Source organism: Esox lucius, chromosome 4 (genome assembly GCF_011004845.1).
Source record: "Esox lucius isolate fEsoLuc1 chromosome 4, fEsoLuc1.pri, whole genome shotgun sequence".
Taxonomy (NCBI): domain Eukaryota; kingdom Metazoa; phylum Chordata; class Actinopteri; order Esociformes; family Esocidae; genus Esox; species Esox lucius.
Genome location: NC_047572.1, coordinates 9,581,293 through 9,869,650, shown reverse-complemented (window position 1 = coordinate 9,869,650; position 288,358 = coordinate 9,581,293). Strand labels below are relative to the sequence as shown.

Below are 288,358 nucleotides of genomic sequence, written 5' to 3'. Positions count from 1 at the left end.
GGCTGTCTTTTGAAAGAATCAATTTATTTAACATGTGGATTGTTGTCGTAGGGCACTGAAGACATTACTATACTGCAATAGCAGCTGATGTATGCTACATGGCCGCTACTTTGGTAGGATGGTGACAGATTTGCAAGGGCGTTATGAAGGAAGTCAATGTGAGGAAGTACAATTTTTGAAAGTTCTAATGGGCAGAACATTTTTTGTGTTGATTGGTGAGGTAGAATTGCTCTGAAAAACTTTGCAGGTTGGATATTGCTCACTGAGCCAAAAAGGAAAGCGAAAAGGCAATTGAAAGTCTTCTACATATTAATGTGACAGATAAAAGACAGCCATGAAAATGGATTTCATGCACACAAAGAGTTTGAAACCCTGAGAGTTTTGCCATGATCCTCTAGCTCTGTGAACATCATAATTGTAAGAGGCCACTGGTTCATTACCAAGTGGGGAAATGAATGGCTCTCTACTGACAGAATGTCAATGGCCCAGGTTAAGTGAGTGTCTTATAAATGTGCCAACAAAGCCAAATAGATTACATTTTTTGAATGCTTACAAGACAGATGATTTGTGATATTTGAAGATAGGAGTTAGCTGTATATTTTATAGCTTTCTTTAATGCTTGTTAGCATAGCGGTGTAATAGTTTCATGGACCAACACAACAACTTGGAGCTGTTGTCAAGTGTGTGTGTGGGCGTTTAAATGTATGTGTGCACACCCTCACACAAATATTGATGATTGTGTCTGAAGGGAATGCAATTAAGGTTATATGGTGGATAATGCTGATTAGTAACAGAGAATTGTATTTTCTTAATCACATTTTACATTTCACTGCGAGTTCACCACTGTCCCAAGTTAAATTCCAAAAAAAAATTCTGTAGTCTTGACCGGAGGTCATTTAGAAATAAGATACATGATAATTATCCACTGAACGTACAAATATTAAGCAGGCAATTACATTGCCCCTTAAGCTTGAAGATATCAAAGGTTATGAAAACTTTCTGAATTGAAAAACCAATTACTTTCTCATGTTCTTTGTAGACTGCTGGTTTGGAAATATAAATTATTGAAAAGGCTTGTTCGGTAAAAACTAAATACATTCATAATAATTGCATGTTTCTTACACTTGGTTGCCTCCCTAATCCTATTTTAACGATATTTAACTTGCAAATCCTGAAATAATGAAATGAGTGCTTTATGTGTCAGTAAATGATTTATGTCTTATCTCCAAATGATGCACATCTCAGGGAAATCATTGTAGCATTACATGCTTAATTAAAAATGACGACAACAGGGACAGAAAAAGAAACTGAAACTTCAGAAGAAAACACATTTATGAATGAAATCTCTTGGCATACTCCCACTGCAACTCAGCAAATATCCACTACAATTCTGTTGGGTGTACTACAATGTCAGTCTCCGAAGTTATTAAGAAACCACTGCATGTCACTAATTGAATGATCCAATGGGTTTAACCCAATTTGTTTTCCGTATCTGTCTATCTTCATATATCATAATTGATTCATAATGCCATTGTTGTCTTTATGGAAAATAAATGGTCTTTCCTGTAGTCTATAGTGCCACACAAAAGTATTCATGGTATGGGTGTATTACACTCGAAAATTAGACCCACAATAAATCGGACCAGTTTTCTAAACACTCATCCTCAGACTGTGGTCAATGGCCACACTCTCCTGACCGAATGAATTGTCTGGCAGCGGGACTGATAGCGAGTTGAATCACCCTTTCACTGCTGTGTGCTTTTGATGGGCTTTTCAGCTGCTCATGGATGTTTCACAGCGGCAGCTCTGTAAAGCACAATGCAGTAACACACCTTTCACAGCGCAGAGACTTTAAAGCCGTGGCCCTTAGCACTATGTAGGAGACAGGCCTCGGCTAATACACGATGCTACGCTTCCTGCCGGAGACCAAAAGCCTTTCATTTACAGATGTCTCAATCCTCCATTTGGAGTTGCTGTCACCCACACCACCACCCCCAACCCCACTTTATCTTCCCCTTCCCCAATCTGAAATGCTTCTAGTTGCTAGTCTGGCTCCCAAAGAGGTTTAAAGTCAATCTGATCTGTTTTCATCCCTCATCTTGGATTGCATTAAGTACGGGCAATTACAACTGCCCTGTTTAATATTGGAATTTGCTGTGTTTTTGGAGACCCCTTTGGCATGAATGTTGTATTTGTTTTCTATATTTGAACGCTATTTCCATTTAACAACACATCCCATTGATAGTCGCTTCACCACCTGTTGTCTCAGATATATTGTTACAGTTGTTCCTTTGATAACTAGCTTTTTTCCAATATAGACACTGACAGGGCATGTGTCAAAACATCTCATACTGTAGTTAAGATTGCAATATTGTACATTGAAAGCGCTCTTACAAAGAAACATTGCAGTGAGAGTGCATTGTTCAAAACATCACAGTCAACTTCTGTTGACTGTGGATTACATTAATGCATTACACTGAGTCTTCAAAAATTTGTTTTTTATCAAGTTATTAGTTATACCAGATATATACCATGTTGTAAACATTTCTGTAAAACATTAACCGTGTGCTTGTGTTTTATTTCGTCTTTTGTGGGTTTCTGGTTTTGAAGAGCAGCAGACATTTCAGAGGAGCAGGCAGGGCTGCCGAAATAATTGGGCAGAAAGACCTTGAAAGGGGTGCCGAGAGGCTTGCTAAGATGAAGGTTAGTAAAAATATATATTTTTTAATATTTTCAAGTATCATAACATTCAAATCATATCGCACATTTGGCTGCTTTAAATCATTTCCTATTTATGTTTTTCCCTTATTAATACAGGCCAAATTCAAAGCGGAGAAGCTAGAGTTGGCAGTTCCCTGTCAAAATGTTTGATATAATAGGAAAGAGTTTAACTCTACACCTTTTAAATCACATTTTTTAAGCCACTAGTTAGTGGGCCAGAATATAGCCAAAGGATAATTTAAGAAGTTAATTGATGAAAAATGCAACTAGATTTGCTGTTGGACTCTTTGCTGTTGGAGTCAATTGGACTCTAGATTTTAGTCTGTTACAGACTTTTACAGTGTCTTTTGTAACTGCTTAGTCAGCTGTGGTTACCTTGTTAAATCCTGTAGGACAGTCAGAAACAAAAATGCACAGTTGTGTGACGGTGTCCAAATTTTGTGCTGGATTCATTAATATAGTACTACTGACAGGTAGGCCTAACCTGGCAAGTGTGTTCATTCACCAACTTGCAACACAGACCATCTTTCTAAGACACACATATGTGGGAAATGTGTAATGGATAAAAAGAAAATAAAAGAGGACTTGAATAAGCCCATTAATTGCCTGTTTGAGTCATGCTTTTAACGACCTATGTTTTATTTCCTCTTTCTATTGTGAATAATAAATGTGTATAATTTTAATTTGCTTCTTTGTTACACATTGGAGCCTAACTTATGTTAAGAATTATTTGATGTAGCCTACTTTTACTCTCAGAATTATTCCTTTGCATCCTCATGTACTACATTGCATTTTTTTATTGTTTGCGTGCTGGATGTAGGTTACGCTATTACGTTGTGTGCAGAGCTATACAGTTAAGCCAGCTGTATAAACAAAATGGCTCTATCAAAGAGTCTAAAGAAGAAAGTTGACAGCGAAAATAGGGCATTTAAAGATGAATGGAAAGACAACTATGCCTTCATCCTACCTAGTTTTCTGAATGCAAAGCCGGTGTTTCTTATTTGTACTAAAGTTGACGCTGTTTACAAAGAGTATAACATTATACTGTTAGTTTTTTCATACCTCACATATGGAGTTAGATGTTTCTAAATATTCGTAAATATATCTAGAAAATCTGTGTATATATTCATCACAACTCACAAATAAAATTTTTTTAAAAATAAAAACATTATCTTTAAATACGTAAATATGTTTCACAAATATGAATACAATTTGTGAATATATAAAAATTTAATTCACAAATAAAACACAAATCTGTAAAACATTTACAACTGTTGCTTAACATTTACAAGTGTTGACTTACATTTGCAAATCGACAAGTTCTCCTTGCGTGGTTTCAGTCAGAGGGCTAGCTTGGTAGGATTTATGGAATATCCGGACTGGAGCCTGGTTGATTGGAGTCTGTAGGTAGCTAGGACCCATTTTTGCCGGACCACGTAAAAAGTTAGTTATCGTCACATTTCTTGATAGTTATTGTATCAATGTCATTCACAAATAAAATAAAAAAGTAAGTTGTTATGCCATGAAAGAACTAAATAAGTTCTTATGGCATGAAATGAAATAGCTTTGGCAGACTCGCTAGCAATTGCTCAATTCCTATGACTATTTCAGTAAGTTAGTTGATACTGGTAAAGCCTATTACTGGCTAATAAGCTTTTCAAACGGCTAGTGGCAAAAGCTAACAATAGACACTATTTGTGGTGGAGGTAAACTTAGTAAGAAACGTTAGTCAGTCAGTTTAACTGTATTAATATAATTCATAAATGGAGTTCTGTGGTGTAGTGGTTAATGACACAGCCTTTAACATGGGTGACCTGGGTTCAAATCTCAAGAGGGCTATACTTTCTATTGCGGTCCAGTTGAACAAGGATTGCCTGATTTCTTGTTCCTGAAATGTGCATATAACGTTTATTTGTATAACAATATTTGACTGCATCACCAATGGATAAAACAACGCTGAGCGTGTTTTCGATTTCAGGCAACTAACTTAAGCATGATTAGTTATGTCAGCCTACATCTGCCTACATCAATGTCATGATGAAAGATTAATATATCTCAAATGCATGATGCTCCAAAAACATACATCACTGTAGACATAGTCTTTGCCCGGTGATGAACATTACTTTGTTTTTCCCAGAGCTTGGCATTCATGCCAAACAAATCAATTTCCTAGGTCTTACGCTGCTATACTATTGTGCTGGGGGATTGGGTCTGTTCTCCTTCCCCACAAACTTCTCCTTCTCCACTATAAATCGTTGTTGATATGATGAATGCATTTTCTGAATTTTCCCAGTCTTCTCCCGTTTTAAACTTTAGGAGGACATGAGGTCCTGGTCCACACCTGCGGAGTACCTGGTTTGGGGGGCCCATTGCTGTCCCTGGTCTTGTCCATCTGGTCATACTTCTGACCTAGTCTAATTTCAAATAGACTCTGGATTTAGCCCAGATAAATGTATTAATTATTCCAATTGGACTCTTAATATTTCGCCCAGCACAGCCAGAAGAGGACTGCTCACCCCTCTGAGCCTGGGTCCTCTCTAGGTTTCTTCCTAAAATTCGGCCTTCTTAGGGAGTTTTTTCTAGCCACTGAAATTCAACACTACTGTTGTTTGCTCCTTGGGGTTTAAGGCCGGGTGTCTCTGTAAAAGCACTTTGTGACAACTGCTGTTGTAAAAAGGGCTTTATGAATAAATTTGATTGATTAATTGATTTTGGTCAGACATGAGAAAGTTTTTCCTCAGGCTCTTAGAATCCTTCAGGTAGAGTCATATTCCTTTTATTCAAGAGTGGCTTCCTTTTAGCTACTCTACAAAAAAGGCCAGAAAAACAGAGCACTGCGGTTGTCCTTCTGGTAGGTTCTCCCATCGCTGCAGAGAAAGTCTAGAGCTCTTAAGAGTGGCCATTAGGTTCTTGGTCACCTCCCTGACTGTTGTGACCGGTTACTAAGCAGAGTCCTGATGGTTTCCGAAGTGTGTGTCCCACTGTGAATCTGGGAACTGTCAATTCTGTAGAGATGTTTTATAATCTTCACCAGATCTACAAAGATTTCCTGGGACTGTCTAGCTTAGTTTTGCTTTAACATGTACATGTGCTGGTCATAAAATTAGAATATCATCAAAAAGTTTATTTATGTCAGTAATTCCATTCAAAAAGTGAAACTTGTATCTTATATTCATTCATTACACACAGACTGATATATTTCAAATGTTTATTTCTTTTAATTGTGATGATTATAACGGACAACTAATGATAGTCCCAAATTCAGTATCTCCGAAAATTTGAATATTACTTCAGCTCTTCTGCATTGTTGGGTCTGGCGTATCGCATCTTCCTCTTCACAATACCCCATACATTTTCTATAGGGTTAAGGTCAGGCGAGTTGGCTTGCCAGTTAAGAACAGGGATACCATGGTCCTTAAACCAGGTACTGGTAGCTTTGGCACTGTGTGCAGGTGCCAAGTCCTGTTGGAAAATGAAATCTGCATCTCCATAAAGTTGGTCAGCAGCAGGAAGCATGAAGTGCTCTAAAACTTCCCGGTAGATGGCTGCGTTGACCTTGGACCTCAGAAAACACAGTGGACCAACACCAGCAGATGACATGGCACCCCAAACCATCACTGACTGTGGAAACTTTACACTGGACTTCAAGCAACGTGGATTCTGTGCCTCTCCTCTCTTCCAAAGGAAATGCAAAATTAACTTTTATCAGAGAACATAACTTTGGACCCCTCAGCAGCAGTCCAGTCCTTTTTGTCTTTAGCCCAGGCGAGACGCTTCTGACGCTGTGTCTTGTTCAAGAGTGGCTTGACACAAGGAATGCGACAGCTGAAACCCATGTCTTGCATATGTCTGTGTGTGGTGGTTCTTTAAGCACTGACTCCAGCTACAGTCCACTCTTTGTGAATCTCCCCCACATTTTTGAATGGGTTTTGTTTCACTATCCTCTCCAGGGTGCGGTTATCCCTATTGCTTGTACACTTTTGTCTACCACATCTTTTCCTTCCCTTCGACTCTCTATTAATGTGCTTGGACACAGAGCTCTGTGAACAGCCAGCCTCTTTAACAATGACCTTTTGTGTCTTGCCCTCCTTGTGCAAGGTTTCAATGGTGGTCTTTTGGACAGCTGTCAAGTCAGCAGTCTTCCCCATGATTGTGTAGCCTACAGAACTAGACTGAGAGACCATTTAAAGGCTTTTGCAGGTGTTTTGAGTTAATTAGCTGATAAGAGTGTGGCACCAGGTGTCTTCAATATTGAACCTTTTCACAATATTCTAATTTTCTGAGATACTGAATTTGGGATTTTCATTAGTTGTCATAATCATCAAAATATAATTGTTATAATCATCAAAATTAAAATAAATAAACACTTGAAATATATCAGTCTGTTTGGAATGAATGTATACATTATACAAGTTTCACTTTTTGAATGGAATTACTAAAATAAATCAACTTTTTGATGATATTCTAATTTTATGACCAGCACCTGTATTGTGAAGTGTGGGACCATATATTGACCGGTGGATACTTTTTGTAAATCATGCCCAATCAATTGAATTAGCCACAGGTGGACTCCAATCAAGTTCTACCGACATTTCAAGGAAACAAGATGCATCTGTGCTCAATTTGTCAAGGGAGAAAATGTCAGAACACTTTGAGTAGGTACATGAGATATTATCTGTCTAATACAATTTTTACACTTTGTCAATATCAGGTATTATAACTAGATTGACTGCAACAATATATTTATATTGTTATAAATGCATCTAAAAAAAATTGAATATCAGGGAAATGTTCATTTTGTTTCATAATTCAAAGAAAAAACATTTATATATTCTTTATTCATTACACATTAAGTGAAACATTTCAAACCTTTTTTATTTCAGTCCTGATGATTATGGCATATACAGTTCATGGAAATCAGAAATCCAGTATCTCAAAATATTAGAATAAAAAATGTATAATACAAAATTGCGACCTGAGAAGAGCTCTAATCAACTAATGAACTCAAAACACCTGCAAAGGTTTCCTAAGTATGTTAATTTATGTACTCAATACTTGGTCAAGGCTTCTTTTGCATGAATTACTGCCTTGTGGCACTGCTGAGGCATGGCACTGCGGCGTGGCACTGCTGAGGTGTCATGGAAGCCCAAGTTTCCAAGTCCAGTAGCAAAGCAGTTACCAGTCGTTTTGGCACTGTGGGCAGGTGCCAAGTCCTGCTGGAAATGGAAATCAGCATCTCCATAAAGCTTCTCAGCAGATGGAAGCATGAAGTGCTCTAAATTCTCCTGGTAGAAGGCTGCATTGAACCCAGTGGACCAACACCAGCTGTAATGTCTCCTCTGCATGGCGTTGCAGCTCCCCTTACTCTCTGGCGCTCCAACTCGCCGGCGTACTAACTACCGTCAGGAGAGTGATGGCAGTGCATCCCAAGGACACAAGTGTTTCCAATCACTGTTTAGTTGTGTTCATATTGTGTTGTTCACCCACCGCACCTCACAGATTATTATTTGTCTGTCGTTGACCGTGTTGGTTTCCACTGGGAAAAAAACTAAAAAAGACCATTGAATCGCTATAATTTGTTTTGTTTGTTAACCCTTTTTGCCTCTCTTTTACGCCCTCGTTATACTCGCACTTTCACACCAGCAGATGACATGGCACCCCAAATCATCACTGACTGTAGAAACTTCACACAGGACTTCAAGCAACTTGGATTCCGTGCCTCTCCACTCTTCCTCCAGACTCTGGAACTTCCAAATGAAATGCAAAATGGACTTTGGACCACTGCTACGGGCCAGTTCTTTTTCTCCTTCGCCCAGGTAAGACGCTTCTGAAGTTAACTCTGGTTCAGGAGTGGCTTGACACTAGGAATGCAACACTTGTAGTTCATTTCCTGGACACATCTGTGCGTGCTGGCAGTTGATACAATGACTCGAGCCTAAGTCCAGTCCATGTGAAGCTCCCCCAACTTCTTAAATCGGCTTTTCTTGACAATCCTCTCAGGGCTGCGGTCATCCCTGTTGCTTGTACACCTTTTCCTACCACACTTTTCCCTTCCAGTAAACTTTCCATGAATATGCAAGTACTGCACTCTGTGAGAAGCCAGTTCTTTCAGCAATGTGTAATGAATCTAGAATATACAGCTGTGCTCAAAAATTTGCAAAATATGTACCATTTGTAAAGAAATGGTGGGCAGGCAAAACACATGTCTTTTATTTCTTATGGGATTCATATTCAACTGTAGGTTGTAACAGGATGTTTGAGATCTCCCCAGAGTGGCATGATGATATTAAGGTCAGAAGACTGTGATGGCCACTCCAGAACCTTCACCTTTTTCTGCTGTAACCACTGGAGGGTCAACTTTGCCTTGAGATTAGGGTCATTGTCGTGATGGAAAGTCCAAGAGCATCAAATGTGCAGCTTTCATGAAGAATAATGCAAATTGTCAACCATTTTCTGATAACATGCTGCATTCATCTTGCCATACATTTTCACAAGATTCCCTGTGCCTTTAGAGCTCACATACCCCCAACCATGCTTCACAGTGAGGATAGTATTCTGTTCACTATAGTCCTTGTTGACCCGTCTCTAAACATAGTGCTTATGGTTGTGACCATAAAGCTCTATATTGGTCTTGTCACTCCAAATTACGATGTGCCAGAAACTGTGGGGCGTGTCAAGGTGTTGTCTTTTTTGTGGCATTGTAAAGGCGCAGTAAAGGCTTCTTTCTGGCAACTGGACCATGCAGCTAATTTTTGTTCAAGTATTGTGGTATTGTCCTCCTTGATACGACCACACCGTCTTTTTCCAGAGCAGCCAGTATTTCTCCTGAGGTTACCTGTGGGTTTTTCTTTGTATCCCGAACAATTCTTCTGGCAGTTTTGGCTGAAATCTTTCTTGGTCTACCTGACCTTGGCTTGGTATCAAGAGATCCCAGAATTTTCCACTTCTTAATAAGTGATTGAACAGTACTGACTGGCGTTTGCAAGGCTTTAGATATCTTTTATATTCTTTTCCATCTTCATAAAGTAAACCTTTGCTCAGGGCCTTTTGGGTGATTTCTGTTATCATTATGATTTAGAAAGGAGACAAATAACTATGTGATAATACATGGCTTCATATGATCACCATCCTTAAATAACATATAAAAAGAATTGCATGATCAGTCATATTTTCAAAATTAATGACATAATTTCACAATTTCTGCCAGGTTATGCAAACGTATGAGCACAACTGTATGAAGGTGTCACTTTTTAAATTGAATTCTGGAAATAAATTAACATTTCCACAATATTTTGAGATGCACCTGTAACACAACAAGTGTCTGAATAATTTTCGAAGCCACTCCAAACTTTCACTGCCCGGATTTCACTGCACTAGGATTCCTCTTCCTGGGGGGTGTTGAAATGATGTAAAGTTCCTGTCTTTGCCTGTACTGCATATGCATGAAGCTTTGATGTACATTGATGTAAACAAATAAAACAGCATTTTCAATTTTGTCGAGCTGCTGACTAATGGAAGATAAACTGTATTAAAAAAGGGACATGAAAATGAAAATTGCACACTCATTCCTCCTTGATATGAATTTATCTGAAAACGTAAATGAAACATTATTGGATGGAGTACAGCAAATCCATCGTAATTCAGTTCTAGGTAATGTTACAGCTGGAGATAAATGCAGGTTATCAGTAATACCATTTCTGACAAACGAAAACATTCCTTATCTTGCAGTAGAAGACAAAGTTCCATCTCCCTCAGCAGGGTTGCACTTGTTTAAGTGGCAAGTGGCTGAGATGAAATGTTTTCTATATGCGTCTGTGTGTGAAGCTCTCCAATGTTTTCAGCAGATTTGTAAGCTGCAACAACAAAGTAACATTCATGACAGTCTGTCCTTTTGAATTGGAAGATAAAAACCTGGTTCCTGATATTATTGTAATAATGTAAAAACCTGTTTTTTTCCCCATATTAATGTAATTGTTTTATTCACTGATTATCAGATCAGTCTGTGTGAGGCAGGGACAAACAAAACTTACACCAGTGGACAACAAATGTAAAGCCACTGTGGATGACTTTATTTACACCAGCGATGTAATTAGTAAATGTCAAGCATAGCTCCCTCTTAGTCGTGCTCATTTCTGTCCACATTGATCATCTCATTAAAATTGAGGCTTTTTTACTTTTTCGGGAGGATTTAAAGGTCAACGTAGGGCAAAAATGCAAAAATTGCAGCTCTAAACTGTATAATTATAATACCAAGTCATTAAGTACTTAAAAATGGGTGAAGAACAGCTTCTATCCCATAATCATTCCTGCTAAATTATGAAAAATACTTGAGGATGATGACAAATACTTGAGGAGAAAGCAACAGTCCCTGATTTTCTCCCTATCTTGCCAGACACCATGGCTAGCTAAGCCAAAAGAGACTTTTAGGATATACTCTGGTCTAAACCGGTTCAATGGACAGAACCGGAAACCCAATTATTTATTTAAATATGTCATGGATTGGCGATGTCCTTAAAACTGTTCAAAGTCAACATGCAGATGATCTTAAATGAGTGTATGGTCGTGTCATAAAAGATTGCACTTAAAGCTTGATGTGTGATTTAGCAATTTACCACTTACAGTAACTACTCTCAAATACAACAGCGGCTCCAGCATACTGTACTGTATAAGCCTTGTAAAAGGTAACATATTGCTTATGCTGCCATCACAGCGATCATATACTAGGGAAATACTATTTTTGTGAAAGTTTACATCTTAGAAACGTTTTACCATTCACTTTCAAGAGTTATATATTATTTTGTCAGGAATAAAAAAGGGAAAGATGCATTTTCTATCTCTGGCGAAGCCACTGCTTCATAAACATGACAGACTTCACTTTATTAAAAGCAAACATGGACATTAACCACAGTTTGTAAAAAAGGAGAAATTCAGATTTTCCTCGGTCTCATACATTACTGTAAAGACAGAGTTGCATCACTAGGCATAATAAATGTGTAAACATGACAAATGAGACGTGAAACACAATCATTTTAAATAATATGAGGCATCTCCAAGGGACCCAAGCTTGAGAGTCTTGCGTGCCCGTTTGTATTGGCTTGTAATGGCATCATAAACCATTCCTTTTTTGTTGTTAATAATAATGATTTGGACATTTATATTAATGATGTGTGGAATAAATTGAGCTTTCTTTCATCCCAAACGAACTTTGCAAAAACAGCCCAAAGCTTTTTCTGAGACCACGACCACATACTTTACAGTTTGGCTGCACTTCCTTTTCATTCGGAGTTTGTAACCTTGAGCAGAGAAATACCATTCCATCCTCATTCTCATCTCTTTAAGATGCACGAATACCATTTGCACAGCCATTTCTGGAAGTGGTATGCCACATTGCAGTATCGTATTCAAAACTAAATGGGTTTTTGAAAGCCTTCATGTACATTACCGTCTTGATGCATATTACTGAAACAGATATTTCCAGTTGGGAATGGATCTCTTGGACTTTGAGTTATCTACAGACTCTTCCGTTGGTTTACTGTTAATGAAGTCAGCAGTGGTTGAGTAATTCGTTGCTGTGTTTGTCACCAAACTAATGGCTTTTTGGCTCATTAAGCCACACACTGTCAGTAGCCATTTTATCCAGAGCTGGGTGTCCTGTGTTGACTCCCAGATGTCAGGCTGTCGGTAATTGAAATTGCTGAGCTTTCAGGTTTTTCAGATGAACTTTTGACACAGCAATTTTCCTTGCCTAGGGCGTTGGGTTTATTTAATTTCTGGTTTATTGTTATTCAGCGCTTTCACCCAAATCCATATTAGTATGGTAGTGGCTAGCATGGTTCATTACAACAGTAGACAAATAAAAAACAACAACAGTAATTTACTCTTTATCTGGTTGGATTCATTATCTCCAACAACAACTGTATATCAGTGTTTACTATTTTTATCGGAGCCCATATAAACAGTAGGGAGAACAAACTACATGACAAAACAGGAATACATTACTTCCTTTGAATCTTTTGTAAACAATGCCCTCAAAACAGTTTCTCTCCAGGCATTGTTGGTCATTAAATCATGTCAATGGCAATACAGAGCTCATTAGTTTTAATGAATACATTGATGAATGAGGGCTTTTCAGCCAGCTGATGAGGTTATGGAACAGTATCCTTGCAGAATGGCCTTTAGCAAACGGTCACAACAATCAGTCTGCCGAATATCAAAAAGGAACTTGAATGAATGCAAACTCCCGCTGTTGAAACAGTTGCATTTGAGCTTGCAGAGTGACAGGAAATAAACAACTATTCTTTCAAGGCAATATACAGTGGGGAGAACAAGTATTTGATGCACTGTCGATTTTGCAGGTTTTCCCACTTACAAAGCATGTAGAAGTCTGTAATTCTTATCATAGGTACTCTTCTACTTTGAGTGACGGAATCTGAAACAAAAATCCAGAAAATCCCGTTGTATGATTTGTAAGTAATTAATTTGCATTTTATTGCATGACATAAGTATTTAAAACATCAGAAAAACAGAACTTAATATTTGGTACAGAAACCTTTGTTTGCAATTACAGTGATCATACTATTCCTGTAGTTCTTGACCAGGTTTGCACACACTGCAGCAGGGATTTTGGCCCACTCCTCCATACAGACCTTCTCCAGATCCTTCAGGTTTCAGGGCTGTCGCTGGGCAATACGGACTTTCAGCTCTCTCCAAAGATTTTCTATTGGGTTCAGGTCTGGAGACTGGCTAGGCCACTCCAGGACCTTGAGACGCTTCTTACGGAGCCACTCCTTAGTTGCCCTGGCTATGTGTTTCGGGTCGTTGTCATGCTGGAAGACCCAGCAACGACCCATCTCCCATCTTACTGAGGGAAGGATGGGGCCAAGATCTCACGATACCTGACCCCATCCATCCTCCCCTCAATACGGTGCAGTTGTCCTGTCCCCTTTGCAGAAAAGCATCCCCAAAGAATGATGTTTCCACCTCCATGCTTCACGGTTGGGATGGTGTTCTTGGGGTTGTACTCATCCTTCTTCTTCCTCTAAACACAGTGAGTGGAGTTTAGACCAAAAAGCTTTATTTTTGTCTCATCAGACCACGTGACCTTCTCCCATTCCACCGCTGGATCATCCAGATTGTCATTGGCAAACTTCAGACGGGCCTGGACATGCGCTGGCTTGAGCAGGGGCACCTTGCGTGCGCTGCAGGATTTTAATCCATGACGGTGTAGTGTGTTACTAATGGTTTTCTTTGAGACTGTGGTCCCAGCTCTCTTCAGGTCATTGACCAGGTCCTGCCGTGTAGTTCTGGGCTCCCTCACCTTCCTCATGATCATTGATGCCCCACGAGGGGTGAGATCTTGCATGGAGCCCCGGAGATTGACCGTCATCTTGAACGTCTTCCATTTTCTAATAATTGCTCCAACAGTTGTTGCCTTCTCACCAAGCTTCTTGCCTATTGTCCTGTAGCCCATCCCAGCCTTGTGCAGGTCTACAATTTTATCCCTGATGTCTTTACACAGCTCTCTGGTCTTGGCCATTGTGGAGAGGTTGGAGTCTGTTTGTTTGATTGAGTGTGTGGACAGATGTCTTTTATACAGGTAACGAGTTCAAACAGGTGCAGTTAATACAGGTAATGAGTGGAGAACAGCCTACTAAAAATGCTAAAAGCCTATTTAAATCTATGATTCAACAACAGACAGCAAGGGCCTTTTTGAAAAAGATGTACCACTTAATTTCTTTCAAAATACAGATAAATACTGCCTCCTATCCATCTTCCAGCCAGACATTATATCACGACAATGACAGATTTAAAGGTGTCCCGATCATCGGTACTTCCATTCCAAATCACATTTTAAAACAAGAAAAGGAACCAGGCAGCCTAGTTCCACCAGCCTGTGATTAAAAGGGGTGAATGATGTTACCCTCCCTGGATTCAAACCGGAGTTTCCTATGTGACACACTGGCTCTTTAACCACTATGCCGCTAAGCTATACAAGCACGTACTTGGCGGATGATGGTGAAGCACATTCTGTTTTGATTATAGTGAGCTAGTATGCCAGTATTGGGACAGATTGAGACATACTACCTCTTCATGAAGTTGCATCTCTATATTAGATAATTTTGTCACATATTAACATTACGGCGAGTTTGAATATTTCGTTAGACACAATTAAGCATTGTGTTAAACTGACTAACGTTTCATATTAAGTATACTTCCACCACAAATAGCATCTATGTACTGTATAGCTTTTGCCACTGGCTGTTTTAACAGCTTTTTAGCCAGTAATAGGCCTACTACTATCTACTAACTACTTTGAATAGTCATAAGAATTGAACAATTTCTAGCGAGACTGAAGATAAACTTTACACGAACACTGGTTGTCTTATATGGCCGTCCGCGTCACTCACCACTACGCTATTTAACAAGGGGTAGTCAGTCAGTCTGTCAGTCACTCACCACTTATGCGGTCCAGTTAGAACAGGAAATATGTAACATATTTTAACATACATTTCACACTCTAACATAATTCTAGCTTACCCTTTTGTCTTTACATTGGATGTATAATTTTTTTCTTCATTATTTCGGTGTTAATTTTAAGCATTTTAAACAAAGAACTGTTAGGGAAACAAATAAGCCATCTCTTTCTAGTGAAAAGAACCAGATGAGCTTGCTCACCAAAAAGACACAGACTTCCTATCACTACAGGCTAGTCGACAGATAACAAAAATACCTGTAAAAAAAAAAACAAGAGTAGCTACACACTTTGTGCACAATTATTAAGCAAATCATATTCCTCAAGATTTATTTTATTGTTGAACAAACAATCCAAAATATTAGTTAGGTCTTTCTAAGGAAACATTAGTTTTGATCTTTCTTAGGGGAATACATAAGTGTGCACAATTATTAAGCAACAATTAGTGTGCAGAATTATTAGGTAACTAAATTATTTATCCAACTCACTTGTTTATTCAAAATTTTTACAATAAGTGCAACAAATAATTAACACAAAATGAAAATTAAATAAAATGTCTGGCCTTTCATCGACTGATGCAGCCACCCTTCTTTTTAATAACTGCCATGAGCCTTCCATCCATGTAGTCTGTCAGTTTCTTTATTTATTCACGATCAACTTTCACTGAAACAGCAACCACAGCCTCCCAAATGCTGTTCAAAGAGGTGCATTGTCTTCCCTGATGGTAAATCTCACGTTTGAGAAGGGTCCAGAAGTTCTCAGTAGGATTTAAGTCAGGTAAGGAAGGGGACCGTCTCATTATTCTGGCATCTCTGAGACCCTTGCTTGCTAGCCAATCAGTGGAGTACATGGATGCACGTGATGGAGCATTGTCCTGCATAAAGAACATGGCCTTCTTGAATGCTGAGGACTTATTCCTGTACCACTGCTTGAAGAAAGTATCTTCCAGAAACTGGCAGTAGGTATGGGAGTTGAGTTGTAAACAAAGCAAGGTTTTCAGACACTAACATAACCAGGAGTCACTGCTCAACCAATCTGGAGTTATCATTGCTGGAGTTATCATTGATTAAGTTTACTTTTCTTGGGAGTTTACATCTATTGTTGTTGTTACTCTCCATAACCCTGGATGCTAAATAAGCAATGAAAGACCTGCAGGCTGCTATTAGCAAACTGCAAACTGCACATCTAGTTAGTGCTTATATTGTTGCAAGGGATTTCAACCACAAAACAGTTTTTCCCAAATTCCACCAAAATGTCTCCTGCCCCACCAGAGGAGACAATACACAATTACCGGAGGCTAACAAAGCTATTCCCCTCCCCCACCTGGGGCAGTCTGATCAGATTTCACTGTTTCTACTCCCTACTGTTTTTGCCCACCTCCTCTGGTCTTTCCAGAATCCTCTGCCGTCCGATCAGCCCTGAAGATGTCCCGCTCCTCTAGCTCAATTGCGTTGTTGTATATGTTGTTGTTAAGCCACGTTTCCGTGAAAATCATGACAATGCAATCCATAAAAAAATTTATTGAGATGATTCTTAATTGTATTTCATCCATTTTGTTCACCAGTGACCGGATGTTTGCGAGGAATAGGCTAGGTAGTGGAAGCCAATGGGGGTTAGCATTAGCCTAGCCCGGAGGCCACCCCATTCCCTCGGCTTTGTTTATGATCACGATGGCACCTCTATGCACTTCCTGTCGGCGATGTTGTTAGCATTTCCCGGGGCATCCTTTTGATCTCCAGTGGAAGTTGTAAGTGGTCGAAAATGCTCTTTGAGCATTGTGCTCCAATACCGAGGAGTTCTGGTCGGCTGTACAGACTGTATGTCAAACTGTACTGAGTTAATATACTAAGAACCAGGGGTGAAAAGAGTACTGTAAAATTCTACTCAAGTAGAAGTACTGTTTCTTTAATTAAGTTTTAATCAAGTAGAAGTAAAAGTATTGGTATAAAAAACTACTCAAGTAAAAGTTCAAAGTAGAACATTAAAAATGTACTCAGAGTAAAAGTTACTAAGTTACTTCTAAAATATTTTGCTATTTCAATTTTGATGGTTATTTGTATTCTTTATTTACAAGAATGGAAGTTCATGTGAAAAGGGTGTGTCAATTGAATGCAAGCTTCACAAATATATATTTTTTTATATATACTACTACTGTATATGTAATATTGTTTACATGTAATGCTTGATGGACTAAATGTTCCATTAAAACAACCAACAAGGTCCAGCACAGCTGATTTAAATATTAAATCTTCAACTTTCCATATAAAAATGTTCAAAGGAATGTTCAAAAGGCATATTTGTTGTGGAACTATCTATTGAACACTTACAGTGAGGGATTATTTTTTTTTTCTTCCGCTTCTGATTTTGTACATTTGCTCACTGACAAAGAAATGATCAGTCTATAATTTAAATGGTAGGTTTATTTGAACAATGAACAACAACAAAATAATCAAGAAAAACGCTTGTCAAAAATGTTATAAATTGATTGGCATTTTAATGAGTGAAATAAGTATTTGATCCCTCACAGCTAGGGGTAGTTATGACCCAGCAAGCAACACACCAGTGGCCCACCGGCGGCCCACTAGCTTTTTGCTGCTGTGGCCGCCGAGGGCGTCTGTAAGCGTCCGGCCAGCCGGCGGCAGCCACTTTTTTTATATAGCGTGCGTCGCAGTCGGGCCACTTTCATGACAATTCTTCTAACAATACCCTGATCAGCGGCTCACCAGCGGCCCGATGGCGGCTAGCCGCTTTTATGCACTAAACCCAGCGGGATGCCTCACGCCCCAATATTAGGTTTTATTTATTATTATCCTTTATAACAATTTTGGTCATCTCACATGACAATGAACTGAATAAAATCTAAACAATTTATTTCAAATAGTGCAAAATGCATTAAAAAAAACATGCATTATACAGCAAGCATAAAAAATAAACATGTGCAAATGAATTGAAATAAACATTTTACAAAATCAAGAAAACGTGTCTAGCAACAGACATAGTAAAATTACAGAATTTGAATGTGAAAGTACAAAATAAACATAATTCAATACAAAATAAACAAGGGCCAGAATGGCAGTAATATACATAAGTATCACCTAGCAGCAATCGATAGTTATTGAATATCATACATACATCAGTGCAATAAGCTTATGAATGGTGGCATAACACAACTACAGTCAGAATTAAGAACAGTCACAAAGAGCTATAAATATATTAAGAGGATAATGCAATCATATTTAACACTGTACATAGCAGCAGTTAAAAAAAATAATACAGTAATGCAGCTTAGCAGCAATATTGGTCGTGCTGGAGATTCATATTCACGGTAGGTCTTGTTTTTACCTGACTTTAGAGCCAGCTGTGCCCTCGGCACATTGTTTTCAGTCAGACGTTTATCAGAAGCTAAAAAGCACAATGAAATGTCAATAGCTTAACAGTGAAATAAACTAAACTGCCATATACACTCACCTAAAGGATAATTAGGAACAATTGAAAAACAAACTGAAATTCTTGAGGGGGAAAAATCTAAAATCAAAAACTTATTCTCAAACACTCAGTCTTTTTGGGTAGGAGTCTATCAGCATGGCACATCTTGTCGTGACAATATTTGCCCACTCTTCAAAAGCACTCCAAATCTGTCACATCTCCTGTGCACAGTCCTCTTCAGATCACCCCAAAGATGTTCAATTGGATTCAGGTCTGGGCCATTCTAAAACGTTAATCTTTGTCTGGTGAAGCCATGCTTTTGTGGATTTGGATATGTGCTTTGGGTCATTGTCGTGCTGAAAGGTAAACTACTTCTTCAGCTTTCTAACAGATTCCTGAAGGTTTTGTGGGAAAATTGCCTGGTATTTGGAACTGTTCATAATTCCTTCCACCCTGACTAAGGCCCCGGTCCCAGCTGAAGAAAAACAGCCCCAAAGCATGATGCTGCCAAAGCAAGATTCACTGTGGGTATGGTGTTCTTTGGTTGATGTGCAGTGTTGTTTTTGCGCCAAACATACCTTTTTGGAATTATGGCCAAAATGTTAAATTTTGTTTCATCAAACCATAACACACTTTCCCACATGCTTTTGGGAGACTTGATGTTTGTTTTTGCAAAGTTCAGACAGGCTTGGATGTTTTTCTTTGTAAGAAAAGGCTTCCGTCTTGCCACCCTACCCCATAGCCCATTCATATGAAGAATACGGGAGATTGTACCACCCAGCCAGTACTTGCCAGACATTCCTGCAGTTCCTTTAATTTTGCTGTAGGCCTCTTGGAAGCATCCCTGACCAGTTTTCTTTTCGTCTTTTCATACATTTTGGAGGGACGTCCAGTTCTTGGTGATGTCTCTGTTATGCCATATTTTCTCCACTTGATGATGACTGTCTTCACTGTGTTCCATGGTATATCTAATGCTTTGGAAATTATTTTGTACCCTTCTCCTGACTGATATCTTTCAACAATGAGATCCCTCTGATGCTTTTGAAGCTCTCTGCGGGCCATGGATTTTGCTCTGAGATGCAACTAAGAAAATGGCAGGTAAACCCTACTAGAACAGCTAAACTTTATTTGTGATTAATCAGTCCCTTTAAATGATGGCAGGTGTGTGTAATGACTTCTATTTAACATGAGTTTGAATGTGATTGGTTAATTCTGAACACAGCCACATCCCCAGTTAAAAGAGGATGTGTACACTTATGCTACCAGGTTATTGTATTTATTTTACATTTCCCCCCTTGAATATTTCAGTTTGTTTTTTCAATTGATTTGTTCACATTATAGGTCACATTAAAAGTGGAAAAAGTTCTGACATGATTTATCTTTGACTCATTCTTTTACATCACAAAAACCTACCATTTTAACAGTGGTGTGTAGACTTTTTATATCCACTGTAAGCACTCTCATTCAAGGCCAACATTTATTTTACTAATTGATTCTATAATAACAGTTTTAGAATAAGAATTTGAAACTAATAAAATGCTTTAATATTAATTGTTCATTTGATGTATTAGAATTTTTTACATGGTATTAAATTGATTATTGAGATTCGTGTAAATTCTCTTGTATGGTAATAAAGTAAAAAATTGTGGTATTGTGTCATACCTGGAATATTTATAAAAGAATGTCAGTTAACACATTGTAATCATTCCCAGAAACCAATGATTTTGGCCAGAGCAAGAAATAAATCTGTTTTTAAAGCATCAGATTTAAGGTGTCACTGGTACCCTGTTTAGTTTGAAATTATCGCATGAGGTGGGGTTGAAAATAATCCTTCCCTTTTCTGTCACCAGATACAACCTCAGTGATGTCAGTCTCTGTCTGAAGTAGGTAGCCCAACATTTGATATAGTATTCTGACCCCTTCATTTTCTAAACATTTTGTTGTATTATAGGCTTGATTTATCATTGACTATATATGAATATACACTCACCTAAAGGATAATTAAGAACACCATACTAATACTGTGTTTGACCCCCTTTCGCCTTCAGAATTGACTTAATTCTACGTGGCATTGATTCAACAAGGTGCTTAAAGCATTCTTTAGAAATGTTGGTCCATATTGATAGGATAGCATCTTGCAGTTGATGGAGATTTGTGGGATGCACATCCAGGGCACGAAGCTCCACCACATCCCAAAGATGCTCTATTGGGTTGAGATCTGGTGACTGTGGGGGCCATTTCAGTACAGTGAACTCATTGTCATGTTCAAGAAACTAATTTGAAATGATTCCAGCTTTGTGACATGGTGCATTATCCTGCTGGAAGTAGCCATCAGAGGATGGGTACATGGTGGTCATAAAGGGATGGACATGGTCAGAAACAATGCTCAGGTAGGCCGTGGCATTTAAACAATGCCGAATTGGCACTAAGGGGCCTAAAGTGTGCCAAGAAAACATCCCCCACACCATTACACCACCACCAGCAGCCTGCACAGTGGTAACAAGGCATGATGGATCCATGTTCTCATTCTGTTTACGCCAAATTCTGACTCTACCATCTGAATGTCTCAACAGAAATCCAGACTCATCAGACCAGGCAACATTCTTCCAGTCTTCAACTGTCCAATTTTGGTGAGCTTGTGCAAATTGTAGCCTCTTTTTTCCTATTTGTAGTGGAGATGAGTGGTACCCAGTGGGGTCTTCTGCTGTTGTAGCCCATCCGCCTCAAGGTTGTGCATGTTGTGGCTTCACAAATGCTTTGCTGCATACTTCTTTCCTATTTTGACATTCAGTTTGGAATTCAGGAGATTGTCTTGACCAGGACCACACCCCTAAATGCATTGAAGCAACTGCCATGTAATTGGTTGATTAGTTAATTGCATTAATGAGAAATTGAACAGGTGTTCCTAATAATCCTTTAGGTGAGTGTACACCGATCAGCTATAACATTATGACCACTGACAGGTGAAGTGAATAACACTGATAATCTTGTTATCAGTGGCACCTGTCAGTAGGTGGGATATATTAGGCAGCAAGTGAACATTCTGTATTCTGTGAACATTCTACTGTAGCTCAAATTGCTGAAAATGTTAATGCTGGTACTGATAGATTAGATTATATTACATTCAAATATATTTTCAAGTACAGTATAACAAAAAGCAGTTTGCGTCTAACCAGATGTGCAAATAGAGGAGTGCAGAAAATGTATTATGTAGTAAGTATTATGTACTGTATGTACAAATGGAATGTATAGAAAAGGTTTCAGAACACACAGTGCATCAGTTTGTTGCGTTTGGGGCTGCGTAGCTGCAGACCAGTCAGGGTGCCCATGCTGACCCCTGTCCACTGCCGAAAGCGCCTGCAATGGGCATGTGAGCATCAGAACTGGACCACGGAGCAATGGAAGAGGGCGGCCTTGTCTGATGAATCACATTTTCTTTTACATTACGTGGATGGCCGGGTGCAAGTTTGTTGCTTACCTGCAGAACACATGGCACTAGGATGCACTATGGGATGAAGGCAAAACATCCGAGGCAGTGGGATGCTTTGGGCAATGTTCTGCTGGGAAACCTTTGGTCCTGCAATTAAAGCGGATGTTACTTTGACCTGTGCCACCTATGTAAGCATTGTTGCAGACCATGTGCACCCTTTCATGCAACAGTATTCCCTGATAGCATTGGCCTCTTCCAGCAGGATAATGCAACCTCCCACAAAGCAAAAATGGTTCAGGAATGGTTTGAGGAACACAACAACGAGTTCAAGGTGTTGACTTGGCCTCCAAATTCCCCAGGTCTCAATCCAATCTAACATATGTGGGATGTGCTGGACAAACAGGTCCGATCTATGGAGGCCCCACCTCGCAACTTACAGGACTTAAAGGATCTGCTGCCAACGTCTTGGTGCCAGGTACCACAGCACACCTTCAGAGGTCTAGTGGAGTCCATGCCGTGACGGGTCAGGGATGTTTTGGTGGCAAAAGGGGGATATACACAATATAGGGCAGGTGGTCATAATGTTATAGCTGATCGGTATATATTGCTTTCAATCAACACTCAGTACTCAATAATGACACATCAAAAATAAATTTTCAGAAATGGTTGAAAATGAAAACGGTTTTGGGTGAGGAACAGAAGGGTTTAAATTAAGAGACCACTGCAAATGGAAAGAAGAAAAAAGAAAAAGGTGCAGTGGTCTCTTTTTTACGGAGCTGTGTCTCAGGAATATAAGTATTCAGATAATTTGCAGTGACACTCCAAATTGAGCTCAGGTGCATTATATGTCCTTTGATCATCCTTAAGATATCTCTACAACTTGTTTGTTGTCCACTTCAATTGATTGCTCATGATGTTGAAAGGCACACACATGTCTACATTGATCCTACATTGCACAGAGCTAAAAGTCCATAGGGATGTCCTAAAAAATAAAAAACTCCAAGTTCCAAGGATCACTGTGCGCTCCATCATTGAGAAATTGAAGAAGTATGAAACCACAAAACTAAGAAGGGCTTTGGTTAGAGAGGTGAACAAGTACACAATGGTCATTCTAACAGAGCCTCAGAGTTTCTCTGCAGAGGTGGGAGACAACCTGCTAGAAGAACTTCATGGTAAAGTGGCTAAACAGAAGGCATGGGTAAAAGGCATATAATATGCTGGCTGAAGGACTCTTAAGAGCTTGAGGCAATAGATATTTGGTCTGATGAGACAAAACTATTTGGCCTGAATTGAACTATTTGCCTGAATGCCAAGTGCTTTATATAGCAAAAACAAGGAACCTCTTATAACCTGCTTAATGTCATCCCTAAAGTGAAGCATTGTGTTGGGAGCATCAATGTTTGGGAGCATCAATCCTGAGAGACCAGTCAGGACTGATGGAAGGATGAGCAGAGCAAAGTACAGAGCAGTCCCTAAAGAAAACCTCACTCAAAACCTTTTTCATTTTCAACCATTTCCATTTTCAAACATTTCTGAAAAAGAGAACCTGATCGAGAGTATTAAGAAACTCACACTGGGGGATACTTTTTTTTAACATGACACACAAAGTTTATTTTTTTTTATAAATTTGCTTTGTCATTATAGGTCATTGTGTGTAGATTGATGTAACAAAAATGGAATCAATTATTCATTGTATGAGTCCATAACACAAGAAAAGTTGGTGAAAGTAAATGGGTCTGAATTCTTTTTAAAGGCACAGCATAAAGTATATTCATCTATATTAAATATATTAATCCAAATATATATATAAAATATGAAGTTATGTAAATAGTTTCTTTGACTTTTAAGAGATATTAAGCAATTCCTAGATCTGTGCCAATAATAATATTGCCCATATATTTACAGATTTGTAAAACTATGCTTTGATATAAGCTGAAGAAAAGCTCTGAATGAGATTCATGGAGTTAGTGGATTTTTATTTGTTTTGGAATCTGGGGTAAATATGATTTGCAACATTACATTACAACAAGTTATTATTCTCCACTCTCAAAAAATCAATTAGAAGATGTTGAACCTCAATGGGTATTATTTACTTGTCTGCATTGTGAACCAAACAATATGTTTCAGTGTCCAATCAAATACACATTTAATACATATTTTCTAGTAACTCATACTGTTCTCTCTTCTTTTCTTACTGAACTGTGCTTATATGTAGTGGTTAAATTAGGATTTGGAAGGTGATGGGACCTTACATTCAGTGCTGGCGGGCATCTGTCTTCATAAAGTTTAATGGCATAGAACATAAATGCATTTTATAAAATGCTAGGTCATGACACATTGGCTGAAACCCACCAATTAACAGTTTACTCTGTGCTTACAATAATTTGGATCTTGGGAAAAATACCTGATGTGATTGGTTAAAATTACTAGAACAGAATTATGCTGTCTGTAATTGTATAAAATAAGACTGCTTTTTAATGCAACCAATAGACTAGGCTCAAGGGCCAAGGACAAGGAAGGAATATGTTAGTATAAATAAACATTCTAGTGGAATCGACAGTGATAATATAGAAATACAACCCAAAAAAGTTGGGAAGCTATGTAACATGCAAAGAAAAACAGAATTCAGAATGTTTAAATGATTGTGCAAATTGTGCAAACAACTAATTAAGTTAATTGGCAAAATGTCAGTAACATGATTGGGTATTTAATATAATTCCAGAGAGGATGGGTCTGTCAGAAGTGGGGATGGGGAGGGGTTCACCATTCTGTGGTGCCACAGTTCAAGAATAACAGATAACAACGTAAAATTGCAATGTAAAAGTATCAAGATCTCATCATTTACGGTACAAAATATCAATAAAAGACGGAGGAGTCTATGTATGCAAGGGACAAGACTGAAAACCAATATTGGATACTTATGTCATGCAATAAAATGCAAATGAATTATTTAAAAATCATACAATGTGATTTTCTGGATTTATTTTTTAAATTCCGTCTCTCACAGTTGAAGTGTACATATGATAAAAAATTACAGACCTCTACATGCTTTGTAAGTAGGAAAACCTGCAAAATTGGCAGTGTATCAAATACTTGTTCTCCCCACTGTAACTTCTCTCATATTAGAACACAGCCAGCCATGATGTTTTCTTCTGAATGCCAATCACTACATGAGGCGCCCGTATTGGCTGTATGCGCTCGTTTCACCACTTAACCCACATGTTTTGTTTGGGTCATTTGTGACCAATTTGCCATTTCTGAAATACCATTTAATTTTATGTGTTCTGCATGAAACTTGATTACATCCTCAACAATTGGGATATGAACATATAGTATTAAACGAAAGGTTACCATTGTGAATCATTTGAAGTGTCTACAAAAAATTGGTATAGCTGTGTTGTTTGGGTGAAAATGGACGCAGTGCGGGAGAATAGTGGTTGAGGTTCCTGAGCAGAGCAGTTACATAGTGGAGAGTATTTTACTACACCTGAACGCATAAACACATATGCATACACTCAAGCACAAGCACACAGATACACGCTATGCTTGCCATGGTCAGGTTTTGATTCTGTAGCATTTGCCCCAGGCTACATAAGGAACATAAACAGCACGTTTTTGACATGTGCCCCCTTAGACACTTGGCCATGTCAAAACCACCCAGATGCCACCCATAGGCTTTCCAGTGTAGATATCCATATTCAAGGTAAAATTGCTTCTTGCATAACAAGAGGCCCATATTTGTGTTTCCTATTTAGTGGACTTGTTAGACATACATTATTTTGTCTTATTACCCCCACATTCAAAGAGCATAGAGCCTTCCTAGAAACCCCCCCAAAAAAGTCTAAAGCAATAATGCTTTTTGAATTCCAAAGCATTAAATGGATTATTTTAGAGTGAGGAGCTGAGCTGTGGATTGAAGCCTGTCTACAACAGTTTTCCACTGTCACATGGCACATTTTGTGTGCAGTAAAGACATTTGCCATGACATTTTACTCAAGTAAAAGTTCAACAAGAAAAGACACCACTTGAGATAGAATAACATTCTCATTTAGCAGTCATGAAATGCATATAAATCCCCTGACATTATAGCACAAGAAAACAGTCAGGTTATTATCAAATAGTCTAATTTATTGTTGCCAGTAGGCACACACATACTGGTGTACAGTGAATTGATGGACACAAGTGCGGAGCTAGAAACAATTTGCTTTCAATAAAGCTTGTAAGGGTTTGTTGAGAACATACAATAGTGTCTGTTGTGATAGTGCGTAACATGCACAGACAGACCATAATCGTGAATAACACTGAACCAATAAGAGAAAGTGGGTGTCTAACAGTGAGATAACAAGCAAACACCAAACAGATGTGCGTGACGATGCTGACACAGACCAGTAGTTAGAACACCGGTGACGTCGAGAGCCGGTTGGTTTGTGCTGGTTCAGGGACAGCTGGAGACATTACAGTACATGGTTGGCTTTGATGTGACTTGGAAAAATAGCTTTTCGGCGATCTCGGAGCATGTCTTTGTCAGTGCATGCAATGCTGGGCATCATTATTGACAGTTGACAAACCAGCATCGCAGGGAATTCTTTCAAATACGTTCATCCACTAGATTTTCAAGTATTTTTCCGTTGTGAAAGTGTGCCTTGTTTATATATTTACAATACCATAATGATTGCTTAATTTATTTATTTTTTATGTAATGTGGTTCCTGTCTGTATTCCTTTAAAAACATTTTTACAAAACTTGTCATTAACAAAGTTAAGACAGTATAGTTTGGTTGAAACCAAGATTCCACGAAATTGAGCTATTCTCCAGTAGTGATCCTTTGTGAATTATTTTACCTTTGGAAACACTCTCCTCATTGCACGTGGGGGCAAATTACTTTTAGGTCCTCTTCCAGACATTTTTATTACAGCTTCAGATTTAAACAGATTCATTACTTTCTTAATAGTGGACATGAATCTGGATTTTCCTGTCTCATTTCCTTTTGCTGATCAACCTTTAGCTGATCTTTTTTTTTTTTTTACAAACATCATCCTGTTTTATCAATTACAATAAAATACTGGTCGTGTTCAGTCCCTCCATTATTCCTAATAGAAAGTAAAAAAGCCCTGTTTCAGCATAGTGCAAACAAACTGAGATGTATGCTAAATATCTTCTTATGATTCTAACGATTATTTTAATGTCATTAGACCTTCTCTAGTTTGCAGGATTGTTCCAATCATAAAATATTGGCTGATAGAAAGTTTCTCAAGTCTCTAAGCACCAAACTTAACTAAGCAATTTATTTGAAGGCTTTGTTCTAGGGACTTAACAATTCACTGATACACCTCAAACTCCAGTTCAAAACATTAAGAAATTAGTGCATCAGTTTGCGAGAGCTCAACCAATATAAATCTAGCATGGGGAGCCCAACCAATCCACATCTATCATGAATTGGTCAGAAAATCTATTCAAACAGTTCAATAACTTTTTTTACTTACATGATTCATGAGCTTATCATCTTTGTTTCTTATATTGAAATGTTGTGTTGCTCCCTCTGATTCTGTCACCTCTGTGGTCAGTAGTGCAGCCGTCCTTATGTGTAAAACTGGTATCTAATTGGACGTTATCATTATGGTAATGTTACTGGTCAATACTTTTACATTATTTTGAATCCATACAACACAGCTGAGTATAAATGGATCTGGGATCTTCTTTCTCTTTTAATGTAATAATTCCTTTCACAATATTTGGTAATTAAATTGACATATATTGTTTAACTACCAGAATGTCTGGACGTTAATTTATGTTGTTTGCATGCATTTTCCAATACACTGTGAGGTTCTGTTCTGTTTGGCTTAGCTTTTGGTTTTTGAAAGTAGCCTGTTTAGTTTGGTATTTGTCCTTGTCCTTATTTTTTACACCTTTGTCTGGTTTGTCCCTCGTTGTATCACTATAAGTTCCTCTTGCCCCAGTGTTTCTTGTTGGTCATTGTTTGCTGTTGATGTTGCCTGTCCCTGTTGTTTTGAGCCTTTTGTTTTTCGCTACATGAGTTTATTAAATTATCTTTTGCTTTTGAATCCTCTGTGCCTGTGTCCTGCTACCCATACCGTGACAACACACCTTAGTCCTGTATAAATTCCATTCAACTCGCTTTGTTCATTACTTTGCATGGTCTTAAACAACCTTTACAGATATTGAAGTATATACTTCTATACACATATAGGCACCAAGCTTTGAGTGTCTCCTCTCCATCAGTAACCTATCAAACTAACCATGTAAATGCTTTATGTGCCAGTCAATGATTTCTGATGACTATTCAGACAGAGCACATATGCAGCTGCTAAAATGACCAAAAGCCAGTCTCTGATCTAATATTTGTACAGGCATGGCACCTTCAACATTCACATGGATTTTGCAGTGCCATCATATGTTTCATTAGTCGAGGAACAACCAATGTAATTTGCTGGGATATTGTTACAAAACTGTATATTACTGGCCATTTTGTATACTTGATCTTGCTTATTGTACATATTACCGCTTTTGGATAACCCGTTCAACAATAGTTTGGGTCATTTCGAAAATAGAGTGAATTATTTTTACTGTTAATAATTCAATAGGATATCAATATCATTTCATAGGGAAAAGACTGAAGCACGCCGTTTCATGCTTATTTTGCCCCTTTTATAAATTCTTATTAACATTTTTAAACAGCATGCTGCTGACAGTCGGCTCTGTGTGTATGTGTGTTTGTTTCTGGGAGACAGTGTGTTTGTGACGGAAGGGGGGGCGGGCTAATGACAGGCTTTGTTCTGGCTTTAGGAGGGACAGAAAGGTGATGATAGATTGAGAGCCCTGTATGGCTGGAGGGAGCAACCTAGTGAGTTGGTAAGGGAGAAGGCTCTGAGTGGTAAGAGGGGCCAAATTGGTGGAGGGCTTTGTAGGTCAGAAAGATGTATCTTGTAATCAATGCGATGCGAGACAAGAAGCCAATGGAGTTCAAAAAGGAAACGAGTGATATGCTGCCAAGACGTAGTGTGGTAATTAATAATTTTTAGGTACTGTGGAGGGGTCAGAAACCAGACTGGAAGGGCTAAAATAGGTTGTTGTTCAGCAGGTGGGTTTGTAATTGGGCGGCAACTGTCCATTCCAGAGTCTTGGCAGGGAAGGAGAGGTTGGAGATGGGGCAGAAATTACTGCAGCAGTTATTTATCTGGAAGGGACCGTTCGTTCCGTGGGTGAGGGAGAGTTTGCCGATGTGTGTGATATATGAACAGAGAGCAGGCAGTCCGTCTGTGATGAAAACCGTTTTTTTCTCTATCTACAATAAAAGGGCCATTATGATGGAAGACTGATGTCCAGGAAATAACAGGGTACACTGATAACTCAAGGTTGGCTCCAAACGTATAGTGTCTGTTGCAATAATATTTGATTTGAGGAAGTATTAGCCATCTACACCATACATCTGTATGCCAGCTAAACAGCAGGTTTGCACTCAAGATTAGTTTCAAGTATACATTTTTCAAATTGATTATGGTTTTCTTGCATAAATTGCCAGGGGCCCCTGTCAAACACTTAAAATGTTATGAAAGCACAAGAATGTCAATTTGAACAGGACTACTATTATCAGAGGGCCTTGGAGATCACAATTACTAGATTTTTAACCATTAATATTTCTCTCCCTTAGTAAAAAATTAACACCACGGCATATTCACACATTACCTATGCAGTGATTTGTGTATTTCCATAGAATTACATTCCCACATCTAATGTATTTACCAGTCAAACCAAATATTACCCACACAGACCATCATCCATTTCTTTTTTTTGCCAAGACAGCAAAAGAACTGTCCAAAAAAGGTAAAATATGTCTTCACTGTCTTTTTATTAAGCAGCCTTATAGTTTTCCTTTTTTTAGTTGGTGTACAGAGAACATTTTTCTTTTTATAATGCTATTCTGCACTTTCAGTCATCAGGCTAAAATAGTAGTTTAATTTCCAGCAATGCAACCGTTTTTGGCCAAGTGAAAATAATGTATTGTCTGTGTTATAGCCATCTAATGCTATTGTTCACATTGTACCATAAGGCCATGGGGCCAAACTATTGTATAGAATTGTTAACTAGCAACCTGCCTTAGTGACTATCGTCTAGTGTGTTGCCAGGACAACAATCTCTCTCAATGTCAGTAAGACGGAAAACAGGAAATGGTGGTAGTTGGGTGCCAATATCTCAATGGACAAGTATCAAATGAAATTGTTTTGTTATGTTTTTGTCTGTTTTGTCTTTTGTTTTTGTTGTCTTTGTTGACTAGCTTTTCTGGAAAAGTTTCTACCTTGCGTCAAAAGTAAATGTGTCCCCAACAAAGTGCATAACCTGTGTGGGGACTCATTACTTTCACTTTCATCTGTGCTAAAGTGGACTGAATGGAATGGCACTGTGAAGGTGAATGTAATGAAAATTTTAGTTTGGGCAGAAAATCAGAAAATAATTAAACCTCCCCTTTAGTGTAAAGAATTATATTTTAAAGTGAAATAAAACAGTTTAATTTCATGTGCTGGCTTTCTTGCATTGGCAAGGGTGGATGCTACTTGCAACTTGCATTATCTTGTACACATAGGCTATTCTTTTGATAGAATTACCAGGCAGGTTTTCAAATTGCATGACTTTAGAGCCCCAATAACAGTTGCAGTACTTCTGAAGCAAGATGACAATTGCTTGGATAAGCACCTGTGCCATTTCCAGTGTACGTTGAAGGAACAAATCACTGTGAGGGCCTTGGAGCAGGCAGGTCTTTCCTTGGAAAAAGAGCAGCTTTGTCTTGTTGAGGTTGAGCTAGAGGTGGTGAGGCAATGTCCAAGCAGAGATGTCACCCAGGGACACCCAAGTAGGCAGCTCAGGCAGTGTAATCTAATTATATATGATACATAGGGAAGCAGGTCCTTTCCCTTTTAAAGCTCTGACTGATTTGCACATTTGTTGATGTTAACTGACAACACTTAATGGGTGGGACTACATGAAACAAAATCCTCCATTCAAAACATGGCTTGGTTTTATATGTTGATATATATTTTTTTAATTCATGTTCAGAATTGATTAAAGGGCCATTCCACAGTCAACTCAAGATGTATTGGCACCCTTCATGAAATTGAGCAAAAGTGAATGTAAAAACTGAACAAAACAAATAATTTGAAGATAAAGTGGAGCCATATACTTTTACTTTGACACAATCATTTTTGAAGCACAATACATATTTCAAAAGTATTAGCAAACCTAAAGAATATATTTTTTTAAACCAAACAAAGGGAGATCTGTTCAGCAGTCACCAGGACCCAACTTTCTGGTAGATTCAGATGAAGTATCTTAGGTTCAACAAAAATGCTCTGTGAAATGGAACATTCAAGTTCATAGAAGAAGTGCTGCATAAAAATATGCTGGGCTACAGTAGCTCTGTCTTGACCTCCGATTAGCAATATGGAACTGTCACAATCTTGCTTAGACGTGTCCAACCCACTCAAGTCTACATAATTGCATAGGGTGTAGGGGTTAGAAATTGATTTGGGATTCTGTGATAGGCGCTTTCTCAACATATTTCTTTCTCAACATTCTTTGATTCCATACGCCTTCATTTTCCAAATGGATCAGAGAATGGATTCTGAGAAAGTGAGGAGAATGCATAGAATAACAAAATTAAAGATACACATTATCACATAATGACAATGTCACTGCTGTCACACAACTATCAATTTGCAGGAGGATTCTACTCTAAATGAATACTCCACTTTCTTCTTGAATTCCAGAATTTAAATTATTAAGTTAAACGGTCAAATTGTGACCCTAGCCATGAAGAAAATGAAAACTACAGTGCACATAGTCTTTTATCTGTATTGGTAATAACAATTGCAACTATCGATTAATTTGCCCTCACTTTGCAATATCACTTACTGCTACTTGCGTTCATGTCATATTACTGAACCTGCCTTTACTGATTTTGTCTGGGAATTTTTTTGAAATCTTGCATTTCGCGGTGGATGGATAATAATATTGTTTATATTTGGATTTGGAAGGCAAGTGGTTCTGATAACATGTTGGCACATAACATAGTATACAATTTACAGGGACCCATTTTGGCTCGACAGTGCCACTTTTACAGCCAGAAATCATGAAATGCATCTTTAAGAATGCATTCATTTACATAACTGCATCCATTCTCTCCCTCAGAAGAAATTTTATTTTGATATTGCATGTTAGAAAATACATTCACTGGTGACTTTATTAGGTACAGCCAATTACCAAGTAGGACGCCCTTTTGCCTCCTGCTTTCAAGGTTGGGAACATTCCGCATTCAGGGATGCCCTTCGGCACACTACTGTTGTCAACAGTGGTTATTTGAGTATTTGTGGCATTTCCGTCTTGCCATTCTCCTCTGACCTCTCATTAACAGTCTTTCTTTCTTTCACAGATCTGCTGCTCACCGGATGTTTTTTGAGTATTCTATATAAACTGGAGCGACTGCAGCACTTTAAAATCGCAGGATGTCAGCTGTTTCAGAGATGCTGGAACCTCCACGTCTGGCGCCAACAATCATACCACGGTCAAAGTTGCTTTGGTCTTTCCCATTTGGATCTTTGATCAAACAAAAATTAACCTCTTGACCATGTCTTCATGCTTTGTCGATATTAAGTTGCAGAGACCTGATTTGCTATTTGTCTATTTGCGTTAAATAGCAGGTGTGCCAAATAAAGTTGCAGATGTGTTCGTTTTGAGTATGGCCCAATGATCGAAGCCCTCCATCCTAAATGTCCAAACCCTTTATACTTTGGCTTACTTCATGTACTTAAATAACATTAAAGATACTGTGTGTTGGCTCACATACAGAGCAAAAAAACAAACAGGTAATGCAATATATCTTGACAGATCAGCCAACTGAGGCCAAGTCTTTCAATGCTACATCCTCTGAAGATAGAGAGGGTCAGGTCATGACTTGACCAGAGAGAAGTGGTCAGAGGAGATTAGAGGTTGTTTATTGAATCTGCTGATGATCTTTGCTGAGGGCGAATCTGTGAAAAGCTCTTGACCTTTTTGTGTGTGTGACACCCACTTGCCTCATCAACTCTTTCAGCCATGTGATACAAATGCTGGCACTGTGTTGACAACATACTGTCAAAATGGAAACCCACAAACCTCTTGTGATGCTGGATCTTCTGACTGATGGATGTAAAGCAATTTCTGGGATGCACTGATGTATCAACTTGCAGAAGTTCCCAATCTATTCTCACTGGGCATCTCAACAATATTTGTAGACTCTGATGCCCATGTCAAATATTATTACATTATACATCCCTAAAAGGGCCAGGACAGTAAATTGGAGTTTGTAACCCTACGTCTTTGGGTGTGTCTTCTAGGTCTTCACTGCTCACATGTTACTAGCTCCAACATATCCTTCAAGCTGGGGATGCGCTGTTCAACTTCATAATAGTTTTTTTGTAAAAAAGAACAGAATGTCCACCACTCTCGACAGTGAACCGCCAGACTCTGGGAAAAGTATCCGTCTGTATTTCTACTGTGCTTACAAAATGTTTGTGGGACCTGGAGTAGAGAAGTGCTGTGGGATCGTGAAAACTGTGGAGTGAGTTGGCTTTGCTATCGACTTGGCCTGGGGAAAGGCAGGAGACGACTGACCTCTGAGGAGTCACAAAGGCTTTTGCTCCGAGGCTTTTGAGCCGTTGGGCCTCCACCATGACTGACTCTCCAAGAAATAAAAGCTAGATGCACTTACTCCTGCTCCTAACATTCTTTCATTTGAGATTGCATTGATTTCATTGCTGAACAAAAAGCCAAATCTGCCTGACTGATATCCCTGTCACGCTCTATGTCCTGCAACTGTGTCAATCAAAGGTGGTGCTGTGCCACTGCTGTTGATGCTACATTCTTCCTGAGTGCCAGCACTGCACCCAGTGGTATACAGAGGAATATATTGGCCATGGCATTAATATTAATGAGCATTTTCAGGTAGGAACCAATGACAATCGAGGGAGGAGCTTAGCTCCATGGGTCTGAAAAGTCCTCTTCTGGCTGTGGAGAGTGGAGATTACTTTTATACATTATGTAAACTTTGTTAAAATGTGTGGATGAAATTGAGTGGATTAGCTTCCTCTGTTTGAGAAATTAAGACTGTCTTTGTTTCATTCTGCATCTGCCTACAGCCCCCTTTATTGTAACTTGACACAGAGATGTGTCAAGTTACCAAAGGAGTTTATTACAACGGCCAAAATGAAAGAGACAAATAACAAAAATGAAATCACTACTGGTGTGTTGTGGGTTTGTAAGTTTCAAAGATTTTCCGGACTAAACTTCATGTCTTAAACTCAGAGGTCAAAAATCACGCAGTCATTATCATGAGTCGCCTTTCTTCCATTGTGTTTGTGCTAGCCACAACTTTTCTTTACTGTGTTCAGTAGAACTTGGTGAATCAGTGGATATCTGTAAATACAATAAATCCAATGAGATCATTTACCAAGGTAGAAAATAGTAAAAATATAGAAATACCATTGAATGAGTAGGTTAAATACAGTACCTCATCTGTTGGATCGGACCACATGGGCCAGCCTTCACTCCCCATGTGCATCAGTGAGCCGTGGCTGCCCATGGCGCTGTCGCCGGTTCACTGCTTTTCCTTCCTTGGACCACTTTTGATATGTACTGACCACTGCAGACCGGGGAACACCCCACACAGGCTGCAGTTTTGGAGATGCTCTGGCCCAGTCATCTAGCCATCACAATTTGGCCCTTGTCAAAGTCACTCAGATGCTTTTGCTTGCCCATTGTTCCTGCTTCTAACACATCAACTTTGAGGACAGAATTTTCACTTGCTGCCTAATATATCCAACCCACTGACAGGTGTCATGATAATGAGATTATCAGTGTTATTCACTTCACCTGTGAGTGGTCATAATGTTAAAGCTGATCGGTGTCTGTAACTGTTTTTAGACTTAGCTTACTTAAAACAAGTTTTTGTTTTGATTATATTTAACTGGAATTAGAACTGAATTAGTTAGAACCTATGAATTCTATTTTGTGACCTTATCAATAATTAATTAAATTTTGCTTGTTGCCATTTTTTTAAACAAATATAAACAACAGGATATAACAAAGATATACTACAAGAACCTTGAGGTTCTTATTGCTATTATACAATTGTTATGAAGAGTAAAGTCATTTTTGTCATTCCTATGGTTCACTTACAAAAATGCACAAGGGGGTATGGTATATGTCCAATACACCACAGCATCTTACATCTACATAGATGAGGTTTGTTCACCGATTAGATTTCCCTCCAAATACAAATGTTTTACTCATGCATTATGCTGGTCAACGGTACATGCAAATCATTTTTGCTTATCTCAAAGCTAGTTCAGTACATTTCTTTGTCTTTCTGCACAGCTGAATAACTAGTAACATGCACTGAGGTTTCAAAGCACTAGCTAGTTAAAGTGCTATTACCAACTACACAAGCAGGTAACATTGCATTATCAAGAAAAGTAGTTACATATACAATCAGGCACTGCATTGGCAGGATGAAAATAGGTTTTATAGTACACCTCAGATCTGGGGAACAGCCTGCTTAATGTTGTGTCACATTTTGTACTGGATGTGGGTCTATTGCTGTTAGTTACACCAGTGGTGAATTGATTTTTACCCTTTCCATGTACAATTGTTAATGTGCAACATTGAAGTATTATTCAAACTCTGAACTGTCAGAAGAAATAAAACAAAAATAGTATCTGGACATTCCTGTAGTTAATTTACATTTAACATTTTGAAATTTTAGTCATTTTGCAGACACTCCTATCCAAAGCAACTTACAGAAAGTGTATACATTATAATAAGCTTGGTGAAACAATCCCACAGTTTAGTAGTAAGTGCATTCTAATGAATTAGTTATCGGTTAAAGGTCAGTGCTTGAAATAGCCAAGTATAAATAAACACAAAGCATAAAAATATAACAAAAGAAAACAGACAGGGGTGATGGCAGTGGAACTATTTTAAATACTGTGAAAAGGTGAGTTTTCAGTTGTTATTTTGAAGATAGGTAGATACTCTGCTGTCCTAGCATCCAAGGTAAGCTGGATCAAGGAGAATCTCCCCTAGTTGCTCCTTAGGCAAGAACCATAGCCTTGAAGCGGATTCGAGTTTCAATTGGAAGCCAGTGTAGAGTGAAGGTGACATGGAACTTGGGAAGGTTGAGCACCAGGTGATATGCTGCATTCTGAATGGATGTTCTTGGGATTCATATCTTGATGGTTGATTAAGATGATAACATTTTGTCAAGTTTACAGTAGCTTTAAATAATTTGAACTGCAGACATGCATTATTTTAGTTTCACAAATTAGACTATAACTGACTTTCATTTTATACCTGTCAAGATAATACATAAACCCTATTAAAGCAGAAGTAGAATACTGCAGTTTGCCATGGAGCATGTTATGATTGGTCAGTACGGCGAGCCCAGACATGTCTAGAAATTATTTATTCATCAAACCCAGCCGTTTTGAAAATCCTCCTGTGAATTTTCCTCCAGAAATCCTCCAGTGAAATTTAGTCAAAATATGATTGATCATTGCATTAGGTCTGTTAAAAAAGAATCAATGCATAGTGAATACTAAAATAACATTCCTGTTGTGTCTTTGTGAGAAAATGTTTTGTTCCATTGGTGAACCAAATACAGAGACGTTAGTGCTCAGTCAACCTTTTAATGCGATACATATGCAAATGGTTAGATGGAACACATTAAGGTGCCTGATTGCTGCGGTGAATCACCAACAGACTTCCAAAAATAACTTTCTGATAATAAGATGAGTCAAATATTTTATACTGCCAATTGTCTCATTGTGCAATTCCAGTGTATTCAAACCAAAATTACTTCAAATCAACAGGGACAGATAAATAAGACCTTTGCTGTTGCTATGTTTCACTGAATTATAGTGTGTTGAGCCACTGAGACAATATGAAAATGTTATAAATTAACCAAGGTGGGAAGAAATATGATCTAAGATCAATATGAAATAGACAGCTTAGTAGCTTCATTGTAAGATCTCTTTATAGTTATTATGGACACAGACCTAGTAAAATAGAATACATAAAAATGCTTTATTAATCTTAAGGCTGATACTGAGTGATGAAATAGTATTTTATCAAATGAAAGTTGCAAGTACGGATGCGTACTTCGAATTCACCAGTTGGTGAAAAAACTAATCTGATTTGGACTGCCTATATAACGTCAATAGAGACAGACACTCACGCACAGTTTAAATACTTTATTTGAATCCATAATTTACATAACAGGGGAATGGATTCAATAAATATAAAGGTCATGGACACATACCGTACATTCTAAGAATTATTGGAATCCCTGGAGTTCTACAATGATCCATTGCTTGTCATATTAAGCTTTATATCATTCATGGTGTTTTTGGAGAAACCATTAATGGTGTGATATAGAAATGGATTCCCGGAAGAATTTGGATTTCAGACATGGCTTATTAGAAATATGGCTCTAATATTTTTTAATCACCTGATTACTGAGACTGATAGTAACAAATCATATTATAATTTAAATTACAGTATGTTCACAGAAATGGGTAGTAGGACAAGAAAAACGTGTTTTAATACACAGACTCACCGAAGAAACTAAAGGCACCAAGCGGCCAAAAGAGGCAACAGCAACAATGACCTGCAAGAAACACTGGGGCAGGAACTTATATAGGGACACAACGGGGGGGGGGGCCCTGGTGAACTGCCACCTTAACGTGGTGGAGGGGTTTGTGTACCTGAGTGACCCTAGGAGCTATGTTGTCTGGGGCTATATGCCCCTGGTAGGGTCTCCCAAGGCAAACAGGTCCTAGGCGACGGGTCAGACTAAGAGCGGTTCAAAACCCCCTTAATGAAGAGTAACATTTTGAGTTCCGTGACATCGCCCGGTATGGCACAACAGGGGCCCCACCCTGGAGCCAGGCCCGGGGTTGGGGCTCGTACGCGAGTGCCTGGTGGCCGGGCCTTTCCCCATGGGGCCCGGCCGGGCTCAGCACGAAGGAGCGACGTGGGGCAGCCTTCCTGTGGGCTCACCACCCACAGGAGGGACCATAAGGGGCCGGTGCGGAGAGGATCGGGCGGCAGTCGAAGGCGGGGGCCTAGACAACCCGATCCCTGGACACGGAGACTAGCTCTAGGGACGTGGAATGTCACCTCGCTGGCGGGGAAGGAGCCTGAGATCGTGCGTGAGGTTGAGAGGTTCCGACTAGAAGTAGTCGGGATCACCTCTACGCACGGCTTGGGCTCTGGAACCACACTCCTTGAGAGAGGATGGACTCTTCACCACTCAGGAGTTGCCCATGGTGAGAGGCGGGGGGCTGGTGTGGGTTTGCTTATAGCTCCCCAGCTTTGCCGCCATGTGTTGGAGTTTACCCCGGTGAACGAGAGGGTCGTTTTCCTGCGCCCACGGGTCAGGGATAGGTCTCTCACTGTTGTTTGTGCCTACGGGCCGAACGGCAGTGCAGAGTACCCAACCTTCTTGGAGTCTCTGGGAGGGGTGCTGGAAAGTGCTCCGACTGGGGACTCTATCGTTATACTGGGGGACTTCAACGCCCACGTGGGCAACGACAGTGACACCTGGAGGGGCGTGATTGGGAGGAACTGCCCCCCTGATCTGAACCCGAGTGGTGTTCATTTATTGGACTTCTGTGCTAGTCACAGTTTGTCCATAACGAACACCATGTTCAAGCATAAGGGTGTCCATCAGTGCACGTGGCACCAGGACACCCTAGGCTGCAGGTCGATGATGGACTTTGTTGTCGTTTCATCTGAAAAGAGGGACGGAGCTGTCAACTGATCACCACCTGGTGGTGAGTTGGATCCGATGGCGGGGGAGGAAGCTGGGAAGGTCTGGCAGAGTCTCCTGTCAGAGAGATCTTTAACTCCTACCTCCGGATGAGCTTCGACTGGATCCCGAGGGAGGCTGGAGATATTGAGTCCGAGTGGACCATGTTCTCCACCGCCATTGTCGAAGTGGCCGCTCGGAGCTGTGGCCGTAAGGTCTCCGGTGCCTGTCGAGGCGGCAATCCCCGAACCCGGTGGTGGACACCGGAAGTAAGGGATGCCGTCAAGCTGAAGAAGGAGTCCTATCAGGCCTGGTTGGCTTGTGGGACTCCTGAGGCAGCTGATGGGTACCGACAGGCCAAGCGGACTGCAGCCCGGGTGGTTGTGGAGGCAAAAACTCGGGCCTGGGAGGAGTTCGGTGAGGCCATGGAGAAGGACTATCGGCTGGCCTCGAAGAGATTCTGGCAAACCTTCCGGCGCCTCAGGAGAGGGAAACAGTGCCCTACCAACGCTGTTTACAGTAGAGGTGGGCAGCTGTTGACCTCAACTGGGGACGTCGTCGGGCGGTGGAAGGAGTACTTCGAGGATCTCCTCAATCCCACCGTCACGTCTTCCATTGAGGAAGCAGAGTATGAGGGCTCAGAGGTGGACTCGTCCATCACCCGGGCTGAAGTCACAGAGGTGGTCAAGATGAGATCCGCCCTGAGTACCTCAAGTCTCTGGATGTTGTGGGGCTGTCTTGGTTGACACCATAGACTGTATATATAATGGACGACGCCCTTTCGCTCTTTTCCATTGGTGAAAAATGAAGCCACCAGTGTCCTGATACGGCGCTGACATCTTGGACTTGCGTCTGCGCAGATAGCGATCTTGGGACCAGTTCTGCGCAGTAGTTATGCGCAGTAGCGAGAAGGAAGTAAAGCCGTAAAGCCGCAAAATCAACGGCCCCACCCCTGTGCCCCGCCCTCACTCTCCCTCGCAGAATGCGCATACCGTAATCAATCGCAAGTCCAAGTACAGTACAACCTTTGCTTGTTAAACCTAGACGATATGTTATAGCCTAACTTACATCATGTTTAACCTTAATTTAGAATAGGCCTAATACAAAAATAATTGGTAACTTCTGGCTAACGATCACCTGCTAGCTATTAACATGGCTATTAACGAGGCTTGTTGTCTTTTAGCTAACGTTAGCTAGCCCATTACATTTATTTACTAATTAAATAGCTTATACATTTTACTTACCGAAAAAAATTCAAAGATCGATTGGAAATGCCAGGTCGGTTAGCACAATGTACTGCAGAACAACCCATTATGTCCGTGTGAAATTATAGAAATTTAGAGATTAAATGTAAAGTTCCAATCTCCTCAGTCCTCCGAAGATTCAGTGGCTCCTCGGCTCAGATAGCTGTCAATCACAGCTGTGAATCACGACGTCACACCACCGTTTTTAGAGCATTAAATAACTAACTAAAAACAAACTTATTTTAAAAACAAACTCTTGAATTTACATTAGGGTGATACAAACTACAGTAAATGACAGAAACCAGCTTCGGAAAAAATAAATTTGAAGGGTAATTTAATTGTTTAGTTGGTCTCGCGTCCCATTGAATAACATGGGGAGGGCGGGATTTATGACCTATACTGGGACCACTCACCAGGGGGCGATCGAGACGTTTTGGCTTCACTTTTCAGGGCTTGTGCGGCACGCTTGGTTGACACGCCTGTGCAACATCGTGTGGCGGTCGGGGACAGTGCCTCTGGGATGATGATGATGACAATGGGGGGCAAACAAGACACAGGTGTAAACAGTAAGGACAAGGACAGGCTGCATGTAAGGACAAAAGACAAGAACCAAACTTAACAGGCGACGTTCAAAAACCAAAAGCTAAACAGAACAGAACCTCACAGTACCCCCCCTCAAAGTGCAGACTCCAAGGCTTAGGCTCCGCCTCAGGCCGGGGGCCGGGGAGAGTGGGCCGGGGGGAGAACCGGGTGGCCCCACCTCGGGAGCAGGAAGAGGCGGCTGCCCCGCCTCAGGACCAAGACTGGACCCAGGGACAGGAGCGTGGGGTGGCAGGGGCAAGTCAGAGCACATCCGTCGGCGGATCTTCACAAAAATATTTGAGCTACATCAGTCCACTGTGAGGCAAATAATGTACAAATGTAGACAATTTAACGTGACATCAGCTTGACGTAGAAATGGAAGCCCTTCCAAAATCTCCCCAATAACAAGAAATGAAACCAGGCAAGCCTACGATTAGAAGGGATGAATGTTGTTGCACTCACTCGACTCAAACCTGGGTCTCCCGTGTGAGAGGCTGTGTCTTTAACAACTATGCCACAAAGCTAAACATATGTTGCATGTCGGTATAGTGTCTCGACATTAGATCATTTTGTCACGCATTAACATGACGGCAAGTTTGAATATTTCGCTAGACATCATTAGCATTGTGTTAAACTGATTAACGTTTCATAAGTTGACTTCCACCACAAATAGCATATATGAACTGTATGGCTTTTGCCACTGGCTGTTGTAACAGCTTATGAGCCAGTAATAGGCTTACTAGTATCTACTAACTTATTACATGGAATAGTCATAGGAATTGAGCAATTGCTAGTGAAACTGAACATGAACATTAAACTGCCAAAGCTGTTTCATTTCATAGCACAACAATGCTTTTTCTTTCATTCGTGAATTACATTGATACAATAACTATCAATACAGGTGACGATAACTGACTTTTTCATCAATTGAAAAGACAAGAATCGAAACCCCTCCTCTTTTTCTTCCCAAGGGGTTGTGATCTAGCCTATATCACCCCAAAAAGCATGCACGGATGCGTACTTCGAAAACCCACCTGAAATAGTTGTAATATACCCATATACAATTTTTACAAATACAATTCAGAAGGCTGTGGACAAATGCTAATGCACAATTTGCTTTGACAGCAAAGAAGCTCTAACACTGGTTCCTTGCGCAAGAGTCCGTGTCTACACTCACCTAAATGATTATTAGGAACACCTTTTTCAATTTCTCATTAATGCAATTATCTAATCAACCAATCACATGGCAGTTGCTTCAATGCATTTAGGGGTGTGGTCCTGGTCAATACAATCTCCTGAACTCCAAACTGAATGTCAGAATGGGAAAGAAAGGTGATTTAAGCAATTTTGAGCGTGGCATGGTTGTTGGTGCCAGATGGGCCGGTCTGAGTATTTCACAATCTGCTCAGTTACTGGGATTTTCACGCACAACCATTGCTAGGGTTGACAAAGAATTGTGTGAAAAGGGAAAAACATCCAGTATGCGGCAGTCCTGTGGGCAAAGATGCCTTGTTGATGCTAGAGGTCAGAGGAGAATGGGCCGACTGATTCAAGCTGATAGAAGAGCAACTTTGACTGAAATAACCACTTGTTACAACCAAGTTATGCAGCAAAGCATTTGTGAAGCCACAACACGCACAACCTTGAGGCGGATGGGCTACAACACCCCACAGGGTACCACTCATCTCCACTACAAATAGTAAAAAGAGGCTACAATTTGCACGAGCTCACCAAAATGTGACAATTGAAGACTGGAAGAATGTTGCCTGGTCTGATGAGTCTCAATTTCTGTTGAGTCAGAATTGGGCGTAAACAGAATGAGAACATGGATCCATCACGCCTTGTTACCATTGTGCAGGCTGGTGGTGGTGGTGTAATGGTGTGGGGGATGTTTTCTTGGCACACTTTAGGCCCCTTAGTGCCAATTGGGCATTGTTTAAATGCCACGGCCTACCTGAGCATTGTTTCTGACCATGTCCTTCCCTTTATGACCACCATGTACCCATCCTCTGATGGCTACTTCCAGCAGGATAATGCACCATGTCACAAAGCTCGAATCATTTCAAATTGGTTTCTTGAACATGACAATGAGTTCACTGTACTGAAATGGCCCCCACAGTCACCAGATCTCAACCCAATAGAGCATCTTTGGGATGTGGTGGAACGGGAGCTTCGTGCCCTGGATGTGCATCCCACAAATCTCCATCAACTGCAAGATGCTATCCTATCAATATGGGCCAACATTTCTAAAGAATGCTTTCAGCACCTTGTTGAATCAATGCCACGTAGAATTAAGGCAGTTCTGAAGGTGAAAGGGGGTCAAACACAGTATTATAATGGTGTTCCTAATAATCCTTTAGGTGAGTGTATAACCACTATGCTATTTAACAAGGGGCAGTCGGTCCGGGCCAGCTCCACTTACATGGTTTGGCAAAATAAGTCAGGTAAGTGCCAACCGAAACATTAACATTAACTAAATCCAAAATTGAACTTTTTGGTCACAATCAATGTTGCTATGTTTGGCGAAAACCTAACACTGCCTACCATCAAAAGACCCTTCTCAACAGTCACAGATGGTGGTGGGAATGTCACAATCTAAGGCTGCTTTTTCTGGATCTGGTCGACTCATCAAGGGAACCATACCAGGAGATTCTTGAATAGAACATCAGGAAATCAGTCAAGGAGCTAAACCTGGGCCCAAAATGGGACTTCCAAAAATACAACGACCCAAAGTATTCAAGAAAATCTACCAAAGAATGTCTCAGGAGAAAGAAGATTTGTGGTTTGGATTGAGGTCCTGACTTTAATCCAATCGTGATGCAGTTTCAGGACCTGAAGCAGGCAGAACATGCCAGACACCCCTCAAACCTCACACGATTGGCTGAGTTCTGTTAAGAGGACTCAGCAAAAAAGACCTCAGAGACTGATTAGTGGCAATACTGTAGGAGACAGGTACGTAAGTAATCGCTGCTTGGAGATGAAGGGGTTCACATATTTTTGCACCCATGAAATCACTAAGTGAAACGCTTTTGTTAAATAAACAATCAAAATATATCAAATGGTTTTGTTTGTGTCCTTTCGTTGGAATGTCTTTATTACAAATTGAGGTTTGGATGATTTTATGAGTTTATTTTAATATTTGATAGAAACATAATGACCATCCCTTTAGGAATCACATACCTTTGAGCTGCAGTTAGCACAACAAAGGAGCAATACTCTAAAAGGATGTAAACACATTTGTTCTGTATAGAATTCCACTACATTATTTAGCCATATTGTTGGATTTCACAGCCAGAAAGTAAAAAGATATTTCATCAAAACTCTTGAGAATGATTTGCCTCAGGACTGACAGCCACCACACTATTTTACAGACACTAGTCAAAAGGACTGCATTGATTTAGGAAGTATTTTGTTGAGAGACATCCATTGATTTAGGAAGTAGCCTTGTTGAGGGACATCCATTGATTTAGGAAGTATCCTTGTTGAGGGACATCCATTGATTTAGGAAGTACACCTGTTGAGGGACATCCATTGATTTAGGAAGTATACTTATTGAGGGACATCCATTGATTTAGGAAGTACACTTGTTGAGGGACATCCATTGGACAAATAAAATATATTGTTTTGTTGCACACCCTTTTGAGTCCATGATTACCCAGTGATGCTTTGCTCTAGTTAATCGCTACATGAAGTTTTACATTATCTATGTTTTAAGCATACATTCATACAATTCTACATTTACATTATCTGGCGGTTAGCCAGATCCAATTGGTTTCAGGACAACTGCATGCATATTTCAATTCAATCTACTTTATAATAATGATATGTTTGCTTTACATTTTGGCAACATTTTAGAACACAAACTCATGTTTTTCCAAAGTTGTTCTGCTCAGCAGCCAAAACCTCTTACTTTCTTTTCCATTAAAACAAGTCAGCCCAATTTGGTACCAAGATTGATGTGGGATGTCATTTAAACAAAAAAATGCCTCCCTTGCCAATTCAAAACTATTTTTGCATCAAATCACAATAAATAAAAAACCATGCTATTAATCGTTTTTCCATTCCTTAATTGTTTATTACATTATAATATTAGCTTTAAATTCAACCAATTACTTATAGTACTAGCTATCATTAATTAATTGCACTATTACAGAACAGAGTTCTATGAATTCCCAAAGTTCTCTGGGTCGGATGAGAAACATTGATGACACTAGGAGTGAGATTTTTCTACAATGCCTTCAAGAAGTATTCAGACCCTTTCACTTTCTCCAGATTTAGTTTTCTTATAGACTTAGTATAAAATTGATTAAATGTTTATCGTCATCAATTTAGTACCGTTTCCAAAAAAGATGGGACGCTGCGTAAAATGCTCATAATATCAGAATACAATAATGTGCAGATAGTTTATCCCTATATTTATTAGAAAGTTGTACAAAGACAACATATGAAATGTTGAGACTGAGAATGTTATTATTTTTGGAAAAATACATGCCCATTTTGAATTGGATGCCAGCAACATATTTCAAAAAAGTTGGGACAGGTGCATCTTTACCTGTGTTGCATCACCTCTTATTTTAACAAGACTCTGTACATGTTTGGGAACTGAGGAGACCAATTGCTATAGTTTTGAAAATGGAATGTATTCCCATTCTTGCTTGAAATAGGATAACAGTTTGGGGTCTCCTTTGCTGTATTTGTCATTTCATAATACGCCAAATGTTTTCAATTGGGGACAGGTTTGGACTGCAGGCAGGCCAGTGTAGCACGCAGATTATTTTACTACAGAGCCATGCTGTTGTGATACGTGCAGAATGTGGTTTGGCATTGTCCTGCTGAAATACGCAAGGCTATCCCAGAAGAAGTATTTGTTGTTTAAAAACCTGTATATACAGTTCAGCATTTATGGTGCCTTCACATAAGTGCAAGTCAGCCATGCCATGTGCACTAATGCACCCCCATACCATCATGGAATGCTGGCTTTTGCACTGATAACAAGGCGGATGGTCCCTTTCCTCTTTAGCCCGGAGGACACAGCATCCATGGTTCCTGAAAATAATCAAACATTTTGATTTGTCAGACCACAGGCAAATTTCCACTTTGCCTCAGTCCATCTTAAATTAGGTCGGGCCCAGAATCTGCATTTCTGGATCTTGTTAATACATGGTTTCTTCTTTGCATGGTAGAGTTTTAACTTGCATTTGTGGATGCAATGATGTACTGTGTTCACAGACAATGGTTTTCTGAAGTGTTCCCGAGCCCATGCAGTGATGTCCACTACAGAATCGTGTTTGTTTTTAATGCAGTTACGCCGAAGATCACGGCCATCCTATACTGGTTTTCGGCCTTGACCCTTGTGTACATAGATTACTCCAGATTCTCTGAATATTTTCATGATATTGTGTACCATAGATGATGAGATCCCCAACCTCTTTGCAGTTTTATGTTGCCATACATTAATCTTGATTTGTGGCACTATCTTTCTTATCTGAGAAACGTTATAAAAATTTCAAATCGTTTCACAGAGTGGTGGAATGATCTTTTAATATCCAATCATGTTACTGACCTGTTGCCAATTGATCTAATTTGTTGTGTGATATTCCACCAGGTTTAGTTATTTTACATTACACAATTCCAGTCTTTTGGCGCCCCTGTCCCAGTTTTTTGAAATTCAAAGTATGCATGTATTTTCCAAGAAGAAATAAAATTTCTCAGTTTTAACATTTGCTGTGTTGTCTTGGTACTATATTCTTTTGAATACAGGGTTTACATTATTTGCACATTCTGTTTTTCTTCACATCATACACAGCATCCTTACCTTTTTGGAACAGGGTTGCACACGAAATACTCTGTAATGACCACAAAAGTAAAAACACATTTGTAGACATTTGTGCCAATATATTCAATATGAAATATCTCATCTACATACAGTGGGGAGAACAAGTATTTGATACACTGCCGATTTTGCAGGTTTTCCCACTTACAAAGCATGTAGAAGTCTGTAATTTTTATCATAGGTACTCTTCAACTGTGAGTGACGGAATCTAAAACAAAAATCCAGAAAATCACATTGTATGATTTTTAAGTAATGAATTTGCATTTTATTGCATGACATAAATAATTGATACATCAGAAAAGCAGAACTTAATATTTGGTACAGAAACCTTTGTTTGCAATTACAGAGGTCATACGTTTCCTGTAGTTCTTGACCAGGTTTGCAGACACTGCAGCAGGGATTTTGGCCCACTCCTCCATACAGACCTTCTCCAGATCCTTCAGGTTTCGGGGCTGTCGCTGGGCAATACATACTTTCAGCTCCCTCCAAAGATTGTCTATTGGTTTCAGGTCTGGAGACTTTCTAGGCCACTCCAGGACCTTGAGATGCTTCTTACGGAGCCACTTAGTCCTTAGTTGCCATGGCTGTGTGTTTTGGGTCGTTGTCATGCTGCAAGACCCAGCAACGACCAATCTTCAATGCTCTTACTGAGGGAAGGAGGTTGTTGGCCATCCATCCATGGCCCCATCCATTCCCATCCATCCATCCCCATCCATCCATTTCTCAATACGGTGCAGTCGTCCTGACCCCTTTGCAGAAAAGCATCCCCAAAGAATGATGTTTCCACCTCCATCCCTCACGGTTGGGATGGTGTTCTTGGGGTTGTACTCATCCTTCTTCTTCCTCCAAACACGGCGAGTGAAGTTTAGACCAAAAAGCTCTATTTTTGTCTCATCAGACCACATGCCTTTCTCCCATTGCTCCTCTGGATCATCCAGATGGTCATTGGCAAACTTCAGACAGGCCTGGACATGCGCTGGCTTGAGCAGGGGGACCTTGCGTGTGCTGCAGGATTTTAATCCATGACGGCGTAGTGTGTTACTAATGGTTTTCTTTGAGACTGTGGTCCCAGCTTTCTTCAGGTCATTGACCAGGTCCTGCCATGTAGTTCTGGGCTGATCCCTCACCTTCCTCATGATTATTGATGCCCCACGAGGTGAGATCTTGCATAGAGCCCCAGACCAATGGAGATTAACCGTCATCTCGAACTTCTTCCATTTTCTAATAATTGCGCCAACAGTTGTTGCCTTCTCACTAAGCAGCTTGCCTATTGTCCTGTAGCCCATCCCAGCCTTGTGCAGGTCTACAATTTTATCCCTGATGTCCTTACACAGCTCTCTGGTCTTGGCCATTGTGGAGGGGTTGAATCTGTTTGATTGAGCGTGTGGACAGGTGTCTTTTATACAGGTAACGAGTTCAAACAGTTGCAGTTAATACAGGTAATGAGTTGAGAACAGGAGGGCTTCTTGAAGAAAAACTAACAGGCCTGTGAGAGCTGGAATTCTTACTGGTTGGTGATCAAATACCTATGTCATGAAATAAAATGCAAATAAATTATTTAAAAATCATACAATGTGATTTTCTGGATTGAAAAAAATGTACAGACCTCTACATGCTTTGTAAGTAGGAAAACCTGCAAAATCGGCAGTGTATCAAATACTTGTTCTCCCCACTGTATCTATCTAGAACCTTTTTTCTGTACTTTGTACAACTGCCTTTGGCAGTGACCACAGACTTGAGTCACCTTCCATATGCCTCTCACCACTGATGGTCAATAGGGTTCAAGTCTGGGCTTTGGCTGGGTCACTCTAGAACAATCAAAGACGCTCCTGAAGCCAGTTCAGTGTTGTCTTGGCTGTGTGCTATGAATTATTATCATGCTGAAAGATAAATCTTCACCCCAGTCTGACGTCCTGTGCAGTGGCGGCTGCTGGTCTTTCAAAGAGGGGAAGTTCATTTTCGGCCTACATTATAACCCTCTGATGGTCTTCATTTGTAGTGACACTCGAGGTCTTTGGGGTCATTACTCTCATCATGTCCCCTAAATGACAGCTCCTGTCGGCAAAGCAAGGATGTTACATCAATAAGGCGGTTTAGGAAGGACCTGTTTTGTTAGACTGTTTCGTTATGTTTAGCCACTAGAATACGAGCACCTTCATTGATTGCATGCTCAACCCTGATCCTGCCCATGCAACTTAATCTTGCACATGCACTCACATGTTCATTGCTCTTTTCATGTCTTTTATATGCCCTGTCAAAGTTAGACAGATCTCCAAACCCCACCTTTGACCAAAACAACACATCCGTGAGATGGTTTCATCAAGAGGCATGGCCAGCAGTACATTTTATTAGTCACAGCACTTCCAGTCAGCCAGCTAACTTTGTCATACCAGGAGAGCTGAAAATACCTTTTATTCTTCCCTATCTTTTGCACTAAATCAATCTTAGGTGTTGATCTGCCCTGCTGTTTAATTCAAAATGTTATTATTAGCACTGTCTACCATTGTGCGCAGTTTCACCCGCGTGAAAAGATGCTAGCCTAGCCTAGTACTGTATATGAATGAATGAACTATCTAAAAAAAAAAAATTTACTTTGTAAAACTGAAACAAGGATTGTGGTGTAGCCTATAAATGTGTGAAATGTATGATGCAAATCGGCTAGCAATTTCGCCAAACAAATATCAAGAAATATTGCAGCAGTTTGTCTTTCGAATACACTTGAGAAATCCGCGATGGGACTGAGCGTCAAATAGCTTCAGTGACTTCTTATAGTACAGACCGCTGTCAGTCAAAAGGAGATGCAGTTTGACAGATAGTCAGATCCTCCAATCATCACACGGAAGGCCGGAGTCCGGGCCAGCCCACTCCTCATTCACCCCCATAGAAGCTGAGCGTCCGTGGGCGGGACATAATCGCAGCATTTATCCAATCACCGTCTACTTTTGGAGCACTGAAAAAACTGTTCTAAGCAGCCCCATTGAAGTCAATGGATGCTTGGCTTCAACAGGGAAATGCACTGTGACGCTGCGTGATTGTATGAGAAGAAAATCGAGTCAGCCGACATGTAGCTGATTCAGAACTAACTAGTTTTAGAGATGAACGTGTTTTAACACATTTTTTGTCAATACATTTTTTACGCAATAGTACATATTTGACCATAATTGTTTTTGACATTATAAGGGAAGCCGAGCTTCCCTTGCAGTCTTAAAGAAATCCCCACTGGTCCTGTGCACTCTGTATCAGGTTAGGAGTCAATACTCTATAGAGACTCTTAAAGTGGCCCCTGGGTTCTTGTTCATCTCCCTAACTTAGGCCCTTCTTGCTCAGTTCCTTAGTTTGGCTGAAGGACAGTTCTACAGTAGGTAGAGTCTCTAGGATTCCAAATGTCTTTCATTTCACATTGAGCCCACTGTGCTCCTGGAAAAAAAATGTTTTCCTTCTCCAGCCTTGACAAAACTCTGCTTGGGAGGTATACAGAGATACCTTAGATTTCATGGCTTGGTTTTTGCTCTGACATGTATTGTGAAGTGTAGATCTCATATAGGCAGGTGTGTGCATTTTTATCAGATTTTTCAGTAAAATTTGCCATTGGCAGGCTCCAAAGACGTTCTAGTGATGTCTCAAGGATGACCAAAGAATTTAATTTGAATGCATCTGAGTGTCATGGCATAAGGTCGGAATACTTACGTACACATAGATATTGACGTTTTAAATGTTTAATAAATTGGCACAAATGTCTACAAATGTGTATTCACTTCGTCTTTATCGGGTATTGTGTGTAGATTGATGCAAATACGTGGAGAATGTGAAGGGACAGTAAATAGTAAATGTTCACTAAACGGCTCAAAACACTAAAACCATTTTTGAATATGAGTGTTGCACAACACTTGATTAAATGCTGTTGCAACATATTGCATTGATAGCACCTTATTTGACACTAGTTTTGGTTTTACAAAGCACTTTGCGTTAACTTTATTTAAAAATTGCAACAAAATTTGAAATTGAATTGCCCACATTCTTTCAGATCGCCAATTAATAGAGCTAGTGCAAACTTAGTATGAAGATTATCTATTAATTGTAATAGCACTGTAACATACTACTATATGTAATCACAGTTTTGATGCTCCTGCAATGCATAATCCTGTTTGACTTAATGCTTAATATGTCCCATATTTGTCAACAGGTAATATGATCATTCCTTTGAATCCCTATAACAACTCTAGTACTTCGATTGTTATGCACACTTGATTTTACGACTTGGATTCAGATGTTTTGTTGCCCAGTGTTGATTACAACTGAACCTGTTCTCATTTCACAATTGAACAGCTCACTGGACACTGCCTCAGTATATATTCTAGGAGAAATGCTTGCCTATACCCACAATTGTGTTGTTTTGGAACAGACACCACCTGTTAAATCTTATAGCCATCAAAGTGAAATGGGACCGATGACCAATTTGTCATTGTCAATAAGGCCTTTGTTAGGTTGGCTTCTTTAGATGTTTATTAAATGGCTGGTGAGGATATTAAAGAAGAGACACTAATGTATACTGTATTGCTTGCTCTTTACCTTTCACTTTAATTTATGAAAAAACATATTTTATGAAGAAACATATTTTTAAAAGTTTTGATGATTTGTGACTGTGTGGAGTTCAGTTCATTTGCACTATATTAATTTTGGACCAGTTATTCTGGACAAATTGCTGTTTCTTCTCAGTATTATTTTGCCATCTGCTTTTGTTGCTTTGTGACTAAATTGAATGAGCAGCCTCCCTTTCAAGATCCTCTACACCTGTTATTCACAGTAATGTACTGTCACCCTGGATCCAATATTCCTGAGAGTCTTATAATCAAGAATCTGTGTCATTGTCAGTCTAGCTGTACGTAAATAATCTCAATATATTCATCACTACACCAGCCAGTACCTTATCTTTTTATGATTTGCGAACAATTTCAGATGAGTGGCACTAAAGCATAATAAGACCTAAAATGGTTTTGGGTGAAAATAAATAAAAGTTTAGTACAGTTGACTCAAAGGTGGGATAGAAGGAGACAAATAAATGACTGAGGGCATACAAATTTCTTTCCATGCACAAAAACAGGTCTGCAGGATTTGTATCTTATGGGTTTTCAGTCCCGACCATTAGAAAATGTTTGCTAGGCAATTTTTAAATGGCCTGGTAACTGGTTCTGACAGCGTTTTTCTTGGAGACGCAAGTGGTCAATCCTTTCATTTGTTTCCTACCTTGGCACATCCTATTCCTTGGCACATCCTATTCTGTTGGGGAATTAGCTTGTCGATAAGGGTCCATCAAGGCCCAGCTGAGGTATTTTGCCTGGCATACACTTGCTTAATTGTTACATTTGTTCTGTCTCAGGCCTCTAAAAATGTCAGGCTATCTTCAGTATATCACTGATGTCATATTCTGAATACAAAAAGGCATAAGACATCCGTCAAAAGGGGAAAATGAAAGAGCGGAGATACAAAGTGCGACCTCATCTCTGACTCCTTCAATAACTCTCTGTCGTGAAATGCCAGTGACGTTTCTGGAATGCCTGGTTCCACAGCTGTTTAGCGAATTCCAGTAAATTACTAAGGAAGATCTGATTGTTATCTCAGAACATATCAAGAGTATGTGTGCACAGTTTACCGTAGGACTAATTATATGGTATATTCTGTATGCCTGGAAAGCAAGAAAGCTATATATTTTAACAGGATGCTATGGTGCAGCCAGGCAAGCCAATTAGCAAATAAAAGCCAGACAATTACACAGAGACCGACATCCCATGAAATATATGTGTTAGGATCGCTCCTTAAGGGCAGAGTTTCCGTTCATTTGTTGTTTGCCATTGCCCGCATCTTTTTTAAGAAACCCCATGTACAGTACTGTATATACAGGTCCATATATGTCTCTCCAGAGACAGGCACAGTAAAGGCAGTCAGAGAGGCGAGGAAAATGTAGGGATCTGTCAACGTTGGTGAAAGATTGGCTACTTTTGTGTGATTAGCATCTGTAGCCCGGCTCCCTTGGCACAGGCGCTAAAGCTAAGCAAGAGCAGTACATGACCTCTATAGCGGAACGGTGCTCTGAGCGGTTATATTTGCATCTGAATTGGCTTGCCTCTGCTGGCACACTCCTAACAGTGCCTCTCACACATGAAAATACAGTCAGTTATCATACGAGTTCTCCAGTCTCAAAGAGCTTGGCAATACAATGAGGCATTGGGCATGGGGTTTTGAAAGGAAAATAATTCTCATGAACAAATGTAAAATTTGATGATTTATTTTTTGATGTGTGTGTCTTTGATAAAGCCTGAATATCACAGATCTTAAAACACTCCTGCTGTACAGTTCCACCACTGCAAAAGACGCTGAAAGAGTATTGTGCATGTCATGTTCTTGAGCTCTTCAGATTTCGGTTGCTCTGGTTGCACTGGTTGCACCTCTTGAACCCTTCCGTCATTCTGAGAAAGGCATGAGCCCTAGAGACACTCCCAGCATTATGCTCTTTCATAGGCAGTTGATGTAGCCCATTGTGAATAGTGTGAATGATACATCATATCGTACTGTATGATAACAGGCAGTATTCAAGAGCTCTTGAAATGAAAACAAAAGCTGCGTACGCTGGGAGTTCCGATGTAATCACTTTTTAACTAATCATTTTAAGTAACATTTTGGAGGACAAGCTATCGTCATCGGAATTCTAGAGCGCATCATTACTATGCTTTTTGTTTTCAGCATCTTCATCGAGAGGTTGAAATGGATTCCTCTATCATCACAGGGGACCACAATAGATGTGGCTGTTTTGCAGTGATTGAGCCTTATAGATTCAATTGAATACTGTTAATGAGAATAATTATTATATTTTGTCTGAAAATACCCAGATTTAAAATGGCAGCTCAAAGATTGTTTGTTTATCCCACACAGTGTTGAATTCTGATATACTGTGGATGAATAAATGGTCCAGTCAGGCTTAAATGAGAGGTAGGTATGAGAAATAGGCCAGCTAAGATTTCTTTATGTTTTGCTGAATAGAAGCTCCAACCATCCTCTCAATTTTCTCTTTGTTGCTGAAAGCAATGTGTTATTGAAGGGATTATGGCATTGTCATGGATGTTACCTATGTCATATGTTTGTCATTGTCCATTGTGTTGGAGTCAAATCAGCTTTCCGATTAGCTCTGACAACCGTACGCATCTGGAAGAAGGAATTTGAAGGCAGGCATTGTAGATAGGAATAGGGTGAGAAGCTCAGCCATCCATGAGGAACTCGGAGTAGAGCCGCTGCTCCTTTGCGTCGAAAGGAGTCAGTTGAGGTGGTTCGGGCATCTGGTAAGGATGCCCCCAGGACATCTCCCTAGGGAGGTGTTCCAGGCACGTCCAGCTGGGAGGAGACCTTGGGGTAGGCCCAGGACTAGGTGGAGAGATTATATTTCGACACTGGCCTTGGAACGCCTCGGGATCCCCCAGTCAGAGCTGGCAAATGTGGCTCGGGAAAGGGAAGTTTGGGGTCCTCTGCTGGAGCTGCTGCCCCCGCGACCCAATACCGGATAAGCGGATGAAGATGAGATGAGATGGCATTGTAGATAATTGTTTGGTTTCTTTTTTGTTGCCTTGGTAAATCGGTTGATTTCAAATCATTGTTGCATTGAATACTTAAAATCAGTATAGCTTGTCTCCACCTTGACTTGGTCATTGTAAGAACACATTTAAAGATAAATCTCATGGCAACTGTTTTGAGTGACAACTGTTGCTTGTGGACATGGATGATGTTGTTAGCTGTCTCTTTGGGTTTCCACTCACACTGTACACTTGTTTTGCATGCATTGCATGAAGCAACTGAAAGAGAATGTTATTGAGCCTCACATAAAACCCACATAGACCTTGGGTTTGACAGACTTGCCCAACTCAAGGTATGTGAGTGCAGACTGCTTATGATCCACGTGAATGGTTTTTCTCTCCGTTAACATCTCTATCCGTTAGGACAAAACTTTTTGTTACTTTGACACCGACACAATTGACAAGGGAGGCAATAAGAGAGTGGGAGACTTTCTTCGTACCCTATCATAATGAAAAGAATTGGCTACGTCTGTGGTGGCGGTGCTGCTTGACTGGAGCTCCTTGAGCACACTGGCACAGCACTCCCTGTACAGGAAGACAAGTGGAGGGAGGCAGAGAGGGTTATCGTCTGTCAGACAGTAGCTAGCTAGAACTCATAGAAGAAAAATAATTGAACAAGGGTTCTGATCTAAAGAAAAATGAAAAATAAAAACCTTAGAATAACCACCCTCTTATAACTGGGGATGTGGCTGTGTTCAGAATTAACCACATTCAAACTTATGTTAAATAGAGGTCCTTACACACCTCCCATCATTTAAAGTGATTCTGATTAATCATAAATAAAGTTCAGCTGTTCATTTTCTTCGTTGAATCTCAGAGCAAAAGCCGTGGTCTGCAGAGAGCTTCCAAAGCATCAGAGGGATCTCATTGTTAAAAGATATCAGTCAGGAGAAGGATACAAAAGAATTTCCTGAGCATTGGATAAACCACGGAACACAGTGAAGACAGTCATCATCAAGTGGAGAAAATAGGGCACAATCGAGACATTACCAAGAACAGGACATCCCTCCAAAATTGAAGAAAACAGGTCAGGGATGCTTCCAAGAGGCCTTCAGCAACATTAAAGGAACTGCAGGAATTTCTGGCAAGTACTGGCTGGGTGGTACAATCTCCCGTATTCTTCATATGAATGGGCTATGGGGTAGGGTGGCAAGACGGAAGCCTTTTCTTACAAAGAAAAACATCCAAGCCCGGCTGAAGTTTGCAAAAACAATATTCAAGTCCCCCAAAAGCATGTGGGAAAATGTGTTATGGTCTGATGAAACCAAGGTTAAACTTTTTGGCCATAATTCCAAAGGGTATGTTTGGTGCAAAAACAACCCTGCACATCACCCAAAGAACACCATACCACAGTGAAGCATGGTGGTGGCAGCACATGCTTTGGGGCTGTTTTTTCCCAGCTGGAACCAGGGTCTTAGTCAGGGTGGAGGAAATTGTGAACAGTTCCAAATACCAGGCAATTCAGAAAACCTTCAGGCGTCTGTTAGAAAGCTGAAGAGGAGGTTTACCTATCAGCACGACAACGACCCAAAGCACTCATCCAAATCCACAAAAGCATGGCTTCAGCAGAAGAAGATTAACGTTTTGGAATGTCCCAGCCAGAGCCCAGACCTGAATCCAATTGAACATCTGTGGGGTGATCTGAAGAGGGCTGTGCACAGGAGATGTCCTCACAATATGACAGATTATGAGCGCTTTTGAAGAGTGGGCAAATATTGCCACGTCAAGATGGGCCATGCTAATAGACTCCTACCCAAAAAAGACTGAGTGCTGTAATCTATTCAAAAGGTGCTTCAAAAAAGTATTATTTTAAGGGTGTGCACACTCAATAACCAGGTTATTGTGTTATGTTTTTTTTTTTTTGATGTTTTTTATTTTTTTTACCTCAGTTCGTTTTTCAATTGATTTGTTCACGTTATAGGTCACATTAAAGGTAGAAATGTTTCTGTGATGATTTATCTTTGTCTCATTCTTTTACATCACAATAACCTGGCATTTTAACATGGGTGTGTAGACTTTTTATATCCACTGTATGTGATATTTCCCAGCATGTTCTTAATCAGGTTGATAGTATGTGTTTTGCAAAGCGTACATTAACGTCAATTAATTTGATTAATTAAAGTTTCACAAAGATAAACAGCATTTTTTCACTTATACACCTTTCTAAACGTATCTAATCTCTAAGAAAATATAGAGCAATTGATCCCATTACTGAGACGATTGGTTCAGTTTAGATGATTGAGGTAAGGAATGGTAAGAATCTGTATAAAAATTTTAAAAGGTTTCTCATTTTAGTCCCTATTTTTCCACTGTTTGCTCATGCGACAATGGACATGTGACAAACCCCTAAGGTGCCCACCAGAGGTAACGGCCAACATCCTTTATGTGCTTAATCAGTAAGTCGGTATGTTTAGTTTAGGTTCCACCTCTAAACATCGGCTCTGTTATCAAACATTAGGTGTGGGAATGTTGTGCTAATTTCCAGGTGAAGGGTAGAAATGTATCAAGCTGGCTTGCTAGCTAGCCAGGCTGCCGGTTTGCCTGAACAGTGTGGCCCAGCTTTGGCTGAAGTTGCCAGATCTTACCCTCAAAAACACTAACTACTTTTGTTTGATTATGTCACCCATAATGGTCCTTATTCAGCCCCTGGGCGCCTGATTGATGGTTGGTGTCATACTTTTCCTTTGGCGCCAGAAGCACACCTGATGAAACAAACTGCCTTTCCGAGGACTAGTGTTGCCCATCCCAATGATGAGACTGTCACCATGATCACCTGAAAATAGAAATACTGTGCTCATTACAGAAATGTTACATTTTCAATAATGTTCCCATATATAAACTAAATGCTTCTGGGAGGCAAACCAAACAAATACACACAAACTTGTTGTACAGTCAATGTGTAGCCAAGTAAAGGGGATACTGTGAATGTAATAAGTCTAGACAGAAGAGTGTTTCTCAGTCCTGGTCCTGGAACAGAGGAAATAAGCAGAGAGATGGGAATGAGAGAACAGGACATAAATGAAGAGATGAAAGAAATGCAAGACTCCCTTTAACAGTGCACAGATGTAGCCTACATCCCATTGTAACATCCAGGGTTGTGTGAATGGATGGTTAAGATTGAGCAGAGACCATCAGAGTTTGCTTAACTAATGCCCCAAGTCGGTCTGCATTGCTATACGGTCTCCGACTCAGAAAGATTAAAAACAATTTGTATCTCTACATTTCTGTCATTACTGCCTTTTTTCCAGCATTGTCTTGCCCGATTGGAGCCTTCATGATGGTTCAGCCAATGACCAACCTGGTCATCTGGGGGTAACAGGCAATGAAGTTGGAAGCCCCACCCTCTTTATAATTTTATTATGGCAATCCTTGGTGTCCATAGCGCATTTTCCCTCAAATCCTTCCTTTATCCACCATGCTCTGAGTGCATCTCTTTCATGTTGCACAGGGAGGAGCATGTCACCTCATAGCAGGCTTGTACCTATTGGAATCGTGGGTAGGATTTAGATGAGATGGGCTCTCTGGAGAAAAGGAATATCCTAACCCTCCCTGGGGAGGCAGAGAGAGGAACATTTTATGACACACTGTATGTGTGTCATTGTGTTGAAGACTAGACTGGCATTTCGATAGCTTTTTGCTAAACAACTAGTTGAACCAGTTAAATGAGTTGGATTACTTTTTTGTACTTTTTGTAAAATTGTCACACTGTTTATTTAGCGAATAATAAATCAGTTCACATAAGAAATTGTGGAACGAACAGGGTGGGATTTAGGGACTTGTTGCACTTAGGGATTTCCTTCTTCCAATTCAAAGCTCAGGTGTTAAACTTTAGATGGCATTGCAAAACGCTGACTAATTATTTATTTGTGGATTTCAATGCATGTTTGGGGTCATTGCAGACATGTTTCAGCCTACTAGCTGAGGAAGCTATGTTTTTGGCCAAAGTTTATAATGTTGTTGACTCTTCAATAAGGACCTCAGGACCAGTGAAAACATTAGCCATCTCATATGTGGTCATAATATGGTCTTTTCAGATTTTGCATTGTTCTTTCAACAACAAACCAGCTACTTTTGTCCATGGCCAAAGGGCTTTATTTTCATGTAATCTCTTTAAAGCGCCAGTCCAGGGCAAATGCTAGTGCAGTTAAGCAAACTCCACGTATTTACATTTGTGGGATGACCTGAAAATAGAGCTCTTGGCCATTCACACCACACAAAAGTCTTAAGTCAATAAGGATGCAATTTCTTTGTTATGGCAAGCCTAAATGAGTTATTTAAATTTAAAATAGACCATATAAGTTGCATGGGCTCTCTGTGGTTAAAATTATTTTTCATATATTTTTTCACTACACCACACATGCAATTATCTGTAATGCATGTGTCGATTAGTGAAATTCATGCACATTTTTAACCACAAAGACCAGGGAGCTGAATAGCTGTAATTTGAGAAAACTGAAGGCATTGTAGATACTCCACAATACTATCCTACTGTATAACAAGGAGGCCTGTCCAGAATAAAAACATTTCAAAAGAAGCATCGTATTTGAAATACGTTTTTTGTGTGCAAAATATGGGGAAAAGACAACATTTACTTTTTGTCCTAAAGGCAAAATCATAACATTCAGGGCAAACTCAATGTAGTCAATACAACAATTCATATTTTCAAGAATTGTGTCAGCTGCATCCTATGATACAGTATCTCATAAAGTGAGTACACATCTCACATTTTTGTAAATATCTGAGTATATCTTTTCATGTGACAACACTGAAGAAATGGCACTTTGCTAAAATGTAAAGTAGTGAGTGTACAGCTTGTATAATGGTGTACATTTGCTGTCCTCTCAAAATAACATAACACACAGCCATTAATGTTTAAACCGCTGGCAACAAAAGTGTGTAAACACCTAAGTGAAAATGTCCATTTAGCCATTTTCCCTCCCCGGTGTCATGTGACTCGTTAGTGTTACAAGGTCTCAGGTATGAATGGAGAGCAAGTGTTTTAAATGTGGTGCTATTGCTCTCGCACTCCTTCATACTGGTCACTGAAAGTTCAACATGGCACCTCATGGCAAAGAACTCTCTAAGGGATGAGAAAAAATTAATTGTTGCTCTACATAAAGATGGCCTAGGCTATAAGAAGTTTGCCAAGAACCTGAAACTGAGCTGCAGCACGGTGGCCAAGACCATACAGCGGTTTAACAGGACAAGTTCCACTCAGAACAGGCCTCACCATTGGTCGACCAAAGAAGTTGAGTGTACCTGCTCAGCGTCATATCCAGAGGTTGTCTTTGGGAAATAGACGTATGAGTGCTGCCAGCATTGCTGCAGAGGTTGAAGGGGTTGGGGTTCAGCCTGTCAGTGCTCAGACCATACACCGCACACTGCATCAAATTGGTCTGCATGGCTGTCGTCCCAGAAGGAAGCCTCTTCTAATGATGATGCACAAGAAAGCCTGCAAACAGTTTGCTGAAGACAAACAGACTAAGGACATGGATGTCCTGTGGTCTGATGAGACCAAGATAAACTTATTTGGTTCAGATGGTGTCAAGCGTGTGTGGCGGCAACCAGGTGAGGAGTACAGTCAAGCACGGTGGTGGGAATGTCAAGGTCTGGGGCTGCATGAGTGCTGCCGGCACTGGGGAGCTACAGTTCATTGAGGGAACCATGAATGCCAACATGTACTGTGACATACTGAAGCAGAGCATGATCCCCTCCCTACGGAGACTGGGACGCAGGGCACTATTCCAACATGATAACAAACCCAAACACACCTCCAAGATGACCACTGCCTTGCTAAAGAAGCTGAGGGTAAAGGTGTCATCATGCAGGGAGTAAAAGAGTACTCCAGTGGCAACCTGTGAAGCTTTGGTGAACTCCATGCCCAAGAGGGTTAAGGCAGTGCTGGAAAATGATGGTGGCCACACAAAATATTGACAATTTTGACATTTTTACTTAGGGGTATACTCACTTTTTGTTGCCAGCAGTTTAGACATTAATGGCTGTGTGTTGTGTTATTTTGAGGGGACAACACATTTACACTGTTATAAAAGCTGTACAATCACTACTTTACATTGTAGCAAAGTGTCATTTATTCAGTGTTGTCACATTAATAGATATACTAAAATATTTACAAAAATGTGAGGGGTATACATTGACTGTTCCTGTGTGGCCAAAATATCCTTGTAACATCGTGCTCTTCATTATCATGCTGGGATATGAGATGATAGTGGTTGAAAGAGCCAGATCCTGTCCTGAGTTGCACCTGGTCTGTGGTTGTGAAGCCATTTGGACAACTGCCAAAATCTCTAAACGATGTTGGAGGTAGCTTATGTTAGAGAAATTAACATTCTATTCTCTGGCAACAGCTCTGGTTCACAGTCAGGATGCTAATTGCACGCTCCCTCATAACTTGAGACTTCTGTGACATAGTGTGACAAAACTGCAGATATTATTGAGGCCTTTTTGCCCCCAGCACAAGATCCACATATTTAAGGACTATGCTGTTTGATCAGCTTCTTGATATGCCATACTGTATCTGTCAGGGAGAAAAAACACTAACAGGGATGTAAATAATTTAGCGCAACAATATGTAAGAGAAATATGTTTTCTTTTTTTGTGTATTGACTATTTTTGGGATCTTTCATTTGCTCACGAAACTCTGGATCACCAATTTAAATGTGGCATTCATATTTTTAGAGCATTCATCACTCTTTTCCGTCCCACTCCAGTCAGAGCATGGCTTGGTCTTGTTAAGCTTATCAGGTACCGGTTGCCCTGGTGACCAACAAGGAAGAGGGAACTACAGTAAAGGGACAACAAAACTAAACAGAAGAGACAACAAAACTAAATGGCCAGGCAAATAAGAGACAAAACAGTTGGTCCATTTGGTAGCCCATCATGGTACACTTGGTACGAGTAAAATAAAAGTCTGAAACCAACCGCAAATACAGATTACTACTAATCATTATGAAAAAAAAACATGTTGATTGACACTTAACAGAAACGTATTTTCCCTAGCCAATTGGCCACAAAATCAAGGGTTTCCTTCAGCCCAACACCTGCATGCTTAATGAAGATGGTGGACAGAGCTGGAGGCAGGAGGAGAGGGAGGCAGTGAGAGTTTTGGATAGCGGTCCTGCTACTGCAGCTCTGCCAAACCCATTCTTGGACTTGGGCAGTTTTTGAGCAGCTTAGGCAACTGATGGGAGGTGGAGGGACTCCTCAGGTTGTACAAACTAAGATAGTGCTTGATGAAGGAGGTGGATTTTAGATTGCCTTTGAACAATAATGAATGTACTGTGACAGTAATGCACAGAGTACAATTATACCATCACACTAGCATATCTGACACAGGATAGCTAAGGACCAACATTACCTAGTGCTTTTAAGACCCTTAGCATGTTTCCATGTGTTCTTGAGGTGAATTTACATATTTTAAAACCTTCTCTGATCATGATAGCTACGGTATTTAGAAGGAAGGAGCTCTTCAGGCTGTCTAGGTAACCCCATTCCATGAACTGAACAGGAGCAAAAGGTCCCTTTTGATGCAGAGTGTAGAAAACTACAGGAAAGACATATGTTGGTAGCTAATCCACTGTTGGCGGTGAGTTTAACTTTGATAAATGCTATTGTTGCATTGTGGTTTTTTTGTGTGATGAATATGCAGTCAGTATGCATCTATGAATCACATGATCATGCTCAGTATTGATGTGAAAGGGAAAGATGAAGGACAATTTGATACATTATCTAGTGTTTAGAGAACAACTGGTGCTGTACGGTTTGGACCAGCTTAGACAAAGTATTGTAATGTATTAGGAAAATGAATGGCTGCAGTTAATATTAATAAAGATTATTAGAAGCCTACAAGATTCATGGAATGCTGACAATGAATGTACAAATGTGTATTATTTTTAGTTGTGTGTAGTTCTGTTCTTTTGTATCAATGTTGTGGTTATGTTATGGGATGAATCCATCTGAATTCAAACATTTCTTCACAGCAAACCTTCTGATTTCAATAATGACTTACATACATACAAACTCGATTCCAAAAAAGTTGGGACACTGTACAAATTGTGAGTAAAAAAGGAATGGAATAATTTACAAATCTCATAAACTTATATTTAATTCACAATAGAACATAGGTAACATATTGAATGTTGAAAGTAAGACATTTTGAAATGTCATGGCAAATATTGGCTAATTTTGGAATTCATGAGAGCTACACATTCCAAAAAAGTTGGGACAGGTAGCAATAAGAGGCCGGAAAAATTAAATGTACAGATAAGGGACAGCTGGAGGACTAATTTGCAACTTATTATGTCAATTGGCAACATGACTGGGTATATAAAGAGCCTCTCAGAGTAGCAGTGTCTCTCAGAAGTCAAGATGGGCAGAGGATCACCAATTCCCCCAATGCTGCGGCGAAAAATAGTGGAGCAATATCAGAAAGGAGTTTCTCAGAGAAAATTTGCAAAGAGTTTGAAGTTATCATCATCTACAGTGCATAATATCATCCAAAGATTCAGAGAATCTGGAACAATCTCTGTGCGTAAGGGTCAAGGCCGGAAAACCATACTGGATGCCTGTGATCTTTGGGCCCTCAGACAACACTGCATAACATACAGGAATGATACTGTAATAGAAATCTCAACATGGGCTCAGGAATTCTTCCAGAAAACATTGTCGGTGAACACAATCCACCGTGCCATTCGTCGTTGCCGGCTAAAACCCTATAGGTAAAAAAAAAAGCCGTATCTAAACAGGATCCAGAAGCGCAGGCATTTTCTCTGGGCCAAGGATCATTTAAAATGGACTGTGGCAATGTGGAAAAGTGTTCTGTGGTCAGACGAATCAAGATTTGGAAAGCTCAGACGCCACATTTTGGAAAGCTCAGACGCCATGTCATCCGGACTAAAGAGGACAAGGACAACCCCAGTTGTTATCAGCGCTCAGTTCAGAAGCCTGCATCTCTGATGGTATGGGGTTGCATGAGTGCGTGTGGCATGGGCAGCCTACACATCTGGAAAGGCACCATCAATGCTGACAGTTATATTCAAGTTCTAGAACAACATATGCTCCCACCCAGATATCGTCTCTTACAGGGAAGAACTTGCATTTTCCAACATGACAATGCCAGACCACATACTGCATCAATTACAATGTCATGGCTGTATAGAAGAAGGATCCGGGTACGGAAATGGCCAGCCTGCAGTCCAGATCTTTCACCCATAGAAAACATTTGGTGCATCATAAAGAGGAAAGTGCGTCAAAGAAGACCTAAGACAGTTGCCTGTATTAGACAAGAATGGGACAACATTCCTATTCATAAACTTGAACAACTTGTCTCCTCAGTCCCCAGACGTTTGCAGTCTGTTATAAAAAGAAGAGGGGATGACACAATGGTAAACATGGCCTTGTCCCAACTTTTTTGAGATGTGTTGATGCCATGAAATTTAAAATCTACTTATTTTTCCCTTAAAGTGATACATTTTCTCAGTTTAAACATTTGATATGTCATCTATGTTGTATTCTGAATAAAATATTGAAATTTGAAACTTCCACATCATTGCATTCTGTTTTTATTCACAATTGTACAGTGTCCCAACTGGAATCGGGTTTGGTTTTCCTCATTATAGAATTGCACAAGAAAATGTAGTATTCAAAGGTGCTCTAAGTATATCTATTCTGACTTTACAATTAGAAATCAATATCTTTATCAGATAAAATGGTTGGAATAAAAATTTTAGCTTAGACACGATCTGGGGTTTTTGTATGGTGCTCACAGTTGGTTGATACAAAATGCTAAAGGGTGGGTATAATTTTTCAGCTGATGAATATACTAAAATGGGATACAATTGAAATGTCAACACATCAGAGAATAATGATTGAAGTCCACATTTCAGAGAATAATGATTTGAAAGGGAATATGGATGTGGGAGGTGTGTGGAAAGTCTTTTGTTCTGTCCTTGAGTTAATTGCTCCTGTAAGTCATTTATAATAAGATTATAATGTCTGCTAAAAGACTAAAATCTAAATATATTTTGTTATAATGTCACCCCACCTTAGGAAACTTATTCAAATCAATGACATACACTAAACACCATCTATGATGGTGTACTAAATCTAAATTACAGTGATCTGAGGGAATAGGTCCATTCTGTTAATCATAGTGCGATTCTATGAATCATAGTGCAGTGATTGTATTCAAGAGTATTTTTGGCAGAAGACAAAAACATCTGGTAGTCTCTAAGCTACAAAATAAGTAATTTATTTGTAATTTAATGACAATCTTGTATATAAGCTTGTTTGGGAATGTTTCTCTCTTTTAGCACTGAAGTTATAAATGTCTCATTTGAAATATACATTATTCAAATAGAAAATATATATTTTATTGGAAACAGGTTTTTAGAAAGTTTTGCAAATGTATTACAAAATGAACAGAAATATCCCATTTATGTTTTTAGACCCCATTACGCAGGACTTCGTTGATACACCTTTAGCAGCAATTAAGCCTTGAGGCTACTTGGGTATGATGCTACAAGCTTGGCCCATCTGTATTCGTGGAGTTTCTTCCATTCTTCTCTGCAGATCCTTTCAAGCTTTGTATGTTTGGATGGGGAATGTCGCAGCACAGTCAAATGTGTCAACAAAGAGTAAAGGGGTCTGAATTCTTATGTAAATTATATATTTCTGTTGGGTGTTATTTTTTTTAATTTGCTACAATTTCTAAAGACATGTATTCCCTTTGTCATTATGGGGTATTGTGTGTAGATTGAAAAATATATCCAGCTGTAACAGAAAAATCTGAATACTTTCTGAATCTGAATCTTAGAACCAACTGGCAGTAGCTGTGGATCATTTGGCAGTAGCTAATAAGAATCTTAATAAAGCCCTAAATACTAAAATTGACCTTTAGCATTTTCCCTCTACCTACTTTGTCTGCAGTGAAACTCTTTGTTACATTAATTTAGGATGACAGGATCAGGTGCTTCCAGAAAAGAAAAAAAATGATTTCATGCCTGACTAGTCAAGTGAATTAAGAATTCTAATTTAAATGGTTCTTCTTTAATTCATAAAGTTCAAATTCAATTAATTCAGTAAATATCGCAAGCTAAAGGCATTGTAATATCCCCATAACTCAGTAGTGAGAGTTGAAATTGTTCTCAGGAGGATATAGACAGTTTCTGCTCGATTTTAGATTCACCTCTTTCTCTCCATGTCAAGATTTCCCCAAGGAATTCACAAAAATGTAGTTACCTGCAGGCAAACAGAGTACATCATAGTAGCTAGCAGCTCTTTCAGTCCTACTTTGAATCTTAAAAGTGGCAATCCACAGTTAAAGATTTAACTACACAGTACTTTTCTGGCACTGTTTCTTTACAAAGTTGAGGGATACGGATGGAGACAACACAACCACTCTCAACTTCATAGAATGAGCTATTCAAATAATACAGTATGTCTCACCTTTTTTAGGCTACATAGTATTTGTTTGCAACAAGATTGTAACTTTACACATTGTGGGACTCGCTCTCTCTTCAGTTGTGCAGTGAAATACATTTTCAGACTTTTGTAAAAGCAGATATGTAAAGGAAGATTTTGTACTTCTGTACATTTTTGTCCAACTAATTTTGAAAAGGGTCAAAATGGCAGTCATTAAAAAATACAGTTTCTCAAAAATCAAGTAAATTGTTACAGTAGAACGATATAATATAGTCTGTTACAGTATAATGCTGTCTTCATTGGCAACTTTCATGTTAGAACTTTGTTTCTCCTCAAACAATTTCTATAGCAACACCACAGTTTGAGTTGTATACTGTCCTCTAATATCACTCACTTACTACTCCTACTCAGTTTTAAAACAGTCTAACATGGAGCATGCAGATGTAGAATTTCTGACTCAGAGTTCTTATCCTATGAACTCTGCCCCTCTAGTTTCTATCCTATCCAAATAAGACTGATCCTATGAAAAATGTCTCTGACAAACACAGAAGGCCATGAAGGTCAAGGAAACACCACACACAGTGTCAGCTGTCAAAGTACGTACTGTGTCTTCCGTTCCTCTAATTTCTCTCCGTACTATTCAGTTAAATGAAGCCTCATACACACACACACACACAGAACGTCTTCTGTTATATCCTATGAACTCGGCCTCTTTCATCTCCACTCCTCCCTATTTAGGAGCTAGCCTATGAATCTCTATGTATTAGTCACGCAAAGCCACCAGATCCTGCAAGCTTACATTAAACACTCCATGTTGTTGCAAAGTGGTCTCAGGGGACAACGTAGATTATTTTATATAAATCCATGGCACTCGATTTCGTATGATATGTTACGTTACACTAGGTTACATAACAATGCGCTACCAAAACATATAGCAAATTACGAACTGGCTAAAATGTAACATATGTTACGAATGCTATTAAAACATATAATATGTTATGAATGCTATTGAAATGTATAATATAATATGAACGCCAGATAAACGTATCATATTTTACAAATGGTACGAAAATATATAATTCACTACAGATTTACACCATGTTTCAAACCAGCAACTTTTGGCTCTGAAGGCAGGCACCCTACCCATTGCTCCACACAGGGTTTATAGTTTGTAGGGGATGAGTAATGGTCTTACCAAGGTCACTACAATATGTAATAAATGCAATTTAACTTTACAGATGTTAATGTTAGGTATTACAGGGTAAGGTTAGAAAACTAAAAAAGTTATGTTAAGGTTTGGTTAGGATTAGGTATCACAGCACTGGGGTTAAGGTTAGGGTTAAAGTTTGGGTTAGAAAGTTAATCACTTGTAAGATTATTGATGTTATAAAACCACTACTTGCTGTCTCTATCAGAAAGTTCCTATTTGGAGCAGAGGGTAGAACAATTCTATGGGTAGCACCTATTTGGAGCAGAAGGACCCAAGTTTGAAACATGACCTTTCGCTTCTTTTTTCTGTATTATTACTCTAGCGTTACTTTACCTAACGTAATATATCTTCGGCTGCCAAAGATTTACGTAAAATAGTCTAGGGTGCAACATCAGTTTGGCTGTGCTTGGTATGATTTCCATTTCTGAACATTGTGGCCATCTCCATAAGAAGGACTTTTACTGGGTACCACAAATGACTGCTCATTGGAGGTTAGCACTGAAACTGCATTGCTAGAGCACTGAAATATTTTCTCTGGTATATTGTTTTTTTTACACCATGTTCCACCCTAATTAATTGTTATATAATTCATGATTAAGGCTCTGCTTTATGCGGCAACCTCTAACAGACTCAGGAGAGTCAATGTCGAGTTATTTTCCCAAAGCACATCGAATGCCATTCTGGATCTTATCACACTGCGTGTTCAACCAGGACGTTTCTTAGACTGAAATTACAATGTGCCGGAAGGAACATACTCCCTGGTTCTACCTTGATTGAGCTCACAGACATATAAGCCGTCACAAGAAGTTGCTAGAGAGCGACAAGGCCATGCAACCATATTCTATTATTAACCCCTCAAATCCAGATGGGGCTGGCCAATTGCACCTCCCTTCATGGGACCCATGGTCTAAATTGCAAGTAGGATTTGGATCCTGGTCTTTCACAGCAGTGAGTTTACCACCTTGTCATTCAGGGGCCCCTGGAGAAGATGCTTTTGCTCTAATTCTGACTGGGTAGTCAAGCTTGGTAAGTCAAGGGTGATAGTGCAAGAAACCAATACTTATATTCATGAAACTGTGGGTAGCCCAGAGAGGGCTGAATCTGATGCTTTGAAGCTGGGGGTTACTGCTACAAAGCCTTGTGTAAATAATGACAGAGAAATCCTCCATCAAGGTTTCCAGATTGCTCTTCGACAGCCCAGGCAGTCTTGGTTGATTGAGAAAACCATTTGGGGATTTTCTTGAAGAGGTTAACACAGCATACAAATGGCAAATATAGTTGACCACCTAGCAAATAGTGTATTAAATGAATGTTCGAGCTACACTGAACAAAATTATAAACGCAACACTTTTTACCCCCATTTATAATGAGCTGAACTCAAAAATCTAAGACTTTCTCTATGTAAACAAAAGGCCTATTTCTCTCAAATATTGTTCACAAATCTGTCTAAATCTGTGTTAGTGAGCACCTCTCCTTTGCTGAGATAATCCATCCACTTTACAGATGTGGCATATCAAGATGCTGATTAGACAGCATGATTATTGCACAGGTGTGCCTTAGGCTGGCCACAATAAAAGTCCACTCTAAAATGTGCAGTCACATCACACAGCACAATGCCACAGATGTCGCAAGTTTTGAGGGAGCGTGTAATTGGCATCCTGACTGCAGGAATGTCCACCAGAGCTGTTGCCCATTAACCCCCTGAGGACGGACTAGGCGGTACCACCCACGCCTAGGGCGTATTTGCATAACAATTACATAGTATTACATATTATCACAAAAACGGTTTGTGATAGATAGATTCTGTTTTCTTTGCTGTTTCCCAGAGATTCCGCTGAAAACGCAGATGCGCTTTGTGTTTCACATTTCCTTGTTGTCGTCATCCTGTCCAAATGCAACCAAACCCTTGTGCACCTGACTAATGGATGGTCTGTTGGGTGACAGCATCCAATGGAAGGCTGTTGCTATGCAGAATAGTTTATTTTACCCAATCAGGGAAAGGTATCTGTTATGTATTTGATCAAATAATAAGTCTGCTGTGTGGGACACAAGTTTCGTTTTATTTGCTCAATCTGACTGTAGAAGAGGTTGTAGCAGGATGTCAGCTTAGCTAGCATGCTAATTTAGCATTAGCAAATGTTTTAGCATTGTGTCCTTGCATAACGCTAACTTGTCGAAAAGACAAAGAAAGGATTTGTGTTTTCAACAGTTTTAAGTATTATTATTAGTAAAAAAAATACTTTTACTCAATGTAGCCATAGTCTGTTACGGTTATCAAACGCTGGATAGCTGAGTTACCGGACAACAAAGGACAAATGCTAACAACAGGCTAATGCTAACGCAAGAACAGTCTGGTAAGTAACATCTAATAACCTATTTATCATGAAATAATGTAATACAAATGTAATCATTATAGATATTGTCTGCTTTGCGTATTTGGAATGGCAGAACAGTTCCACAAGGCTGTTTGTGGTCTGATTTCAAGGATAAATAGTGACATAATAATGGCTGTCATAAACACTAAAACACTACCTTATAAGAACATGTATTAGCTGAGGTACTTAATAATTTGATGCCAAATAAACAATGATCGATTTACATTACATATAGTTTATAAGCCCAAAAATAAAAGTAGTGAAACCTAAAAATTCTAAGCGTAGCACTCTGGGGTTAATTGAATGTTAATTTCTTTACCATAAGCCGTCTCCAAAGGCGTTTCAGAGAATTTGGCAGTACCTCCAAGATTGTCTGACCAGCCACCCGGACAGCTGCTGCAACAATCGGCACATTTTAGAGTAGCCTTTTATTGTGGCCAGCCTAAGGCACACATGTGCAATAATCGTGCTGTCTAATCAGCATCTTGATATGCCACATCTGTAAAAGTGGATGGTTTATCTCAGCAAAGGAGAGGTGCTCACTAACACAGATTTAGACAGATTTGTGAACAATATTTGAGAGAAATAGGCCTTTTACATAGAGAAAGTCTTAGATCTTTGAGTTCAGCTCATGATAAATGGGGGTAAAAACAAAAGTGTTGCGTTTATAATTTTGTTCAGTGTAGCTTCTATGTACATAAATAAATAAACTTTTCAAATCTTGTAGTCTTAATGAATGTCTTTATTAGCTTTACACATGTGAATATGGGGATTTTCTGCTGTTCTTTGTAGATTTTCTCAAACTCTATCAAGTTTGAAGGGTAGATGAACAGCAATCTTCCAGTGTTTCCAGACATTTTCAATGGCAAGTGTGTGTTATGTCTGGGCCATTCAAGGACTATCACATTCTTCTTGAGAACGTATTCCACTGTTGTTTTGGCTGTATGCATTCATGGTCATTGTCCTTTTGACATGTATATTTTAGCTTCAGTCTAACGCAGTTTTACCATTGAACAAGGTTTTTGACTGCATTCATTGTTCCCTCTATCCTTACATCCATGCCACTGACTATACATTAATGGAACAAATTTGCTCGATTGATGCATTGATTGATGTTGCAGCTAACATTGCAGTACTTGGAATAAGCTAGTGTAAATGAAAGACGTGACAAGTTGTATCACACTGAACTTTACCACTGATATTGTGCCATCACGGTAGTTAATCTGAACAACTTTATCCCATTCTAAGACCAATAGGAATATAGTAGCCTACAAGAACAAGAAACCAGGCAAGTTTAATTCAGCCGGACCGCAATAAAAAGTGCCCTAAAATGATTCAAACCCAGGTCACCCACATGAAAGGCTGTGTTGCTAACCGCTACACCACAGAACTCTATGTTGACAGGTGTCAGTATAGCCTCTATCCTGAACAAATCCTCTTTTGTCACTGGCCATTCATGAATGATACTGATACAGTTGAACTTACTAACGTTTCTTACTAAGTTTACCTCCACCACAAATAGTGTCTATTGTTAGCTTTTGCCACTGGCCGTTTTAACAGCTTATTAGCCAGAAATAGGCTTTACCAGTATCTACTAACTTACTGGAATAGTCATAAAAATAGAACTATTGCTAGTGAGTCTGCCATTTTTTTCTTTCATGGCATAACCTACTTTTTTCTTTCATTCGTGATTAACATTGAAACAATAACTATCAAGAACGGTGACGATAACTAATTTTTTCATCAAGTGAAATTACGAGAGAATCGTGGAAATAAAACAAATAAATGTTGTTGTTCACAATAGATTTGAACTTGAGCCTTCCACGTGAGAGGCACTGTCTTTAACCATAACGCCACGGCATTACGCATTTCACCAGTCGCTAAACACTGTTGAGCATTGTGTTAAACTGACTAATGTTTCTTATAAAGTTTACCAAAAATAGCGTCTATGAGCTGTTAGCTTTTGCCCCGGGCCGTTTGAACAGCTTATTAGCAAGTAATAGGCATACCGGTATCTACTAATTATAAGAATTTTGCAATTTCTAGCAAGACTGAAGATGAACTTTTCCATGACAGAAACAGTCACAATATAACCGTATACAATTTCAGGTTTCAGTTTTAGCCAGCAAAGTTTTGTTGCTGGCATTCTTCTTCATAATTCCTGAGGTGAACTGATATCAATCTCATATGAGTGACATAAAAGTGACAAAATACAAAATGGTGTAAAAGGTCAAATTAGTAACTCACTTTAAATATTTGTATTAAACTTTCTGACTGTCATTACATTATAAACATTTTTCTTTTTAAGCGAAACTGAAAATATATTTTGAGGGGAGTGAGACACTTCGGACAACCTTCTCAAAAATCCCCACTGTGTGAGATAGAAATAAGTCATGCATATTTCAAAAGCAGTATAGACCACAGATTCCTAACAACTGGGCCCAGAACCAGCACAAGGTCCCACCGGTCCCCACATGGACAACGGGTTGCAGAGAGTTTGCTACTGCGTCACCGTTACCTTAAATAAAAATGCATATTTCCACCACTGAACAAGTTGGTTATTCAAATACCGGAAAATTTGTGCAGCCTACTCTGTGAGCCAGGTGCATTTTTATTTTAAAAACATGAGTGCCCATCACATTTCTGACGTTCTGATTGTAGCCAACAAAACTGTTTAAATGCCACTGTGTGAAGACATTTTAATAAAAGTAAAAATATAATATGGAAGTGATTCATAGGGTACAATTTAAAATCCTATTTAAAATCCTGAATTAAAATCCTGACTTAAAATTCTCCTTCAAATTATAATTTCTGTTTTGTTTAACTGTACATAATAGTGGAAGGAAAAAATAAATAATTGCAGGTGAGGCAAAAAGACTAAAAGTTACACATCTGGGTTTAAGTTATTATTGTAAAATCTTCCATTTCGAAGAAAAGGTAGGACAACTAACCCCATGGGGGGGGGGGGGCATCTTACCAAGCTAGCAGAGCAAAATGCAATTTTCCTAAAAAAATAACACAGTATAAAATAAAGAAATTATGTCAACTATAGCCATTGTTTTACCTTTATAGTTTGTTAACCATAAGCTTTACAGTTCGTTATCCATAAGCATGGCCATCTCCACATACAAATAATTTTTTACCCTTTACAACATTAATAATAATTTTAGTACATGCATTAATCACGATTACCAAATAAAAAGGTTTGAACAGAAGTGAGGAGAATAAATAGCCTATAGTCAAATAACTTTGCTATTAAAAAAGCCCCCTGTTTCTTTAGTCTGCAAGCATCTGGGATAGCTCATGCAGGGATGCAATAATGGTAGTCTAAAACCTATTTAGCATAAAGTTTGCTTGCTAGATAGGAATTAGATTTGCAGGGCAGATGAAAAGAAGTAATCCATTGTGGCTGCCAGGAAGAGAGCGGCTGTGTCTTTTGTATGCATTGCTGCATCTGCACCTGTTTAACATACGATTTTGTAATTTCCTTTCTATGCAAAAAAAGTCCAACCATTCAAAGAACACAGAGATGCAAGGGATGAAAGTTTATTAGATTGACATTCCATTAAATAATAGACCACTGATATATGGAACATCTACATACGGTGCTTAAAGGAAGTCTAAGCCCCTTTATCACATTTTGTCATGTCAGTGCTTCAGATTAATATGGATTTAAATTAAGTTTTTTATCCACTTAAACACTAAACTCACTGATTGTTTTTATATGTGAAATGAATAAATATCTGTGAAATTAATAAATACATGGAAAACACAAAACTGAAGTATCATAATTGGAAAGGTTCCATCCTTTTGATGTAGTACTTGGTGACCTTGGTGACAATTTTGGCAGTAATTACTGCTTTGAGTGTGTTGGAATATGTCTCTACCAACTTTGCACATCTGAATCTGGCAATATTTGACAATTTGCCTTTACAGAATGTTCAAGTTCTTTCACATTTTTTGGAAAGCACAGAAAGACATCAAGTCATGAAAGTCACTGTATCCTTGGCCTTGATCCCCATAGCATGATGCTTCCACCAACATCTTTCACACTAGGGATGAATTTCTTTGGCTGATGTGCCTTGTTCTTTATGCAATATTAACACTTTGCATAATGATGAAATAATTAATTTCAGTTTTGTCAGATCACAACAACATTTGACAATGGCTACAGAATTCAAATGTGATTTAGAGGGGGCTTTCTTGAGTAATGTCCCATTTCTTGTCATCCAACCATAGAGGCAATATTTATTGTTATAGTGATATGTTGTCAAAATGCACAAATGTACTGGCCTTGAACATAAAAGCAAGTAGCTCTGTCAAACTTGCCACTGGCCTATTTGTATACTCTCTGAACAGTCTTGTATTTGATCCTCCTCCAGTTTGGTGCTATACCTGATCTATAGTAGGTAGTGTCTTGGTGTGCCTTTAAATAGTTTATACCTATCCCCAATGGTGTAGTGTTGCCCGGAGAAGTGGGGGATATTGTAATCAGGGGGCGTAGAAATTAGGGGGGGAAGGGGGGGGTCATGACCCCCCAATATTACAGACAGGTCAATGTGACCCTCCTGGAAAAGAAAATCCTTGGATTTTGCTAAAGACTTATTATTGTAATCCTGATGTAGTTTACTTGGTGTTTGGATATGAAGGGCTCCTACTTTGCATCAGCAACACTGGCTCAATGACAAACAAGTAATTCATAAGAAAACTGATGGCACCTTTATCAACTAGTTTCTAAGTAATTAATCATTTGATTGTTAATCATAAATATAATAATAAATTATGTGTCAGGCAGTCATTCAATGCAACGGCATGCAAAAATCATGATCCTATTAAACAGCTACTTCAATTAGGGTACAATCATTTAGCAATCAATTATTTTTTCATCAATCATTGGACACCTATTTGGAAGTTGAAAACAAATATTTCAGCACTTTGTCAACAATTATTAAATGATCAATATGTTTTGATTTTAAATGTAGCCAGAAACATAATCAGAAAGTAGCAACAGAACTCATCAAGGAGTATTAAGCCAACTCCAACCGCTGAATCTATTGAGTGCCTCAGAATATAGGTATAGAGGACACATACACATTAATAGTGTAGTAAGAACATTTTCTTAAACTTCATTAGAGAATAATACAATAAAGAATACTACAGACCAGGTATTCCAAAACAGTTCTACCAAAAACAGTCAAACCTATGTGTGTGTGTGAGAATGTAAGCATGTGATTGATTGAGTGTGTGTGAGAGAGGGAGTGTATTGAATGAGTGTGTGTGTCCTGTGGCCTACATTGCAGAGGTCTCTTTAGCTACTGATGCTTTTAAGCACAACAAACTTTTCAGAAGGTGTGGCATTTAGACGTCGTTGATGGGGCCAGTTGATCAGTCTAGCAAAGGAAAATAAATGCTCTACTGGAGCTGAGGTTGGGATTATTGTGTTAAACCTCGAAAAAGGTGCTTGATTAGGGGATACTCCTCCAAAGATGCCAAATGCATTAACATTCTTCAGGTATGGATGCCTTTTCTGTTCTGATCTCAATAAATCTGGTCAAATTACTGAGTAAGCACCAATCAGAGGCAGCGTTTTTATGATATCATCATTTAGACTTCTCACAAATTTTACATTATTTTTAAGCTACAAAATACAAAACACTAAGCTATTTTCACCAAATACACATGACAAAATGATATTTTGTATTTGAAATACATATTTAAAATACATACATTCACAAATACTGCCCATCCCAGTCTTACACCATGTAGATACATTGGAAACCAAGAACTACCCTAACCTACCCAGTTTCTTGCATCCTAACCCGAGGATTTTGGACTTCATAGTAAATATTTCACTTACTTTAGTGTCTATAGGTCTGGCCCATCATTGGTGTCAATGAAGAACAAAAATCATATAGTATACTCAGTAATTGACAATGAAAGTGCAAATAAGATGACCAATTTACACCACAAGATTGCAATATTGTATTAAAATAGCAAGCTATGTGCTGTGTGATCCGTGCTTGGCCATATGAAAGCTGAAAGTTTTTAAATAAGAAATCTAGCTAACTGGCTACCAGTCCTGATGTCAGCTTCCCTCCATTTGCCACACAAAAACCCATCCCTGATAATCTTCTGCTCATTACAACTCATTGAATTCAACTTCAGACTGTTTACTGTGGAACAAAATATGCTTCTGCAAAACAAAAAAAAAGGTTTTTGTAACCATATATAAAAATGAAATTAAGTTTCCATAAGCAGAACAAGTTAGTACACCCCTACCTTTAACATCACATAAAATTACATAATACACTGTAAACACAATTACAAAATCAACAAGGGTAACTTGGAAGGGTCCAGCATTCTATAAAGACAACAAACATGTTTTTTGGGTGTTTGGTAACATCATACCAAATCAAAAGAACAAAAGACATATCTGAGGCTCTCAGAACAATTATTGATGCTCATTGATACTAGGGGAGATTACAAAGCCATTTCCAAGCAACTTTAAGCATAATTCCACTGTATTTATGTTATTTTCCACTGTCCAATGGTTCATTTGGAATAGAAAACAATGCCAGACCATTGGCAACAGACATTTGGGCATGTCGTACCACCAAATTCAGAAAGATGCTTATAGAATCTGTAAGAACCCCAGGGCACCTTAAAAGGACCTACAGGCCTCTCTTGCTACAATCAATGATGAAGTGCATTAATCAACTGTAAGAAAGAGGCTACACAGACATGGCCTGCATTGAAGGTTAAGAAGGTCAAAAGGTTAAGAAACTCAAGAATGACATTTGCCTAACATCATCTGGTTAAAGACCAAAATTACTGGAACAATGTACTCTGGACAGACAAGTCAAAGGTGGTGTTGTTTGGCTACAATGGCAGATGCCATGTTTGTCCAACCGTGACGCTTGAAGGTGGGAGCATTATGGTTTGGACTGCTTTGCTGCCTTAGCGCATGGCCAGTCCAACCATGAATTCTAGACAGTAACCTATACTTCTTCAGGAGAATGTTAGTCCATCTCTCTAAAAGCTGAAGCTAACATGGAACTGAAACACACAAGCAAAGGTACAACAGAATTTCTCAAAACAAGAACTGGAGGATTAATGGAGGATTGAGTCAAACCCCAGATCTAAATCTCAAATCCTCTTTTGCCACTGGCCATTTTAACAGCTAATCGGCCATTCGTGAAGGAACACCGGTAAACTGACTAATGTTTCTTACTAAGTTTACCTCCACCACAAATAGCATCTATGAACTGTTAGCTTTTGCCACTGTCCGTTTGAACAGCTAGCCAGTAATAGGATTTACCAGTATCTACTAACTTACTGGAATAGTCATAGGAATTGAGCAATTGCTAGCGAGTCCACCAAAGCTATTTCATTTCATGGCATAAGAACGTATTTTTTTATTTCATGGCGTAACAACATACATTTTTCTTTCATTCTTGAATGACATTGATACAATAAATATCAAGAAAGGTGATGATAACTAACTTTTTCACTAGGTGAAAAGACGAGAGAATCGTGGAAATAAAATAATGTTGTTGTTCACAATAGATTTGAACTTGAGCCTTCCACGTGAGAGGCTGTGACGGTGAGGTGACAGATATTCACTTCATCTCCCGCTTTCCCCGGTTTACTTTTCATACACGAACACATCCCGGACTTGTCTCTGATTATCACCCACACCTGGTCCCAATCCAGTCGTTAGTATGTGTTTAAATGTTGCTCCTCTGCTCCCCTCATTTGTCGGTCATTGTTGCTTGTCTACGTTTGTTCATGTACGCGGTGAATGTTCCGTTTTTGGTTTATCCCTTTTGTTTTGTATGTTTTCGGTGCTCTGTGTTATTTTTGATTAAAAATACATCATTGACTGCCACTCTGCCTGCGCCTGGTTCCTTCCTCTCCACCCCTACGCCCATCGTGACAGAGGCACTGTCTTTACCCATAACGCCAAGGCATTACGCATTTCACCAGTCGCTAAACACTATTGAGCATTGTGTTAAACTGACTTACGTTTCTTATTAAGTTTACCTCCACCAGAAACAGCGTCTATGAGCTGTTAACTTTTGCCACTGGCCGTTTGAACAGCTTATTAGCCAGTAATAGGCTTACTGGTATCTACTAACTTCTTAGGAATAATCATAAGAATTGAGCAATTGCTAGTGAGACTGAAGATGTTCTTTTCCATGCCAGAAACATTCGCAATATAACCATATACAATTTCAGGTTTTTGTCATTACTCAATAATTCACAATGCGTACTTCGCCTGTGAGGAGAGACAAACTCGGGACCTATAGTTCACAAGTCCGTTTCTCTAACCAGTATGCTATTTAACAAGAGTCAGTCAGTCTGTCTGTCTGTCTGTCTGTCTGTCTTGCTCAGTCAGTCAGTCAGTCAGTCAGTCAGTCTTGCTCAGTCAGTCAGTCAGTTAGTTTTGCTCATCTTAGCCGGCACCGCTTACGCAGCCCGGCAGAAAACAGTAAATTAAAGAGACAGTTGCAAGAAACAGGGGGCACACTATGAAATTGCAATTATGTAGAGTAAAATTGAAGAGTATCATCTTTCAGTGTCATTAATTGTTGACATGGCATCTGTCATTGACAGTGAACATTACATATTCCTCTGTCCAATTGTTTCACATGACTACAGTACATTGACCAGACAATACTATATCCTACCTCCCACATAGTTAATAACTTAGTTAAATGCACAGTACAGCTTTTTAAATGCCTTGGTTAGAACCACAGCTGAAGCCTATCACTAGGTGACCAGACCTGTCACAACTGTCTCAAGCTCTATCTTTGCAGCCTGCATGACTGCTATCTCTGTGGAAGCAACTTCATCTTATGAAAGTGCATTATTGTTTATTAATGCCCTAACTTACCAAGATATTTATTAAAAATGATACACATTGCTTGTGTGTTCAGGTGGATTGTTGGTTGATCACACGCTGTATGCTAGGTGAATTGGACTACGCACTCACTCTTATGTGAATCCGGCATCGCACTCTGATCTCTGAAATAGTCATGCATCTGTTTATGGACACATTCTGTGCTCAGAGCCCTCCTCTGAAAAAGATTGGATAAATGAATAGAGATTTGGTAAAATATTGCAAATAGTTTTGCAAGCCTGTATGATTCATTACAATTTAACACCATCTGGAAGCGGCATCAACTTGCATTTGATTTTGAATTTAATTGGTTCCACCGGAGCTAGTTCAGAATTGCGTGTGGAGATCAAAGTAATTCAGTTTAGAATTTTAATGTTAAATTTAATTTCACAATAATTAAATCTCCTTAAAATTGTGGAGTAGTTGTGTAGATAAGAGGTGGAATCTACATTTAAATATACGAATCCACATGGAATTTACACAACAAATTGTAAACATATGAAGAGTGTGGACAAGAAAATATACACTCACCATAAGGATTATTAGGAACACCAAAATAATACTGTGTTTGACCCCCTTTCGCCTTCAGAACTGCCTTAATTCTACGTGGCATTGATTCAACAAGGTGCTGAAAGCATTCCTTAGAAATGTTGGCCCATATTGATAGGATTGCATCTTGCAGTTGAAGGGAGATTTGTGGGATGCACATCCAGGGCACGAAGCTCCCGTTCCACCACATCCCAAAGATGCTCTATTGGGTTGAGATCTGGTGACTATGGGGACCATTTCAGTACAGTGAACTCATTGTCCTGTTCAAGAAACCAATTTGAAATGATTCCAGCTTTGTGACATGGTGCATTATCCTGCTGGAAGTAGCCATCAGAGGATGGGTACATGGTGGTTATAAAGGGATGGACATGGTCAGAAATAATGCTCAGGTAGGCTGTGGCATTTAACCTTTTCATGCGTGAGTTTCAAATATGCCTTAACGGCCCCCCAGAGTGAGTTTTTTTGCGCGTGAGTTCAGCACTCACTCAGAGTTCCAGAATTTGATTGTGATGTCACAATACATTTAATCTGCAGCTTCCCAAAAACACCATGCTGCTTACTAGTTATGCATCTATTTTTTTATTTAAATTATATTAACAAACTTCTACCGGTAGTAACTGTTAAAAATTTATATTGAATAATTATGAACCAATCCTAAAAATGCTGTTCTATTTCTAAAGATCGCGGCGAGAAAGATACTGAAACGCTTCACTTGTTGTATCAATAGGTGGCAATAGGTGGTGTGTAAATTGTTTTACGTAATTATTCAGAAGCTCTCAAAAAATTATAAATTCCGATTCTTGCATTTAGTAATGGACAAATGCGATCAGTGAAAAGGTAGATTTTTTTAAGATTACGTTGAACTTTTTTCTCAACAAAAGTAGTAATACTGTTTTAGTTTGCGCCATCGGTTCGCTGCTAGATCTGCCAATTCTATTGTGCATAAACCCTACCAAAACAAACTGACTGGATTAACCCCACGTTAGCTACATGCATTGAGTGGCGTTCAGACGGTTGACATGAACAGTCACTTTGCCAGCCAGGTAAGGAACACTAAATACATTGCATTGCAAGCTTCTCTTTTTGACTCGAATTCAAAGAGCTGCAAAAGCTGGTTTATGTGTAACTGTAGCTAGCTAGCCGACGTCAGCTAACCGCTAGCTAACAAAGTGTGACCTGTAATGCAGTGCAGCTAAAATGAAGATCATAGTTTTCCCAGGATGGCAAATCTGTCCGAAAGACTGGCAAATGTAAATGACCATCAGGTCTTAGAGTTACTCACCTATCTTTATCTTTGGTTGATAAAAAGCATAGCAGCACCCTCAACAGGTAACGTAACTTGAAACTTTTTGACGGGTTGTCAGTTCTTTCAGGAAATGGTTAGATGCTCTATAGAAGTTGCTAATATAATTCGTTTTTGCGTATTATGTTTATTGTAGAAAATCTAACTGCTAGTGTTGGCTGCCTGTTGGTACGTAAGTAACACTTTTTTATGCTTGCTACCTGGTTAATATCATAGTTTGGTCTTGAAACAATTACAATCAGGAAATAAAGTTATAAACGCTGTTTGAGCTAAATGTGAGTAAATAACAGCGCGGTCTGACCAGCCATTGTTACGTCACTCGTACCTAGGCGTTCTAATGATGCGTTCTAAACAATACGTTCTAATCACACCGGTGTGATCGTACGCTTCAGGGACCACTCTATACTGATCACACCGGTGTGATCGTACGCGTCAAAGGGTTAAACGATGCCCAATTGGCACTAAGGGGCCTAAAGTGTGCCAAGAAAACATCCCCCACACCATTACACCACCACCACCAGGCCTGCACAGTGGTAACAAGGCATGATGGATCCATGTTCTCATTCTGTTTACACCAATTCTTACTCTACCATCTGAATGTCTCAACAGAAATTGAGACTCATCAGACCAAGCAACATTCTTCCAGTCTTCAACTGTCCAAGTTTGCAAATTGTAGCCTCTTTTTCATATTTGTAGTGGAGATAAGTGGTACCCGGTGGGGTCTTCTGCTGTTGTAGCCCATCCGCCTCAAGGTTGTGCGTGTTGTGGCTTCACAAATGCTTTGCTGCATACCTCGGTTGTAACGAGTGGTTATTTCAGTCAAAGTTGCTCTTCTATCAGCTTGAATCAGTCAGCCCATTCTCCTCTGACCTCTAGCTTCAACAAGGCATTTTCGCCCACAGGACTGCTGCATTACTGGATGTTTTTCCCTTTTCACACCATTCTTTGTAAACCTAGAAAATGGTTGTGCGTGAAAATCCCAGTAACTGAGCAGATTGTGAAATACTCAGACCGGCCCGTCTGGCACCAACAACCATGCCACGCTCAAAATTGCTTAAATCACCTTTTTTTCCCATTCTGACATACAGTTTGGAGTTCAGGAGATTGTCTTGACCAGGACCACACCCCTAAATGTATTGAAGCAACTGCCATGTGATTGATTGATTAGATAATTGCATTAATGAGAAATTGAACAGGTGTTCCTAATAATCCTTTAGGTGAGTGTACATAATAACATTCAACTTAGACTTCATGAGCTGTAATACAGATGTAGTTTTATTCTCCAAGATTTGTTGTGGAGATTCTAGCTCTCCCCTCCATGAACTGCCACCTTAACGTGGTGGAGGGGTTTGAGTACCCGAGTGACCCTAGGAGCTATCCTACCTGGGGCTATATGCCCCTCGTAGGGTCTCCCAAGGCAAACAGTCCTAGGCGACGGGTCAGACTAAGAGCGGTTCAAAACCCCCTTAATGATGAGTACAATTTTGAGTTCCGTGACGTCGCCCGGTATGGCGCAGCCGGGGGCCCACCCTGGAGCCAGGCCAGGGTTGGGGCTCTTACCGCGAGCACCTGGTGGACGGGCCTTTCCCCATGTGGCCCGGCCGGGCTCAGCCCGAACGGCGACGTGGGGCCGCCTTCCCGTGGGCTCAACACCCACATAAGGGACCATAAGGGCCGGTGCGGAGAGGATTGGGCAGCAGTCGAAGGCGGGGGCCTAGACAACCCGATCATCTGGACACGGAAACTAGCGCTAGGGACGTGGAACGTCCACCTCGCTGGCGGGGAAGGAGCCTGAGATCGTGCGTGAGGTTGAGAGGTTCCGACTAGAGGTAGTCGGGATCACCTCTATGCACGGCTTGGGCTCTGGAACCACACTCCTTGAGAGAGGATGGACTCTTCACCACTCTGGAGTTGCCCATGGTGAGAGGCGACGGGCTGGTGTGGGTTTGCTTATAGCTCCCCAGCTCTGCCGCCATGTGAGTTTACCCCGGTGAACGAGAGGGTCGTTTCCCTGCACCTACGGGTCGGGGATAGGTCTCTCATTGTTGTTTGTGCCAATGGGCCGAACGGCAGTGCAGAGTACCCGACCTTCTTGGAGTCTCTGGGAGGGGTGCTGGAAAGTGCTCCGACTCTATTGTTCTACTGGGGGACTTCAACGCCCACGTGGGCAACGACAGTGACACCTGGAGGGGCGTGATTGGGAGGAACGGGCCCCCTGATCTGAACCTGAGTGGTGTTCAGTTATTGGACTTTTGTGCTAGTCACAGTTTGTCCATAACGAACACCATGTTCAAGCATAAGGGTGTCCATCAGTGCATGTGGCACCAGGACACCCTAGGCCGCAGGTCAATAATCGACTTTGTTGTCGTCTCATCTGACCTGCGGCCGTATGTCTTGGACACTCGGGTGAAGAGAGGGGCAGAGCTGTCAACTGATCACCACCTGGTGGTGAGTTGGATCCGATGGTGGGGGAGGAAGCTGGACAGACTCGGCAGGCCCAAGCGTACTGTAAGGGTCTGCTGGGAACGTCTAGCCGAGTCTCCTGTCAGAGAGATCTTAACTCCCATCTCCGGCAGAGCTTCAACTGGATCCACGAGGAGGCTGGAGATATTGAGTCCGAGTGGACCATGTTCTCCACCGCCATTGTCGAAGCGGCCGCTCGGAGCTGTGGTCGTAAGGTCTCCGGTGCCTGTCGAGGCGGCAATCCCCGAACCTGGTGGTGGACACCGGAAGTAAGGGATGCCGTCAAGCTGAAGAAGGAGTCCTATCAGGCCTGGTTGGCATGTGGGACTCCTGAGGCAGCTGACGGGTACCGACAGGCCAAGCGGACTGCAGCCCAGGTGGTTGTGGAGGCAAAAACTCGGCCTGGGAGGTGTTCGGTGAGGCCATGGAGAAGGACTATCGGCTGGCCTCGAAGAGATTCTGGCAAACCATCCGGCGCCTCAGGAGAGGGAAACAGTGCCCTACCAACGCTGTTTACAGTAGAGGTGGGCAGCTGTTGACCTCAACTGGGGAAGTCACAGAGGTGGTCAAGAAACTCCTCGGTGGCAATGCACCGGGGGTGGATGAGTACCTGAGTACCTCAAGTTTCTGGATGTTGTGGGGCTGTCTTGGTTGACACGCCCGTGCAACATCGCGTGGCGGTCGGGGACAGTGCCTCTGGGATGGCAGACCGGGGTGGTGGTCCCTCTTTTTAAGAAGGGAGGGTGTGTTCCAACTATAGGGGGATCACACTTCTCAGCCTCCCCGGGAAAGTCTATGCCAGGGTTCTGGAGAGGAGAATACGGCCGATAGTAGAACCTTGGATTCAGGAGGAACAGGGTGGTTTTCGTCCAGGCCGTGGAACACTGGACCAGCTCTATACCCTCTACGGGGTGTTGGAGGGTTCATGGGAGTTTGCCCAACTAATCCACATGTGTTTTGTGGATTTGGAGAAGGCATTCGACTGTGTCCCTCGCGTAATCCTGTGGAGAGTGCCTCGGGAATATGGGGTCCTGGGTCCTTTGCTAAGGGCTGTCAGGTCCCTGTATGACCGAGGCAGGAGCTTGGTCCGCATTGCCGGCAGTAAGTCAGACTTGTTCCCAGTGCATGTTGGACTCCGGCAGGGCTGCCCTTTGTCGCCGGTTCTGTTCGTAATTTTTATGGACAGAATTTCTAGGCGCAGCCAGGGGCCGGAGGGTTTCAGGTTTGTGGACCACACGATTTTGTCTCTGCTCTTTGCGGATGATGTTGTCGTGTTGGCCCCTTCAAACCAGGACCTTCAGCATGCACTGGGACGGTTTGCAGCCGAGTGTGAAGCGGTGGGGATGAAAATCAGTACCTCCAAATCCGAGGCCATGGTCCTCAGTCGGAAAAGGGTGGCTTGCCCACTTCAGGTTGGTGGAGAGTGCCTGCCTCAAGTGGAGGAGTTTAAGTATCTAGGGGTCTTGTTCACTAGTGAGGGAAGGATGGAACGGGAGATTGACAGACGGATCGGTGCAGCTTCTGCACTAATGCGGTCAATGTATCGGTCTGTCGTGGTGAAGAAAGAGCTGAGCCGCAAGGCGAAGCTCTCGATTTACCGGTCAATCTACGTTCCTACTCTCACCTATGGTCATGAGCTTTGGGTCATGACCGAAAGGACAAGATTCCGGATACAGGTGGCCAAAATGAGCTTTCGCCGCAGGGTGGCTGGGTAATCCCTTAGAGATAGGGTGAGAAGCATGGTCACCCGGGAGAGTAGAGCCGCTGCTCCTCCACATCGAGAGGGGTCAGCTGAGGTGGCTTGGGCATCTGTTTTGGATGCCTCCGGAAAGCCTTCCCGGGAAGGTGTTCCGGTCCCGTCCCACCGGGAAGAGACCCCGGGGAAGACCTAGGACACGCTGGAGGGACTATGTCTCCCGGCTGGCCTGGGAACGCCTCGGTGTCCCCCCGGAAGAGCTGGAGGAAGTGTCGGGGGAGAGGGAAGTCTAGGCATCCCTGCTTAGACTGCTGCCCCCGCGACCCGGCCCGGATAAGCGGAAGATGATGGATGGATGGATTCTAGCTCTACTATTTTACTTTTACTATCTACTCAGGAGCAATAGTACCACACTGAACAGATGAAATGTCCAGTATTGTCTCTTCTGTTCCACAAAAGCATGTATCTCATTTGCATCACACTATGCTGCTTGGGTAGATTGGGACTTGGGTCAGACCTGGGTTTCTGGTATTGCTTTACAATTGTCAGGGTCTTTGAGGGACCCTTTTTCTCAGTTCTTAAACAGAATGTCTAGTTAAAACAAATAAATTAACAGCTGTTCCTTCAACATTAGGCCTTATTTTCTTGCTATCTTTGTAAAATCTTCTACTTCATCAACCAAGCAAGCAAAGGCACCTGAGGCAAATACCTTTGAGTGGTCCAGGCAATGTAACTGGTGGGCAATTCCACGCAAATGTCAACCTTGCTGTGAAAAATTAAAGTTATCATAAAAAAATCAAAACCCTTTCTAAGTTGTCCATTTGGATCTGTATTTTATTGTATTGATGTGCTGTCATGTAAATTTTAAGGACATTTCTGTTTATTCACCTCAGATAAGGTGTGCACAGATACTAAAATTGCTTTTTTTATACAAACCTATTTCATGCTTTAAAAAGAGGGATCAAAGACTCCTTTAATTATACTTTATGTTGATAGTAAGGATTTTGCAGAAAGATGGGGGCATGACTGAGATATAAATACACTCACTTTGTTATAACTGCATTTCCCTTTAAATTTATAAAGGCTATATTTAGGAAGTCACGACGCTTAAGTGCTGTGTCACGTCCGTAACGATTTAAAGAATAAGTTTAGATTGTATAATCATTATTATTACAATTAATTTAAAACTTTATGTACAAAGCCAAAATATGTCCATTCTAGTTATGATTGACAAATCATCTCACTTAATTGCTCTAAACAACCTAATTATGCGTTACGGACGTGACCGTTATGGACGCTTCACATTAAATCATGCATGATTTGACCAGCTTATATTTGTTTAATTAATTAATTCATGTATTTATTTCAAGCAATATAATGACACATAACAAAGGCAATCAAGAAGCATTCTGATTAAATCAATACGAAAAGATAAATTCATCAACTTTACAATATAAATCGATCTATTGCTTGAAATGGAGTGGAAAGAAGTCAAACTTATTTAAACTCACCTTGGTCTTTCATCATTTTACTGTTAAAAAAAACCCACACATATATTAAATTGATCTCTATTACTGTACATCAGAACTTTTTAGAAATCAATTAATACTAGTACCATGGAGTGTGCGTGCGCGTGTGTGAGAGAGAGAGAGAAATATGAGACGCGCCTTCTGTGATGACTCACTTTCTTTCCCGCGCACGCCCTCTGTGGTCAAAGGCAGTTATTTCTGTGGTGATTGTAGATCTGCGATTTCTGGACAAAATCTCTACTTTATTTGCAGTAATTGGTAAGTATTTTGGGCGTCTCTTTCACACAGATCGTCTTGATCCTCCTGACATCCAAACCAATATAAACGTGGCAAAAACCCATCGGGCCTAATGAAATGAAGTAATCATTGTGATTTTGACTTAAGACAATAACATTTCAATTATTATTTCAATGCATTGGCTAATTTTGCAATAATGTGGCTATTTTAAAGCACGATTGCGCATTCAACAACGCAAAACGGGTATAAACATTGCGTTTGGTTTGACACAAAACATAATATTGCGATCATTGTGACATGATTGCTTTTTTGCATGCAAAAAAAAAACGCTCTCCAGACTGTTTGTTCTATATATACACAGGCCAACACACTGTTACTATCAGACAGCGTTTCAATTCACTGACGGGACTGAGGGGAAACCGGTGCTCTTAACTCCGGAGAATATCGATATGATAAACTGCATATATAATGATTATGTATCTTAGCATTATCAACACCTTGATGATAAAAACACATTATCAAGCAAGCAATGTTTTGAACATGCTCACATGCCGGTTAAAGTTTAGCAGCATGAGAGATATGCGTGAACTAATCTATAACACGGTGATTTCAGTTTAAATTTGATTAATTGTGCAGACTTACCTTACTGATGTCTCAGATGTTTGTTGTTTCAAATAAAAAGAGACACACAAAAAGGTCTCTGTTCAAGTTTTCCAGCGTCAGCCAAGTGATGATTTCGGAACGGTCACGTCCATAACGGAAAGAAGTCACATCCGTAACGTCCGTTTTTCCTCATAAATGAATTTTTTTAAACTAAAATAAAATAAATAATGTATGTTCTATAGAGAGCCGACACTCATCCATTCGGCTAGTATTATTTATTTTGGCTTGTGCATTTTAATTCACAGAATTTCAACAAAGTATATTGTCTCCCACAAACTCCCGTCTTTTTTTTGTCACGTCCATAACGCATGTGTATTTCCCTCATATTAAATATAAAACGCATGTGTAGATTGATATTTTTCTAATGTCTGTACTCCTTTATTAAGGGAGTATGGACATATGAACAGACATTTAAATATATTGGTATTAAATGCATTTTCTGAGAATTTATATTTTATGTTTTGACTGCAAATGTCACGGCCATAACGCTGGAATTGCCCTGGTATCATATATAGAACAGTCTGAGCTCTTGTAGGAAGATCAACCGAATTTTTGTTTTCTTCACAGTGACCCTGACTCTGGGTTTCAATGCAGCACAATCTTTCCACATTCTGATGTTCTGTGTTCAATGACTGATTCCTTGCTTCTGCTCCAAAAACAGCTCCCATGAGCTCAAGACGTGTCCGTGCCCTTCTCGAGTGGGACTACCCTGGACTTGGGTGCAACTAGGCTAGAAGTAGTTTCTCTGTTTCACCTTGGTCGGTCGGTCGGTCGGTATTGTCTCTTCTGTTCCACAAAAGCATGTATCTCATTCGCATCACACTATGCTGCTTGGGTGACCAACCGACTGACCGAGAGGATGGAATAATGCGGTGAAATCATCTACATAAATGGATTCTTTCTACAAATTGTGGGGGTTCTGACTAATATTGTTTCGGATGCATACTAACTTTTGTGGCTTGCAAAAATGAAATTGGCCAATCTCCAAACACCATTGGTTATCTTTACCATATGCATCTGATTATTCTTTCCCTTATTCAGGGGGCCTGGGAGCCACAGGAATCTCACAGAATTTCTCTCCCTGCTAGGGATATCTGCAGGAATGTCTTGATATCTCCCATGTGCAAAACCTTCTTCAGCCTGAACTTAATCATGCTGTCAAGACAAAAATCTGGATCTTTTTGGCCCTACTGGCAGACTGTTATTGAAGGGTTGACAGACATCTTCATAAGATGAGGCACCACTCTCAGCTTTGGGTGTTGTTTTGTTGTCTCGGCATATTGCATGGTTAGGTATGTAATATTCCACGCTGCCTGGGCTTAGTGTGTCTTTGCCTGGCACGTCCTGCCATTCCCTGTTGTAAATTGTCCTCCATCACTCCTTTGTACCTGCTGTACAATGTCACATCTTGCTTTACTTGTTTCTTCAGGCGTTCAAACATTCATTTGCTGACTCTAGTTGTTTAACACTTCAAGCCATCGTCATGGCAACTCCAGAATAAACTTTTCCACCTTCAACGCTCCTAAGAGATTTGGGATGAGAAAAGCCGGGTAAAACAATGTATGATTGTCACTTCTCAATGTTCCAACAACAATTCTAGCGTAAACAGTGTGAGAGGAGTAAACATGCTACATTTTTATAATTCAGAGGCAAATCAAATATGTGAAGTCTTACTAATCTACTCTCACATGCCAAACTAATCACTTCATTCACAAACAGCGGAGTAAATCAAGTTAATATTTTGGGTTCTGCCGGGTTACACCAATTAATGAAGGATAGTGGAGTTAAATTCCAGAGCAGTCAAGGTGATCTGTCAATCTTGATTTGAGTAAGGCACTTACCCTAATCAGTCCAGGGTTGGCGTCAATAATGGTTGATCCTTGGCTCTGACCCCACTCTCTGTGGGTGTCTCAGGGGAAGTGGGATAGGCAGAAAACACATTTCCGTTTCACACCAACACACTTGAATATCACTTGCAGTAATTATAAGTGCATGTGAAACAGAACAAATATAAGCACTCTCGTGTTAGACCTATGACTGTTAAACTAACAGGTTAGTGGCCAATCCTCAAAACGTCATCTAGTTGTTGATATAACCCTATCCAGGGTATTACAAACACAACAATGTTTGTACAATCTCTTAGGATTCTCATATAGGAAATTGATGGCTGTAAAGAGATATTTTACAGCTAAAGTGGTTAAAGTAATAAAGTAATAAATATGGCAATACGGCATATCAAATAAATAAACATTAATGCCTGGATGCAATGCAAAAATGCATGTACCCTCTAGAAACCAACAACATTAGGATACCTTAAAGTGGCAATCTTTTGTTGACACACTAACAAAGCAATTTTCCCCACCACTGTTTTGGGAAAAATGAAATCACTTCACAGATTCACGGAAAGCAATGTATGCAAGGACTATTCATCTGTGATCTCAACAGTATCCGTCAAACCTTGTTTTGAGGCTGTAATTTTTTAAAATACTTGCTTTGTTTATAATCACTCAAGTAAATCAAGCTGGTATCTTGGGTTCTGATTGTGTACAACTGTTTAACTGAACTGGTGACACAATTTATATTCAACAGGAATTAATGGATAAATACTGTATCTCTGACTGTCCATCAAAGCCCAAGGGACCCTGTGTATTTATAGTATATGTGTGAAGAGGTGCTCTGTCACAACAAAGCAACAGTTCCTCATGAACCTAGACGCACTTCTCCTATCCTCTAAGTAACCCAAGGTCACACTCACAGGTTCTGTCACTCTTCACATCCAATGTTCTGATATTCCCAGTCCATAATCAATTCCCACCAACCACAGCTCATATTAGACAATTTATGTTTAACCCAAGTTCCAAAGGAACTTAAAGAAACAGGTAGGACCTGGAGGGAATCACCTCACATTTTACATTAAAAAACACACACCGATTTTACTATGGAAAGAACTAGAGCCAAGTCCATTTAGCCAACCCTTTCAGAGTCCTCACACACCCAACAAACGCTATTCCAATATTGGAGTAACCACAACATCATTAAAACTGAGATAACCTTCCAGTTAGTCAATTGTTCTTCTTGATATGCAGGCTGCATCTGCGGACTGCCTATACCAAACAATAGAGCAGCTCCAATACCGAGCCAGTCATACAGGGAGGATCCTGTCCTTCTCAATGCTGCTTGCACAGAATCACCAGTTTGCTGTGTAAGATGGTCAGGCTCCAAAACTCCAACCACCTCTGGCTATGTTGGTCTCCTCACGCTGTTAGGACACATATCGTGGTCATCTAGAATAAATTAAATCAACTGGCACACTTAGGGCTATATTTTGTAATCCCAGATGCAGTGGAACATTTTGGGGCACATTCTAGCATTACAGGTATGTGGGTGAGTCCATTTTTGCTATATGCACAACCAAGAATGTTGAACACTAGTGTTGATGCTAATTGGCTAATTGGTTTTTCACCAATAAAATGTGTTGGAGGTTTGTCAAATCTTTCGATCGAGCTCTTTGTCTGAATTATGTGTTGTCTTCATGTTTTCTATTTAAAGTCTTCCATTTAGAGCATTGTCTTGAAATCAATCATTTTCCAATTTGAGTCTGTTAAATACCCTTCATCAGCATGCATATGAAACAATGTCAAAGCAATAAGCCGCAACACAGGTGGACTTAACTCATAATAAATTAGTCCAATATTGGCACAAAAGAGACTCCAACAGAAGGAGCATTGAATGAAAACCTAAAATAAGAAATAGGAAATGTATATACATTATACAGTAAAGGGGTAAGACAGGGAACGGACACAAAGGATGTGTTTAGGGCCCTGTAGTTTCTATCAAAACCAGAAGTATTATGAGAGGGTTGAGGGTGGTATAGGACTCAACAAACAAACCGCTGTGACATAGAGGCGGCATGATCTCTGGGGCATCCTCCCAGGGACAGTCTCTGGTGGTCGATGAAGGAAAAATTTCAATTAGATGTATATTTACCTATTCAATGATTCTTCATTATTTAGTATAGACATTTATACCTATGTACTTAATTTCTGTCCTAATAAGAAATCATTGAAATGCTAATGGTTTAGAGATGTTTCTGTAAGCTGTGAATGCAGGGACACAAAGGAATGCTTGTTATTGCCTAGCTTCTATAGATAATACCACTCTGTCTTATGAGATGGACCCAGAACAGATTGGAATGTATCCCTAATTGATAAGGGGTCTATTCTTCAGGTCTAGTTTGCTATTGTTTGGTAAGTAAACCAACCCCCATGCCTTTAGTCCTGGGATATAAATCCAGTTTGGGAAGCTCTATCTTGCATTTTCCTCCCTTCTGTCTGCATCTTTGCTCTTGCAAAAATCTTGAATCTCTGGAGAACTTTTATCTTTTATAGTTGTACTCTAATAGTAATGCTCTCTTTATCTACAAAAATCCTGTTCCTTGATCAACGTCTTGGTGGCCTCACAGTTGGTTTAATAATCAATAAGTAGAAGCTGCATCACTCCTCAAAACTCAGCACTCCAACAAGTAGACTTGTGAGATAGAAGCTAAAAAGAGGCACATAGAAAAACTAAGTGGCTTAAGCTATTCAAACAACATGGCACAACAAGGCATGGAAGTGTCACTTACAGACCTGGGTGTACAGTACTGCAAAAATAGCCTTATGAATACACTGTATATATACAGGGGAAGTTGATTCAGTATGATCATTTTGCCCCCATTAGTTTCAGTATAAAATCAATTTACACTAACAATCTTTAGTTTCATGAGTGTTGTAGAATACACAATTCGGGGAAAAAACGCATTCCAGGTTAAATTAGTTTTTTACAGTTGAATAAAAAGGTAATAACAATTGTGATTGTTGCAAAAATCTACCCAATATTCAGATTATTTTCTGCATCTACAGATATAGATGCAACTAAGCATAATTACTTCAGTCGACATCAAGTGACCGCAAATTACCACTGTACATAACAGAGGTGTTTCTAAAAAATTAAAGGAACAGCTAATTACTTGCAGAATATTGAGCTATTACACCATTAAAAGATTCAATGAAAAAGGGATGTTTTTTTCATTCAACTTGTCATGTATGGAGGCAGACAGGACACGTTGGGCAGAGCAGCAGTAGAACATTCCTTTGTTCTGTTCAACAACAAGAGAACCCATCCATAACGGCGCGCATCACACTATCACACAAACAAGGAACCACACCGGGTGTAGGATAACTTTAACCTAAGTAGGCTCCCCAATTAGAGGCAAAGCAGTGCAGCTGCCTCTAATTGGGGAGCACCCAAACAGCAGCGCAGAGATGCCTAGAGGCACCTCTGTTGTCAGGGCCTGGCTGTGGCCCCCAGGCACATAGAGATGCCTAGGCGGACCCCAGCCAAGACCATGACAATCATAATTTCTCCCAATTTCCAGTTTTTAAGAAGAACACTAAAAGATAGTAGGTGATATGTACACTACAGTTGAAAAGTTAAGGGTCACTAAGAAATGTCCTTATTTTTGAAAGAACAGCAAATCTTTTGTCCATTAAAATAACATCAAATTGATCAGAAATACAGCGCTGAAATTTTTAATGTTGTAAATGACTATTGAAGCTGTAAACAGCTGATTTCTAATGGAATATCTACTGAGGCCCACCCAAGTCCACCAGTCTCAACATTAACAGTGAAGAGGCAACTCCTGGATGCTGGCTTTCTAGGCAGGGTTGCAAAGAAAAAGCTATATCTCAAACTGGCCAATAAAAATAGAAGATTAAGATGGGCAAATACACAGACACTGGACAGAGGAAGATTGTAAAAAGGTGTTATGGACAGACAAATCAGTTTGAGGTGTTTGGATCACAAAGAAAAACATTGGTGAGATGCAGACCAAATGAAAAGATGCTGGAGGAGTGTTTGACGCTGTCTGTCAAGCATGGAGGAGACAATGTGATGGTCCGGGGGTGCTTTGATTGTGATAATGTGGGAAATGTGTACAGGATAAAAGGGATCTTGACGAAGGAAGGCCATCACTCCATTTTGCAACATCATGCTGTGCCCTGTGGACAGCGCTTGGTTGGAGCCAGTTTGCTCCTACAACAGGACAATGACAAAATCACAGTTTCAAACTACGCAAGAACGTTTTAGCAAACAAGCATTCAGCTGGTATTTTGTCTATACTGAAGTGGCCAGCACAGTCACCAGATATCAACCCTATTGAGCTATTGGGGAAGCACCGTACTTAATTAGTGCACATCAAGCCAATCCAACTTGTGGGAGGTCATTCTAGTTTTGAAGAAATCTTTTCAGGATTCTTGAAAAAATTGACAACTAGAATGGCAAAGGTCTGCAAGGCTGTAATTGCTGCAAATGGTTTGTTCTTTGTCAAAAGCAAAGTTTGATGGACACAATTAATATTTCAGTTACACATTTTTATCATTATAACCCTGTCAGTGACTATATTTCCTATTCATTTTGCTATATTTCTTATTCAAACTAATTTCAGTTAAGTTTTAATAGAACAAAAGGAAATTTCTAAGTGACCCCAAACTTTTGAACAGTAGTGTAGGTAATTTGAACTTTCTGTCTGCCACAGCAGGTACTGCCAGTCCACATTAACCAACAAAACATGCTCTTTTCTGCCACTTACCCCTGTCTACTGCTGTTCTAATTTGTCCTTATAAAAGGCAGAGGTGCAGCTTATAATTAATAAAAAAAAAGTTACTATAGACTGATTGACAGAACTGTCATTTCTGGCCCTTTATTAAGTTCATGTCTGCTTAGGTCATTAGGTCAATTACAAATGTACATGGAGTAAGGGGAGCTGGAAAGTCAGTTACATGATATTATTAAAGTTCAAAAAGGTCGAACATGATTTCTCTTGATTTCGGTCTTTACATACACAAAAGCTGCTTCTTCAGTGAAAGTGTGGAGACTTTCAATATCCAGTAAAAACATGTTTTTTTAGCCCACCTGTTTTCCTTAGCCACCACAACATAAGTGAAATACCACTCTGTATTCTGTTTTCAGGCAGGATCATACAGCACTGAATGAGAACAAATTTGACTTGGAAAGTTTTCTATTTTACAACTACCCAAAAGTTTAATTTACATTCATTATAATAAAAGTTTATATTTCTACCTATATTCTTTTGTTGATTGTTTCTGTGTGTAGGTAAGGCAATTTTATACCGATATTGTAAATGTGTTTGAGGATGAACAGAGCTAGCAATATTGGCTTGCATGACCCCAACACTTTTGCAATAAAATATTGTAATACAGTCATCCATTTTATACATAGAAAACCTGGAAAAACATATTGACATTATACCTCAGGTAGTGAAATTTCATTATCTTATATAAACACATTACACATTCATGCATTTATAAATCAATGGGTAAATATATTCATTTATTAGTCTGAATATATGATGCGGCAACTGCATAGAACCCTTTTAGATCATACATATTTAACTTTATAACTTTTTAAGTGCATCCCTCAAGCTCTGATAGCATTCAACCCAAAATTTGAAAATATAATATCAGCATAAAACTGTAGATGTGTTTAGTTTTTTTCAGACCTTTCAGAGCAAAAGTGAGCAGAAAGCATTTTAGTGAGCAGGTGAATTTAAAAATCCTTACTGTTCTTGAACTTGCATTATGGAATATACACTCACCTAAAGGATTATTAGGAACACCATACTAATACTGTGTTTGACCCCCTTTCGCCTTCAGAACTGCCTTAATTCTACGTGGCATTGATTCAACAAGGTGCTGAAAGCATTCTTTAGAAATGTTGGCCCATATTGATAGGATAGCATCTTGCAGTTGATGGAGATTTGTGGGATGCACATCCAGGGCATGAAGCTCCCGTTCCACCACATCCCAAAGATGCTCTATTGGGTTGAGATCTGGTGACTGTGGGGGCCATTTCAGTACAGTGAACTCATTGTCATGTTCAAGAAACCAATTTGAAATGATTCCAGCTTTGTGACATGGTGCATTATCCTGCTGGAAGTAGCCATCAGAGGATGGGTACATGGTGGTCATAAAGGGATGGACATGGTCAGAAACAATGCTCAGGTAGGCCGTGGCATTTAAACGATGCCCAATTGGCACTAAGGGGCCTAAAGTGTGCCAAGAAAACATCCCCCACACCATTACACCACCACCACCAGCCTGCACAGTGGTAACAAGGCATGATGGATCCATGTTCTCATTCTGTTTACGCCAAATTCTGACTGTACCATCTGAATGTCTCAACAGAAATCGAGACTCATCAGACCAGGCAACATTCTTCCAGTCTTCAACTGACCAAGTTTGGTGAGCTTTTGCAAATTATAGCCTCTTTTTCCTATTTGTAGTGGAGATGAGTGGTACCCGGTGGGGTCTTCTGCTGTTGTAGCCCATCCGCCTCAAGGTTGTGCATGTTGTGGCTTCACAAATGCTTTGCTGCGTACCTCGGTTGTAACGAGTGGTTATTTCAGTCAAAGTTGCTCTTCTATCAGCTTGAATCAGTTGGCACATTCTCCTCTGACCTCTAGCATCAACAAGGCATTTTCGCCCACAGGTCTGCTGCATACTGGATGTTTTTCCCTTTTCACACCATTCTTTGTAAACCCTAGAAATGGTTGATCGTGAAAATCCCAGTAACTGAGCAGATTGTGAAATACTCAGACCGGCCCGTCTGGCACCAACAACCATGCCACGCTCAAAATTGCTTAAATCACCTTTCTTTCCCATTCTGACATTCAGTTTGGAGTTCAGGAGATTGTCTTGACCAGGACCACACCCCTAAATGCATTGAAGCAACTGCCATGTGATTGGTTGATTAGATAATTGCATCAATGTGAAATTGAACAGGTGTTCCTAATAATCCTTTAGATGAGTGTATACTGTATGTAACATGTAAGATAATTAAGAATATAACTATTTATTTTTCCAAATAGACCTGTGTCAGGTACAGTACATGTTAAATACTACATCTTAGATTAACTCACTAAACATTGCACAGTTATTCACCAAGAAGAAGAAAAAAAATGTGGATGTTGGTGAGGGTTGTTAATGCTTACAAAAATATACTTATAAAAATATACGCACAGAGCTTTTTTCATTATTCTTAATCAAAGGTATACACATCAAACTTATTCTTATTCTCAAAACATATTGTATAATATATTGCATAAATTTAGATGTGTTGCCAAATGTTTTAATTGAGAGTATCTAATGCAGTACATAAAGACACAGTATTCCATCCTGTCTGGGAGAGGTTGAATGGTCAGAAGAGACATACAGTGGATACACTGCCGATTTTGCAGGTTTTCCCACTTACAAAGCATGTAGATTTAGTTTTTATCATAGGCACTCTTCAACTGTGAGTGACGGAATCTAAAACAAAAATCCAGAAAATCCCATGGTATGATTTTTAAGTAATACATTTGCATTTTATTGCATGACCTAAGTATTTGATACATCAGAAAAGCAGAACTTAATATTTGGTACAGAAACCTTTGTTTGCAATTACAGAGATCATACGTTTCCTGTAGTTCTTGACCAGGTTTGCACACACTGCAGCAGGGAATTTGGCCCACTCCTCCATACAGACCTTCTCCAGATCCTTCAGGTTTCGGGGCTGTCACTGGGCAATACGGACTTTCAGCTCTCTCCAAAGATTTTTTATTGGGTTCAGGTCTGGAGACTGGCTAGGCCACTCCAGGACCTTGAGATGCTTCTTACGAAGCCACTCCGTGGTTGTCCTGGCTGTGTGTTTTGGGTCGTTGTCATGCTGGAAGACCCAGCCACGACCCATCTTCAATGCTCTTACTGAGGGAAGGAGGTTGTTGGCCAAGATCTCGCGATACATGGCCCCATCCATTGTCCCCTCAATACGGTGCAGTCGTCCTGTCCCCTTTGCAGAAAAGCAAAGCAAAAGTGTTTCCACCTCCATGCTTCACGGTTGGGATGGTGTTCTTGGGGTTGTACTCATCCTTCTTCTTCCTCCAAACACATCGATTGGAATTTAGACCAAAAAGCTTTTGTCTCATCAGACCACATAACCTTCTCCCATTCCTCCTCTGGATCATCCAGATGGTCATTGGCAAATTTCAGACGGGCTTGGACATGCGCTGGCTTGAGCAGGGGCACCTTGCGTGAGCTGCAGGATTTTAATCCATGACGGCGTAGTGTGTTACTAATGGTTTTCTTTGAGACTGTGGTCCCAGCTCTCTTCAGGTCATTGACCAGGTCCTGCCGTGTAGTTCTGGGCTGATCCCTCACCTTCCTCATGATCATTGATGTCCCACAAGGTGAGATCTTGCATGGAGCCCCAGACCGAGGGAGATTAACCGTCATCTTGAACTTCTTCCATTTTCTAATAATGGCGCCAACAGTTGTTGCCTTCTCACCAAGCTGCTTGCCTATTGTCCTGTAGCCCATCTCATCCTTGTGCAGGTCTACAATTTTATCCCTGATGTCCTTACACAGCTCTCTGGTCTTGCCATTGTGGAGAAGTTGGAGTCTGTTTGATTGAGTGTGTGGACAGGTGTATTTTATACAGGTAATGAGTTCAAACAGGTGCAGTTAATACAGGTAATGAGTGGAGAACAGGAGGGCTTCTTTAAGAAAAACTAACAGGTCTGTGAGAGCCGGAATTCTTACTGGTTGTTAGGGGATCAAATACTTATGTCATGCAATAAAATGCTAATTAATTATTTAAAAATCATACAATGTGATTTTCTGGAATTTTGTTTTAGATTCCGTCTCCCACAGTTGATGTGTACCTATGATAAAAAGTACAGACCTCTACATGATTTGTAAGTAGGAAAACCTGCAAAATCAGCAGTGTATCAAATACTTGTTCTCCCCACTGTAGATAATCACAGATTTGTGTACTGGCATGTAGTGTTTGACTTGGCAATGGTAAATTTTGTTTATTTATTTTTTTCGCATTATCTCTGTAAATGCATTCTTTGTCTGGTAATTAAAATTGATTCTCTGGTGGTTGAGCACAAATTAAAAGAAATGCAAAGCAATAAGTATGGGTATTTTCTAGAGAGTTGGGATTCAGGAAGTAATGATTCACATGCAACAAAGAACCCAAACTGTGTCCCTTGTGTTATCTGGAGACAAGCCACTTCTATGTAGTTTACTGAAGTAATTTGTTCCTGATGATCATTCATTATTCGGTCTCTTTGTTCCTAATGCTGCAATTGACATGCTATTGAAAAAGTTAAACTACAATAGCCTTTGAATGCCTATAGGCCTAACGAGAATGGAATACATATTTAATCACAAAAAGCACAATTCTGTTTGTCACATGCTTTTTTAAAAACAGCTGTAGACTAACAGTGCAAATAGTTCTTATGGGCGTTGTTGGTAGCAGGCTTGTGGCCGTGGTAACGCATTCTATACTGCCATGTAGGACAGAGTGTAGTCTGTGGCTTGAGTGGAAGGGGTTTATTTTTAGGGCCTTCCTCTGACACAGACTAGTGCATAGGATTTGGATGGCAGGAACATTGGCCCCGGTGATGAACCCAGCCATTCGCACTATGCTCTGAAGCACCTGCCACCGAGGACGGTGCCGTTGCCATGAGCAAGTGGTGATGCAGCCTGTCCAGGATTTGAGGGCCTATGCCAAATCTTTCCAGCCTCCTGGAAAAAAAGAGACCCAGCCATGCTTTCATTACAGCTGCCTGGAGGTGTGGGGAGCAGGTTGTTTCATTGGAGATGTGTACACAGACGAACCCGAAGATGTCAACCCGCTCCACTTCAGCCCCATAGATGTGGATGAATGGTCCACAATCAGGGCCTTCGTCGTGCTGGCATTGAGGAAGAGACAAGTTTCCTGACTCAGCACGACCAGGCCTCTCACCTCCTACCTATACGAGTGGCTCTCCTTCATCTGTGTTCCTCAGACTCTCACACTGGCGTGCCATCAGCAAACTTTACGAGGGTGTAGGAGTTGTGTGTGGCACATTGCACATGAATACATCACTTTAATAATCCATACTTGGCACCTGAGTGACTCAGTTGTCTCAGTCACTGCCGGCAATAAAACTGTGTGGTTGCGGCCAGGCGTTTGAACCTTCACTGTGGCAATCCAACGGGGCCCGGAGGTTCAGCAGACGGCAAGAGGCCATGGCTGAGGGACAGGGCTGCCTCGTCTTGGTGCACTGTCGATCGCCTTGGGGAAGGTTGGGAGCATGCAAGCTCAATCATATATTTGGACTGGGAACAGGTTCTCTTTGAGCTATTGTCAAGGCAGAAATGTCCTGCTGTGGAGCGCTTGCAGGCAGTCGAAGACATAATCAGGAAGTCGACATGAAATCATCAAGGTGAGGGGAAAAAAAATAAAATAAAAACAGAATTTCTTGAGGGACATGGATTCAGAGTGGTCGGTATGCACATGTCCTTTCCAGTGAAGCGCTGGGGAAAGCATGTACCAAGACATGCCATTTGAGCCATTGTTAAAATGAACAAATGCAAATTGTATTTTGTTGCTAATTCTGACAAGGTAATATTGTGCTTATATATTATGCATTTTATAAACTAACTAGACATTGACACATGCAGTTGAGAACATTTTAGGAACATTTCTTGTTTTAAGTAGAATAAAATGTGTGCTTCAGTTATTTCTTGCTTCTACGTGTAGACGTACATTTTATAGATAAATGGGGAGGTATTTATGATCCATTATATTTGTAAGTACAGTACGGAAGATTTGAAAAGTTGCAAATGAGAGGACTGAATATGATTGAGGGTAGTAGGTACAAGAATGTTGGCTGAAAAAGTGTTACAGGGATTTTGAGGGGCTGGGTTAATGAGGAAAGCTTTCACTTTCTCATGCAATTGCAATGTAACTGCTTTTCCAACTTAGCTTTCAATATAGCATATTCTGAGAAAATAACCAGTATATTCTTTTGTTATGGCATATTATTTTGCTCCTTTTTCCCCACATTTTCTCACATCTTTGGTGATACCTAATTAACGCTCTGCTTCAACAACATCCAGCTGACTCCAGTCAGTCAATGTTGAGAGACGTGTCTTCCGAAGCACATGTTTTTCTGGTTCTTTTCATGTTGCTCGCTCAAATAAACAGTCTGAATCAGAATCCTTGCACGGCAGAAGCAACACACTATCCAGGCTTCTACCTTCAGTGAACACACGTTCCCAAGTCGCCGCGAGGTGTCGCTACAGCGCGAGGCAAGCCAAAACTATTACTAAACATGCAACTCTTGACTATTTTGGTCAATTTCACCATCCGCCGGAGACTTATTCGAACCCCAGTCTCCCAATGACAAGGCAGTGACTTCAATGTTTTGCAATTCAGGAGCTCCACAAAAGGTGTTTCTTACTATGATAATATCACACATCCATTATGTAGGTAAAAAAAAAAGTTTAATACAATTATATTCTACTGTTTTTGCAATTTCTTCTTCTCTAGTGAGATATAAATATGTAGGAGCTGGTGTCACATGCAGGTTAGTAATTGTGACTGAAATAAATGTTATTAACCAAAATAACATTAGAAGATCAAGTATTTAGGTGAAAAACAGTGAACTGACATTTCCTTTATGTTTTCTAGGCAAGTCTACATTACATGTAAGTCATGCAGCATCCGTTTTAAGTCAAACCTTCTCCATTATGTGCAGTAGCCTCAACATGTTTCCAAGGCTATCATGGCCCTCAGTGAATACCAGTGAACATAAAGGCCCTCAGTGAATACCAGTGAACATAATGGCCCTCAGTGAATACCAGTGAACATAATGGCCCTCAGTGAATACCAATGAACATAATGTCCCACAGTGAGTACAAGTTAATATAATGGCCCTCAGTGAATACCAGTGAACACAACTGCCCTCAGTGAATACCAGTGAACAGAGTATATAGAAATTATTTTCCTGTTATATTTTTTTTAAATGTTATATCTTCAAAACCCAAGCCCTCTATAAGCTACCAAATCCAACTGAATTTGTTCATAAAACATTATATTTGGGAGTAGTTTTACAGTTAGTAGATGTTAAGTGTGGGTGTGCAGAAAACATTTTAGAGTTTTTATTGCTTTAATATTACATGCCCAGAGGGAGCAATTAAATGTATTATTTAAATCTATTTTGACATTGCATATTTTAAAGAAGTTGTTATTTTGTTCTGTTCAGAATTTGATTAGAATGATTAGTTTTCTTTTCAAGCCTTATAACTAATGAATGTAATCTTGTTTATTGACAACGTTTGGTAAATCAATGCTCAGTGTTAATGGAATTTAGATTAGGCCTCATCTCTGGGTCTAATTGTGAAAAGCTAACAAGAGGTAGACTATGACAAGAAGCAGGATTGAAGGTATGTCAAATGGAAACACTTACTGGAGTCTGTTTTGGGGCCAATTTAAATTATAGAGCTTTTCCAGGTTTTCATTCTCAAAATTACAATTTCTATTCATAGAAAAAACTCTAAATTGGATGTAGAATGCAAGAGATCTGCAAGGATAGGTTTTGTGTAGTGGAGTTAATGTTTGATTCAGTTGCACACCATGACAATTCAGTGCATTTGGCCATCAGTGTACATAAAATACTCCATGATGAAAAAGCAAAACCATGTTTTAAGAAATTTTTATTTTGTTTATACTGCGTTGTACATCTGGATTTGGACAGTTTCTAAGATTCTTTGTGTAACCATCATTCAAATTCTCTGTGATTTGTGCCACAGTAGAACTTCTGTGGGTTCGAAGCATACGGGATAGGCTTCATTGCCTTCGCGCATCGAGGAGCCTTGGGCACTCATCACTCTGTCACCAGTTTGTGGTTGGTCCCTCCTCGGTCCACGGTCAGTAGGTACTCCCCACTGCTGACCGGGAGCACCCCACAAGCCTTGCAGTTTTAGATGCTCTGACACAGTCGTCTGGCTATAACAATTTGTCCCTTGTCAAAGTCACTCAGGTCTTTACTCCTGGCCATTTCTACTGCATCCAATATCTTAACTATGAGAACTGGTTGTTCGCCTACCATTTAATCTACTCAGACCATGACATCTGCCCTTGTTAGGGGATGATCAATGTTATTCGCTTCACCTGTGAGTGGCTCACAGTTTGGCTCATTAGTGTATTATGAGATGACTTCTACCTCTGTTCTCTCCGCTTAACCAGACCTGGCAGTCATTTTGTCTGGAGTGCTGCTAAGGATTTCTGAGGAAAATCCTAAATCTTATTTTACAAAAGGTACACTTTTTTCATAAAAGGGAAATGGTGCATCCCCGCATACTCAACTGGAATTGCAGCCTAGCCCCTTTGGCAGTGTGAATTGATATACAGTATTTGCATATTAATTAAAGCAACTTTCTGTATGCTACAAACCAAACTATATTACAGACAAATATTTTAGGTGTAGCGATTTCTTTTTAGCCTTGAAGGATGTTCTAATTGGCTTGTACGGTTTCAAGCCTCAACAAACCTACAGCTTGTGTATTCTTTAGAATCCAGTACTTTTGTGCCAGCACGGTGGTTGTCATTATTGGTTCAGAAAATAGCCCAAAATACTTTTGATCCTACAGAGCTACGAATGAAACACTGGGTGTGTTTTTGTTTTGAAAATTTAGCCCTGAAAGTAAATTAATTAATCCCACATTTTTTCTTTACAACAACAATCAATTGGTGTTCTTCATGCACGTTAGCGTTCGCAATATTTATGCCTCTTATTTTATCCGTACACGACATCAACCAATGTTTTGATGAATAATTTCAAAACAACAAAATGCCTTGCAGGTTTTTTGATCCCTTTGCAATTCATTCAGGTGCACCCTTTTATCCCCTTCCTGATGCCTTACCACATGGCTCCCTCTGTGTTGCGCTTCAGCCATCCAGCTGGCACTTTGGGTGCCTGTGTGTGTGTGTGTGGAAGGGGCTAGCGTGGATTTTGTCCTCCTGTCTGTCTCCTCTCCTAGAGCCACTCCAGTCTGTCTCCCTGGGGGCCTGGAAGCATCTATCCCACATCTGTCAACCTGTGAGAGTGGCAGCACATCTGCTCCTCCACTCAACAAACACCCACTTCAGTGGCTTGCATGCATGAAGGATATTTTACTAAGGATGACTGCCTGGCTGGGAGCCATGTGTCTGCCCACTGCTGGGCCAGTGATATGAATTGTGGACCCTTGAGCACATTGCTTCACTTGTGCAATAAATGTTATGCCCTGGGACTTCAGGTTGGCACGTTAGCACAAGTGGTCATGTTTTTCTGTTTGTCCTGCGTTGTTTTCAAAAGCATGCTAATTTTTATCTTTCCTTCTCGGTTTTATTAACAAAAAGGGCACTAAAAGCCCACACTCCACGCAGATGTTATGAAAATGCTCTAAATGTCTGTTAACGGCTGAACTTAGCATATGCAACCACTCTACACTTACAATGTTCAGTTTAGAAAGAATGATTGATGACTGTCAGTCTTTCCAGAGCTTCTCTGGAGCCCCTGGAAAAACACTTTCTGAAATCACACTACTCACCAGCCCATCACAGAACCTGAATGACAGCTACAGTGACAATGTCACGGCACAAAAAAAAAGGTGTGCCTCACTTGAGATTAAGTCCTGCTTCCTTGCATAGGTGCTTGATAAGGTCAAAAATGATTATTGCCGTTCCAATGCACGGTCTAATGGAATCCGTGGAAGGGCAGAGGACTATGTCAGTTCCATGAGCTAGTTTGAAGTAGTTCAGCAGTTAGGAATTAATCTGATGCTTTCTCTGGATTTATCAAACCACACACATCATGTTGAATAGCCCTGTCTCAATGTGAATGCGAAGCCCACCTCCCTCCTAATTCAATTCCCTCACTTCCAAGAGAAACTTCACGCTAAGGAGAGGCATCCCGATAACTGCTAACTCTTAGAGGGAAAACAGATTGGAGTCTACAACGATTATGTCCCACTGTGTACAGAGACAGGGCCAAATTCAAGGAAGTCAACAGTCTCCTCTGGGAGTGGTATGTCAAGTTCACTCTGCTCTATCCTATTCATTTGAAGAGCAGAAGGGTGGGGTCTTCCTGTGTCAAACCTCAGCAGATGCAATGCAGCACCACAAGGCTAAATTCAGCTAAGCTAACGCTTCAGCACAGGACTAGTTCTCACTCCCCAGTGTATTTGGGCTACAACCGGTCAGTTGTGGATTGTACTGCATTTGATGTCAGATCAGTCAGGCTTCTACTTCCTTCCATGTTGACTGAGTGATATGGTGACAACCCTGGGCGGGTGGATGAAGGTGGCTTAAATAATGCACTCACTACTCATAAGCTACTACTCACACAATAAGAATTTTACGAACCCGTAATAACAGGTCCCAAATGCATAATTAGGAATGATATCATAACGTATTTACAGAGCATTTATGAACCACTATGCAAAAGGCTCCTTTTCAGGGATAATAATAGTTGCATAAATACAGGGACAGTGTAATTACATCAGACCAAGTCTGCCATTTACATCATCAGTTCCACAAGTGTGAGTATGAACCTTTAACTTACCTTCCTCTTGTGTGTCTTCTTGTTCTTCTACTCCTCACAATGGTGGACCTCAGGGTAAATTGTGTGTATTGAATTGTGTGGCCTAGTTGAGGTTACCACAACCCTCTTTGTGGTAACTTGGTAACCTCCATCTACATCCATCTACATCAAAATGAAGGTGGTTATACTGTTCTGTAAGGCACATATGAAGGATCTGTATGTTCCAAGTCATATGTATGTATGTGTTCTATCCAGTCAAAATGAAGATAAATCTTATCTTTTATTCATAAGGCATTTATAGCAAAGCACTTCATAGTACTTAACTATGCAGTTTGCCACTCTGATCTATACTGCCAACATGAATTATCTAACATATGTGAGATTTTTATGCCGAACAAATTTCATTTATTTTTGGTCATTCGTAAAGCATTAAAACATTAACATACCTTATGTATAAAAAATTTGAAATAAGAACATTTTAGATTCTCAACATGTAATGTTTGTACAAAAAGCAATTGCAGAGGACATCCCAGAAGAACCCTGTGATATTCCATTTTAGTGGGACTTTTTAAAATATATTTAACTTAGCTGTCGAGTTATTTGGGTACTTGCGTTGTTGCAATCGATGCAATTTGGCTAACATAAAATGCAACAGGTTTTCAGTCAGGTTATATCCGACTCGGAGCCTCAATTGGGGCAGTGGATTTAATCATTGCCTTGCTATACAACTGCAGCCTTGTGGACAGATGTTGGAGTCGTCATTCACAGTGCCCAGGGGTCTGAAGACAGTGCAAGAATTGGCTTTAGCTCTGCCTGGGGTAGACAGGTGGACGGTGGATAGGGCTGCTTTCTCATTGCGGTCAAATAATTAATTGTGGTTGGGCAGCAGTAATTGCTTGAGCGTGATTGTTTTTGGTGGAGAAAACTTCCAGGTCAAGCAAGCAATGATAAGAAGCAACGTGGCTAGGCCAGATGTGCACTGGAAGAAATGTCTTGATCTTTGACTCTCTCACACATTCTGAGTTGTTGCAACGAAGGAAGACCATAGTTGTGAATTGGACATTACAAAATTGAGGGCAGAAAAGTAAAATATTAAGAGATTAATAGATATTGCAGTATCATTCGCAGATTTCCTAATTAAGCCTCTTACTGCTCATGTACATATATTCCTCAGTCTTGGAGACTGGTTGAATATGTTCCAGCATTCTCCAAGCAATCTAGCAGCACTGAGTCAGGCTCTATCCGGGTGAAAGGAGCCATGCCTTTTGATATTCTTATGCAGTTTGGTGTGCCGCCTTGACATTAGCTTCAGGGGCAATGTATACAGCTAGGAAGTAAATACAGCTTAATTCTCTCTGCAAGTAAAGCGGATGGCATTTAAGTGTCAAATACTCATGTCAGGTAAGCAGTAGGTTAAGACATTTTGAACCTGGTACACCATGAATTGTTAATGAGGACATATACCCCACCTCCTGCTGAATAACAGAGTCGGGTGTGTTTTTCATCAGTCATATTCGCGTGACAAACAATGCAGAGAAGTCCCTTGTGTTCTACTGCAAAGTAAAAAATAATGTTGTTCTCTTACAATTGCACATTTGCTGGCCGGCACCTTGAAAGAGCAGACCACTTACAGTGAACTCCAATGAATTCGTTTTTTTTGTGGGGGGGGGAATTTATTCTAACGCATTGGATTTGAAATGATGCAATGACTATGAGGTTAAAGAGCAGGCTTTCCACTAGAGTTTTAGGGCATCGTTTATGCATATTGGTTAAAGCAGTTGCAAATTACAGTTTTTTTTGCAGGGCCAAAATAATTTGTATAGTGAGCTTTACAACATTTTCTTATTAGGCAGGGGTCTTTGTTTGAATTTTAGTCTATTAATGCTTGTGTCAGTGTGTCATCTGTAAAATATGCTGGAGGGGGTGTTATGTTTTGGTCACGTATGGCTGGCACTGGAACTCACTCACTTGTTTTCATTGATAATGTAACTGCTCAATGCAGCAGCAAGATAAATTCTGAAGGGTACTGAGACATCATGTCTACTCAGATACAACAAAACGATTTTGACAGTGAGCCATGCAACAGCAGAATGACCCCACACACTGCCATAGCTACTAAGGTTTTATTCAGTGCCAAAAGTGTAATTTTTTACAGAATGTGTCTCTTAAGTGCTGAAGACAAAACGCAAGGCAATAAGGCCCCAAAACAATTAGAAATGGAAGATATATCTTCCACACAGGCCTCGCAGAGCAACAAGGAAGATAACCCATGTCTGGGGATGTCTATGAGTTGCAAACGTTTGGAGTTCACTGTATCTCATGCATACAGAAGCTAGCTGTGACAATGGGTTCTGACTGCAAAGTTCAGTAAGCGACTGAGTCACTGTTGTGGTGCATGAATGGAGGGCCCAAAGGAAAGTTGCCTTACCTTGCTGGCTCGCTAACTGGCTAGAGAGGGATAACAACAGGGAGATCAATGAGAAGTTGGTTGTTGTTGACCTGCCTGAGCCAGACTTCTAGCTGGCTAATTTAACTATTTCTTAAATTACCTTTGTCACGACCCTTGGGAAAATGTTTTTCACAGAAAAACATTGTCCCAAGTGGAAGAAAATGTGCATTTAAGAACATTTCATTTCTACCACAAAATACAGAAATGACCTAAATGTCATAGTTCTGACTTAAATCTTCATACTTACACCACAAGATGTATAATCTCAAAACACACTGCATCACAGCTTCAGCTTGTTGGGGACATCGTGTAGGGTGTCACTTACATTCCAAGTGAGAAGCCCATGTATTTCCCACTTACATTGGTAGGTAATGTAGTCTAACCAATTTAACCTTATCATCACCAAAATATGGAATCCGCATGCAGGACATTTGCTCAGGGCACTGATTTAGTATATTTTGAGAACCTTAGTTGCCACAAAATGATTGAAAAAATTGCTAAATAATACTTTTGAATAAATAATATCACATGCACAGCCTGTACTAAATCCTTCTTTCCTCGGTGGAAAGGGCTCATTGAATCCCCAAAAGGACTCGAAAACACATAATTATTAAAATGTATTTTTTGACTTAATGATTTTATATTACACTTTTAATTGTTTCAAACCATTTTAAAAGAACATAATCAAATTATATGTCCTGATATATAAATCCCTTAACCATCAATTAAACTCTGTAATGAGCCTGCACACAAATTCATGAGAATAAGGTTTTACAACATTTCTAAGACGGGAGGCAGAACCATCCTGAAACACCTCGATACAAAACTGCTCGGCATAAAAATAACACCTACTTTACCACATGAACTACATTAAAAAAAGATAAATTAAGGTAATGTCAGAGGACCACTCCTTCAAGAAAAGACCTGTATTGCCTGTTAATACACGTATCGAATGCCTGCATAAAATATGAAATACTGTTAAAGTCAATCCATGTAGTTTCAAGTAAAGGGCAGATGGATGAAATGTGGGGGTAGCTAGTAGAATCCTTGGCTCCTTTATCTCCCGTGGCATCGCACCAGTGCATCCGAGGCAGGCGAATGCGGGCGGTTTGTGCGTCCCCCCTGTCACTAACGTGTGTTCACACGCCCCGGTGCTATGCCTAACTGATGACAGCCGACTCAGCATGACAGCGGATACCAGAGGGGACGAGGTGTGACACCGCCATCATTTTATCACACACTCAGGGCTTCGGCTGCCATGTAACGTCCATCCAACATTAAAGTGAGTTTCTATGATGACTTTGACAAGGCAAGCTGAGGCGAACGTTCACGCAGCCATTTAAGGTGACAGTGGGCGCGCCCTGTTGACTACTGATCGATTAAGCAGGTTGGGCACTAATGAACGGACCCACTGAATGCCAATTGTGTGCACCGCTGATGTTACACTGCACAAAACGGATCAAGCAATATGCACACAGATAAGTAGATGGCAAACTATTGAATTTCCTGCGGACGTCGGCCTACACCAATCAACCGATTCACCCCGAAAATGCAGATAAGACTACCACAGAAACTGTGGATGGAGGGTGAAGGGATGTAGTTCCCCTATGTGAAAATGCGTTGAAAGATGAAGGGCTTGACAATAGATAATTAAGGCACTGCCAGCCACTTCATTTTGCCCAGCAGAGTTATGTATTCTCTGGGCAATTTTATTAAAGGGATCGAGCAAAGGAGGCTATTAATGTAATGTATAGGCCTCCACAAGTAAGTGCAGAAAAACGAGTCGGGCTTATCAGCTAGGTGCAAAGGCAGAAGCAGGCACCGGTCTTTGATGAGAGAAGCACCTAATCAGCGTGGATCAGTAGGGAAAACCTCACCGGACGGTGTGCAAACAGAAGCTAGGCTGAGAAAATTCTCTGAGCTGCTTTGAATGTCATAGTGTGACCACATCAAGTCCCAGGTTCAGATCCCAGGGTTAAATCCTGGTCCCAGCTTATAAGTATTTCAATATAAGGGTCATTTAAATTTAGCATATTTTCCACAGCAAGGACATTCCAGCATTTTCAAAGGTACTGTTGAAGGTATAGACTTTATTGTCAGGTAAAATGTCAAGCGCGTATTCTCTACATAAATAACAACCACATGAATCATAAGACAGTACATGGCTATAATGGAAATGACAACGTCTCTGTAGGTGAAATCACAATGTACTTGGTCAAGGATAGCAAGATGACAGTGGTGCTGTTGACGCTTGTTAAAAAGGAGGGGGTGTATTTACTCAAAATGATGAAAAGAGCCCTCAAATGGTGTGTGAAAACAAACATGTTAGGGAACTTAGCCAACTCTCCATAATCCAATAAGAAAATTGACAGGTACAGTCCTATATTCAAGGGGGAAGACCAAACTAAATGTGATAGAAAAAAATAAGAAAATACATTGAGATTATAATGACCAAACAGAACTATTAAGATAAACAAATCTATATAAAATGTCTGCTCTCAGTTGGGAAAATAAAATGGGCTTGTCTACAATACAACTAAGGGTCCAACATCTGATTTGAACAATACAAGATTAAATGATTAGTTGTTGTGTTAGAGTGCTATGGTGAAAATGCATAGAATGTGTCCTTTCAAGGAAATTACAAGGAATTATTATGCGTCCTAAGCACAATAGGACATGTGCTTGCCAGGTTTCATAGGTACAACTGATTTACCCAACTATGCTCCACCATGTTACATTTTAAAAGAAATGTGACTCTCACTTGAAGCTTATAGACCAAGGTCTCTTACTATATATACAGTATATATACTCACTAGACCCACACAACTCAAAGATCCTCTATTGTCTACATATGAAATTGCCCACTAAACAAATCCTTCTTTCTTTCACTGTAATATTCATTATGCATTTGCTAAACATTGCCAAAATTATTAACTGACAATAATGCAAGTACATTCAGTCGGGTTGTACAGTATATGATGACTATTTTTGTGTTGGGAATATTTTTCAAATCTGATTTTTTTTCTCTCTATAAACACACGCAAATTGACCAAATGTGAATCATAGTAGGAAACATTAAATAATTTGTCCCACAAATATTTATATAGATCAATTCATTAACATTGTTGTTGAGTCCAAATCATATTCAAATCATTAGCTCAGTTTATGACTCTCGGAGACCAAAGGTGACCCAAGCAGCACTACTTCAGGATTCCAAACTCAATCTCGTCCCCACTTCAAACGAGACGGGATCTCAGCAAGAGCTCATTTTAATTAGCCCAGAATGGGACTCCACGTAAGTCAGAGACAAAAAAGAAGACAAAACATGGATTTTTGGAGAATCTCTCACCATGAAGCAAGGTCAAATAGAACAAGGTGTAATCTGCAGCCGCAACGGGAATAATTACATTAATTCTTCATTTGGAGTGTTTTCCTTCAAGGCACAGGAAAAAAGAGAAAACGGGGTAGACGATACTGAGGCGGATAGTCTAGAAATCTTTTCTCCCTTGTTTTAGCAGAACCACAGTTAAATTGATTATAGAAAAATCTCCATCAATTTGAATTAGCGAGACTTGCAATCAAACAAAAATGCTAATGTGCAGCTAATTTCAACAGAGATCACCTAGAAGATCTTGGAGAGCAACCAAGACTCAGCAAGCAAACAAACAAAACATTTTATAAATCACTCCCTATTTTTTGGAATGAAGGTCCCAAGGTCCAATACGTTTTTTGAACGATTCAATATTTGGTTTTGAAAACTGCGTACGTGTTTCATCACATCCAATAAATGATATATCCGCAACCTAATTCAGTGCAACTGTACCTTAATAATCTAACATAGGGTTGAGTCTGGACGTAGACCGGCCTACGACTCACCAACCCACGCCACTACGTTGCCTTTGACAATATCAGTGATCTCGCAGTTGAGCTTGTTTAGACGACCATCCAGGATAAAAACAGACTCCCTGGACGGGGTTATCAGGTACTGTCCGAAAAGTCCACTGCCAGTCATCATGCGGTTCTTATTACTCCACGGCCAATCGGGTGTCTTGATGGCCTCCTTAAGGCTTTTGATCATCTTAACATTTCCTGTGCTCAGCTCGACGTACAGAGAATCTGTCTGCCGTCCGGAACTTCCAAAGATGTTATACTGGTGGACCTCGGTGAAGGACGGCTGGAAGGCCACGTCCGACAGATGAAGGTTGGTGTGGATGTCGAAGGGCTGGCCTATCTCCCAGTGCACTGTGATCTGCTGGATCCTCATCAGACCATCGCGATCGTCTACTGTGACCAGGTAGTGACCGTCTGGGGACACATACGGGGTGCCGGTGACATCCCCATTGGGTCCAACCACAGAGTCCATCACGCTATCCACAATGAGCTGGGGTCGGGTGGCGCCTGTGGAGTCAGGCCAGCAGTTGACAAAGTAGTAGCCGCCCAGGTGAGTGTAAGCCAGAGACTTGGGGATGCAGTTGTACTCTGCTAGGCTGATGTTCTTCACTGATGAAGTAGTCTCCAGGTCAATCTTGTGGAGAGCTGGTTCATTTCTGTGGAGGACAATTCCAAATCTAGACCGCAAAAAAAAAAACCTGAATGTTAGTAGTTCTTTTTATTGTAAACCTAAAACTATAACATTCATTGTAGAAGGTTGATATATATCTTTTTGTTCATGGCCCACTTCACACACTTCTATGATATGTAGATTTTCTTTTTCATTCACACTGCAATGCTGTCGTTCTTTTTTTTTGCTGTTTGTGCTTACCAGCTCTAAAATACCATTGTGTCACAGTGCCTCCTTGACAGCAGCCTAAGCACACGATTGCAAAGTAGTAACTTGCCAAAGTTTCAATCCTAAACATATTAAAGGTTTAAAAAATAAAAACAGATTACATAAAACTATAATCTGCAAGGACAAATAGAGTGTAATCCACACTTGTTAAATTTTAGCTTCAGGAAAAAAGCAACATTTGCTAAATTCATCAAGCAACAGTTGCGCTGTTTATCAAGTAACTTTAGCCTATTGACAATGAAAAAGTTGTCATGTTGTAATTTTCCACACTATAAGCAATCATGTGAACCAAATTTATCTGAAATGTATTGTTTATCATGAACAATAACTCTATTCCTTTGAAAATGAATAGCTACAGACAACGTTAGAAAACAATTGCTGCCAATCATCAGCTGTATTCCTGACCATTTCGATATGGTTGTTAAATTCAAAGTGTTGTAATGACATACCGTGGTTATTAATAAATAAACTGTCATGAAATATACCTTTGATAGCTTTGTCCAATAACTTTTCAATCTCTAAACCTACATACATTTTGCTTAGATACATGTAAATACCTCAACTAAAGTTCCCCAATCCTTACAATTTGGTTTTGTCAGCCCAAGATGTTTCTGTGTTGCATGCTGCTTCTGCACTATTTTCATAAATCAGTATGATGCATGGCTCCTGCTTGAGGTCACACAGAATGTTCTTACAGGGCCCTTGTATCTTGGTCAGCGATGGTCAAAAACCGAACACATGAAAAATTTGTGCCAGCGCCTGTTTCAGTCTCAATGTTAATATTTTCTCTACAATATAATCATAATCAATCTCCAAAAATGTTTCTTTTAGATTAAGGCAGGAATGCTTTCTTTGACTAGGATGGTTAACTTCACACCCAGTGCATGCTTTCTGGAGAATGGTCGCAATAACAGCTTCCAGGATAAGGCCCAATGTTGTCTTGATGATTTATAAAGCGTGTTTGGTAAGACAGTTGTCTGTATCTTCATAACCCTTGTCATGATTTGGCAGGTATCTTAGATTAAGTGGTCCTAGCTCTGTGCCAAAATGGCCAGTGGGCATTAAGATGGCTGAATCAAGGCATTTTGGTGTGGGTCAGCAGCTGGACTTCCTCTGCCTTAGATTTATCAATCATGGGAAAATATTTAGGAGTAATTCTTAAAAAAAAAATATGTGTCAGTCCCAACTTTATGACTTCTACATTTTTGGTCTAAGAGTATTTCACAAAGTGTTTTACTGCTAAAACCAGCTCCTTGACCTGGGAAAAGTTAGGAGTAGTCAAGAGGACACCTAAGTCACTAAGACCAAGTCACAAACAATCCTAAAGGCTGTTGTCGGCAATCTGACACATTCTTCTACAGTATCGCTATGATGAATTCACCCACAGAGACCCCTCCCCTATCAGCCAATCACTGTGGGCATAGTAAGAGGGCTTGTTCATGGAACATGACATCATCCATAGCCATGGGGTCAACCCCGCCCTTTCTCTTAGCCTAAGACTTCTTCCCGTTCCTCAGTAAAAGTTGGTCTTAGCAGCTTTGTGAATAGTTTTTAAGAATAAACTCTCATCTAGGAACTTTTAGTGCTGTTTAGGAGTCCTCCTAGTGGTAAGATATATTTTTTTGTGAATACAGCCTCTGTTTGGTTGTATTCTAGCGACCAATTTCACAAATTCTGTCAGCAGCATGATAGTCACAGGCTGGTTAAATGCTGTTTTGAGCAATGCATTATTGTTTTAGGGGCCCGGCTTGGGGCCCAAATGAAACTAATTTGGAAATATACAATATAAATGAGCATTTAAGCTAATTTTCAGTCACACTCTACTTAAACACTTCGCCTTCAGGCAATGCATAAAATGTGACCTCTGGTATTAAAAGGTTGAAAATATATCTGCCAATTCAACAGTCTTCCATCTTCCACACCAAAGCGTTGAAATATAATAATAAACAACAAACCCAAGTAGTCAAGAAACAGTTTTTTATAATACTTACAACCTAACATCAATCAGGGGAAAAGATCTTGTTGAATCACAAATACATCATAAAAAATGTAATTATGCAATTCTTCTATGTTATAAATCATCTGTTACACACTCGGCTGTTACATCACTTGTAACATCAAATGCTGGGAATTTACCAAGCCAAAACCCATACACAAATTGTAAATTATCAACAAAGCAATCATAAATAACAGACTTTTTCATAGCCAATGCACGCCCCTTATAGTCAAAACACACCCTGTCATCTTTCATTAACCGGGCATAGCAACGCGATAACGTAAGTCCCGCCCTATTATCCGTCACACAAGAACTCCCACCCTACTACACCGGAAGTAACTCCCACCTGTTAAATCCTTTTACGGGTGCAACCACCAGGGGCATATATCACAAAAGTGACAGAAGCCATATAAACATCTTAAATTCTTTCTTCTGGCAGTTTCTGGCTTCCATTGGGTTCCAAGGCTCAGTGCAGCTGCCAACAGGCAATTTCTAGCAAAAGCTCTTAACAAAAGAAATCTAGTCACAAATATCAAAACAATGTATGCACTCACTATTGGAAGTCCCTCTGGATAAGAGTCTCTGGTAAATGGCATATGTAAAATGCAAATGACAATTTATACTAGTCTTTGCTAACAGAGACAGTTCTGTTTACACTGCCCTGCTTCGAAGGGGCAACGTTTTGGAGAGCATCATGCGCTAACATGACAGGTAGAAGTGGTGAGACAGCAAGTTAAGATAAATTACATTAAAATGTCTATCTGAGGAATTTTTTAAGGTAAGTCATTCTTATTATTTCCTTCATGAATATATTCATTAATGATGCACATTACACCTACAAGCTTGAATCAATTCTCACCAGACTGAATTGTTTGACATCTTATAGAAGGGCTGCATAAGAATTTCCATAAGAATTTAAGCAAACCTTCACCAAGATAGTAACATTTACATACATAAAAGTTAAGAGAAATGCTAGGTCTCTTATCCTCATGACTATTTAAAAGCTGCCCATTTCTCCCGCTCATGCTGTGATGCACATCATAACAGTGACTTCTATTTGCACCACCTGTCTCATATTGCATTCTAAATGGTTGAAATGGATGGGTGTGTGAGTCTGTAAGCTGCAATATCTCAGTTCTTCAAAGAAAAGGCCTCAGGATTGGTTTGAGAGGAAGAGAGGTGGATACGGTCTACACATTTCACATTTCAGTGTCCATTTTCTCATCGCCTCAAATGAGCAATCTCTGCATGTTGGGCTGAAATGTTTCACAATAATAGATTTCAGTGGGCATATTAATCATTGAAAATACTATATTATACATTCAGAAAAAAAGTCAAAAGAGTAGAGATAATGACACATTAGAGTGATCTCTTTAAAGTCCGGAGGGAAAATGTGAGGGGCGACAAGGCACAATTAAATCTGAATGCGGTCTTATAAATTCTGACATGCACTTCAATCTCTGTATCATCCATCTTCTTTTATGCAATTTTAAACGCCCCCGCTGCCTGTTCATGTGGACAGAAAATTGCTGTTATAGAGTGATGGAGCACATTATCAGCACTGTGAAGTAAAGCATTGATCCAAAGATTGTATCGTCCAAAAGGGTGCCAGGGTAGGGTGACTTGGTCATCAGCAGAACTGATGGTAGGTCTAAACTAGGTGCTGTACAGGGTAATAACGAGACATTACAAGACCGATGCCACACCCTTAAACTTTTATAATATATAAATAAAGAACCATTCACTTTATGCAATTAGGAGACGCTAGAATATGCGAACTTCCCTCACAAAATCCCCAGGAATTCATCCCAGGGAGCTTTTGATCACAACATGAGCACCGTAGGGTAAGAAGAAAAAAACATGCACCCACTGGGAGTGAAATGAATTGAAAGTTAACATAGTTTGAGAATTTAACAACCATTTGATCTATTTGAGAAACAGAACTGTGACGATACCAGGAGCTGTGAATGCAGTGTCTGGTGCATTGTATAATTTCTGTGAACATGTTATGACATTCCCAGACCGTATAGCAAAGTGCATCCCTTTTCTCAATATGTAGGACAGCTACAGCTAGTTGCATTGAACCAGTACAGTGATTAGGAGAGTGTTTGTAATAAGGCTGATTAACCCATTTTGTAATCCGCTCAAATATTCCTTAATAGATAACTGTGATTATTAACTGAGAGACTGGCAGACTCAATTAAATGAGAGCACTTTTACTCATGTAACAGTATGATAAAGAGCACTATAGACAGTATATTTCTACAATCCTGTTTCCAAAAAAAGTTGTGACAAAAAAGATAATAATTTAAACCCAATATTCAACAGAAAATAGTAGAAAGACAACATATCAAATGTTGAAACTGAGAAATGTTATTGTTCCTTGAAAAATGTATGCCCACTTTGAATTTGATGCCAGTAACACATTTCATATAAGCTGGGACGGGGCAACAAAAGAATGGAAAAGTAATGCTAAACATTCCTGGTGGAACATCTCATAACTAATTAGGTTAATTGGCAACAGGTCAGCAACATGATTGGGTATAAAAAGAGCATCCCAGAGAGGATGAGAAGTAAAGATGGGTAGGGGTTCCCCACCCTGCGAAAGACTGTGCAGGCAAATAGTGCTACAACAATTGTCTCTGAACACAGTATGTCGCTGCATCCACAAATTTTAAAAACAATTTATAAATAAAGTTAATACTCTACCATGCAAAGAAGAAACCATACATAAACAAGATCCAGAAATGATTTTAGAGCAACATATGCTGTCATCCAGACAACGTCTTTAACAGGGAAGGCCTTGCTTATTTCAGCGCAACAATGCCAAAACACATTCTGCATGTATTACAACAGCATGGCTCCCTAGTTAAAGAGTCCGGGTGCTAAACTGGCCTGCCAGCAGTCTGAACCTGTTACCCATTTAAACATTTGATGAATTATGAAATAAAAAATATGACACAGGAGACCCCGAACTGCTGAGCAGCTGAAATCCTATATCAAGCAATTACTTACAGAGTAATGTAAAAGAAGAGGTGATGTAACACAGTGGTTAACATGCCCCTGTCCCAACTTTTTTTAAATGTTTTGCTGGCATCAAATTCAAAATGGGCATGTATTTTACCAAAAACAATAACATTTCTCAGTTTCATCATTTGATATGTTGTCTTAGTACTATTTTCAATTAAATATAGGAATAAATGATTTGCACATCATTACATTCTGTCTTTATTTGCATTTTAGGCAGCGTCCCAACATTTTTGGAAATGGGGTTGTAGCTTTATTTACTCGGCAGTGCAGAACAAATAAGTCCATTGTCAAACTCTGATAACCAGTTATGGTGTGGCTACCATGATATACAACTCTAGCATATGCCCCCCTTTTTTTGTGCCACAATCGAGGCCATTGAGGGCTACCTGTCTGAACGATAAGGGTTAGCTGACCATCATGGAAGAGCTCACTCCCCCTGCCAGTCTCTTTATGCTAAAGAGCTTGCTGCATATAATGGTCAGCCAAAAGCTATTCACATTTTTAACATGCTGCTATACTTATCAATTATTTAATTATTAATAACTATTAATTTTGCACCTAAATGTTTCTGTGCACATGCACTATACAACTAAGCAGAGCATCATTTGATACAGATGACTGTAACATCCTGGTTGGCATTTTCACGCAGTGAACCTTGTATGAAGTATAGGCAGCTTTGCTTGATGAGGTTCTTTATTATTATTATATGTGACTACCTCATGAAGTTGAGAGAATGCCAAGAGTGTGCCACACCCTCACCAATGCAAAGTGTGGCTACTTTGAAGAATGGAAAATATACATAAACATAGGAATTCCATATGTTATTTCAGGAACACCATACGAATACTGTGTTTGACCCCCTTTCGCCTTCAGAACTGCCTCAATTCTACGTGGCATTGATTCCACAAGGTGCTGAAAGCATTCTTCAGAAATGTTGGCCCATATTGATAGGATAGCACCTTGCAGTTGATGGAGATTTGTGGGATGCACATCCAGGGCACGAAGCTCCCGTTCCACCACATCCCAAAGAAGCTCTATTGGGTTGAGATCTGGTGACTGTGGGGGCCATTTCAGTGCAGTGAACTCATTGTCATGTTCAAGAAACCAATTTGAAATGATTTGAGCTTTGTGACATGGTGCATTATCCTGCTGGAAGTAGCCATCAGAAGATGGGTACATGGTGGTCATAAAGGGATGGACATGGTCAGAAACAATGCTCAGGTAGGCCGTGGCATTTAAACGATGGCACTTAGTGCCAAATGGCACTAAGGGGCCTGAAGTGTGCCAAGAAAACATCCCCCACACAATTACACCACCACCAGCAGCCTGCACAGTGGTAACAAGGCATGATGGATCCATGTTCTCATTCTGTTTACGCCAAATTCTGACTGTACCATCTGAATGTCTCAACAGAAATCGAGACTCATCAGACCAGGCAACATTCTTCCTGTCTTCAACTGTCCAATTTTGGTGAGCTTGTGCAAATTGTAGCCTCTTTTTCCTATTTGTAATGGAGATGAGTGGTGAGTGGGGTCTTCTGCTGTTATAGCCCATCCGCCTCAAGGTTGTGCGTGTTGTGGCTTCACAAATGCTTTACTGCATACCTCGGTTGTAACGAGTGGTTATTTCAGTGAAATACTCAGACCGGCCCGTCTAGCACCAACAACCATGCCACGCTCAAAATTGCTTAAATCACCTTTCTTTCCCATTCTGACATTCAGTTTGGAGTTCAGGAGATTGTCTTGACCAGGACCACACCCCTAAATGCATTGAAACAACTGCCATGTGATTGGTTGATTAGATAATTGCATTAATGAGAAATTGAATAGGTGTTCCTAATAATCCTTTAGGTGAGTGTATATATATATATATATATACACACTCACCTAAAGCCATAACATTATGACCACTGACAGATGAAGTGAATAACACTGATAATCTCATTATCATGGCACCTGTCAGTGGGTGGGATATATTAGGCAGCAAGTGAACATTCTGTCCTCAAAGTTTATGTGTTAGAGGCAGGAACAATGGGCAAGCGTACGGATCTGAGCGACTTTGACAAGGACCAAATTGTGATGACTGGCCAGAGCATCTCCAGAACTGCAGCCCTTGTGGGGTGTTCTCGGTCTGCAGTGGTCAGTACCTATTAAAAGTGGTCCAAGGAATGAAAAGCGGTGAACCGGGAAGAGGGTCATGGGCTGGCCCATGTTGTCCGATCCAACAGACAAGCTACTGTAGCTCAAATTGCTGAAAAAGTTAATGCTGGTACTGATAAAAGGTGTCAGAACACAGTGCATCGCAGTTTGTTATGTATGGGGCTGCCTAGCCGCAGACCAGTCATGGTGCCCATGCTGACCCCTGTCCACTGCCGAAAGTGCCTACAATGGGCAAATGAGCATTAGAACGGGACCCATAGGCGGAAATCCCGGGGGGGACAGGGGTACACGACCCCCCCATCCAGGGAAACCTAGGATTTGCCCCCCCCCCCCCCACAAATCATAGGTAAGCATAACAATGCAATTTATATAATATTATTATGACGCAATGAAAGCACCTGTGCTGACTATCGACACTTAATAGCATGTTTTTGGCAAGATGACTGTGTTTATGTCTACAGTCTGAAAGGCACTCAATGCATGTAGCTATTTTGAGGTTGATACAGTAAGTTTGTTATATGTTGGTAGGGTTCACACTCACAATAGCTGAATTTGAAGAGCTCCAGCAGTGAGCAAACCAATGGCGCAAACTAGAACAGTATTACAGCACTACTTTTGGTGTTCCCCTCAATAATTCCTCTTGAGAAAATTTCATGTAATTTTCCCCTCCAAAGTTGATATCAGATTTTTGTCCTTGACTGGACCAGAGAGCAATGAAAGAAGGTGGCCTGGTCTAATGAATCACGTTTTCTTTTACATCACGTGGACGGCCGGGTGCGTGTGTGTCGCTTAGTGTGTAGCATCAGGATGCACTCTGGGAAGGAGGCAACCCGGCAGAGGCAGTGTGTTGCTTTGGGCAATGTTCTGCTGGGAAACATTGGGTCCTGCCATTCATGTGGATGTTACTGTGACACGTACCACCTACCTAAGCATTGTTGCAGACCATGCAATTGTTGCAGACTGAGCATTGTTGCAGACCACCCTTTCATGGCAACGGTATTCCCTAATGGCATTGGCCTCTTTCAGCAGGATAATGCGCCCTGCCACAAAGCAAAAATAGTTCAGGAATGGTATGAGGAATACAACAATCAGTTAATAGGTTTTGACTTGGCCTCCAAATTCCCCAGATCTCAATCCTATCGAGCATCTGTGGGATGTGCTGGACAAACATGTCCGATACATGGAGGACCAACCTCGTAACTTACAGGACCTAAAGGATCTGCTGCTAACATCTTGGTGCCAGATACCACAGCACACCTTCAGAGGTCTAGTGGAGTCCATGCCTCGATGGGTCAGGGCTGTTTTGGCGGCAAAAGGGGGACCTCAACAATATTAGGCAGGTGGTCATAATATTATGGCTGATCAGTTTATATTCAGACTATTTGCTGAAGTGCCAGAAAAACTGGTACAGATGAGCCCATACAAAATACATAGCAACGCCACCCATGCACGTCATTGGTTGCATCAGTGTATATATGAAGTGATAGACATTTGTAGAAGCATCTAGCGTTGTTTCCGCCATGAGAATGAGATGTTATCACGATTTAAGTGATTTTCAACATGGTTTAATTGTTGGAGCTTGTGAGATGGGTCATAGCATTTCCGAGGTAGAGAAGAAGCTTGGATTTTCACATACTACCATTTCAAGGGTGTACCGTTCAAACTAACGACAGCTGTGTGACCATTAAATGACTGTGGGAGAATGTGACCAGTGTCGGCTAGCAAGAATCGTTTCACGCGATAGGCGTGCAACACTGCCTCACATAACATCTGCATTCAATGCTGGGCCCTCAACAAACATCAGCATGAGGACTGTACTACATTCCCTCTGGGATATTGGAGCCGACGCCCCACTTGAGGACCCCTGATGAATACTGGACCCACAGCGATGCGCCTCGCCTGGGCCTGTGAACACCGCCACTGGACACTTGATGACTGGAAACGAGTAGCCTGGTCTGACGAGTCGCACTTCCAACTGTTTCAGGCAGATGGAAGGATCTGTGTGTGGAGAAATCCCCATGAAGCCATGGATCCTGCATGTCAACAGGGCATAGTACCATGCCATTGTAGCTGGTGGTGGCTCCATAATGGAATGGGGTTTGTTTAGCTTCAATGGGACCCCTGGTACGTCTACAAACGTCTCTGACGCTATGTGTGCATCCTTTCTGACGAGTTACACCCGTTCATGTCCTGCGTGGATTTTGATGGGTTTGGCCTCTTCCAACAGGACAATGCGCTGCCACTCAAGTCTTTACATGTCAAATAATGGTTAAAGTAATCAGAGTTTGGGGTCTTGCCATTCCCACTTAAGTCACCAGATCTCAACGTTATCGAACACATCTGTGATGCCATACAACGCGCTGTGAAACACAGAAATCCTAAACCTCGGAATACAACAGAATTGTGGACCACTCTCCAAGAATCGTTTCATGCGATGGTGTTCATTGCCTGCAGAATACTTCCACAAGCTCATGGAGTCCATGTCCCATCGTATTTCTACAGTTCTGCGCTCCCGTGGGAGGCCTACCAAGTATTAGACTTTCTGGCACTTCTGTGTATATACAGTACACACCTCACATTTTTGTAAATATTTGATTATACCTTTTCCTGTGACAACACTGAAGAAATGACACTTTGCTACAATGTAAAGTAGTGAGTGTACAGCTTGTATAACAGTGTAAATTTGCTGTCCCCTCAAAATAACTCAACACACAGCCATTAATGACCTTGTAACACTAACGAGTCACGTGACACCGGGGAGGGAAAATGGCTAATTGGGCCCAATTTGGACATTTTCACTTAGGGGTGTACTCACTTTTGTTGCCAGCGGTTTAGACATTAATGGCTGTGTGTTGAGTTATTTTGAGGGGACAGCAAATTTACACTGTTATACAAGCTGTACACTCACTACTTTACATTGTAGCAAAGTGTCATTTCTTCTGTGTTGTCACAAGAAAAGAAAACGTGAGGGGTGTACTCACTTTTGTGAGATACTGCATATTAAATATATATGTATGTACCAAGAAATCCTAAAATGCCCTGGCCAATACTATTGGCATTTTCAAGTAGTTAGAAGGTTCAAGCAGGTGATTCTCCTTTACTTTGACTCTCCATTACCTGAGGTGAGTTGCATTCATTCAACCGGTGTAAATAGAAATAATTACTCATTCTCCTGTTTTGTGTCACTGTGTGTACAGAAATGAGCATGGAGAAAACAGAATTGTTGGACACAAGACTGTAGCCAAGCATAGAAAATCTGAAGGCTACAGGTCTATCTCCAGTGACCTTGTTCGTTCAGTTTTCAACCCTGTAATGTTATCAAAAAGTTTAAGGCCCATGCCACTGTAGCCAATCTTCCTAGACGTGGCTGCAAAAGATCTCTGTCAAAATTAATGGACCTTCCAGCAGGACAATGACCCCAACCACATTTCAAAAACCACCCAGGAATTGTTCAAGAGAAAAAGATGGACTGCACTGGAGCCAACAATGAGTCTACTGTAAATCCTATTGAAAACCTGTGGAGAGGACAGAAAAAAAGCAGTTGGGAGGCATTCTTCAGATCTAGGAGAACTGGAGCAGTTTGCACAAGAGGAGTGGGCCAAATGGCCAGTACAAGGATGCAGGAAGCTCAACCATGGCTATTGGAAGGCCTTGCTTTTGGACAAATACTGTATTATATCTAAGGTGTCAACATTTTGGTAATTATATATCAATGGTGTCGACATTTTGGTAATGCTACATGTTTATTTTCTGATTTAATAGGATATACAGAGTTAGGTTCTGTATTAAATATTTTTATTCAGAACAGGTGCCAGTTTTGGACATGACTGTATATATACATTTTGTTAAATGAGAAATGTTGTGGGAAATATTGAAGCATTAGATAGCAGGTTGAGTAGAATCCACCCAGGCTGAGGTAGAAAGTATGCTTTTCTTGAATAACTGGTCCTAACGGGAGAACTGACAACACTATAGAATAGGCACAATTTTGAGCTACTGTATCTTTCTACACATAATGGCAGACTCACAACTGATTTAAATGAATTGAATTAAATATTACTGCACTTATACTCCAATTACATTTTCACTGCAGTTTACACACTATCAAAAGTAATATCTCACTCAGTTGTAGGGCGCAATGGAAGTAACATAACAATTTAATAGGGGAGATGCATACAAGCAGATGTGGAAATCTGTCTAGGATGGAAGAAATGATATATAAAAACATGCAAAAGGAAAGAAATGCATTGCCCTCCCTTGTGCCCAATAAATTAAAAAAACACTCTCCCAAAAGAGAAAATAAAAACTTTCAAAACCCTCCCCCATTTTCGACCAACCGCAGAACATTTCTAACTGTCCCCCTGCTGCTATTCCAAATTGTGCAATTAATAACAACTTGAAGGCAACGCAATATGTATACTATCTATGGAAGAACAACAAATAAATGAGCCAGCGTACTTACAGAATCGTGTGACATTTAGTCAATCATTTTAATGAATGTGCAGTGCTAAAGTAGTTTGTTATGCCCTGGGCAGTGCATTGTGGGAATACCTGGATGTTAAGAAACATTAAGAGAATAGTAAAACCTCCCACTTTTACTCCATGATTTAAAGTAGTGTACAGTAAATCAAATCAGGCCATGGTATGTTCATTACCCTCACAAAATATGCAGCATGTAAGCACTGATAAAATGCTTATGTCTGCCATCAAAACATTCATCAGTGCAATATTGTGACATAAGGAATACATCAACTTATGGTGTTTGACAAAAGCATATAATAAATGATCTTGCTTATGAATGTGTTGCAAAGTCCTTGTAAGTTCATTGTATTGCAATGAACTTTGAACGTGAGACTACAGTACCAGGAGATGACATTCACATGTCTGATAAAGCTGGATGCTCCAAAAACAATTCCCAGAAAGAAATCTGTAAGAAAAACTATACAGTAAATGATGATGAAATATTTTATTATATAGTCATTATTTACAGATTACAATAACCATCAGAGGTCTGGGAAAGACCTTGGAAAATGTAGGCTACAATCAGAACTAAAAGCTGGTTGCAATTGCTATCAGATGTGTTTGTGTGTGTGTTTGTTTGTATGCGTGTGTGTGTGTGAGTGTGCATGCATGTGTGTGCGCGTGTGCTTGCGTTTGTGTGTGAGTGGGTGTGTGTGTGTGCGCGTGTGTTTTCAACACATTTTGATGGTTTAATGAGAGACCTTGTATAATAACCATGGACAAACGTCCTCCGATATCCGAAAACCCAATTTATATAATGTTCCTCTCACTTCATGGAGGTCCAGGTGTTAACTAATGTACATATTCAAGAGTGTCTTTAACATACACAAAAAAAAACACACACAGTGCTTAGGGATATGAATGAACTCTAGTTCCAGTAATTATGTCTTGCTGAAGGTAATTCTGGATATCAATCATAGACTGTAAAAATAATGGACGACGCCCTTTCGCTCTTTTCCATTGGTGAAAAATGAAGCCACCAGTGTCCTGATACGGCGCGGACATCTGGACTTGCGTCTGCGCAGATAGCGATCTTGGGACCAGTTCTGCGCAGTAGTTTATGCGCAGTAGCGAGAAGGAAGTAAAGCCGTAAAGCCGCGAAATCAACGCCCCACCCCTGTGCCCCGCCCTCACTCTCCCTCGCAGAATGCGCATACCGTAATCAATCGCAAGTCCAAGTACAGTACAACCTTTGCTTGTTAAACCTAGACGATATGTTATAGCCTAACTTACATCATGTTTAACCTTAATTTAGAATAGGCCTAATACAAAAATAATTGGTAACTTCTGGCTAACGATCACCTGCTAGCTATTAACATGGCTATTAACGAGGCTTGTTGTCTTTTAGCTAACGTTAGCTAGCCCATTACATTTATTTACTAATTAAATAGCTTATACATTTTACTTACCGAAAAAAATTCAAAGATCGATTGGAAATGCCAGGTCGGTTAGCACAATGTACTGCAGAACAACCCATTATGTCCGTGTGAAATTATATCAATTATAGAAATTTAGAGATTAAATGTAAAGTTCCAATCTCCTCAGTCCTCCGAAGATTCAGTGGCTCCTCGGCTCAGATAGCTGTCAATCACAGCTGTGAATCACGACGTCACACCACCGTTTTTAGAGCATTAAATAACTAACTAAAAACAAACTTATTTTAAAAACAAACTCTTGAATTTACATTAGCGTGATACAAACTACAGTAAATGACAGAAACCAGCTTCGGAAAAAATATATTTGAAGGGTAAATTTAATTGTTTAGTTGGTCTCTCGCGTCCCATTGAATAACATGGGGAGGGCGGGGTTTATGACCTATACTGGGACCACTCACCAGGGGGGCGATCGAGACGTTTTGGCTTCACTTTTCAGGGCTTGTGCGGGCACGCTTGATATCAATGGGTTTAAACCTTACTAATGCTCAGATGTTCTAACAAATCTATTATGCTGCCGTGACATACCGTAAATACATATGCATACAATACTGTTTTTGCACTATTCCAACAGTGCAAGGTCTACCAACAGACTCTTAGGCCTCTTTCAGATGGACTGCAACGTCCATTCAATCCAATGGAGTACCATCCACACAACAGTGTGGATCAACAACCAAAGCAAATGCTGAGGTGCAGATTTCAGCTATGTGTTTATGGGAGAGCACAATTAAAAAATAAAAAATAAAATAAGTTGATATTATTCCTAATATACACTCACCTAAAGGATTATTAGGAACACCATACGAATACTGTGTTTGACCCCCTTTCGCCTTCAGAACTGCCTTAATTCTACGTGGCATTGATTCAACAAGGTGCTGAAAGCATTCTTTAGAAATGTTGGCCCATATTGATAGGATAGCATCTTGCAGTTGATGGAGATTTGTGGGATGCACATCCAGGGCACGAAGCTCCCGTTCCACCACATCCCAAAGATGCTCTATTGGGTTGAGATCTGGTGACTGTGGGGGCCATTTCAGTGCAGTGAACTCATTGTCATGTTCAAGAAACCAATTTGAAATGATTTGAGCTTTGTGACATGGTGCATTATCCTGCTGGAAGTAGCCATCAGAGGATGGGTACATGGTGGTCATAAAGGGATGGACATGGTCAGAAACAATGCTCAGGTAGGCCGTGGCATTTAAACGATGGCACTTAGTGCCAAATGGCACTAAGGGGCCTGAAGTGTGCCAAGAAAACATCCCCCACACCATTACACCACCACCAGCAGCCTGCACAGTGGTAACAAGGCATGATGGATCCATGTTCTCATTCTGTTTACGCCAAATTTCTGACTCTACCATCTGAATGTCTCAACAGAAATCGAGACTCATCAGACCAGGCAACATTTTTCCTGTCTTCAACTGTCCAATTTTGGTGATCTTGTGCAAATTGTAGCCTCTTTTTCCTATTTGTAGTGGAGATGAGTGGTGAGTGGGGTCTTCTGCTGTTGTAGCCCATCCGCCTCAAGGTTGTGCGTGTTGTGGCTTCACAAATGCTTTGCTGCATACCTCGGTTGTAACGAGTGGTTATTTCAGTCAAAGTTGCTCTTCTATCTGCTTGAATCAGTCGGCCCATTCCCCTCTGACCTCTAGAATCAACAAGGCATTTTCGCCCACAGGACTGCCGCATACTGGATGTTTTTCCCTTTTCACACCATTCTTTGTAAACTCTAGACATGGTTGTGCGTAAAAATCCCAGTAACTGAGCAGATTGTGAAATACTCAGACCGGCCCGTCTGGCACCAACAACCATGCCATGCTCAAAATTGCTTAAATCACCTTTTTTTCCCATTCTGACATTTAGTATGGAGTTCAGGAGATTGTCTTGACCAGGACCACACCCCTAAATGCATTGAAGTAACTGCCATGTGATTGGTTGATTAGATAATTGCATTAATGAGAAATTGAACAGGTTTTCCTAATAATTCTTTAGGTGAGTGTAGATAGAGATGTATATTTATCACTGTATTTAGGATATATTTTGGAAGGAACATTTGGTCGTTATGAATGATATGCTAGCTAAATTGCTTCAGTGAGTTAAAACAACTAGGCTCTAAATATTTTTTAATATTGCTGCAAACAATTTCCATACAGCATGTCGGGCATTAAAATCACACGTGAACATCTGGAACTCTGTCTTACCATAGATAGAATCAAACTCTACGCACTGTGTGATAATTTCTGAGCTAAAGCGCCATATTGATCACGATGACCACATAAAATATTCCGTGGGCCAACACATTGATGAAATGTGGCCTTGGGGCCTGTTGCAACTCTGAATGGCCACTAGATTATCACTAGCTGATCTCTCACACATCAATGCATGCTAAAATGCCCCGCACACCTGATCTCAATTGGAACAAACATTGCAAAGTGATTTACAGCACACTGAAGTGGATGTTATCTTTTAGTCATGATTGCACCCAACATTTATCAAGACAATTTTCACCTCCTGTTGACCTTTACATGTGAACAACTTGGTCTTTATAAGCAGACTAAAAGCAATTAATCAATACAGGCAATACAGGCAACAAAGTGTTTACCCTTGTCAGCTCACCATCAAGCAAGTTAGATACAAGAGCAGAAAAGTCTGGACTGGAATTTGAGTCCAAGACTTCAATAATAGAGTCGGCCAAAACACTGAATAGAAACCGTGTGTGCACTGAGAGCACACTCCAACGTTTCCAAGGGAAGCTAAACAAAGCCTTGTGCACAATGCCATATCCTTGGCATTGATTCTGAACTCAATGTCCCTTTATTGTTTTGGCAAAAATGAAAGCCTTGAATTGTTGTACATATTGTGTGGTTCCTGTCTGGCGCTGTGTGGCATTGACCATGGTTAGGGGGAATTGGTTAGGGGCCCACAATTGACTGATCTTGGACAATAGTAGTGATTTAGAACCAAAGCCATCAATAGGCATGCCTGAATCAGAGTTGGATTTGTGCCAGGTGGGTGGGGTTTGCAATTATTGACTATTCCATTGGTACTAGGGCAAAGCCTGCCAATTGGCATAGAGGAGGAGATCAATCTAGTTCAGTCTAATACACCCAGGGCCGACCTTTTGGATACAGATCAAGACAAGTCATGGACTAAAGTCTTTTCAAGCAGTCTGTTTTTTTCTGAAAGTACAAGTGAACTTTATAGGGATGGCTTGGAGAGTTACTAGGACTGTTCATTACTGTATGTACTAGGACTGTTTATCAGCAAGGTGTCATTTATGAATAATAACTACCCAACACTGGGGCCTAAAAGGATCAACATACAGGTAATATGTGATGGTTTGTGGATAGAAACTAGACTACATACGGTATGCCTCATCTGAAGTAAACGTCTTAGATACAATCATAAATATATGTCTGGGGTCAAGACGAGGGCTAATAAAACATGTGTTGGGAAAATGCTGGGCATTTCCATACCCAGCAGTAAAATTCCCTTTTTTAGAGTCAAAACCATAATTATGTGTCGGGCCATTGGTTGAGGCTTCTTGGATGGCAGATGTCTCACCAAGCCATTAACAAAGAATAAAACATGGTTGTCAGCTCCTTTCACCTCAAAGCTGAACAAGTCCAACCATCAACTTCAATGAAAGTTACCTCAAAAGATTAATTTTAGCTAAATAATAATATGCAATGCTAGCTAGCTAATATGTTAGCTGGACCAGCAGTTCTCAAGGTTCAATTTGGGACTGCGAGTTATTCCATGTATTTGTATCATTCTTGATCTAGCACACCTGATTCAGCTTATCATCGTACTGTTATATATGACGGACGCTAGAGGAGAGGTTAGAGAACCACTGAGTTAGTCAGCCTCTGATCAGCAGCTCATGATGTTCTGCTACAAAAATAACTAATATATTTAGCATACAATAGAGCTTCATATTTAATTATTTATTTTACACATTTTCTCATCTTTATCAAAGGTGCCAGTCATTTCAAATGCGACTGCATATTCTCATTACTTTCCCATGTTTTTTGCAACCCTTTCTGGCAGGTCTTCGCGGGCCTAATTAAGGCTCAGACTAGCAAACGTATTCTCTGGCAGACTGTTATCATCCTTAAATCCTGGAGAACTCCTGCTTGGCCCTTGGCATCCTTCACGACTTCAACTCCAGCCAAGCATTTGGTGAAGCGCCAGCCTTCTGTATCAAGTTAAGCCTCCGTGTGTCAGCAGCTAGTGACTGAGTCTTGGTGAGCTCCCGTCAAAAGAGCAGGGGCCAAATCAATCTGCTCTGCATACGTCGATGCTTTGTTGCTGACGAGCGGCGGTTCAGTGAACGTGCCCACCCCGCATTTCGGAAGGCAGCGGGGCTCTCTGCCGAGGCAGGGGAGGGGAGGCGGATGGGGGGGCGGCGCGAGGTGGGGCGCTCGGGAGCTAGAACGTCTGTCTTTAGATTCACTCTGAAACGCACCGACTCTCTCACGCAGGGGTACACACACGTTCGCATACACACCCGCTGACACTGACGCACCTGATGTGATTAATGATGAGGCTGGCGGCAGGAATGAAGAAATCATCCACCCTATCAAAGCGTCTGCCGACCGGCTGGGTGTGGACGGTGTGGTGGGATGCACTCCCGCTGGCCTGATTGATCACCTAGCACCGCACCAGGAGAGGATGGGAAAGAAGGAAAAGAGGGGAGAGATATTTAACATGAGCTCCATGAATTATTCACTCTGTTTGCCTTTTGTACTGTGTTGGCGTGTTTGCGTGTGCGCGTAGGGTAGCCTTAATTATCCCACTATGCACCAGAGACGTATGCCACAATGCACCCCCTAACAAGCCGGCCGTCAATGCTTGCTAATAATTTCTATAGAGCTTCAAAGAGAAAAGTCCACCTAATACTTTGCCATTTGAGAAATAGTTGCTGGCTAACTTGGTTTGACAGGTCAGAAGACAAGTGGTAATTATAAGAAGCCAAATCAATTGTTTTGAAAATGTCATATCACAGTTGTTATGCGATTTCATAACTAAGCCTGTCGAAGTTATGCAAAGACGCGTTTATCGACATTAAAAATGTTTATGTTGTTGATCACATCCCCTCATTTATTTACCACACGGAACAGTTTTAAGCTCACCTGTTACGCATTAAACCCTTTGAAGTTAACTAACCTCTGTGACTTGAGCCAGAGATACTTTGTGGAGATTATGAACATTGAATTTATTGGTTACGGCACCCACATGTTTTCAGTGGGCAGTTGAGTGCATTATGGTTAATTATTGGACAAGGAGTTCACTCCTAGAATTGAATGTTAGTCAATTGGACACTAGCTCAAAAAATCTGAGCAAGAATCATTTTGAACAAGAAGCACACCATTATAAATATTTTACAGATATAATAAAACTTTGTATTTGTAAAATGTTGCAATTTTTAAATTGCAACATTGCATATTTTTCAAGATAGTAGTCAGGATAATGGACAGCTTCTTGACTCATACTCTGGCTATCTAAGACAATAACAACCTGATAAGCACTTCTGATGCCAACATCATTTGGATAGCACTGTGTGGTCCAGCATTATTTTCTTGTCTATTTTGTTGCGGACCAAAATAAATCTGAACCATAGATGCCTATTATGGCTTATTTAAGATGGAACACAAAATAGGCTGGTCTGGACAGCTGTGGATGTTGACTATCCACAATTTGTTATGGTCCAACCTGAATAATTTTGCTTATTTGGAAACAATCAACTAACTTTACCATACAATTTGAAATGTAATACATTTCAACAGACACTGCAGGTTCATTAAATTGAGCACATGTTGCGGTTTCATTAAATGTACCACACACTGCATTTTCATTAAGCCAACTTTTCTTACAAAAACTTTATTTTATACTGGGTGTAATTTCTATTTCCCTAGATCCTCAAACTGAAATGAGGAGACCAATTATTTAAAAGGTCTGATAATGCCTTTAAAACCTTAATAAGTAAGGTTATATTCAAACATGGTCAGGTCTTCCAGGTTGTGAAGTGGTCCAAGGTACTCTTTTGTAATACCAACCTGAATTCCACAGTCTAGATTTGAGCATTGAATGTGACATTGCAGTTGTGTTATAATGTGGCTGGGAAGCCCGATGGCTGATACCAATTCACTAGTATTGTTTTGACAGGGAAAAGGAATCTTCAGCAGGGATTTTTTAATCTTGAAAGAACTGACCGGTATTCTTAGTTCACGCTCCCTCAGGAAGTTTAGCAGCTCAGGCATCTGCAAGGCTAAGTGAGGTCATCAAGTAAGTGAGCATGTCTTCACACGCATTGACCCAAATTACTTCCTGGTTCGACAAGCACTGTAAAGATGCATGACGGCTTGGTGTGGATGGCTAGGATGAAGGCTTGCCACAATCTTTAAAACTCCAAAAACCATTGGAAGTAGATGGAATGACTCAGGGCCATAGATGCACATGGAATTGACAACATTTGGGAAGAGAAAAAATGAGGGGAGGGTTTTGGGAATACTGAAAAACGATGTGGTGCAGCTGTGTCACACATGCTATGTAAAACCATCTGAAAGTTATAGTCGTTCTACAATAAAAAGCTAAGTATTCTTGTAACTCAATGCACTGCCTTCTAAAGGGTACCTAACTACAGAAAATGATGTAATTAATTGCAACAGATAAAAAAAAAAAACAATACCACCCTATTTGCAACACATTAAAAAATAACACCTTTTTTCTCAATACAACATAACTCGCAACATGAAAATCAATAATGTAATGAACTAGTCATGTTACAGTATTTCAAGGACACCACTTGTATGGAGCATTAGGATCAAGGAGGCTTCAGGCGGAGCACATTACACTACAATGTGCGCTTTGCTGCAAGGTCCAACAGTTACCTGCAGAGTTGGGAAGTTTCTCTCCATGTCTCCCCAGCTAAGGACCCACACTTGGTCGTGGGACTTGTCATAGTGCAGCTTCACTGGGTATGGGTCTGTGCTCACCGTCTGAAAGCACAAAAATACACCTCATGTAGCACGGCGCACAAACCAGTCAGCTCCAAGCTTCCCAGAGCCTGGGAAGCATTAGTCGTTAGAACATGCTTACGATGCATCTTTGACAGAAAATCTGTTTCCCAAACCCATCGTTAATAAAGTTGCACTTGAAGCACTTGTTATTTACCGGCTGCCTCAGACCAATCGTTAGATGCATTTTTCTGCCATACTTTGTCACTTTTTGCATAGCAGATCTATACATCATGATGTGTTGACTTTCAATCTGACTCGATATACAATGTGTAATTGTAACCAACAAGTCAAGAATAATACAATGCTCTAAATGAAATCCAATCTGACTGCATTAACCTCTGTAAATATCTACTAAGCTTACATAACTATGAATATATGGTTTACTACTATGGCCCTTACACATTTACTAGGGGTGTGCCTATCTCGTCATACTCGTATCCATAATCGTATCTGTTTGTCATAGTGGATACTTGTAATCGGAAAACCCAGAATTGCACTTTAAATATGTTTTAAATGCTGGTAAAGCCTGCAACTTAACTATGTGTTATTTCACCATCACTTGGATTTCAGTGCAATTCAGATGTTCCTTGACATACTCACATACTGTTTATGGTTTAAAGAATGACATTTCTCTGCCCTTACATTAACAAAACACTGCAAATAAATAATGCATGGCTGCCTGCTACTTCTAGTTCCCTCATCCCACATTCTGCTGTTTCATTTCGGAGAGGGGCAAAACAATTCTCTTTTAACACCTAGACCATGCCAAAACATTTGTACAGTAAGCATTTACTTTAACATTTGTATTTTTATTTTCCCAGTAATGTTTAGTTCAGAAAACATAAAATACCTTGCATTGGTTTTGCTCACATAACTACATACACACTTCTTCAGGCCATTAAACAACATCAGCTAGACCAAGACACCATATTATGGCAACGTAAGATTTAGCTGACTAACTACTAAGAATTTTGTCTTGTTATGTTTGGACTGGACAGAAAGTTGAAACCTAAGAGGAGTGAAGAATTGGGAGCCACTCATGTGTGCTTGTCTGTCGAGTTGAGGGGAGCATGAGAAGCTTCAACCCAACATTTAATCAGGAGAATATAATGACAATTTCTTGAATGTGTATAATTACTGACATAACTAGCTTAATGGCTAATAATAACTATCTTAATTGCCGGCTATCAAAGGATTCGGATGAACACACACCATGTGTTTGGAGAAATAAAGGGAGAGTTCAGCACGAGTGGGGAGCGGGTGTGCAGGAGCTGTTACGTGCATGTTTGAGTATTTCGGGTAAAACAAGGACTTAAAGCGTCACATATCCAATCGTAGCAGCTGGCCCAATGAACACCCCGCCGTGTCTTTAACTGACAGCCGAATCAGCCTTTGAGAGCACAGCCGTTCCACGCTATGAGAATGTTTTGTGGACAGTTGCTTTTTTTTCTGCATAAAGACAATAACGGATAAGAACAATAATCCTATCAAATCAGTCCAATTACTCAATTCCATAAAAATGCTCGGCACACCCTTAATTGGTACATGAACAGCTAGCCAAGAAAAGGAATAAAGTTTTCAAGTGTCATTCCTAAATTTGAGAGATATGAACCAGGTCTAAAAATAGACTCATGGCCAATTTTACCCCCTATTAATTTTGGCGGTCTTGGGGAAAAACAACCAACACGTCCTTGTTCTTTAGAGAGTCGGCAGTCAACGCATGTTTTGTATTGGTTTCTAGCTGAAATCAGTCGAATGAGACAGACAATTTTGTGGGAAGACATCGCTACTTAATTTGGTTGTCTGTAATTACAATGCAAATCCATGTGGCCGGAATTCTAATTTTGATGAAATGGTCTACAAATCAATGAGTTAGGCTTGTTTATGTGGGTTTCTGAAAAGTTCAATCAGGCTTTCTCATGTCTCCGTCAGCAGTGTTTACCAACATCAAAATGAAGCATTCAGAGCATTCAAAGAAAATAACACCTCCTCTACCACAGGCGTCTGGAGCACCTTAATTGAGGAGGACGGGCACAGAGTAATGGCTGGAATAGAATAAATGAAACATAATTTCCAAGTGCTGGATACCATTCCATTCACTCAATTCCAGGCATTGTGAGGTTTCCTCCCCTCATTAGGCTTCTGTGCTCCCTACCATCTAACGTGGGGGAGGTTTTAGAATGCTTTCAAGAGGTTTTGTGGTCCAATATCCAAATACAGTTTCCTGCCTACCCAATCCTTGGTCCAGAGGAGGGGGACTCGAGTCACATGACTTGACTCGAGTCTGACTCGAGTCACAATTTTCAGGACTTGTGACTTGCTTGATTAAAGTATGAAAATTACTTGACTTGACTTTGACTTGAGAACAAGTTACTTGAGACTTGACTTGACTTGAAGTGGAAGACTTGACAATGACTTGAACTTATAATAAACAAACAGCAATACAGTTATTTCATATGTTGTGACATCAGCACCACTAATCAGCGTATGTGCCTTTAACGCTGCACAATTCAAACCGCGTCAAACATGGCAGACACTAACGTTAGTCGAGCTCCACAAATAGTATCGTTTGGATACAAGGACTTTGAACTGGACCGTGTGAATAAAAAAGATTTGCCAGATGCAAAATATGCAATAACGTCAAATTTCATTCGTTATTTTAAGAACCACAAGGAAAGGTAAGAAAGTAATCTCTTTATATTCAGTTTCACTAAGATCTATAACGATTAAGTTACTAATGTAATGAATGAATCTTTTGTTTGTCATAATTTGGCCTTGGTTGCATATTATGTTTTTTTTTTTTCTTGTTAGAAATGTGACCATTATCATTACTGAATACATCTGGTAAATAGATGTAAGGGAATTTGACTATAACAGTGGCATAGCCTGAATTTTAATGTTGATGGGCATCTTAAAATGAGCGGGCATGTATATTATTACACGTAGGCTATAATGTCTGTATTAAATGTGGGCATTTTCAAGTGTTTGTGGACTGCGTGTGGAAACTAAAAAGCATTGTGCTTACACCATAACAGTTAACTTTACTGCATGAAAGGCTAACATGGAGGCGCCGATGTGATTACTAGCACCTAAACATTTCGAAGAGTTTTTTTTTTTACTCATACAGACAAGAATAATTACAGCGTAATTACATATTAGGCGGTTTTTCAGTCACAATAATTAGTTTATAAGGTTGTTATTATTAGCCCTTATTACATGGATTGGCTGAATTCCAGTGCAGAATGCGTGTTATTTCTTGATAACAGACCGTTGCCATGAAAAACAGCGCGTTGCAATGGACGCAGCAGGATTCTAACTAGAGACAGAACGGACTATTTTCTTTAGAGGAAGCAATACAATCGTTTTTAAATCAATAAATTCCTTTTGAAATAAATATTTTGGGTCAAATTATAGATTTATTTGGTAGGTAGCCATGTAATAAGCGGGATAAGGTATAGCGAGGCGGTTGTTATAGCGAATACAACCCCTTCAGGCTGATTCAAGATCCCTCCGCTTCGTCCCCCCAAAAAATTGTACCGCGGAGGAGAAAAATATTTGATTTTGAAATCGAGCTTCGCACCGAGCGCAAGTCAGAAACAGAGGACAGTGTGTGTGTGTGTTCATCTCTTTAGTACTGTGACTTGACTTGCTTAGGGTGAACCCTTGACTTGACTTGAAACTTATAAGGACTCGACTTGACTTGCTTAGGGTGAACCCTTGACTTGACTTGACTTGCTTGATTTATCTGAACTGTGACTTGAGACTTGACTCGAGACTTGATGGTTAAGACTTGAGACTTGCTTGGACTTGACCATGTGTGACTGTCCCCATCTCTGCCTTGGTCTGACCAAATGCTCCCATGCTGTAGGGTTTCTTCTTCACGAGACGTCTATACTTGAACACCTCCCAGAGGCCATGAATATTACATACAATGGGTCAGAGGATCTGATGAATTGGGCCTGAGCTTTAACACGCGTGGGTGTCCTTTCGAAAATAATTTAAAGCTCATAAAATTATTATGCTCATACCCTGATTGGCTGGAGATGATCCAGTAACTAGTAACTTTGTTCTGCACAACACCCCAAATATTTACGTCACCAAAAGAAACTGCAAAAGATCAGTGAAGTAAAGAAGTAGCACTATATTTTCCGCAACTTTACATCATTTGACGCTGGGCATGGAGCATATCAAAGCGTTCTTACTTGATAACGCGCTGTATTTGACAGGAAAAGCCAACTTTTGTTTATAACCAGACAGAGGGGAGGATCACCTTTTTTTTTTTATGTATGAGGTGTTTGTATGTGGAGTGGCATTTCAAATTGAGTGGTGACAGTGGCAATTGCTCAACATCACTGAAGTAATTGCTTTCAATCCATATCCATTTCTTGACACCTGGCTACGCTATGTTCCAGTCGGCTGCAACAGATGAGTCGTGTGTGGCAGCTGAGCGGCTCTTGTGCATTACATCCAATCGAGTGCAGATTGACAGTAGCCAACAAGCATTGAGAAAAGAAAAACACCATAGTGCTAATTTGGCGCAAAAATCTATTATTTTCTTTCTCTCCTAGGAAATCACAGCAGACTGCAAACAGGCATGGTGAAGTAGTGTTTTGTCCTCCCAGAAATGTCATATTTTCTACAGTGAAATCCTAAAAGAGCTTTTTACCTGGCAGATTCACGGTGAAGTGGTAACGTGTACGGCACTGCTGTGAGAGTAAACAACTCGTGAGGGAATGCAGAGAGATGAGAGAATAACGTGTTGAGTATTAGCTAATGTCTGAGCACAGTCACCAGAGGGAACATAGCTGTTGTTGTTTTCCCCCCCTGCAACTTCTGCCTCTCGAGGATTTAGTGTTATTCCATACTTATTCACATAGCGCCTCGTTGCTGTCTTCTATAGTGGGTATGCTATGAATTAGTTAGAATAAATTCCTTGGTGTACGCTGACATTTCTCTTCTGCTTTTAAAGTGTATGTATGGTATATAATGGGTACACTGCATGGTAACCAACTATGCTGGGCGGGAAATCTACACACCATGCTCATTAAAGCTAACTCTCACCAGTCAATTAAAGCACTCAATCTTCAAAGTCAAAAGACATTTTGTAAACAAACCGGGACTCCCTCACCGTCATTTCTTTCCTTGTTAGAGCTGAGCGAGTATCAGGTGGCTAATTAGTTAGCTCATCTAAAGTAATGAAGCCAAACCTCCAGGTGACCCATTAACAAGCTTGGGACAGACACCAGCGCAATGATCTTCCACGGTAGAAAAATTGCCACTTCAAGGCCTTTGACTGTGGGACACACAACATTAACGCAAAGCTTACACAAACTGTAGTAGGCCCCTACCTATTGTAAGTGGAACATATTAGGTTATCCTGAGGTACTGCAGGCTGGCAGTTTTTGTCACATAATGGTAAACAGTGATGGTTAGCAATAAGAATAAGTTGGTAGCCAGCAGTGATGGTTAACAGACGGACAATAGGGGGGTAAACACTAATTCTATTCACAGTGAAAAAAGTATGGTTCCTCAATGCCTGTGCCCTCCACTGCTACTGCTGGTCAGGAAATATCTTGGTGTTATTTTTTTTTTAGACACCTTCCTTTGGCAATAATAGGTAGAGCTTGTTGAAAATTATTATCAGATGTAGTCATTGGTGTACCCTTCTCCGACTATTAAACGTTCTAATTTGGTCAGTGATCCCCGAACAAATAGAATTTGCTTTATGATTGGTTCCTCGATCAAATAACAAGAACATTGTTTAATTCTTTAAAAATATTCCAGGTCTTTTTGACTCAGTCTTTCCTCTATGAATTCCTTGCATGCAATGGACATGAAAAAATTACAGTTTTAAATAAGAGTTAGGAAAGATTTACAAAAATGTGAAGGGTGTGCTCACTTTTGTGAGATACTGTATATATATTAAGGGTAAAAATTAAGAACCCACTGCAAATTGAACACTTCTGTTCCTCACACAAAACTTTCCTTTTCAACTTTTTTTAAAGGAAAGAAAAAGGTGCAAATTAAAAAAATTAAGAGACCACTGCACCTATTTCTTTCCTTTCCAAATATATATGCACCGATCAGCCATAACATTATGACAACATGCCTAATATTGTGAAGGTCCCCCTTTTGCTGCCAAAACAGCCCTGACCCATCGAGGCATGGACTCCACTAGCCCTCTGAAGGTGTGCTGTGGTATCTGGCACCAAGACGTTAGAAGCAGATCCTTTAAGTCCTGTAAGTTGCGAGTTGGTGCCTCCATGGATCAGACCTGTTTGTCCAGCACATCCCACAGATGCTCGATTGGATTGAGATCTGGGGAATTTGGAGGCCAAGTCAACACCTTGAAATCATTGTTGTGTTCCTCAAACCATTCCTGGACCATTTTTGCTTTGTGGCAGGGCGCATTATCCTGCTGAAAGAGGCCAGTGTCATCAGGGAATACCGTTGCCATGAAAGGGTGCACATGGTCTGCAACAATGCTCAGGTAGGTGTTACGTGCCAAAGTAACATCCACATGAATGGCAGAACATTGTCCAAAGCATTACACTGCCTCCGTCAGCTTGCCTCTTTCCCATAGTGTATCCTGGTGCCATGTGTTCTCCAGGTTAGCGTGCACATGCACCTGTCCATCCACGTGATGTAAAAGGAAACATGATTCATCAGACCAGGCCACCTTCCTCCATTGCTCCGTAGTCCATTTCTGATGCTCACGTGCCCATTATAGGCGCTTCCAGCAGTGGACAGGGGTCAGCATGAGCACCCTGACTGGTCTGTGGCTACGCAGTCCCATAAGCAACAAACAGCGATGCACTGTGTGTTTCTGACACCTTTTTTTATCAGTACCAGCATTAACATTTTCAGCAATTTGAGCTACAGCAGCTCGTCTGTTGGATTGGACCACATGGGCCAGTCTTCGCTCCCCACGTGCATCGATGAGCCTTTGCCACCCATGACCCTGTCGCCGGTTTGCTGCTTTTCATTCCTGGGACCACTTTTGATTAGTACTGACCAATGCAGACCGGGAACACCCCACAAGGGCTGCATTTTTGGAGATGCTCTGGCCCATTCGTCTAGCCATCACAATTTGGCCCTTGTCAAAGTCACTCAGATCCTTACGCTTGCCCATTTTTCCTGCTTCTAACAAATCAACTATGAGGACAGAATTCTGTTAACTTCCTGCCTAATATATCACACCCACTGACAGGTGCCATGATAACGAGATAATCAGTGTTATTCACTTCACCTCTCAGTGGTCATAATCTTAAGGCTGATCGGTATATATATATATAGACACTGATGGGCCAAAACATTATGAAACCTCACAGGTAAAACAAATAATGCTGATCATCTCCTAACAAGGGCACATGTCAAGGTCTGGGTAGATTAGATGGTAGGCGAACAATCGGTTCTTATAGCCAACGTGTTGGATGCAGGAGAAATGGGCAGGAGTAAAGGTCTACTGTGGTACAAGTCACAGAAAATGTTAATGATGGTTACGTGAGGAATGTGTCACAACACAGCGTGCATCACACCAGGCTGAGTGTTGATCTGGGTAGCCGCAGACCGGTTCGAGTGCCCATGACGACCCCTGTTCCCCACTGGGCACGCAAGCGTCAGAACTGGACCTTGGAGCAGTGGAAGAAGGTCTTGGTTTCTTTCACATCACACTCTTTCAGCAGAATAACGCGCCCTGCCACACTGCACACATTGTTTAGGAATGGTTTGAGGAAGATGATGAAGAGTTCAAGGTGTTGCCCTGGCCTCATTGATCCCCAGACCTCAATCCGATTGAGCATGTGTGGGTTGTCCTGGACCAACAAGTCCGATCCACAGCGGCTTCAGGGGTCTTGTAGAGTCCATGCCTCGGCGGGTCGGCACTGTTTTGGCGTCAGGTGGAGGACCAACAGCGTGTTAGGCAGGCGGTCATAATGTTTCAGGTCATCAGTGTATATCTTATTAGCTTGTTTTAATTGTTTTTACCAGTCCACTGATAACACTAGGGGAAGGAATTACCTGGACGGCCTTCTGAGTAGTAATGTCGACCAGAAGTACCCTGGCCAAGGTTGGCTGTGTGACATAAATAAACTTGTCCTTCACGTTGACCGCCGATGACCACACACACTTCTGCTCGGCCTCCCCTGCTGACACGGGGCAAACCTCAGCCTGAAAGAGAAACACACACACGGAGAGGGAGTTAACACCGTGCATGCATTTTGCAACGTTGATAATACAGCCAACACAGGAAAAGACAGACGATAAATAGAATTTGTGTGAGGAGACAAATAATCTTTATCTTCTGTCTTCCTCTGTGCTGTCCAAGCCGAAGCCTCTCGCATCACACACACACACGCCTCAAATCCACTAAAGCCCTACACTCACAGCACCACACAACCGCAGCCTTTACTCAGGCTAACATTGACAACCTGTTCACGTGAGGAACTGCGCTGTCACAAGGCCTGCGAGCCTGGCCTGGCCCCAGCTCTGTCCATTCGTGTCCTCCCCTGCCCCCTACAGTGCCATGTGAGCCCGGCTCAGCCATGGCATCTGTTCACTGTCCTGGGCTGTGGGAGTATTTGTCCGAGGTCACTCGACCACAGCCCGTTGTGCTAGAAGGAGAAATGCTGTCCCGCTGTCACAGAGGTGCGGTCCTCTGACAGGTGTCACACTTCGCCCTGCCGCTCTGTGAAAAGGGCCGATCTCAGCACCTCCGATACCCGGCGGAGAACGAGAACGGTGAGTCAGACCTGTTTGTGTTAATTGCGCCACGCGTTTGCGAAGCACACACAACGACAACACAAACACAGCACGCGCACGGCCGTTAGTCGGCACGTGGACAGAGGGGGGGTTTCAGAGAGCAGCGAATCATTTATATTTTGTAGTTCGCCAATATCCGCATTCACAGTGAGTCAGAGTTTCAGCACTTCCATCCATGTGTTCATTTAATCACAAGGCAAAAGTAAATATTGGACCATTTAGTTAAAATCCCAGACTAGTCAGTCGACGAGATGAATGAAGATGCATTTTCACAGACCTGTTCGCGAGGGAAACTTAAAACCATGGGATGTAATTAGATGTCTAATTTCTGCCACTTTATCAAAGCAGAAGCCATCTGGAGACAGGATACCTCAGTGACTCTACCTCCACCCTCTTTTGTATACCACACTGCAGTATGTCTTAACTGAGCATGTGTGAAAGCCTCGGCAGATAAGCGGTAGAAGAACAATTTCCATCAACATTGTCCCAGGATCAAATCGGATCAAATGGCAAGCTTTAGAACTACTGAAAAGAAAAACAATTTAAAGGTTGTCAGGTGAACAGGCAGCACAACGTGTGCTTGGGAACATACAAAGATCACAGTTTGCGTTGTCATTTAGCCTTGAACACAAAAGGCACTATCCTTCCAACAAAAAAAGTATATATATAAATAAAACCACTTCTCCAGCCACATTTGTACTACATATGTCAGACTACATAATTTGCTGTAGCCTACTATGAATTCATAACAAGATAGCATCACCTCTTCCGCTGGCACGTGTTTCACAGGAAAGACGCCTGTATAATACTTAAAAATAATGAATTGTTGAGTCATTACCATGAACAATCAATCAATGCTCATCTATGCTGAACAGGAAGTGCGACGTGAGTGCCATTTCCAGAATGGTCATAAGTTTCAAAGCTGACTGAACTTCCCCTGTTGACGGTGCTTGTGCGGTTGCGATAGAGTTCACCGTGATTGATATCCTAATACAAATGCCTTCTCTATGAGGAGACGATGCATGATCGCTTTGCATTCATTGCGCTCCTTCGCACATAACAGCTGTCCAATCAACATAGGCTCTTTGATGAAGGGGAAAAACGAACAGAGCACCCATTTGAGAACATGTGTATATCAGCGACCTGTTTTGAATAATACACCAGTTCAAATGCGAAAGTGCAGAAGAGAGTGAGAACCATTTCAACGTCAAACGGTAATTCAATGAGTAGCCAGAGTCAAGAGAAAGGGGGAGCCTTTTGGGAGTTGACAACCCTCCAGAAATGTCTCATCTTTAATAAAATAATTAATCAAATACCTGGGATGGGTACCTCAAGTGAGTCAATGAACTCCTTATTTGTTATGAGATGCAATCAGTTCCACAGGAAAACTGATTATGCGGCAGGTATGGAAGATTGAATGTCAAATGAACAAAATAAGGAGAAAGATTTGATTATGCCAAAAAGTATGGAAAATGGTCAGTCCTAAGCTATGTGTTTTTATTAACTGAAACATTATCCAGTCAAGTCAATTTAGAACAAATTCTAATTGTCAACAATGACCTGGCCAAAGGCATTAAATTGCAAGACATCAAAATATATGGAGAAACTACTATAAACATAACAATAATACGAATGAACAATTAAAGACTAACAACTTAAAAGGAATATACAAATAGACATACAGTTAAACTACTAAACATAAAAATTTAGAGGATTCAGCTGGGGCAACTATTAGAGAGTAGCTTGTTTACTTTATTTATCAAAGAGTGAGGTAAGAAGAAGTCATGCTTAAGGGTATTTTGAGATTCGTTCCATAGGTGGCAGCAAACTGAAATGTTGACCAAAGGAATATCCAGGCTTTAGGAGTGACCAGATCAAGATTTCTAATAGAGTGCAGGCCACTGTTGGAGTAGCAGATTTTAAGACGAAAGCTACTAACGCTTTGCTAAAACTTAACTAACATCTTGTGGAAACGAAGGTGGGTTTAGCAAAATGCTTTAGCGTCATGGCTTAAACAATGAAGTCAAAATAAAGTCTAAGATCTAATGTACAGTAAGACATACAGTACATGTGTACAAATTTGCAATTAGATCAACTTGACCAATCAATAATAAAAACACAAGTCCACATTTATGTATCATTCCAACTTGCACTGTGAATAAAAATCCAATAACAAAGTAAAGGATATAAATGGATGGAAAGTAACCTGAATACATGTAGGCTTGTAGGTTAATATAGGATGTTTCTGTGTGACAGTGACTGTGCAAGAGATTTTGTGGGTCCGTGGAAAGTGTGTGCGAGCTGGAGTGTGTGCATGGTGAGTGTGCGTAAATGAGCTGGAGTGTGTTTTGTGAGCGAGTGTAAAAAAGGACTCAAAGGTGCAGATCAAAGTCCAGGGTAGATAGGCAGTTCGTTTAACGGTCAGATAGCCTGAGGGTTGATGCTTTTTTTCCCAGTCTCTCTGTCCTGGTTATGATGCTCCTGAAGTCTCTGTCTGTTAGATGATAGTGGTTAAAGCCGGGGCTAGCTCTAAGAGGTATTTCAAACGAAGGTTCTGGTCCAAGGAAGTCGAAATTGTGCTGAGCAAACTCTGATCTTATGTCCAGAACTTATTGTCCACTTCAAGTTTGTTGTATTTGAAATAAGTTTGATTGAATTTTATAGACCTGAAGTGATCAAAGCAAAAGACTAAACACTAACCAAGCCACAGCATAAAATGAAAAGCTGCAAATATCAAGCCCCATGCTACATGAAGAGAGTTCTCTGTTGCATTTCACCCAATTAAATGTTTTAGTTGGTTTGTCTACAATCTATGCCTAATCAGTAGTAGTTAACCCACACTAAGCACCATGTTACATGAAATGTTTCCATTGTGGAAGGCGTCTCACCTGAAGTCCCAGTAGTTTCTCACTGGGCTTTATGTGTCTCTGGATCTCACATGCCACTGGGTGGATGACTTTGATACCATCCTCGTAAAACACATAAAACATATTGGCAATCCCCAGACCTGGTAAGAAATACAACCTTGTTACGTGAGACATTTCTTTTGGTTACAAGGTTATCAACAAACTACAATGGAAACTGGCATGAATGCATTATGTAATGCACTACTAAAATGCAGTTGAGTAGGTACGTGAGTAGGTACGTGATTAAATACTGCAATATAAGTGAAGACATTACAGTTGTCAGATGCTCGGTAGACAGTGTCATAGAAATAAATGTTTCTATGAGAACAACTTGTACATGTACCTTTTTGAATTTTTTTATTAAACTCCATTTATCAAATTCATATCATGCTATGGTTAACTACTCTCTAACATGATAGTTAAAAAATTGTTTAAATATGCCCCTTAAAACCTTTTCTGATGTAAATAGTCTTGTACTTCATAAAATGCTTTACAGTGGCTGAAAGTGCATAACACTGGCTGAAAGTGTAGATAATAACTGATAAGCTATAATAAAACTCAGTGTTATGTTTAATTAATCACTATAATATTTTTGATAAACCGAGTGGTTTCATCCTGAATACTGATTGGTTGATAGCCAAGGTATATGTAAGAAATAAGGCACCAATATACCACGGGTAAGAGTTGTTCTTAGTCATGACGCATTGCGGAGTAGCCTAGAAACAGCCCTTAGCCTCAGTATATTCGCAATATATCGCAAAGCCTCAAGATGCCTTATTGCTCTTATAAACATGTAACCAATGCAATTAGAGTAGTAAAAAGTGATGTGATGTCATCCCTTTGGTATACAGCCTCATATACCATGGCTATCAGCCAATCACCATTCAGGATTCAAACCATCTGATTTAAAAGGGACCATATACCACAGGTATGACATCACATTACTTTTTACTGCTCTAATATCTTTGCTAACTGGTTTGTGAGTGCAATAAGTCATCCCAGGGGAGATATACCACAGCTAAGCTCTGTGTCCAGGCGTTCCGCAATGGATCTCGCCTAAGAACAGCTCTTAACAGTGGAATATAGCCCATATACCACACCCCCATGCCTTATAGCTCGCATAACAGTCTAGTGCGTAATGTATTTTAACCATCCAGGTATAAAAACACAATATAGAAAACAGACAATATAGTCAGTACACCTATATGGCCACAAACCCAATGAACCTGGTGTAGAGCATTGGGAGGTAATGAGAGCTCAGACAACACTTCCCTTCCTGCCAGCTCAAGTCGGCGGCGCCCCTAAGCGGACAAGAGGGCATCGCTAGACCCCAGCTTCTCTCTCGGGCGACGGTATCGAAATGTGTTATGCAAACACGTCAGCACAGTAGAGGAGGTCTCTTCCAAACAGCCAGGCACCTTGTTGTCAAAATAGGCAGAAATTAAAAAGACATGTCGCAAACACCTGGGAAAGGTTTCCCCGGCCTGCAAGCATGTTCTCTGTTAGCTCCCCATTGCATCTAATGGTGCGCCTGCAAATTGTGGCCCTGGACGTTAAGAATATTATCATGGGGTTACAAGCTGTCTGCCGGCTACTACAGTCAATACGTCCCAAAAATGGATACGTCCATCTAAAAGATGTACACTTCCATGTACCAATATCCCCTAGGCAAAGGAAATGTGTAAGATTTCACTTCAGTGCTGTAGCCTTCCACAGAGGTTTGAAGGAACCTTAACACCGGTAAGTTCCATGGTGTTCAGGTTGTTGGCCTATCTGGATATTTGGTCTGGTAGTAGTCAAGTATCGCAAATAGGTATTGATGTATGTTGTATCGACTCTTTCTCAATCACATTTCATTCCTAGATCTCAAATTGGACTTGGTACGGTAAGCGCTGTACAGTACAGTATGTATGTTTTTCAGTACCCACCTTCATAGGTCGAGGTTGATGGAGTCTATGATTGCCGCAAATCCCATTGAGCTTTTATGGAGGTTGACCAGTTCAGTGCCTACTGATTTCCAGTCGCTTCAACACACCCGGCCACAAACACATGGAGGCTCCAGGCATTTACGTCATGCCTCATGCTACCTGGGTACTGACTTGGGTACTGATATTACAACAATTATTGCAGGCAGCTTGGATGGACATTATGCCTGCTGGTTATGGCTAAAGTTAGCACAATCAGCAATTGGGTGTTGCACAGCTTTGTATTAACTTTGGTATTCACATCAGGTTGATGCCCAGGTGTATGTATCTGGTATTATTATTTTTATTTGAAGATCTAGTAAAATAGTTTTTGAAAGGTTTTGAAAGGTGGTAACTTCTCATGGCACTACAACTAGTTTTTAAATCAGAATTGTTATAATACAAGTGCACTAAAGTCTTATTGTCAGTAAAGCAGAATATTGAGTTTTTAACTGCTTATCAGCTAATGTAGATTCTTAAATGTTATATTGCATTTATAAAAGCTGGTATATTAGTCAAATATCTCAAACTGGAGAGGAGCCTTATTGCTATTATCAACAAGCAAGCAATTAGAGCAATAAAAAGTGATGTGATATCATACCAGTAATATATGGTCTCATATACCACAGCTTTTAACCAATCAGCATTCAGGATTTGAAAAACCTGGTTTATAAAAAGTGTAATGAAACATAATTCATAGAAAGTGATAACAACATACCTTCCTCTCTCCACAGAATGTTTGCCACTGAAAGGAAGACAAGAAAATAAAGAAATTGTTTACATTAGTTTGGAATAGACAGTAACTTTGTGAGCATTTACACATTTGACTTGAAATGTTTAATGAAAACTCTTTTAACACTTATTTTACACTTATTGCATCAGACAATCAATATAACGCCAATTTAATATATAATTTCATTTACCAAGCAGTTTGGTAAAAACATTTAAACAAAAAGGAATACAATGTTTTTGTTTTGTTGTTTGCCCACCTTCCAAGCACTCTATATTTAGCACATTATATTCAGTACACCAAAAAGTACCACATACTCTAACAAATAAATACATTTTAGGGGCCAGGTAATTACCCATCAATAAGTTTATTTAATGCATTAGCTGAAATTCACATCTCTCAAGAGTTCCACAGGTCGTTAAAGGGGATTATTTCGTGAGACTAGTTTGGCTGCCTAAAACCAAAGTAATATCTCATTTATTTCACTTAGAGACTACTAATGACACAGAAACTAGAGCTGCGTAACAACCAAGAGGCTTTACTGCATGACCTGGAATACAACCCTGCAAAGCCCTGAGAGCCCTTTAAGATGAAAGAGATGTTCCTTTTAAAAGGATGCACTCATTTTGCACGAAATACAGGCAAACACTTAGAAACTTGTCTAACGAGCACGCTCAACCAATCATGAAAGAATGCGCAATTCCACCATTGACTAAGAAATTCTTTGTTTATCCTCATGTTACCGCTGTATAATGCAGTGACCTCCTCCCATTGTTCACCCATCCCGGTTTTCATTCCATCTTCCATTTTCCTGGCCGTTGGCAAACCAATCTCAGGCCCCAATTCAGTTGCGATTCTAATCTCTCCCTATTCTAAAGCTGCTTATTCTCCCACCCTCTCTTGTGGTGTGTGGACAGCGACGGAGTGAACAGAGAAATAGAGAGACAAAGAAACAAAGGAGAGAAGAACAGTGTCGGCAGAGGGACCACAGACCTGTTCGTCAGGTCTAATCTTTCAAAAGTGCTTAGTCGAGTCTCAGTCCATTGCACTCATGCATACATTTCAGTCTCATTAAAAAGTTACACAAGAGGACTGATAGAGATGAAGGATTAGCCAGAGTCATCGAGGACATTGGACACTGAGGAATCTGCACAATGATGCATTTAAATGACAACGTACAACAAAAGAAAATGACATGACGTCACGAGCCATTGTTAACTCTCCATGGGCAATACCGATCAGTTCTTTCCATTTTCGTCATTTCGACAATGCTACGTAGCTTTAGGATCAACACACTAGTGATGGATGAATGCACGAATGGGAGTCGAACGGGAGTCGAATGGAACAGATGTAATGGCGGTTGTGAATTTGGTCAAACTCACACGGATCCGTGATTAGCGTGGAGAAAAGAAATCGGTGAGTCGCTGTTACTTTTCCAGTTTCTGGGGATGTTCAAAAAGTGCCAGACTGGTACTGCTCAGGAAAACGGAGGGAGGGAGGAAGGCTGTTTGATGAGATCTTGGCCCAAGTCTTTTCCAATAACACAGTGTATTGATGCTATTCATCACGGGGGCCGAAAGATTGCGCTTGTTCTAAAACATACGAGGGGCCCATACATCATATTCGTCATCCATATTAGAAAAGAGCCATTTTATTCCGGCGGGCCTAAATAACTGTTTTCAAAGAAGAGCGCCTGAATTCTGCTGTGGTTGGGTAGAGTCAACACTCCCAAACACATCAGCACCTACCCGTCAGCAAGGTTACAACACAAACTCCATTTGTTTACAAGGACACACTGCTGTGACATTTGGCCACGGTGTCTGTAGGAGAGGAACATCCACCACAGCCGGCATATTTCCTGACTGCATAACAGGTGAAGCCAGGCAGTGCGAACTTCGGTAATTAGGTCGGCAGATGCAAATGGGAAAATGAACAGTGACACGATAGCCCTGGGTGTCTCTCTCTTTATTCGTCTCCCACAGTGATTCACTGGATTTATCTGCCTGTGTTTGGGTTTGATTGGCCTGGCATCGTTGGCACGTTGTGTCTGCTGTGTGTGTGTGTCAGTTGTTATGCAAATGGCCTGGCAGCATTGTATAATCAAGACTGAGGGTATGTTTTAATAATGTCTGGCTATAAATACCTTATAAATACCTCTACTACCTTATTTTGCATGGCTTTATTGACATGATGATGACACTATTGCGGAGAGCTGAATGTTCCATGTACTGATCAGTGCTCGAGAACATTTCACACAGATATATTAGCATAGATTTACAAAGGCTTTTCCGGATCTGATTGTTATGGATGGACAGAAGATGTTTGAAATACAAGTTAATATTACTCCTTGCAAAAGACAGAGTATAGTTATGCATGCTAAACATTGTAAGAACAAACGTACAACATATTGTCGACCACCAGTTAAGTTGCTCCAGTTCCACTTCAGCCAAACACTGTAAATGGGTTCGTGGTCAACCCTGTTTTCAGTTTTGCCGCAGTTGCTTTAAGCAGCTTAATCTTGAAGTCGTTACAATGCTTCATTACTGTAGGGATAGGGGCTTCCACTTGATTGAGAGAAACCTCAACACTACTATTACTAGAGTAAAACTTGAGTAAATGGATTTCTTAAATGCTAAAGACTTCTATAATTGGCGGTTGAAGTCTATGGAGAAAACTGACTACTGGGGGAAAAGTATACTATCTTTGAGAAGAGGAAAATACCTTGGATGGTCCTGAATACTAATTCACTGTTTACGATACATATGTACGGCTGCAACACTGCTTCCAGTCCAATCTACTGCCCTTGTAGCAAAATATTTTCTGCTATCTTTATTCACTCTTTTGTCCAGTAAAGCTCTCTCAATAACAAACCTTAATAATTGAAAACACAATTTAAAAAAAGGATGTTAGAATGACGCTTGAATCCCATTAGACAGTATATTGAGGTCTGGCAGAGAAACATCCAAAAAAGATTAGCCTTTTGTATGTTTATGACCTTGAATTAGAGTGAGAACCAGCAATGGAGTTTTTATAGTGTTTAGTGTTTCTGTACCGGATATGTGATTGCAGAGTTTACTAATGATATAGACAATGTATTGATGACCATGATATCCTTCTGCCAGGTAGGCATACGTTGCTCGGTAGATACCATTTCACTGAGATTTAATTGGGTTAAATCTCAATGAAACAAACAACAACCCTCTATGTATGATTGTGTCTAGCTCTATCAAGAACCACTTTATAATTTAATGCAGGTTTTCCCAATCTTGCTCACAGAGAGATAAAATACTTCTGTTTGTTTCATTCCACCTGGAATTTAATTGCACTCAGATGGTGTCCCAGGTCTGAATTAGTCCCTGATTAGAAGGATAAGATGAAAAGTATTTTTGTCCTCCAAGAACGATATTCAGTAGCCCTGACCTAAAGTCTCTTTACCTAAAGACTCTTCACAATGGTATTATTGGGAAAGTCCTGATTTAAAGGTCTGCTAGACATTATGGTGACAGATTAATATTCTGGCAGATTTGTATTTTATATTTTTCAGTTCTGGAATATAATCTCATCTGTAAGTAGTTGTAAGTATTGCACCTGTTACTAAGATGGCTGTTCCAGTTTAAATGGTTAAACACATTATGTTGAAATGGCTACTTAGCGTACTGCACAACCTACTCTCTCATTAGCCCCGCTAGACTATTTATAAACATAATCTCCACTCTAAGAAGACATGTAGACATTATCTACCCCTGCATTTTGGGTAGCATTTCATTGTCAACAGCAGAGATTGTTATAAATCTAGCTGTCTCTCTCTCTCATCATTTGCAATATTGTTTTAGTATTTAAACGTGTTCTCCACTGTTCTCACAGAACGTAAAGTTGTACGAACAAGACAGTCAAAGAGTATAGCAGGTTGTCACAGCAAAATAAACATTCCTTTGACTTGCTATATAAAGAAAAAAAATGTTCCTAAAGCATAAATCGCTGAGTGAAATATTTCTTACGATACTTTGAGTATAGGGGAATGAGAAAAAGTGATAAAGAAATAAACGGCAGGCACGCATACTTGTCAGATGCTGCATTCAAACCCTAAAGAAAAGCCACAACTACGTAAAACATTTTAAGAACGCAAACTGGACCGCCCAATGCAAGGGCTGTCTAGCAGAGAAAAAATAACTGTTACTAAGGAGGAGTTTACCATCCTTCTCACACAGTTAGTAAGGCGCTACATGGCACTCCAGAGTGGGCTCAACTGTATTATCACCACCAGCCACCCTCACATAAATGAAAAGGACATGACATAGCTATGAAGTTGTGGTTCGACCACGAATTACTTCTGGGTCAAAAAGGAAAAGAGAGAAACAGACAATTAAAGCCCAAATCATTCCTCAGGAAAACAGATGAAAGTAAAGGTGTCCGAATGAGACAGATAGCAAGTTGAGCTGGTTGTCATAGCAACATGATTTTTTTCCACTTGACTTGGTAGTGAAATCAATACGTTGTTGCAAAATGAAAATGGATGAGTGGAACATTTCTTTTGATCTTTTTTGGCGGCATGAGTACGGAAGAGCAGCTACGAAACTCAGAGTCTCTGAATCCCTGTTCTCCAAGGGCCCGGTCGAGAAAGTGTGGTTCGAACTCAAGTTGCATCTGGGTTGAAGAAAACAGGGGAAGAGGCAACTAAAGACAAACCTGTTCCTCATAAAAACAGACAAACGGCCTGAGGTGTGTTGTTCATGGCCTGTCATAGCCTGCCCTTTTCTTTAAAATGTCTGCTCAAAGTGACAGCATAACAATATTAAAACAATATATTCTCTTTCTCGGAAACACCACCCTAACATTTAACGAGGCTGTGAAGAATCATGGACGCAGTGGAGAGGAGCTGGGAGTCCGAGAGGGGATTCACATATGAGCGACCAGGGAACCTGTTATGCCCAGTGGCATCACTAGATAAATATTTATTGAAATGTCCACAGGATGCTCCTGCATTTCATCTCCACCCAAGGAGAGGAGAGTGTATCAGGGAATCGATGTCTGATTCGGTGGGGGTAAACCATCTGTCTACACAAGACCTGCCGGGCGGCGGGAACAAAACACAAATCACAGCATCAGAACCACTTAAGTCCAGAAACTGGCTAATGCCAGTTTAGAAGACGGGGAGACGTCAGTGAGTGAGCATAGATGCGAAAGTTTGTCGCCAAGCTAATGGCGTCCATCAGTTAGGCGGGGAAACACTCTAGCAATGTCTTCATCGAAAACAATGAGAACACTGCAGCACCATCAACATACAAAAGGCAGCAGCCAGCCTTCCGCAGCACAGACCCTGATGGATATTTTAACAAATGCACCCTACGGGGGAATGTACAGATAAATGTGATGTACAATAAGTAGCACAGCTAGACTGTCAGCTTCAGTAGATATTAAAGCAAATCATTAATTAAAATTGGTTGAAAGGAATGTTATGTCTTGTCTTTTGTCTAGTGGGCTATAGATCTTTTACTTTGAAGGCATATAATTAACGGGGAAAGCTCCCAAAGCATCGTCTGGGGTGATAGAAATAAATACATTGTCAGTTATGATTACATTAATTCCCCCTTTCTGTAAAAGGGTCCGCTAGGTAGGCCAAAAGTCTAGCCTTTAGCTCTTTCTGCTTGATGAGCAAGATAATGTGCTGAATTCAGAAACATGGACAGAGTATAGCAGACAGCAGCAGTCCCTGTCCAGCTATCAGCCCAAAGTTGCTTTTGAATGGGCAATGCCAGGCAAACAACCGATTGGTTTGGGTAGCAACCATAGATTTGTGTAAAGACTACATCTCTTGGAAGGATATAACAACATGAATGCCATTTAATTAGTTATTATTTTAATATGTTGGTAACTTCATCAGGTCCTAACAACATCTAACTACAAACCATTACTTTCAGTCATCAAATCATCACAAATCATTACTATGCAAGCCAGCATTAAGTGATTTGCAGGCCTAATGTGGCCTGTAAACCACTAGTTTCCTAACATTACTGGGTAAGGGAATAATTACACAGCCTTATGATACATAATGTACTGTCATAAAGGATTTCATTTTAAAAGCTAATAAGACAGGACCATGTACAGAGGTTTCTAGGCAGCGTGTTCTAGATGAAATCACATTCAGGAGAAAACCTACATCTAAAATGTCCTCCTTACTTGGGGACAAACTGCAGAACTCTGTTGTTCAACTTTCACAGTGTTGACTTAGATCCTGTCAACCAGTTTTGAATTTTCCCCTCAAAGATTTCAGTTTGTTTTTCACTTGAATTGTTCACGTTATAAGTGACATTAAAGGTGGAAGAAATTCTGACATGATTTATCTTTGTCTCAATCTTTTACATCACAAAAACCTGGCATTTTAACTGGGGTGTGTAGACTTTTTATATCCACTGTATTCATGCCAGTTTAGCACTGGTTCCTGTCAGATTGATTGTGTTCTGCCATGGGTGACAGTTTACTCTTAAGAAGCACTCTGAATATTGTCTGCTCGCTTTGTCGATGGCAATGAAGCGTACAAATGACTTCAACAAAAACTATTCACTTTGATGCGGTAGCAAGAAGCAGGGTTTTGACCTTGAACGAGCTCAGGGTGAATCGGCAGAGTCGTGTTCATTCTTCGCTTAGAGTATCATGTCTCTCACCTCATCTGCTGCTTATTATTACTGTAACTAAGCTACTGGAGCAATCTATCAACACTATGTTCAATAAGGCCATCAAGATATCAATATTTCTTTATACTACATATCTGATGTATGAAGCATTTATTTAGAGTAGTGGACCATTTGCAAGAGTGATAACTCACAATTTGAAAATAGTGGAAAAGAGGAAAGCAGTGTTGGACGAATAAACATCTCCCCATAAAATATGAAGAAAGGATATGAAGGAGATTGAGCTATAGCAAATACTGGTCAACTACATTGAGTGATGATTTCTGCTTTCTCAGTAGAAGCTGCACTGAGGTGAAAGTTTATACCTGGCTCCAGCTGCAAAAGACATCAAGGTTGTATGGTTGTATCGTTCGCAGGGAAGTTGGAAGGTCATTGAGGGGCCGACGGCATGGATGAATGGAGGATAGAGGTAACAGGGAGGCAGAACATGTCTAGGAATAGCTTAGCTAAGGTAAATAAGCCAACTCAGGGACACTACACAGCAAATAGTCCAGTCTTGATTTTGTTTAAAGGTGAAAATATTTCAAATGTTGAGGAGTGCTGTAAAAGAACTCTAGTATTGCATTTAACTTATTAAACGGTCCCAGCAAAACCACAACCTTCATCCTATATCCCAGCATGCTCTACCACAGATCATCAGATGATGATCATGTTACACAACGATTATTAACGTAAGTGTTTCTAAACTAATTCAATTAGTTAATCAGTTTGGTTACACCCATTACTGAAATGGCTGTTCCAGTTTAAAGCGTTTAGACCTTCATGTCATATTTTTACCCTGATTCTGAATGCAGTCATTCTGAAGGCAGTTTGTGGATGAATACACATTCCTATTGGGACATTTCCTAACTCCGTCTGGATTCCTGTAAGAGTTACGTATTATTTTCTAAGCCATCATAAGGTGACTTGCATGTCTGAAGTGACCTCTAAACTAGTGAACATACAGAGTAGACTCAATTTGCTCCATCAACTAAAATAGGGATTAATTGGCTCCTAAATTAGATTAGATTCGTTCCAAATTCTCACCAATCTGGAACCATTTAAAAATCTAAGCACAAAAACTAGGCTACCATTATGTTAAATTGTGAAATGTACATTCAAATATGATGCATTTTTAACTGGCCTCATTTCTAGATCGTAAACACAATTCTGGGCAAACATCTAATGCCACCTGAGCAAACTGTTTAAAGCCATTTATCTGAGCAGTAAGTGCTTATTTAGTTGAAAAAAACTGAACATTGAACATTGAAGTAGACACAAAGAAACATTAACAGAATGAAAAGTAATAGAAAATGTGTTCTTAAAACAAGTCAGTGTTTTGTGTGGTCTCTTCTAAAATGTAACACCAACGCAATTCACTTAAACTGTCATGTTGTTTCTTTCAAGTAGTCCTATGTTAAATTCTTCCAAGCTTCTTCTAGGATTTACAATTACTTTTCTTTGACTTTGGCATTTTTTTTGTTCTTTTCCCCCATTTAAGTGATCGCACACAGCTTCACACGGTTTCACACAGCTTCACACGGCTTCAATTATGTTGAGGTTGAGTGTGTAGGGCGGGGGTGTCAAACTCAATCCACCTACAGTGGGGAGAACAAGTATTTGATACACTGCCGGTTTTGCAGGTTTTCCCACTTACAAAGCATGTAGAAGTCTGTAATTTTTATCACAGGTACTCTTCAACTGTGAGTGACAGAATCTAAAACAAAAATCCAGAAAATCACATTGTAAGGTTTTTAAGTAATTAATTTGCATTTTATTGCATGACATAAGTATTTGATACGTCAGAAAAGCAGAACTTACTATTTGGTACAGAAACCTTTGTTTACAATTACAGAGATCATATCTTCCTGTAGTTCTTGACCAGGTTTGCACACACTGCAGCAAGGATTTTGGCCCACTCCTCCATACAGACCTTCTCCAGATCCTTCAGGTTTCGGGGCTGTCGCTGGGCAATACGGACTTTCAGCTCCCTCCAAAGATTTTCTATTGGGTTCAGGTCTGGAGACTGGCTAGGCCACTCCAGGACCTTGAGATGCTTCTTATGGAGCCACTCCTTAGTTGCCATGGCTGTGTGTTTCGGGTCGTTGTCATGCTGGAAGACCCAGCCACGACCCATCTTCAATGCTCTTACTGAGGGAAGGAGGTTGTTGGCCAAGATCTCGCGATACATGGCCCCATCCATCCTCCCCTCAATACGGTGCAGTCATCCTGTCCCCTTTGCTGAAAAGCATCCCCAAAGAATGATGTTTCCACCTCCATGCTTCACGGTTGGTGTTCTTGGGGTTGTACTCACCCTTCTTCTTCCTCCAAACACGGCGAGTGGAGTTTAGACCAAAAAGCTCTGTTATTGTCTCAGACCACATGACCTTCTCCCATTCCTCCTCTAGATCATCCAGATGGTCATTGGCAAACTTCAGATGGGCCTGGACATGCGCTGGCTTGAGCAGGGGCTTAGTAACACACTAATCCATGACGGCATAGTGTGTTTCTAATGGTTTTCTTTGAGACTGTGGTCCCAGCTCTCTTCAGGTCATTGACCAGGTTCTGCCGTGTAGTTCTGGGCTGATCCCTCACCTTCCTCATGATCATTGATGCCCCACGAGGTGAGATCTTGCATGGAGCCCCAGACAGAGGGAGATTGACTGTCATCTTGAACTTCTTCCATTTTCTAATAATTGTGCCAAGCTGCTTGCCTAAGCTGCTTGCCCAAGCGGCTTGCCTATTGTCCTGTAGCCCATCCCAGCCTTGTGCAGGTCTACAATTGTATCCCTGACGTCTTTACACAGCTCTCTGGTCTTGGCCATTGTGGAGAGGTTGGAGTCTGTTTGATTGTGTGTGTGGTCAGGTGTCTTTTATACAGGTAACGAGTTCAAACAGGTGCAGTTAATACAGGTAATGAGTGGAGAACAGGAGGGCTTCTTAAAGAAAGACTAACAGGTCTGTGAGAGCCGGAATTCTTACTGGTTGGTAGGTGATCAAATACTTATGTCATGCAATAAAATGCTAATTAATTATTTAAAAATCATACAATGTGATTTTTCTTTTTGTTTCCGTATCTCACAGTTGAAGTGTACATATGATAAAAATTACAGACCTCTACATGCTTTGTAAGTAGGAAAACCTGCAAAATCAGCAGTGTGTCAAATACTTGTTCTCCCCACTGTATATATAACAAATAGACACATTTGCGGTGAGACATCTATTTTATTTATGTTATAGAAGACACATGGCTTTGTTTCTTTTATGCAAGTTTATACATTTTTGGGGGTCAACTCCTGAGCTGCTGCAACTCTGAGAATTGAGTGAAGGTGTATCTCTGGAAGACATGATCAGTGAAATTTTTTGTTTATCTGTTCACCCAGATATGTGCTACCAAACATGCACAGCATTAGAGAAGCCTGTAGGCTGAGCAGTGGCTGAATCGAAGTTCTGTCGGTTCCATCTGAATGTCCGCTGGTTCGCTGTTCACATCCAATTAAGTCTAATCTTCTAGTGAAAGTATGCTCAGTTTCTCAGCAAAATGTGCACGTCTTTGCACATTTGATTCTCACACTAATGACATTTCATTTCGAGGGATTTTACAGAGCCAAACCTGTTGGTGATCACATGATTGCGTCCCTGCAATTGTAGGTTAAGTGTGTTGAGATTGCTTTTTATGTCACACAAAAAAGCCAACCTACAAAACCACCTTTCATTCTGTAGCACATTGATGTTTGGCCCTTGCTGTCCACAAAATTATATAGCACGCCTCTGTATGGTATGACATCTTCATATTCCAAATTAATCTCCTGAAGAAATTACTGAACCCTGATGGTGGTTCAAAGCCCCAATGAAGTTAACTCCCTCCTGATGCATAACTCTCCTGGGCAATTCTGTTCCTGCAACCAATCCACTCCTTCCACCGCATATTTCGGGTGCCCCATCTGTTGTCAGTCCAGTAAGTTTATCCCAAAGCAATTTCAATTTCATTTTGTTAGTGTCATGCATTGCTTGAACGCCCAAGAGTTACTCTGTAACGGATAAGTTAGAATCCACCCCACAGATGAAAATTGATAGTTGAGCAGTGTCTTTAGAATCAGTACTCTCGTCAACAGCAAGTGAGTAAGCTACAAAGGATTTTCCATTTTCAGTGAGCTGCTCTTGTAGATCGATGGCTAGCTAATCCACACAATCTGCCACTGTATTTCTGCAAAGACTGATATTCGCAAATGCTTGCTTTTTATCTGGCCACAGCACATGGCTAACTTTACGCATGCACAACTTCTGAAAATCACCCTTGGTGTACAACTGGCTTTAACTGCTGCATCACTATGTGCTTTTGCTTAAGAAAACATTGCTTTCTTCTTTACCTCTGCCACTTTCTGTTGCCTCCGCTCCCTACTTAAGTCCCCATATTTGTCAGTGTTTTGTCTCATATTGACTTCTTATGCTACATGGCCAGAGTCTCCTGGCAAACGAGACGAACATGTTTTTCTTTATGGTCGACAAACAAGTATTCCAACTCCCGCCTGTCATGAAATAACCTGCCTTCACTGTCAACTTTCCATTTTCTGGCTGATTGGCTGCTAGCTAGCTAATATTTTTATGATGATAGGGAACGAGGCTGCTGCTAAAACCGTTACGGTGCGCTGGATCACAACTGTCTTGTGAGTGAGAGGAGGAGGGGTGGCGGTAAGCTGATGTTTAGCGCGCAGCATGTTGGCATTGCTTGCTGGGACTTGTAGTGCAGTGCGTGTGGGCAGTATGGAAGCGGGCCAAAATCTATTTAAAATTCATGTCATACCGCTCGGGCCTGACAGAAATGTGCAGCTGGCCTAGATCGGCCCACGGGCCTTGGGTTTGACATATGTGATGTGGAGTCACTATTTGCTGATCGTTCTTTTGTCAATAAGTCAATGACTTCATCTCATTGTCGATGTGTGTATGTGGGTAACTGATGACTCCAACAGAAAAAAATTATGTTTTGGACTAGAACTATCCTATCGCCATTTATTGTTGCCATATAGACACAACATTGATAGTGGAACTATTTGCAGCAAATAACTGCTGTTTTGAGACCTTTTTTGAAACCGTAAAGAAATCAGGGTGCCAAATCAATGAGTTCCAATAATGCCCCAGCCAGAGAGGAAGTGGTAAAGTGACAGGGTGAAATCAGCTTCCAATCTGTCCATGGGGGGTGAACTTTGTCAAAACTGAAATAAAAGCCATTTTTAAACACTAGCTTTCATAAAGTTTATGCTGCTGTACCTGTACTGATATATGATATATGAGACATGTTAAACATGAAAAACATTCAATCTTGAGTAGGAAATCATCAGCTTTTTCAGGCTAAGCACACATTTTCGTCATGCAGGAAGAACTGAAAAGGGATGCATTAGCTATTCAAAGAGAGTGTGGTGTGTGTGTGTGGCATGTGTGTGTGCAATTATTTTTTCCTATATATTGATAAGAGGGAGCAGGTGTACTAGAACATTGGGAACATTAATAGCTGTGGGGCTATGTTACAGTGAATTAAAAACATTCAGATCAAATATTAAAAACATTCAGATCACTTTTGCATTTCTGTCTTTCATAATCAAAGCATCGCTTTGCCTATAACTTAATTTAGGACCAAATGTCAATAAATATAAAACTAAATGTGTTCATATACACAGTACATCATTTGGCCTTATATACATATGTATGTACATGTATAATTTTGTCTGCCTGAAATGTATCTCCAACTGCTTAGTGACAACTGTGTAGAATTAGAATTTTGAGGCAGCAACTATGTGATCTTGATACAGCTTCAGTGTAGGGTGAAATACTAATTGTTTCACACTAAGTTATATATATTAACATGTAAAATTTGGTTGAGACTGTATGCCTAAACACATTGCAAAGAAGTTAAAGTTAGCAGTAAAGCAAGCTAGTTTAACATTCAGATTTCACAGTGCATGAAGGAACGCCCTCTCCCTCCCTCCGTCCCGCACCGTCCCTCCCTCCCTCTCCCTCCATCTCTCCCTCGCCCTCTCCCTCCCTCGCTAAGGATGGTGGGAAAAAATAGAGCGCAGGGATGCATCCACTTATGTACAGTGGAGCTTCAGCTTGCACACTGACTCAGAGCGCTGGCGTAGCCTCAGGGCTAGACAGACAACCCAAGGGACTTCACTGTGCTCTAGCAGAGCAAGCCAAGCTTCTGGATCATCCCAGAGCCCACAGGGGTAATAAGGAGAGACCAGGTGGGATCAAACATGCATCCAGGGCTGCTGTTGGGTGGTTGAACTGTGCGCCCTATATTTTGAGTCACCACCCCACCAACACACACAGTAAAATGAAAAGGTGACCATTTTAACATCTCTTTGATGTAGCCCATGGCTTGTGAATGCGAACCGGTCGCCAGTGTGCCGACCACCCCTGTGCAGTTTTATTAGACACAGTGGCTTCCAAGCTTCAAAGAAGGCGACTGGCTGCTTCCTGACTGCCAGAGTAAGTACCATCTCAGGGTCGAAGATGATCCAAAATGGCTGTGATTGTCCATGAGTGGCTTCATCATAGTCTGCGGTGTCAAAGCATCCAAGATGGCCTTACCCCGGGAAGCTCGATCCTGTGATGTGTGACGGTGCGGTTGACATGTGTCACCAGGACGAACCGACTGCATCCTCATCATCTGAGGTTCACGTCAGTGTCTTAAGCTCACGTCATTGCCCAGAACGTGCACAGGCACGGCCATGTTCTGGGATACCGGATCATTTGCTTTTAGGAGTTTTCAGGATTCTCAGCGACACTCAAGCTGTCAACACTTACAAATGAACTGAGGACGATTATTGTTAAATGCGGGGTGGTGCATATAGCGTTGATATAATTTCAAAATAGCCAGACTATCAAATGTTTTATGTCTGTGGACCATTCAGGCTTTAAGGTTGTCATGTTGTTATGTTCTTTTTCCACAGTGTTATCACAGCTCAAACTAAAAAAGAAATGGCAACCTGAAACTGTAGCCTGTCTTAATTAGCTCATCTGAGGTGTCGGAGCCATCTGAGGTGTCGTCGAAAACCTGTGCGGCGCTATTTTTATAACTGAATATTTTAGCCTTATCACAGCCAGCAGTCCAACTGCGCTAAAGTAAAAGTTAAACTGAAGGTTAGAATTTATTACGGAGTGGATATGTTTAGAGTTTGAACAAACAAATGTAAAAGTTAAACTGAAGGTTAGGACTTATAATGGAGTGAAAAACTATGAAAAGTGAGCGCCTGACAATGGGACACTGGGACGCAAAATCCTGGCGTGGCTCTCATCTTCAACCACATTCCCAACATCCTAGCTCACTGTGGGCCTACTAGACGGTAACAGACTCTCACATTGCCGCTAGTGGATGTTAGCATATTGCCAATGAGATCAAATGTCGCCCATTTTAATGACTGTGCTGGTTTTCCTAATCCACTAGGCTCTGACAGGCATTATTAGCAGAGGACAGGATTAGTCACAATATGATTCGCAATCAGAAGTTAAACCGATTTTGACATTTTAGAAAGGTAGATGACAACGACAAAGCACGATTTTGCACACAGACTCAATGAATAGAGCTGTGTCGTACCAATTCTACTCTGTCCATTGTGGCCGTCACACAATAAAGCTGAACTAATTTCGCAATCCTTTTGATGGCAGCTTCAAATCAGTGCCAAATCTCCTTTAATAAAAGAGGAATCTACAACACCATTAAACACAAGGATTTTAAACAACCTGAATAGAAGCCGTCTTGCCAGTGAAAACCATTGCCGTCCATAGCCAGACCCCAAAGCACTAGAACTGAGATTTGACAGTGTGTACAGTAGCTGTCTCTACTATTTCCCCAGCTGAAAGTTCTATTATTACACTGTAGGTTATAAACTATTAACAAGTGACTGAATTATTAAGCAGTTTGAGCTGCGTATCTCCATTATCCACACGCGCACACACACTCACAGAAGAGGAACCATGACTTATACATACAGGTCTTGCGTGCCGAGTCCTCCACGAACAGGGAGGAGATGTCCTCGTCAACCCCGGCGCTGTTCCTGGCGATGCAGGTGTACGCCCCCGTGTCCTCGAAGTGGACGTTGCTTATGTGCACCTCGCTCCCGTTAGCTGGGCAACACAAAACTGCACTTGAGCGTGTACGCGCACATTCACAGAACAGACAGACGGACAGGCGTGTGCACGCGCACAAAATGTCACTCCTGGCACAGAGAGGTAAAAAAATAAACATCTATGTGTACACCCACACACTCACGCAGAGACACCCACACACCCACACAGACACACACAGACACCCACACACTCACGCAGAGACACCCACACACCCACACACTCACACAGACACACACACAGACACCGACACACTCACGCAGAGACACCCACACACTCACACAGACACACACACAGACACCCACACACTCACACAGAGACACACACACACTCACGCAGAGACACACACAGACACCTATATACTTGGTGAACTTTTTTTTAATAAAAGTATTATTACATAACTGAGTCTAATAGGATAGGAGGCGGGAGACTTATAAGAGCTCTTAACAGGATTGGATGAAGTCAAAATGGGGGATATTGCAAAGTTGTCCCATGCAGTGGGAGTCATTGTGTTTCGGTTTATCTAACTGTCGGTCACAGCAGGGTTTCTGCTCATCTTGGAAAGGTTCGAAAACCCTGACAACTGATTCGGTGGTTTAGCATAGGATCTGTCATCCATACAGAAGAAAGCACTAGGAAAGGACCTGAGGCATATCAAGTATACTTAACCTGGGTTGTCTACAGTAAATGGAAAAGGTTTTACAATGGAGTAAAAATGGTTGAAATGAACTTGTCCAAAAAGAACACAGATTTTCCATTTTGGCTGAAAATGTTTTGCTTCTGTGTATTCTGCTTAACATGGCTCAAACTTCTGCCAGCATCGCTAGAACCCAATTTCATGTAATGACTCATAGTTTGAACTCACCTTGTAGGGTGAGCTGCTTGGACAGCTTGGTAGTGATGTCCATGCCGTTCTTCAGCCAGCTCAGCTGTGGGTTGGGGATCCCCTCCGCATGGCAGCGGAGACTGGCCGTCACCCCTGGTTCCCGGGCCTGGCTTTCTGGGTAGACCCGGATGACAGGAGGAACTGCATTGGGAAAAAGGAAAAGAGAGGGGGAAAAAAATTAGAAAATGAATTCAGACCTACAGACTCTGTTGAAGGCATTTGAGGAACGAGGTAGCCTTATTGGAGAAGTTTTCTTTTAGATTGTCTTTCAAGTCCATTTAAGTTCTCCCTCCACATTAACATACTATCAATAGGATCAAGTGCATATCCAGCATATGCTGAATGCCATTACAATTGTTAGTGTGCTCAGGAAGAGCCGCTCCAAACAAATCTTTTAAGTAAATATGGGAATGAACCAAGGTGGAGCTGGCCATACATTTATGGGGTGTTTAACCTTTTTGTCAAGGCAAGGGAATGGGACAGAAAAGAGGGGAAAGAAAAGACAATAAAAAAGCAGCTAATTTATAGCACTTAGTATCTAAAAAATACATGTAAGAAGTGTTTTGATATAACAAATTTAAAAGCAATGCTCTACACCTAGCGTTCAGTGTCTGTTTTTGACGTGAGTCATTTTTATGCATTTATGCATTGCTTATTAAACTAGGACATGGATCTAATGCAGGACCCCTATAACTTGTTAGCATATTTCATGGTATGAGGGCAGAATCAAAAGAATACATTTGAATAATCCTTAGAACGGATAGCATGCTATCTTCCTGATATTACTATGACAAAAGTCAGACAGCTCGGCACTGTGAACAAAAAACCTTGTTGAACAGTAATACAAATAAAAAAAAGTTTAATTTAATCAGCGTGGCAATGCACTACTACCTCATTAGTTATAATCACAGTTTAGACAAACAATTGCAACAATACAATAAAAATTCAAAATAGAACCTACACTAACACTGTAGAGGTAATTGCCATTCTGCTATCCTGGCTGACTCCAGAAAGGTAGACATGAAGCCCCACTAGCACAGTGATTTTGATTGGGTAGAGGAAGCCTTTGGCCAGACAGGTGAGAGTGAGACTAGAAAGTAGTCTGGTGCCATGGCCATCTGCTCCCCTGTAGCATTCGAATTCCTAGAACTTGCTGCCTAAAACCTGCCTCAGGTTGGAAGAACGCCACCCAGGACGGCTTGACATGCCAACTGGAAAGCCAACTAGAAAGTCTTGGCAGAGCCTACTAACATCAGAGTCGGGGAGCAACTGAACATGTCATTTGTTACCCGTTAACGTGGTCTGATACATATATTTTTTATATCTACCACGAGTAATGTCACCAGCAAATATTCCGAAAGCATGCTTGCAAACCATTACGTTTTTGAAATGATACTCAATTCAGGTATGGAAAAAATAACACCTTCATGAATGTTCTGCTTGAGCATGTCTGAACAGTATGATGCTTTTTATGCTTTTTTGTAGCCTATTTCTACTGCTTCCATGAGAATGTAATCCAAAAGAAACCATTATCACATTATTTTACTAAGTTTAGGCAATAACATTTGACTATAAACAGGAGACTTATATTTAATTTCTACTGTTTACACTGATTCAGGGTTATCAGAAGAACATTTTGGAGGTCATTCCATTTGCAGATTACTAAGACCTTCTAAAATGGTTGTACTCTGAATTGATATTCCACAGCAGGTGTGCCTTGTAAAACAGCCTGTGAGGTATTATTAACAGAGACTAAAAATACAGCGGATATAAAGTCTACACACCCGCGTTAAAAAGCCAGGTTCTTGTGATGTAAAAGAATGAGACAAAAATAAATTATGTCAGAACTTTTTCCACTTTTAATGTGACCTATAATGTGAACAATTCAATTGAAAAAAACCCTGAAAACTTCAAGGGGGAAAAATAAAAACCTTACAACAACCTGGTTGCATAAGTGTGCACACCCTCTTATAACTGGGGATGTGGTTCAGGATTAACCTGTGTTCAGAATTAACCAATCACATTGTTAAATAGAAGTCATTACACACCTGCCATAATTTAAAGCATGAGTCACCAACCTGTCGATCGCGATCGACAAGTCGATCTTGGGAGCATTTTAAGGCGATCGCGAAGGGTTTTCAAATTCAGAGAAAAAAAATAATATTTGTATTCATTATTATTTATTAATTTAAAATGCACCATGTGTGAGCCTGTTGTGTGCAGTAAATGGTGTCTAGGGGAGGGAGAGGCTGTCCAATCAAATAGCCTCTATGAAGAGCTCTCTCTATGTTTTCGGTTCTGATGGAGTGGTGACGCGTTCATGTAAACGGCACCTAAAAGCTGTCTCAAAGAACCAGCAAAAGTAATGATTATGAATATGTAAAATATTTCAATGAGACTTTTAACTGTTTATTAATAAACAAATGTTTTTTTGTGTCGGCTGCAAAGATGAAGTTGATGATACTGACCCGCGATCTTCGCAGAACGTGCCGGAGAGAAATACACATTTCATATGGATTAATAACTAATTTTCATACTGAAAATGTATTAGAATTAAGATACAATTAATACAAAAGTATTTTTGTAGTGACTAACAGGCAACAAAGAATGAAAAACTACATTGTGGCCTCGTTTTTTCATAATTTTTTGCAAGTGGTAGATCTTGGTTTACATTTGGACTTGGGATGTGATCTTAGGCTTGAAAAGGTTGGTGACCACTGATTTAAAGTGACTCTGATTAATCACAAATAAAGTTCAGCTGTTCTAAGTTGCATTTCAGAGCAAAAGCCATGGTCCGCAGAGAGCTTCCAAAGTATCAAAGGGATCTCTTCGTTGAAAGATATCAGAAGGGTACAAAATAATTTCCAAAGCATTAGATATACCATGGAACACAGTGAAGAAGTGGAGAAAATATGGCACAACAGAGACATTACCAAGAACTGGACTTCCCTCCAAAATGTATGAAAAGACAAGAAGAAAACTGGTCAGGGATGCTTCCAAGAGGTCTTCAGCAACATTAAAGGAACATCAGGAATTTCTGGCAAGTACTGGCTGTGTGCTACATGTGACAACAATCTCCCGTATTCTTCATATGAATGGGCTATGGGGTAGGGTGTCAAAATTGCCTTTTCTTACAAAGAAAAACATCCAAGCCTGGCTGAAGTTGGCAAAAACAAACATCAAGTCCCCCAAAAGCACATGGGAAAATGTATTATGGTCTGATGAAACCAAGGTTGAACTTTTTGGCCATAATTCCAAAAGGTATGATTGGTGCAAAAACAACACTGCACATCACCCAAAGAACACCATACCCACAATTAAGCATGGTGGTGGCAGCATCATGCTTTGGAGCTGTTTTACTTCAGCTGGAACCGGGGCTTTAGTCAGGGTGGAGGGAATTATGAACAGTTCCAAATACCAGGCAATTTTGCAACAAAACCTTCAGGCGTCTGTTAGAAAGCTGAAGATGAAGAGGGATTTCACCTTTCAGCACGACAACGACCCAAAGCACACATCCAAATCCACAAAAGCATGGTTTCAGCAGAAGAAGATTAACGTTTTGGAATGGCCCAGCCAGAGCCCAGACCTGAATTCAATTGAACATCTGTGGGGTGTTATGAAGAGGGCAGTGCACAGGAGTCCTCGCAATCTGACAGATTTGGAGCGCTTTTGCAAAGAAGAGTGGCCAAATATTGCCAGGTCAAGATGTGCCATGCTAATAGACTCCTACCCTGTAATAAAATCAAGTGCTGTAATAAAATCAAAAGGTGCTTCAACAAAGTATTAGTTTAAAGATGTGCACACTTATGCAACCAGGTTATTGTGAGTTTTTTATTTTCCCCTCAAAGATTTCAGTTTGTTTTTCAATTGAATTGTTCAAGTTATAGGTCACATTAAAGGTGGAAAAAGTTATTTTACATCACAAGAACCTGGCATTTTAACAGAGGTGTGTAGACTTTTTATATCCCCTGTATATAGTTCTCTAAACATTTCAATTTTTTATAGAAGAACAACATTACTAAAATACTCTCCCTTGGTTTGGCCTCAATTTTACACAAGGTATTCCGTAAACGCATTTCACGTTCCTGTTTTCAATCATCGCAATTGTCTCAGGCCAGTCACGAAACAAAGGGAAATATAGTCAGTGTGGTTGATACACTCAAAACTAGATCTGGACAAGATTGAAGACGTGTCGTTGGCTGATGTCTTCCTCGGAGTGTCAAGAGACATAGAAGCGGGAGGATGGAACCCAGTAGAGTTGACAGCTCCATCATAAAACTCCCCAGCCTACCGTCAATCGCACCGCAAGCCTCCCCTCAGCACTGGTGGCGTTGTGTGAGCAACACACACACACACAAAAATAAACACACAAAGGTATGCGCGTGCACACAGACATGCACGCAACTCCACCGCACACACCCACACACACACGTACTGTACACAGACACACATACGCGCAGACAGACATGCATGCACACACACAAACACAGTCAACACTTCAGGGGAGAGCGTAACCATCATGCTCGACAGTGGTTTCTAACTTTCAACTTTTCACCAAATTGACTGGAGTTCTCCCTCTCCTGCTCTGTCTCTCACATCTCAAGTATCACAACCAGGCAAGCCCGATTGAATGGGCCCTTAGAGTGTTCTGGCTCCCCACCATGGAAAACGCTTTTCCTTGGCCCAGACTCATTAGGCCTGTCTTCACCGCTAGCTGTAGCCACCCATAGAGGGTTCCACACACCACAGAGAGAACCAGCCATGGAGGATGAGGAACACAGCTGTGTAAACCAGCTTTTCAAAATCCATGGGCTCTTTTTGAATGTGTACATATATATGTATATATACACCAACTTAGGCTATGCACAGCCCCAGGCATAAGGGCAATGCTTATATGGCTTATTTCACTAATTGGCACTGCAAATGCTCAGCACTGCTTGATTAACTAGTGTGTAAATCATGTGATACAGTTCTAATGTAATAATATATGGAAAGCCTGTAGAGAGGAGATTTTGTTGAGTCATCTTACTGTAATTAGTTGTTGTGCATTACTCAAGCAGCTATGGAACATTTCACCATAATTAAATGCATTGCTTTCAGCCAGGGCTGACTCCAGGAAAAGGCAAAAGGCAAAGATATTGCTTAGGGTCCATGCCACTAGGGGGCCCCAAATTAACAAATGGGAAAAAGTTCTAATGAGAGTAAGAAAAGCGAAATACTCTAGCTGCAATTTCAAAAAGTGGTTGTGCATTAGCAGTTTTTTCTCAGTACGCCATTCACCCATTAGCTGTTAATTAGTCATGTCAATGTTTAGATTTGTTGTAATCTTCAGTGAATTAACTTGATTTAACTAAAATAAAACATTTTGGTTCCCCACTAAAATGTTATGCCACAAGGGCCCGCCAACTAAATATATATTAGGGCCCTCAGAAGAATGGGTCCGGCTCTGCTTAAAGCTAAAGCTATCACGTCATATCCTTATTCATTTAAGCCATTCTATAATATAGCTGTTACCCAAGTCAATTTTAGGCTGAACCCTGAATTGTTATTACAGCGATAGGTCAAAGTTATCCCCAGCCAATGCCTTTTCAAAAATTTGATACATACCCTATTGAGTAAAAGGCCCTTAGTAAACCCCAATGGCTGTTAACACAAAAACACACTTGTGTCAACATAATTATATCCCCCCCATCCATTTCCGAAATCAATTGCCAGGCAGCATTTTCCCGGGCCAGCCAATTTGTTTCTCAACCAATTAAAGTGAGACATAACCATTATGTGATATGTGCTTTAAGATCACTGTTAATGGAAACTGTCTGTTTGCCGTTGAAGGTCAGGTGATTAACATAGCATTGACAAGAGATGACCTTGTTTCCGATTACATAGGGAAAAAAATCCATTTAGCACTTGAAAGCGTTTCTGCAGAACTCAGCGTTGTGTGATTCGCTAAATCTGACTAAATGGTGATCCTGAAAGACGTGAAAGTGGTCTAATCAGGGACATAATTCACCATCCAAACCAATCCGTTTACAAGCTAAGGTGGCATTGAGCATTTCGTTTTACTTCGCCCGGGTTCCTGGTTCTACGGTGGCATTTCGAAGAACCAGGGGCATTTGGCCATGTCACATTGCGGCAACCCCGAGGTGGCAGGATGTGCGAGGGCAAGCAGTCTCATTTTGGTCAGAGCAGCAGCGGCTGCTTACCGTTTACCCGGAGGGCGTGCGTCTGCAAGAGCTCCTCATACCCGTCGGCATGGCAGCTGTAGTTCCCCATATGGTTTGTGGTCACCTTGGTGAAGTACAATGAACCGTCGTCTCCGAAATCCTGCAACAACAAAAAACAGAAAGACGGATGTCAGAATGACAGTGTGCGAGGAAAATAAATGGGTTTAAAATCTTATTCACTCCGGTATGAATGATATAGAATGCTCTGACCTGAAAATGAAAATGTTTTGTGAATGTGAACAATGTGCTCAGGCAACATGGTTGAGGGGTTTCACAGAGAAAATCGGTGTGTTTTTGGAACTTTTATACAGCCACAAAGGGGAAGAGGACTTGATCAATAAAGGCACACTGAGACACACATTTCCATCGGTTTCAGTCAAAGACGAGCATTTGTTTGCCTGTCAAGAATAATTTTCCAATTATAGTATTTTTTTTGACTAGTACCATAGTGAAAAACAAATCAATACTGGATCCTTGACGTAATGTCGCATTTGCGGTTAGGAAGCATAAGGCAACATTTTGACATGTAAATTATCTGTCAATTAAAAAGTAGAAAGCAACGATAACCAGAAATAAAACTGTGTCATCTTTGGTTTAAGTTAATTGAAAGTTGGGGTAGTTTTATAACAGAGGCAAGTTAACGTCTTTCAATGTAATTACATGGAAGTGACAATCTGACAAATTGCTGAAAAGAGCAAGATGGTTGAACGTTCCATTTTGTGAACATGCATAGGACACAAATACAAGCTTCACAATGTCCTCCGGTACGAAAACACAGGCAACTTCCAATGACAGGTCTATACATGAGGATAGCAAGTGACAAGAGCCATTCAAATGTAATAAATGTGTCATGATCAGCTGGTGGTGAAGACAAAAAAGTGCTGCATAAGAGAGAAATCAAAATAAAATAAAGAATACAGCCATTACATTAAAAGAAGCCCCAAAGCTAATGAATCCATATACTATGTTCAGGAAGTGCAACCATCTGGAAACGACTTGACTTCCTCATTAGACGCCTAGCAACATTCACACTTTCCGAGACAATTTGCCATTTCTCCCGGGAGTGTTCCTTCATTCAGTTTCGTTGATTAAAATCTATTCATTTCATTTTGATTAGGCAGCTTTCCATGATGAAAACCCAGACACACCTGAAGAAAGATAGCAAATCATTTCAGCGTTTCTTGTCATGATCCAATTAGAATTACGATCACGTCCAATGGGCATTGTTCGGTTCTCGGAGTCTGTACATGTCGTCCCTCGCTTACATACGCCTGGTAGACAGCCACAAAGCATGACCCACCGCGTTCGGCAGGTACAGCTTTTCTGTTCACATATACAGCATTTAGTGGTGGGAGGGTGAGACTCGGGCTGTGCCGGATCATCGGACCTTCGCCGCGTGAGGGGAATTGATGGTGCGCTTTGGCCCCTTGGCAGAGAGCATGTTGTGTCACCCTTTTAAATGAAAAATGAATGGGGGGAGAAATTAAAGCCATAGGGGTGGAACGAGAGGCACTGAGGGCTATCGACACCCCTACACCCCCCTCCATGCACACACACACACACACACTCCCGCCTACACCTGATGGAATGCTGAAGGAATGTGAGGCGGAGAAACAGAAGAGCTGAATGTGTATAGGGAAAGATATTTAGTCGCCCGGCTAGCCAAAGTCCCTGCTCCAGATAAATGCTACTTCATGCCTGCAGATGTTAGCGCCTTCTCTGCATGGAGTTCCAGAGGAGTCCCCGGTCACAAAAACAGGACATTTTGTAGAAAATGTCTGCCACGCCCTATCTTAGCAACCTATTATGTGATCAGTTGACCCCTCAAAGGGGGCCAAGAACTCATGTCATTAGCCCGTGAGAGGGCAGGACATGTGAGGCTAGATGTATTAACCAACATTCTCAATAGGATGTCACAGTCAAATACATTGGCCACAAAAAAAGGTCAGAATTCATTAGCTTTGTGGGCTTATGTGGGATAACACTGTAAACACTTGGTGATTTCAGTACCGATGAAACATACCTTTGTTGGGATCTGCTGGTGAGAAAGAACATAATCACAAATACTTGGATGTTAGTTTAAAGGTTAGGATTGAGTAAAGGTTAACATTAAGGGAAGACATGACAGGACATAAAGCAGACCATGGCATTTTCTGAAGTTGACTTAGACACTTTCTACAATGTTACACTCTCCTACAGCTTGTTTTATGCCAGCATCTGGTGTCAAACCATGAATATCAACTGGTGTACATACACAGGCAGTATGTTGCATAGAGTTCAAAATATACAGTACATGCGGTGTTAATGTATGCTCATAGAGATTAACATGTGAGCTGCTACCCCACTCAGTAAAACAGGCCCCTGAACACTAGAGGATGAACCGCAATACCAATAAATCCTTGGTCAGGCTATCAAGTTAAGGAAATTGTGCAGAGACACAATATGTCATCTTTCCTTTAGTACAATGCCTGCATTCACTCTTTAAGCTTTTATGTCGAACAGGCTGAGTAGGCTGTCCATACACAGTGCCAGACTCAATGTAGATAACTTTCCCGAGCAGCGCGCGCATTGTGGTATAGTCATTATCACAGTCGGGCCCCTCTACCATGTGAAACATTCTAATACCAGCCAACAGCTGAGGATGATGATGCAATTCCCAGCAACTGTCATTTTCATGGAATTAGAGTAAGCTGCTTTGTCAAAATGGAGACCGGCTCTATTGAACTTCATAATACGACCGCACCATCTGGATTAATGCGGGATTCGCCGAGTCGGACTGTTGACAGGATGTTTCTAGAAAAATAAAACATTGAGCATATTAGACAGTATAAGTCCTATACATCCAATCACGGGAATACAACTCTAATTAGTGTGGGCATTTCTGGCCTCGTCATATTAAAGGACACAATTATGCCGAAACTTCGGTGAAACTGTGTGTACACAGAGGGGGTTGAGTGGACACCAGGTGCGAACAAACCACTCACTTTGCTATTTGAAAACTCTGTTGGCACTTAGCGGCAATACTAAGTGCTATAAATAATCTAGGGTAAGCCGATTTTGGGGTTTTGCTGACGTCCCATTGGAGTTCGGCTTGTTGTTTTGCTTAGTGTAGCTAGTAATAAAATGCTTGGTACACCCACTTTTGTGTTTTAATAGATAGAAATTAAGGACTGTGTGGACAATCTCTTGAGCTTTTGTTGTGCTCGTGGCTTGCGGGCTGTTCGTGACAGTGGACCATCTGGTGTAATCATCTGCAACGAGCCCAAGGTCGTGAATGAGGGTGCTGTTTGATGGCGGGAGGCAATCAAATCCGACGCTGACAGACAACAGCATCAGAGTTGAGCTCACACTGTGGGAAGCCATGGGAAGAGTTACCTTGAATGGGATTGAAAGTGATGCTAACATGTCAGAGAAAATTTGTCCCAAGGTGACTTAACGAACACCTAAATTAATTTAAGGCAATATGCAAACAAATGTTGCGTTAAGATCTTCAGCAGAACTATCCTAAGTTTATTTTTCCTGAAGCCTTGCTCTAGCAACGTGACTTTTAAAAAATGTGCGCATCTGCAAGTAGGGCCGTGGACAGCGCATCTGAGGGGGAAAGAGCAGAGGCTCAAGCCCCCCACCTGGTCTATCTGTGCACATGTCTAGTCTACAAGTTATCCATGCCACTTGTTAGTGCATTAGATCATTTTTGTTCACAGATGGTCTTTGCTAAACATTTATCTGACTGTGACCAAGTTCAGAAAGAAGCTTGACAAAACAAAGTCACTCAAGCATTTACATTTGCTAAAAACTATGCTTCAAATATAAAAAAGAATACAAGGCAGTATTAACCATCATAATGAAATTAATAAATGTTTTCTTCCTAGAATGCAATGCGTTGTTCACATGATGTGTTATGTTGTTTATGTATTACTTATCACTAAGCTACTGTATTACTTTATACTGTCACTTTGACTTATTTTGCAGAATTTTCTTAACTATAATGCAGTCAATTTGGAATCAATGAAGAAGACCACCAAATTGTAATCAAATGGCTATCAGCATTTATGTCTGTTTATGCACTCTCCCTTTAGTACTGACTATATGCCCAAACCCACACTTACACTCCAACACACAAACAGAAGACTCACACAAGTTCATATTATTATTATTGACAATCGGCATTGTCAAAATGTGAGTAAAATTACTTCTTGGAAGAAAAACAAATCCCCATGTGGACCACAAGTAAAAGAAACACTGGTCTATGCTAATTGCGTCTAATGAGCTCACAAAAGCACTGCTACTAAACTTGACAAGGCTTTGCGCGTAGCCGACAATTTTACTTTACCAAACAGTTAAGTCTAGCTCGCTCAATTTAACCCAACTTGGCATAGGCTTATTTGACCGCATTCTCATGTCAGCATTGCCACGCTTGCACTACAAAATCACTAATAGCTTATTGTAAAAGGTACTTGGGGGACAGGGGACGGCAGTGTGCCTGATTTAAAATGCAAGTCATCAAACACCTCGGGGAGTAGACGATGGATGGACAACAAAAGTAGATTCCCCGGCAAGTAAATGCGGGATCACAAGAAGCTAAAGGGCTTGGAAACAGTGGGGACAGAAATCCTATTTCCAGAGGGGAAGGTGCTCAGCGATGACTGGCGACAGCTGTGCACCTCCTCGTGCTGTTTTAAGGGCCATCAACATTTAATGTTACATTTGCGGATTCGCTGAACCTCCATCCACAAGCAACGGTGTTGACTCAATTATGCACAGTCAAGGCAGCTACAGCTCGTCCAACATCTACTGGGGCAGAACGGAGATAGGGGGCAGCCATGCCTATAGTGTCTTTAAAAAGGAAAGGAAACCACATGATAAAGGTACTTCCCCTTAGAGCTGAACCTCTTTGGCTTGCCGCTTCATCCTGTCTTATCTACCAAAACTATGTTGCTGTCCTTTGTCTGGGAACACTGTCCCTCTCAGCAGTATACAAAGACGGCATGTCCAACACTGTGAATAACTGATAAACCAAAAACACTGTTCAAACGCTGTATTATTTCTCTTTATCCTTTGATTCGTCTAGGTCATCGTCTACAGTGATGGTGGGATGCTGAGCAGGACAGTACAGCTGTGTGTGTGTGTGTGTGTGTGTGTATGTACAGTATGTGTGCATGTTTTTGTTTGTGTGTGCGAGTAAACTAGGTAGGCTATTGTAGATACCGGAAAGTCAACCAAACCCAGATAAAAAGGGCCTCAAAAAGCTCTAAGAAAAACAATTTCAGGAGAAACAGCAAGCAGCACTTACATTGATGTCCTCCAGATCCAGCCAGTTGAGAACCTGATTGTTGCGTTTCCAAATGATGGGAGGTCTCTGCTCCCCAGTGATTGCGCAACTCAAGACAGCACTCTGGCCAACGGTTACCTTGGTGATGCTCAATTTCTGGTCATCGGGCAGGGTGAGCTGAAACACCTCTGGAAAGAAAGAAAGCAATCCGGTAATTAGATCACCTGTTAATCACAGAACAGTGCCACTTCTGTTCCACCAGGGTGCTTGACTGTAACAATTCAAGTGTGTGTGTGTGTGTGTGTCTGCATGCGTGCGTGTGTGGGTGCATGTGAGAGTGTGCAGGCTGATCTCATAATGTACTCTGCAATATCCGACGTTTCCTGGGGTCCTTCAAACCGAAAGGCTGCACCATAGGGAGACTGCATCATGCAAGCTATAGAGAAAGAGGCAGCACTCAACTCCATTTTTGCCACAGGTTATGAGTCCAATCTAGGAGCCCCCCCCCCCCCACACACACACACACACAGACACACATAAGACCATCCTCATCACACCAGTGCAGAATATATGCTATCTGCTGCTACACCTCTATCTATATGTGCCTCCATAAAGCTAAAGGATCTCATACCCCCACCCACTGACTCTGCAGGTCCTCCCTGTAAATATCCAACTTATAGGATTTCATCATTTGAACAATTTCAACTGATTTACAAATGATGTTTTGATATTTTGTTCTGTTAGATAAGAAATGTTCATCCTGAATTTTTCAAGGAGTGGCACCGATTGCTTTCTCTCAGCATTTCCCTGTCTATTGCTCTGTCTCTCTTTCATAGTTGACTAGATTCCTGCTTATGAGAAGCATCCACCAAGCATGATGCTGCCACCACCATACTTCACTATAGGCATGGTGTGTGTTGAGGCATGAGCAGTGTTAAGTTTGCATCACACAGCACAGTAGATCACTTTCATGCAAAGTCCAAATGTGCTTCTAGACGGTAATTCTTGTTTCTTTCCAGCCTCCCAAATGGACCAGTGTTTTGCAGAACTCCCCCCAGTCACTGAAATCTCTATAATCAATATTTTGCAAAAAGGCCATTAATTAAGCATTTTACCTGTTGTAATGACTGAAGTGACAAATAAAAGTTTGTGATATTAATTTCATTGATTTGAAGTGCATGTGTGTGTGTGTTTGTACAGTGTGTGAGTAGGTGCTAGCATGCGTATTTGCATGCGTTTCTTCCACATGTCAAGGAAGTCAAAGGACTTGTCCTGTCTGTGTGAGCAAACGGCATACTGTAGGTTTGAGCAAATGCTAATCAAGCTGGAAAAATAAGTAGAACACACAGAGAGGGAGGCTCAATTAGCCAACGCTTTCTTGCCGTGGCACAACATTGCTGCAGATGTTGTTTGTTTCCTGGACAAATATTCGTTGAGAAAAAAATTATAATGAGTTTTACACGTCAAGAGAAGAGGGAATTAGATCCTATGTAAATACTTTGAATAAACAGGAGAGGCAATGTACATTTAATTTATGCCAATACTGTTTCTCGAAGGATACATTCCTCCTACCCAGCTATCCATCATATCTCGTGGACCTTTCCCAAAGGATTGTGGGTGTTCTATTCAACGTCCTACAATGAAACCATATTTATGTAATATTTCCATGAAGGAACAATTTAAAATGCATCAGCAACTGAAAAGAAATTGCAGTCCCACACATTTTGCTGTGGTCACTGATTGCTCTATAGAAAGTGGATTTTAGCACCAAAGATAACATTTATAAAAACACATAGACCTTTTGTGTGAGGCCAGTAAGTATGCCTAAAGGTAGATACTGCGATTCTTTAATAAGACAATAAATGACATAGTGCTCACCCTTCCCTTCTGTGGTCTAACTAGACTTCTGCAAATGTGTGCCTTTAAATTTTCCCTCTAGGGCTAATGAGTGACAGTGAGAAAGAAAACAGTGTCTCTATTTGTTCTGCTCCTTGGGGCATGAAATCCAAAACCTAATGAAAGAAAAGTCCAGGTTCAGGGAGAGTAGCGGTTATCATAGTTCAGTAGAGCATTTACATTTGGTAGACACTCTTATCCAGGGCAACTTACAGTAGTGAGGGCATACGTGGTAAGCTCTATCAATTGAACTACAAGAAAACATTTGAATGGTTAGAAGCAATACTCTTTTAACAAGAGTCTTAAACATTAAGAACAATATTTTAATCAGTTGGCTGTCTTAATCATTCTTTTGATTCCTGAACTTGAACATTCCCCAAATAATCAATGTTTACATTATGAAGACACATATATACAAAACGGTTCAAACATTTGGGGTCATAACATCAGATAAATCAAAATTAGAATGTAGACATTGTTAATGTTGCAAATGACTATTGTTACTGGAAAATGGAATTGTTAATTTTTTATGGAATATCTACATAGGCGTACACAGGCCCATTATCAGCAACCATCAGTCCTGTGTTCCAATAGCACATTGTGTTTGCTAATCCACATTTTTGACTAGTTGACTATCTGGAATATCAGCAATTTTGTGTTTGAATACAGGCTCAAAATGGCCAGAAATGAAGAACTTTCTTCTGAATCACGTCAGACTCTTCTTGTTCTGAAATATAGGCTATTCCATGTGAGAAATTGCCAAGACACTGAAGATCTCATATAATGCTTTATACTAGTCCCTTCACAGAACAGCGGAAACTGATTCTAGTAGAAAGAGGAGTGGGAGGCCCCTGTGCACAACTGAGCAAGAGGAAAGATACAGTATCTAGTTAGAGAAACAGACGTCTTACAGGTCTTCAAATGGCAGCTTCATTAAATAGTACCCACAAAACACCAGCCTCAGTGTCAACAGTGAAGAGGCAACTCTGGGATGCTGATCTTAGGCAGAGCTGCAAAATAAAGACAGATCTCAGACTGCCCAAAAAAAAATTCAGATATAGATGGGCAAAAGAACAAAGACACTAGACAGACGAAGACTGGAAAAAAGTGTTATGGACAGACAAATATATGTTAGAGGGCTTCGGTGGTGGAAAAGTGGGAGATTTGTACATGTCAAAAGGAATCTTGAAAAAGGAAGGCTATCACTCCATTTTGCAATGCAATGCCATACCCTATGGATGGGGCTTGATTGCAGTCAATGTCCTCCTACAACAGCACAATGACCCAATGCACAGCTCCAAACTATGCAATAACTATATAGGGAAGACAATATCCATGGAAAACAAGGCCATATCTAGTGACCCCAAACCTTTGAACCGTAGTGCATGTAGATAAAAATTGTAACTAAATTTTGTAACTAAATTTTGCTCAGTCAAAATTGTATTTACCAGTGCTTTAAACTAGTTTGTGAGCCCAATAACTAAATGCCAAGCATTACTATACTAGATTGTATACATGTCTTATTACTATAAGGTTTAAAAGATCAATAAAAAAATAATCCGGAAATGGAATGAAGTATACCGTAAAGTGTGCGGTGATAAAAATGTGTAATTACAACTCTACATTTCGTCTTGAGTTTTTCAAGAATGTCCTGGAGATGATTCTGATTTAAAGACACTTCGTGTAGAATGCTGAATTCAAGACCCTAGGGGACATAGTGTTAATAGTTAATATGCTCAAAAACACTCTTGTATATTAGCCTTTCATTTCTCAATGGAGACATCTGTCAAAACATTAGTGAGTGCCTTTCTTTGCCAGACAATGAAACATCTAATGTGTCTTCTGAACTGGAGCCTTCAGTGTTATTTATTAGCATGTGAAAACACAATGACGTTAATGATCATTGCTCTTGATCTTTAAAGAGGGAAAATACTTTGAAAGCTTGCTCACTATATGACTCATTTTAAAGTGGAATGAGTATTGGAAAAGGTGTCCTGAGGATATTGAAGATAGATAGCAATAATATTTAATGTGACACAGGCAATCTAAATAAAAGAGTATAATTGAACTATAATAAAGCAAGAATAGAGAACAAGACTCTATTTTCTCAAATGTGTTTAGAGAGCAATTATCACCATACAGGCCCTGGAAGTTACAACAAACTCAAATGTTTGAGACAAACATATCTCTTTCAGCACATACTGCAGTTTGAACTGTCTACAGGGCTTCATTAAACTGTAATTTCCCAAATTAGACTGCAATGTGTCCTCTCGGTTCCCTCATGCTCCGAGGAGAAAATTAGCAAAGAACATTTCTTGGGCAGAATTTATGTGTGTGAGAGACACTGCACACGATTAACTGCAAACAAACTCAATCTATGCTGATGTTAAGAGTTTGAGCACAAACACATTTTCAGAGTTCAGCTTGGGGTTTATGGGATACAGTAGAGGCAAAAAGGTTAGCACGTTTTTCCACAAGCCAATCAATATTCATACTAGGATTAAAATAATAAAGAATTCAAGGATTATACTCCATAGGCACCCATAATCCAAGCATTTTAAGCAATACTACTGCAGAAAGCAATACATTGGCCATTTATTTTTTTTACTGGTGTGCCCATGTCTTACATAAACAGATATGGATGTCCACAAGGGACACTGCAAACTACACAAATAACAAAAAACAATGAGTGGTCAATACCATCCCAAAGTGTGCTGTGAATTCCCTCTGTGATATGACTGCTTGTATTATCACAGAAACCCGTACATAATGTGGTTCTGCCATAGTCCTCCTCACTTTTGGTTCTGCCGACAAAATAACACTGCTCATAATGTCCCCATGTGGAAATCACTGGGTGCATTCATTTAATAAAATAAACCCCAGCATATGTTTGTAATCATTTATTCAACTGAGAATCATTTGGCTCAGTCTGATCTTGTTGGCGTTGGGAAACTAATTTGTAGATATTTATGTACACATAGCTCTGACTGGTCTGACTGGTTGAGGGGGCATTTTAGAACGTGGGCTGATTCTGAATCTGATTCCGAATCTGATTCTGAATCCAGACCGCAAGGCAGTTCCATCCGGTCTGCGGTAGGTAATAAAACAGTTGTGATAGGAAACAGAAAATAACTCACCAGCCCAGTCTGATACATCTGAATCTGGATTTAAATTATTTAGACATTATGATGGACCTGCTGCGTAGATGTTTTAATTACTGCCCTTTTCTGGCCCACAAATCTTTTACGAATAACAAATTGCAAAACAAATGTGGCCCTCCATTTAATTTCAAAATCCAGCTGTGGCCCCTGAACCAAAAAGTTTGCGCTCCCCTGGTCTCGAACCTACCCCTGTCTAATATCATCAGATCTACTTTGTGACATCACTAAGCAGACCAAAAGAAATGATGGCATTAAAGTGCAAATGTGCCCACTCTGGTCTTGTCAACTGCAATCTGACCAACAGCTCACATAAATAGGGTATATGGGCAACCCTAGGTTACATGATTAGATTAGTATGAAGAAGTGCTATTATTTGTACTTGTATCATGCATAAATCATGTCACCAGAATAAGTAATTCCTGTATAGGAGTATGAAGCTCATTTCCTTGCCATTTTTTACTACCCTCATTGTGATTCATCTGTAGCCTAATAAACTGCATTCTTTCATGAGTCGTAGTTGGAGGATTCATTGCAAGTTTACTATGGTATGTTTTTTGTCGATATCGAAGCATGAAGGCACTTTCATTCTTTTCTTTCTATGACATGATTCAAAGAAACAGGATTAGCGTATGAAAATCCTGAAAATAAAAAGTCTAGTTGTTGACTGTACTGGGCCTTTAACACAATGCTTGGATGTTACAAAACAGCGGGTTTATAGCAACGGCAGTGAGGGGAAATACACCCACACAATGTCCTCCAATAATATCCTCCCTAACCATTCAATTACAGTCCCTGGTATCTTAATGGCTTTGGAAATGCGCTCAGAGCATCGATTCACAGGCAATCTCTAGGGGCGGGATTGGAGTGGGGGATTTTAAAAACAGAGAAATGCATGCAGTGGGCTACATCAACATCACACTGTCACAGGGAAAACTACCAGTATGCGAAGCCTGAACAGTCACAGGGTGGGAAAACACTAGAACTGGATCACGGGACGCTGGACGTAATACTTTGGCCTACCTTCTCTGAGGCTCTGATTTATCAGAATGGCAACTGGCCCTGGCTGCTTCTTTCATCTTGTTTTGAACTTCAATGGCTCTTCTCCTGGGAGAGACCCAACCTTCAACATCCAGCCTGTAATTAGTGATTAACGGCTGGGTCTTGCTTTTGATTTACTCCCTGACTGTTCTCATAATGGGATGTTGGTCCATGCCCACCGCCGGAGAGTAAATCACCTATGGCACAGTGGAGGAACACTGTTTGTCAGGGAAAATAGCTTGAGTTGCGTGATGTGAAATAGCCAAAGGGGCAGGCATGAGAAAAATTGCTACCAACTCCCATGTTCACCTGCCTCTTTCTTTTTCTGTTTCTTTCTCTTGTTCTCTCTCTCACCCCCTGTATCTGTCTCCTTTTTGCTCCTGAGCTTTCTTTTCATCATACCTATCTTGTGGCACCAAACATTCATAGAGCTGTTATCAATCCAGGTGTGTGTGTATACATATGAATATATATATATATATATATATATATATATATATATATATATATATATATATATATATATATATATATACAGGTGCTGGTCATAAAATTTGAATATCATCAAAAAGTTGATTTATTTCAGTAATTCCATTCAGAAAGTGAAACTTATATATTATATTCATTCATTACACACAGACTGATATATTTCAAATGTTTATTTCTTTTAAATGGGATGATTATAACTGACAACTAATGAAAAATTACTTGAGACAAATACAAAAAAAAGATTTTTAGAAATGTTGGCCAACTGAAAAGTATGAACATGAAAAGTATGAGCATGTACAGCACTCAATACTTAGTTGGGGCTCCTTTTGCCTGAATTACTGCAGCAATGCGGTGTGGCATGAAGTCGATCAGTCTGTGGCACTGCTCAGGTGTTATGAGAGCCCAGGTTGCTCTGATAGTGGCCTTCAGCTCTTCTGCATTGTAGGGTCTGGCATATCGCATCTTCCTCTTCACAATACCCCATAGATTTTCTATAGGGTTAAGGTCAGGTGAGTTTGCTGGCCAATTAAGAACAGGGATACCATGGTCCTTAAACCAGGTACTGGTAGCTTTGGCACTGTGTGCAGGTGCCAAGTCCTGTGGGAAACTGAAATCTGCATCTCCATGAAGTTGGTCAGCAGCAGGAAGCATGAAGTGCTCTAAAACTTCCTGGTAGACAGCTGCGTTGACCTTGGACCTCAGAAAATACAGTGGACCAACACCAGCAGATGACATGGCACCCAAAACCATCACTGACTGTGGAAACTTTACAATGGACTTCAAGCAACGTGGATTCTGTGGCACTCCTCTCTTCCTCCAGACTCTGAGACCTTGATTTCCAGAGGAAATGCAAAATGTACTTTCATCAGAGAACATAACTCAGCAGAAGTCCAGTCCTTTTTGTCTTCAGCCCAGGCGAGGCGCTTCTGACGCTGTGTCTTGTTCACGAGTGGCTTGACACAAGGAATGCGACAGCTGAAACCCATGTCTTGCATATGTCTGTGTGTGGTGGTTCTTGAAGCACTGACTCCAGCTGCAGTCCACTCTTTGTGAATCTCCCCCACATTTTTGAATGGGTTTTGTTTCACAATCCTCTCCAGGGTGCGGTTATCCCTATTGCTTGTACACTTTTTTCTACCACATCTTTTCCTTCCCATCGACTCTCTATTAATGTGCTTGGACACAGAGCTCTGTGAACAGCCAGCCTCTTTAGCTATGACCTTTTGTGTCTTGCCCTCCTTGTGCAAGGTGTCAATGGTCGTCTTTTGGACAGTTGTCAAGTCAGCAGTCTTCCCCATGATTGTGTTGCCTACAGAACTAGACTGAGAGACCATTTAAAGGCCTTTGCAGGTGTTTTGGGTTAATTAGCTGATTAGAGTGTGGCACCAGGTGTCTTCAATATTTGACCTTTTCACAATATTCAAATTTTCTGAGATACTGAATTTGGGTATTTCATTAGTTGTCAGTTATAATCATCAAAATTAAAAGAAATAAACACTCAAAATATATCAGTCAGTGTGGAATGAATGTATACATTATACAAGTTTCCCTTTTTGAATGGAATTACTGAAATTGTTGATGATATTCTAATTTTATGACCAGCACCTGTACATACAGACACACATATACACTCACCTAAAGGATTATTAGGAACACCTTACTGATAGATATTGGGCATGAAAGTAGCTGAATTACAAAATGTATGAGAGTATTAATGATATCTGTACAAAGTACACTAGGTAGGAAATGTGATGCCCCATTTCTGATGATTTCCACACATCCTGTCCATACCTCCTGATAGGAGTTTTCCATCTGACTTTCATAGACCCTATGAATAGACCGACCCATGGACCGTAGGTTGGCACATACCATTGTGAGGAAACCTGTCTGTACCTGATGATATGCATGTATTTTGGTTCTATTCTCTTGTTAGAGGAGTGGTTCGTTATCTTGTGCTATATGAGGTACCGTATTGCAAGCAGTTGGTATCTACTACTGAGGGTCCCCACACAACCTGATAAGCTGTGGAGCCAAGACACTTAAGAGGGGACACTATTAGGCCATGTAAGGTTAGGATGTAGAATACACGTATGTGATTGGAAGACAGACAGATATTGGAGGGGATGTGCTGGGGGATAAGTACTGTGTCCACTTTGAAATCATTGGAGAGAGATTGAAATGAGAAATGGAAGGTCAACATCATAGACTCATGCTGAATAAAGATGGCTCTCCCCTGACTTCCGGTTGCATTTATTTTGTTCATGGAGCAAACTTGGACAGAATCTAACAATACTAATACTGTGTTTGACCCCCTCTCGCCTTCAGAACTGCCTTAATTCTACGTGGCATTGATTCAACAAGGTGCTGAAAGCATTCTTTAGAAATGTTGGCCCATATTGATAGGATAGCATCTTGCAGTTGATGGAGATTTGTGGGATGCACATCCAGGGCATGAAGCTCCCGTTCCACCACATCCCAAAGATGCTCTATTGGGTTGAGATCTGGTGACTGTGGGGGCCATTTCAGTACAGTGAACTCATTGTCATGTTCAAGAAACCAATTTGAAATGATTCCAGCTTTGTGACATGGTGCATTATCCTGCTGGAAGTAGCCATCAGAGGATGGGTACATGGTGGTCATAAAGGGATGGACATGGTCAGAAACAATGCTCAGGTAGGCCGTGGCATTTAAACGATGCCCAATTGGCACTAAGGGGCCTAAAGTGTGCCAAGAAAACATCCCCCACACCATTACACCACCACCACCAGCCTGCACAGTGGTAACGAGGCATGATGGATCCATGTTCTCATTCTGTTTATGCCAAATTCTGACTCTACCATCTGAATGTCTCAACAGAAATCGAGACTCATCAGACCAGGCAACATTCTTCCAGTTTTCAACTGTCCAATTTTGGTGAGCTTGTGCAAATTGTAGCCTCTTTTTCCTATTTGTAGTGGAGATGAGTACCCGGTGGGGTCTTCTGCTGTTGTAGCCCATCCGCCTCAAGGTTGTGCGTGTTGTGGCTTCACAAATGCTTTGCTGCATACCTCGGTTGTAACAAGTGGTTATTTCAGTCAAAGTTGCTCTTCTATCAGCTTGAATCAGTCGGCCCATTCTCCTCTGACCTCTAGCATCAACAAGGCATTTTCGCCCACAGGGCTGCCGCATACTGGATGTTTTTCCCTTTTCACACCATTCTTTGTAAACCCTAGAAAGGGTTGGGCATGAAAATCCCAGTAACTGAGCAGATTGTGAAATACTCAGACCAGCCCATCTGGCACCAACAACCATGCCACGCTCAAAATTTCTTAAATCACCTTTCTTTCCCAGTCTGACATTAAGTTTGGAGTTCAGGAGATTGTCTTGACCAGGACCACACCCCTAAATGCGTTGAAGCAACCGCCATCTGATTGGTTGTTTAGATAATTGCATTAATGAGAAATTGAACAGGTGTTCCTAATAATCCTTTAGGTGAGTGTATGTACACACACATAACATATGTGTATCCAAAGTTTTGACTGGAACTTTATGTTGTCAAACACTGTTAAATAATTTGGAAAGACCCCCAAATCATTTCACATAGGAACCGTGTTCCCTAGACTAACACCAGTTTGAGCTAGCCTAACATACCTGTTTCAGTTCAAAATGTGCAGATACAAAAAGCCTCCCTGGTTTGGGTTTGTTGGAACTATTCCTATTTTTCTTATGAAAATGTCAGTGCCCATCAGCACTGGACAGCGACAAGAGATTTAAGATACAGGGATAGGGGAAGGCTCAGAGAACATGTGAAGTTGTTGCAAAGTATTAACTAAAAAGTACAATTGTCAGCGTCACAACCTTCTTCCTGAAAATAGTAAAAGAAAAGCTATACCCACACAACATGTGCAAAATGAAAGGTGTATTTTGGGTTGAGGTCTATCACGAGGGGGCGATAATGATATACCCTTGGTGCCTTTGTTACCCACGCCTCTCCATCTAATTATGCCTTCTTTTAAATTTCTGATTGCCCACTCGATCTTTATTAATAAATGGCATTTGTTACACTGAAATGCATTACCAGGTGCTCTACAAATATAATGTGTATCCCACTGTGAGGAATATTGAGCACTGTGTTTGTTCAAGCCTCCGGTGTCTGAAAGGCAGGTTTGATTGAGACACATCGGTGGGCGACGTCCTTATCGGGCTGATAAAAATGAAGACAGAGTGAGTCAGTGCGGCCTCTGGGCTTTTGCGAGCCATAAGCATGGCGTTAGCTTAGCATCACTGTGAACATAAAACCTAAGATGAACATCAGTCAAAATGGAAATCCAACATGAAACAATAGAGCAGTCACTGAAACCATTTAAAAATAACACTGAAACCAACATAGAAAGACGTATCTTTCCAAAGCTTTGGGAGTAAGAAAGATGGAGCTTGTTAGCCACGTTGCCTCTGGCTCACCTTACAAGAGAATGACGTTTGCACGCTCTTATAAGGTGAGCTACAAGGGTATGACAGTTAGGGTTGAGGGTTGAATTCCCACCGGGGCCCAGTACGAACATTTTGAAAAGGCACTCATTACTGTAAGTCGCTTTGTATAACAGCATCTGCTAATGGAGTTGGGGAAAATATTCTAGGACACGAACTCTGACCGCGTTCACTGATTTATAGTGTCAGTTTCGATATTCTGCCTTTAGATGGCAGTAATATTACCACTGAAAACATACATAATATGCGTGTGCATTCACAGTGCATATATTTATATACATACACACATGATCAGAGGCCCCCTAACGGCGCCGAGCCCACAGGCATAGTAAGTGTACATGAAGGGGCAGCTCAGGAGTGAGTGCAGCCCACTGAGTGTCCAGGGATGCATTAAGTAATTGCCTTCTCGCTCTGCAGGGGGATCTTAATAGCTTGGCCGTGTTCAAAGCACAACGTCGCTTCAATAGTTGCACACCTCTCTAGACGGCGACCCGGTGCAGGCTGTTGTCAACAGTTTACCCCTCCTGGACAAGAGGCATGAAATTGGAGAGGTGGAACGCCAGTGCGTTTGTTTACCAGGAAATGCTCTCCTGTCCGCCTGACTGTCCGTCTGTCTGTCAAACTATTTGGATAGGTAGGAGGGCAAACATCTATAGGATAAATGACGGTGCATGGGAAGTGACCGTGTTTGAAGATGTGGTTGTTACATGGCGTAGCTTTCCCTAACAGCATGCGGTTCATTAACTGGATGAGGAGTATCATGAGCCTACCAGATGTATCCGGTATCGCAGATCGATCGAATCATAATGAATTAAGGCAGCTGCATTGTCCTGGCAATATGGTGTAGACGAAGAGCGACTTTGGTCTTCTTTCTAATCGATGATCAGTATCTTAGATCAGTGCAGGCTGATCGGGGTACACAGCGACACGTCACACAATCTCCTTTGATGTCGAGGAATACATGGTGTACATTCGCAGAAAAACAGGAATATGCTGGTAAGTTATTGAATATCCATTACCATTATAATATGGAGAACTGAAAGCCATGCAGTCGGGACCCAATTTCCAGAAACAAGTCTGCCTTTTAACCTAAGGAGCATTGTCATATAGGACTATATCCTGTTTGATTGGTTTCAAGTTGCAAAAATGCAATTTGTCAGAGATTTAAGTTAGAAAGATGTAAAATCCTCCCGTGGGTATTGTTAAGCCCCGATTGACTTTTGTCTCAGTTTCCTCAAGTGATATTTAGGATCTTTCTAGAAAAGAAAAGAAAAAGAGGAACAATTCTATTCATACTTTTCAAGTCTTTCTAATACATTGTGCTAAAAGCTGTCAAAAATATTAAATGTATCCAATTCAACATTACTCCTTAAAGCCAGAAAGCATAATGCTCTGCAGGAGCTTGTCGTGAGAAAGCATAATGTAATAAATGTAATTGCATCCCAAGCAATGGATTCCACCAGAGTTGTCATGAGACAGGCAGGCCAAAAGAGCAGCTCGCCCTCATCTTCCTCTTGCCTACCGGAGTCAAGATTGACTCTATACCACTGATAAGGCAACTCTCTATCCTATTCTATATGCAATTAAGGTGTTTCACATGATTTCAGGTTATGGAATAATGAGAACAAAATAGAGCATTATAGCTACTACGCTAAGTGTGCTATGTTTGGTGCAAGCCTAACACCGCACATCATTAAGAGAACATCATCCCTACCATGAAGCATGGTGGTGGTGAGGGATGGGGGTGAAAATCCATACAGTGTAGTATCGCAATATTATTTTTGATAATATTGAAATCCATTCTCTGTCTCCAAGAATACATTATTGGTTTTCAAGAAGTTGAAAGCGTCTAGATAATTTTTCTTTGGGTAAAGTAACAATGCTGTAATTACTCCAATGGTATAAATGGCGCAATTTGTCAGAATGAACGCAGAATTCTGGAATGCTGTATCAGTTATATCCGTTACAAAACATTGTCGGCGCCAATGACATTCGAGCCGCGCACTTTTCAATCTAAGGTATAGGATGCCATTGGATTCAGTGACATTGCAGGGATGAAAGAGCTAGACATGTCTCACGGTGTGTGTAAATTGTGTCGCACAAAGATCAAGTAGGCCCATTGGGTAATACAATCAACTTGAGGGCTTGTCTCATCTGACATAATTCATAGTTGAACGTTGGGAAAGCAGATAAACCAAAACAATGACCCCTGGATAGACTTCTAACCAGACTACTCCACAACTCCGAACGGGCAAAGGGAATCACACATTGTGTAACATTTATGAATCAGCATTTATTCATTGTTTCAGAGCAGCCCAAAGTAGCAACTTCCATATAATTGTAACTTTATATATAAATATATTTTTTTATTTTTCAAATGGCTGAATACAGTGACATATATATCAATCAATCGGTCATAATTTATGACCACCTGCCTAATATTGTGTAGGTCCCCATTTTGCTGCCAAAACAGCCCTGACCCGTCGAGGCATGGACTCACCTCTGAAGGTATGCTGTGGTATCTGGCACCAAGACGATAGCACTTAATTCCTGTAAGTGTCGAGGTGGGGCCTCCATGGATCGGACCTGTTTGTCCAGCACATCTCACAGATGCTCGATTGGATTGAGATCTGGAGAATTTGGAGGCCAAGTCAACACATTGAAATCATTGTTGTGTTCCTCAAACCATTCCTAAACCATTTTTGCTTTGTGGCAGGGCACATTATCCTGCTGAAAGAAGCCAACGCCATCAGGGAATACTGTTGCCATGAAAGGGGCACATGGTCTGCCAAAATGCTTAGGTAGGTGTCAAAGTAACATGATTAGCAGGACCCAAGGTTTCCCAGCAGAACATTGCCCAAAGCATCACACTGCCTCTCCCGGCTTGCCTCCTTCCCATAGTGTATCCTGGTGCCATGTGTTCTCCAGGTAAGTGACACACACGCTCCCAACCATCCATGTGTTGAAAAAGAAAACGTGATTCATCAACCAGGCTACCTTCTTCCATTGCTCCATGGTCCAGTTCTGATGCTCACGTGCCCTTTGTAGGCGCTTTTGGCAGTGGTACAGGGGTCAGCATGGTCATCCTGACTGGTCTGCGGCTACGCAGCCCCATGCGCAAAAACTGTGATGCACTTTGTGTTCTGATACCTTTCTATCAGTACCAGCATTAACATTTTCAACAATTTGAGCTAAAGTAGCTTGTCTGTGGGATCAGACCGGACCAGCCTTCGCTCCCCACGTGCATCAATGAGCCTTGGCCACCCATGACCCTGTCGCCACTTCATTCCTTTTCCTTTCTTGGACCACTTTTGATATTTATTGACCACTGCAGACTGGGAACACCCCACAAGGGCTGCAGTTTTGGAGATGCTCTGACCCAGTCATCTAGTCATCACAATTTGGTCCTTGTCAAAGTCGCTCAGATGATTACGCTTGCCCATTTTTCCTGCTTCTAACACATCAACTTTGAGAACAGAATGTTCATTTACTGCCCAATATATCCCGCACACTGACAGGTCCCATGATAACGAGATTATCAGGATAATTCACTTCACCTGTCAGTTGTCATCATGTTATGGCTGATCGATGTATATAAACCAAACCGTTAACCCTAGGCACAATGCACTTTAGCATTCAGTCTTTAATGTTCAAAAATAAATATTCAAAAGTTCTGAGTAAACGGACAGACTCATGGTTTAATTTTATTATTCAAACTTGAATCATGAAAATCGCAATTCATATCGTATTGGCACCTACAGATAGATAGGTCCAGAAATAATTGGACACTCACACAAGTTTTTTTTTTATTTTGTCTGTTTACCATATTTACCAAATATTCAAGTTACAGTTTCCAGGTGTGGTATTCGCATTTGGAAGCTGTTGCTGTGAACCCACAACATGCGGTCAAAGGAGCTCTCAATGCAAGTGAAACAGGCCATCCTTAGGCTGGAAAAAAATCCATCACAGAGATAGCAGGAACATTAGGAGTGGCCAAATCAACAGTATGGTACATTCTGTGAAAAAAGAATGCACTGGTGAGCTCTGCAATACAAATAGGCCTGCACATCCACGTAAGACAACAGTGGTGGATGATCGTAGCATCCTTTCCATGGTCAAGAACAACCCCTTAACAACATCCAGCCAAGTAAAGAACACTCTCCAGGATGTAGGCATATCATTATCCAAGTCTACCATGAAAAGAAGACTTTACGAGTGCAAAAACAGAGGGTTCACCACAAAGTGCAAACCGTTCATAAGCCTCAAGAATAGAATGGCCAGATTTTGCCAAAAAACCCAGCCCAGTTCTGGAACAGCATTCTTTGAACAAATGAAATTAATATCAACCTGTAGCAGAATGATGGGAAGAAAAAAGTATGGAAAAGGCTTGGAACGGCTCATGATCCGAAGAATAACACATCTTCTGTAACACACAGTGGAGGCAGTGAGATGGCATGGGCATGCATGGTTTCCAATGGCACTAGGTCACTACTCTTTATTGATGATGTAACAGAAGACAAAAGCAGCTGGATGAATTCTGAAGTGTATAGGGATATATTGTCTGAAAATGTTCAGCCAAATTCAGCGAAGTTGATTGGATGGCGCTCAATCACCTGATCTCAACCCGATCAAGCATGCATTTCACTTGCTGAAGACAAAACCTAAGGCAAAAACGACACATGAACAAAAAACAACTGATAGCTGCAATAAAGGACTGGCAAAGCACCACAAAGGAGGAAACCCAGCATTTGGTGATGTCCATGCGTTCCAGACTTCAAGCAGTCATTGCCTGCAAAGGATTCTAGACAAAGAATTAAAAATAGACATTTTATTTATAATTGTGTAATTGTATAATTTGTCCAATTACACTTGAGCCCCTGAAATACAGGGACTGTATATGAAAATGGTTGCAATTTCTAAATGTTTCATATGATATTTTGGTTCAAACCCTTGAATTAAAGTCTTCAATTACATGTTGTTTCATTCCAAATCCATTGTGGTGGGGTACAGAGACAAAATTATGAAAACTGTGTCAGTGTCCAAATATTTCCGGACCTAACTGTAAGTATCACGATAAAATCGTATTGTGAGGTTCTTCGCAATTCCCAGTCCTAGTGGTGGCAGCATCATGCTATGGGGATGCCACTGAACAGCAGTAACTGAGAGACTTATCAGGATTAAGGTTGGGATGAACAGACAAAAATACAGAGAGGTCATTGAAGAAAACCTGATCCAGTGGATACAGAACCACATACTAGGGGGTGAATACTTACTCAATAATTTTTCATATTTGTCATTAATTTAGAAAAAAATGCAGATATTATTTTTCATTAGCTAAAATAAGACAATTTAACATTACTCTGTAAAGCCAGTGAGCAGAACACGCCACAGGAGCTTGTCGTGAGAAAGCATAGTCTAATAAATGTAAATGTTTCCCAAGTGATGAAGAGAAGAATAACTCTACTTTATTGGAAACAAGCCTGCCTCTATTATACTAGAGCAGGGGTGTCCAAACTATTCCATGGGGGGCTATCTGTCTGCAGGTTTTCGCTCTCTCCTTGTACTTGATTGACTAATTAGGTTACTGATTGGTTAGTTTCTACCCTCACCTGGTTGTTAAGGTGTGAACTGGGAACCAATTTATAGGAAAAACCAAAAACCAGCAGACACTCGGCCCTCCGTGGAACTGTTTGGACACCCCTGTACTAGAGAAACGGGCCACATCAGACCTACAGCAGATAATAGGTTGCTCAGATATTATGTTCTAAAGGGAAATAACAAAAAAAAATTTAAAGTCCATCGCCGGCGTAAATGCAGTTCACTACAAAATAAGAAGATCATTGTTTGACATATGTGACTTTTTTTACTAATCCTTTTTACCGAATCCTTAGAAGATTTGTCATTTCACACAAGCAGGTATAACGTTGACTTAAAGAACTCGGCCTGACTTTTTCCCACACACACAGAGTTAAACCTGGTCCCAAAAATCCTCCTATTACCTAGTTAATTACAACAGGAAGAAGGTTGCAACGTGGGAGTCGGACTGCATGACAGACCAACGGCCAGCCACATAGCAAAACGTAAGCGACGTGTTCACGGGTGTGGGGTCCGTGGGCCTGTCGCCTGGCGTCAACCTCCGGATCGATACTTCAGCCACTGACAGACAGACAGCCGGAGGGGAAATGAAGCATGTGTGCCGCGGTACTTCAACATCCCCATGCCCCGAAGTTAAGGTGACATCGAATCTACAATGTGTGGCAATGACATGTCTAGCCTTATCTGTCCCACACCTAACAGGCACAGTCAGTCGTCAAATTATTCAAAGTTGACAAAAACCTAGTGCTATCTCAAATGCGACAGGCGTCATTTCTATCTGTAACTTGATCTAATTAAAGCTTTTTCTTCAGCAAGACATTTTCCTTACCGATAGGTGAAGCAAATTGTTTTTTTTTTCTTTCTTGCATTTGGGATGGAGTCAATGAATTATGCATAGATGTTACAGTCTTATCTTCAACAGTGACAAACAACATAGCTGTGCCTGGAATATTCTACAAAGGTGTATGCAAACCCTGATTAAAACAGACACACACACAGTGTTAGACAGATGCCATTTTCATTGGGATTGTAAGCTAGTTCTGCATTAACTGTTTTTATTTGGTACTGCTGGTAAATATACTGAATCAACATATTCACTGAATGAGTGAGCTTGTGGTATTAGAATTTAATGGAGCGCTATGACTTCCATGATAGGAGCTTAGAACAGGAAGAAAAACAAAACTCAAAATGAGGTTGCATAGTTAAGACCCAAGTGCATTGTGGTTTACATAACTTGCTGTAAAATGTTCCCGGTTTTTATTTACTTTCATAATTCAACCATGAATTACATACAGGTTTGTGGTATTTGACATCTCTTTCAATGTCACTCTTATCTTTTAGCAGAAGACCACTTTAGTACACATGCCATCATGGTAATCCCAAAAAAGATGTATAGGTCTATAGCTGAAGGTGTGGGGGTGAAAGATGCTGAGCTCCTCTAAGTGTGAAATAATTTTGATATGACAGTGCAGACAAAAACTATTAAACCAGCATTCCCTTTAAAAAGTCCTGCATCCTTAGTAAAACAGTAACATAGAAATTACATCCCCTATCAAGGAATCCAGTCAGATACTATTAAAGGAACAATGAGATATTGTTGTCTATCCACATAAATACATTCAGTCTGAATAGAGTAAATAGAATAGGGTTAACAATATTAGCCTTATCTGAATGTAACTTTCGGTGAAAAGAGGGCATTCAAAAGACGGTTGAATGCAAAGAGACTGAAAGGATGCCAAAAGACCAAAAGGCCAGAATTACATTTAACTCCATAGTGAAGCAGGTAATATGCATTTGACCACTATAAACTAAAAAGACAGCTAACATTCGTTAATCATAAAGTTCACCATTGTTTTGCTGGATCCTATGGAATAAGCGGAAGGATGCAGGAGCATTAATACATTACACGTTCAACAATTTCATGAATAGCTAAAATTTAATCAAACGAGACTGGCCTTCATAGTCATCTCTTTCTTTGGTTTGCTATTAATATTTCAAAAGTAAAATAACCTTAAGCACTAGCTGCCAGAGAGGGGAAGAAAGAAAGACAAAAAAATTAAATAAAGTGGGAGAGGGGAAGTGAAATTCTCTTCCACCGAGGAGAGACTTTGGAATTGAACATTTCTAATTTCCTTTTCTAAAGTTTCCGCCTGTTGAAGCTTGGGGGGAAAGCAAAAAAAATGGAGTACTTGAAGCTAGTGCATCGCAACTCTTCAAGCAAACTGAGCTCTCCTCAGATTTTACCCGTATCCTTTCTTGATACGATTCGCCTGGAGGGCTTCTCCCCCGCACCAGCCAGTCTTGCGGAGGAACAAGACAAGAGAAAGACAGTCTGTTTGCCATTTGCTCTTGGAACTTTTCGTGTCTGTCCTAGAAAAGCCTTGCATACAAAGAGCTGATGAGCGACCAATTTTACAATGGGAACTTAATTATGCGTTCTATATTTTTTTTTGGTGTGATGTTTCAACCCCACTAAAATGTCAGAGGATATTGAGCCAGTTGGAAATGTCAGACAGAGATGAATTGAGAAAGGGAATTAGGGCCAGAGAAGGCAGCACCGTCATGTGTTAATGAAATATGTGTTCATGTTACTTAGGTTTACGGGCACCCTCATCGCAATCTTGTATGAAAGACTGGACGTTTGCTTTAGCACTTTCAATATTTGCTCTGTCTAGTTTTAAGAGGTGACACTGATTCAACGTTGAAACAACAGAATTTACCCATGTCTCACTACTGGGATGCCAGCCTGGGTCCAACTTTCCAAGAATGTGGATTTAGTTTTTCGTTTATTTCTGCCGACTTGCTTTAACCTTTAGCGAAACAGCAAATGTTACTCACGAATAGTCGATGATGAAGTGTAAATGCCTCGGATTTGATCTGTGCCTTGCCATTCACACTGAAACTAAATTAGACGCCATTTACTTTTTATGATTCCTGTAAGGCTCATAAATCGAAGCTGCAGTCTGAACCTTCTGCTAAAACGTAATAGATGATAACTTTGTTTAGAGCTACTGACGATGGTTACTTAGTTTGGTTAATTGTAACATCCTAATGACATGAATATTATGATGTACCTAAATTGAAAATTGTCTTATTAGAAAAATTATCCAATGGGAATGAGGTCTTCTGGAGCAACATAGGAATGTCTGACTATAGTGTGGAGGACACAGTATGCTGAGCAGTTTCATCCACTTTGGAGTTGCATAAAGCCATATGTTAATGATCGGGCACATACAGTATATACCGTATGGGCCTGTGGAGTTTTCCACTGAGCTTGAATTTTTAGTCATAAACTAGGCTTAATCTGTGTCCGCAAAACCAGCCCGATGTCTGAAAGCCTGTTATGTGTAATTGTATTCAGCAAAACCTGTGGAACGTATGATGCATTCCAAGTGAAGTACAAGCAGGAAAGAATTTGGTGGTGTGTACATTTCTTTTTAAAGATGAACATTCTAATCTGGACCTACATACACTCTTGCATAGTATTATACCTTTTATGATCGTTTTCATTTTATTGTGTCTTCATTTGTCTTGCCAATACGTCACATCCAGGTTGTAGTGGTATTATTTTAGTTATAGTATATTAATTAAGCATATGATCAATCAATACATTTTCTGAATGATAATACTGTACATTTGGTGTCCTGGGGTTTTGTATGACTTATTTTGACATAAAAATAGATGTTCATTGGATTTTTTCCCCACACTTGTTTATACCATTTACATATCATATTTATACAACTGAAAAATCTATGGTCAGAATGAAATCTTAGTGCTAACATAGGAACACTAGTTACTGTATATACAACGGCTAATGAATGCTAATAAACTAAGGAAAACAATTGCAATTTTTACTTAAGTTGTCCCACAGTCAGGGGGAAAAGAGACAGAAATTAAACATATACTGTTCTTTCAGGACGTCCCCTGTCAGGTATAATGACAACAATGCACCAGTGACAAAGGGCCTTAAAATATGATTGGTTAAATAAAGTGGTCCTGTGGGCCAACTTGCCCCAGGGTCAGAAGATCCTAGTCAAGGGGTAAGATGATCCTAGTCAAGGAATAGAATGATCCTAGTCAAGGGTAAGCTGATCCTAGTCAAGAGGTAAGATAATCCTAGTCAAGAGGTAAGATGATCCTAGTCAAGGGTAGGAAGATCCTAGTCAAGGGGTAAGATGATCCCAGTCAAGGGGTAAGATGATCCTAGTCAAGAGGTAAGATGATCCTAGTCAAGAGGTAAGATGATTCTAGTCAAGGGTAAGATGATTCTGGTCAAGGGTAAGATGATCCTAGTCAAAGGGTAAGATGATCCAAGTCAAGGGTTAAGATAATACTAGTCAAGGGGTAAGATGATCCTAGTCAAAGGGTTAAGATAATACTAGTCAAGGGGTAAGATGATCCTAGTCAAAGGGTAAGATGATCCAAGTCAAGGGTTAAGATAATACTAGTCAAGGGGTAAGATGATCCTAGTCAAAGGGTTAAGATAATACTAGTCAAGGGGTAAGATGATCCTAGTCAAAGGGTAAGATGATCCAAGTCAAGGGTTAAGATAATACTAGTCAAGGGGTAAGATGATCCTAGTCAAAGGGTAAGATGATCCAAGTCAAGGGTTAAGATAATACTAGTCAAGGGGTAAGATGATCCTAGTCAAGGGGTAAGATGATCCTAGTCAAGGGGTAAGATAATACTAGTCAAGGGGTAAGATAATACTAGTCAAGGGGTAAGATAATACTAGTCAAGGGGTAAGCAGATCCTAAGGGGTAAGTTGAGCCATGACCAAATCTTTTGTTTTTCAAATAAAAACCTGAAACTTTTTGTAATATTATTCAATAATGCATTCTCCCTCTCCAAGCTTTCGTGCATTTTGTCTGCCCTAATTACAATGTTTTGAAATTACAAAAGAAACTAAAGGGAGGAATAAATGTTTGAATAAATAACAGTCATATTACTTTACTAAGGAACAATCAGGGTTAAACTGGGCTGAGCCCCAGCACCTTCACTTCATTATAGAGCCCTCTGGGGCCAAACCGTGGCGCACCTTTGGTAATGAGATTTCTGCCTACAACACTATAATGAAAATTAGCCAAATTCTGATGTAGTCATTTTGACCAATCAGATCAGCTATTTTCCCCAAGATCAAAATGTTAAAAAAGAAGCCAGGGTAATCTTTTAGATAAAATGCGTGTGCTATATGTTAGAAGTGATTGAGCTAGATCCTCTATAACGTTACACTATGTAATGACAGATATATGCCACAGATGTAGACATGTTTTGTATCATGATCGCTTTTATACAATAATCAAAATAAGAAATAAATAGTCAGGTGTGCAGTTTTACATTGAAATAATATTTGATACACCAGAAACATAACTTATCTCATGGTGGGACAAAGTGAACCATTGGTTCAAAATACCCCTGAGCCTTTGGCTCACCTTGCTCAACAGCCACCACTTGGGAAACAAGAAAAGCCAAGTTCAGCCAGCCCGCGATTATAGGGGTGAATGCTGTTGCCCGGGTCTCCCATGTGACAGTCTGCATCTTTAACTACAATGCCACAAAGCAAAAACATGTACACACTGTCTGTATAGCGTCTCGACATTAGATCATTTTGTCAAGCATTAACATTACGCCAAGTTTTTATATTTTGCTAGACACCGTTAAGCATTGTGTGAAACTGACTAACATTTCTTATTAAGTTCACTTCCACCACAAATAGCATCTATGAACTGTATGGCTTTTACCACTGGCCAGATTAACATCCTATTAGCCATTAATAGGCTTACTACTGTAGCATCTACTAACTCACTACTTGGAATAGTCATAAGAATTGATCAACTGCAAGCGAGATTGAAGATGAACTTTACATTGTCAAAGCTATTTCACCGTTCATTTTTCTTTCATTTGTGAATGACATTAATACAATAACTATCAAAATAGGTGACGATAACTGACTTTTTCTTCAGGTGAAAATAATTTGTTTTGTGCTATGTCATTTCTTGGCACAAAAACATTTGTGTTTCTTTCATTCGTGAATGACATAAATACAATAACTTTCAATACAGGTGACGATAAAGGATTTTTTGGTCAAGTGAAAAGACAAGAGAATTGTGGAAACCCTTTCTCTTTTACAGCGTAAGTAGTTGTGATGTACAGTACTGTATAGTACCCCAAAAAGCATGCACGGATGCGTACTTCGGAAATCCACCAGAAATAGTCGCAATATAAACAGTTTTATTTTAGGCTTACTACAACAAACCTTGTGACATGTTGAAGCCAGCAAAGTTTTTGTCAATCCAGGACAAATCCTAATGCATCATTTGTTTTCACTGTGGCGAGGCTCGGTCCCTTGCATGGCATCCTACGTTTCATCCTACTTACTCACTCAGTAAGAGACATTCGCTCTTCTTGGCTTGCTTACGCGGTCCGGCTAAATGTGCCTAGCTTAGCAACTGAGGGCTAATCTTTTGCAAAACAATGCACATGTATTTGAACAGTGGCAATTCACCAACATGTATGCTATATATTTTTTAGATCTCGATGAATTTGCTTTGATTTAACAGTCACTATACCTGACGTAAAAAATGTACTGTGATAATCAAAAAACAGTTTTTGGGTAAGAAAACAAAACATACCACGGTTCCTAGGTGCCTTTTTCATCACTGTCAGTTGGAACTTCCTCAATATATGGTCACATGGCAAAAATTGTGTACATCTGTATAGATACAAAGGGTGGGTCCACTAACCCACTGGCTCACATTACCCCAGTCTCCCTTACATTGACGAATACATTCATTTTACCAACTTCAATGACAACACAACTTATAAGCAATGTCAGTTGATTCTGCCACTTACCAAAAGCTGTATAAAACTCATCCTTTGTCAGGTGCTCATCATCGTTGATGTCATTGTATTTGAGAAGGTCAAACAGTGTGCAGTCAGAAGCATCCTTTGAAAGACCTTCCAGCTTGATCACCTGCAACAGAAAAATGCATTGAGAACTTGCTTTTAACGTGGAACTGTATGGACGTTTCTATTCAAACCAAGACTAATGATTTTCTGGGTCTGTGGTTTCTTGTTTAGCTTACTTTTTTTTACATAACACCCATTGGTAGTTACAGACCCTGGACTAAATCCAGGGTGTAGTGGTGTCTATGCACTTTGATGAAATGCCTAAGTCTGCTGTGCTACTCAGGAAGTCCAATTAGAATTAAATGCTACAGCGTAGACCACTGCAAAACAACCAGTTTTCTGTCGAAGCACAGCATATCAAAGAAAACTTGTATTCCTCCTAAATGAGATGATTTAAGCAGAGAAATAGCACAGTAAGCCCCATTATTGTTTTACAATTTCAGGTGACCAGGGACCAGAAGGTAAACCCACTTAGGTATACACCACTGTGTATGGCCTGGTGGGAAACCATTGCTATCCTTCAACCAGACTTGTTAATGTCTGCAGTCAACGCTTCTTTGTCATTCTGGGTCCCACTGAAAAAAGCAGTAACTAACCTAACCAATCTAAACTCTAATTGTCCACTGTCCACAGATCAGGTGATCTTTTTTCTGTATTTTATCATGTTATTGTTTCCTTTTGCAATAAACTGTGGCTTTGAAGTGTATTCAGACCACTTTACTTTTTCACATAGATTATAATTGCTGAAAAAATACTATCAATCTACACATAATACCTAATAATTACAAAGCAAAAACACGTTCAATAAAATTTTTTAAATGTTGGATATTTTTTAGACCCATAATTCAGTAATTTGCAGATCCACCGCGAACAGCTATGAGAATTTCTGGATATGCCTCTACCAGCTTTGCAAACCTGGATTTGGGTCTGCAACATTCAGGTCTTCCTAAAGGTGTTCAGTGGTGTCCAAGCTTTGATTAAGCCACTCAAGGACAACAACAAACTTGTCCCGAAGGCACTCCAGCATTGTCTTGGCTGTGTGCTTTGGGTCAGATTTGTACTGTAGGTGATTCTTTGCCCAAGTCTGAGGTCCTATACACTGGATCAGAATCACTCAGTATTTTGGTGATGAGCAGTACAGTGTTTTTATTTTGGTGGAGCAGTACAGTGTTTTTATTTTGGTGATTAGCAGTACAGTGTTTTTATTTTGGTGGAGCAGTACACTGTTTTTATTTTGGTGATGAGCAGTACAGTGTTTTTATTTTGGTGGAGCAGTACAGTGTTTTTATTTTGGTGGAGAAGTACAGTGTTATTATTTTGGTGATGAGCAGTACAGTGTTTTTATTTTGGTGGAGCAGTACACTGTTTTTATTTTGGTGGAGCAGTACAGTGTTTTTATTTTGGTGGAGAAGTACAGTGTTATTATTTTGGTGATGAGCAGTACAGTGTTTTTATTTTGGTGGAACAGTACACAGTTTTTATTTTGGTGGAGCAGTACACTGTTTTTATTTTGGTGGAGCAGTACACTGTTATTATTTTGGTGGAGCAGTACACTGTTTTTATTTTGGTGATGAGCAGTACACTGTTTCTGCCAGATGTAGTGCTTGGATATCATGCCTAATAGTTTGATTTTGGACCCATTAGACCAGAGAATATTTCCCCTTATTCTCTCAGCACTCCTTTACGTGCCATTTGGCAAACTCCAGATGTCATATGCCTTGTAATCGGGAGTGGCCCCTCTACCATGAAGGCCAGATTGATGCTGTGCGGCATAGATTATTTTATTTCTAGTAGTTTCTGCCATCTCTGCAGAACTCAAAAGCCCTTTTAGAGTGGCCTTCGGGATCTTTGTCACTTCCCTGACCGTGGCAATTCTTGCTTGGTTATTTAGGTTGGCCAGACAGCCAACTCTAGGAAGAGTCTTGGTGGTTTGAAATCTCTTTTCACAATAATTGAGCCCACTGTGCTACTTGGGATCTTTCAATGCTTTAGCACATGTTCTGGTTTTATAACTTTCCACAGATCAATGCCTTGACACAATTCTATCTAATGGAGAGTTCCTTGGACTTGGCTTAGATTGGCACTGACATGCATTGTGATGTGTCATGGCAGAAGGTCTGAGTAATTATGTACATGAGATATTTCAGGTTTTTTTCAATAAATCAGCAAAAACCTCAAAAAATGTGTTGTTTTTCTTATGGTTACCACCGGTTATCGTGCGTATATTGATGGCTAAATAAATCGATGTTATAAATAACACATTCATAACATCTATTTCCCCTTCACTATCTCCACATTTCTGTCTATCACACAAAATGTGGAGAAAGTGAAGGGGACTTAATACCTTCTGATGCCACTGTATCCCTCCATTGTAACGTGGTGTCTCGGGAGGATCTTGAAACTCCCTATCACCAAATCTGCTGATTATGCCGCAGAAATAAACCTTTTACCCAAGAGCACCATGTTTCCTACTGACTGAGCATGGTTCCCAGTTAAAGCAGTATGATCCCGCCTGCTCTGAACTCTAGAGAAGTAACCCAGGTTGATATTGGCTGCTGACACGATTTACTTTTGGCAAAATATTCAAGTGTAAAACATGGTTTATTTCAGTGTATCTTGACCTTTTAAAATCCATTGCCTATAGGCATAATGCTCAAACCTTTTCCCTGTCTAAGAAAGCAACACATAGTCAGTCTTAATACGGTCAAATTACAAGCTTACTTCAGAAACTAAAATAAAACCAATTCTCAAGAGTCACGTTGTGCTTTGAATTGCTAAAGCATATAATAATAACTAAATATGACTTATTACTAGCTGAATACATTTAGGATAATTATGTATGATGCCAATGCTTCTTGTGGACTGGGCTTTTCTTGCCTCTTTACCACAAGACTATAGATCGCAAAAAGACTAAATAGATGCACTGAACGCAACCTGCACATCAAATTATTTAATATTTCATTATCATTATTACCTGAAATACCTGTAATAATACCTGTAATAACCATCTGTAGCCGGATATGATTGTGTCACACAGGTTTACATGTCCCATTATACACCTATATCCATACAGAACCAACCAGAACCAGGCTAAACATCTATACCATATAAAACCTGGCCAAAAATGCCATATTTTAAATGTTCTTCCATTCATTTGATTTCAACTGGATGTGAATGATTTCATTGATTGATTTCATTTAAATATATTGTTGCATGAGGGTAAATCACTTTGAATTTCACCTAGCCACAGTGAAATGCTAAATGGTATACACTCACCTAAAGGATTATTAGGAACACCTGTTCAATTTCTCATTAATGCAATTATCTAATCAACCAATCACATGGCTGTTGCTTCAATGCATTTAGGGGTGTGGTCCTGGTCAAGACAATCTCCTGAACTCCAAACTTAATGTCAGACTGGGAAAGAAAGGTGATTTAAGAAATTTTGAGCGTGGCATGGTTGTTGGTGCCAGATGGGCTGGTCTGAGTATTTCACATACTGCTCAGTTACTGGGATTTTCATGCCCAACCATTTCTAGGGTTTACAAAGAATGGTGTGAAAAGGGAAAAACATCCAGTATGCGGCAGCCCTGTGGGCGAAAATGCCTTGTTGATGCTAGAGGTCAGAGGAGAATGGGCTGACTGATTCAAGCTGATGAGCAACTTTGACTGAAATAACCACTTGTTACAACCGAGGTATGCAGCAAAGCATTTGTGAAGCCACAACACGCACAACCTTGAGGCGGATGGGCTACAACAGCAGAAGACCCCACCGGGTACCATTAATCTCCACTACAAATAGGAAAAAGAGGCTACAATTTGCACAAGCTCACCAAAATTGGACAGTTGAAAACTGGAAGAATGTTGCCTGGTCTGATGAGTCTCGATTTCTGTTGAGACATTCAGATGGTAGAGTCAGAATTTGGCATAAACAGAATGAGAACATGGATCCATCATGCCTCGTTACCACTGTGCAGGCTGGTGGTGGTGGTGTAATGGGGTGGGGGATGTTTTCTTGGCACACTTTAGGCCCCTTAGTGCCAATTGGGCATCGTTTAAATGCCATGGCCTACCTGAGCAATGTTTCTGACCATATCCATCCCTTTATGACCACCATGTACCCATCCTCTGATGGCTACTTTCAGCAGGATAATGCACCATGTCACAAAGCTCGAATCAATTCAAATTGGTTTCTTGAACATGACAATGAGTTCCCTGTACTGAAATGGCCCCCACAGTCACCAGATCTCAACCCAATAGAGCATCTTTGGGATGTGGTGGAACGGGAGCTTCGTGCCCTGGATATGCATCCCACAAATCTCCATCAACTGCAAGATGCTATCCTATCAATATGGGCCAACATTTCTAAAGAGTGCTTTCAGCACCTTGTTGAATCAATGCCACGTAGAATTAAGGCAGTTCTGAAGGTGAAAGGGGGTCAAACACAGTATTAGTATGGTGTTCCTAACAATCCTTTAGGTGAGTGTATATTATAATATTATCAAAAAGTTAGTAGCACTAGTGGAAAATGTCAGTGTGGCACCCCTTTTCATGCTGCATTGTGTTCTTTAAATGGTATAAAATATGAAAAAGTGAATCAGTCTCAGCGTCAGACTGACTCATCCATCATTCCAGATCAGCTGTCATGAAACTTGAAAAGAGAGGACTGCTTCATCATGTCTGGTTCCCTGCAGCCCTGGCTACACTTACCAAATGCTTACTGGCCTAAAAGCGCAAGCTATGTAGAATGATCCCAATGTGCGTTACTTTTTAAGCAAGTCTGATTCAGAGACTTTCTTCAAGCCATCTCTGTATGATAATATGCTTACACTGACCTCTATCACTTTACACTGCATTTCCACACCTGCTATGTGTACCTCTAAAAGCTTCTGCCTTCCATGAGGTCACCTGTAAACAACATATTAATGACAAGAGGACGTGTTCATAATGCTTCACAGAGTTGGTTCAGGGAGTATTATCAAACAGTCTGGCATTCAAAAGTATGACCTGCCTTCGTGATTCACCTCATGGAGGACAGTTTGATTCAGGAACATGGTATTATATTAAGGGGTTGAGACATTCCGGTACGATGATTCTCACACCACGGCGTTAATGTTTTATATCCCGGCCAGAGATCAAGACATCTTTGCCCGATTCTGTAGTTTTTCTGTTCAGATTGGATGTACTAGCAGAATCGACACTATCTGATTTAAGCAACATTAACACGGGGGTCAGAGGCTCAAAACAGAGTGCACTCACCACCCTCCTCCCATGCACGTGCACAAGTGCCTGATGTGCACAGACACATGGATGTAGACAAAAAAGCATGCATGAATCTTTGCACTAAATTAAATAAATGACACAGGTTACGTTCGACAAACAGCTGTAATGTGTGTTCGGAATGCAGCCGCAGTCCGTGTCAAATTAATAGCCCATTTACAGAGGCGACGGGACATTAGACACTCACTCAAATATAACACCTATTTTACAATTAGCAGTGACACAAGTAGCAGACCTGTAAGTGAAGTCGGAAATTATTGGTCACATCAAATGTGTAATTAAACAGGGGGGAAAACCAGATATTTTACTGATTTAATTATTTACGAAAGTTTAGAGGACTTCGGAGATGTGCCATAGTTTGAGGTCAACCGGGTCAGTATCTGAGGTTAATAACTAGAGATTGAACTGCTTCTGTAAATGGGATAATTGAAATGTTTGGCTTAGAAAAGCTATGAAATGGTATGCATTAAATATCATTGTTATTATTTTACATACTGCATGTGTACTGTGTCAATACTGCCATATGCATCAAGACTAAGAGAGACCTTGGAGAGATCTTATGGATGCCTTAAAACCAAACAGGCTTTACTCAGTCTTCACAGTGGATATTTGTGTACAGACTTTGACATTCAAACACCTGGACAGATTATGGCTCATAGCTTTGTTCGCAGGCCTTAGTGTCTACTTTAATACAGTAACACCTCCCCACCCCCATAAAAAAGGATAGAGAAAATGCTACGTTACAATATGTCATCTGGGCATAGTTGCAAAGCCCTATTCTGCATTTCTGTTTTATAATTTATTTCACCTGCTGTGCACTGCTGTTAGGTAAAAACAAAATTGCTAACTAATAATGAATAATATCTTGACAGGGTTCTTGACAGTAATCATATGGCCACTTTCTATTCACAAAAGTGAATGCATAAGAATATGAATAAAGCTCTCCTCTCAATCCGTTAGAAAAACTTGTTATCAGAGTACCACTGGATATTAGAATTAAACTGACCTGGGAGTAGTTGAAAGGTTATTTAAACCAGAACGACTTGCTTACCAATTCAATTATTCAAATGAATGGCATACAAACCAGTCTCCAAGTATTGCAAGATACGCACAGTATTTACTAGTCATAAAATGTCTTGGTTTCTCATAAAAGCCACAAAAACTTCCTTTTAAAATAACGTTTTGTCAGTAACAGTGAAAGCTGGAATTCTTCCACATGTGTAACTCTCTTTTGGCCTGGATTATTATTTATTTTCTACGTTCTGGACCAAAGGTCAACTAAAGACAATGAAATGTAAAATAATACAGCAGGCATAAAATGTCTCCCAGTACTTCAAGTGTGTTTACCTAGTCCAACGAAGGTGCAATTGCATCTTGTGAGAGACATTTACTGTGACCTCCATAGTTCCAGGTTCATACTTAAGTCGTCACTCCACACTTTGGTGAGTGGTAAACACACCACTTAGGTTTTAATGGCTTTTCTTTTTCTTGCAAGCACTGAATGACTCCCAGGTCCCACCCTAAGCTCCTCACCTGTGAGAGTTCACTGCTGTCTACTCGGCCACTACCGTCTGTGTCAAAGCGCTTAAAGATGATGTCAACCAGCTTCTTCCTCATGGCCATGTTGTCTTTGTGGCCAGCACGGTTACCAGCTGCCATGTATCTCTGTTCATGCAGGTCCAGAATTTTGGTCTTCAGCCTTCGGTAGTCACTCAGTCTGCAGTTGTCATCTGAAAAAGTTAGAAGTTGTTAGTATCTACAAAGACTCTATCGTGTAGTTCGACACCTAAAATACGTCTGCTGGCAGAATATTAAGTTAAGAGCATTATTAAGTTCTTACACCATAGAAATGTCCGTTGTGTCTCTTCAAATGTAAATCACAGGGAGCATTGAGAAAACAACATCACACAAATCTGAAATGCCTTGTTCATCACAAAACACGTACAAAGATAATAGCATTTGAGACAGGATGTTTTCATTCTCTGTAAACGGGGGACTATTAAGATGTTAACTTTACCATATGCTAGATATTTCCGAATTATGATAATTAATATTCTAATCAAAAGCACTGCCATTCAAATCACAATAGCAACCACCTCACATTAGCACCTCTATTCAGATAAGAAATGTGTCTGCATTTTTCTGTCAGACTGGCACATTTACAGCAAACACCAAGGGAATATCTAACACTCATTAAACTTCAACGAAAAGCTGCCACTGAAATCTCTCAAGGCATTTTCATACCTGAAACACAATATTTTTTCTAGCGCACATTCAAGGGGAATGTGTGTATGTGTGTGTGTGTGCATCCTCATTGTGTGGAGGCCAAATGGCAATGCTTTGTATGACTGCTTTTCTAAGATAACATGAACAATGACTTTAATCTCACTGTGGCTTTGGGAAAAAAATGCATCAACGTCAACAGAAAGCCATTGATGAGCAAAAGTGTGTAGCTCAATGTCAAACACCAACTGTGAGAGTAAGAGAAAAGCATATGATTTGTATTTGCAATCCACCATCAAAGCGTATGCATCAAAAGACTCAACAACATGAAATAGTCCACACAAAATAGTACCGAGCAAAAAATTATGACTGGAACTTGTCGTTCCAATGCGTGACCTATTGTATAACTTTTTTTCTCTTATATCTAGAGAAGTGTCACTCTGGAAATGACAGTTCCATTGGTTGCTGCCAATTACGAAACACCTCGGTAGGCATTTCTTTCTTCCAGCCCCAGACAACAAGAAAACACCAGAGTAGAAAATAAAGTTTGAGGGAATGTTTTGAGCTGCTTTAGACAGGAGTTCTCGACAGAGCCACAACAGATTCAGTGACTGACAGTCGTCTTCCCAGACACAGCCCGTCCGGGAACGCGGTATCATCTGTTACAGGGTGCAACTAGGCACCATTTGGCCAGCGAATGCCGCACATCATGAAATGGCCTCTGTTTGACAAGCCTTGGTGACCGAAGAGGCCTTCCTAAGAAATGGCAGAATGAATAAAAGATAAATGGCTGTTGGCACTAGCCCAGGGGATATGAAGGTCAGTGTCATCAAAAGCCCCGAACACAAGGGGACAGAGAGAGACGCCCGCACACACACACACACACAGTATGTATGCACGCATGCACGCGAACACCCAGATGCCGACAGAAATTTACACAAACACACACAAAGACACATCCACACTCTCTTTTTCTCTATAAAATGCATACCCATGCAGGTAGAGAAACAAGAAGTAAGCATTGAAAACAGCCGTGGCAGCACCTAAACTATTTTCTAAAACAAACAAAAAACATGTCAAGTATAGGGAGCTTTGAAAAGACTGGCAGCCACTCTTGTATGTCAGTGCCTCAGCTACACTTGCCTGTTGTCACAAGAGAGCAGTTGTTTACCCCTACCGAAGTTCTTTGTGAAACGCTCGAGTGGCTTGATGAATGCACACCGATAACTACTTTTGCTCTTCAAAACAGTGTGTTCTGAGGTGGTGAATCTGTCTCGAACTCAGACTATTCCACATTCATATAGCTCGAACAACACCTGCAACCTTTCATTCTTTCATGCCTTCTGCTTGCTAAAACAACAAAGTGAACTTTGCAAGGATCGAAATTCTGGTTCATTTCAGTATGAGCCAAGGCTTTCTAAAAAATAATTTTAAAAAGCAAGCATCCCTTCAGCTATGCAATCGCAACAGCAAAAAGACTCTGTAGAACCTGAACTAGGTCGTAATAGACCTATCAGTGAGACGGTTCCCCCTGGAGTGTCTCTGTATGATACAAGCTCTGTCAACATTGTTCCCGTCGGAAACGTATGACCGCTCTTCAAGACCCGAGAGACTCCATGTAAAGCAATTGCCATGGCTGATTGGCGCTCCTGATAAGGATTATTTCACTGCTGCCGCAGACTCCCATTCGGACTGCAACACAGCGTGCATATGCTTGTTTTTGACAAATGATTCTGGTCACGGCAGGACCGGGTGAGGCTAAGTGGCTTCGCTAAGCTCCATTGCGAGAGACCAGTTGCGTGTTATTAATTGGAATGGACTAGTGAAATCATTTGCGAGTCAGCTTCCCCTTCAGGAATGAGGATATACAGTGGGGAGAACAAGTATTTGATACACTGCCGATTTTGCAGGTTTACCTACTTACAAAGCATGTAGAGGTCTGTAGTTTTTATCGTAGGTACTCTTCAACTGTGAGTGACGGAATCTAAAACAAAAATCTAGAAAATCACATTGTATGATTTTTAAATAATTAATTAGCATTTCATTGCATGACGTAAGTATTTGATCACCTACCAACCAGTAAGAATTACGACTCTCACAGACCTGTTAGTTTTTCTTTAAGAAGCCCTCCTGTTCTCCACTCATTACCTGTATTAACTGTACCTCTTTGAACTTGTTACCTGTATAAAAGACACCTGTCCACATACTCAATCACACAGACTCCAACCTCTCCACAATGGCCAAGACCAAAGAGCTGTGTAAGGACATCAGGGATAAAATTGTAAAATATTTGGAGGGAGATGAAAGTCCATATTGCCCAGCAACAGCCCCGAAACCTGAAGGATCTGGAGAAGGTCTGTATGGAGAAGTGGGCCAAAATCCCTGCTGCAGTATGTGCAAACCTGGTCAAGAATGACAGGAACCGTATGATCTCTGTAATGGCAAACAAAGGTTTCTGGACCAAATATTAAGTTCTGCTTTTCTGATGTATCAAATACTTATGTCTTATGCTAATTAATTACTCAAAAATCCTACAATGTGATTTTCTGGATTTTTGTTTTAGATTCCGTCACTCACAATTTAAGAGTACCTATGAAAGAAATTACAGACTTCTACATGCTTTGTAAAACCTGCAAAATCGGCAGAATATTAAATAATATTAAAGTCTTCCCCACTATATGAGCGAGCAAACGCACCCATATGCACAGTATTGATTGCGACTTGGAAGTGGCTGACGTAGAGGTTTGGGATCCATTACAAGTTGCCCATGCAATAGAGGAAGAACTGTCAACGGCAGAGTACAATATATCAAAGCCAGTAATAGTTTCAAACACTTGGGGTCCTAACATTGAATCATCGAACCATGCCTTCCTATTGCAATGGCTTTGCTGCATGGCAAATCTGAAATAAATAATTTTTCTTTGTTCCGTCAAGCCATCCTTGTTCTTTTCTTATCCCCCCAATGATAGATAAGAAGAGGACGCCAGTCGAGACGATAAGACAGAGAAGAGACGTGATGTCATTTGGTCTGCTTGCGGTTAAGCTCAATCAATTCAAATTAAATCCTCAGCTGCTTTTTTGGTTAATTTGGTACAGCTCTCAGGAGCACAGATAATACTGGATCAGAAGAGGGTCAATTTATGGCTTTTGTCTTTTGCTTCTGAAATTCATGTTTATTCATATTATTTCCACATGTTTGAGATGCTTTCAAATTGAGGGGGACATGGGGTACTCCCTTCCCCTTATAAGCTTAAGATTTGGGCTTTTTCACATAGAAAAATCCTAAACAGAGTCACTATGGACAAAACGACAGTTGGGCCTGATGGAGGGAGAAGTAAGGAGGTAGAAATCGAAGCAGGCAATCAACATACACTTGCAGTGTATCTATTTATGCAGCCACATGCACCACACTCAGGTACAAGCAGAATCCCTGTACATTGTACAGTACAGAACCATCAGATGGCCAAATATATATTTTGTTGGTAGGTGCACACCAAGGGCAACTATCACCCTTAACAAAAACGTTTTATAGGTTTTACACGAGCAAAAACATACTTATAAGAATTATTGTGGGTGTGCAAAAAGGTACACTTCTGTGCATTTCTTCGATAAAAAGTATGATTTGAAAAGTGAAAGAGAAATTAAAGTAAAGATAAATAGTATCTCAGAGACAAATATGTTTTGGAATAAAAAAATAGTATAATGAAATTGTCAACCAAAATATGAAATACAGTGGGGATCAATACGATGCATATGGGTGCGTTTGCTCGCTCAAACAGTGGGGAGAACAAGTATTTGATACACTGCTGATTTTGCAGGTTATCCCACTTACAAAGCATGTAATTCTGTAATTTCTTTCATAGGTACTCTTCAACTGTGAGTGACAGAATCTATAACAAAAATCCAGAAAATCACATTGTATGATTTTTAAGTAATTAATTAGCATCTTATTGAATGACATAAGTATTTGATACATCAGAAAATCTTAACTTAATATTTGGTACAGAAACATTTGTTTGCAATTACAGAGATCATACATTTCCTGTAGATCTTGACCAGGTTTGCACACACTGCAGCAGGGATTTTGGCTCACTCCTCCATACAGACCTTCTCCAGATCCTTCAGGTTTCGGGGCTGTCGCTGGGCAATACAGACTTTCAGCTCCCTCCAAAGATTTTCTATTGGGTTCAGGTCTGGAGACTGGCTAGGCCACTCCAGGACCTTGAGATGCGTCTTACGGAGCCACTCCTTAGTTGCCATGGCTGTGTGTTTCGGGTCGTTGTCATGCTGGAAGACCCAGCGATGACCCATCTTCCTCCAAACACGGCGAGTGGAGTTTAGACCAAAAAGCTCTATTTTTGTCTTATCAGACCACATGACCTTCTCCCATACCTCCTCTGGATCATCCAGAGTGTCATTGGCAAACTTCAGACGGGTCTGGACATGCGCTGGCTTGAGCAGGGGGATCTTGTGTGCGCTGCAGGATTTTAATCCATGACTGTGGTCCCAGCTCTCTTCAGGTCATTGACAAGGTCCTGCCGTGTAGTTCTGGGCTGATCCCTCACCTTCCTCATGGTCATTGATGCCCCATTGATGCCCCAATGACCATGATCTTGCATGGAGCCCCAGACCGAGGGAGATTAACCGTCATCTTGAACTTCTTCCATTTTCTAATAATTGCGCCAACAGTTGTTGCCTTCTCACCAACCTGCTTTGCCTATTGTCCTGTACCCCAACCCAGCCTCGTGCAGGTCTACAATTTTATCCCTGATGTCCTTACACAGCTCTCTGGTCTTGGCCATTGTGGAGAGGTTGGAGTCTGTTTGATTGAGTGTGTGGACAGGTGTCTTTTATACAGGTAACAAGTTCAAACAGATGCAGTTAATACAGGTAATGAGTGGAGAACAGGAGGGCTTCTTAAAGAAAAACTAACAGGTCTGTGAGAGCCGGAATTCTTACTGGTTGGTAGGTGATCAAATACTTACGTCATGCAATGAAATGCAAATTCATTATTTAAAATAATACAATGTGATTTTCTGGATTTTTGTTTTAGATTCCGTCTCTCACAGTTGAAGAGTCCCTATGATAAAAACTACAGACCTCTACATGCTTTGTAAGTAGGTAAACCTGCAAAATCGGCAGTGTATCAAGAACTTGTCCTCCTCACTGTAAATCCTCATCCCTGAAGGGGAAGCTGACCCGCAAATGATTTCACTAGTCTATTCCAATTAATAACATGCAACTGGTCTCTCGCAATGGAGCTTAGCGAAGCCACTTAGCCTCACCCGGTCCTGCCGTGACATGTTTTGTTAGTAGGAAAACCTGCAAAATCGGCAGTGTATTAAATACTTGTTCTTCCCACTGTATATCATAAAACATTTAAAATGAAGGTATATTGCTATGACCGCCAGTTGAACATTTGGGAATGTATTTTAATAAAAACCTAAAAAAAGAAATAGACATAGACTTTGAACAAGTAACATTTCCCACACATGTTGTACTTTTTCAATCTTTGACAATAGTTAATGTACAGTGGATATAAAATGTCTACACACCCCTGTTAAAATGCCAATTTCTTCTGATGTAAAAGAATGAGACAAAGATAAATCATGTCAGAACCTTTTCACTCTCTAATGTAACCTATAATGTGAACAATTCAATTGAAAAACAAACTTTGAGGCGGAAATCTTTGAGGGGGGAAAATTCAGTGTGAAGCACCTTTTGATTTTATTACAGCACTCAGTCTTTTTGGGTAGGAGTCTATTAGCATGGCACATCTTGACGTGGCAATATTTGCCCACTCTTCTTTGCAAAAGCGCACCAAATCTGCCCTGTGCACTGCCCTCTTCATAACACCCCATGGATGTTCAATTGGATTCAGGTCTGGGCTCTGACTGGGCCATTAATCTTCTTCTGGTGAAGCCATGCTTTTGTGGACTTGGATGTATGCTTTGGGTCATTGTCGTGCTGAAAGGTGAACTTCATCTTCAGTTTTCTAATGGACGCATGAAGGTTTTGTGCCAGAATGACATGGCACATAATAATTCCCTCCACCCTGACTAATGCCCCAAAGCATGATGCTGCCACCACCATGCTTCACTGTGGGTATGGTGTTCTTTGGGTCATGTGCAGTTTTGTTTTTGGGCCCAAACATACCTTTTGGCATTATGGCCAAAAAGTTCAACCTTGGTTTCATCAGACCATAACACATGTTCCCATGTGCTTTTAGGAGACTTAATGTTTGTTTTTGCAAACTTCAGCTGGGCTTGGATGTTTTTTTTGGAAGAAAAGGCTTCCATCTTGCCACCCTACCCCATAGCCCATTCATATGAAGAATACAGGAGATTGATTTTACATGTAGCACACAGCCAGTACATGCCAGAAATTCCTGCAGTTCCTTTAATGTTGCTGTAGGACTCTTGGAATGGTAGTTCTTGGTAATGTCTCTTTTATGCCATATTTTCTCCACTTGATGATGACTGTCTTCACTGTGTTCCATGGTATATCTAATGCTTTGGAAATTATTTTGTACCCTTCTCCTGACTGATATCTTTTAATGATGAGAAATCTCTGATGTTTTGGAAGCTCTCTGTCGACCATGGTTTTTGCTCTGAGATGCAACTTAGAAAATGTCAGGAAAATCCTTTTGTCAGCACGATCACTGCTGTCATTGTAAATTCTTGTGTTTTCAGTTGTGTCGGTACAGCTACTGTTTTAAATCTATGTCCTGGACAGTGTTCAAATTAAAATGCAATTACAAAAGCTATTGAAATGCCCTGTGCCTTAAGTATCTAGTTGATACTTTTAGAACCTCAAATCTAGTTGTCAAGTTATGAATTGTTCATTCAGTATTAAATCCAAATTACTTTGATTTGAATTTAATATCTCTGTGTTCATACAGGGTTCCCATATATCCTGGGCACCAATTGAACATGGCTTTTAATGTTAGTAAATAGTAGAACTTATACTAGTGTAAGTAGTTGTAGTAGTAGTAATAACAGTAGTGTAGTGGTATCAGTTGTAGAAAACAAAAGTAGCAAATAGTAGACATGTACCATCATCTTTATGTTAACTTAAAATTTAAAGGGATAGTTTGCTCAACAAAGTTTTGCCAATTTAAACAAAGTTACAAAAAATGACAAGATATAACAAAAAACAGGATTTGAACATCATATCAGTCAAATGTCTTAATTGGAATATGCGCCAGGAATTCTAAAATGTTAGATCTGGCAAACAGTGCCAGCCACTGCCAGGCTAATGAAGCCAAAGCAAGCATTGCTGTCAAAACCTGTCCATTGACTAATTTGAGAAAGCTGTCCATTTAAAACTGTACTTAAACCATAGGTTTGTGACCTTTTTTGTGGAAGAAGTACAATGTTAATTGCCAGTTATTATGCTAGATTAAAAACGCATGTGCATTGTAACATGTATATAACGTAAATGTAGACTGCATAAAAATAAATAAAAAATGTTCCTTGTCATCATGACATCCTCTATGGGTAGCTTCTACCAGACGTTCACTTTACTGCAAGCAGCACATACCAGTTTTACTTACTCAAACATGTGATTGGTACATGCAAACATCCAATCAAAATGGAGAGGAAGCAGTGCTCATAAAGATCAAGGCTTGTGCAATTCTGCTAAGGTCTGTGAAAGAGTAAGTTTGCCTGTTCTGTTATAATGAAGTACATGCTAAATGAATTGAGTATGCTAACTTTCAGTGGTGAATATTTGGTCGAGATAATATTCACTTGCTTTTTTGATCCAGCTTGAAATGTTCATTAGCACCGCCTCCTCTCCATTTCGATTGGGTGTTCACCTGAACCAATCAATTTCTTTCTGCACTCAGAACATGTTTGAGTAAGTGAAACTACTATGTGCCTGGAGCGCAGGCTATGGAATGCAAGTTCCTGGGTGACCTTTAAACTAGCCTTTGATACAATTTAATGTTCAATGTGGAGCAAGCAAGAGACGTTGTTCAGCCTGCGCCATACAACAAAATCAAGGCCTAGATTATATTGGTCTGAAGCTAGCTAATTAAAGAGCTATTATAGATTGAGTATTATCCTTAATCCTCCCTAATTCTCAATCCGACTGATCAAACACTGGTTGAGTTGAACTGTACATTGAATATTACACTTGTGACCAGGCTTGGAATTTTGTCATTTTAGGGGCAAGATCATTTGTCCTTTGGTGTCACAAAAATATTTACTGCACAAAGGCCACATGTCAAGGCATAAAGGCCATTTGGTGAAATAAGAAGATTCTGAGCTTATAAAAAACATGAATTTCTGATAAGGAAAAAAAACGCTCAAGACATCATTTTGACGTTAAGGCTAACATTACCTCAGTTACACAAACGTAAACTGCAAAGTATCCTTAAACATCACAATCACCTGCGCAAAAGAGTACTTCCTAAATAAACAAATATAGTGACTTATTTGTGCGTGGAGTAAGCAATCTTTGTTTTTTTATCTTTCACCACAAATGCTGCCGCGTTGTGTGATGTCAAATCTAACGTTACGTCTCGGAGCTTTCAAAAAGCACTCAGGTGTATTCTCCCACTCGGAGGCCGGAACATTCCCAATTCCCAGTTGCTCATGAATGCACCTTCCATAACGGAGAGCTGTGATTCAGTTAAGCAATAAATAAATCAGCTATCAATAAATAACTTGCTTCCTTGCCTGCATGTAGTCCGTTCTTGTGGCTGTTCTCATTTGTGCTCCTGCTAGAGGCTTCGAATGATGCGGATACTGATCTTGAAAATCATCAGATACTGATATTGATTGGTTCTCCATGGTGAAATCATCATTCTGTGCTTACGTTGTAAGTTTTAACTTTAGTTTAAGACACACTTTACATCCTAAGTTACGAACAAACAAACCCACTGCTGACCGGCAAGATTTTGATAGTAGCAGGGACACAAAGGCCATGGTAGCCATAGGGCACACAACGAATTTCGGGCCATCACGGCCAGAGCAAGGGGCAACGACAGCCGTCAATTCCTGCCCTGCTTGTGACTTTACGTTTAGAATGGGAAAATAATATAACGTGAGATTTAGCCTAGCAACAATCTGCAACAGTGACTTGGCTCTACTGGCACTCTACACAGAAAGTTATACAACCTGTCAGTCAAGGGTTTGTTGCTTGGATGATGATAACGTACCTAGGTTGCACCCAAGTATGAGAGGGATTCTGCCATGAACAAGTATGGGAGCATGTTCAACTACATCAAAGACTCGAAATGTCTTATCAAGAATAGGTTGAAAAAACAACTGCTGTCAACTGGGTGAGGTCTAGCACTGAAATGTGCCGGCGAATCCGTTGGGACAAGTCACAATGCAGCAGTGTATTAAACGCAAGTGAATCAATGGTTTTCGTGTTCAAACCTGGAATTCCTGCGGCTAATAGATGTAGACTAGTAATTCAACGTGTAGATTATTCAGATATATACAACATATTACACATTAAGAACAAAACAGGAGGATTAACACACCTTGGTCATAAAAGTCACAGACTACATCGTTAACCAATCTGTCTAAAATGGTTCTGTCCTAAAAAGTTAGTTTTTTAATGTAAACAAAAATCTTTATCATGCTGCCACCGTGTATCATTAGTATACATTTCTGACACAAAAATATGAAATTTACCAACAATCTGTACAGGATATCGTTCAGTGGTGATGCAAGATAACCATATTCATTTTGATTTAAAACAAGAAAAAAGCAGCCGCCCTAGTCATTAATGTAATCTGAATACGGTAATATTCTTTCAGGGCCAACATGGACATACTCATCTTCCCTTCTTAGATACTGTATTATACTTGGGTACAGAAATGTGTTAAACCTAAGGTTAATTAATAACATCAATAGATCACGCTAGTACAACAGCAACAGACCAAGGCTAGCCATGAATCCAATCTGGTATTGCCCCCTTTCACCGTTGCATCGGGTTAGAGTTGTGTATGCACGTGGAAGAGGCGAGCTGACAGATACTTCATTTAGGTAGAAGAAACATCCACTTCATCACCAGCCACAGTTCATTGCGACTGTGACCGCTGCTGAACTCTCTCCACTGCACTAAAAGTACTGCTGTTTTATTTATGCAGGGAGAGAGCGGAGAGGCAGCTCAGCGGTGGAGCTTGTGTCACACACCCCCACCTCCAATCTCCACTCCTCCCTCCCATAGGTTCCGCCAGGTACCACCGCCATACCGCCATACGTCAAACCACCGCGGCGTGACAACTCGGCTACCCAAATCCGAGGTCGCTGATTGCAATCTTAAAGACCAACTAGAGTTGTCATTGACCTGACCGGATCCGAAATGGATCTGTGAGCAGCCGGCTGCAAACTTCCCACTTCTGCTCCGCCAGGCCGGGGGACTGCGTGACTGTGGGCGGCCCACTGCAGATTTTCTGCTCGCTGAGACACAAGCAGTGCAGGCATTGAATACGACTGTGTCCGCCTATAGGCATTTTTACAATGAATTTGACATGAAAGCATTCTCATTCAAGTAGCCTAGGTTTCTGAGTCAGAATTGTATCAAGCTCTCCGTTGCGCCCCATGATTTCGTTAACGGTGGTGTAGTTCTGTCCTTACAGCTGGTGATTGATATCTCAATACTGTTTGTCTGACTGTAGCTCTTCCCTTCACTCCATCTCTGTCTATCTTAGTCTCCTTACTGCTACCTCCCAGTGTGTACTGGCACCTCCAGTTGCACCTCTAATTTGATCTTCTCACTCCTGTGAGCTGGGCCCACTATACCTTTATCTAATATCACAGCCTACAAAACACTCACACATACACACACACACACACACACACGTACACCCACATGCACGCTAACCTTTGAGATCATTATCTGCCCGGAAATCTGAGTCTACACGTTCTCCACAAGAGAGACTGGAGCCACAGAGAGCAAGCTACCATTCTCCCCTTATGAGCTCAACTAGCTCTTTACACATTTTCCTGTTACCTTTTTACAGAGTGGAAACTGTTCCAATTACTGTATCCGCTATAGGATTCAAATTCCATTGGATCTCTTTGAGATGGGTGGTTTGTGCATTCTGTTTCAATAAGAGCTACTAAGGCGTGTTCACACTTGGTTGTTACTCGGCGTTAATTAGGACCACACCAATTTCTGAGGTAACAGGGTTTTTCACAGTCGCAATATCTGAAGTTCACTCTGAATAATCGGTAAAAACGTAAAGACGTCAAACCTAGCAAAGAAGGTAAGGGTTAACTCCTGTAGGTCTGACCGTTTAAACTACAAACCCGATTCCAAAAAAGTTGTGACACTGTACAATTGTGAATAAAAACAGAATGCAATGAAGTGGAAGTTTCAAATTTCAATATTTTATTCATAATACAATATAGAAGACATATCAAATGTTTAAACGGAGAAAATTTATCACTTTAAGGGAAAAATAAGTTGATTTTAAATTTCATGGCATCAACACATTTCAAAAAAGTTGGGACAAGGCCATGTGGCATCCCCTCTTCTTTTTATAACAGACTGCAAACGTCTGGAGACTGAGGAGACAAGTTGTTCAAGTTTATGAATAGGAATGTTGTCCCATTCTTGTCTAATACAGGCTTCTAGTTGCTCAACTGTCTTAGGTCTTCTTTGTCGCACCTTCCTCTTTATGATGCGCCAAATGTTTTCTATGGGTGAAAGATCTGGACTGCAGGCTGGCCATTTCAGTACCCGGATCCTTCTTCTATGCAGCCATGACATTGTAATTGATGCAGTATGTGGTCTGGCATTGTCATGTCTTCCCTGAAAGAGACGATGTCTGGATGGGAGCTTATGTTGTTCTAGAACTTGAATATAACTGTCAGCATTGATGGTGCCTTTCCAGATGTGTAGGCTGCCCATGTCAAACGCACTCATGCAACCCCATACCATCAGAGATGCAGGCTTCTAAACTGAGCGCTGATAACAACTGGGGTTGTCCTTGTCCTCTTTAGTCCGGATGACATGGCGTCCCAGTTTTCCAAAATGAACTTCAAATCTTGATTCGTCTGACCACAGAACACTTTTCCACTTTTTTCCACTTTTCCAGTCCATTTGAAATTATCCTTGGCCCAGAGAAAACGCCTGCGCTTCTGGATCCTGTTTAGATACGGCTTCTTTTTTGACCTATAGAGTTTTTAGCTGGCACGGCGAATGGCACGGTGGATTGTGTTCACCGACAATGTTTTCTGGAAGTATTCCTGAGCCCATGTTGTGATTTCCATTACAGTATCATTCCTGTATGTGATGCAGTGCTGTCTGAGGGCCCGAAGATCACGGGCATCCAGTATGGTTTTCCGGCCTTGACCCTTACGCACAGAGATTGTTCCAGATTCTCTGAATCTTTGGATGATATTATGCACTGTGGATGATGATAACTTCAAACTCTTTGCAATTTTTTCGGATATTGCTCCACTATTTTTCGGTGCCGCATTGCGGGAATTGGTGATCCTCTGCCCATCTTGACTACTGAGAGACACTGCCACTCTGAGAGGCTCTTTTTATACCCAATCATGTTGCCAATTGACATAATAAGTTGCAAATTGGTCCTCCAGCTGTTCCTTATCTGTACATTTAACTTTTCCGGCCTCTTATTGCTACCTGTCCCAACTTTTCTGGAATGTGTAGCTCTCATGAAATCCAAAATGAGCCAATATTTGGTATGACATTACAAAATGTCTCACTTTCAACATTCGATATGTTATCTATATTCTATTGTGAATTAAATATAAGTTTATGAGATTTGTAAATTATTCCATTCCTTTTTTACTCACAATTTGTACAGTGTCCCAACGTTTTTGGAATCAGGTTTGTAGCAAGCAGCGCCGGTGACTGCCATTTCTCTTGGCAGTGTGTGTATGTATGAGCTGAGAGTTGTGTTGTGTACAATCCCGTTTTCCAGGTCCAGGAGGATCCCTCTGGTGTTCATCAGGTACAGAACTGACCACCTTTGGCAGAGACGTAATGGAGGACTACCGAACTCAGGGCTCAGGAAGAAGAAGGTCTAGAGCCAGAAGACAGTCATCCCACTGATCAAATGAGCACCAGGGATCAATATCTATATTTGGAGTACTGGAAAGGTGAGAGGGCTACATGGGATAACAAGACCACAGCTCTGTCTCCCAGCCAATCGAAAGAAACGAATAAATCCTACACTGACGGGTAGAACTATGCTCTGTTATCTGTGCAACTGTCAAGGGACACCCAGATCACAGGTGTACATGGAGATGCATGAAATGCATGTATACACACAAACTCAGAAACTGGACACACAAATAGACATTCATGGGCACATGCACACACGCACTCTGATAAACAGACACCCAACGTTGCTATACACTCGTTTTCATACAATATGTACACACACACACACACACACATGTACACACACGCACTCTGATAAACAAACATACAGTACAAGATTTTGTTACAGTTGTTTTCATACAATATGAGCACACCCACACACTTTAGCAATGTACACACACACACACACACACTCTACCTTAGCCTTTGCGTACTCTGACGGGCGGCATTGCACAACTGATTACAGATCCTATGAAGTTATCTTTTACGAGACTGAAATAAATCCTCCATTGGGTCATAGACAGGGCACAACACAGTAACTGCATTGCTTTTCTGAAACCACCCAGGGAACCACAAAGCCATGATTCAAAGAAAGATCACACGGTGCTCTCTCGTGGCTCTGTATTGATCAAGACATCAAGGGGTACAAATATCAGCGCTCACGGGTATTGTTAGTTTATATAGACAATTGATAGAGTGTCAAAGACAGTCTCGACAGAGGCGACGAATACGGCGAAGATCAGATAATTAGTGCCGTTTTTATATGTAAAGAATTGGTGGGGCACAAACCATTTCAAAATATAGGATACATACCAGTAAAGCTACATAACTCCCTCTTGCTACTGATGTGTTTATGTACCACATCAACAAACAGCGTGGCTCCACAAAACCACTTTTAACGACAGAGCGGCTTGCTTCTACCAGGTGTTGTAGTACACATACTGCAGAGAGAGAGGTTTTCTTGTGTAATTATTCTCTTTCTCTCTCACACACATGTAAAATTACCGCTGTCACATTTACAAACCTAAATTAGGAATGCAACCAAGCTCAGAACCAATGTGCCTACAGGGCCATACACGCACAGCAATGAGCTCAACACCACTGAAGGCCACAACGACGCGGAAAGACAACTTTTTAGAGATACAGATCCATTCTATGACAACAACCTTAATAGATAAGCATGGACACACTTACACTCATCACCATCTATATCAATCGATCCAGCACAAAAATATGACCAATGCACGGACCAGAACCACAAAGGCAGGATGATAAAATATGCTTTCACTCATCAAGGCTGAGGGCTCACTTGAAGAGAAAGGTGGCACGGCGGTTCATTCTCTGGGCAATTATTTTTATTTCTTTGGGAATTAAGTAATGTAGCTGCTGAATCTACCGGCTTTCGATGGACAACATGGCCAATGCCTTGAGTCGCGGCTGTCCCATGGTATTGCAAGTGAAGGTTTTTACCCTTGTTTTGACAGGCCGTGTGCCTCACTTATAGTGGCCTCAAGCTCAACGCGGTTTTCCCCAACTGCATTGACAGTTCTACTTTTATAGTTCCATCGTACAGCGGGTGGCCTTGGAATGCGTCTCTGTGTTGCCTCAGCAAATGCCGTAACATGTTTTGGAGTGCCAGAAAAAAAGGCGTCAAAAGCAGTTAAATCTGCAAAAAACACCTACAGGATGCTCATCCTTGCTGAAAAAAGTTGCTGCATGGTCAGGTTCAGCTGGTGAGCATAGCAGTGAACAAACTGGGCATGTGGGTATGTCTCTTTCATTAGCGTCTGTACCCCTCGGACGTTTCCACTCATTACAGACGCACCATCATAAATCTGAGTGATCAGCTTTTCTCCCATCTTCAGTGGTTCCAGCACACCCTTGATGCTATTAGAGAGGCCGAGTCCAGTTTTATCATTGACTTCTACAAACTCCAAAAACCTCTCTGTCACTGTATTGTCAGGCAACATGTATCGCAACACAACCACCATTAGTGGAGACATCAATTGTCTCATCTGCCTGTATGGCAACAAATGATGTCTCGTCCACTTGCTTGGCTATCTCCGCCCTGTACACTTCATACATTCAGTCTAACAGTTCATTTTGTACAGTGCTAGATGTCCATTTGATGATGGGCTGAGCGTCATAGTGCCTCTGAAGTCTCGAATCGCCCTCAAAAATGGATCTGACTATTCCAGGATTCAGGGAGTTCGCCGACTCGTCGTGCCCCCGCAGTGCGGTTTCACATTTTCCACATGTTTAAAACATGTTATGATCCGACTTAGGAAGTACCTGTTTTCCTCCACCTGTTTGATACGCTGCTCAATGGGCTGCGACATTTCCCCTTCCAAGTAAGAACAATTTCAGAGGATTGTCCAGATGACTCCCGCTGCTCTCATGTTTTAAATCTCTCAGAAAGATGTTTCAAATCTTTGTAACCTGTCCTCGACCAAGTACCATCTCCACCAAATAGCAGACATGGAAAACAGAAGAGTGCATTTTTTTGTATGCTAACCATTTTCTTCAAAAACCACTCCACGTTAAACCTGCGGTTACTTTTACCAGCAGTTTGAGTGATGACAATATCCCGTGGCTGATGGGCACTAAGTCGCTTTACTTCACGTTTCTCCTCCAAATTAAGGGTTTCAAACCGTTATTCGAGTATGAATTCCACTTTATTCATTTTCTCAAGTTATCTGGCATTTGTGAAGCTAACATGCTAGCAAAGACAATCTACCCTCCTTGCTCTTCATGCCGACTAATGTTGGCGCCAGACAGACAAACAGCCAATCAGGTCTGAAATATGAAATTACGCTGTACTGGGGCTACCAGCTGTCAGCCCCACTTGGCATCAAATTTGTGTGATCTACATTGATCAACATTCTGAGCATATTTTCACACGTACAATGTACATTGCATTGTGAGAGAGGGGCTAGCCCCACATTCACGCTTAGCCTATGGCCTACTACTGCAAACTCGAATCGGCAGAACGCAGTCAGAAGCAGCAGGGCTGTGCCCCACCTGCCCCTAATGACCAGTCGCCCCTGGATTAATTAATATGAATTTGTTTGAAGCAGTTCCAGTTCAACAGTATTGTGGTAAGTATAAGTTAGTCGAGCTACAATTAGGCCAAAACACCTCTCAAGGGCTTTAGGAGTCAGCATGTATCATATTGGCCTGGGCGTTATGGTTAAGACAATATTTATTCGGTGGCCAATGAAAGTCTTGCTTTTACTTACAGTTTTGTCTGAAATCTAGCCCTGACAAATGATCTGCGGTGTTGGCAGTCCTCTCAGTCATTTTCACACATACTGTTTTGGCAGGGCCCTCATTCAAAGTGATACTGCAGAGGCATCAGAGGGACAGTTCTTCCACCAATGTCTCTCCCAAGAGAGGCCCTTATGTACAGATCCTGGATCAGAACGTTTGCCTCTGATTGTTTTATGTTTTAAAGTGACCTTCAACTTTTCTTCCAAAAGTGTTTTTCTCCCTTCTTTCAACTTTTTCATTTTTCATTACTGAGCATGATTACAGTTGGAAATCATAGGTTTTTGTGTTGCACTCTATTTAATATCCACCACAGTTTAGTTTACAGTGCCTTGACTCCTGTATCTACAGAGAAATATCTTTGTAGAAGTATCCAGTATCTAAAAAATGCAGTGTTTTTTCTGTCATCAAGTTCGGGGTAGATGTACTGTGCTTTCATATGATGATTTCTGCAGAAGGCAACACTCTCCAACTCCAATCAAATGTACCACTCTGTATCTTTCTCTCTCTCTCTTTCCTTTTCTCTTTCTCACTCACTCAATCACTCACTCAACTCAACTCAACACACAGCTTCAAGCAATCTTGGCAGCAATTGTTTGGTTCTATTTCTCCAAATTGCTCAGTGAGGATGAAATCGAGAAACGGTGAGGGAGGAGGGGAAAAGAGAGGGACTGAGATAGAACTATAAACAGTATTCTGCATTTGAAGCTGATGATACAAGAGAATCGCTCTGCGGCTGTATCAAAGAAAAAGGGTTGAGATGGGTTCAAACAGGAGGGGAATACCTCTGCAGACAATCTAACCCTCGACACATGGACACATGGGTGTTGTGCATAGTTTATACCGCTTGCTTTGTTAAAAATGAGACACATCTGAAGTACAATTATGACTTGATTTATGTAGCATAGAAATCCTTTTTGTTTTAGGGAAAGTGTTACATTATGACAGTATTTTGTTGATGTTGTATATAGTAGCGGTTAATATTCGAATCGATATTTCCACTGATAGCAATTAAGCTTTCCGAAGCATAATGGAAGTGAATTATCTTATTTGCCTTTCAGATTGATTCTTCTAAAATCAGATCATGACATTTCCTTTCTGTCAACATTACGTTTGGTCGCAACAACATAAAAACAGGTTTAATTGGCCAATTAGTCAAATGATGGTGTTTCTTTCTGTTATTACATTTTCTACATGTATTTGATGAAATAATTGCCCATTTACAGAACGTAATAAAAGTGAAATGAATAAGGCAGGCGTGGATGTTTAGTCTTCTATGAATACAAATGCCAATCAAAGACAACGGTTGTGTTTGTCTTATAATAAATCCTGTAGGGCTTCTGTCATTTCAGTCATTAAAAGCTGCCTTGACTATGGGTGTACGCGTAGCCCATAAGTTTATTAGGCATTGACTATTGATGTGCCATGCCTCTGTGTGGTGGTTTTCCAAACATGGTGGAGCAGCATGGCCTAGTTTGAAGGCCTGCTGGGGAGCACTGATGGAGGAAGATAGTCAGATGGTGTGTAAACAAGACCAGAACCTCTGAAGTGAAATGACAGCTTTTCATCTCCCACAGAATACTCCGATTCACCTGACTGTGTGCTTTATGATTCCATTTCGCCCTGTGATGTATTGATTGAAGTGTCCTCGCCCCTCGATATTCTGTAGCACAGCAAGCAACAAGGGGTAAAAATGTTCTTTCTCCCAACCTCAATCTAGTAATGTATTTACCACATCAGGTAAAACAGCGTAGTTTTGACATTTTGATTGCACTGTTGTTAAAGTTGTTTAAGCATGGGTAAACTCTGATGTAGCAGTTCTCAGAAAGACCACCTTTTGCAAGGAAGAAATTTACGCTTGACTAGTATTGTCCTTAACATCACAAAGCTTTTGCAGTATTAGTTATTAAAAATGTGGCTACATTTTTTCAAAAGCTAATACGCAAATATGACCACATTGGGCTGTAACCATCAGGCTAATTAACATAAACTGTTCAGGGTTACCAAGGAAGGATATGCTACCAGACACTCAAAGTTTACTTGTCTATGTGACCGTGTCACAGTATAAAATAGCATATATAAATGTTCAATACTATTGTAATTGCCCGTGAGAAATCTTTCAAAGAACATTGATCAATAAATTGATGAATTCCTTTCTGGTGAAATTTAGGACAGTCAGTTTTAAACTCTGAAAATGCAAGAATATGAAAAGAGTAGATATCATGCTCAACTGACTGTCAGATCCAGTAACCCTCTTCCTAAAGTATACTGCAGATCTTGGCTTGGACTAAGGGGAGGCGAATGCCTCTGGGCCCTTAGCTTCCCTTTACTGTTGGAAAAGTGATGAATTGTCAACCTTACACTCCACTAGTAGCATGTCTAGGAATGAATTTAAATCACTGTCACAACCCCTGTCCTGAGACCTAAATATGTATATCAGCATCCTAAACTAATTCCTACAGGCTTTTGGTCAGTGACAGAGCCTGGAAACACCAGTGTGACCCATGTTTGATTATAACAGTTAGATGGTCACTTGACAGTACTGGAAAGGGACTGAAGGGGACTAAAGTCAAAGAAATATTCTAATTTGAATATGTGCCTTATAATGTACATTATCAACAATTTGGGCCATTGTTCCAAGAGATATGCAATACATTTGCAATGTTATCTTACAGCATCTGTCTTCAATTCGCCATAATATAACAAGGCTGGCAATGCAACCTGGTGATCTGCATATCATTACAACATGTGCTCTAAGAAATTCAGAGAAATTCAAATGAATAGCGATACCATACAATATACAGTACAACACTAAACTTAATATTTCCATTCTAATTAGAGTCAGAAAGATTAAATGGTATGTAGGTTAATCTTTACATTTACCAAAATTGCAGAAAGTGGAATACTCTTTAAGACAGAAGTACATGTAACACCATAAACTTCCTCCAACCAATTACAAGAAAGAGTTGTAACAACTGCTACCTAATAAGAAAGTAATTATTTTCAATTACAACCCCATTTCCCAAAAAGTTGGGATGCTGCATAAAATGCAAATAAAAACAGAATGCAATGATGTGCAAATCATTTATCCCTATATCTAAATGAAAATATTACAAAGACAACATCAAATGTTGAAACTGAGAAATTGTATTGTTTTTGCAAAAATGCATGCCCTTATTGAATTTGATGCCAGCAACAAGTTTAACATTTTTGGGAAAGGGCATGTTAAGCACTCTGTAGCATCACCTCTTCTTTCAACAATACACTGTTAGCATTTTGGAACTGAGGAGACCAATTGCTGTAATTTTAAATGTGCAAAATGTTTTCGATGTGTGACAGGTCTGGAATACTAGCAGTATTGGCACTCAGTTTAGCACTCAGACTATTTTACTATGGAGCCATGCTGTTGTAATATGTGCAGAATGTGGTTTGGTATTATCTTGCAGAAAAAACAAAGGCCTGCCCTGAAAAAGACATTGTCTGAAAAAGACATTGTATGTTGGTCCAAAACCTGTTTATATTGTTCAGCATTAATGGTGCCTTCATAGATGTGCAAGTCACCCATGCCATGTGAGCTCTTGCACCCCCATACCATAACGGATACTGGCTTTTGAACTGAGCGCCGATAACAAGCCGGATGGTCCCTCTCCTCTTTAGCCCGGAGGACATGGTGTCCATGATTCCCAAAAGGAATCTCATATTTTGATTCATCAGACCACAGGACAGCTTTCAACTTCACCTCAGTCCATCTAAAATGACTTCAGGCCCTGTGTGGCAGCGTTTCTGGATCCTGATTATATCTGATTCCTTCTTTTCATGGTAGAGTTTTAACTTTAAGTTTAAGTGTTCCTGAGCCCATGCAGTGATTTCCACTACAGAAGTGTGTCTGTTTTTATTGCAGTGCCGTCTGAGGGCCCGAAGATCACGACCATCTTATATTGGTTTTCGGCCTTGTCCCTTGCATACAGAGATTTATCAGGACTCTCTGAAACTTTTAATAACATTATGTACCGTAAATGATTGGCTCCCCAAACCCTTTGCAATTTTACCTAGTAAAACGTTATTGCTAAATTGTTGAACTATTTGCCTGCACAGTCTTCTGAAAGATTCATCCTCTCTGGGATGCTCTTTTTATACCCAATCATGTTACTGACCTGTTGCCAATTAACCTAATCAGTTGTGAGATGTTCCAGTTTTTTGATTTTTGCATTACACAACTTTTCCAGTCTTTTGTTGCCCCTTCATTTTTAAAATGCGTTGCTGGCATGAAATTGAAAGTTGGCATATATAAAAAACAAAAAAAATGAAAATGAATATGACGTATTTTCATGACAGAGGCATTGATCCTGGTGCATGCAGACTTGTTCAAGGAAGTTTAATTTTGTGACTAAGGTATACATGCACATTCAGTCGGACAAGTTCTGAGAGCTGAGAGAGAATGGCAAGATCGAGCTCAATCTATAAGTGGGCAGGAAATCTTGATGATACTTTCCTAGGTCAACCTGCACACAGAAATGTTGGTTAGAACCGGTATAGAATTGCTCCACGGTCACCTTGTCTGGGTACTTTATATTTAAGTGGTGCAATTCCCAACCCACTAAAAGTCTACAGTCTGGTCTGGTGTTCCGTCCAATATGCACTGCATAAATTCCATCATACTTCCTTCTGAGAATTTTCTTATACAAACATCCTAAATGCTGAGGATCAAGAACTGTACATCACACAAAAGTGATTCAAAACCTGATTAAACTGCAGATAAACCATTGGTGCTATGTTCACTGTTGCTTAAACTGATGCCTCAGTGGTATAAGTCATGAAAAACCTTCATTCTGAGTCCATCTGAAGTAATCTGAAACTGTGATTTTTGACTGATTTCTGTAAAGGCTTCTAAGCAGTGGGAAGCCTTTCTCTAAAGTGCAGTGTTCAAACTGAAATATACTGCTTTAACACTATAATTATGTCCCCCAATATTTATTTATCAAGTGAGTATGGATCTGTATTTTTCACAGATCTTTCTGTTCGAGACCAAAGCTCTGTGAACGTGTACATTATATACGTAGCTACGGCTCATTCTTCTCGGGCTGCTGCTTCTGAGGTCATGTTTAACACAAGCATTTAGAGTAATTAAGCAAGCTTTAAAGGACATTTCATCCATTTACATCATCCTTGAAAGTAATACATCTAAAATAAAGAAATCAATCCCAAATAAAAAAACAATCCCATTTAAAAGCCCACTCTTAAGACAAAGGTCAATAAATATGCATCAATATTTTGCAACAGCACATAACCCAACAAGAAGGTGAGTTTTGCTATGTGGTATAAAGGACAGTGTAAAGCATTGAGAGAAAAGAATAGGAAGGAGACTAAGCACTAGTGGGAGAGAGAGAGAGAATCTTGTCGTATTTTGCTACTCTGGTTTTCAGGGGCACTAGTCTGTCCACTTGACACACTTTGGTTTGTATGTTTGTTCATCTGTTGGATGAGTACCTTCACAACTAAGTTGCTATATTTATCATCAAAGGTGATAAATATTGTTAATCTAAATACAAACTTTTTAATTGTATTTTTTCAAAACCAAAAAAGTTGCATACAGAAATGCAGGGCCTAAAATGTGCCTTTCAGTGTCTTCACAGGTAAAGTTTGGATGCCACGAGGTCCTGTGAGATCTAATCTGAACTATAAGTATGCAGTTCATTTCAGGAATCTAAGGAGCTTTCTATCTACTAGGGTATGATTTCCAAGCTGTCGGCTGTCTACCGTCCTCAGACCAACCTGACCACGAGTGTGAAATGTACCTTGAAAGGGATGATTGCTTGGATCAACACCCAAGGTGGATCAGTATGTCCAGATTTCCCCTTTGTGTGTTGATCCCCCATGAATGAACCAATGATCCCTGCCAGGTTTAGCCTCTTGGTTAGGTTGGTTTGAGGAAGGTATTCTGTGGCGACGATCAGACGTCTTTGGTGTAGGAATCTACACACTTTAACACGTTCAATAGATACCTTTTGAAACGAACAGGCTGTATATTTAGGCAATCCATTTAGGCACCTTATCAAACACAAGCAAGACACAGACAAGCTTCTAAATGGTGGATTATGTTTTTTTAACATCTCTGTTAACATTGGCTAAGAATGCAAATGTGTCTCTGGATTCAATATGCTTCATGGAGAGGAACAAAAAGCATGAAAACATACAGGCCACACTTAAAATACATAAGTGTGATGGGGAGTAACAAAATGCATGGAAATACACAGGCCACACTATTAAATACACATAGAAAACATTAAAAAGCACACAAAATGAATATCATAGTAAAGCTATACATTAATATCTGAGAAACAAACTCTTATAAAAAAGAAAAACACACTAAATATCTGTAAACCATTAAACAGTTTCCAGTCAATGATACTTTTTGCTCACTCTCCACTTTCTATGGCAAACTGCACTCTAGAAACTCTAAACCTGTGAGCGTAATCGAGGTAGATGGCCAGAGAGTGTATTAAGTCCAGCATATATGGATTCTGGGGAAGACTTTGCTGTTGAGTGAGCAGCATGATAAGAAACAGAACGGCATCGGATGTGCTGTGGAAGATACATATCGCAACACTGAAGGTCTCAAGTTTGGATGGAGTAGCTGACTTGAAGCAGCACCTTAATCAATAATAAGATTTCTTTCAATTCAGAAATAAAATAAATTAAAAAAGAAAGGGCAGAGAGGGCAATTCGTCAATTGCCTTTATTTCTCTTTCCTGAAAACCAGTCCAAGCTGGGCATTTCAAGAGATCATTTGTGAGGGGAGCAACAGAAGGCCTGAAGGACCAAGAGTTCCTCCATGTTTCAAAGAGCACTAGAGACAGGACAAAAGGTGGTCCTTTGAAGAAAACCGAGGAGGTTGTCCAGACCGACGGAACACACTCTTCACCCTGCTCTCTTTAACTTAGCTGTGTTATATTTCTGCATCTGTCTTAGCCGACTGATGCCGCTCCACAGGTTACATGAGCTCCGCGTCTTTGCATTATCCTCAGTCACCCATTTCTCCTGCATCCTTGGTAACTGTAAATATGCTGGACTTGAAAATGACTCATAGAAACAAGGAACCAAGAAAACTTCATTTGGCTTGTTTATCTACCCACCTGTCCCACCTTGCTCATTTCTTGGTACAGTTGTCCCCCAAAGCGTTAGCACAATATGTGTGCATAGAATTTTGTCTTAATTTAGGCAGATTAATTCATACTTGTTTTCTAAAGATTATGCTAATTCATGTTACCGTGCCTTTTTCTTCTTTCCCATAATCAACTGTTCCATAAAGAAGTCAGCCAAAGTTAGTAAAGCACCATTTTAATCACAATTCATACTTTTACATACATTGTTTATAATGTTATTAAAAACAGTGTTATAAATAATAGATAAGGTTCTATGTGACAGGGCTTTCCAAACCTGTGGTGATCTAAGGAACTACTTAAGGGTTCTGCAGACAGATACTTTTTTTTTAATTCAACAATAAATCAAACTGATATCAGTCAAGTGAGCCACTGAAATATTGAAGAGGTTGTAATAAAACAAAATGTTATGTTATTTATCAAAGACTTATATTCCTGACCCTCGGCAACAGAAACTTAGGATGTATTCCAAGATATTGGTATTACTTTTCAACTTACACAGTATATATAGGACACACGACCGCACCCCACAAATCACCATCACACCAACAGCTGAAACCTTACAGAAGATTCCAGAAGCTACCAGCAAGCTCCTCCCTTACACGCCAGCCTCCTATTGGGACATTGTCTGAGGAGGAATTTCAGGACTCCAAGGGAGCATCTCGTGGTTGCAGGCCAAACCCAAGGTTGGTCTTTCGATTTCTAGCTCACCTCCTCACACTTTGCTTTTTGTTAAGAAAATGCCCACCAGGGCCCTGAAAACACATTCTGTGTCCATTCCATAAGTCTCTCCTGTTACATTATATTACATTCATTAACCGTAATTTAAGCTTTGAAATGGCACAGCATTTTCTTTGCTTCATGGCAAAATGTGCAGAGTTGCAAGAAGATAGTTTGAAAACCAGTGCTATTTCTTCAGATGCAATTAGATAAAATTATCATTCTGGGGTGAGAGAGTGGTTCATTCAGCCATGTACTTTTAAGAAACCTGGGGTGCCAGTATAAATGATTATACTACTAAAGATGACTAAAATCACAAATGTACAGAGTGCATTGTCCAATGGCACTGCTTCAAGTCCTTAGTCACCATGGAAAGAAAAACTAAAATGTTCTAACCTATACATATTAAATTAGCCTACAAAACATAGACCCTAGACTATGCCTTTTGAAAATACATTCAAACATTAGCAGTGGGAGGGGTATTACAACCCATTGTTGTATATTTTATTTCTCAGTGTTCTTTGTTTTGCCTGTTTTTGTAAAGCGTCTTTGGGTCATTGAAAAGCGCTATATAAATCCCATGTATTATTATTATTATTATTATTATTTAATTTCTGATATTCATAAAAAGGAATCAGAGACATGATCACATTGATCCAACCAGAACGGCTTGAGTTGAGAGAGAAATGTGACGTGAGGGAGAGCAGTAGAATCAACTAAGACCCTATGCATAATACATTAAGAACATTATTTGCACATGCGCAGAAGCTTCCGGATCTTTAGAAGAGAGACGCACAATCACTAAAGGTCTGAGAAAGGTCAGAGTCCACTGCCACAGCTTATTTCATATTTAAGACCAGGAACAAAAACAAACATTTTACTTTTTCTGTGAGGTTTTGATTCACATACTTGCTTGACCACAAGGGCAGATGTTCTTGAAGCAGAATTTCAGTAAAACTGTCAGAAAGCACTACGTGTCCGGTATGAATTACATTTGCATAAGTTTACAGATGCTCTTATCCAGAACAACTCACAGTAGCGCATGCATGCATTTTTGTCTTGGCACCCTGTCAATCAAACCCAGAACCCTGTCACTGTAAACCATATTCTCTACCAAACAAGTTACACTAGACTCTAAAGCGTCCCAGGCAAGAGAGTACTAAAGCTTCTCTATCATTTCTCTTACACTAGTTACCAAACCGTTCCCGGGTCATAAATTTGATTTACACATGAGCCTCATAATCTGCGAAGATTGAGACGGAATGTTTAATCTTGGGGTGTTAGGACGATCCGGTACTGAAGTGTTAACCACTACTGAACACTCCAGCACAACCACAAAAAAAAATAAAGACCATTTAAAAAAAAAAGGGACCTTGAGCCATCCAGGTATACACATTTCATCAGAACTGGCTTGTGGATAGACCCCGGAGGTCGATTTGGAATCAGCGCCCTTGAAAACGTAATGATCCAAAAGGCAGTATTTAATGAGAAGCTTTTCTTTGGTGGCTATGCAAGCGTACATGGAGGCCACACCCAGGGTCTCATGGGAAATGTTGCCGCATCAGTGCCAAGCTTAGTCATTAAAACAAGCCAGAACGCGCAGAGCTTCTCAGGTCTCACTGTACATACAGTGTAGGCTGGGTAATCCCACTAGGATCGAAAGCCAACGAGACCTCATTAAGGTAGGTGGTCTCAGGGGAGAAGCAGCCACCATGGTTTCATGAACATGTTTTTCAGATGTACAGAAGGCCAACAGGGAACAATCAACAGGGAAGGGATTTGTTGTGAGGACCACCGCTAAGTCCACTGGGATACTGTAAGTTGTGGTTGACATATCTATTTATAAGAGTTTATTTTATATTCTCTGTTAATAAATGAACATGCTTGCTGTTTTGGAGAGCTCATGTGGTTCACTGTAGGTAGTGGAGCTTTGTTATTGCATTCATTGATCACGGACCTTTGAATTGCTACATAAAAGATATGTGTTTAAGAGTTTAATGGGTAGGGCTTTTTGTAATTTCAGATAAACATTGTGTTGAGAGATATTAGTAAAGACAGTTCATGTCCAGTCAATATCAACACTAACCCAGCAATAGGTAAAGTTTTTTTCTTGGCCATAACAACATCATATGTTTTTAAAGTGAGCAAATATAATCAAATATAATTGGTTTTCTCTTCATACTTAAAGTCGACAGGCAATTGTATTTCCTGTTTTATTTCCTGAATGTAACTAAATGCAGAGATTAGGAACTTACTTATTTCCCTTGAGGGAAACATATGAAGAGGAACAGCTCAATAACTCTGTAGCACTTACAGTGAGAAAATATTCACTTACAGTAAGAAATCTATCACTTACAGTGAGAAATCTTTCACTTACAGTGAGAAAACATTCACTTATAGTGAGAATATATTCATTTACAGTGACAAAAGTCACTTACAGTGAGAAAACCGTCACAGTGAGAAAACATTCCCTTTAAGGCAAGGCTGATGATGTTTCAGGTTCCCCCTACGCAAATACAACCTGCAAAGGTGAACGAATGGTTCTGGATGATTTTCAAGATTTCTGCTAAAAATGCGTTCAGATCAAATCTCTATTAAGCTAAATGATCCAACATTGCATTTATTGGATGGAGAATGGATGTATTTAAGCATCTAAAAACATTATATGCGTTTGCATTTTGTTATGACAGCGTATTCTTTTTTGGCGAATACTGACATGTGCTATTTTGGAGTCACTTTTAATGTAAGTAAAAATATAATATGTTTCTGAACACACCTACATTCAAGATGATGCCATCAGACAGTGCATAATGATGAAAAGGTTATCGATGCATTAATATCCCCCGTAAGAGGGAGATGTTGGAGTTGTTTTTGTAGCCTTTGTTACTTTCTCACTCATTATTAATCATGATTCATTCATTTCTTTATTTAATCATGGCATTATCAGGATTTAATTAGAAGTGCTAAAAATCTAATCTACTTACCTAAAAAGAGAATTACTCCAGTCATCATTCACCATTCAGAAAATATTGGGCAAAACAAAACCAATGCTAAATAGTTTGCATAGTCACATCCTTGATGTATTCATTGCATACAAGGAATATGAGACCAGATATTATGTAATCAATTTACAGGGATAGTTCACCCAAATTATGAAACTCCTATGCAATCTATAAATATGGCATGACAGCAATCCAGGCTTTTGTTTCAGCTTCCTTAAGCGTGCATTATGGGTAATCTCATTCCATTCATTAGACCAATATTGTTAAAATCATCTGAAAATGTTACCATTTCTAAACAGTGTCAGCCACTGACAGTGTAACAAAACCAAAACATGGATTGCCAGTCATGCCTTGGAATCAAATAGCTTACAGGAAGGAAGCCACAGTGTCATTCAGTAATTCGATAATAATTAATATAGCTGCTAAATCTAGGGCTTCACACACAGTGTTTTAACCACCCTTTCAACTGATTTTCTCCCTTACTGAATTTGCCTCATGTATCTACATCGCCGTCTTGTCACAATGTCGTATTCAGGTGAAGACTGCAGCATGGGTCCAACTGAGGCGTTGGCAACAAGCCGTGAGCAGAGCCATTACGCTTTATTTCCACCAGGAAGTGACGTGGGTCAGCGCATGAGGTCCCGCTCAATCACCTGATGACCTCAGGCAGCTTTCACAGGAACCTGAGCCGACTGAAGGAGTCGCCAAATGCTTTCTACATGGCATCCCGGCCACTTGTAAGTCAGCGTCACGGTCACCAAAGGAGGGTGGTCGCTGCCGTGATAGAACTCCTCAGACCACAACCTCACCTCCGAGGTCCAGGCTCTCATTTACATTTTTCACCAGGTTCAAGTTGATTGTTGGGGGAGTAGATGAAGATCACACAGAATCTGGCAAATTTATTCAGAAACACAGAAAAGCTATGCAACTAGTGCTATTTTGGTTTTAATGAAGGGGTGCATTGTCGTTGCACAGAAAACTTTTTTTTCTTCTACATTTGCAAGTTTGAATGACACCAGCCCTTAGTCAAATATCAAGATGTACCAAATACACCTTAAAGTAGGATAATCAAACATATTTTACCTTAGGGTTTTTACGGGGAACCTGAAATCTGTCTCTGGGCACATTGAAATCAGGTAAATCTCAACTCTGAAAAAAGATCAGTGAGGGCACACATCGAAGCAATAACACAGAATCTACTGCATGATTGAACTGTAGCTGCATATGAGTGACGTCAATGTTTTTCACATGAAAACAACGGCATACAATTTAAAAATGTCATCCCACTGTTAAATGCAAGTGACTGAAACACACTTGGTTGGTGTGCCAAGGCTTCATTGTTCATTGTCTACGCTTGTGTCAATCGCCTGCAGCCTAGATTGCCCCGGCTTCCATCCACGCAACTTCCCCCTCGGATTGGACAAGCTTTTGTGCACCACTTAATTTTCAATCAGATCCAATCCCGACTCGGTTACCAAGCGGCGGGGGAGATGGGAGGAGGGTGGCGGGTGACGGTGGATTAGACGGGGGTCATACGTTATCCAGAAGCCTAATGAGAACCTTCAGTCAACGCAGAGGCTGTCATCTTTTATCCTGTCCTTCCGCGGAGATAAGAGTTAGAGAGCGCTGTGCAGATAGAGCCTGTCTATATCCACATGTACTCATTAAACTAAGGCCAACTCAAAAGAGCCTGGCAGGTTTTTCTGTTCTTCTTATGGCTGTCATTTGAAAACAATCATTGCTGCTAGACATGCCTAAGCCCAAGGCCCGGGTACTAATTGTCCGTCTATCAACTTCATCTGGCATTTTCAACTTCACTAAAGTCTGGTTGAGAAGACTGGAAAAAGCCTGGATGTCTATTGCCTGTCTGACTGTAGCATCGGCATGACATTAGTGTGATTAAACACTATATGTGTGTCAGCCATTGTCTATATCCATGTGTGTCAGCCATTAATAGCTTGATTCAACTAGATAGGAAGGACATTGAGTTGGTTTATTTTATTACCAATGGCGTTAAGGTGATAGGGGTAAACTACATGCTCTAAATTTGGAAAATCCATAGTTATGATGTACCATATTTTTTGTCTGCATTAATATACTTCTTTTTCTGTTGAGTGATTTAGAAATTATTCAAAATTAGTATAGAAGTACTTACGCAAATGCATTTGAAGTAAATTAAAATCAGGATCACCATGGGACTTAAATAAGTGAATGACATGTTTTATTATATGCCATTTAGGCTTATTATAATTCACCACTAATAACCCATTCATAATACAGTATAATTACAGCTCCATTGTAGCTTTAAGCTCCAGCACACATTTGCCTCAATTATCTAATACGCAACATTTACACTGTTTTTTTTTAACCGTTGCAATGAACGAATCCTCTGCAGCGATTTGCCACCAAGACCTTTGCGGGAACTAATGTGAAAGAAAAACAAATGTTGTAAACATTAGTCTAGCTTTGCCCTATCAGGAAAAGAATAACGGCACAGCAGGAAGTGGCAAAAAATAAGGGGGAAAAAATTAAGCTTTAAAGGAGCTATGAATATTTTAAATAAGAAAAGGCTCTAATTGGACCAACAGGTCTACGAGTCCCGTCTGCTGCTCTTATCTAATAAATTGATTTCAATCAGTCACAGTAAAAAAATAAAAGAATGTGTACAGTGACAGAGAAGAAAGAAAGAAAGTGAAGAGAAGAAAAAACAATGTCAGAGAGGTGTTTTTAAATGTTATTTTTTTTTTTAAGTCAAATATCACAATCCCACATGGACTCCCATTGATTGAGGCTTGATTTGCAGATGGCAGGGGAGGAGGGTTGACCCAACAGGACCTTTGACAAGCTGATTAGAGTATCCGAAAATGAAGGACAGCTCATTGATCCAAATGTCTTTGTCTGATTGGGATAAAAAGACCTGTCTGATTGTTAGCCTTTGCATATGCATGCTGAAACAGCCCTGACTGAATGGCCTCTTAGCCCTGGAAGTGGTGAAGCTGTCATTATGCATTTCTATTACTTTGGTTAGCTTCTTCTGAAAATAGATATAAATATCATATATTCAGTTATGTTATTACGTCAATTCAACATACCTTTTAAATTGACTTTATTAAAGTATTCCTGTGTAGTTAATCTGTGTTTGACTACAAAAGTGACAGGAAATATGCGACACGAAATCAATCTGGAAATTCAATCAAAAACTCAAATAAATAAATGTTTTCATCATTAATAATCCTACAAAATACATAACACGTTCCAATCATCCAGTGAGCACTTGTTTTCTCCTCCTGGTGGATTTTTAACAAATGACTGGTATAAAGAAATATGGTGGAAACTCTTAACTAGACCATGGCTCCACCAAACCAACGCTTTTAGATTTGTGGGAAGTAGTAAACACTTCAGATAAAAATGTGAATATTATTGAGACCGAGCGCGATCATACACCTACAGAGCTTTAAAAAGGAATCTTCCAACCAAGATGGGAAGTAATTGGAATCTTTTGTACAATCAATGTTCCAGAGCACTTCTAATTCTCTAGTGAAATCTGAGCGGTGGTGTGTACAGTACAACCATCTGCTCACGGTAAAAACAAGCAATGCTTTCTATCGACAGAGAAATAAAGAGTTAGCTGTGAACAAAAAAGTAGCTGCAGTATGTTACATCACATTCACAAAGTGAGAGTGGGCTCCTTGACTGTAAAAAACCCTTGACACAAGATCTTGTTTGATGACTTCTAAGAACAAACAAACGTTCCGCGCAAGCTGTGCATTTCTGAAATCTGTGCTGAGGCGGGATCTCTGGAGGCCTTTTCGAAGCCATGGCCTAGTGAATACAGAAGATTAAAACTCATCTCCTTCTCCTGCATAAAGGGCCACACATAAACCATAGAAGATGTCCAAACAATATTGCTTAGTCCCTATAACATGTTCGCCCGAACATTCCGTGACATCGATTTGATGAAGTTAGGAGTTTTACCTTTGTAGAAGCATTCCTCACTGTGCATGACGGTTATCCTCTGTCCATCCAGGCAGGAGGCCCGGTGAAGCTCACAGTGGTTCTGGTACAGCTTGCCATCCGAACCACACACTGGTTTGTAATGGGGTTTACAGCGGTCCAAGCAGTTGCACTCCCCTTGACCGGTCACGTGGTCGACCACACAGTGACGCCCCAGGCCACAGTACTTGTGCTCACAGGGACTCTGGAAGCCATTGTTATGGCCCGGAAACCCTACGAGGAAAAGAGAAAAAAGGAAAATGTCAACATAAAAAGATTACAGTGTTACAAAAAGATTATAGAGTAATATTTAGAGAGTGAAAGGCTTTCGAGTTCGGCTTAAAGGAGCTTGGGGTTATAAAAAATTTGTACAAGCCATACCATTGGAAACAAAAAGAGTAATGCAGTAAAACATGAGGCAAAACACTTTTCAAAACTGTTTCAAAATGGACTACATTCCACACAGAGTGAATTATCATGTATTTGAAATTGCATCTTCCACTGACAGTTAATATTATTGAGCAGTGACCTCTGAACACATGAAATGTACAGTACTGGCACCTGTAATGACAGGTTGCTTTCTCTTGTATGCTGTATTGAACAGTTACATTTCCTATTGGTATCTGTCACAAGTGGAAAAGGAACATGGCTTCCAATGCTGGATGAACAAACGCAGTGTGACTAATGAGGTCCATGAAAAAGACTCACAATGCTGACTCTAGTCAGAGAGCTTTTGAACTACTTGTAAGCCCTACACTATTTTGAATTTATATCATGTCTTTGACAATCCACTGCTGTAACGAGCTATATTATTACAACAAGACAAACAAGGTGCTCTGTAACCATCTTTTAGTCCGGGCTTTACGATTGACTACTAAATGTTTAGTGGTGCGTCGTGATTGTACAATTCCACAGATGCCTTCTTCACAATTACCAAGTCATCTGTGCTGCGAGTTGCACACGGCATTCTAATAAATGATCCTACTACAGAGGAAAATCAAAAACACTCCACGCTCATTGGTCGATGAGGCGAACCATTGCCAGGGAACCTGAATACCCAGACAGGAGGCCCGGTGGAGCTCACGGTGGTAACAAACAAACGACTTGTAAATAGCCTTCGTCCCGGTATTAGGGACTTTCCCTGGGTGTTTTATCCCTTCTCTGTCAGGGAGGGTTTAAACAATACAAGTGTACATTGCGCCCTGATTTAATACAATCAATGGCTGTGGTCCGCTGTGGCTTATTAATCCCCTCCGGCACTGTGGCATAATGATTATTCAATGGGACTTTGTGTTGCACATCGAGGTGCACAAACGCCACCAACGGGGTCAGAGAAGGGCAGAGGGAGTCGATAATTGGTATGCGCGGCCAGTGTCGGCGTGATCCGGTGACATCAAAGACAAATGACTAATTCCTGCGCAACGATTCGTTTATTGATGACTCGCCTTCGGAATGAGAGGAGTGCAGAGGCCAGCAGACGGAAGCAGCGTCCTGTTCGGAACACTAGTTAGAAATACCGGATTTCTAATTGTGGCCGGCTTTGGAACTTTCACTCCAGTAATTGCCATTAATTATTAATAACTGTATTGTATTGCAATGAGCAGGATGGTGAGAACGACAGACAAACGGCTGTAGGCTACATACCACAAACTCATGAATAGTTTATGAACAAATGTCACCATTCACATCTGCATTTCGGAATTGTCTTCATCTGAATGGAATGACAAAAGTGGAAAATACTGTCAGGAAAATAAGAAGCTGAACCTTGGGGCAAAACTAAATGCTTGCTGGGCTAGATTTACAACGGGTGGAAGATTTATTCAGCTCAATCTGAAAGTCTTAACATTCGTACGCTGACCCGAGTGTACAAGATTTGAAGGGCAACAACTCGCTTTGCATTCTTAAAGAGATGCATATCATGTTATCTCTAAAGAGTTACATGGACTTGGCAGACATGACCAGAATGGCACTGCAGGAGTTCAAAGATGAGAGTGTTTATGATGGAGATCATAGTGGGCCTACTGTCCCTGTTCAGCAGTCTTCTCATCGTGATCTGTGAAACGAATAATATATATCCACATCTAGAGCCTTGTGGTTAACGGAAACATTTTCCTCTTTTGGTATGCGCCGACTGTCTTTGTAATGCATTTCGGAATGTGAAGCCTTCAAAGCCATCATAAAGCTGAATCTAAGTCGCTCCCATTCACTTCCATCAGCCTAGATTTCCAAGTATATCCCATTCACTGACTCAAATTGTTTTGCCATGAACCCAGGACACAGCCCTTCTGACGTTTTCCATAATACCGGCTCTAGATCCTTGGGGAATGTCGGAAGTATAGTAAACAACAGTTTGGAAGCTCTCTGCTTTTCTCTTCCTAGAGCGGTGATTTAAGTTGCCCCGGAAGACGCTTGTGAAAGAACAAGAGGATGGGAATCTGAATAAACAGCACACTAAACATTGGGAAACACAGCACTTGGCGCTCACACCTGTTTGGATTAGTTTCCTGAAAGTCGTACCAGTAACGTAGCCTTGACAAAAAAAAAAAAAGGCAAGATTGTAAAGGGTGTCTGCACTTGAGAAAAAAGCATTTGCATAAATTTTCAAAGCAGACAAATTATTTTTAGCATACCTGTTGTCATGGAAATACATTATTAATAATATATTCATGGTCACAGGCCCTGTGTCATGCTGCTGCCTCTCAATCTCTAACAACTGTAATTCATTCCTCCACATTGGCTAAATTAAAACCTGATAGTCTGGATTGTTTAAGGCGCGAAGATGCCTGATTAGTTCTTGCCAGAGTGTGGTACCATTAATCACTGGTGGCATTTTACGTTTATTTTTTACTGAGTAAGACTATAAAAATGTATAATACTAATACCTGCTCAAGAAAAAAAATACATCTGCAAAGAAATGACAACGAGATTTTGTGTCCTATATTCGTAACACTGCATTGCAGAGCTTATGACTACAGGGCAGGCTATATGGTAAAAAGGGGACTCAAGTGCCGGCACATCTTTGGGATGAATATTACTGCCAAGTTATTTCACAGGGGCAATTTAGTTGAAGGGTGTTGTTTTGAGTTTGTATTTGTTTTTCTTGAAGAATGTTCATCCCTCTTTTCTTCCCCAATTTGTTATATAAAATTGTACCTACTGTAGGTCTCAGCGTACCTCTGAACAGACTCGAGAGAGATGAATTTCAGCAAGTCATACTCCTATAGGCATCCACATCAAGCCATTCTGTTTTTTTCTCCCACACTGCTCTTCCAACGGGGAAGTCAAATGGTTCAATGCGTGGGAGGGCACGTTGGCTAACCTGACAACCTCAGTTAGCCTTGCAGGCACCCAAGCCTGACAGAGGGAGTCGCTAGAGGACGATGAGACAGGCAAATCTATCATAAAAAGTTCCCACCCTGTCTCGAGGCAATGCCAGTCAATTTGCATTTCCCTTACGGCTTCCATGACACTTGCCAGCTAGCGAAACAGTAAAGGCTTGGGCCTAGGTAGTGGTGGTCAGCTTGGTGCTACAAAAGTGCCCAGTAAAATCCTGTAGATTTGAACTTTGCTTGCAAATTTCTGGAAAACTGAATGTTTTCCTCTGTGAAATTCTAGAGTGTTGTCCAAAATTGGAAACAACTATTATTAACTAACATGTTTATTCATGTACAATATCCAGCTTTAAGGTACAAATATTTTACCCTATTTTTAAATATACGTTGACTGACAGCACATTCTCATTTACATCACCATTCCGGCAGCAAATACGGTTAACCCCTCCCCAGGGATGTATATTTTCACTTTGTCAGCTCTAGCAACCTTTTAGTTTCTGGTCAGATGCCCTAACCACTAGCTTACATGCCACCCCCTTAAAACATAACTAATGGTGGTAAGGAAGATAGAGACATTGTATATATATATATATATATATATATATATATATATATATATACTGCAATAGACACTAAATAAATACATTTGTGTTGAGCGGGGGTTGAGTGTGGGTTTACCTTCAATACTAAACAGTTGTTTTAATTTGCAGACATAATGGAAGTAAATTGACAACCGTAATGAATTTACTTTAAAAGAGCGTGGCCACTCTCTCTCCTTTCATATTTTAATTGTTTTTTTCCCCCAGGCTTATATTGACAGCGAGAAACCGAAGGAGACAGATTCAGATGGGAAATCGTGGTGAAGAGTAGAGACCGGTCTTTGGCCAGCAACAGAACACAGTGTGCGCATGTGGCCGGGAGTACAACCAGCAGACCACAGGTCCACTCATCATGACGCATGTCTATCTAGCTAATTGGTTTTAAAACACAAGTGCAGACTACAGGTAGAACCAACATTCTCTCATTGTTACTAAAACATGTTAATAAACATATTTTCTTTGAGCTGGGAGTTGGCCAAACAGTATAAGTGTGTTCAATATACTGAATATCGCTCATTAAATATGTGGAATGGTTGTAGGCCTTATTCAGATGGGAAGCAGAAGATGTCGGGGGAAAACTAATGCTTTCCATAAAGGACGCACTGTAAATGCCCTTTTCTACACAGCCGCTTCCACCTACAGCTGAGTCATTGTGTTCAGAAACGAATTAGATGTGACTCCTGAACTCACATCAGACACACAACCCGTTGTCTTAGGGTGGGTGGCCCAGTCCTTCCACGAACAGAACCGAGGAGAAAATCATTTCTGCCCTACTTCAGCAACATCAAAAAAGTTGTTGTTTAGCATGTACAGTAAATACCCCTTAACACTCACACCTGTATGTGCATAGGCTTATGACTGAGAGATGTTCTGTACTTGAGCACAACGCACATAAACAAGTTGCTCCAGAGCCTCCTGCTAATTGGGCAACTTTAACACTTTTCCTTTTCTGAGTAAGTCAAAGGCTGGAAATTAAGAGAACTCACCTTTGTATTTTGAAAGATGAGACGTTGGGGATTATTATAAACCCCGTTTGATGTCATACAGGCAAAGCAAACACACAGGCCCAATGTGCACACTTCATTTCCATATTATAAAACTCAAGTGTCAACATTTACGACGAGCGTGCTTAATGAACAGTTGCTAATAGGAATAATATGCAACAAACACGCATCGCAATACATCCCACCATTTTTTACTCTGTTTTATTCCCAATTTTGTAGTATTCAGTTTGTGTTTAAGGCACCGCTTCATTGCAGCAATTCACAGAAGACTCGGGACAGTAGATGTTGAGACGCGTCGACCAAAGCACACCTAATGCTGTTATGTACTTATCACGCTTTAGCTTTTTTTGTTACATATCAACTATTCATTTCTTTTTTTTAAAGTTACAGCCCAAAACAAATGGAAATAATTTCCTAAATAATTCATACAGCAAGAGAATCGTAATTTCTCCGCGCAGCCCCTGCGCTGGCACAAGAGAAGACTAATCATAATAGACAATTTATAAACAAGCAATATTTACGCAGAAAGATTTTTTTTAAAACGCCTCATCCACCAGCAGCACCAAAGTGATTTTCCAAGGACAGCAAAGGCCATTCTACACTGTGTGAGGGCGGGCAGGGAGCCTGGCGTACCTACAGAATGCACGCATAACCCATTACTCTTTAATCCTTCCTATTTTCAATTCGCCTTCATTATTTTTCTTCCATTACCAATGCCCCGAAGGACAATACCAGCCCTGCTCCACCAAGTTGACCTTTGAGGCTGCTCTGCCATATATTCATATTTTCAGTACAAGTTACTTTTTAAACAGTTCTTTACACAATTTTCATTCTACCCCTTCAGCTTCCCATAGCCCATCCAAAGTATCCCCACAGATTATCCCGTATTGATTTCCCAGAGCCATTTTATTTTTTTCAGAAGTGACGGAATGTCTTACCATTTCTATTCTGAACCTCTCTAAACGCAATATTTTAAATCACAATTCATAGCACCAAGATGCTGTTAATAGATTGATCATGCCTTTCTATATGAGATCATCAGAGCTATCTGCGTTAGTTTCAGAACAATATTAAAATTTTGGGGGAAAGTACCAAAATAAATAATATTTTTATTCAGTTCCTTTGCTGCGATGGTTGTATATACTTAATATTCTATTGATGACCATAAGGAGACACCAGTTTGACCTATCATGCAAACCCTTGTCATACTTCACTACCCCAAAAAACAGCAACGGGGTCCCAAGTGGCACAGCAATCTAAGGCTTTGCATCGCAGGGTATCTGCGTGATTACAACCAATAATTGTATCCTGCTCTCAGCATCCAAACAATGTCTGGGAGTCACACAAAAGGACAGAGCAAATTGCTTCAGCAGCAGACGGGTTTGCGGGAGGGATGTAAGACTGCTCTCTAGTGACTACTAGTTGCTGGAAGCTCAAGCACCAATTCTGGGAAACTTCGTACTTCAATGAGCAGTGTTAGAAAATGGCTTAATGGCGGCTGCTGTGAAGAGACAAAGTCATGATTATGAAATGGTTATCAATCTTAAAATCTAAACAACAGAAGAAAACTACTACTTGCACAGTAAGTGTGATGTTTAGATTCAGTCATGATTCAGGTGAACTGTTGTGTCCTCAACTGTAATAAACCCATCATTTCAAGACTCTTCCCATTTAATAGAAACCGTGGTTATGAATATTAATTCTTTAAGGAAACATTTTAATTGAGCCATATCCATTTAAGCCAATTCCCATAATTATATAGGTTTAAAAAGCAAAGACATAAAAGATTTGGAATGTGAAATACATTCTTAATTTGCATTTTCTTTTCATTTGAAACAGTGTGGTGCATCTGTCTAAATCCTCAATGACACAGATAGGTATATCTCTCCCTATGGGAGAATTATTCCAAAATATATGTTATGCTGTTCTTCTGCCAACACACCATTGAGAGGATTGCAGCAATTAGTTTGTCACAATGTCACATTGGAGGATACCAGAGGGTTGTTACAAGGTTTTCACTCAACATTTCTCAACAGTACTGGTGTTTGGTGAGGTTGCAACCTATGAAGTTGTTCACATGTTGTGTGGGCATCTCATCACTACCTACACTACAGAAATGGCCACGAATAAGAGGTTGGCTTGTCGTAGTAGGGCTCATGGGTTGCACTGGTGTTGCAGGAACAAAATTCATCTCATACGTGACTGTTTAAGATACAAAACATATGCAAACAGTTAAAGCAGACAGGACATTTTCAAATCCTTGATGTTTCTCCTCCGCATGAATTATTGTATACCACAGGCCTTTGGGTTCCTCTCAATGTACATGGCAAACAAGTGAAGCCATGTAAACATAGACAGGGAACTAGCTAAGTATTCAACAGGAAAACTGCTGTCAACACATAGCAAAACCTATCCAAGAGTGCTAAGCCAATCGATTGGTCACAAGTGAGAATTTGTCCCCTGTTCTAGACAGAAGCACAGGACGTCTAAAGGTGTTGTTTGTGCGATCCAATTGCACGTTCACTTGTCCAGGACGGAACTTTCCATCCCATTAATCTCTCTGGGTTCATCAGTATATAGGAGCCTATTCTTTTCTCTCAGTGGCTCCACATTAGAATGCATCCTTCATACCATCTCAGTAAACGGGCCTATTTGTCAGAGCGCGCCACGCTTGACTAATTGTCAACTCCTAACACTACTCCCAGCGCTAATTCATATAACATTAAGCTGTCTTGCTGCTGGCAGCTCGCCACAGCTTGTGTTTGGTGACAGAAGATATCAGGAGGGTTGGAGGGTTTGGTTCAGTTATTATTTTTGGCTTTTTGACCCCTGGCTTTCTGGTCGAGGGGAGGAAAACAGATGTCCCAGTTATTGTTTGTGTGTATGTGACTACGAGTGTGTTCTCGAGAAGCAGAATTTTTTCCCTTTGTCACAGGTTTTTCCCCTAAAAGGGGGAGATATAAATGGCAGGTTGATGGCACCTGTAAAATATGCCTTTGCAAGAACCAAATAAATGCTTAACAGAGGTGAGTTTGGTTCTTATTGGATCGAAACATTTCAATAACAATTGACATGAATGGACCAAAGATTGAAAGACAAATCTGTATCCATTCCAGAAGACTCAGGCCTATGAAACACGGAGAGCCTGCAAAATGGCTTCTCTTTGCTTCTGTAGTTTCCAAAAGACACAGAGTGCTACAGATACAATGCATACAAAGCCAATTTGGTCATTCATTATTTATAAATAAATAAATAATCTGTAAGTGGTCTATCCTCTGCACTGTACTTTGAGGTGGGCAAGGATATAGCTATTAAGATAGAAAGATAAAGGGAGATGAACTTGAGAAACTGAGGTTTACTTATTTATTTATCCATAGATTTATCTGCTGATTCATTTATAGATACCATAGCAGGATTTAGAACAAGGTACCCTAATGGATGCCTGCATTCTCACGGGCCCAAGTCGTAACCACAGTAAATGCATAAATGGATCAGTGCCATGTCAGAATAGGCCACAGAATATACCTCTGTTTAACACAAAAGGGCCTTATTTTGGACAGAATAAGCAAAGTGTCGCAGAGAAAATGGGTAATGGAATGACTACCGAAGCGATGAAGGCAGGATACTCTAAGCTCATGTAGGGACTGGGGCGATACAACCATGAACGGTGTTCCAAGATTTTGTCATTTGGATCATTGTATTTATGCTTAACAGGAGCTCCCTGATAATGATCGCAAACAATAAGCTTAGGAGCATAATTGGGGGGGGGGGGGGGGCAGGGGGTTGAGGAGTAACAGATCTAAGAGCGTTATTAATCTCTTGAGACCCAAGATCTCTGCACGTCCTCCTGCTTTAATTTCCACAAAGTCAACAAAACACTGGCTTAGATACTTGCACTGCCATCTTCATCACGATTCTAATCAAACTTTGGAGAGAGAGCAAAGTGAGATATTTCCTCTTGAGGAATGCTTATGAATAGGCTTTGGACTAAACCACTCTGGAATTACAAACCTTGATACTTGCCCTCTCAGCCACGGATTTGTGTAGCTAAGTGAGAACTCATGAGCTACTTCAGAATTCATTCTATAACTTGTATCCTGATCCATTCTTGGTGCCCAGATAAAGAATGCATTTAAGGGGGAAATGTTGACCAAGAGCTCGAGTCGTTCTTTAAGATAATGCTCCATACACAATTACAGGGTTGACCTTCAGCGGGGGAAGGGGGAAGACAATGATCCTTCATTCAGGCTCTGTTGTAAGTGCCATGAGTCACTGTGGATCACCAATACTAATAATAACTAGTTAATCTCAATTAGATTTGTTTCACCTCATTTAATCCCATACATTCCTGTCCTGACAGTGTTGGTCTAATAATTATAAGTGTTAATGAACAGGAAAAATGATCCAGTCAAAAGTAGAATGTTTAGTCTTTGATATATGTTGGCTGGTTTGGTTATCAACCAAAGCCAAATACGTCAACAGCTATCGCATTTCAATACTTTTTAATGCCATGTGATGACAACTTCGAAGTTCGAAACAACTTGACAGTTGCAAATGAGTTTAATGTCTATGAACACTATGCACACCATCGCATTCGCAATGAATATGTAATCTCCCTGCACACATTACCTTAGAAACACAGAATCCTTTTGTTTAAAGTGTGCAGTCCCTCCTGTACACGGTATTCATGAAAATGAATATTCAGCAAATGCAAATATTGACTTTTCTCATGTAGTGTGGAACCTTTCCTACAGTTACAATAGAGATTTATATGCGGAAATATCAGTATAACCATCTTTTTGGGGAATAGTTCTGATCAAGGTGACCTTTAGCCAACTATGAGGGGAATTGTACCCACTGTAGCCAGAATAAATCTGAATTTATCAAACAGGGCTGCAGTGGTTCATGGGTGTGTGTACCCACATTCACATTGGAAATAGATTTTGCTATTTTAAAAATAATAAAATAAATAAATAATTTTATGTAACTCAACTCTTTTTTTCCATTGAGAGGAGAAGAAAATCCCTTTTAGGTTGAATTTCTGCAATTCAGCATATTTCTTTGACTTATTTTACCATGAGATACAGAAATATTACTCTATCAGCCAAGAAGAAATTATATAGATATTCTGCTTACAACACATTTCATGCAACTCAACAATGTTTAACATGTAGAGAAAAAAAAATGGAGTAGTTATAAAATAAATTTAAAAAAATTATTCTACACATTTTGCCCTGAGGTGCATATTTATTTTACAACTCTTATTATGTAATTCTATACATTTCCCACAAGGTGGAAAGGAATATTTGCAGTTTATCTAGACGTTTCGATAGCAGGTAGCTTAAGCTAGACTAATTCACAAATATACTGTAGAAAATGTTGTAGTCTAGCTTAACATATTGTGTATTTTAATATCATAAATCCCAGAAATATTTTAGTTCTATTTAGATCTTCTTTTTAAATGACAGAGGGGCCCAAAAAACATGGCCCATCCGTAGTATGGACGAGTGTAGTGCTCCTGGAACCCTGCTCCTGGAGAGCTACTGTCCTGGCGGTTTTCACACCAACCCTAATTTAGCTCACCTGAGTCTAGTAATTAGACAGTAAATTACTGAATGAGACTGTATGTACACAGGGGCGTTGGAATGAAAACAACTAGGACAGTAGTTCTAGAGCAGTAGGGTTAGAGTCCCCTGAATTAGTCTGTTATATCTCTATATGATAAATAGAGAGAGCAATGTCTTGAGGAAACTTTAACATGTATACACTGTTTGATGTTTGCATATAGGGCTGTCTTGCAGAAACCTCCTTCCAACATTTATTGGAGAGAAAGCAGTAATCAGACAGGCTCAAAAGAAGTACTTGCTAGTACTAGAAATACTGAGGGTTTCCTCTGAATTAGTTAAACTTATTTGACTGCCATGCCCCATGGAACGCTCTGCTAAATAAACTTAAGTGAGAAGAACTGATGCATATAAGGTAGTTCAAAGGTTTGATACAAGGCCTCCTCAATGGGAACTGTGATTTATTTTCATAATGTATGTGCTTCCTATCAATGATTCTTTGTCTTCTTTCCTCTCTATATACATACAGTGGGGAGAACAAGTATTTGATACACTGCCGAATTTGCAGGTTTTCCCACTTACAAAGCATGTAGAAGTCTGTCTTATCATAGGTACTCTTGAATTGCAAGTGACAGAATCTAAAACAGAAATCCAGAAAATCACATTGTATGATTTTTAAGAAATTAATTTGCATTTTATTGCATGACATAAGTATTTGATACATCAGAAAAGCAGAACTTAATATTTGGTACAGAAATCTTTGTTTGCAATTACAGAGATCATACGTTTTCTGTACTTCTTGACCAGGTTTGCACACACTGCAGCAGAGATTTTGGCCCACTCCTCCATACACACCTTCTCCAGATCCTTCAGGTTTTGGGTCTGTCGCTGGGCAATACAGACTTTCAGCTCCCTCCAAAGATTTTCTATTGGGTTCAGGTCTGGAGACTGGCTAGGCCACTCCAGGACCTTGAGATGCTTCATACAGAGCCACACCTTAGTTGCCCTGGCTGTGTGTTTTGGGTCGTTGTCATGCTGGAATACCCAGCCATGACCCATCTTCAATGCTCTTACTGAGGGAAGATGGTTGTTGGCCAAGATCTCGCGATACATGGGCCCATCCATCCTCCCCTCAATACGGTGCAGTCGTCCTGTCCCCTTTGCAGAAAAGCATCCCCAAAGAATGATGTTTACACCTGGTGTTGGTGTTCTTGGGATTGTACTCATCCTTCTTCTTCCTCCAAACACGGCGAGTGGAGTTTAGACCAAAAAGCTCTATTTTTGTCTCATCAGACCACATGACCTTCTCCCATTCCTCCTCTGGATCAGATGGTCATTGGCAAACTTCAGACAGGCCTGGACATGCGCTGGCTTGAGCAGGGGGACCTTGTGTGTGCTGCAGGATTTTAATCCATGACGGCGTAGTGTGTTACTAATGGTTTTCTTTGAGACTGTGGTCCCAGCTCTCTTCAGGTCATTGACCAGGTCCTGCCATGTAGTTCTGGGCTGATCCCTCACCTTCCTCATGATCATTGATGCCCCACGAGGTGAGATCTTGCATGGAGCCACAGACCGAGGGAGATTGACCGTCATCTACAATTTCTTCCATTTTCTAATAATTGCGCCAACAGTTGTTGCCTTCTCACCAAGCTGCTTGCCTATTGTCCTATAGCCCATCCCAGCCTTGTGCAGGTCTACAGTTTTATCCCTGATGTCCTTACACAGCTCTCTGGTCTTGGCTATGGTGGAGAGGTTGGAGTCTGTTTGATTGAGTGTGTAGGTGTCTTTTATACAGGTAACAAGTTCAAACAGGTGCAGTTAATACAGGTAATGAGTGGAGAACAGGAGGGCTTCTTAAAGAAAAACTAACAGGTCCGTGAGAGCCAGAATTCTTACTGGTTGGTAGGTTATTAAATACTTATGTCATGCAATAAAATGCTAATTAATTATTTAAAAATCATACAATGTGATTTTCTGAATTTTTGTTTTAGATTGTGTAGTGTACCTATGATAAAGATTACAGACCTCTACATGCTTTGTAAGTAGGAAAACCTGCAAAATCGGCAGTGTATCAAATATTTGTTCTCCCCACTGTACATATATAATACATATTTATGTATGATGGCCTCGGTTTGACTTCTCAGTATTAATAAAGGTTAAATAAAAATAAAATAAATATATGCAAAGCCCATCTGTCCACTTAAGCTTTGTCGGTGCAAGAGTTACTTATGTACATGACATGAGATGCTAAGAAAGTCAACATGCATTATGTCAACCAGCTCTTACCCAATGCCTCTTTACTATTCAGTATATCTTCAGGCCGTTTCTCAATTTTCTTTCAATTTTTCTCCCAAATGGATTGTTAATATAAATCTACTACACTGTGAATCTTAATTCCTATAACCTGATTAAGACTTATGAAAGCCATTACATATTAACTCGCTGGGAGACTGTGGGATGCGACTGTTCCTTGATTGAAACAACAGGGAGTCTTCCGCCAATAAGTCTGTCAGCGGAAAGTGCATTGCATCGCAACAGTCCACTTTCACATGCTGCTGTGCAAAGTTATTAAAACTGTAACCCATTCCCATAGCGGGGGCATATCATTTCAGGATTAATATACAATTTATGGCTTAATGTTTGCAACCTTGGAATTATTCAAATGTCTGTGGTGGGGTTGGGATGTTGTAGTAATGGACTGCTGAGCATGCAAAGTAAAAGATGACACAAGTATCTCAAAGTTTAGCTACTATTTCCACAGATAGTATTGAGGTAATAACGGCCAGCGGGGAAATACTTCACAACTCTGTTATGGATATAGGCCACATGGTGGCATTATAACAACCACATGAAATTGCTAATTTTGAAAGCTCATATGGTAAATAACGATATTTGGTATGTGTCCTTCTAGACAGAAAGAACAACATTTCCTTAATCACACAAAAAGTCTGCCATGGTGTGTTTTCTAACATTTAGAAGTTTCTGAAACACAAAAAGACATTGTTTGGCACAGAATGACCAATCTGTCAAATGTTGACATACTGCACCAGTCATAAAGACCTAGCCCCCACAATCATCCAACCTCAAAGCAATTGACATGGTTTGGGATGGAGCCAACAAGCGCCTAGGCATATGTGGGAACTCCTTCAAGACGGTTGGAAAAGCATTCCAGGTGACTACCTCATGAAGCTGGTTGAGTGTGCAAAGCTGTCATCAAGGCAAATAGTGCCTATTTTGAACAATCTACAATATGTTTTTGGTTACTACACTTTTTACCTTCCTAGATGATTCCATATGTGTGATTTCTTAGATTCGATGTATTTACTACTATTCTACAAGGTGGAAAATGGCACCTAGGGACCAAGGCTAAAAAAACTAGAGTTTACAGTATAGTATGTCAAATATGAACACCCAATGAACACCCAGTAAGCTTCACTTCAGTATGTAGAATGTAAAAATCTTTAACAAACAAATGTGTTATTTCAGTGTCATATATATCTGTCACATTAATCAGAATTTACAATGGGGAAAAAAAAAAGTTAAATAGAGTAGGGATGGTTGAAACCCAAAATAGTTTGTAACACATGCATTTCTTCCAGTCAGGAGTGAGCTACAGTTGTGTGATTCGCAGAGCACATGCTCAGTCCAGTCCTGAACCCTCATGTGGATAAGCAAGATAAACAGTAAAAACTGTTAATTCTACTCACAGAAATCTGATTTGGAAGTAACTATTCTGACCAAATGTGTTTTCATGATGGCATCCACTGCTTTCTAGTTCCATTCAGCCAACTTGCAGATTTGTAACCAGCAGGTTTGTAACCAGCCTGTCTAGACATATTTAATGCAAGTTAGGAATGCTAAACTTTAACATTTAGCTAAAATGGAAGCAAGCTTATGGATGCAAGGGAAAGGATTAGCTACAACAACTTGAGAGAAAACGATACAACTAATCATGAGTTCAACTGAATGTTTGTGTTACATGTTTTGTGTTCATGGTATACAATTCCAAGTCCAAGGAGGTGTGGGATAGTGCTGGGAAGGCAGATTACAGGCCAACTAAGCCTGTACCCCAGGACACAAACACACATACCACAAACATTTAGTTTAGCCTAATTCATGTTTGGTTGAGAAAGACCATTCAGCAAAGGCTAAAATAATAAACAGTTGAATATTTATTATTATTCCAGACACACAAATTTTAAATTTTGATCTCAAGGTGTTCAATAATTTGTTGGACGTCAGGATTCATGCACTTTTTCAATCTGTTACAATTCACCTAAAGTACTGCTACAAATAACCCCAACCAAGGGGTAAATTGTAACACTTCACACCTTGTATTTAAAACAACACCATGCGTTTGCAGTTTGATTTACATATACAATAACCACACCAGTTTCCAAAGGAAAGATAGGTTGTTTATATCAAGTTTTGAAAAACTACCCAAACAATCTTTGAGAAATGGAGGAAAAGGTGAAACACGTTAAAACCATCCTCCTTTGACTTATTTTATTTAATGGATAAAAGAAAGATTCACATTCAAATCATTAAAGTTAAACTCCCCAGTTTACTCTGCTACTGACTGATGATGACTGGAAAGCACCATAGAAGAAGAACATGGGCCAACATCATCTATGGAGGGTGGCTTTCCAAATCAAATTGAACTCCATCAACTCCCATAGGTGGCTCACACACCTGCAAGGCTGAGGGTATAAGGAGTTAATTCCAGTCATTGGCAACAGAGAACTGAAAAGAATAAAAGCCAAAGTATGTTTTTACTTTAAGAATGACCAGTGTGAGGTGTCTACCAGAACGCAGCCATCTACTGAGCTGAGAGATGTTGAGCTGAAGCAGAGGTAAAGAGAGGATTTGTCTAAAAGGAACTTTTAGCTACTCTGGTACCAGTGAGTCTGGCATTACATAGGCTGTGATGAGTGTTGTCTGAAGCACTGTCTTATTTATTAAGCAAACTAATTGGCCACGAGACTGTGAATTCAGTTCAATTACATCAAGGACTGGTAGGATGATCATTTTTGGAAGAGTGTATTTTGCAGAATGGGGGAAGGATGCTTTATTGTGAAATAGAAAAACAATTCTGGATTAGATTTTTGATTGGAGGTGGCTTATGTGGGTCTTAGATAAGAATAATTGATCGAATCAGATACCAAAATACTGGCATGTATTGACATACTCTAACCCAGATCAATTTACGGTTATGTGGGGCAGGCAGGTAGAGGTAGTTGATTGAAGAGCATGCTGTTTGTTTTACTAGAATTAAAGAGTAATTGAAGACCAAGGAAGGCATGTTGTTTGTTATCCTGTGGAGGATTAGTGTTCCTTATTGAAGCTATGTTGAAGGGTGGTAAGCTCAGAAATAAAAGAGGGGCCAGATGTGCTGTAAACAAGATTGTGTTCTTTGCATAAAGGTGGATATCAGATTTCCCGGCTGCAAGAGAAACATTATTGACGTATAAAAAAAGGAATAAGGTTGGCTCAAACATCGAACCCAAAATAAATAATATTGAAAGAGCTAGTTGTTTAGATTAACTGTTTAGTTGACTGATTAAGATAAGCTGACTGTCCAGATTGATAATAAAGACTGTACAGTGCCGCTCAATGTCTATAGCATACAGCTCCAGAAAAAATGATGGGACTCGAAATGGTGGGTTGTGAGCATGCCATCACTTGTGACTACGTGACTTCCTGGCTGGAAGAGCTGAACGGTTTGCAACAGATGCCTGGTTTCAGTTTCAAGTTTTAGTTGATCTGAACAGTTATGTAAAGTACAAGCTACAGACCGACCATCGTTGTTAGGTGATCGACAAATGAGGAATGCATCCCTGAGGTGTGATCCTTGATAATCCTGCAGGCCTTCGTCAGGCATGGCCACGGATAGATGTCCTGGATAGCTGGGATGTCCTGGGCTGTCTGGACCACTTACTGGAGGGCTTCGTTGTTGTGCGAGTAGCGGTTCCCAGTCCAGGCAATAATGCAGCCAGTCAGGGTTCTCTCAGTGGATACTCTCAGTGGATTCTCACAGTGGTAGTATTTAGAGAGGAACAAGAGTTGACAGCCACACTTCCTCAGTCACCTTAGAGGACTGAGCCACTCTTGTGCCCTCCTGACAACATTGGTGGCGTTGAGAAGTCCTCAGCACCGTTGAAGTGGACCAGGGCGTGTTCCCTCCTCTACCTCCTAAGGTCAACAATCGTCTCCTTTGATTTGGTGACCTTGACGGCAGAGGCTATTCTGGCACCGCGGTGAGAGTTTGAATTCCTGTTCGGAGTTGTCAGACAGCTCGTTTTACGCCTGCAATCAGGGTGTTGTCTGCAAACACGTTGATTGAAAGGATGTCATATAGAGCCACACAGTCATTGGTGAATCGGTCATTGGTATCTCTGGGGGTCGCAGTTTTGAAGAAGCAATAGAGGAGGTGGTTCATATGGTGGTGTCCAAGCCCAGTGCTCTGAGTTTGGTTCTGGGTTTCAGGGGGAATAATAGTGCTGAATGCATTTAATCACATTAATTTTACAGCACACATTTAATGGACCATTTAAGGGCGTTGAGATAATTAACCGGTTCCCCATATGTTTTTCAGTGTAGTTCTCTGAATTACGTAGGGCCAAGACGGCACAATGGGAAAGAAAAATAGTGAGTTGCGGACAATATGGAATTACCATATGGCTAGAAAAAGAGAGATTGGACCAGATAAACAGTAGATCTGCATCTAGCTAAAGTTTAGCAAAGCTAAGCTAACAATTAGCAAAGCTGTTAGACAAATCTATCACAGGATACAGACTGGGCTGGAAAATTTGCTAGGCGAATCTATCAACTTCAACTTTTGAGCTGGCAGCAGTTAAGGGACAATAAACTGAACAATTAGAGAACCCAATACTGTTTAGGACCATTTGGATATTGGACAGTACAATAAATGAAATACCATTTCTCACCATAATGCAAGGTCATAATTTAAGTTTTGAGAAATATACTGCTTTTTTTGATGAGTTAAATGGTTTGTAGTACTGTAATTATTATGCCAAACTGAACTCCCATTTTTCTTGTTTTTCAGCTTCACTATATAATTTAGTGGTCAGTGGAAGTAGCTTTGCTGTTGCCAGGACTTATAGTTAATGTCTGAAAACTTGTCATGAGTTATTTTCAAAATGTGTTATCATAGTTAGCATGACTTACCAGCTGGCTCATGTTTAGCAATGGCCTTTCAAAACTGTTTTTAGAAAAACCACAGTAACGTATCACCTTGAGTAAACCACATCCTTTTTAGACTGAGGTGACATCCTATAGCTACTGTAACTAGCAAGGCAACTTTAGGAACAATGATGGGCAAGGAAATGTTAGATTAATATTTTAATATCCTTCCTATATTGTATTTCTGGTTATATATGAAATGTGTCTCTTATTTCTCCAAACAAGTTGTGTGAATCAGAATCCCTAGTTGGCAAATTACTGCTGTTCTAGCCATCGATCAAGTTATATTTTCTGTCAACCTGACATAGCTGTTTTTCTCTGTACAGTGTAGCATGTAGCAATGTAGCTTTGCGATCTATATTCCACTGTTCATGTCTATGTTGTTATGTTGTGAATAAAACACATGCTTTCTACTTGCATTATGGTTTATGTCTTTGAGCTATAGCTGATTTCTTGAAAGAAACGCAATGGGTGTCTGTTAGAAGACAGGTGGTTTGTCACCATTTATGTACTGCTCTTACCAATAAGAATCAGGAGTTGCCAATGGTTGAATGGTTGAATGTTGACCTACATGTCAGTGAGCAGCATTCTCACATACAGTAGGTGTTTCTCTTTTGTCCAATGTGTGTTATGTTTGGGTGACCCCGGCAATCTGCCTTTGATGTGGGCCTTGATGACAACATCCTTCTAAGTTGGCTCAGTACTGTCCGCCCCAAAGCAGGTACACAATGTGTTGAGCTCTTCTGGGAGGGATGGAGGGAGAGTCAGCCCCACACAGCACGTAACTCTTGCAGAATACATCGCAATTCTGAGTTGTCAAACCTTGATTGAAGTTTGAGTCTGTGTTCTTGTTTCACATCCCCATTGTATTTTTCAGAGTGTGCATAGTTTGGGTTGCCAAACTTGACATCTGTTCCCGCTAAATATTGCTATGATTATGGTTACCTAAACTATGTAAATACGGGATATGGTAAATAGTACAATGCTAGTTTGAGTCAACATGGATATGGTAAATGCTTATTTTAACCTAGCAATGAGCCGTTGGCAGGCTCTGCCTAGCGTTTTCCATATTTTTCGTCAGCTGTCTTTAAATTGTGTGCTGCTACATTACTTTAAATCAATCCAAAACTGCAGCATACATAATCGCAAAGTTAGGCTGTTGGTCAAAACGGAGCAACGTGAGATTTCAGAACACTAAGTTCAGCTCACAGTGTGGCTCCTATCTGCTAAATGTGTTGTTGGAGAGCGTCACTGTATTGAATGCTACAGAACAGGCTTCAAGATTGGATTCATATGTCTCTGTTTCTCCAAGGCTTCCGATTAGTGTCCTATAAATCCAAATTGTCATTGTGGAAACAACATTAAAAGCAAATTTCCTGATGGAGCTTGTGACTGATATGTCCTGTATATCCGTTAATGTGGATGGAGGAATGTTTGAACATGTTCCAGAGCAGTATTGAAGCACAGAGTCAGCCACCCCTGACTAGATGACCAACTGAGCTGTTTTCAGAAGTTGGGAATACAAACTCAGAAACATGATCTGATTGGCAAATGGGGTGGGGGGCTGCCATTGACAGCTTTTTTTTAGGGCATCAGTGAGCTCCTGGACAGACTGTGGAGCTACTTGGCAGCGTCGGATGCACTGATTCATAACATGCCAGAGGTTCTCAATTGGATTCAGGTCTGGAGAACGTGAGGGCCAGTCAGTGGCATCAATGCCTTCAACATACAGAAACTGCCTACACACTCTGGCCACATGAAGCCGGGCATTGTCCTGCACTAGGAGGAACCCAGGGCCCACTGCACCAGCGTAAGTTCTGACGATGGGTCTGAGGATTTCATCTCGGTACCCAACAGCAGTCAGGATACTGGTGGCTAGCACGTGGAGGTGTGTATGAAACCTCAAAAGATACCACCGCCACCCATCGCTAAACTGGTCATGCTGGATGGTGTTGCAGGCAGCATAACGTTCACCGCGGCGTCTCCAGACTCTTTCATGTCTGTCACATGTGCGCAGTGTCAACCTGTTCTCATCTGTGAAGAGAAAGGGGTGCCAATGGCAGACCTGCCAATTTTGGTGGTCTCTGGCGAATGCCAATCACGCTGCACAGTGCTGGGCTGTAAGCACAGGTCCCACTAGAGGACATCGGGCCCTCATGGAGTGTGTTTCTGACAGTTTGGTCAAAAACATGCACACCAGAAACATACACACCCACAAGAGGTCATTTTGTATAGCTCTGGCAGTGCTCCTCCTGTTCCTCCTCGCACAAAAGGAGCAGATACTGGTCCTGCTGCTGGGTTGATACCCTTCTCGGCCAGTCTCCTGGTATCTCCTCCATGCTCTTGCGACTGTACTGGGAGACACAGCAAACCTTCTTGTGACGGCACATATGGATGTGCTTTCCTGGAGGAGCTGGACTACCTCTGCAACCTGAATGAGTGTATTTGAAACATTTTAAAATGACCTATTGAACTACAGACTGCATCTAGTTGAGAGGACTATTGCTGACTAATATTGTTATGGAGTTTGCTGAGTGGGTGGCAAACAAGCCATATGCTATTTCTGTATTTTAATATGTGGAGTTTATAATGGGTACTGATGAGCAAAATACATTTATCAGAATAATGAAAATAAACAGTTAGATGTTTCAGAAGACAAATATTTTGACCAAATTAGGGAACCTCTTGACATTGTGATGGTGCTAAGCTAGCAAGCTGCATAATTGAAAAATTGGAACTTTCTTCTGTAGTTACTACCGAAGTAATTATTTAAGTCTCAAAGTGGGATTTTCCTGTACTTAATATGGAATTAAGTACATTGAAAATACATTGTAACAACATCGTAAATGAGTTTGTTGTACATTTAACAAGTCGTATGTAACAATTGTTGGTAATACATGTAACAAGGCCACATTCTGGTTAGAGTTCTTAACATAGTAAATAAACAGGTGACTTTCAAATATGTAATTACATCAGTAGATACACATGTAGAATAACATTCAGCAAGTTAACGTGTAAATACGCATATGTTCAATCAATAAAGTAACCAGGTTCTGCAAAAAAAATATTACCATGTAGTTGCTTAGTGTAATTAAGTAGGTCTGGCTCATCAAACCAATGCAATGTGTTTTACATCACTAGAACAATTAAAACCTTTTGCTTAGCCGACGGACATTGGAGGTTGGGGCCAAAGTAGCCCCACCCACACAGACTGTAAGAGGGCAAAACCAGTAATTGGGATAATTATTGTTATTTGGTCTTTGTGTATCCCATATTGAATGTTACAGTAGAAATTGTATGAGATGTATGGTTTTCTACCAAAAAAATATATTGGATGGCAAGACTTGCAGAGAATGAGACCAAATGTCTAGCCATGGATACTGTTTGTACACATTTTATAGATATAGGCAAATTTTAGGTAAAAGTGTGAATGTCAGTATTTTGTTTCAGTGTGTTGGCCAAGGATAAGTAATATGAATTTGTTTCTAAAGTGGCAGTCTGGAGTTTGCCTTTAAACAGAAAGACACATTATAAAGTATTTGAGATGTTCTGTAACAGGACTCATAGCTGTTCTTTGTGTGCTATAGTAATAAAGAATTATACTTTAGTCTTCTAGGGAGACTTTCTGTAACAGAACACCAGCGCACACATTTGCAATGCACATTTGTACATTAGATAGGACTATCCGGTTTTGAATGTCCCTTATTTATGACTGCTTGGTGTGCATAATGTTATTGGTGTGATGAATGTTATTGCTTAACAGTAATACATTAGGTTTCCTTGAAATACAGAGATGCATTCCTCGTAAATTTGATGTAAATCTCTTGAAAATAGCCTAACAGTCTATGGTAAATGTATGCACAAATTATGCCTGCTATTAATCTTGAAATCCCTGGTTCCGGTAGGTTTATGCAATCAATTATAGACTTAGATATTGCCAGGATCAGCTGTTTATTTTATTATTCATAATTGCTGTAAACCCAGAACACAGTGCAATGTGTGAATCCTGACGTCAAGTGTAACATGCTTTTGCTAGACCAAATCAGAGGATATGTTATGGTAAGAATATATTCATGAATTCAAATTAGATTCATTCAAGTTGAATATTAGTTAAAAAGTTCTACCAAGTTATTGCTTTTAGTCACCAAGACAGAACATTTGTCACCACCTTCTATAATTGCATTGTAATACCTCTGTAATATTGTTGTTTCCACAGTTATTACTGAATATAAAGTGTTACTATTTATACCATGGTAACAGGTAACTTAAAATCAATCGCTGTTCATCCGTCCAACTCAAAGAGGTAAACTGCAATTTCTAGCCATCAAACTTAACAAGGACCCTGCAAGTAAAAAGCGCCTTCCAATTCCCCAAAACTTTTGTTCCAAATAGTAGATTAACGTGGCTTTGCATGCACCAAATGTCATGCAGTCAGGGACACAATATAGCCAATATTTCAAATGTATGTTTCCATATTGTAAATGGGAATAGTCTATTTACTCTTGCAAATAGCATTTCCCCAACGACATCCCAAGGTATTTTGTACCATGCCGAACAGCCAGAGCTGTTGATATGGACCCAGAACTCATTTGGTATTCCAGTTACATAGTGTTGTGAAATGAGATGGGTTTATTCTGTCCGAGACAAACTCTTCCATTCTGACATTCAATTTCATTTTGGCTTATGTGCCACTGGATCCTGGATCTGTCCGTAATTGTTTTATGTGACAGCCCCCTCCCCCATGACATTAGCATGCACACAATATCACTTTGTGTACTTGAACACAATAATTTTTGTTGCGTTCCTTTAAACATTCTGTATCCTGTATGTGGGGCATACAAGAATAAGAACATACATAGAAAAAAATATATAGAAAAAATTATCAAACCTGGTATTTTTCAATATTAGTTTGACATGGTTACATTTTAACATGGTAACTATGAGATTACTTATTTACATGATAATACACATGTGGGATAACATAAGGTGCATATGAGATCAACATGAAAAGTGGGTGATCCCTAGATATTTAACTCCAGATTCAGTGATTATCAAAATTATTTACCCCCCTTTTACATTTCCTAATTTTATTGTGTTACGACTTGAAATTAAAATGGATTACCACTAACACAAAAAGTCCATTGTCAAAGTAAAAAAATACAATATGCCAATTGTTCTAAATTACATACAACCCAAAAAAGTTGGAACGCTGTGTAAAATGTAAAGAAATACAAAATGCAATGATGTGCGAATCATTTAAACCCTATATTCAATTGAAAATAGAACAGAAACTGAGACATTTTATTGTATCTTGAGAAATATATGCCCATTTTGAATTTGATGCCAGCAATGTTTCAAAGAAGTTGGGACAGAGGCAACAAAAAACTGGCAAAGTTGTGTAACGCTAAAAAACAAAACCTGGTGGAACATCACACAACTAATTAGGTAAACTGTCAACAGATCAGTAACATGCACAAGGTATTAAAAGATCATTCCAGAGAGGATTAGTCTTTCAGAAGTAAAGATGGGGAAGGGTTCACCACTCTGTAAAAGACAGCATGGGAAAATAGTGAAACAATTTAAGAATACCATTTCTCAATGTAAAAATGTAAAGAGTTTGGGGATCTCATCATCTACGGTACATAATATCATTAAAAGATTCAGAGAATCTGAATAAATCTCTGTATGGAAGGGACAAGGCTGAAAACCAATACTGGATGGCTGTGGTTTTCGGACCCCCAGACTGCACTGCATTACAAACAAACAAGATTCTGTACTGGAAATCACTGCATAGGCTTCCGAAAAACCATTGTCTGTGAACACAAACAATGGCTGCATCCACAAATGCAAGTTAAAACTCTACCATGCAAAGAAGAAACCATATATAAACAAGATCCAGAGCCACCGCCACCTTCTCTGGGCCCAAGCTCATTTAGATCGACTGAGGCGAAATGGAAAACTGTCCTGTGGTCCGACAAATCAAAATGAAATTGTTTTTGGGAATCATGGATGATGCATCCTCCGGAATAAAGAGGAGAGGGACCATCTGGCTTATTATCAGTGCACAGTTCAAAATCCAGCATCTGTGATGGTAGGGGGGTGCTACACACGATAGTACACATGGCTTGGGTGACTTGCACATCTGTGAAGGCACCATTAATGCTGAAAAGAACACAACAAACTGTTGAGTAGCTGCAATCCTATATAAAGCAAGAATGGGAATACATTTCACTTTCAAAACTACAGCAATTGGTCTCCTCAGTTACCAAATTCTAACAGAGCATTGTTAAAAGAAGAGGTGATGCAACACAACGGTAAACATGCCCCTGTCCCAACTTTTCTGAAACGTTTTGCTGGCATCCAATTCAAAATGGGCATGAATTATTCCAAAAACAATACAATTTCTCAGTTTCAACTTGTTTTTGTACTATTTCAATTAAATATAGGGATAGATGGTTCACATCATTGCATTCTGTTTGCAAATTTATTTGGAAACAGGGTTGTACAAATATAAAACAAAATAATTCACCAAATAAATATACACCCCTTTGCTATGACATACCTGAATAAACTGTGGTACAACCAATCATTTTTAGAAGTCACATAATTAGCTGAATGAAGTCCACCTGTGTGCAATTAAGATGTTTCACATAATTTCAGGATAAATTCACCTGTCTATGATAATTCCAATTTGGCTAGTACAATTTCTAACAAAACCACTCCTAACAAAAACTACATCCTGAAGACCAAGATAACATTCAAAGCAAATATGAAATAAAGATCTTCAAAAGCACCAATCAAGTGTAGGATATAAGAACATGTTCAAGGCATCGAATATCCCCCAGTTATTAAAGTCCACTCTGAAGAAACTGTGAATCTGTATAGAATAACTGAGTATCTGGGCGAGAAAGGCACTAGTTACATTCTTCCACAACTGAGCGGGAGGCACACAGCAACAATAGTCCGGGTGCTTCACACCCTTCATGGGAGGGTTGCAAAAAGACAAAAAAAGTTTATTGACGGAGCTTGAGTCATTTTGCATATAAGAATGGGCAAAAAATGCTGTGTTCAGATGTGCAATCACTTATTCCAAGAATTTGTAAAATGAGGATTTTATTTTTCACTTTGACATCATGGACTTTTTTGTGCTGGTCTGTGGCAAAAACTCCTAATTATTAAACTTCTAATTATTCTATGTGCATAACACGCAACACATTTGAGAGGAACGGTATATTTCCATATTTCAGTTGAACCAACCTAGCACCAGCTGCATCCCCAACATTGCTTTCATTTGGACTTTTTTGATCACTGTTATGCATTGTTCATAAGTTCAATGAAACAACAATATAACGTTTGCCCTGCAGCGACATGGTGCACCTCCGCCTTTGTGTTTTCGGAAAAAGAAACCAAGTCTGACACACGTCTCCTCTTCCCATTACAGAGAAGGGTGCTGCAAACGAAAGTCGACAGCTGACGGCCACCCTTTATGATCATCCCCACTTTACAATTACAGCTCTGACCTTCCCGTGGCGGACAGGGGAAAAAAACACTGGTGAGACATCCATTACAGGCCTTTCATAACGCTTAGTAGCAGACATCTTGGTCACTGCATCACCTTTCAACCTCCTGACATTGATCCTTGTGTTTTAGCTCAGGTGTGTCTGTGCGTGTGCGCGCCCACGTGTGGGGTGGTACTAGTGTTTAAGGGTCTCCACGCTAAAAAGGTGACAGAATGACAGACGAGATTCTTCTGTCAGACACTGCAGGAGAGCACTCAGTCATTTGTCATGGCGCATTATTTAGTTCTGAATTGCCTGGTGCCATATTGGTGGGCGGTAAGGTGCCAGGGTAATGGTGTGCACAGGAGATATTAGAGGTACTTTGAATCGTTAAGTGTTAGCCTCTGTTATCTATTAAGGCAAAGCAAAGAAGAAGTAATGTAGCAAAAAAGAATCTGGGCTTGATATTCTGTACGAAGAATTCTGAGTTAACATAAAACATATTGGTGAAACTCAAAACTGACAGGTATACTGCATTGTGAATTATGTTATAATGTATTCAACCTTTATAACATCTCTTGATCATCTCATTACTAAGTAATATAATTTTTCAGTTTACAATCAGTTTACAATGTAAGTCATGCTTACCATAAGTTCTATTATACTAGTTTAAGGTATCCTAAAGTGTTGCCAAGTATCATTATGAGAAAGAAGATTACATAGCTTGTAAAATAATGAACTACATGTGTGCATGCCATTATCTGTTAATCACTTATTTGGTTGGCTCATAATTTTCAACACTTTTGAGGTAGACTAATAGGATATGAAAGACAAACTAATTTCCTGATATTAATCCTCTGGCCTAGTTTTCACACGATACCTCCTCAAAGAGATGAAAAGGGTCAACGCTGCAATGAATGACGGTCATCCACTTTGATGGCCTTTTAGGAGACAGAAGAGTCTCTTTCATGCAATGTAATGGAAGCAGTTTGATGACAGCAGTGCTTCTCAATGTGGGGTCTGCGGCCCAGCAGGGATCCGTGACATATAGCCAGAGGGTCTGCAAAAATGTATTATGTTGTGTCCTGATTTAGCTTCTCACAGGCATAGCCTGCCTGTGCAACAGAACAAACATACCCATTCACTAGTCAGTGACACACTCACTGACTCATACTGTGTGGCAGTTTGTGTCATGTGTTATACTTGTGATTGGCTTTGGCACAACATACAGTTTTCTCAGGCTCGACTTAGCTAGAGATTTAAAAGAAACATGCTTCCTCGAGAGCTTGCGTAGTACAGCAAATTATGTCAATAATGCAATAATGAGGAAAATATGACAACTGTAATATTGAATCTGTTTGAAAACAGTGATGGGAGACCAGAATTTGTTTTGTGCCTGCAGGCGTAATCCAAAGTGGTAAACATTGACAGTGCATGTTGCGTGTACACTTGCCATTGAAATGGAACTAGACTTGCATTCTGTCGTTTTTGTCAAATCATGTCCACCGGAGCCATGTCTATTTTGCAAATCTTTGCAGAGAAATTGACGAGGCTGGCAAATTGTGTCAGTCTGAGGTGAGTTGCGTCTTCGGCGAAGCGTTAGTTACGGTAGTCGATATAGAGCTACACACTGAGCTTGTGAGTTTCTAGAATAAAACAAGCCTGTCCTGACAGAGCTTTTTTCCAACCCACTATGGGATTGCTGAACATGCTGAACGACAAGTAGTTGAGTGACGAGATCAACTCTCTCAGCAGGGAAACTGACATTTAGATAACAAGGCAACAGCACAGGAATACCGACGTGTTCCCCAACTTGACTGAGTTTTTGGACACATACGATCTGTCAATGAACATAGCGAGCAAAGAGAGAAAGCAGATCAGCACTCAAAATATCAGCGCTCATCTCACTTCACTGGGTGAGCATTTCAATTCAAACTTCACAGAAATCAACAGAGATTTTTGGGACTGAGTCAGTGATCCGCTCGCTCCACAGTGACAGCTATACGAGCGGCCTTGAAGGACGAAGAGGATCCTGTGATTGGGTGAGACACTGCAGATCAAATTCCAGCAGATGTATCATCACTAACAGTTTGACGATGTTCTTGCCCTTCCCTACAACATATTGTGAGATAAGCTTTTCTCTACGCTGACAGAAATAAAGGCAACACACAGGGTTTGTTTGCAGGTGGAAAACGACATCCTAATATGTCTGTCAACAAACCAAATGACAACAGTAACGGTATACAGTGAAAGGTAATGAACCTATCAAATTAACACTATGAAACCATAACAGTTATTGATAAACAGCTGCCCAATTGTATATGACATTGGGCTTCTGTTATGTTTGTTTCTACGGCCTATTTATATTTGTGATTAAAATAGAGAGAGAAATGCATGTACCTATATGAGTCATTGAAAGAAAGGGTTTAAAAAGGGTTCCCTGAATACAACTTTTTTTTTTCATCTTAGGTAGAACTGATTTAGGCTCATGAAAGGAATCTTTGGTTCCTATTTCAGCTTCCAGGTAGGACCTTGGTTCCAAAAAGATTTCCCTTGCAATGGACAGCCAAAGAAACCTAATGGAACTTTTTAGTTGAGCAACATAACATGATGTAACCCCCGATGAACAGGAAATACAGTGTAAGTCTCGACAGCCTGTTTTCTTCTTACTTATCTTGCTTATGTCAACATATACTGGTCACAATGAATGGAAAGTACTTTTTCTAGCCCCAATTCCACTACATTGTGGTCGATATATACCCCAACATAAGATTCTTATCTTAAATAACTTATTGATGTACAGGTAGAGGACCACTTGAAACAAAGCTACTGCAGCACACACAACAAACTTCAGAAACCCTTTTCACCGAACGAAAATAACTTGTTTATTTCGGGAACAGGTTTTTACTGGCCTTAAACCCCACCTAGCACTCAGTTCATCCAGCGTAAACGTGTTTCACATGACTATTACATTTTTCAACTGTTCAATAGCAGCTTCATAGTCACCACAACAATGACATTCATGAACATTAAGCATGAGTACCGTGTGACAGAGGAAGAGGGAAAAAATATGACATACCCTTTATCCGCAAATTCCCAGGGATCCCATCCTGCTGAAACAAAAACAAACAGAAAGACAAAAAAAGTGAGATACCACAAAGTCAAGACCATCATTTGTCAAAAAAACACCAAGAGCCATGGTACTTTTATAAGCAGAATCTCAAACACTGTTACAAATATCGAGGGTATTCCATGCCAAATGCCTATTTAAATGCATTAGAAATATGATACATTTTACTGAATTAAGGTCTTTTGAGAATAATAAGATACAATTGGGACTGTTTATTGTATTATCAGGTACAGTGACTTGCTTTGGCTTTTCTGTTATATTTCATATATTCATGAATAGCTGCCAAGTCATTGAAGCACGTAACATATTCAATGGTTGACCGTGAAAGCTTAAGAGGTACTGTATCTCCGTAAAAGGGGTATATTGAAAGGTTAAAAGAGGTGGAAATAGTGTGAACAATGGCAATATAAAACATAACAAACCACTATGCTTTTAAAGAAGGTACATCAGAGGGCAAAGCTGCACAATTAATATCATTATTATAGAATCATTCACATTTTGGGCCATATGATGGTGCAGGAGTGATATAGCAAAATAAAGGCTTTCATTACGCAAATACTCTAATTCCATCTAATTCCACGATCAATAGTGCTACACTGTATGACTATTCACCTGCTGTTCAGTAGTGCTACACTGTATGACTATTCACCTGATGTTCAGTAGTCCTACACTGTATGACTATTCACCTGATGTTCTGTAGTGCTACACTGTAAGACTATTCACCTGATGTTCAGTAGTGCTACACTATATGACTATTCACCTGCTGTTCAGTAGTGCTACACTGTATGACTATTCACCTGATGTTCAGTAGTGCTACACTATATGACTATTCACCTGCTGTTCAGTAGTCCTACACTGTATGACTATTCACCTGCTGTTCAGTAGTCCTACACTGTATGACTATTCACCTGCTGTTCAGTAGTCCTACACTGTATGACTATTCACCAGCTGTTCAAGACCGTAAACAGGAATGACACATAGTCTAATGGGATTTCACAAGTATCAAACCCCTGTTGCTTATTCTTTATCTGTAGAACTCATTCTCTCTTTATTCCAGCTCCTTGCAGGGTGGTATTACGAAACAGAAATATAATGTAACAAGTCCAAAGTCAATAACGAGCGCTTTTATCTTGTCTCTGACTGACACCCAGGCAGAACGACCGCATACCTACATTTAATCTAACACAAACAGTATGTGGTCATGGACAAAAGCAACAGAAAATAGATCAGACGACACACAGTTTATATGTCCCCATGTTCTTTTTTAATTTTTTTATTTTACAGACAATGGACACTCACTCTCCTTACTAATTTGTACACCCCCCCACCCCCACCCCACCCGCCCCAAGGGCTGTTTATAAACATTGGGTGGCATTGGGAGAAGGATACATGGGATCCTGGTCTCTGACCAGGCACTCCCCATGGGGCAGGGGGTGTTTCCACAGGACCATGGCTCAACACGTACTGTAAGCCCATTTCACGTTCCATTTTCACATCTCCATTTATCTTAAAACAACTAAGAGGGACAAGCACGCAACCCAACAAGTACCCGTTGCTCAATAAAGTAGCTATCAGCAATGTCAGTCATACATTAAAAATGCCACCAGACGTTTGGAGGCACGGCATGAACGCCAGAGCATTAATCCAATAGGCTCCTCGATGCCATTAATTCCCATATTTGAAAGGCCACATGTCAACCCGTGGTATAGAGGTCAGTAGAACACGACCAAAACGTCAGAAATGGATATTTAACGGATATTTAACGGATATTTCCATTCCGACACAAACACGTAAACACCAGTGCTGTACACAGGTTTTATTCCTAGTGTCACTGGGTTCCTTTTTCTGTTCTCCCCGTATTTAGGGCCCTCACCACGTAGGCATTTCGTTGTGTTATTTCAACAACAACAAAAACATGACCCACTCTTTCCTCATGATTCTGTGATGTCCATTTCGCGGTCAGTGACATGCCTCATCGCAGCAGCTCCCCAGCTGGTTTGAGAGACGAGATTGAGACGTGTGTCCTACAATGCACATCTCCTTGAGCTGTTCTCCTTCTTATTACACCTCACTCAACCAGGAAATATTGACCGGCACACACGTATGTGCAACAAGTGAACTTGCAAGCCCCCCCCCAACCTACCACAGAGACTCGCTACTGCATGACGAGACTAGGCAGGGCTCTCCAACATCCTACCTATCCACCACATGCAGGACTGCGCCAGTTTCACAAGAACAAAGAAGTGACCGAAAGCTACAACGAGAAGAATATCTCCACCCAATCACCACACAGTGTAGAAGTCTACACTCCACACGCAGGAAATGTGCCGTATAAAACTGCTGAAGCTATTCAGAATGTTGCGTCAGGTGGGAGTGTAGACTTCTTAAGACAGGCAACAATATGCCAAATTGGAGTTGGCCAGTAGTTCTACCTTCAGAACATTTGAAGGGAAGTAGCGAATAACAAAACAGCACGAAACCACACCATCTAAAAGACAGGCAGAAAAGAACACTGAAAAAGTAAACACCTTTGTGATCGTGTTTGACAACTCGGATTATACTGCACGCAAATTGTGCCCCAGGTGGGTGAAGAGATTTCACATAGCCACGAAATGAATGGCCCTACAGGGTACTGGGCCGTGGAGAACAAACAAACCACTGTCACACTCTGGTTAACGGCAGCTATGGAATGACTTCCCAGATAATTAGCTGTCTATCAAATCGTGTGATTTGCCCACTTGCATAATAATCGGCAGACAAGTCGTCAAATGTGCGTGGAACACAGCTTCAAAATCTGCATCGTATACATTAAACATTCAGCGATGGTAGTTATGTAACTAAATCACTAATATATGTCCCTTCATTCTTTTTCTGACTGTTTCAACTGAAGTATGTATATCTGCTTAAAATGCATGGCAAATTGACAGCAAACACACCTAAATAGAAAACATGCAACCAAATAAGGCTTCAACCATCTAGCAGAACATCCATGGACTAAGCTGTGATGAATAATGTGGTCCAGGAACTCATGCCATTCATTGCTGTAGAACAAGAATCATTCAGAGACTTTGTCCAGGATTTGCAGCCCAGCTAAACAATTGTACCAAGGCCCACACTGCTGCCTAGAATTGATGAAGCCTCTAAGGAAATTAAGAAAGGATGACTGAGGCCATGACAGGAGCTCCCCACATCATGACCACCACCGATTGTTGGCATCCACACAGTCAGATAGACCCTGACTGTGTCAACAGAAGCTCAACAGCTCCGGCCTGTAAACAGTTGAGAGGCTTACTGATGTGTTGGCAGGCACCCTAACTGACATCCATTCTGAGTTTGAAATCAGGGTCAAGATTGCAAAGGAAAAGAAACAGACTACTGTTCTGACGTCTTGAAAACTTTCAAAGTTTTTGGAGAAGACGAAAACAACGAGGAGGCGCTCAAAGCAGTGGGTGAAACTGCTCAGCCTGGACAGGAGGATGGATGAAGATGAACAATAAGAAAGTGAAGATAGATTTAAAGTTATAGTTTAGTTATTTAGTAGACACTTTGATCCGATGCAGCTTAAAAAAAAAGTTTCAACCACATTGGAACAAAAGATCCAGACTCACTGCCCAAACTGTTGAAGACGCTTTCTCCCTCCAGCTGCTGAGCCCAAATGGTGGTACTCCTTGTTCATGGCTGTTGGAAGGTTCCTGAGGATAGTCAAAGAGAAGGGAGAGGCCACATTCAGAGTTCTCTGCATGGACATCAAGGTTCCAATGTAGGTATGGATTATGTATTATGTATGTTTGAAATGTTACAATATCATTGTTCATCGGGACGTAATAACATTTGTTTTTAATTTAAATAACCATTATATTGTAAGATAGCTTGATGTGAAGTTACATTTTCCCCTAACTTCTTTCTGTCACATGAAAATAAATTGAACAGGGTATATGTTTTTGGTGGATTCACCACAGATGGTACTATTGAAGAGCTTTAGACACTTTTCAAGACCCTTTGCTGATCGCTGCTGCAATCCTTTGTATTCAGAATAGCATGGGAGAACAATGATGCTACCATCACAATAAGTAAGACAATAAAAAATATTGTAATAATAAAAGAGACGTTGACACGTCATAGATTTCAGAATCCATCAGACATTGTGGTTCAGACCAATTTGTGACCTACTGGACCTGTTGCTTGGTTTCCTTAGAAAACTATACATTCATAATTTACTGTTTATTGGCACCTCCCTTTTATTTTACCAATAGGCTACATCTAAGAAAACGTAAGCTGTACTTCAAAATCTTCAAAAGTCATCTCTCACTGAAGATAGAATTTGCCAAATGCCATGACAGCTTAAAAATAGCAAGCCAAAGGACAATGGTGGCTCTTGCTTTTTATTTATTTCATAAAAACATTGGATTATACTATAGGTTTTACAATGTCACAACCTTGTACACTGATATCTGATACAGTTCCCAATCTACCTACTGTGAGGTTGTGTGCAGTTCCCACGTTTTTATAAAAACAGAGGGATGAATTTAGGGATGTTATTTTCTAAAACAAAGTGACAGCGATTGTTAGGGCATATGTATCTTACTTGTCTGTAGAACATGAGTCCACATGTGACAAATTCAATTGATTGGATATGATTTAGAAAGGCATATATGTGTCTATATAATGTTTCACGTCAAATATAAAACCAAGCCATGAAGTCCTGTCAGCCTCCAAGACTGAACTGTGTTGAGGCAAAGATCTGGGGAATGTTACAAAAATGTTTGCTATAGCATTGAAAGTTCCCAGGAGTGAAATGGAAGTTCTCTTCCTAGAGCTGGCCGTTTGACCAAAAAAAGTAACTAGGCAAGAAAGGCCTTGGTCTTACCAAGTACCCAATGGTCACTCTAACAGAGCTTCAGAGTGTCTCACCAGAGATGGGAGAAAGTGATATAAAGACAACCGCCTCTGCAGCACTCCATCAATCCGGTCTTTATGGTAGAGTGGCTAGACGGAAACCACTCCTGAGTAAAAGGCATTTGAAGTGCCGCTTGAAGGACTCTGAGAGTGTAAGTAAAATTATTCTCTGGACTGATGAGACCAAAGTTCAATGCCTGGCGAATACAAGATACCGCTGATTACCTGTCTGATAACATCACTATGGTAAAGCATGATGGTGGTGGCGGCATGTTATGGGGATGCATCTCAGCGGGAGAGGCCGGGAGACTGGTCAAGATTAACGGAAGGATGAACAGAGCAAAATATCTAGAGGTCCAAGAAGATTGATCCAGAATGCACAAGACCTAGGATGAGAGAAAATGACCCAAAGCACACAACCAAAACAATGCTGGAGTGGATTTGGGACAAGACGGTGACTGTCTTTGAGTGGCCCAACCTTCAAATATCTGTGGGAAAACCTGAAGATTGCAATTCACAGTCAATCCCCATGAAATCTTACAGTGCTTGAGAAGATCTACAAGGGAAAATGTGAAAAACAACCTAAATCCAGGTGTGTAATGCTGGTTGTGGCATACCCATGAAGAATCAGAGCTGATCGTTGCCAAAGGCATTTCTAAAATGTATTGAATAAAGGGTATGAATACTTAGAAAATGTGGAGAAAGTAAAGGGATCTGAATACTTCTTGCATACTGAGTACTTATTATCCTTCTTCCCATTCATAATGAATACTTATTATCCTTCATCCCATTCATACTGAATACTTATTATCCTTCATTCCATTCATACTGAATACTTATTATCCTTCATCCCACTGTTGGCTGGCCACTGAACCACTGAACCAATGTCATCCCTGGATTAGAGTCCAGATGGAAGGGTTGTTGGAGGGCCAGTAGGGAGCACTCCACACTCTAAATATTAAATCCCAAAGTCCCCATGGCAGTGAAGGGGATATTGCCATGTATGTATGTCGATTTTTATATGGTATGTTAAGTAGCTCTTCCAATCCGGCCCTCATGCCATCACAGCCACCTAATGGCCCACTGCTCCCTACTGGCTTGTTCATCCCCTTTTCTCTCCCACTAAGAAACAAATGTCCTACAGGTACCTAATATATGCAATAAATAATGTAAGTACCTCTGGATAACAGTGTCAGCTGAATGAATTAAGTAAAATAATTAATAGAAACCACTTTTACTTTTGATACTTAAGTACATTTCATCTACGGTCCTTTCTCATATGGGGTTCCTACATACTTTTACACAAGTTCTGCTTCTGGGTATTTTCCCAACACTGTCACTCTGAATCCTTCCACAATTAACAAAGGCTTTTTTTGAGGAACAGAGCTGACCATACAAACGAACAGGCAAAAACACGGGCCACTGCTAATGACAATTTACCCAGAAACTGTTAAGACATTACTTCAACCTCGTTCTGTGGCTAAAATAAGAGTAATTGCTGCATGGCAGGGACTGTCTGTCCCAGAGGCTGTTGGCATACCCCCGCCCAGTCGTCTCCATCTCTCCCAGGACCTGGTAAACTGAGTACCAGCGGTACAGCCCATGGCCCATCTGCCCCTGTCACAAGCTGGCTAACCGCCAGAATCTGTGTCAGGCTATATCACCCCCAATCCAGCACAAGAGCACACAGACACACACACACGCTGATTCTCCACTCGGCTTATTCCAGGGAAACTGTTTCACTAAAGCTTGCCTTTCAACTTCAACCAGGTTGAGCTCGGTATCTCCCTCTTGTATCACTCTCTTTCTCATTCTCTCCCTCTCTCACAAATATACCCTCTCCAGCTATCGTCTCTTTCACTCCCCCCTGTCCCCCTCTCTCCCTCTTTGTCGGCTGATCCGCTGTTAATCTAGATTTGCCATGTGGGCAGGCCAGGGCATACTGGCAGTGGATCTCATTAGCCTCTCAATCCTTGCCTCCATTTTGTGACACCACGACAGGTCGAGAAATTCACAACAAACTAGTTGTTTTAGAACGGTAACGGTGTCTTTTGGTTATCTTGTTGTCTTTGACAAACTATCTCCACAAGAGAATGTTCTTCACATCCTGCTTTACTAAGAGTAAGCCTATACAACAACTACAGGCAAACATTACAATGCAAAAGATACAGTTGCAATACCACCATATGACCACAGCACTGTCACTTTTCATCATGTTCTCTATTCATGTACTTTATTTAAAAGGAACATTTTAAAATAATATAATATAGCTTATGCCCATCCAGCTAACATACATCACACTTTGCATTAGTTTACCAAAAACAGCAGGCTTTTTTGCAGTGACATCACAGGTAAAGCTGCCAATTGGTCGTTGGTGACAACAGAGACAAAGCTCCATACTTAAAGCTGAATGGCTCAGTATGATTGGAAACTCTGTGGAGAAAGCTAATGGGGTCACAGCTTATCTCACTGGCATAAACCAAACACAATCACTGCTATGAAAGGATAGCAGGTCTCAACAAACCTGTTACCTAAATCAAACTCTGCTCAGTCCCGATTCAAGGCTGAGCAAAAGCACAGAAAAGCATTAACAGTACAAGGTCTTCGCTGTGGCTTATTGTGGATAACAATACAGTGAAAAGACCTCACCTTGAAGCAATTATAACTTTCTGGACCTTAAAAGCACTTTTGTAAGCAAATTACACGTTGTTTGTTAAATGCGTGAATGGTCCTTGATGCTCCTCCAAAACAATTAACCTTGCCGGTGAAAAACAGCAAGGTGTTGAGAAACTCACTCGCCACAGTGAGTGAAGAATGTGACATTATGAAAACTTTACAATGGGCCATACATTCCCACACACAGCTTTGACGAATAAACCAAGCTTACCTCTCTATCCCCCTAAGACGATTTGTACGCGAGGCAAAAGCTGCAACTGCATTTGTCTAGATCTTTATGAGGCACCCAGCTATCACAGACAAAAACATGTTCATCCCATTTTTGTAAGCGTCCCTTTTAATTTAGTAGAAATACAGACAGCCAGGCCACTCATTTGTTTTATCAGGGACTTGTGCTAACAGTTTGGTTATGCTCATCAGACAGAAGTGCAATATATTGATGTCAGGAAGGAACCATAACAGATAGAATGAAGAGAGCATGCGTGAGACACATTCTGGAGGTCTCCCCTGATACCGGGCCAACAAAATGTGGATAATAACTAACGGAATGCTTGCACACCAAATAAGCTCCTCCGATGCTTTATTCCTGCGCCCACTTATGTCTGCCGGCTTTTCTTTTTAATTATGATGAGACAAGCGCCCAGCTCTCTCCTTTCTCTATTTTTGAGTGGCTTTACAGGATGTAGCTTTGATAAGGCTGCAATTTGAATTTGAATGTAAGGGGCCATTAACAGTGTTCTTCTTCCAATGGCCTTCACAACTTTGTTGGTAGATGACATCATTTAAAAGAAAAAAAAAATCATATTCACGTTTACATCATGCTCCCAGGGAGAGTTTCAAGCGCAGGGTGGAGTGCAGAAAAACGTCACGGGCATCGTGGTTTAAGAACAGACGGTATCCAAAGGTTTTATTCCTTCAAAGATAACTGTATCATCAACTTGACAAAGGGACAAATAATTCCCATTAAAATGTTGAAATGAATGTTCTGAGTGGGTTTGTGTCATCAATATGCATCAGTGATGTAATCTATGTAGCACGTTAGTGTTGAAAGTCGTAGCCACAATGTTGTGACCATTTAGCACAAAGTCACAGCATTCAGGAAAGAGGGTATGCCACTGGCAATGATAGGTTAATTTATCAAAACAGATTATGATTAATGTACTACTCAGCTGCTACACATCAACCGTGGCCATAACTCATATTGGATATTACCTAAAGTCAACCAGACAGATGAATATCTCCCAGATATTATACGTAATATAGTTTTGATTACATATTGTTTTCCACCCTGAAATCCACAAATGACCGCGAGAGTTAAGTGATTCTAAGAGAAACTCAATCTTGCCATCCATTTAATTAAATAATACTTAGGTTTGTTCATTTGCTTCTTACACATGTTGAATATTAATGTTTGCACTCACAGGGACACATTTGAAATGGAATCCACACCAGCCTGTGTGGCCAACTGATAAAAGTGTCGCGTTGGAAATGTTTTGTGGGCCAGTCATGCATTTCAAAATGCAGTCATAAATGTATTTCTTTGTACACATTTTGTACATAGGGCTGCATAACATAATAAACATTATTATGTTCATTATATTCATTAAGAAATGAATATACATACAGTGCATGTCCAAATGTTTCCACCTAAGCCAGTATCATATATTCATAGAGTCCTGTTGTCCTAACCCGGGTTACCACAGGGATACTATTTCCAATCTTTTAACATCATTGATAGTGCCCGGTGGGTTACGACTGGTGTGTTGGAACTTTTCTATTGCTTCCATTAAGACACACAAGCTCAGTCGAGTATAGATAAAGTATTTGAAGTGATTTTCCAATAGTATTTGAACCCAGGTCTGTAATTCCCATCTTTTGACTGTAAAGCTCACTGAACTAGACAATGGCTTTGTGTGGAAACGCCGCTTATTTCTATTTCTGAGAGACAGACAGGTGACAGCAAAAAAGAGCGGTGAGCAGTGGACTGCGTAGCAGAAGCTGTTCAGTCCTGCTGCTGAGAACGTGATTGATGAAGTCATTATAGGGCCGATGCAGTTAATGTCCCGCAGTTTAAAGTGGTATACCTAGGAAAATGTACTCTGCGTGCTTTTGAACAGGACTGGACGTTGCCATTTCGTCCTTCCAAGGTATGTGTTCGGGGGAATTTAGTGATTTCAAATATGACAGACACACGTTCCCTCCTACGTCGTCCTACAGACAAGGGCCAATTCCTACTTGAAGACAGACACGTGTGAGTTGGCGCAAATCAACGTGGCAAGTGTAAAGAATTTGCATATGCGTCGGCGCAAAAGAAAGCGCTCGTTTTTCTGTCAGGGAAAAGCACCGCAGCAATGCACCGAAGTTACCATGCATGTCGATTACTAAGCCGCGTTAAACCCGACATGTTACACATTACAGAAAACATTGGCAATATTAGCCTTTTTCTTTTCACAACTCCCATGTCAGTGTGACCTTCAGGTCCGTCTACAGTACAGAGCCGGTCTCTGGCACAGTGTAGCCGGTCTCAAGTTCTGTTAATGCCATCTGTCCCGCTACTGTATCCCTCTCTCCCATCCCGCCCCCCTCCCTCCCTCTCTTTCCCTCTCCTTCCTCGTTCTCAAAGTCATAATCAACGCGGATCCCTGGGCTCAACACTTCCATTGTTTCTCCTCGTTTTTTTTATTTTTTATTTGCATGCCAACATGACTAATAAGCCAATTGAAACCATATCTGAGTAAAAAAAAAGACAGAAAAAGTATATTTGGAGATGGCAGAATACCGTCTCAAAGTAATCAGGAATAATATGGAAATGAGCGGTCTGGTTTTATCTCTGCTCCGACAGAGAGGCTGAAGAGAGTGTATTCCAATGCTTATCACTCGCAGGGGATTTGGGGTGGTGAACACACACATACAGTGTGCACACACACACAAACACACACACATAAATGCCTGCAGACAAAATGTTCAATTACACTCTAAACTTAGATGAATTTCTAAAATGGCAGTTCATTTTTTGCTTTCCCTTTTTAGCTTAACAACCCCCCCCCCCCTTCTCGTAACTCATAATTTCCTATAATGTCCCCCTTTCCCCCATTAACCTCCGACCAGATAGATTCAGCATTCATTTCAACGTTCGAAGATGACTTGCTGCTCTACACTCCTTGGCCAAACACCAGCGATAAATCTCTGAGTACTTTTGTGAGACGTAAAAAATAAATACAAAGTTGCCCGGTGCACTCTCAGGCAACTCCATTGCAATTATCTTCATAATTGGCAACGTTGCAGAGTTCTCCTGTTACGGACGGCTAATGGAACAGGATGGAAATCAATACCTTGTGTCGGAACCTCACAACAGGTCGATAGGGTGGCGGCCCAAATCCCTCCTTGTCGGGCCTACCATCAACGACTCCCACTTCCATTCCAAAGGAGGCCACTCCCAACAAAAAAGCCAGCGAGCTCCATCCATGTGTCCTCATTGGTGTGTTCCTGTCAAAAACCAAAAAGAATAGTGAGTGGTTTGACAGAACCCATCGACCGTCTCGGCAGGTCAATATCAGTCGGGGTGGGGGGGGGCTGGGGGGGGGGGCTGGCCATACATCAACCAAGCTGTAATTAGTGTAGGCAATGGGCATTGCAAATCTTTCGTTGGTTTAAACTAATGTTATCGATAAGTGCCTCGCACTCACCAAAGAAGATTAGATCTGCTTTTGGAATCAATTAAAGGGAAATAGGAGTCGTGAGAAAATAAAGATTGAGGAAGACAAAATAGTCGATTTATTAGGACAATTACGGCACTGATTTTCTATTCATTCAAAAGTGGTAAAGCTTCCAATATTCAGCTGCAAGAGACAATGTTGGGCTTAATGAAAAAAAACATTAATCAGTTACCCAAATGCTATTTACAGAAGTCATAGTGACAGTGAATAACATCACACTGGAAAATAAATTCAATCTATTATCAATAGTGTTATACTCAATAAAACGAGTCAATTGCTCAGAACACAGTGAGGAAACAAGTTTGACCTTGACACTACGGCTATAAAACCACAGCAAAAAAATAAGGTTTGGACCAGATAATACGGTAAACATGTAAAGACAAGGTGCATTTTAGCATAAAACAGCTCAACATTAAACACCTCAACATTAAACACCTCAACATTAAACGCCTCAACATTAAACGCTTCAACATTAAACGCTTCAACATTAAATGCCTCAACGCGTGTCCAAGTTAATGTTTCACAATGCACAGGGCCCTCTCCTGTTCCAACAGAACATCAAAGTGGAGCTCAGAGTGCCACCGAGTGAAGCTCTGACTGAAAACTGTCAATGTTGCCGCTTTAAAAACCTTCTAAAAATCGCAGGATAAATGACATCGGGGGTCGTGACCCCCGCCGCTTCCCTGTAGTTCTGAGGCGTGGACATATCACAACAACGCCGGCGGGGGGGCCCCCCCGTCACACGCTGTTCCCGCAGGTGAAGGGTCAGATTCACAAAAATGAATGTCAACGAGACCCACTGTAGGAACAGGCATCGTTCGCACCGCGTCCCCCTGCTTCGTCAGCCTCCACAGCACCTGCAGTAGGACACCCGCTGGCCTGCCCCGGCACTCACAGTGCCACTCTCTGCCGTCCGATGACAGAGGTGACCTGGGTTCAAATACCGTTTGAGATCATTTGGAATACGTGAGCTGTGATTCGCTGCGCTGGCCCGGCGCAATGGAACCCGAAAGAAAAGAAGCAAACGTGCAAATCCTGTCGATATGGCACTCTACGCAGGAGAAAACGAAAGCCAAAGGATTTCGAATACCATTTGAACGCAGGTCCGTACCTAAGCACATCTCCCAGTGTCATCAATCTACTGTATCCCCTTGGCGCCTCAATGTTAAATGGATTATTAATGGGATGGCATTTATTATAGATCCTGTGTCATAGACTGAGGCATATGTGTCCCTGTGAATGTATATTCATGCTGTCATGTTTTGCCCAGGATAGCTATAGCTATGTGCTGCGGGGAAAGTACATCAATACACAATGATAATAATAATTTGATTGGATTTATATAGCGCTCTTTCCCGATGCCCCAAGCTCTTCCCACCAAAGTCATTTTACGTGAGACTTTGTATCCCCTGACAATATCGACCTAGTCATATGATTATCATACTGCAGTTTCCGGTTAGTTTCATTACAACATGTGGTGTGGATTTTCCATATACTAAAGCCAATGGTTTGCAGTGCTACATCAAGAGTATTGTCGATTGAATAACAGGCTGCCAAAATAATGTAATATTGATCCAACTAATAAATGTGTTATAGGGCTTTGATTTAAATTCAATTAGTTCAGTTTCCTTTATTGCCAATTAAATTACTTATTTTCATAAAAAAAAGTTTTCTCCTTCGGGAAGAGGGCAAACGAAGTGCCAAACTTCTAAAGCAAAACCCAGATCCTCTTTTAATTCGATCAGGGGCTGCGTCTGAGTGACAGATTTGGACTCTTAAGAGCAGCGGGAGTTTGTATGGGGAGCAGAGTGAAGGAGATTGAAAGTGATGCCTTTCCCCTCCCAGGAAGAGTCATCATAACTTTGCTCGGTGCCTATAAATCCAGGCGAGCGTGTCTAAGCTTCGGCATTGACTTTCAAATGAAGACCACCTATCGCTCACAATGTAAACAATGAATCACACTTTGACAGGCTCCCGGAGAACCCCCACCCCCCCACCCCACCACCACCACCCCCCTTTTTGTGCTCCATAGCTCCGGCACTGCGTGACAACCGGACAGACCAGTGAGGTGTGTTGCTTTTCACTTTTTTTACTTATTACATGCATGTACGCTCCGGCACACTGATGTTCCCAACGGGGGGTAGCTTGTTTGTACTGCATGACATCTTGGACATATAGAGTGTGGCCTCACTGTATTTCACTCTCTGAGCTTGTAGGTGGGGACAGAAGCTGAAATGGTCAGGGTTGGGAAAACGCGGTTTGACTTGTAAAACACTGAGGGAGCTTTTTTAAATTGACTCGCCAACAGGCGACGATATTGAGTCGGCTGGCACATCACCAGCCATATCGACAGGACTCCAAATACTGTAGGTATCTGTAAGTCAGCGGTATGCTCATCACTCTAGGTCAACCGTTCTTTCTTGTGCCAGGTTGCTACAGTGAACAGGTGACATATGCTGCTTGTGATGACTAGGGCATTTCCAGACTGCCTGACTCCACTGGAAAGATAAGTTGCCCAAAACCAATGTTCCGTACGCCTACTCGACCCTACTCCGAAGTTCCCATCTAAAACTGACTTTAAACATATCCAACCCCTATTGCAGATCTCTAGCGTTCTCTGAGGTTTTTCCTGTATTTCGACCAATTCCGATGTCAGTCAGCGAGACGGGAAGCCTGGGAACTGTGGAATGTCTGCTGTGCCGTGCGTGGCTCCCACAAGGAAACATTCTGCTGCATCTTTTCTGTTTTCCCCCTTTTACCGCCCGAGAGCATTATAGCCTACACAAATTAAGGGAGGAGAGCCATCCTTCAGTTTCAAAGTAGCACCAACCCTCCGGCATTGCTTTGCTCTTTAACTTGGTGACTCTCACAAGAGTTTTGCTTATTTTTGTGTCTAGCTCTCTCTCTCCTGACAACCTACACATACAGATAACCAATGCAACTGATATCACAGTGGTGAAAAAGGTACTGTATATAATGTTTCATAATACAGTGCCTAACAGTTTCTACCGTGTCTGGCCACAGCCCACCTGGTCGCCTTTCAAATTTATCTCAACCTCTTAACACTCCAACTGCCAAGCCAACTGACATTTACATACCTTTTCTCCAGAGGCTCTGACCTTTTGCAACCTCTATAACCAATGATTATTTTGAATGCTAGGCTATTAAAGCCGACTGACACTTTCTCTTGAGGAGAAGGTCTTATTTGACCCTGCAGGCCATCTGAACGTTTGAATATGTTGATGATGAATTTGACCTTCAAAGGTCACCTACTCTCCACACCGCTCAGCAACCCGGCAAATCTGCCATAGCTCAGCTCCTCTCTAGGTTTCTTCCTAGATTTCCTGCCTTTCTAGATTTCCTTTTATCTACACACTGTGCTTCAACATCTTACAGCGTGCCTTTGGCGTTTTATCCTGAGTATCTGCAATGCAATTTGTGACAACTGATGAGGTAAAATGTGCTTCATGAATATGCCGGCCAAACCTTCTCAGTGTTTATTAGCCAAACTACATGACACCAAAGCCAGATGTTGCCTTTAGCCCAACTGAAAAATAATGTATTGTGCGTTGAATTTACATTTCTCACACATTGTGAAAACATACAAAAAGAGAAAAATATTGTTGCTTACATTATTGCCTTGCCAAATACCACATACAGGCCAGGTAGATAGCAGGTTGCAAATGTCAGCCTCCAAGCTAACATGCATTGACAAAACATGTTGACATTAAATGTGCACTTGGAAAATATTCATCTTTGCGGACATGCTAACAGATGTTTATTTGAATGTATGGGGAGAAATATTGTCCCACTCATGTGATGTGTCACTTTCAATTCCTGACTCGCAGCTGTTCCTACAGCTGTATTCTCTGACAGCTCATGTACATTCTGCCCAGTAGCAGCCTTTAAATTGTCAGTAATGTGACAAATATAGAGGGCACATCTGGGAAGTTTTAAACTGTATTATTATAAAGTTTTTATGGTTAAAAGGATGAGACAACTCTCTATAGTTACAGTGTCAGTAATAATAAAAGAACAATCTATCTGCCAGTAATATTAAAATAACAATCTTTCTCTGAAGCGTAGCAACTTCAAAATGTGTTTTTCTGCCTCCCTCATACTGCACTGAAAAACGATACTGACTGGAACCAGACCTAACCTTTTCATGTAGCTTCACTGTGATTTCAGTACAGTAACTGAATGACACACAGCTATGCCACCTTAAAAACACCATATCTGACTGAGATGCAATGTCTTATGAATAAGCGACTGGCATTCAAATCCAAAAGCCCAGAGAGAGTGAACTATCTTATTGACTCAGTAGACATGATGAAATACAGGCTTTTCCTAGACGGCCTATCACTGTTGAGGGCAATTATCAACGTCCTTCCAATACAGAGCGGCACGTTGACGTAAGCCATGAGGAGCTGGTCACGTGCCCTTCTTAATAGGATAACAGAGGAACCGGGAGACTAATCCTGGCCTAGGGATCGGCTAACTGTGCCTACTGTGGGACACCCACAACCTCAAGCTTCACGCCAAATGCCAAACGGATAGCGTAGCATTTGGAAGCTAGCCCTGTCAGCCCCCCGTGTGAGGGGTGAGCTGTGGGGCTTAGGGTGTCCTGAAAGACCTCAGGATTCACTGAAAAGCCCAAAAAGCATCACCCTCCAGGTCTTGGGCTGTAATGGAACGGACAGAGAATGGCAGATACATATCTCCGACTCATTATACGAGGAACACCGCTTCAAATGCCAGTCGGATAACACAGGCTCTTCCCCCCCAGATAGCAGATGAGCGAGGAGATAGGCCCTTGTGTAAATTTGTCATCTACATGTCGTGACGGCATTATTTATTATCCCAAATCCTTTTTATGAGGCTGTTATCTGGTTTTATTCAGATACCCATCCCAGTGCATAAAATGTGATTACATTAAGCTTTGAACTTATGCTTTGCGTATTGTATCTCGTCCACTAGATCCCTTTTGATCTAGATAAATGTGCCAGCTGAAGGAGAAATGTCAAAATGCTTTCCAGGCTGTTTGCGGACGTGTGTGTGAGCGTGTGGATCTGTCCGTCCGTCTGCCTGACTGACATGCCTCTCCTTGAGCCAGACTTATGTCAACCGAACATACTGTGCAAAACATAAACATTCAACAGCTGAATATAGCCTAACCGACTCCAATGAATGTTAGCCGGAATCCTTCATGTGTTTAGGCATTTCCGACGAAACCCGGTGCAGACAAATGCTTAGATCGCATCCACGCATAACACCGTGGCGCCAAAGCCCTCCGAGCTAAAGCGCTATTAAAAGGTAATCTTTTTAAAAATCTTCCCAGGAAGTCCGTATCCTGAGAAGATAAACACTTGAAATGAAATCGAAATGAAATGTCTCTCAGCACTTTGCCACCAGCAGAATGTAACAGCATTAACAGCAGACAACGAAGCATTTCCGTCGATTCAATTTGAATTAAAGCACCATTCGATGTACTATAAGCTTCATTATATATAGTTGTATTGGTAAAACGCAATACAAGCCATTTTGAAAGATAACACTCATCGTGCTTTGCTTTTGAAAGACTAGAAGAGTTAAGTGGGCGATAAAACGACAAAAACAATATGGCTGTCACATACAGTAGCCTGTATGGGGTAAAAGTGTCATAAGTGAGTTCAGCTGGTCAATCTTTGAACTGTAATGAGTCTTCAGTGTTTTCCAAGCTGTCTGCTTTGTTCTCCGTGGGACATCCAAACCTGGGCGCATTTCAAAGGTTTTATCTGACAGAGTGTGTTACCCTGAGTGTAGATGTAGGGTCTAAATTTGATCATAGTTGCTGCAGATGCCGAATCTACGTTTGATCAAGTTGTAGCAGAATGTATCCGACAAAACAGTAAATGTAGAGTTTTAGTGCATTTATAGAGTAACTCTCTAAAACAAATAGGCTTTAACCATGTATTGCAAAGGATATATACTTTGTTATTTAATAGTAAATTCCTTGTTTTTTTTACCATTATGGTTCAACAGTCCTGCTACCGCCTAGTTCTCAACTGAATGTTTTTTTTTTTTTTACATGACAGGTTAAGAAAATGTCTCCTGCATCAGAGTGATCAAATTACAATTCTAAATCTGGATGACCACAATGGCAGGTATTTTTAAATTTTTATTTGGCAAGGTTTGTTGTCACATTAAATGTAACCTACATATATATATATATATATATATATATATATATATATATATATATATATATATATATATTCATATCCACAGATAGAGCTGCATAATTCACCTTGCTTTGGTCCACCACATGAAGTGATTATTGATTCATGACACATTTCTTGCATTAAACTTTTAGCTGATTTGGTTGGTCATCTTAAAAAGAGGGTCATGTGTCACAAAGTGAGCAGATAGACGAGGCGTTAAATAATCAAATTCCACAAGTGAGCCATGCAGATTATGGATCCATGCAGATTATTGTAATTTAATTGTCAAGCTTTCAATCCTTTCCGGTTGTAAGATTCGCTAAAAGTGTGGCAGATCTGAGCCAAGTGCAAACATCTTTGAAAGCCTGGGCTATACTGTCTTTAACTAGGTGTCAGGAAAGGTGAAGGGTCAACAGCATGTGCACGGTATAGGTTATGTTCAATTTTGAAATAATGTTGGACCATAGGAACAATAACAATCCAGACGACCGAAAGTATGTCACACCTTCAGTGAGATGAGTTACAATCATCCGTCCCCATAAATGGTACTTTTGATACAATAAAAGACATTCACATTCTCTCTATAGAATAGCAGAGAGATGACTGGATAATGTAATGAAGGTGAAATGGCTTTGACTTATGAGGGAACCGAAGCAGAGCGTTCACCTAACCCAAGACCAAATGGCCTAAACACAGGTGAGATGATCTAAGGAGGGTTGGAACAATGTGGCCGCGTGAAGTGATGTGCAACGAACTGCAACCTGCACATCCGTTTAAATGCAAGCTGTTAGCATGGTCAAGGGCAATGACCTCCTGGCCTTGCCCCATTCTCGCAGAATATGACTTCAGCGCGAAGGAATTAACCCACGCGGATTCAAAAAGTCAGAGACAATATTCCTGTTCACCACTGTGTAGCTCAACTGAGAATGCTGTCAAATGAATAAAGGAATTATACCACCCAATTAATCAGAGGAAAATCCTGTAAATACTGTAGCATTGCTGTGGCACAATGAAGTACACTTTAAAATGAAATGGGGGGAAAAAATTAATGACACTGTTACAATGGGATTCCTCCAGTTTCGTTAAAAGTCTAATTAGTCACTATGTTAAGTGCTAAATACGCTCTTCGGAATGTAAACGCCCTTGTCTGAGCCTGCTCACCGCACTAGACCATAGGAGGCCTGTGTGTGTGTGTGTAACTCACTGGTCTCACATGGAGACGAAGACAGTGGAAGTCAAATAGCCATCACCTGGCCAACGCCGAACACAAACTGCTGTGCTGTAATGTATGTAGATTTTCCAGACATGACGAGAATTGAGCACTCCGCTGCAATCAGTCACAACAGCCGCTTAGTACCTAATCGACCCCTAACCCCAGACACTTTGGGCCGGTTTCCCAGACAGATTACGTATTGAGAATCCGGGTACAGTATGATACAAGTATTTAAAAAATGGTTAGACCCACACTGTGGTGTGCCAGACATAATTCATCCAATCCAACCCCCCCCCCCCCCCGCCCCCACCCACCCAGCGTCAGCTCCCATCCTAATCTCGTCCAGACACTTCAGTCCGAACGAGCAGAAGGTCTGGTGGAACAGTGCATCAAACTCAGCCTTCATTGGAATGCAGAGTGCCAGAAGAATCTCCCATTGCATTACTCATTGACATATTCTACTAACTGATTATTTACATAATAGTTCTTCTCCCATCTCTTGGGCACCTCTTTCTTTACTTTTAGCACCGGACGAGCCGACTGAGCAACTCGGTGCAAAACAAGCAGTTGCTGTTTCACTAAAACGTATTCATTAGTGAAGGAACAATTTTATTCTCTTCTTTCTCATAAGGATGGCTGCATGGCTCCGGCATCATAACTTCCTCATAATGGACAAGTCCATTATCCAACATCAGAAATACAGCCTGTTCAAACACTTAACATCTAAGCTAGATGTACTGTAATGTCCTTGGCTAAATATTCAAATTAAATACTTATTTCTTAAGTTACGTTCATTCATTACTATACTTTTGAGGTTGGGTGACTAGTTGTTTTTGATAGGAAATACACTGAGATTCATGATGGGAAGACGCTGCTACAGCAAATTATTGGTGAAAAAACCTCTATTAATATGGTCATTCCCACTAAGGACAACTAGGAATGGTTGATGTACCACAGTTGTAATGCACTGATACATATTCATACATTTCACAGAAAGAGATCTGATCAAGTGTCAGTTTTGCCTTTTTAGATTTGAATGATTAGACTGTGGAGAACCTATCATAGATTAGCCGTCCGAGATCATTTATGAATACAGCACCAGGTGAATAATGTTTTTCTGAAAAATATATGACACTTTGACCAGCAAATCAACATGAGCATGTACAGTGCAGGGTGCCTTAATGAGAGGCAGAGCGCACATTAAGACATCCTGTTCCATTAAAATGAGAGCCTATTCCCCCAGCACAATCACCTAACCTGTTGCTAAACACAATTAATTGGATACAAGTCAAAAAACAATGCGTGCGGAAAGTACAAAATAGTTCAACAGTTGGACGTTGTTTGGCTGAAAGGTTTTCGTAATCACACTTGGCATCGAATACTTGAAAAATTCAGACTCAACCAACCATTATTTGGTTGAGTCTGCAATGAGCACCAGATGGGCAGGATTTGCAGTTTTGCCAGGCAAGCTCAAACAGGCGGAGATGAAGTATTTGAAACGATTTTTCGAGCATTAGAAACTCCGGTCTGTTTGTGATGCATGGGATGCAGCGTACAGGCCTGGCTGTCATATGCATTTATAAAGTGACATTGCCAATGGATTTATAGAGTGCCAGCCAGTCCACTGTTGTTGTAGGACAGAACTGATTCTTTCCAGTGTTATTGTATGCTACGCCTGTCCACGGAGGAATGTATTGTTCCTATTCCAAAAATGCCTTGGCTAACAGCCTTTTTTATGTAAACATGAGTTGATTTTAAGGTGTGAGTGTGTGTGTTCTTATTTTACTATACTCCTGTGAACACAACATTAAAACAAGATATTTTGACCTTGTGGGAACATTTTGCCAGTCTCCATTAAGAAAACAAACTATTTTCTGCTTAGGGTTTAGGTTTTGGGTAAAAATGACAAGTGGGAATAGGGTTCAAATAATGTTTAGGAGTAAGGGTTTAGTGTTAAGATTAGGATTAGTTGTATGGCTAAGATTAGGTATCTGAAGGTAAGGATAAGGTTGGGGTTATGAAAAATAGATTTTTAGATGGGCTACATTTTTTAATGGGGCTACATTGTTGGATCCCCATAAAGTTAGTAAAACCTAAATTGTTTGTGACTAATTGGTCCCCACAGATCTTCTGGCAGGTCCCAACTTAGTGGGTCGGTTTGGAGACAAATGTACAAATGTGCACCGTGTTAGAATTGGGGTTACCCTTAGGTTCAGACAATACCGGTTAGGCTGCATGGCTAGTCCATGTTTAAGCATACACTATGGAGGATAAGGTTAGGATTAGGTTATGGTGAGGGCAGGGCCGGGTCCAACCTTTTTGGGGCCCTAAGCAAAATGTGATATGGGGCCTCCTCCCCTAGTGGTCCTAGTGGCCGCTTATGATGCTTATGCCTAGAACCAGCCCTGGGTTAGGGTAAGAATTGGTCTAGGGTTAGGGAATAGGTAACATGGGTCTCAGTTAGGTCTCAGGTCCCCAAAAGGACAGAAAGAAAATGTGTGTGTTCATGTGCCTATGCTTATAAAAGACAGAAGGCCTGTGTGTTCATGCGGGTGTCCAGCTAGCCAATGTCACTGACCATGTACACATGCATACATGCATAACTGGCAGTTTAAAATAGTCCTTATAAAACAGATCAGTGGTCTCTTATTGCCCAATTAGCAGCCCAATTAATTCAGTGTGAATGCATCCGCAACTCGAATAGACAGTTGTCAAAACTGATGAAAGTGCAGATGGGCAAAATACCCCGTTCTTATTTGTGGTACAAAATATATTTTTGAACAGTGCTATAGGCTTGTACTGTGTCATACGATCTGTCCCAGGCTGAGAGCCATGTGCATAATATGTTTTTACTCTTCAATAATACCATATCATACTCTGCACATGATAATCACAGTTCAAGACAAATGGAGGGAGGCTGGGACAGGAACTAGAAATTGTCCCTCACATTTCTTTCCTTCAGGCACTGACAATGGCCTGTTTCTTTCTAGAGACTCTCATTACCAGCCATATAGCGATTGCATTGGACACAAAATCCACATCAGACTGGCCCACCGGGCTACAAATGGACCAGCCCGTCTGGCATTTTCCCTAAATGCCAGATCGCCAGTCCAACACCGGAAGGGATAGAGGATGTTGACAGAAGACAACCTTGCTTAACGGGACCGGACTATTTAGTGTGTGTGTTTGTGTATGTGTTATGCATGCATTAATTTGCACGTGCGTGTGTGTGTGTGTGTGTGTGCGTGTGTGGATGATGCATGCATATGCGTCAAACACTAGGATTGAGGTGTTGTTTCCTTCTGATGTTAGGAATTGAGGGCATAAACCCATGAATTGGAAGCTCACCATTAGAAACAGCTAATCGATACAGAGTGGACAGCAAGGGTGATGTCTGAATAGTAATGGCTTAACTGGGAGACATCCGGTAAAAGGAACATCTCCATATTCTGCGCCTTTCTGATCCATTTGAATCACGGTGGCCTTGTAGGCTTTTCTTTAAATGCAAGTGAAGTACCTGACATGGGAACTGCATAGTGAATGGCAAACACAGCTGAAATATACAGTTTAAGGAATGTTTGGGGAAAAGGGGCATGCATCCCTAATTCAAAGGCCATTGCCCTTTCACTAATAGTCTGTGAGTTTCTGTAATGGCTGTTATCTTCAAGTCTGCATGGTAAAGGGCAGAAGAATCATTATAGACCAGCCAGATACCAAAATACATTGAGTAGATTTTCTCAGATCAACCCATTTAATCATCATAGTCCATTAGCATAAAACAGATAAATAAATAAAATGTGAGAGCACATTCAAACTGATAAGCACTATCCAGTCGGATTTACAGGCTAATGCGGACTAAAGTCCCCCATCTGCTGCTGCAAATATACAGTAACCTACAACAACAATTCAGAGTTCCAAGAAAAACAATTACTGGCTTTAAGGGTCTCTACAGGACAGTGTTTCTCAAACTATGGGACACAACCCCATGTGGGGTTGCCTGAAGCTTAAATCATAGTCCAAAGATGCAGCAACACAATAGCCTGGCAGTCCATTGTGGAATGGCTCCACAACTCTGAGACCACAGTTAAGGCAGATGCACAGCCCAAACGCTCACCTCTCCGAAAGTTCCAATCAACAGTAGGAATACATTCCCCATTATTGTCAATGTTATGACAGTTTGAGCTGCACTTTAAAGTATAAAGGCCAATGATCAAACACTTTAACACACTGCTGTGCATTTGGTTTTTGACTACGATAATACCTTGATTTGTAAATGGGGTTGTGAGAAATACTAGAACATATATGTGCTTGGTTCACAGAAAACACAAGTAAACTTAGGTAGGGTAAATGCAGTTGTAATAAAAAATGGTCTGTTTTCTTCATTCAAACGTTGCGTTTACTTCTCAAGAACACTTATGTGTCTTCTCTTACTAACATATACCTTCTGTTTCCCTGGAACAGAATAAACAGTACAAGGCAGTACAAACCCTGGGTGGAAAACAGCATGATATCATTTTCTACAAAGCATAACCTACCACAACGGATATTGCCTGATCATCTGCCATTTCTTTCAAAACCTTTCTAATGCATATCAAACCTCCCTCATACCTACAGAGAAATGAATAGGACCCGTGTAGACCTGTTTATTTTTATTATTATTGACAGAAAGATTCTAATAAAAAGCAAACATTGTCGTTGAACATCTCTACGTGGTGGTGCCGCGACAGTTATTAAACACTACAATTGGGTCTCGGGCCAAAAAGTTTGTCAAACCCCGGATTTAGACTACATCTAAATGAGCCACGCGCACCTAGAGGATGGGGGAAATAACTCCAGTATTATCCCTCCGCCGCTAACCGTGTCAATCAAGGATTAGCGTGCTAAAGGAAAACAAATAACACGCTATGTACTAAGTTCTACGCATCGAAATGAAACGCCAGAAGCACTTGCGTGAATCGCACTGCAATTTCCAAAAAATGTATCTGTTTTAGAACTACTAGGCTACTCCTAATTGTATTCTAGCAGGCTACAGTAGTAGAGTAGCCAATAGCCAAAACATGCAGGCTCAACTTCATAGCGGTCAACTAAAGCAGTCGTATTGCCTGATGTTCAGAACGCATACTGGGGGTTTAGACCAGCAAACGAAATGCCAAACCTGACACATGAATTGTCTGATTTGAATATTGTATTAAAATGAAAGGAAATATTTCAATGTCCTAATGGGATTTTTTTTTTTTTTTGCAAAGAGACTTGCTAATGTTTATTAGATTGCAGTTCGACGCTAAATTGAACATACTTTTATGGAAGGTCCACTTTCAGTGGACTGTGGACTGTTGTTTATTTCTAATCCAATTTAATACTATAGGCCAACGTGTGTAATTCAGTAGTATTAATACTAGAACATCCATTGTATGGTGTGTTTTACCTGTATGTACAGACGCAAACCATCCAGAAGGATAATCCAAACGAGATCAGGAGACGTAGTTCACAACAACTATATGACGAACCGCTCTGATCAAATCCACTGCTTGTAACTCGAAATCCAAACAGTAGTCCTTACGGGGAAGTTTAAAAGCGGAAAGTGTGTAATTCCTTTTCGAATAACACCAACTATCCGGGACGAAGAGCAAATCCCTGACTTTCAGCACCACCGGAGAAGTGGACGGCTCCGTTAGAAGCAGCGGTCAAACCCTCTGTCTAGTCTCCTGTGCCACAGAGGCACAGCCCCAACCTCACCCGCTGGCTGCGTCCCGACCCGATTTACATACAATCACAGGATCAACCAATCAAAAGCCCGGAAGAAAGCTCATCCAGCGCAAGAATGGAGAAAGACAATCGGAGTCGTCTGATTCCATCCGCTGTTTTGAATTGTACTTGACTGTGATGAAAATTGTGTGTGTGTGTGTGTGTGTGTGTGTACAAATATTAACCCAATGTTGGAACGATGTTTATTCCTGTCCAATGGTGACCCCATGTCGTTTTTTACATACTGGTCTGGTTTATACAACACTTGAAGATCATAAAATAAAACTCTTTCTACCGTTCACAATTTCGCGTCATTGAAATCAGACATTAAGGCACCATGAAAG

At 40.5% G+C, this 288,358-nt stretch overlaps 1 protein-coding gene and 1 long non-coding RNA gene across 8 annotated transcripts; one reads left to right on the top strand and one right to left on the bottom strand.

Annotated features, from left to right (window-relative positions):
• Positions 1-108,522: 108,522 nt before the first annotated feature.
• fstl5 (follistatin-like 5) lies at positions 108,523-288,109 on the bottom strand. 7 transcript variants are annotated; one of them, XM_034291899.1, is made up of 18 exons: positions 287,695-288,109; positions 274,473-274,626; positions 267,177-267,260; positions 263,518-263,551; positions 235,220-235,471; positions 203,308-203,504; positions 196,438-196,558; positions 172,961-173,127; positions 169,691-169,705; positions 167,647-167,767; positions 161,423-161,584; positions 160,423-160,557; positions 145,751-145,777; positions 143,051-143,169; positions 139,422-139,571; positions 131,274-131,381; positions 128,909-129,033; positions 108,523-111,020 (listed from the first exon to the last, which is right to left on the bottom strand). In XM_034291899.1, the coding sequence occupies exons 1-18, from the start codon at positions 287,715-287,717 to the stop codon at positions 110,318-110,320; spliced, it is 2,697 nt and encodes an 898-aa protein (XP_034147790.1). In that variant the 5' UTR covers positions 287,718-288,109; the 3' UTR covers positions 108,523-110,317. The 7 variants fall into 7 exon arrangements, with proteins under 7 accessions (XP_034147790.1, XP_034147791.1, XP_012987739.2 ...); XM_034291900.1 differs by having other exon boundaries at positions 169,691-169,702; XM_013132285.3 differs by having other exon boundaries at positions 263,518-263,548.
• LOC109615601 lies at positions 280,555-282,011 on the top strand. The gene is made up of 3 exons (XR_002196599.2): positions 280,555-280,623; positions 280,931-280,999; positions 281,644-282,011. It is a non-coding gene; the product is annotated as an uncharacterized LOC109615601 (long non-coding RNA).
• Positions 288,110-288,358: the final 249 nt, after the last annotated feature.

Excerpts from the sequence above, each read along its gene's own strand:
- fstl5 (XM_034291899.1), bottom strand. The coding sequence starts at position 287,717 with ATGGTTTGCGTCTGTACATACAG. Across the intron at positions 203,505-235,219 it reads TGAGGAATGCTTCTACAAAG|ATGACAACTGCAGACTGAGT; the intron begins GTAAAACTCCTA and ends TAACTTTTTCAG. Across the intron at positions 131,382-139,421 it reads CTACTCAGAAGGCCGTCCAG|ACGGTGAGCACAGACCCATA; the intron begins GTAATTCCTTCC and ends TTGTGCTTTCAG.